Source organism: Andrographis paniculata, unplaced genomic scaffold, assembly GCF_009805555.1.
Source record: "Andrographis paniculata isolate CXL003 unplaced genomic scaffold, ASM980555v1 Contig5END, whole genome shotgun sequence".
Lineage (NCBI taxonomy): Eukaryota > Viridiplantae > Streptophyta > Magnoliopsida > Lamiales > Acanthaceae > Andrographis > Andrographis paniculata.
In genome coordinates this window covers 16553-288993 of record NW_026137595.1, presented here as the reverse complement: position 1 = coordinate 288993, position 272441 = coordinate 16553, and the positions used below count along the sequence as shown (strand labels likewise).

At 38.8% G+C, this 272441-nt stretch overlaps 44 protein-coding genes and 1 long non-coding RNA gene across 77 annotated transcripts; 23 read left to right on the top strand and 22 right to left on the bottom strand.

Annotated features, from left to right (window-relative positions):
* Nucleotides 1-3568: 3568 nt before the first annotated feature.
* On the top strand, nucleotides 3569-5640 carry LOC127258735 (uncharacterized). Its single transcript, XM_051285693.1, has 3 exons — nucleotides 3569-3822; nucleotides 4179-4276; nucleotides 4764-5640. Exons 1-3 carry the CDS (start codon nucleotides 3691-3693, stop codon nucleotides 5323-5325), a joined length of 792 nt encoding a protein of 263 aa, XP_051141650.1. The 5' UTR covers nucleotides 3569-3690; the 3' UTR covers nucleotides 5326-5640.
* A 373-nt stretch (nucleotides 5641-6013) lies between these two features.
* Nucleotides 6014-9266, top strand: LOC127258734 (dnaJ protein ERDJ3B). The gene is made up of 10 exons (XM_051285692.1): nucleotides 6014-6300; nucleotides 6395-6543; nucleotides 6666-6795; nucleotides 7284-7398; nucleotides 7614-7730; nucleotides 7849-7935; nucleotides 8306-8365; nucleotides 8476-8553; nucleotides 8764-8835; nucleotides 8945-9266. The coding sequence occupies exons 1-10, from the start codon at nucleotides 6230-6232 to the stop codon at nucleotides 9101-9103; spliced, it is 1038 nt and encodes a 345-aa protein (XP_051141649.1). The 5' UTR covers nucleotides 6014-6229; the 3' UTR covers nucleotides 9104-9266.
* Nucleotides 9267-9449: 183 nt separating this feature from the next.
* Nucleotides 9450-12718, top strand: LOC127258733 (phospholipase A1 PLIP2, chloroplastic-like). The gene is made up of 3 exons (XM_051285691.1): nucleotides 9450-10993; nucleotides 11077-11916; nucleotides 11985-12718. Exons 1-3 carry the CDS (start codon nucleotides 10454-10456, stop codon nucleotides 12369-12371), a joined length of 1767 nt encoding a protein of 588 aa, XP_051141648.1. The 5' UTR covers nucleotides 9450-10453; the 3' UTR covers nucleotides 12372-12718.
* Nucleotides 12719-13317: 599 nt separating this feature from the next.
* LOC127258736 (uncharacterized) lies at nucleotides 13318-14901 on the bottom strand. Its single transcript, XM_051285695.1, has 3 exons — nucleotides 14576-14901; nucleotides 14029-14248; nucleotides 13318-13753 (listed from the first exon to the last, which is right to left on the bottom strand). Exons 1-3 carry the CDS (start codon nucleotides 14779-14781, stop codon nucleotides 13538-13540), a joined length of 642 nt encoding a protein of 213 aa, XP_051141652.1. The 5' UTR covers nucleotides 14782-14901; the 3' UTR covers nucleotides 13318-13537.
* A 4119-nt stretch (nucleotides 14902-19020) lies between these two features.
* Nucleotides 19021-21836, bottom strand: LOC127258995 (uncharacterized). The gene is made up of 3 exons (XM_051286106.1): nucleotides 21411-21836; nucleotides 20905-21308; nucleotides 19021-20610 (listed from the first exon to the last, which is right to left on the bottom strand). Exons 1-3 carry the CDS (start codon nucleotides 21498-21500, stop codon nucleotides 19371-19373), a joined length of 1734 nt encoding a protein of 577 aa, XP_051142063.1. The 5' UTR covers nucleotides 21501-21836; the 3' UTR covers nucleotides 19021-19370.
* An 8707-nt stretch (nucleotides 21837-30543) lies between these two features.
* LOC127258847 (uncharacterized) lies at nucleotides 30544-33104 on the top strand. Its single transcript, XM_051285880.1, has 7 exons — nucleotides 30544-30791; nucleotides 30931-31002; nucleotides 31750-31820; nucleotides 32128-32254; nucleotides 32592-32672; nucleotides 32788-32883; nucleotides 32963-33104. The coding sequence occupies exons 1-7, from the start codon at nucleotides 30657-30659 to the stop codon at nucleotides 33002-33004; spliced, it is 624 nt and encodes a 207-aa protein (XP_051141837.1). The 5' UTR covers nucleotides 30544-30656; the 3' UTR covers nucleotides 33005-33104.
* Nucleotides 33105-33192: 88 nt separating this feature from the next.
* LOC127258846 (DNA mismatch repair protein MSH6) lies at nucleotides 33193-41219 on the bottom strand. 2 transcript variants are annotated; one of them, XM_051285879.1, is made up of 21 exons: nucleotides 40161-41219; nucleotides 39760-39853; nucleotides 39486-39588; nucleotides 39352-39405; nucleotides 39177-39251; nucleotides 38978-39046; nucleotides 38790-38873; nucleotides 38499-38693; nucleotides 37591-38141; nucleotides 37378-37507; nucleotides 37092-37183; nucleotides 36816-36994; nucleotides 36522-36718; nucleotides 36337-36438; nucleotides 35949-36111; nucleotides 35284-35570; nucleotides 35068-35205; nucleotides 34909-34988; nucleotides 34622-34721; nucleotides 33918-34047; nucleotides 33193-33756 (listed from the first exon to the last, which is right to left on the bottom strand). In XM_051285879.1, the coding sequence occupies exons 1-21, from the start codon at nucleotides 41002-41004 to the stop codon at nucleotides 33524-33526; spliced, it is 3900 nt and encodes a 1299-aa protein (XP_051141836.1). In that variant the 5' UTR covers nucleotides 41005-41219; the 3' UTR covers nucleotides 33193-33523. The 2 variants fall into 2 exon arrangements, with proteins under 2 accessions (XP_051141836.1, XP_051141835.1); XM_051285878.1 differs by having other exon boundaries at nucleotides 36522-36724; nucleotides 40161-41218.
* A 2333-nt stretch (nucleotides 41220-43552) lies between these two features.
* LOC127259063 (histidine kinase CKI1) lies at nucleotides 43553-47259 on the top strand. The gene is made up of 6 exons (XM_051286210.1): nucleotides 43553-43618; nucleotides 43723-43962; nucleotides 44061-44726; nucleotides 44814-45764; nucleotides 45836-46981; nucleotides 47050-47259. The coding sequence occupies exons 1-6, from the start codon at nucleotides 43553-43555 to the stop codon at nucleotides 47257-47259; spliced, it is 3279 nt and encodes a 1092-aa protein (XP_051142167.1).
* Nucleotides 47255-52505, bottom strand: LOC127258703 (DNA replication licensing factor MCM7). Its single transcript, XM_051285648.1, has 15 exons — nucleotides 52357-52505; nucleotides 52205-52272; nucleotides 52049-52108; nucleotides 51723-51946; nucleotides 51167-51344; nucleotides 50950-51072; nucleotides 50774-50863; nucleotides 50221-50363; nucleotides 49575-49752; nucleotides 49138-49329; nucleotides 48878-49050; nucleotides 48415-48618; nucleotides 48015-48180; nucleotides 47692-47913; nucleotides 47255-47609 (listed from the first exon to the last, which is right to left on the bottom strand). Exons 1-15 carry the CDS (start codon nucleotides 52385-52387, stop codon nucleotides 47505-47507), a joined length of 2157 nt encoding a protein of 718 aa, XP_051141605.1. The 5' UTR covers nucleotides 52388-52505; the 3' UTR covers nucleotides 47255-47504.
* Nucleotides 52506-54092: 1587 nt separating this feature from the next.
* On the top strand, nucleotides 54093-55382 carry LOC127258830 (bZIP transcription factor 53-like). The gene is made up of 2 exons (XM_051285851.1): nucleotides 54093-54199; nucleotides 54401-55382. The coding sequence occupies exon 2, from the start codon at nucleotides 54765-54767 to the stop codon at nucleotides 55176-55178; it is 414 nt and encodes a 137-aa protein (XP_051141808.1). The 5' UTR covers nucleotides 54093-54199; nucleotides 54401-54764; the 3' UTR covers nucleotides 55179-55382.
* Nucleotides 55375-56038, bottom strand: LOC127258831 (calvin cycle protein CP12-1, chloroplastic). Its single transcript, XM_051285853.1, has one exon. The coding sequence runs from the start codon at nucleotides 55956-55958 to the stop codon at nucleotides 55554-55556; it is 405 nt and encodes a 134-aa protein (XP_051141810.1). The 5' UTR covers nucleotides 55959-56038; the 3' UTR covers nucleotides 55375-55553.
* A 521-nt stretch (nucleotides 56039-56559) lies between these two features.
* On the top strand, nucleotides 56560-63726 carry LOC127258829 (probable glutamyl endopeptidase, chloroplastic). The gene is made up of 15 exons (XM_051285850.1): nucleotides 56560-56953; nucleotides 57774-57987; nucleotides 58139-58249; nucleotides 58740-58785; nucleotides 59073-59197; nucleotides 59278-59781; nucleotides 60249-60377; nucleotides 60750-61049; nucleotides 61119-61577; nucleotides 61708-61773; nucleotides 62047-62107; nucleotides 62195-62344; nucleotides 62651-62788; nucleotides 63054-63367; nucleotides 63522-63726. Coding segments are annotated over exons 1-15 (2877 nt in total). The 5' UTR covers nucleotides 56560-56694; the 3' UTR covers nucleotides 63523-63726.
* A 633-nt stretch (nucleotides 63727-64359) lies between these two features.
* Nucleotides 64360-67499, top strand: LOC127258827 (protein trichome birefringence-like 6). 3 transcript variants are annotated; one of them, XM_051285848.1, is made up of 7 exons: nucleotides 64360-64558; nucleotides 64820-65687; nucleotides 65790-65982; nucleotides 66064-66254; nucleotides 66395-66553; nucleotides 66640-66993; nucleotides 67308-67499. In XM_051285848.1, exons 2-6 carry the CDS (start codon nucleotides 64897-64899, stop codon nucleotides 66950-66952), a joined length of 1647 nt encoding a protein of 548 aa, XP_051141805.1. In that variant the 5' UTR covers nucleotides 64360-64558; nucleotides 64820-64896; the 3' UTR covers nucleotides 66953-66993; nucleotides 67308-67499. The 3 variants fall into 3 exon arrangements, with proteins under 3 accessions (XP_051141805.1, XP_051141804.1, XP_051141803.1); XM_051285847.1 differs by having other exon boundaries at nucleotides 64360-64702; XM_051285846.1 differs by having other exon boundaries at nucleotides 64360-65687; nucleotides 67303-67499.
* On the bottom strand, nucleotides 67060-75288 carry LOC127258826 (histone-lysine N-methyltransferase EZA1). 4 transcript variants are annotated; one of them, XM_051285844.1, is made up of 18 exons: nucleotides 75148-75288; nucleotides 73684-73785; nucleotides 73172-73446; nucleotides 72732-72893; nucleotides 72109-72193; nucleotides 71798-71953; nucleotides 71510-71557; nucleotides 71359-71430; nucleotides 70752-70845; nucleotides 70212-70659; nucleotides 69742-69895; nucleotides 69116-69336; nucleotides 68759-68890; nucleotides 68180-68267; nucleotides 68022-68069; nucleotides 67825-67953; nucleotides 67598-67675; nucleotides 67060-67518 (listed from the first exon to the last, which is right to left on the bottom strand). In XM_051285844.1, the coding sequence occupies exons 2-18, from the start codon at nucleotides 73753-73755 to the stop codon at nucleotides 67327-67329; spliced, it is 2454 nt and encodes an 817-aa protein (XP_051141801.1). In that variant the 5' UTR covers nucleotides 73756-73785; nucleotides 75148-75288; the 3' UTR covers nucleotides 67060-67326. The 4 variants fall into 4 exon arrangements, 3 of the variants coding, with proteins under 3 accessions (XP_051141801.1, XP_051141799.1, XP_051141802.1); XM_051285842.1 differs by lacking the exon at nucleotides 75148-75288 and adding an exon at nucleotides 74566-74707; XM_051285845.1 differs by lacking the exons at nucleotides 73684-73785; nucleotides 75148-75288 and having other exon boundaries at nucleotides 72732-72898; nucleotides 73172-73318.
* LOC127258828 (uncharacterized) lies at nucleotides 75224-76511 on the bottom strand. Its single transcript, XM_051285849.1, has one exon. It carries the CDS (start codon nucleotides 76094-76096, stop codon nucleotides 75224-75226), a length of 873 nt encoding a protein of 290 aa, XP_051141806.1. The 5' UTR covers nucleotides 76097-76511.
* Nucleotides 76512-77652: 1141 nt separating this feature from the next.
* Nucleotides 77653-79240, top strand: LOC127258791 (probable WRKY transcription factor 35). 2 transcript variants are annotated; one of them, XM_051285785.1, is made up of 3 exons: nucleotides 77653-77978; nucleotides 78068-78235; nucleotides 78437-79240. In XM_051285785.1, exons 1-3 carry the CDS (start codon nucleotides 77920-77922, stop codon nucleotides 79053-79055), a joined length of 846 nt encoding a protein of 281 aa, XP_051141742.1. In that variant the 5' UTR covers nucleotides 77653-77919; the 3' UTR covers nucleotides 79056-79240. The 2 variants fall into 2 exon arrangements, with proteins under 2 accessions (XP_051141742.1, XP_051141741.1); XM_051285784.1 differs by having other exon boundaries at nucleotides 77674-77978; nucleotides 78425-79240.
* Nucleotides 79241-79654: 414 nt separating this feature from the next.
* LOC127258790 (ATP-dependent Clp protease proteolytic subunit 5, chloroplastic) lies at nucleotides 79655-83101 on the bottom strand. Its single transcript, XM_051285783.1, has 8 exons — nucleotides 82777-83101; nucleotides 82271-82388; nucleotides 82091-82183; nucleotides 81515-81560; nucleotides 81367-81439; nucleotides 80876-80910; nucleotides 80687-80775; nucleotides 79655-80049 (listed from the first exon to the last, which is right to left on the bottom strand). Exons 1-8 carry the CDS (start codon nucleotides 82971-82973, stop codon nucleotides 79843-79845), a joined length of 858 nt encoding a protein of 285 aa, XP_051141740.1. The 5' UTR covers nucleotides 82974-83101; the 3' UTR covers nucleotides 79655-79842.
* An 859-nt stretch (nucleotides 83102-83960) lies between these two features.
* Nucleotides 83961-86223, bottom strand: LOC127258853 (beta-carotene isomerase D27, chloroplastic). Of its 4 annotated transcripts, none has more exons than XM_051285892.1 (8): nucleotides 85962-86223; nucleotides 85753-85854; nucleotides 85534-85635; nucleotides 85207-85302; nucleotides 84942-85007; nucleotides 84674-84811; nucleotides 84498-84566; nucleotides 83961-84397 (listed from the first exon to the last, which is right to left on the bottom strand). In XM_051285892.1, exons 1-8 carry the CDS (start codon nucleotides 86097-86099, stop codon nucleotides 84245-84247), a joined length of 864 nt encoding a protein of 287 aa, XP_051141849.1. In that variant the 5' UTR covers nucleotides 86100-86223; the 3' UTR covers nucleotides 83961-84244. The 4 variants fall into 4 exon arrangements, with proteins under 4 accessions (XP_051141849.1, XP_051141848.1, XP_051141850.1 ...); XM_051285891.1 differs by having other exon boundaries at nucleotides 83962-84397; nucleotides 84942-85033; nucleotides 85203-85302; XM_051285893.1 differs by having other exon boundaries at nucleotides 83965-84397; nucleotides 84731-84811; nucleotides 84942-85033; nucleotides 85203-85302.
* LOC127258856 (uncharacterized) lies at nucleotides 86108-86900 on the top strand. The gene is made up of 2 exons (XR_007840369.1): nucleotides 86108-86242; nucleotides 86399-86900. It is a non-coding gene; the product is annotated as an uncharacterized LOC127258856 (long non-coding RNA).
* Nucleotides 86633-89579, bottom strand: LOC127258854 (peptidyl-prolyl cis-trans isomerase CYP21-3, mitochondrial-like). The gene is made up of 8 exons (XM_051285895.1): nucleotides 89262-89579; nucleotides 88989-89166; nucleotides 88548-88587; nucleotides 88073-88123; nucleotides 87568-87653; nucleotides 87252-87389; nucleotides 87014-87164; nucleotides 86633-86897 (listed from the first exon to the last, which is right to left on the bottom strand). The coding sequence occupies exons 2-8, from the start codon at nucleotides 89138-89140 to the stop codon at nucleotides 86811-86813; spliced, it is 705 nt and encodes a 234-aa protein (XP_051141852.1). The 5' UTR covers nucleotides 89141-89166; nucleotides 89262-89579; the 3' UTR covers nucleotides 86633-86810.
* Nucleotides 89580-90060: 481 nt separating this feature from the next.
* Nucleotides 90061-93101, bottom strand: LOC127258848 (receptor-like protein kinase ANXUR1). Its single transcript, XM_051285881.1, has one exon. The coding sequence runs from the start codon at nucleotides 92738-92740 to the stop codon at nucleotides 90074-90076; it is 2667 nt and encodes an 888-aa protein (XP_051141838.1). The 5' UTR covers nucleotides 92741-93101; the 3' UTR covers nucleotides 90061-90073.
* Nucleotides 93102-93313: 212 nt separating this feature from the next.
* Nucleotides 93314-97111, top strand: LOC127258850 (pentatricopeptide repeat-containing protein GUN1, chloroplastic). Its single transcript, XM_051285882.1, has 4 exons — nucleotides 93314-95265; nucleotides 95517-95733; nucleotides 96487-96671; nucleotides 96764-97111. The coding sequence occupies exons 1-4, from the start codon at nucleotides 93362-93364 to the stop codon at nucleotides 97026-97028; spliced, it is 2571 nt and encodes an 856-aa protein (XP_051141839.1). The 5' UTR covers nucleotides 93314-93361; the 3' UTR covers nucleotides 97029-97111.
* A 1395-nt stretch (nucleotides 97112-98506) lies between these two features.
* LOC127258694 (stachyose synthase) lies at nucleotides 98507-101806 on the top strand. Its single transcript, XM_051285639.1, has 4 exons — nucleotides 98507-100167; nucleotides 100263-100440; nucleotides 100567-100934; nucleotides 101023-101806. Exons 1-4 carry the CDS (start codon nucleotides 98683-98685, stop codon nucleotides 101587-101589), a joined length of 2598 nt encoding a protein of 865 aa, XP_051141596.1. The 5' UTR covers nucleotides 98507-98682; the 3' UTR covers nucleotides 101590-101806.
* Nucleotides 101701-106111, bottom strand: LOC127258695 (uncharacterized). The gene is made up of 9 exons (XM_051285640.1): nucleotides 105738-106111; nucleotides 105236-105355; nucleotides 105033-105141; nucleotides 103707-103958; nucleotides 103509-103621; nucleotides 103205-103269; nucleotides 102683-102891; nucleotides 102481-102600; nucleotides 101701-102389 (listed from the first exon to the last, which is right to left on the bottom strand). The coding sequence occupies exons 1-9, from the start codon at nucleotides 105840-105842 to the stop codon at nucleotides 102262-102264; spliced, it is 1221 nt and encodes a 406-aa protein (XP_051141597.1). The 5' UTR covers nucleotides 105843-106111; the 3' UTR covers nucleotides 101701-102261.
* A 1184-nt stretch (nucleotides 106112-107295) lies between these two features.
* On the top strand, nucleotides 107296-109625 carry LOC127258754 (WRKY transcription factor 23-like). Its single transcript, XM_051285722.1, has 3 exons — nucleotides 107296-108569; nucleotides 108679-108834; nucleotides 108974-109625. Exons 1-3 carry the CDS (start codon nucleotides 108007-108009, stop codon nucleotides 109461-109463), a joined length of 1209 nt encoding a protein of 402 aa, XP_051141679.1. The 5' UTR covers nucleotides 107296-108006; the 3' UTR covers nucleotides 109464-109625.
* On the bottom strand, nucleotides 109385-116283 carry LOC127258755 (flowering time control protein FCA-like). Of its 6 annotated transcripts, XR_007840354.1 has the most exons (13): nucleotides 115866-116272; nucleotides 115721-115791; nucleotides 115516-115594; nucleotides 115002-115084; nucleotides 114879-114930; nucleotides 114720-114799; nucleotides 114225-114291; nucleotides 113874-113953; nucleotides 113736-113800; nucleotides 111206-111272; nucleotides 110469-110642; nucleotides 110175-110367; nucleotides 109385-109515 (listed from the first exon to the last, which is right to left on the bottom strand). XR_007840354.1 is itself a non-coding variant. In XM_051285723.1 (12 exons), the coding sequence occupies exons 1-12, from the start codon at nucleotides 116128-116130 to the stop codon at nucleotides 110290-110292; spliced, it is 1161 nt and encodes a 386-aa protein (XP_051141680.1). In that variant the 5' UTR covers nucleotides 116131-116272; the 3' UTR covers nucleotides 110047-110289. The 6 variants fall into 6 exon arrangements, 3 of the variants coding, with proteins under 3 accessions (XP_051141680.1, XP_051141681.1, XP_051141682.1); XM_051285723.1 differs by lacking the exon at nucleotides 109385-109515 and having other exon boundaries at nucleotides 110047-110367; XM_051285724.1 differs by lacking the exon at nucleotides 109385-109515 and having other exon boundaries at nucleotides 110047-110367; nucleotides 115721-115785.
* Nucleotides 116284-116386: 103 nt separating this feature from the next.
* Nucleotides 116387-118691, top strand: LOC127258757 (uncharacterized). Of its 2 annotated transcripts, XM_051285727.1 has the most exons (4): nucleotides 116390-116674; nucleotides 116963-117754; nucleotides 118040-118205; nucleotides 118308-118691. In XM_051285727.1, the coding sequence occupies exons 2-4, from the start codon at nucleotides 117145-117147 to the stop codon at nucleotides 118333-118335; spliced, it is 804 nt and encodes a 267-aa protein (XP_051141684.1). In that variant the 5' UTR covers nucleotides 116390-116674; nucleotides 116963-117144; the 3' UTR covers nucleotides 118336-118691. The 2 variants fall into 2 exon arrangements, with proteins under 2 accessions (XP_051141683.1, XP_051141684.1); XM_051285726.1 differs by having other exon boundaries at nucleotides 116387-116674; nucleotides 118040-118691.
* A 478-nt stretch (nucleotides 118692-119169) lies between these two features.
* On the top strand, nucleotides 119170-123122 carry LOC127258899 (probable pre-mRNA-splicing factor ATP-dependent RNA helicase DEAH2). Of its 3 annotated transcripts, XM_051285961.1 has the most exons (7): nucleotides 119172-119583; nucleotides 120144-120346; nucleotides 120455-121539; nucleotides 121940-122065; nucleotides 122163-122401; nucleotides 122500-122618; nucleotides 122838-123122. In XM_051285961.1, exons 1-7 carry the CDS (start codon nucleotides 119296-119298, stop codon nucleotides 122950-122952), a joined length of 2175 nt encoding a protein of 724 aa, XP_051141918.1. In that variant the 5' UTR covers nucleotides 119172-119295; the 3' UTR covers nucleotides 122953-123122. The 3 variants fall into 3 exon arrangements, 2 of the variants coding, with proteins under 2 accessions (XP_051141919.1, XP_051141918.1); XR_007840399.1 differs by lacking the exons at nucleotides 122500-122618; nucleotides 122838-123122 and having other exon boundaries at nucleotides 119170-119583; nucleotides 121831-122065; nucleotides 122163-122311; XM_051285962.1 differs by lacking the exons at nucleotides 122163-122401; nucleotides 122500-122618; nucleotides 122838-123122 and having other exon boundaries at nucleotides 119170-119583; nucleotides 121841-122059.
* A 683-nt stretch (nucleotides 123123-123805) lies between these two features.
* LOC127258965 (long chain acyl-CoA synthetase 1-like) lies at nucleotides 123806-129595 on the bottom strand. 2 transcript variants are annotated; one of them, XM_051286067.1, is made up of 20 exons: nucleotides 129460-129595; nucleotides 128494-128642; nucleotides 128250-128313; nucleotides 127972-128061; nucleotides 127785-127841; nucleotides 127641-127689; nucleotides 127279-127355; nucleotides 127139-127178; nucleotides 126952-127046; nucleotides 126645-126812; nucleotides 126345-126455; nucleotides 126057-126144; nucleotides 125899-125965; nucleotides 125689-125764; nucleotides 125468-125585; nucleotides 125086-125331; nucleotides 124820-124959; nucleotides 124547-124732; nucleotides 124275-124397; nucleotides 123806-124177 (listed from the first exon to the last, which is right to left on the bottom strand). In XM_051286067.1, exons 2-20 carry the CDS (start codon nucleotides 128637-128639, stop codon nucleotides 124130-124132), a joined length of 1989 nt encoding a protein of 662 aa, XP_051142024.1. In that variant the 5' UTR covers nucleotides 128640-128642; nucleotides 129460-129595; the 3' UTR covers nucleotides 123806-124129. The 2 variants fall into 2 exon arrangements, with proteins under 2 accessions (XP_051142024.1, XP_051142025.1); XM_051286068.1 differs by lacking the exon at nucleotides 129460-129595 and adding an exon at nucleotides 128736-128814.
* A 1640-nt stretch (nucleotides 129596-131235) lies between these two features.
* LOC127258813 (DUF724 domain-containing protein 6-like) lies at nucleotides 131236-137829 on the bottom strand. Of its 4 annotated transcripts, XM_051285823.1 has the most exons (10): nucleotides 137008-137145; nucleotides 136290-136409; nucleotides 135798-136214; nucleotides 134695-135051; nucleotides 134307-134409; nucleotides 134004-134227; nucleotides 133533-133629; nucleotides 133137-133439; nucleotides 132786-132941; nucleotides 131236-132689 (listed from the first exon to the last, which is right to left on the bottom strand). In XM_051285823.1, exons 2-10 carry the CDS (start codon nucleotides 136302-136304, stop codon nucleotides 131950-131952), a joined length of 2412 nt encoding a protein of 803 aa, XP_051141780.1. In that variant the 5' UTR covers nucleotides 136305-136409; nucleotides 137008-137145; the 3' UTR covers nucleotides 131236-131949. The 4 variants fall into 4 exon arrangements, with proteins under 4 accessions (XP_051141780.1, XP_051141778.1, XP_051141777.1 ...); XM_051285821.1 differs by lacking the exon at nucleotides 136290-136409 and having other exon boundaries at nucleotides 134004-134128; nucleotides 137008-137829; XM_051285820.1 differs by lacking the exon at nucleotides 136290-136409 and having other exon boundaries at nucleotides 137008-137828.
* A 2319-nt stretch (nucleotides 137830-140148) lies between these two features.
* On the top strand, nucleotides 140149-142655 carry LOC127258715 (uncharacterized). Of its 4 annotated transcripts, none has more exons than XR_007840350.1 (4): nucleotides 140149-140428; nucleotides 141741-141815; nucleotides 141925-142159; nucleotides 142312-142655. XR_007840350.1 is itself a non-coding variant. In XM_051285668.1 (3 exons), exons 1-3 carry the CDS (start codon nucleotides 140189-140191, stop codon nucleotides 142087-142089), a joined length of 480 nt encoding a protein of 159 aa, XP_051141625.1. In that variant the 5' UTR covers nucleotides 140149-140188; the 3' UTR covers nucleotides 142090-142655. The 4 variants fall into 4 exon arrangements, 1 of the variants encoding a protein (XP_051141625.1); XR_007840349.1 differs by having other exon boundaries at nucleotides 140150-140428; nucleotides 142307-142655; XR_007840348.1 differs by having other exon boundaries at nucleotides 140150-140428; nucleotides 142222-142655.
* A 2395-nt stretch (nucleotides 142656-145050) lies between these two features.
* On the top strand, nucleotides 145051-149640 carry LOC127258709 (boron transporter 1-like). 2 transcript variants are annotated; one of them, XM_051285660.1, is made up of 11 exons: nucleotides 145051-145652; nucleotides 145802-145884; nucleotides 146041-146233; nucleotides 146380-146518; nucleotides 146662-146827; nucleotides 147017-147183; nucleotides 147306-147479; nucleotides 147632-147727; nucleotides 147866-148003; nucleotides 148085-148407; nucleotides 148494-149640. In XM_051285660.1, exons 1-11 carry the CDS (start codon nucleotides 145549-145551, stop codon nucleotides 149152-149154), a joined length of 2244 nt encoding a protein of 747 aa, XP_051141617.1. In that variant the 5' UTR covers nucleotides 145051-145548; the 3' UTR covers nucleotides 149155-149640. The 2 variants fall into 2 exon arrangements, with proteins under 2 accessions (XP_051141617.1, XP_051141618.1); XM_051285661.1 differs by having other exon boundaries at nucleotides 145757-145884.
* A 1348-nt stretch (nucleotides 149641-150988) lies between these two features.
* LOC127258712 (uncharacterized) lies at nucleotides 150989-153642 on the bottom strand. The gene is made up of 7 exons (XM_051285665.1): nucleotides 153215-153642; nucleotides 152975-153074; nucleotides 152636-152731; nucleotides 152492-152544; nucleotides 151903-151951; nucleotides 151503-151550; nucleotides 150989-151311 (listed from the first exon to the last, which is right to left on the bottom strand). Exons 1-7 carry the CDS (start codon nucleotides 153640-153642, stop codon nucleotides 151222-151224), a joined length of 864 nt encoding a protein of 287 aa, XP_051141622.1. The 3' UTR covers nucleotides 150989-151221.
* Nucleotides 153643-154241: 599 nt separating this feature from the next.
* On the top strand, nucleotides 154242-155325 carry LOC127258713 (short-chain dehydrogenase reductase 3b-like). Its single transcript, XM_051285666.1, has 2 exons — nucleotides 154242-154379; nucleotides 154542-155325. Exons 1-2 carry the CDS (start codon nucleotides 154345-154347, stop codon nucleotides 155323-155325), a joined length of 819 nt encoding a protein of 272 aa, XP_051141623.1. The 5' UTR covers nucleotides 154242-154344.
* A 2044-nt stretch (nucleotides 155326-157369) lies between these two features.
* LOC127258714 (ubiquitin-40S ribosomal protein S27a-like) lies at nucleotides 157370-158140 on the bottom strand. The gene has a single exon (XM_051285667.1). The coding sequence runs from the start codon at nucleotides 158063-158065 to the stop codon at nucleotides 157592-157594; it is 474 nt and encodes a 157-aa protein (XP_051141624.1). The 5' UTR covers nucleotides 158066-158140; the 3' UTR covers nucleotides 157370-157591.
* A 42-nt stretch (nucleotides 158141-158182) lies between these two features.
* LOC127258711 (uncharacterized) lies at nucleotides 158183-162075 on the top strand. The gene is made up of 9 exons (XM_051285664.1): nucleotides 158183-158408; nucleotides 158534-158599; nucleotides 158690-159028; nucleotides 159113-159377; nucleotides 159540-159597; nucleotides 160707-160793; nucleotides 160869-161009; nucleotides 161123-161261; nucleotides 161351-162075. The coding sequence occupies exons 1-9, from the start codon at nucleotides 158335-158337 to the stop codon at nucleotides 161574-161576; spliced, it is 1395 nt and encodes a 464-aa protein (XP_051141621.1). The 5' UTR covers nucleotides 158183-158334; the 3' UTR covers nucleotides 161577-162075.
* A 372-nt stretch (nucleotides 162076-162447) lies between these two features.
* LOC127258710 (uncharacterized) lies at nucleotides 162448-164726 on the top strand. Its single transcript, XM_051285662.1, has one exon. The coding sequence runs from the start codon at nucleotides 162562-162564 to the stop codon at nucleotides 164581-164583; it is 2022 nt and encodes a 673-aa protein (XP_051141619.1). The 5' UTR covers nucleotides 162448-162561; the 3' UTR covers nucleotides 164584-164726.
* A 3278-nt stretch (nucleotides 164727-168004) lies between these two features.
* On the top strand, nucleotides 168005-172283 carry LOC127258901 (uncharacterized). Its single transcript, XM_051285963.1, has 7 exons — nucleotides 168005-168474; nucleotides 168791-169093; nucleotides 169585-169793; nucleotides 169889-169937; nucleotides 170013-170102; nucleotides 170187-170249; nucleotides 170496-172283. Exons 1-7 carry the CDS (start codon nucleotides 168307-168309, stop codon nucleotides 172185-172187), a joined length of 2574 nt encoding a protein of 857 aa, XP_051141920.1. The 5' UTR covers nucleotides 168005-168306; the 3' UTR covers nucleotides 172188-172283.
* A 909-nt stretch (nucleotides 172284-173192) lies between these two features.
* LOC127258916 (squamosa promoter-binding-like protein 1) lies at nucleotides 173193-178798 on the bottom strand. The gene is made up of 10 exons (XM_051285983.1): nucleotides 177803-178798; nucleotides 177180-177361; nucleotides 176497-177053; nucleotides 175949-176023; nucleotides 175722-175829; nucleotides 175492-175612; nucleotides 175278-175413; nucleotides 174993-175131; nucleotides 174183-174818; nucleotides 173193-174081 (listed from the first exon to the last, which is right to left on the bottom strand). The coding sequence occupies exons 1-10, from the start codon at nucleotides 178465-178467 to the stop codon at nucleotides 173596-173598; spliced, it is 3105 nt and encodes a 1034-aa protein (XP_051141940.1). The 5' UTR covers nucleotides 178468-178798; the 3' UTR covers nucleotides 173193-173595.
* Nucleotides 178799-184857: 6059 nt separating this feature from the next.
* Nucleotides 184858-191136, top strand: LOC127258915 (ABC transporter B family member 4-like). Its single transcript, XM_051285982.1, has 11 exons — nucleotides 184858-185487; nucleotides 185695-185749; nucleotides 185875-186050; nucleotides 186180-186401; nucleotides 186532-186770; nucleotides 186919-187444; nucleotides 187691-187964; nucleotides 188367-189286; nucleotides 189371-189637; nucleotides 189748-190011; nucleotides 190174-191136. Exons 1-11 carry the CDS (start codon nucleotides 185203-185205, stop codon nucleotides 190855-190857), a joined length of 3912 nt encoding a protein of 1303 aa, XP_051141939.1. The 5' UTR covers nucleotides 184858-185202; the 3' UTR covers nucleotides 190858-191136.
* Nucleotides 191137-191271: 135 nt separating this feature from the next.
* On the bottom strand, nucleotides 191272-194278 carry LOC127258917 (L-cysteine desulfhydrase). Of its 2 annotated transcripts, none has more exons than XR_007840400.1 (2): nucleotides 191770-194278; nucleotides 191272-191651 (listed from the first exon to the last, which is right to left on the bottom strand). XR_007840400.1 is itself a non-coding variant. In XM_051285984.1 (2 exons), the coding sequence occupies exon 1, from the start codon at nucleotides 194122-194124 to the stop codon at nucleotides 192733-192735; it is 1392 nt and encodes a 463-aa protein (XP_051141941.1). In that variant the 5' UTR covers nucleotides 194125-194277; the 3' UTR covers nucleotides 191272-191651; nucleotides 192687-192732. The 2 variants fall into 2 exon arrangements, 1 of the variants encoding a protein (XP_051141941.1); XM_051285984.1 differs by having other exon boundaries at nucleotides 192687-194277.
* A 3004-nt stretch (nucleotides 194279-197282) lies between these two features.
* LOC127258863 (protein S-acyltransferase 18) lies at nucleotides 197283-200405 on the bottom strand. Its single transcript, XM_051285906.1, has 9 exons — nucleotides 199893-200405; nucleotides 199618-199731; nucleotides 199154-199489; nucleotides 199013-199081; nucleotides 198830-198901; nucleotides 198624-198752; nucleotides 198454-198534; nucleotides 198165-198365; nucleotides 197283-198047 (listed from the first exon to the last, which is right to left on the bottom strand). The coding sequence occupies exons 1-9, from the start codon at nucleotides 199953-199955 to the stop codon at nucleotides 197487-197489; spliced, it is 1626 nt and encodes a 541-aa protein (XP_051141863.1). The 5' UTR covers nucleotides 199956-200405; the 3' UTR covers nucleotides 197283-197486.
* A 90-nt stretch (nucleotides 200406-200495) lies between these two features.
* Nucleotides 200496-205302, bottom strand: LOC127258862 (protoporphyrinogen oxidase, chloroplastic). The gene is made up of 9 exons (XM_051285905.1): nucleotides 204735-205302; nucleotides 204467-204652; nucleotides 204299-204383; nucleotides 203132-203279; nucleotides 202929-203009; nucleotides 202412-202583; nucleotides 201700-201859; nucleotides 201379-201482; nucleotides 200496-201038 (listed from the first exon to the last, which is right to left on the bottom strand). The coding sequence occupies exons 1-9, from the start codon at nucleotides 205146-205148 to the stop codon at nucleotides 200739-200741; spliced, it is 1650 nt and encodes a 549-aa protein (XP_051141862.1). The 5' UTR covers nucleotides 205149-205302; the 3' UTR covers nucleotides 200496-200738.
* Nucleotides 205303-211112: 5810 nt separating this feature from the next.
* LOC127259044 (meiosis-specific protein ASY3) lies at nucleotides 211113-217119 on the top strand. Of its 2 annotated transcripts, XM_051286185.1 has the most exons (10): nucleotides 211114-211605; nucleotides 211712-213400; nucleotides 213485-213623; nucleotides 214609-214740; nucleotides 214844-214919; nucleotides 215015-215164; nucleotides 215234-215292; nucleotides 215419-215553; nucleotides 216377-216468; nucleotides 216738-217119. In XM_051286185.1, the coding sequence occupies exons 2-10, from the start codon at nucleotides 211718-211720 to the stop codon at nucleotides 216807-216809; spliced, it is 2538 nt and encodes an 845-aa protein (XP_051142142.1). In that variant the 5' UTR covers nucleotides 211114-211605; nucleotides 211712-211717; the 3' UTR covers nucleotides 216810-217119. The 2 variants fall into 2 exon arrangements, with proteins under 2 accessions (XP_051142143.1, XP_051142142.1); XM_051286186.1 differs by lacking the exons at nucleotides 216377-216468; nucleotides 216738-217119 and having other exon boundaries at nucleotides 211113-211605; nucleotides 215015-215150.
* Nucleotides 217120-223976: 6857 nt separating this feature from the next.
* On the bottom strand, nucleotides 223977-257563 carry LOC127258753 (uncharacterized). Of its 5 annotated transcripts, none has more exons than XM_051285717.1 (20): nucleotides 257437-257563; nucleotides 257010-257352; nucleotides 256592-256723; nucleotides 256233-256304; nucleotides 251109-251179; nucleotides 250896-250995; nucleotides 250727-250822; nucleotides 248724-248850; nucleotides 246945-247078; nucleotides 246807-246866; nucleotides 246463-246698; nucleotides 243906-244338; nucleotides 242736-243059; nucleotides 241994-242590; nucleotides 241732-241905; nucleotides 241015-241245; nucleotides 240643-240926; nucleotides 228000-228284; nucleotides 224637-224759; nucleotides 223977-224258 (listed from the first exon to the last, which is right to left on the bottom strand). In XM_051285717.1, the coding sequence occupies exons 2-20, from the start codon at nucleotides 257157-257159 to the stop codon at nucleotides 224126-224128; spliced, it is 3762 nt and encodes a 1253-aa protein (XP_051141674.1). In that variant the 5' UTR covers nucleotides 257160-257352; nucleotides 257437-257563; the 3' UTR covers nucleotides 223977-224125. The 5 variants fall into 5 exon arrangements, with proteins under 5 accessions (XP_051141674.1, XP_051141675.1, XP_051141676.1 ...); XM_051285718.1 differs by having other exon boundaries at nucleotides 243906-244335; XM_051285719.1 differs by lacking the exon at nucleotides 257437-257563 and having other exon boundaries at nucleotides 256998-257111.
* Nucleotides 257564-272441: the final 14878 nt, after the last annotated feature.

The following is a 272441-nucleotide window of genomic DNA, read 5'->3' as shown; positions in this document are numbered from 1 at the left end:
TTTACCATTATAGCTTCTTCTATTATTGTTGCATTTAGGTACTTTGTGTCGATGTTTATTTCACCCACATGATATGTTCCTACCGTTATTTTGTTTCTCATTTATTTTTATCACAGCAAAAATCGTAAAGTTAGGTGGCCGAATATTAGTAGCACAGACTCGCTAGGTAGATGGTGGAAGTCCCATCACATATGTATTGAGTCGACACGTGTTTCATCTGCAGGAGGGATGAGTTTTTTTTTTTTTTTTTTTTTTTTAGGTTAACAAAAAGTGGCCTCGTAATCCTATGGCTGTTGTCTAATCTAATCAAGAACCTATCTTGATTTCTTAAATTTGGAAAAATAACAATAATCTACTTAACCAACCAGTGCCTCCATAAATAGCTAACAAAATACTTTAAATCATTACCTGAAAGATAAGCCAAAAGTTACATGTTAATGTGTTATGAAGTTATGTGTCAATCAATCAATGGGTGTGATTGTTTGCGGAGTTTGTTTTATACTGTGTTTTACTATTTTTAATTTTTTTACATAAAAAATACTATTGATTAAATTTTTTATTATATTAGGTTAAAATTTAATTTTATAATTAAAATATCATATTAACTTATATTTATATCAACTCAAATAATAATTTTAATTTAAAATTGTACTTTTGAAATTTAAAATTAAAACTACAACCCAAAAACAAACACTTTAAAATTTGGTTTGAGTTACCAGTGATTTCCTTTATGTTTGGGGTTTGTATTTAAATTTTGAGTATGAAATCAAAACTTTATTATTACTGTTTAGCTACTATGATTTATAATAAAATTATAGTATTATTTCTTTTATGAAATATATTTAAAATAAAATTTAAATTCAAATAAAAATCAAACAAAGCCCTTTTTTTTGTTTGAATTATAATTAGAATGTAATGTTCTATTTAAAAATAAATATTAGAAAAGTTTTGGATTTATTTATTTTGAATAGCTTCTTTTATTGTAAATATTTTTTTTGTTTCGGTTAAATTTATTTTTAATTTTTCATCCTTTAAATTTATCTTATTAATTTTGACAAATGAAAGAAATTCAACATTTAATTACCCTCAATTCAACATATATTTATCATAATTATCACTATTTTTATTATATACTTCCTCTGTCCGTTTACAATGTTGACGTTTACTTTTGGCAGCAGTTAAAAGTAATGTAATGAAATTTGTGCCCTTATTTTTTTTTGTAATGATGTGATATAAAGTAAGAGTATTTGCAGAGAAAAGAAATAGAATATTTAATGAAATATTAACTTTGTAATTAGATGTCCAAAAATAAAAATATGTAAATATTATAAGTGGACGATCAAGTATATTTTTAATCACTTTAATTACTAATTAGATTTTTAAAACATATTGTATATCCCAATATTACATTTTTATTTTTTCAATAAATATTTAATTATTTAATTTCCGCACTAGCTGAGGTTATTTTTGCTAATGGAAAATGTAGAACGTAAATAATGTAATTGATGATTGAAAAATATTGATCTAGTATATAATGAAAAAATAAATTAATTTGAATTTGAATTTAAAATTATATTAATACACATAAATCAATATATCTGTTACTTTATATATATAATACAAAATTTTTTTTATTATTCATCTAAATAAATTCTAAAATATAGAACATATGAATATATTTGTCTAAATACATTTTATATAATATTATGATACTATTAAATACTCCATCTCCCATAACTATGTATCCATTTACTTTTTGCAATTTTAGAAATATTAGTATTATATTGGGATATAGTAGGAATAAAGTAGAAATAACTAAAATGACCTTATCAGTATATAAATATAATAATATTTGTATAAATATATTGGAACTTGTAAGGATATTTGTAATATTAGGTAAATAATACATTTAAAAAAAATGAATACATAATTATGAGACAACCAAAATGAAAAAATGAATACTCGGAGGATTATATTTTAAAAGACGAGTCCACTTAGAGCAAGACAGATAGTGGCTCACTTTGTGGAAGTACTTTTTCCACCTTTCGAAATAATTCATCCCCGGTGATTTAAATTTCAATTGTAAATTTTAGATTCAAAATTTACAAGGCCTCGTATAGTCGATGCCCTGTCGCGACCGCTTCTCTATTATTATTTTTTTTTTATTTTATCCTTTTTCTTTTTTGAATTTAATTTGGTCACTGCTGACTTAGCTGTGCAAAGGGAGATTTCATAGAAGTGGGTGACTTCGTGGAAGACCCAGCCAGTATCGACTTTGAGTGGCTGCCAAAATTTTTGACCACTTTGTCGTTGTCGGTCGGAGAAGAAGTCATTGTTGACCGGAGTTCTCCATTGTCTCCGGAGGAGGAATGCCACTTTTGCTCGCCTTGTCGTTCCAAAAAGAATTTCCTCCAACTACCTTAAAAAATCATCGCCAATAGAGAAAATGTTTATGCAATTTCTCAAGGAATTTTTGAGCCATTGCTATGGATTTCTTTTATAGAAAAAAACAATTTTCAAATCCGACCTTGATACATCATAAATTATATCTTACTCCAAGACATTTTTGTTTTGAGCCATTCTAGGTGTTCTTATAAGTATGACAACAACTTATAAATGCACAGTCCCAAAATATATCGAAAATGATGTTTAGACACATTTTTTTTTTATAAAATCTTGTGCAATCTGTACAACACAGTCCCAAAATATATCGAAAATGCTGTTTAAACACAATTTTTTATAATTTTTTGTTCAATACGCAGAGCAAAGTCCCGAAATATATAAAAATGCTGTTTAGATATAGTCTTTTATAAAATCTTATGCAATCTACATAGTATACAATTTTTTTTTATAAAATATTGTTCAATATGCAGAGCACACTCCCAAAATATATCGAAAATGCTGTTAAATACAGTTGTTATAAAATCTTGTGCAATCTGTAGATTATACAGTTTTTTTTAGAAAATCTTGTGCAATCTGCAAATTATACAGTTTTTTTTAGAAAATTTTGTGCAATCTGCAGAGTATACAATTTTATAAAATCTAATGCAATCTGCAAAGTATAAGCTTTTTATAAAATTTTGTACAAATCTGCAAAGTATATGAATTTAAATCAAATTCCAATATGATTTAAAATTTGGACTTATTCAATATTTTTATTCAATATTTTGAAACAAAATAATTCGAATATAATATTTAAATAAACAATAAAAGTATAGTTGATTGTAAAAAATTATTATTATTTTAAAACAATTAAATCAAAGTCATATACATCATTTAAAAGTATTGTATTAAATATATTTTGATTATATCAGCTATACATTTATAATACACAAAAAAAAAAAAAAAAGACATAATGTTATTTTAAAATTTACTATTTTCAATACCTCAACCGAGTTTGAAATGATGTCCTTAACAAACTCTTTCTGTATTTATCCCTGACTAATCGTGTGTTAATGGGCTGAATGGAAGCCCATTAGGTTGTTAATGGGCCTACCGGCTAAGTCAAAATTAGAGAGGATATAAAATGTTTCTAGATCATATATGCAAGAAAACAAATTATAGCACTCCGCCCTTCCGGTTGATCGTTTCTTTGTGGTGTCGTCGCTGTCTTGCTGTTTGTCTTCTTGATTTCGTCTCTGAATTTGTATTGAATAGACGGGAGGTCAGTTGAGTGAATAGTTTTCGATTATGAGGCCGGAAGGTAACGCCAGCGGGTCATCGTCGTCGGCTCCTGGATCGCCGAGTGTTAAACGAGGTAGAGATCCCGAAGACGAGGTTTATGTCGATAATCTTCACTCTCACAAGCGTTATCTCAGTGAGGTGCGACGCATTCTCAAAATTTTTGACTCGCATTTCGGTGTTTTGGATTTTCTGAAATTCAATTTTTGAATCAAGTGTTCTTAACTTGGAATAATTGATTGGCTTTGAGTTTATTTGTTTTTTTTAATTGCTTTCTCAATTGGAATTCCTGCAAAGTAATTAGTCAGTTTGGTCTGCGCCGGTGACTTTTCAATTGGGTGATACGAACACGATATCAACCATATGCTGGAGATAATACATGTAAATGTAGTAATTTTGCTTGAATGGGGGATTATAGATATGTTTGCCATTGTTACTAGAAATATTATTTTGGATCTCTTTGTTTGCTTGATTTTTCACATAATTAAAAATTGCAGATTATGGCTTCAAGTTTGAATGGACTCACAGTTGGAGATCACTTGTCTGAAAATTTTATGAATTCTCCTGTGGACTCTGAAAGCATCCCCTCTCTTAGGTTAGTACCAATTACATTTTTGTAAATATAGAACTAGTTGAATTATTTGCAGGCATTTGATTTGGAAATAGATATAGCAATTCTTACCAAAATGGTTTCATTTGAAAATGGAAACAATTCCTAAAGTTGAATGACCATTTTGATTACCCAAATTTTGTGCATCTGTTGAATTTGGTTTATGGTGACTGAGTCTGAGTGTGGTTGAAGGACATAGCCATGAAGTCTATAACTCAAACAACCTTATATATACAACCTTATGGAAATAAATCTTTTATTGTCGCCTAGTGTAACTTGCCTTGTAATGGGATTGAACTGAAAAGTACTTTTTAAGTGGTTTTCAACTTTTGTAGGATAATTTAAGGTGTCGTTGAGGAAATTAATGCAAAGGGTTGCAATGGTAGAATTGAAAGTAGATGCAACTGATTTAATTTGTTTTGAGATAAGGACCTTGTTGGAAAATTAATTTTCATCGAACCCTTTCTTACAGGGATGAGATATCCATGCCATATTCACCAATGTCAGAAGACTCAGATGAGGCGAAATATTACGACAGTTCTTCTACCTATCCGTGTTCTTCACAGCCCGAGAGTGCTCCCACGAGCCCTGTCTCTCCTTACAGATGCCCAAAGGCCATAAGTGGATCGACATCCGGACTTCCCACCACTGCACATCCTTCACATTGTGGTTTTTTTTCTTCTACATCATCACATTCACCACAGACTCGGCATCGTGGCTCTGATACTGAGGGTCGATTCCCATCTTCTCCAAGTGACATTTGCCATTCAGCTGACTTAAGAAGGGCAACACTGTTGAAATCTGTACAATTGAGGACACAACCAGTAGGTGCTTCACAATTCGAATTGCTACTCAATCCTGGATCCGAGTGTGCAAATAACGTAGAAGGTGAGGCACAGTCTTGTCCTTATATGAAACTTGGTGTCAATGAGAAATCCTATCAGATCGATGAATGCACAGAGCGCGGGAATGATCAGAAGGCTCCCACGACGTTGGAAAGGAACTTGAAAGTGAATGATTCTGACGGCGAATGATGCTTTTGTTCGTGGGGATCCTTTGTTTCCTTGCATTTCAGGTGAATGTGAATAATTCTTGCTAACTATACTTGTCACACACTAGCTAGAAGGTTATGGTAATTCTTGCATTTTTTGGGGATTCCCTATTTCCCCTTGATGTCTAATCATGACATGTATTCGATTAGATAGGGATGGTTACGGCTTATTTTCCACAATATAACGTATTGTCCGACTATATTATGTGATGTTAATGTATTTTCTTACATTAGATTCTTGTAGTATTTGTCTATTATGGCAACATTTTGAATCTTTTATTTCCATTCTTTCATTCTATGGTTCCCCTTATGAATCTACATAGATATCCTATTGAAGGCTTGTTATATCATACAAGCAAGTTCAATAAAATCGACTTTTTCAATATAGTAAACCAAATACTATATTTTTGGATTTCTCTTGAGGTAAAATTATGCCTGTTGCATTTCATTTTTGGGCCTGTTGGCTGGGCTGGGCTTTTTTGTTGAATCATTTTTCATTCTTTTGTTTTGAGCCCGATTAGGAAGCCCATTTAATTTTCCTATATATAAGCCCAATTGTTATAAAATTTTATGAGCTGAGTGAAGTTTGAATACCACGAGGATCTGTATACGTGGCAATCTGTGATTGGTTTGATAGAGTGGAGACGCTTCCTGATTGGTTAGATCTTCCAAAGCGACGTTGCGATTTGCGAAAGTCGGGTTTCTGATGACTTTTCTCTCCAAGAGCATCTGAGAAATTCGGGAAGTCTGCTGCGTTCCCCTGCTCGCACAAATCTGACTCTGCCACTCCTATTGTTCGCGCATTCTCATATGCGCCTGAAGATCTGATTTAAACCCTAGCATCTTGGTTCGCTGTGTTGCAGGTTTGATCTCTCTTCTTCAGTGTGATGGCGAGGCGAAGAACAGCATTTTTACTGTTTTTGTGCTTTGCATCATGCCATCTTGTTTCAATTTCGGCGTAAGTATTTGGATTAGTAATTTTATTTCGATGGTATCTAGTGTTAACATAATTGTTCGGCACTATTGATTCCAAGTTTTTTTGGTTTTTTTAGGAAGAGCTATTATGACATCCTTCAAGTGCCCAAAGGCGCTTCCGATGAACAAATAAAGCGTGCTTATAGAAAGCTTGCATTGAAGTATCATCCTGATAAAAATACAGGAAATGAAGAGGCGAACAAGAAATTCGCAGAAATCAACAATGGTATAAGATTTTTATTTTTCAGTTGTATTCATCCTAACTAATTGGCTGTGATGTACAATAATAGAAGTTACATAAATTTATTTGGACGATTGATGACTGGCTGGAATGGTTTATGCGTGTAGCTTACGAAGTTCTGTCGGATAGTGAAAAGAGAAGTATATATGACAAATATGGTGAGGATGGTCTTAAGCAGCATGCAGCTAGTGGAGGTAGAGGAGGAGGGGGTATGAACATTCAAGACATTTTTAGCTCGTAAGTTCCTCGAGTTTATGTTAATTTTACACTTGGTGATATTTGATTATGTTTATATATTCCCTGGCTCATGTGGACGTTATTGTTGATTATTATTTTCTTACCATATCAATTGAATTTTGGATGTTGGATGCTGTATCTTTTGTGAATCTTGTGGTGCTTATATTGAGATTAATAGACCACGCTGATTTTTAATTGAACTAAAAAATGTTCCATGAAACCAAACATTTTGGATGCTGTATCTCATGTTATGCTGTTTTTGCCTCCTAAATTAATTTTTAGTGTTTTGGATTAATATTTCTTTTCAAATATAATATGGAGCTTAAGAATATGAGGTGTATAGTTTGTTGTATTAACTGATTTTACTGTGTTTGTTGTTTATTAGGAAATATATAATTTAATCCAGCTTTTTAGCATATTTTGTTGATTGTAAATAGTAATGACACAATTTCTTACTCTCCCTTGCTGACAAAGTGATATTATTCCAGTTTCTTTGGAGGAGGTTCCATGGAAGAAGAGGAAGAGAAGGTTGTGAAAGGTGATGATGTGATTGTTGACTTGGATGCTACATTGGAAGATCTGTATATGGGTGGGACGCTCAAGGTACTATATATTGCTGATATAGACTCAAAAAAGGAGTTTTATACAGATTGAAATATTATTGTTACAACTATGACTTTTGCTCTTAATCTACTTATCTTGTGCACCAAACATTGTACCAACTAGAATGAAGCAAGTTCTGTTCCAGTAACATGTTGGAGTTTGATCTTCACCCTCCATAGAATTTACATAGTTTGTGTGTTTGTGGAAATTTCCAGGTTTGGAGGGAAAAGAATGTTATAAAACCAGCTCCGGGAAAGAGGCGCTGCAACTGTAGAAATGAGGTCTATCACAGGCAAATTGGCCCAGGGATGTTTCAGCAGATGACAGAGCAGGTTTTTGTTTCTAATGAGAAACTGCTCTATGTTTTTCTTGTTGGAGATGGCAACAGTTCATCTTGCTTTGTTCCGATCTATGGCAGCTATCTAAACTGCTGTCATATTGTGTTTCCAGGTCTGTGAACAGTGTCCAAATGTGAAGTATGTAAGAGAGGGGGATTTCATCACTGTGGATATTGAGAAAGGAATGCAAGATGGACAAGTAAGCTTTCTTGTTCTTTTTGTGTTTGTTTTGGGGTCCTTGTGCCAGTGGAATAGTTTCAGTTCCTCGGCAATTCTGATCTTATTCTGCCCATTATTCAACCTTTGTATACTTGCTATTTTACACCTCTGTTTTCATTTGATGAGCATTATCTTTATTATCCTGCACTTCATATGCGCTAACTGTGAAGTTTACTGTATGATAAATGCTGTTTATTAATCATTATTGTTCATTCAGAATACTTCTCTACTATCGTGTATGAAAAAAATTCTCTGGGGAATGATTTTTCGAGAACTGTAGGGGTGATAACTTTCTTCTTTGTTTCTCTTATGCACTTCTGACTAATTAAAACACAAATTTCCTTGTACAGGAAGTGGTATTCTATGAAGAAGGAGAGCCAATTATTGATGGTGAACCTGGAGATCTTAAGGTTTGATTTCTTGTGTTTTAATATGCGGCAGTAGGTAGATTACTAGTTAGGTTATTCAGTTCTGACAATTCTTCATTTATCCTCACCGTTTGTTGTTCATGTGTCTGTAGTTCCGTATACGAACTGCCCCTCATGATCTCTTCAGAAGAGAAGGCAATGATCTACACACAACTGTTACAATTACCCTGGTAATGGAGTTTGACAAACTCCTCTATCTTTGACATCAAATTTATTGTCCCTTGTTAACCAAGCAATAATCTTTGGGCACTTTGGAAACCATAACCAAATTCAAACTTAATACTGAATAACTGATTAAACAAGATTTAATTGCTAATAATGGTTTGCATTTTGGCAATCTTGCATCAAACTATACTGATATTGAGCCTTTCTTTATTCAGGTCCAAGCACTTGTTGGTTTTGAGAAGACTATTAAGCACCTCGACGAGCATTTGGTGGACATTAGCCACAATGTAAGCAGCAGATTTCTCCCTTCTCTCCTTCACATTAACTGATGAAAGAAAGGAGATTAGGTACTCAGAGATAATAATGGTATTGGATCATATTGCTTTCTTGTCTCAGGGTATCACCAACCCGAAGGAAGTTAGGAAGTTCAAAGGCGAAGGCATGCCGTTGCATTTCAGTAACAAGAAGGGCGATCTATACGTTAAGTTTGAAGTTCTGTTTCCAGTGTCATTGACAGATGACCAAAAGGCAAAGATCAAAGAAGTTCTAGCATAGGCAGCAGAAGAAATACACGAGCAACGAAAGGTCTGTTCAATTTACTAGTAAACGGAGTAAGAGCTTCTTCTAATATTCTCCATTGATTGATTACAATTTTGTAGAGTATATATATGCAAAAGAGCAGCGACATGAGCTTTTTTATTCAGATATTTTCTAATCATTCTCACTGTAAGATTTGGTAATTTCCTGCTGACTCGTTGGTCTCCATATTTTATGAATTGTGCTTTAATTACTTCAATTCTCATCTGTCCATTGCATCAACTGTGTTCTGATGGCTATAATGAACAATTATGGGTGTGTTTGGATGTGTAACATGTCAAATAAAAACACATACATTGATCGGATTGTTCAAAGTGCTAATTGGAGTTAATCAATACCGTGCTAATTATAACTTCGAGCAGTTGTTCTCTGGATAAATTTTCGGTTGAACTTGATAGTCCGTAGCCGCTAACTGAAAGTGCCCTCTGGGTAAATGTGAACCATATATGACATGTGACCTGAGGCGTCTACACCCCTGCTGGTGGGACATCCTTACCGGAGGGACGTGTATTACATTTGTTTTGATTTATATTAATATGAACTATGTATTGCTTGTTATAGTTGTTATGTATGTCTTGTATATGGACTAAAAAGAAAGGCAGAAATAAATATGAACAAAATGTTCAAAATTATATAATATAAATACAGTAATTGGCCCAACAAATTGGCTGGAACGCTCTTCATTAAACATGTCGTACGAAAAAGGTTGGGTTGAAAGCTGGGCAGGCTCAGGTTCATACATTAATAGGCTTTTTTAATAGTCAAATAAATAATCAGTCCTAATCTATATATTTTGCCTTTATATACTGCGTGCATACACGGTTCTATTTAAATTATTGCATGTCTTACTTCAATGCCAATCTTTTGTTTGTTTGTTTTATTTTAATTTATTTTACTTTTTGCCATTAGAGGCAACAAACGTGCTGCCATTGGCAAATCTTTTTGTTCTGTTGACAGGGATTTTCGGAGTCAGAAGTCAGGCGATGCAAGGAATTGAAAATGATGTGTGGAAGGATTCTGGAAGATCATACACATAAAACTTCTGAATCATCGATTAAATAAGATACTAATAATTTGTCTGCGGCTGTGGCGGTTAGGTTAGATTAGGTTATAGAATTAAGGAAGGAAGAGGAGGACTCAAATTTTCAAACATTTTGGGTCGCCTCAACGTCCTCTGCCCTGCTGCGTATAGCTTTGGATTTCTTGTGTTGTATTATTATCTATACGCACATGGCAGATAATATTGTATGATCGATCCGGTCGTCTTCTCATTCCTGTTGTTATTATCATACTTAATTTATCACGGCAATGGATGCTTTGTGTTTTAAGGCAGCGCTGGCGCCAAACATCGCCAGGGAGTTCAGACTCGCCGGGAAGGCGTCGCCGCAGCTGCACCTGCACCTGCACCGGAGGAATTTGCGATTCCGGCGGCCGGTGAGAGCGTTGTGGCGGAGAGGCGGCGGAAACAGGAAGGAATCATTACCGGTATTGGTGGAGGAAAAGGAAGCCGCCATTGGAGACACAGACGATTACGAGAAAGGTCGGCAACGCGGTAATTGGGTGTACAAAGTTCTGCACGTCAATTCTCTCTGGAAGAGCACCAACAACGACGAAATGAAATCTAACCTCGAAGCAGAAGCAGATTCAGATAATCCAAACAGAAACGAAGAAGAAGAAGATGAAGAAGACGACGATTGCGAGGTGTGCGTAACTGACGTCGATGAATTCAACAGCAGCAGCAGCGAATCATTCTGTAAACTTCTTCGAAAGGTGCCATTGGCAGAAGCACGATTGTATGCTCGAATGTCGTATTTGGGAAAATTGGCTTATTCCATCCCCCAAATCAAGGTACGTACAATACTAATAATAATAATAATAATAATTTTTATGTTAACTTTGATTTGAATTTGAAAATGGTTGTTAAACGACAGCCTGGTAATCTGCTGAGATTTCACGGCCTACGTTTGGTGACCTCATCAATGGAGAAACAAAATGCATCCAACGTTGGATCAATCGAAGAAGAACAAACACATCACCCCAACGCCAATTCAGCTGCATCCGATGCATACAAAATCGCTGCTTCCTACCTGCAATCCCACGCTCCGACAATTCTCCGCTTCCGGACGCCGTCGCCGCAACAAAACGATCTCGATTCCATGACTGCAGTAGTCGCAGCGAACGAGCAAGTCAAGCAGGCTGTGGCGGACGATCTCAACTCGACTCACTCTTCGCCCTGCGAATGGTTTGTCTGCGATGACGATCAGACTGCAACGAGATTCTTTGTAATACAAGGATCTGATTCACTGGCTTCCTGGCAGGCCAATCTTCTCTTCGAGCCTGTCCAATTCGAGGGGATGGACGATGTTCTTGTCCACAGGGGCGTATACGAGGCTGCGAAAGGGATCTACGACCAAATGCTGCCTGAAATCAAAGCACACCTTGAATGCCACAGGAATCACGCTAGATTCTACTTCACGGGGCATTCGCTTGGCGGGAGCTTGTCGTTGCTTGTAAACCTCATGCTGTTGTTGAGGGAACAAGTGCCTCGTTCTTCGCTGCTTCCTGTAATAATCTTCGGCGCGCCATCGATCATGTGTGGAGGTGAGCGCCTGATGCGCAAGCTTGGCCTGCCTAGAAACCATGTCCGGTCGATCACATTGCATCGAGACATTGTTCCCCGAGCATTCTCCTGCAACTATCCTGACCACGTTGCTAAATTTCTCAAGGCTATAAACAGCAACTTCCGCAGCCTTCCATGTTTGAAGAAACAGGTACGTCTGTAATGTCCATCGATTTCACCTCCTCCAGCAACTGTAGTTTGGTTGAAAATCTTTTGCAGAAGCTGTTGTACACTCCAATGGGGGAGTTCTTGATTCTTCAGCCAGACCACAGATTTTCTCCGAGCCACCATCTTCTCCCACCGGGGAGCGGTTTGTATCTTCTAACCTGCGATGATGAATCGGATATAGCCAAAGCAGAGAAGCAGATCAAGGCTGCACAGAATGCATTTCTAAACTCTCCGCACCCTCTCGAGATACTGAGCGACAGATCAGCATACGGTTCAGGCGGGACAATCGTAAGGGACCATGACATGAACTCTTACTTGAAATCGATAAGGTACATAATACAACAAGAGCTCAATAGCACCAAAGCAAAGTCTGGTGGGAAGCTGTGGCACCACTTGAGATCAATGACAATGGCAGCATTGTTGGATCAGAAACCGTGAAGGGATGGCCGGTCGAGGGGCATTGAACTTCTTCGGCGTCGCTAAGATAGGTACAGAATCTTTGAAAGGGCTACATATGATGATTCTTGCATCACAATGCATCCATTTTATCCTGCAAGAGTGGTGATATTAGAAACATGTAGTTATCATCATTGGCCAAAATAGTAGACAATAGATAGGAAATGACACTAGTAGATGATTCTTTATTCGTGGGAATATAAATTACAATAGAAGCGGGGACGCTGTTTGCAATACCTGATTTGTTCCTGGGAAATTTGTACAGATAATGACACTCAAAAACTCAATGTAACTTAAATTTCCCTTGAAAATGAAGTATCATATTTATCTTCAAGTAGTCAGAACAAATAGTCATTTTCATATACTGTATTATTCATTAGAGCAAATTTGAGCAGTGTACGCAAAAACCACAATAATCTACGACGAAAAGGGTCTTTATTCCACGATGAAAGCTTCCAAAAAACACAAATGGATGCACAATGAAAATTTGTCCTCATGTTTTCCTTCTCTAATTCAGAAATAATGTCTTATTACATCATTTTCCCTCTAAATTGGAGATCTTTCTTGCATCATGCTCATTCGCGAGGAAACTTCATAGACTACAACACAATTTAGTTCTTGAAATGTCATACTATGAATCTTGAAAGCATCTTCGTAAAAACATATGCGCATCTGTGGACAATGCAAGGGTGAAAGTCTAAGATTGTGCATACCTTAATAAATGCTGGCGCTTCAAATTGATTTGAATTACTCCAATAAGAAAATTGTTTAACATGAGCCAAATGAAGTTGAACAGCATAGTATGTTACTTTCCCGGTAAACAAGTCGACTTCAAACATAAAAATGACAACTCAATTTGGCTATTTTATAGGTCTATCTAAAAAGTACTATTGAACAGCAAGAGATTAACCAAACCAACAGACTGCAGTGCAGATAAAAACTATAGATAAATAAGCAATCACTTGATCTTATTCTTTAATACACTATTACAACCCATAAGTATTCTGCTGTGGAAATTAGTGATATCTTAAGAATCTGTCCAGAAACACAGCATCTTGCTTGTTTGATACCAAAAACAGAAAAATAATAGCAATAAGAATAATAATAATAATCAGATACAGCAGAAGAGATCGACCTTTGAGTTTTATCTATAGATTGATTTTACCGGCTAAGTACCAGGAGTGACAAGCAAGGCTGCCAAATGCCAGGATATTAGCAAGAGAAGACAATCCATGAATCATTCCAAATTTCTTGTTCATGGCAGCAAGCTTGGGATTCTTCTTTGCTACTTCTAGGTTTTTTGTCCACCCAATTTCTCCACCAATATCAGCCTCTCTCTCTATCTTGTGTCTTTGTTTCATCATCTGCACTTGGCCATTAAAATTATAGTATTAATGTGGCTTGTCCTAAACAAGTTGAAGTCAAGAACTTTTAAAGAATAAACAAAGGAAACAATTTGGACTCAGCGCCGTTTTGTCAAAGCTCGTTACAATAAGTTAGTAGTAACCCTAATTTCATAATTTGTAGGGTCAATGCTTATAAAAATACAGGTAAATGTAGTGCAAAACTACCAATCAAATTCTACATACATAATTCACATGATCTAAAGAAATTAACCAAGTAGCTAGTATGTTTTTACCTCAATGGTCATGGGAGTAAAGATAACAAGATTGCTGAGATTGAAAGCAAAGGCAGCAAGAAGTAATCCGAGCTGGTACTTTTCATTGGCTTCCGAAGTCTTCCATGGGTGCAAGTAACCAAAAGCTCCTACTGCCACAGCGCAGCAAACCCCCACCATGGAAAAGTAGGCTGGAAACATCTTGCTCTGCAAGTTCCCAAACTGATGCCTTGGCAGGTTTCTACATTAGAAAATAAGCAGAATAAATTTACCGAGAAAATTTCACAAGGCATTATAAACAGTCAGGGCATTTGTTCACCAGAATTCAGCATTTCACTAAAGTGATTCATACAAACTCAAGTTCCAGCAAAATTAAGCAGCATATATGTAGAATTATGCTCTCTGTCCACTTCGAATATAAAACATTCCAGCCAAATTCACAACAGTTGCAACGAAGAGAGCTTTGCATAGTAAATTACGACGTCGTGAATATGTGCAATCAAAATTGCCGACAGCTGTAATATCAGTAGGAGAATCGAGAGTATGACTGAAAAGGGGAGATCCTTACTTGAACATTATTATCCCGCCGATGAAGGTAACCCACAAAGCTGCTCCCCAGGCTGTGGAGAAGCAAAGTAGGTGAGCCAATTTCAACACAGTGATGATCACGGGGGATTTCTGGCCCGTCGACAGCGATCCAAAAACCTCCGGCGAGAAAACCACTCCAATTGCAAGAAATGCAACCGCAGTTAGAAATCTGGTCATCCAAGCCATGCCTAACCCGTCGATTCCTTCAGAATCGCCAACGTAAATCGCTACGCCAGGGTTCGTCGATAACAGTTGCAAGTTGCAACCACTCCCATCCTCACAGGCGGTAGATTCTAGAAACAGAAACCAGCGTAGAAAATGACTAAATTACTCTTCCAAAATATCAAATAAAGTTCAATGGGCCATACTAATAGAGGCCCAAATTATTATATTCGGCCAAGGGTATCGAAGTATTAACTTGAAGGCCCAATATTTAAAGCCCAATTAAGTCACAAATGTATTATTTTAAGCCCAATTATTGAAAGAAATTATGGATTTTTATATATGTCGTGTGTGTGGCAAAACTTTTTCGCAAAGATCTCAGAATTAAATATGTATAATTGACTTTCCCCAATCCGATCAAGAACACAATTACACAAATATTTTACCTTAAAAAAATTGTATATTTATTAATTTATTTACAAGTTAAAATGGGAATTGCTCACATGCAGTATGTAATATATATATATATATATTAATGCAATTGAGAATGATGGGGGACTCAGATCTGTAAAATTAAAAATACTGCAAGTTCAAATTTTGATTTGTTTACAATAAAAAAGTTCACCAACTTTCATGGCTTATCCTGCTTGTACAGTAGAAATCAAACAGGCCAGATAATTTAATAATTAACAAGTTAATTAATCAATTAATTAGTAAAGTGGGGTTTGAGAGATCCAGTTGCATGCATGCTAGCTAGCTAGCTATCTTTAATTTGCCAATTAACTAATTAATTAACTACATGATCTGCATGCATGCACAAATCAGAATTGAAACTAAATTATATTATATTAAATTGGTGAAATTCTTGATTTCCCACATGTTAAGTGACATCATCGTATCTTCTTTACAGCTTAAATACGATTGCTACAGGATAATGCATGGTTATCTGTTTAATTATTAAAATAATTACAATCATATATTCTTAATTATCTATCATTGCTAATTAGCTGTTGATTTGTACTTATGTCAACTGTCAACTCATTTTTGAATAAATATTATCCAGCAAACTATAAGAACATATATATATATATATATTGATTGAATTATTGTAACTTGACTCAATCGGCCATCAATTAATTAATTAATAGATTGGTATTATTATGATTATTATATGATACATTGATTTAATTTACTTATCCTCTCTTGGACACTGTTATTAATTTAATTTTATATATCAAGTAAATAAATGTATAGAAATTGGCAAAATATATACATTTATATATATATATATATATGTAATGAAAGTGATGGAGTCGTCATGTGGAAGTGTGCAAAAGCCCTTTTCTTTAGCCACAAGTTCAGAATTTACATAAAAGAAAATGACTTTGTAAGTTTACTACTGCTACTATATGTTATCTTTTTTTATTTATTGTAAAGATTAACATTACTGCATGGCTCTTAATTATATATAGATAATCTGATTGTCAGAATAACCATCGAACCTGTTTCTTTCTTTTCATTTGTTACCTAAACATTTGAAAAATAACTAGTGAGGGATAATTACGATGCACGTCGTAACATATTTTCTCCACTATCACGACCAAAGTTAAATAAATATATAATTAATTAATATATGTATGTATGTATGTATGTATGACATGGTGATGGGTAGCTTAGCTATAGCCTATAGGCCTCGCCTCGTAGAGCAATAGGGTTATGGGTAGCTGTATATTATACTCTACTCCAAATATAATCTATTATATTAGAGTACAGTATATTGTTAGATTGTGAATTTGGGATGGACATCCATTGAATTAAATTTATTGAATGTTATCTGAAAGTTTTCATCTTCCCCAGGAAAGCTAGCTGGCTAGCTAAGGAAGAATCCTATGCTCTGTTTGACTTGCCATCCCATCCCTCACTTCACCTCACAATAAATGACATTTCCAACCAATTCATCAACAAAACTGCCTGCTCATTCACTCCTTTCATTTATTTATTTATTGTTATACTTCAAATAATATATAATCATTCCCATTCCAAAACTATAATCTTATTGAATTGAATACGATATTTAAAAAATATTGGTATTATCTGTAGTCGATAAAAAATATAGATAAATAATTTTTTTGTCATTGTGAGTATATATATTAATGTAAAAAGCAGTGACAATTGTAATAATAATAAAAAAAATAAGGATAATAACGGAGAGAGTATCTGTTTATATATATATATATGATTTGTGTAGTTGTTGTAGTTGAGATTGTAGGAGGGAGGCAGGAGGGTGAGTTCAATAATTGAAATTTGTATTTTAACATGACATTGCAATAAATAAATTTTATTATTTTATTACTATATTGGCCTTTTTTTTTTCTTTTTTTTTTTTGTTTCTTTTTGTGTAAGTGGTGATTCCTTTGGGGTGTGTTCTGATCTGAGGTGGTCAGGCTCAGGCTCAGGCTCAGGCTCAGGCTCAGGCTCAGATTGCTTTGCTTTGCTTTGTTTTGTTTTGGTGTGCACGTGACTCTTTTTCCCATCTTTCCCCTTTCCCTTTGCCTTTTGCAAATCTAACCATCACACTTTACATATACATACATACATACATATATCAATGTGTGTTTGTATGTATTAATTGCAAAAGATAAGATTAATAGTTAGTTGTGAATGAAAGTGGAGGAAGCATGACGAGATGGCCATTTTTGCATTTGAATTTGCATCTGCATTTGCATTTGCATTTGCATTTGTTGGGAGAATCATTGCTGTGTTGATTAGTGTGGAAGTGAAGAACCCAACCCAACTCAACCACTGTTTTTGTTGAAAATATAAAAAAATAAAATAAAAAAAAAGACCTGCACAAATTTGTTTATTATTATTAGTATTCACTTCCAAGGGAAGCCAGAGACCATAGTGTATCTGTCTATGCAATTTTGAATTTAATACTCTACTTTTACTACTACTACTACTACTACTACTACATTAGGGAAATTAATTGGTATATTTTAAATATATAAATGCAGCATACCAAAGTTTTTGCACTTTCTACGAAATCCAGATAAAAGGACAGAAGTGATGAGAATATTTGTACGTCATTGATTTTAGGTTTGCTCGTTACCCTGTCTCCTATGTTACGTGATTTTAATTTCAATTTATTTCTAAATGGTCCACTATTGATTGCAATTTCTAGAGTTAAGAATATATCATTCATGCGAATTGGCTTTTAACTAAAAATAACATGGGACTTTATATATATATTTTGTGTGAACTCGATCAGAGAGTGAACATTTGAAAGAAGCTAAAGCTTATGGATGTGTTTTGACATGCATTTTGTGTTTGAATATTTTATAAACAAAATTAATAGTAATATATTTTAAAAAAATTAGTAAGATAGAAGAAGTATATGAAAATAAAGCTTAAAACAGGGAAGGAGTACGGTGGAGTCGTACAAGTGGGGAGTCATATAAACATAATAATAATAATAATAACAATAACAATAATAGTGATGGAAATGAGTCCAAGTCCAATAAGCTTTTAATGATTATTCTTGGCGTACTCATGTAAAAATATAAAGGACACAAGAAAAAGTTTGCAGGTACTCACTCGATTGGAGGAGTATTTCCCTTCCCTTTCCTTTCTTTGTTTTTTTAACCTTGGGGAAGGAATCCCCCTCTTATTATTATTTACTACTGTGATCTGTGTACCTGCTGCTGTAACCAAAAGTTAAAGGTGGCAGCAGTAGCAGTAGCAGCAGCACATTTGTAAAAGGTAGAAAAAGACGAAAAGACCGTACGGTGGTAGCAGTAGGTGCTAGTATTAGTATTTATTTATTTAACCTTGGCCTTGGCCTTGGCCTTGGGAGATGGGAATGATCGAGGGAGGGAGAATTAGTAATGATGGCCAGTAAAAGATCATCGGTAAAAGTTGTAAGTGAAACAACAACTGATGATGACGGATGATGGATCATGGCTCATTGGAGTTTTTGTTTTCTATTCTATTCTATTCTATTCTATCCTATTCGTCAGTCCTACTTGATAATACTAGTAATATTTACAAAATTACAAACACAATCTCGTATCTCTCCCGCTGAAGCTGGGTTTAATTTACACTCTCTCTTTCTAAGAGAATATGAATGGCAAATTAGTGCGTATGTGTCGGATATTGGGAGTTGTGTGTCGATGGATAAGACTGCAAACAGAAAAGCTGGAACAGTGAATGAATGAATGCATGGATTCGTAAGTAGTAGCAGTAGCACAAGTAAAAGACAAGAGATAGAAGCCAAAAGGCAAAGTTCCCTCCCACCCACAAGCAGAGAAATGTCTGAAATTGAAATATAAATTATATACAGGTAGGTACCAAAATAGTAAGGAAAAGGAAATGAAATTTAGACCAAGTAGAAGAAGAAGAGCATCATGGTTGTTCTTCTAGAAGCAAAATTTTTTTCTCTAAGCGGAAGGAAGCAAGCAGATAGAAATTTATCAAATTTTGTACAGCCATCCTGGAACAGATTTTGATTGATTGATTCTCCCGCCCGAGGATATTAGCATTTCAAAAGCACATGGCATTGATAGCATCGACCGTCCACAGTCATGAACCAATACCATACCATTTTATTAGCTTAACTAACAGCTCAATGCTTCGTATTTCACCGGAATTGGACGATTAAATCCTGCCTGAGAAAGCAAATTCCCAACCATTGCAAGATCCCGGCAGAACACACCTTGGAACACCGACGGCGGCGGCGATGTTATCGGTTTCTTAGATATCTTATTCTCCTCATTTCCATTGCTACCAGCAACACGAATTTGCTCGTTTCTTGCCTCACGGACTTTCTGATTAACTTGAATTGAAGCTGCAGCTTGCACATCAGTAGCCGCAGCGGCGGCGGCAATCTGCCGTTGCTTCTCTGCCGCCAATTGATCCTCCAAAATTGTAGACAGGATGGACGAATACCCTTTCTGAATCAATCTATAAAGCAACAGGGAAGACATTCTTGCCCGATCCCTCACCGATTCAACGTCCTCGTCGGCAAACTCGCATTTCTCAATGAAACTAGAAGATCCATCAGGTTTGTGTTTCAATGTCAATAGCAGCTGTGCTCTTTCCAACTCTGATTTTGAACAGCCTCTTCTCAATCCCATCAACGCCAAGTAGTCGACGTTTCCGGTTTCGCCGGCAGCAACCCTTTGCTTTAATTGCTGGATTTTTGTGGCCAAGGAACATAGCCTGCCCGGGATTTCCCTGTACTGGACGCTTTGGCGTTTCCAGACAGGTCCTCCAAGTTTCCGATCACGCAGAATTGAATTGTAGAGCAGTTTCAAATGCTCCAAATCGTGGAGGCTGTCTGGCAGACATCTGATGGCTTCGAACAGAGTGGCTCTGATGGTAAGAGCTTCAATGCAACAAGTGTCCAGCGCTAAAGCTTTGTTGCAATCGGCGATGGCCTCTGCTATGCGGCCGGCGTTCTGATAGGCGGATGCACGGTGGACGTAGCACTCGGAGAGAAAACCTTGAGGAGCGCCGCGGCGACCGTCTAGGATTTTGGAAAAATGTCTGATTGCTTCGGAGAAAAGTCCGGCGTCAAGGGCGGCGAGCGCGGCGGTCTTGCGGCGGATGAGGAGCTTGATGTGGCAGAGGAGGTGTGAGATGCTGTCGAATTCGGATTTGGGTGGGGATTGGGGCGGATGGTTGAGGGAAATTTCGCCGGAGAGGGGGAATTTATTGAGGCAGAATATATCGTCGGAGCGGGAAATGCTCTCGCGGCGGAATGCGGTGGCGGCGAGGCGTTTTCCGGTCTGGAGAAGCACCATCGCATCCTCCATTAATCCTAGGTGAAAACAAGCTTGACCCAAAGCCAAGTACCTGTTCGAAGGAAGAAATACGTCAGATCAAAAGATCGGTAATCATCTAAAATCATACAGTAATTAATAAAAACTTTGGATGACGACGAAACGATGAAAACGAAAGGGAAACTTGACTTAGGCAAGGAATTTTACGCGTCAATTAAGGCAGGATTAGGTGAGAGATTTCATCAATGGCTACCAGTGATTTCGCGTGATATACAAGCAATACGCTTAACCATGAGCATCAATGAAATAAAATATCGAGATCACAGAAGGAGTCGGAAATGGAGGAGGGTAGAGATTCCGAGATTACCTCCACTGCGCATCGCTTTCGACATTTTTACCGAGACCGGCCATAACCTTCCGTTTCAAATCCGTCACAGAAAAGCACTTGAACGCCGGCTCATCCGTACCACGCGCCGAAAGAAGCTTGACTTGTTCCCTAGATAACTGGTTCGACGAGTTATCCGATGATCCTGACGACGCCATATCGTCGGCAATCGCCATTTTCAAGCTAGGAATATAGTCCTGCAACATATCCGCAACCTCCTTGAACCGTCTCAGATTCAGCAAGCACCGAGCCTTCAGCTCCAGCACTACCTCCACGCGAGGCGCCACCGCAATAGCCGTCTCTAGGAGCCCCAGCGCCGCCGCAATATCTCTCTGCTCTTGCGTCGCAATCAGCATTTTAGCTTCCCTCACGCATCTATCCACCATCTACAATACATTTTCCAGCAATCAATAATCTTAATTCCCTACCGCGCATCACGCATCAAAAGCGCAAATAGTAAGTGCAAAAATCGATAAGCATCATCATACCTTCTTATTGGTGAACCACCAGTGTTTCTTCTCTCCGCCGGCGCGAGGCGGAGACACAACAGCCATTGGTGGATTGCAGGAAGCAACCATTTAACAGAAACTCCTTCAACCTCTCACTTTCTCTCTCCGTCCCCTTGATCAGAATGCTGTTCGGCTACACAACAACATGAATCAATCTATCTATTGATAAATCTAATCCAAACACCCTTCCCTGACTCGGGCAGAGGGAATTTGGATCTGAGAGAATGAAAAAGCAAGCGGAGAGAGGAAGAAGAATAAGATGGGGGGAATGAATGGGCGGAAGGGCAATAGGAGTATGGCTTTAAACAACAATTGCCAGCTTTGACCTGAGAGAAAGGATTGATCCTTCCACTTCATCGCTGGCATCAGATTCTCTCTCTCCCCTTTCTCTCTCTACACTCCACATTGCCTATCGCCTACGCCTCAAATATAAATTTAAAATAATGGATTTATACTGTCAAATTAGTTTTTCAATAAACATTTATTAACATTTTCAAAAAATATATTTATGTATGGACGCATTTATTGAGTGATTGAAATGTTATTTCCTGTTATATACTTGCAATAGAGCGATTTTACTTGTACGCGTCTATAAATACCTACCATAAATTCGTATCTATATTTATTGTATTGGTTCATCATCGGAAGTGAGACATTAATATATCCCACTCAAACAATCTTATCGTTCAATTAATTTATCATATTTAATAAATTATTTGAATTAATAAAGAATAGAAAGAAATTTTAGAATTATGAAAAGAATTGTTGTTTTATTTAAATATCCGAATCACTAATTAACAAACAACTATATCTCATTTTTACATGTGTTGGACTTGATTTTTTATCTAGCATACTTAAGAGCTAGTGTATACATTCCCTTTCCCTTAGCTTGTCGTATCATCACTATTCATTATAATATATATAGCCACAAAAAATTATAAACACGTAAATGAAAATCATATAAGTTTGTTTTATAATTATATTTTGGCGAACACACATGATTATAAGATACATTTTATTTTATTTTTGCTAATATATGTGTACATGTCCATTTGATAATTTAGACGATCGAGCCTACGTGCAAAAGGACTAACTGGATTAACCATATGCACCCAACAAATTTATCATGTTTCCGGATAAATGCCACAAAATCTAAATTTGTGATGGTCAACTCAATATATGCTGCAAGTTATGATTATTTTGTGTCTTAAATGATAGATTTTTTAGGATCGTGTGGAATATATGCATAGGGTAACTCAAATAATTGGTGTCTTTATTTATAAGATTTTATCTCTAAATTTTATTTTTTTAAAAAAAACATCAAATCAACTATCCAATTTTATTTATTATATTATACTAAAATTTAATTTTATATTTAAAATATTAAATTAATCCATATTTATATCCCATCAAATAACTATTTCAATTCAAAATTTTACTATTAAAAATCAAAACCCCACGAATAAACACAACTAGATTTTGGAGAGAATATTTGAGTTTAGGGTCGAATATACTTGATTGTTTTGACATTTATGTGTGTTATTTTGTTAGCTGATTTTCAACCATATAAAATTCATGAGTTGGTTTTGTAACAACATTTAAGTTGTTTTTTCTATGTCTTTACGTGCTAACTAATTAGGTCAATACATTAATATTCTAAACCTCCGAAGTTAAGGCACACATAAAACAATTATATTTTAGTTCCAACTAAATGAACGCCAATGCTTCACATATTTTATTATAATTAATATTTTTAAAATCCTTGCAGAAACACAGCCCAGTCCGTACACTTATTTAAAATATTTTAAATAAATTTACAAACCTCATACAATATATAACCGTTAAAATTTAAAATAAATTAACAACAGTGCAATCGCAATACGCGCAAGAATGTGTATTACTAATTTTATTTTTTTAAAAAAAAATAAAATAAAATTTAGTTGATTTTTGGCGGTTCGCAAAATAGGCACCGGTTTTGCCAGGTGATCATTCACGAGTGACGTGTCATCCACCTCAATAACCTTGCATTGCATACAAAGAAAGTGACTCAGCGGCGCCAGCTAATTATTATTAGGTACTTCAAATAATAATGTTAGGGGCATAAAAAAAAACCACATATTTTAAAAATTGAGAGTGGTCCAAATTAAATAGGAATCGAGTTTCTGTGTTCTTTTGGATATTGTCTAAAACCAATAATTTGTTATACATTTTATGGATATAATTATTTATTAAATATATTGAATTATTCATTGTTGGAATGAATAGGTTAATTCATGGCCTCTGGCAATATTTGGGCATTTTAGATCTGTTTTATTTTGGCGTAACAGGTAAGGGTCTTCAGATGTTTTTAAGTATAAGCAGAGGAATTTCATATAACTGATACCTGCCTCAATATAATACTAATAAATTAATTAATTAACCAATGATTTTGTAGCAAATGAATTAAAATGAGACATATGTGTATGTACAGTGTAGAGGAAAGGAAATAAAACGGATGGGGAAATGAATGAACGGTTGTATTAATGCATTATTCTTATCTGTTTGATTCCATTCCGTCCTTAGCTTTCCCGTGCAGCAGCAGTAGCAGCACTTTGTTCTTTGCTTTAAATTTCAACCAAACGGGGGATTGAATTAAAGATTGATGGATGAATTGAGTTCACTCACATGAATTATTATTATTATAATAATTAATTAATAGAATTAAAAAAAGAAAAGAAAAAAGAAAATGGACAGATCCCATCAGATGGGTTTGTCTTAAAGCTTCCGGAAAGGTTCACAAGACAGACACCCGACGCAACACTGCTCACTAAAGCTAGCAAGCTAAGGCTAAAGCGTCCAAATTATTATTCCTTCCAATCCAACTTCTTATTACACTCCTTGCCTAAAATGCTTCCACGTGTCATCGGGGCGACAACGACTACCTTCAATGATTGCTTTCCCCTACGCCCCCGCCCCCCCACCCCTATCGTTGCTTTGCAATTGGACTGGAGCTTTGTTATTACTACTGTTTCTAAATGGACGGATAGATATCTACGCCACATCACCAACGGTCACGATTTCTCCGATGATGATTATTATTATTATTATTATTATTATTATCAGTATATGTCTTTCACAGTGGAGTGCAAACAATTCAGATTTGAGTGACGTGGCGCTAGCTAGCTACACGACCTACACGCGGGACCATTGCTACTACAACTACAACTGCAACAGCTGGAATTCTCATTCCAGGCTGTAATAAACTAAATAATAGAAATTCCAACTCTTAAATTAATTTAATTTAATTATATTCTATTACTATTGCAAATTAAAATAAAGACAATGATCGTGCACTGCATTGCATTGCATTGTATTGTATTGCATGGAATGGGCTTTAGGCTCCACCACGTACACCAATTTATGAACTATGGATAATAAACACACCATTTAATTCCGCTATAGTATAATCGATCTATAATGGGATGTGATATTGCCATGTATTATTATTATTATTACTATTATTATTAGGACAATTCCTTCATGTTTTATGGGAAGAAATTGTACAGACACATGCAATGCAACAAGAAGCAATTACTAGTGATTCGAGAAAATAAACAAAAAAAATAAAATAAAATTTGGGATATGATGATGTGGAATAAAACACACATGAACTTGTCTCGCTATTTATCCTTAATTATTCCACAAGACATGACCAGTTTGGGGTATGATTGATTTTGTTTTTGGAATTTTTCTATGTTTTTGGCTATTTTGAAACAAAATGATTAGAAAATATTTTCTAATATATGTTGTTTTAATGAAAATATAAATAAGTTTATATGTAATATAATGGCTTTGTTTTTATTTATATATTTCTAGGAGAAATCTTATCTTAATAACATTTACAGGAAATAAAATCGTACGTAGCTGGGGTGGACCGTGGATGGTCTGACCAGGTATATTTCTAAGATATATATATATATGTAGAATAATATTAATTATAGTCAGTAGCTAGCTAGTACTCCTACTATAATATAATTATAATTATAATTAGATGGTATGATAGAAACAAAAGTAGACAACTCTTTCATGTACAGTGTACCGATGATGATTAGGATGGATGGATTATGGTATAAAGCAGCAGCAGCCACATGCTGTGTTTCTCACTCTCTTTCTACACCAATACCAATCAATATGACAATAACGCAAAGTAGCTTTCATGGACATTACACACCATTAATTTCCTCTAAACTATATATTTTTTAACATATAAATAAAATTTGCTGCTACATCATCGTAAATTCATTATTATTGCAAAACAAGGCACAGCTTGCATTCCATTATCGAATTAAAACCACTATTTCAACACTGCTTGCTACTTGTAGTAATAATAATAATAATAATAATAATAATAATAATAATAATAATAGAGTATTATTTTCCCGAAACAAGGAGACATATATAGAGAAGCAATTTAGGAACAATTAATTATGAATTAAACTGATAGGATATGAGCTTAATGAAGGAATTAAGAAATACGAATGCAGCGAATTAAATTAAATTAAATTAAGACACCCACCCGTTCTCGAGACATGTTTGTGCACAAGGAGGCAACTGTGAGTGTGACGTGACTACCTAAATATTCCATTAATTATGCATGAACGTCATCATATATATATATATATATATATATCTAATTTAATTATACTAGTTAAAAATGAATTATACTGTAAAGTTTTTTTAATTAATTGATCAATGAATGAATTAATTAATGATTAAAGTGTGGATTAAGCAAAGAGCAATCAAGTGCGAAAAGCCTAGTGTAGGGCATTTGGCAGAGCAGAGCGCACGTGGCCCATGTGCGGAAATCGTGCGAGCCATCAACAGCGCCAGCCAGCCAGCCAGCCACCCCTCATTTTTCTAAAATTTCAGTTCCCTCCCTAAATTTAAACTACCCAAACGAGGCCTTACATGTGCTTATTATTATTATTATTATTAGTCATAAGTGCAGTGCAGTGCAGGATTAAGAATATGTATGTATGTATGTATGTATGTATGTATGTTAATTAAATTAAATTAAAATAAAATAATTAAATCAAATGCGTAGGGTGGAGAACATGACGATGCAGTGCAGGATAAGATAGGATGATGAAGCTAATTAGCAGGGAATTTGGACGTTGGAGATCTGAAATAATCTGATGATGCAAGGACCTCAAAGTCAACAATAATTTTGGTTTATTTGGCTGGATTCAAATTCAGTTCCAACAATAGTCAAACATAAACCAACAATGCATGCATGTACATACTATTGATACTAACACACACCCACCCACCCACCTATACATACATACATATATATGTACATATACGTACGTACGTCAAATGTATCTTCACACATTCACACTACATCCCATCCTGTCTCGACCTTACACTACGTATTCAGACAACAACAATAAGTAATTTAATAATTAATTATTTAGTAGAGAGAGTCTTGCCAAGGTTAATTGTATATGAATTTAAATTACTCTATCAAAGTAGTGATTAGATGAGATGTGATGTTATGTAATGTTATCGAGCCCAACCCGTAGCCAGTCTTTTAAGCAGTCTTTTCCAGTGTCTTTTAGTACATAATTTAATGCACTGCCAATGCCGGTGATTATTTAAAATACAAAACCCAAAAGTTTCGTTTAATTATTATCTACTACTTTTACTGTATTATTTTACACATAGAAATATGTCTGTTGGATAGTTATTGGCTCAACAAGAGAAGAAAAAACAAATCTCTTTCTAATTTAGAAGATTAAACTAAAAATCGGAAGAATAATAATAATAATAATAATAATTTCTTTTAAATTTCAGATGTAAATGAAAATGTTTATTGGTGGCCCAAAAATACCATAAGGCAGCCCAGTAGGCTATTTGACCTGACGGCCCAAGATTAATTGTTTCTTTAATAAAACCACATTAATTTAGATATATGGCTATTATTGTGTCTTGATTACACACAGCTATTATCGTCTGTATAGAATTTGAATAGATGCATGAAACTATACACGAACTACCTGTATGCAATGCATGCATTATTATATTCATGATGGAATTTGAATATTCAGAAAACCGCAATTGAATTCCTGATTTCCTCCGATCCAAATAAACTAAAAGCAATTAACGGTTGTACAGCTGTCAAGTAAATCGATAACAATTAACACGCTTTTAATTACCACATTCACCTCACCTGTACTCACTTTGCTAATTATAAAGCGATTTACCGATTTACCTCGCACCTATACTTCTTCTTCTTCATTCTCCAGATCCGAATTTCAATTAGAAATGGGGAACAAAACCTCGTGTTTCTTCTCACAATCTCACAGTAAGGCAAAGCTCCTGGATCTCCATCGGAACACCCTGCGTTTCGTCGACGTTCCGGTGACCGCCGCCGAGCTCATGCTCCGTGAGCCAGGGTACGTAATTTGGCCGCTGAGCGATACGCGGCGTGATCTCCGACTGTACGCCATGACTGCCGACGAGCGATTGTCAGGAGGTAGGGCTTACATACTGGTTCCGATCAGTAGAATTGAAGGAACGGTTACAGAGTCGGAGATGGCGGTTATCGAGTCGGTTTTAAGAAGGAGAATATGGAAACGACGCAGTTCCGTTGATCCTCCGCCGGCGGTCGGCGATAATCGGATTAAGTTATCGGCTGGAGAAGGTATTGTTCCGGCCGGCGGCGTATTCCTTAGTTGTCGGATTAGGCGACGGCGCTGGAAACCTGCTTTAGAGCCAATTTGTGAGGGAATTTAATTTGAACCACTGCTGTTATATATATATTTCTGTTTTATTTTATTTTTATACATGAAGCTTGATCTAATTAATAAAGTAACCATGGTTATGAGGGTGGTTAAGCCGAACCGAAGTAGTTAAACGATGCCAACCAAACTAATTAGGGTTAGACTACCTCTGCTTCTTAATTTCTAGTAGTTGGAAGTTAACTATAGCAGTTGAACCGTTCCTATTTTTGTTGACTTTTCATGTGTATCGAATGGGTAGGTTTAAAAATTAAACAATCATAACCTAGCCAATTGCATGCCATTACATATATATATAGTAATTCAATTTTATTGCAAATAGCGAATGAATCAGTTTCTTTTATACTCATATTGACATAATTTGACATTCTCATTAGTGTTTACTAAGTCTACTGTTGATAATAATATAATTTTATTAAATAATTAATCAGTTGATGTGGTCGTCACTCCATCAATATATATATATATATATGTGTGTGTGTGTGATACTATAACCTTCAAATAATTAGAATTATATGAATTTATCCGGCCTCCGATGGGGAATTCCACCGGAAAAGTGATTCTAGCAAACGGCGCCGTGATGACGTTGGAGAAGGCGGTCACGGCGGCGGAGCTGATGTTGGAGCACCCGCAGCAGGTGGTGGTGGAATTCCGGGACGTGATGAAGAAACCGATTCCTCTGGCGGCGGATCAAAGGCTGGACAGTAAGAAAGTGTACGTGATGCTTCCTGTGAGAAGAGGCAGAGGCAGAGGCAGAGCGGCGCCATTATCGTCGGAAGAAGCTCGGGAGCTCTTGAGGTATAATTATTTCCTGAAACCTGTAGGGTTATTCGCCAGACTGCTGTGTCCTGCCGGCCATGGGAGCGTGAGGAAGTGCTTGGAGAAGAAGAAGAAGAAGATGATGATGATGAAAGGTGATCATTCCTTTGCAGATGATGATGAAGATGAAAATGAAAGGTTAGTAGTGCCGGAATATTTGAACAATAATAAAATATTATTGTTGTCGGGGAGAGGGTGGAAACCTAGTTTGGAACCTATCTCGGAGAAAAGTGTTCCGGCGAAGGTTCGCCACTGGTTGTTATGATTTTATTTTATTTGATTTGGTTAAAGCGACGTCGTTTCTGGTCGTGGTTAGTGTTGAAGGGAACTCAAAATTAAGATACGGAGCTTCTGTAGATGAACGAATTATACACTGTGGTTCTTTGTAGTCACTTTGATAATGAATTAATGTGCATGGTGATTTTATTAATTTGATCTGAATTAAAATTAAGATGAGAAGATTAATCAGAAGAAGAACAAAAACATTTAGCCCTAAAAGTATTTCCCTAGACGCGCGCGCGTGTGTGTGTCCAGGTCCATTATATTATGATTCGTTGGAATTATCTTAGTGGGTTTGTTAGGTATTAGTATATGTTGAGGCCCAAACTCATCAAAGATGGGCATGCAGATTTGGAGATTTTATTAGTTTGTAGTTAGGTCAGGTCAGGTCAGGTCCACCAGAGGAGTCAAGCTTGTCACGGATGTATATATTATCTTTTTGTTTTTAGACAAATTAAGGAGGATAAGAACAAGGAGACAGAAGAAAAGGATAAGCACAAACGAGAGAATGAGAATGAGAATTGCGCCGCCAGCCGCAGCCTTGCCATATGGTTTGATATGATACCATATGATAATGAGAGATGATTAGAAAACAATCTTTATTATTATTTTAATTTTTTTATAATATATTTATAAAATATTACTTTTGAACCTTTTAAAACAAAATTCATAAATTCAATTTAAAAGAATCCAAACATGTCACATTTGTAGTCCTGTGATGATATATTAAAGATCACAAATGCAAAATAATAATAGTAGTAAAATCACTGTAATGAACCGAACATGTTTTCTCTCCCTGTTCAAACCCAAAAATCTAAACTCCAATTCTAATGAGTAAAAAACAAATACAAACCATAATCCGAAACTAACCTCAGTTTTACTTCCCAAAACTGCCAATTTAAGCAGTAAAAAATTACAAGCTTAGTGTCAAAGTGGTATACAGACAAGTGGCATTAATTCCATCTTAGAAGAGGGATAATTATTTTCAGTGCAATTTAATTAAGAATTGAACACACAAGTAAGTATTGTTGACTTGTGATGATTTATTTTTATTTTTTTAAAAATTTTATGTGGTGAAGTGAAACTGCAATTGATGTGTGATTAATTTAAAGTCAAAAGGCAGCATTATTGTGATGGTAACAAATAACAAAGAGGCTGGCATACAAATTTTATGATGAGGGTATTTTCGGGATTTCATCTCCCTAGTCTTCGTTCATAAAAACACGTGCCGAGGCTCGATGGAAATTTGGTTGAGAAGAGTGAGACGGGGAGAAAACGAAGACGAAGAATAAGGAAGAAACGTCCAGGGAGAGTCTCTGCGGGTTGATTCAAAGGGGAGATCATCATGACCGATGTTGTGCTGTGGGTGGATGATTGGAGGTCCGTTGATTCGGTATGCGTTTGCAGAATTTGCCATGAAGAAGAGCTCGAAAGCTGTAAAAAATTGGAGGCTCCTTGTGCTTGTTCCGGAACTGCCAAGGCATGTTTCTGTGCTCTTCCTGTTTATTATGATCGTATTGTGCTTCAACTTTTCCTTTTTAATCTTTTACTTCCCAGTGATTGCAGGATTTGATTTGATCGTCGTTTTCTGATATTTTTCATTACTGATCGCGTTTCAGTTCGCGCATAGAGATTGCGTGCAGAGATGGTGTAATGAGAAAGGGAACACGACTTGTGAAATATGTTTACAGGTATATTCTTTGTGCTCATCGTCAAAACTACCTCTCCTGGATGATTAATATGTATAACTACGTCAGTTTTCTTTTGCTTTCTAGAAATTTCTAATTCTCATAATTCCAATTTTGTTGTTTTCGGAAACTTCAGAATTGTATTTTCTCAGTAGCACTCTGTTTGGTTGTTTCTGCTCGTATGTTCTGTTTCCTTGAAACTGGTTTTGCCTGCGAGTTTGTTTTGGATTATTCAAATTCGTCTTCTCTGTTCAATCATCGAAGTAATATCTTCAGTTTTCCTGTTCAATACCTGCATACGAATATTATTCAGAATCCCAGCATAGCTAATGTTTCTCCATTTTAGTTTGTCGTCTCGATAAATTATAATAATATATTAAATAATATGTGTGTTGACATTAATTCCGGAAGGCTGAGGATGTCATTTCTGTCGCTGTCTCAACAGTCTTTCTTGGAGTGTAAATGGTCCATTATCCATGTTAGGCAATATCTGCTTTTTTCTATCACAAGTAATGGGACAACCACTCGCGTTCTTATCTGTATACCTTACTTTATATTAAGTGTGTAGATTTCCCCAGTTTTTAAATAAGTTCTGAGAATATTTCTTGTGAGATTTTGCCATTCTTGTGCGTTTCTCATCAATCTCTCATATGACCTTTTAAAGAATATTTAATTCTGAGAATTTTACTATATTGAAAGTATGCTGCTATAGTAACTTTACTGAAAAGTACCCTTCTCCGGCCTTTGCAGAGATTCGAACCTGGCTATGTATCTGCACTGCCTAAGAAGACAGGGAGAATTGATGCAACAGTAACCATAAGGCAATCTATTTTGTCTTTTCTCTCCCATTCTAGCTTTATCTGTTTTTTGTTGTTATTCATCACACCCCAACACGGCATCTCTGAAATCTTTTTTGTTTGTGCTATTATACATGCTTCATCCAAGCATACCTTCTCTCGACATTCCTCTTCACTGGGTGGCATTATTTTATTCAAACCCTGTTTATCCGGAAATAATGTGCTGCTCAAAATAGATTCTTTGTTGTATTGCTGGCCGGCCATATATTCATTAAATAGTAGAAGAAAGGATTATGTTTTGAAAGTTGTTTTATGGGATTTATCAATATAGGGGAAGTTTGGAAGTGTTGAGGAATGATCAAGAAGGAAATCCAAGAGAGGTTGTTGAAACAGAGCATTCTGAGTGTGCATCTGCAACTGATAGAAGTGGTGCTTGCTGCAGATCAGTGGCTCTCATGGTAAGTTTATGCTTTTTAACTCAATCTCAGTTTCTTGAACAGCTGGCAGCTGGCAGCTTCAGTTTCATTTTTATTATTTAGCTGCCAGTTTTCATTATTAACGCATTAATTGTGAGAATAGAGAAGCGGAAAAAAGGCGAGTTAATTTGATTTAAAATCACCCAGTCAAAGCCATGCCAGATAGGGCCAAGTTGTTATAAGACAAATGGCCCTACCATATAGAATAGAATAGAGTTGCTGTATCTCTAAAGTTGTAGCCGCCATAATAAAACATTAAATCCACACCACAGGCACAGGTTTGTTCCCTTTGAATCTAAAATGTACCTAAATTTTGCAGCTTACAGCTCTGCTTCTTATCAAACAGTTGTTTGATGTTGTTGTTGGAGGTGCAGGGGATTACCATTTCTCACTCATGACTGTAAGTGACTAGAGTCTTGCAAACATTTGTACTATGCTCCATAACAGGCAAGCATATGCAATGCAATATCAATTATATTATACTGTTTTTTGTTTTGTTGAATAAATGGTGGCAGGTGGTTATAGCCAAGACCAGCGGTATACTTCTGCCCATGTACATAGTTGTCCGCATTGTAACAGCAATTCAAGACAGCATCAGGCATGATTATGAGGTAATCACTTCAGAAAATGCATACAAGCTTTGTTTTTAAACATTGGTCATTCATATCGACATTTGGTTTGTTATTTCAGAGTTCTGAGGGTTCAGACTATGAAGATGGACGGCACTTGTAACATACATTGAACTATGGACTACTATACTATAATCTACATGTGTCCCATGCCTTGTATACTCTCTTAATGTCAAATTGCTTCATGCCCCCTAATGGGAAAAGATGAAAAATATAGAGCAGGGAAATATACAAACATATTTTTGGTAATTACCACACAAAGTTGAGGACAAGGCAATAACCAAGAGATGCTAAAAAAGGAAACAGCAAATTGCATAATAACCTCCCCGCAGCTTCGAGCTGCAAATATCAACAAAACAAGTTTACAAGATATACAACATAATTTTGACCAAAATTTCAGCTCATCTAAGTCATCCCTCTACCCACAAAAACACAGTAAGAATGAGCTCCATACCTCAATTAGCTTGAGCTGCTGATCCAGTGATCAGCTGTCAAAAATTTTGCAACCTGTGAAGGAATTATGTTCTCACAGAACCATAATGGAAGTGGTTTCTCCGGGGGTGTTGAGAAATAGATCAGGCAAGGCAAGACAACGAATATATGATAGTATATGGTTTGGTTTCTAATTTTGTTGGGGTTGGAGTAGTAGTCTTGCATTACTTTGCAGGTTGGCCAAACAAGTAACCGAGTGTTCATTACTAGGTTCTGCGGCAGCAACAATCTTTATGGCGTTCTTGATGATCAAAGATGCCTCGTCTTCCAACTCGTTTGAGGACAAGTTGAGTCTCTTGCAATGACTGCCCTCAAATTCCTGTGACTTTGCAACAGCTCTTTGTAATACGGTGTCTGGAAGTCCTGTAAATGATTTCCCAGAGATGAATTATTAACACGAACACCAACCTGGCTTTCGTTTCTTTCTTATAGTAACAGGAAATCTGACAATTTGATTCAGTTGAAGGAAACAAAGAACTGTCTCCTGTGTAGGCTTTCTCTAATACTTTTCAAGGTGAACTTACCGGCCAATCGAGCAACATTCACGCCATAACTTTTAGGGCATGCACCGGGTGTCAATTTGTAAAGGAATATGACCTCCTCCAGACCTCTCACTCCTTTTGCAACGTGACATGCCATATGACAGAGAGAGACCTGCAAGTATGTGATGTATACATTTGATATTCAAATTCCAATACGCTCTGTTAAAGTTTACACATGTAAGAGTCTCATTATAGTTTGTGTTCCAGATACTTGAAGAAATATCCAACGAAGTAGAACCATCTCTATCAAGGTGATAGACCTAGTCTCTGTACTATCAACAGAATCAATTATATCAAGTCACATAACTCATATTCCGGAAATATAGAAAGAAAGAAATTCCATGATCGAACTACCAAAATAGAATAGGCCCAAGGTTGTTACGGCGAGGATTTAGGCACGGCGCCATCGGACTGCCATATCGCCTAGGCAACATGGCACCCGAAATGGCGACAATATGGCGATACGGCGACCTGCTTAGTGCTTATTATAAGTTTCTAATATTTAATTATATTATAGGCCATAAATCCAAGTTCTGACTGATTGGTTTTTGGTCCCAAAATGGATATAATTTCTTTCCTCGCTGCTAAGCAAATTTCAAGTCATTAAGATCTAATTTTGTTCATGCACTCTTGCAAAGTAGTGTTTGTATCTTCTATCTTCATGTCAATACAAATAAATTACATACCTTCGTATTGTTCTCATAGTCGACAGCCAACCTATGATAATGTGTAGAAAACATTCCCCGACATTGAACTGTGCAGATAAAATGCTCAAGAACTGACGCACTGATAAAAGAAATCAACAAGGTTAGTGAACTTATAATAATGTACTCATATAATCCTATAATGCTCCGAGAAATATTACCCATTACAAAATAAATAATTTCCAATATGCCAGAAACAGGTTGCCATGTGAAATGTTATGGGATCAGATACTATCTCATAATTATGACAAGGAGAAGAAAGAACATACGCAATGGCTTGCCCATCTGATGTTGATGTCCCTCTTCCTAGCTCATCCAATGCCACGAGTGAATTCGGAGTAGCCGAATTCTACAGCCATTGAAAACAGTTTAGCCCACAACATATTCACAAGAATAGAACCTGCCGCAAATCCAAGCAATTATCTTACCATCATAGATGCAGTTTCCAGAAGCTCTGTAAGAAAAGTGCTATGTCCAGACATAATTTGATCTTTGGCACCCATTCGAACAAATATCCGGTCAACAGGAACCAGCTCAAAGCTTTCGGCAGGCACATCTGCTCCTATCTGTGGTAAACCAAAGTAAATCTAATTATAAAGAAGTGTCCACTTGAGCTATCTAGTACCTGAGTATGGAAACCTAACCTGTGCCAAAATAGTAGCCAAGCAAATTTGTCGGAGAAGAGTAGACTTCCCACCCATGTTAGGCCCAGTGAGCAATATGAAGCTGGCATTACCAGAACCACCCAATGTGACATCATTCGTAACAAAGGAGCCCTTCCCTAAAGTATCACTCCTCAGCATAGGATGCCCCAAACCTTTAGCGCTCAGGCATGGCAGGTTATCAGAATGTGGTGGAGATATAATTGGACGGCATGTTTTTCCTTCGTAATAGTCACTTGCAATTGACAGGCTGATTAAAACATCCAGTTCTGCAAAATAGCAAAAAAAAAAAAAAAAAAAAAGGGTTCGACATAAGATACTTCCCAACAGTCAATTTCTTAAAATCTTATACAACCATTCAAATTAGTTAGATTTTATTGCAGTTGCATCTAAAGCAGGCAATAATTTATAGGCAAAATTCCAAAAAGTAAACTAATATTCCCACAAAGCCTGCATTTGCACTTCATTTTCAATGGGAAAGAAAAAAAGAGTAAATTACTAAATCAATTGTATTTCCTTGGAAAGACACAAACATCTACACTAAAAAAACAAAAAAAAAAAAAAGAAAAAGAAAAAGAAACTGACGTTCACATGATATACTAATAGATACTGAAAACAATGCCTATATTTCAGAAGGAGCTGGATACCTGCTATGGTAGAAACCATCTGTCTCCATTCACAGTGATTCTCACAAAATCGTCCAATTAGCCTCTGAAGAATGCTCTTCAATTTCTGTTCTTTCTCAGATTCAGCGAGGGAAAGCTCACCCATTAATTTTTTAATCACAGGTGTCCAGTACCGAAAGAAACCCTACAAATGAATGACTCCGAAGGAAAAACTAAGATAAAGTCCTTATAAGAAATGTAGTGTATACAACAACAAAATATATGGTAACTTTTATTCAAGAATTTACTAACTGAGAGTATAACCATTTATAAAAGAACAAAGCCTCAGATCTTGTCTCATACTCCTCAAAGCAATCGAAGTATCGAACTTACTTCAAATCAAAACAAACTAAAAAGTTGGTTATCGTACCTTCTTGGATGATTTTAATTCGTATTCCTTTGGAATGCTATGTGATAAACTCTCAGGCACTTCCAAAAGGTATGCATCTTTTCCAATTGTTACATAACGGATCTACAAAATATCCAGATACAATATAATTATCAGCAATGTTAAAAAAACTAAATATTCATTCAGGGAAGTTCAGAAGTCCTCACTGATGCATTTCCGAGTAATTTGCGCTGTTCCTTCAGATGCTTTTGAAGGTTGGATTCAATGTCTTTAACTCTTTGACATGCAGCATCATACTCAACATCAGCTCCTTCTCGAGGTATTACACGCCCTGATTCATATGCTTCCTCCCAATCAAAGGCATCCTTGAAATACCTCAAAGTTGAACTGATATTAGGAATCCCTGCACCTGGAAACAACTCATCATAAGCATCTGCACATTATCAAAAATATGATTCAGAAATCCTCTTTTTTTTTTTCTTCCTTTTTCTCGCTCATACCAGGCGTTAATAAATGGTGCAATAGACTAGACTCCACATTCCCTAAAGCAGAACAAAAGGAAGAACTGGCATTGGCCAACGTTTCACAGCCACGCAGAGCTGAAATGAACTCTAGTAGTTGTTTCTTTGCTGCATCCTCGTATAGAACAACCTTACTAGCATTCCTTCCACTGGCTTCACTGTATTCACCCAAAACCAGGAATAAGAACATCAACAAGTACATGCTAACAAATTTCTGTGGGGAACTAGGACAATAATAATGCCTTGCAACTTCACCTGCTAGTGAAAATGCGTGCAAGCAAGCGTTCCATGTCCGGAATCTTGGAAATTTCTTTTCTAAATCCAAGCACATATGGTTGATTAACCCCCTAAAATAGTTAAAATAGGTGAAACTGCTGACATTTTTTATGCTATGTAGTAAAAGTAATAAACAACTCCTAGGAATTATGAGAAATGAAAAAAAAAAAAAAGATCTGAAAAGTGCAATTCACTTGTGCAGCCAAATGATCACAATTTAGCCAATTCAGTATAACTATAAGACACTGAAACCATGTTAAAACACCTTTAATTCGGCTACAGCATCCTGCCTTTCTTTAATTGACTTGAAATGATACAGAGGCCTTGCAAGCCATGTTCTAAGCAATCTTCTACCAAATGCTGTGATACAATGATTCAGTTGATCGTATAATGTCCTGCAGAGATCACAGTTCATGGGTAAGCAAACATGTGATAAGGAGATCCTTTAAAATATAATGTTGAACACAATCCAAAATACCCTGTTGAATCTCCATTTCTGCTGTTTTCAAATATTTCAAGATTTTCCAGTGCAGCTGCATCGAGAACCATATATGGTTTATGTGTGAGTTTCCTTAAGTCACAACATGGAAGCAACTCAAACTTTGCAAATCTAAGGAGGGTTTCATCCAGAAAAGACTGCCTCAGATAGAAAAGAGCGCCTCCAAGAGCAGAGAGAGCTTGGCTTCCATTTTCACCATCACTAGCAAGATTAGATAGTACATCAGGTAGGCAGTTTCTATTGCCATTTTCCGAGGAAGAACCACTAGGATGCAAAGTTGTTTCATTTATAGTTGAATAACATGAATGGTCACCAATACGCTGATAGATGTTCTTGACTTCTTGTACAGTTTTCTCGGCATTCCAGAATTCAGAGAAAGGGATTAACTCATTAATCAGAGGATTTCTGGTGTGTCTAAACAATGCCTTTTCAGCCTCAGGAGACAACAGCTTAGCAGGTTTTACAATTTCCACTGGCCTCAACTCAGATAACAAACAGCATAATGAACTGCAATCTGCATCATCCCTAAACTGATACAAAGAAGCATATTCAATTCTAAAGATAAGAATTTCAATACATAAAAAAGTTGAAACCACTACATTCAAAGAGACTTAATAATCCACTACATTCAAAGAGACTTAAAGAAAGAAGGATAAACATTTGTAATCGGTTGAAATGATCATTTATGCTACACATTGGCTTTGTAGCTAGCAACCCACACATGCTGAACAAGTTATTCTTGGTGAAAAATGATTACTTACTGGCAATTGAAACAAGGTTAATATCTGTGTAAACATGCTGATAGGAATTATAGACAATACACACTTTAACCAAATATGAACACTAGTATAACCAATGAAAACCAAGCTCCCTGTATTCCTGCTAACCTGCGCAAGGACAATTTTGCTTGTTGCAACATCAACCAAACAAATACCAAAAATGTGAGATTCTGGTTGGTTTGTTAAATTTTCACAGCTCTCGGCCAATGCCATTAGATAAGATGCATCAGGGTTGGTTGATAGTATCTCCCCCTCCGTTAAAGTTCCTTTCGTGATCACAGCACAGATCTCACGTTTCACAACCTGAAGAGGACTGTCAAAACTAATACCTACCAAGGTAAAATTATATTATAATATCAAAAAATTGTTGTGAGTTTTCATACACATTGTCGGAATTACCTTATCTTTTGAACCCTCTTCTTTTCGACGAAGCTCAAGTTGTTCAGGTGTCTCTGTTTGCTCTACAACAAGAACCCGATAACCCTGCCATGAAAATTATTCTTTTGAAAATTTACACTTCTATCATCAGATAAATGACAACCATAGCTAAAGTTGGGTAAATAATAGCCTATATAATGCAATATAACCTTTATTGCCAGCTTCTCTACATTTATTGAGAAGTTCTTTTCTGGAAATCCACAGTGAGGTTGCTCCCCCTGTAAAAAACCATGCAGCTTTAGTAGAAGTTCCATGTAAAAAAGTAATCAAGAAAGAATTCTATCTTGACATTGATCTAAAGGAACTCCATTCACTGGGGAATCATGGACGGTGGACTGCGGACTGCACCTTCATATATTGTAAACCAAGTTCTTTAGCACCAACATGTGCATCCATCTCAAAAAGCTCATAAAACTTGCCCATCTAGCAAAATTATAGTGACATGAATCAGATTTCTAAAAGAGAAGCCTAATTCATAACATGGATTTGAAACTTTAGTTACCATGGACATTCAAGATATTACCTTGAAAAAGAGAACCTTGTCCATATGCTGTGATTTAAACTCCCACCATTGCTTCTAAAATCATCAAACATTGGATAAAACAATTAAAAAAAGTCCTCAAAGAGATATAACTAGCAACCAAAGAAGTCAACTACCTGCCCACCAGTTAAGCCTTTTACGAAGTTGGGAGGCAAGAAAAGTGTTCTAGGGTCATAGTCTGCATCCCCAGGGCGCCTTCTGCGGGCATCCATACGATCTCTGTTTTATTTAAGGAAAAAGGTCAATATGGTACCCCAAAAAGGAATGTAGTAGAAAATTTTCATACTTCACAGAATTATAATTGGTTCAAATATAATAGTTACAAGCTTTTTAGCAGCTTTAATTTGAATATTATTTGTATAATAAGGTTGAGCATATTTAACAACTTACATCTCAACAAAGCGCAACTTTTGTGCATCTCGTGTGACAAATCTTTCTGCAGCATCTACTGAGATGTTGCTATCTAAAGCAGATACCTTCCCACCTACAAAATGTAATCTGAGATTTAAGATCATCACACAACTATCCCATCGTATCATACTTCAACTAACTTTCTAACTAAGAGCATAAAGTGAGCACAGCTACAACGTAGCAGTATAGAATGAAGAAGACATCAACAATATGAAGCTTATAAGCACTTTCCTACCACATGTTCAAAACAAAGCTTGTGTGTTGCTCTATGCTGGCACTATTAATCAAACTAAAGACAAGCATAGCACAACGATTAAATGAAAAATTAGCAGAATGGTTTTCCATATTTGGATAACTAGACAATTTCACACATCACTTACTCTCAGGGTTAATTCTTTTAGAAGGTTCGACCTGCTTTTCCTTAGAAGGAATAGAATCTGTTGACGTATCACTCTTATACTTTAACTCTCCAGATTTCTTGTGTTTCTTTGTACAAGAAGATCCTATTTGTTCTCCTTTACCCACCTTCCGTTTTCTGGATATAACGTGTTTCCGAGCACCAGTTCTTTCAGTTTCCTCTTCTAACTCCAAATCTGAATCCTCCAATCCATCCTCATCTTCTACCATTTCCTTCTCCACCTTCGATCCCCAATCTTCATCATCAGAGTCATCCTCTAGTTCTTTGTGGTCCTCCTCTTCATCTTCTTCATCTTCCACCACCGATATTTTCCTTAACCTCCGAAGCTTCTTTTTTGCCGGCTCTTCAATCCACTCAATCTTTTCCTCTAAAAGGTTAATCGTTTCCTCCTCAGCATCATCATACTGCACGGTATGCTTTCCCGATGTCTTATGAAACGACTTCACACAACCTTCATACCAAGTCTTATCCAACGGCCAATACACTCTGATCCTCCTATCAACAACCTCCGCGCCGTACTGTTTCTTACCAGAGATAAGGCTTCCAGGAGAAGTAGAAGCAGAAGCAGAAGCCAATTTTGGGGAGATGAGCAGCACAGGTTTGCTCTTTGATTGGAGAGGCGAAGGGGTAATCGGACTCGTCATTCCATCAGGGTTAGGGTTAGGGTTTTTTTTGGAAAGCACGGGCGATGGCGAGGGGGAAGCAGACGATGCGGACTCCGGCTTCTTGCTGAAGAACGCAGTGATCTGACGCTGCGGATTCACCAGTGGGGACCGTCCATTGCTCGTTTTCTTCGATGAGGCCATGCGTCTACACAAATCTATACGATTTTGCAAAAAAACAACAGCCGTGGGAAACCCGACAGATGAGCGGAGAATGTCCGATTGAGAGTGTAGCAAACAGCACAAAGATTAAAATGTGTGAAGAACTGAGGAAGAACCACTGTCCACTGAACTGAACCGAGAAGAGGCGCGAGATGGCGAGGCGCGTCAGTCAGTCGGCGACTTTTGGCGGGAACATGACTCAGTGCGCGTGCCCACAACTGCTCAGTATTTGTCTTTAGTGGAGCATCGATCCATCAAAAGCCCAAATATCTTATCGGACTGTATACAATATTTGGGCTACATTTTGTATGGGCCGTTTTTATTTTCTTAGAAAAGCATAAGGCCCATTATGATGATAGGTTAAAATTCGACTATATTTTTACATGGGCCATTTGGGCTTTCGATATGATTTTTACTATTAATATGACTACTAGTATTATTTATTTATGGTAAAAATAATTAGAGTATCTCTTTAACTTTGGTAACATAGAGAAAATCAATACATGAGTTTAATTAGGATGCATTAAATATAATATATAAGTAAATATATGGTATGGTTATTAGATATTTAGGAACTTTGTGTTCAGATGTCCTCCTCGTTGCATTACTTGTCCGTTTCTACTTCTGTTAGAAATTCCTAATAGCATTTGCTTGGCTTACATCTATTGATTGTGATATATGTTTATTCGATAATAAAACTTTTTACTACAAAATTCAAAGGAAATTGATTCGGCAATAAAGTCATTCTACCATTATCATTTTATTTTTCTTTTTTATTGACGATATGTATATATTGTTTCTGTATTTTGATGGAGGTAGCAAACTACTTTTATAATATATATAGAAAGAAAATTGAATTCTTTTTTATTTGTGACCGGAATGTATATATATATTTTGTTTATGTAAGTTTTTCAATTTTATTATTATTTTTTTTTTAATTTTTTTTTGTGTTCTCAGGTGAATTTTCCCTATGAGCAAGGTATGGAAAAATAATTTTAAGTGTTTTGTCTATTATCTTTTTGAAAGAATTGATTGTAAATTATTGTGTACATAGTTGTTTTCCACAATTAGTTGAGAGCATGGAAGCATAAATGGCTATGTATATAAATAAATAAGGAAGGCAATTGCCTGCACTTGTATTTATGTATATAAGGGGTGGTGATGCTCGACTAGTTAATTAATTTAATTTAATTTAATTTAATTAGTTGTTGTTTTCTATGGAGACAATCCTAAACCGAAGAACAATAAAGTGGTAATTACCCAACCTTCTATGTATATATGTGTATATAATGTATGATTGATTTAATGGTTTATTTGTATGTTAGTGTTGTAGCAAAAAATCTTCTTTTTAAATATATGTTTAATACTTTTGAATTATGTTAAAAAGAATAAATTTAAATGAAATTATATTAGATCTGAATTTTTTAATGTAGATCAAATGTAGCATAAATATGAAATTATTATTTTGAATGTAAAAATAAATATAAAATTATAATTAAATTATGTTTATATATTATGAGCCGTTTTTGTGAGTTTTTCTTCTCAATTTTTATTATTGTGATTTTATTTTAAAAATATATATATATATATTATTATAAACATCACAGCATATATTATTTTATTATTAAATTTGATCAAATTCAAATTCAAAGAAACAAACTGTATGTTATTTTAGTTTCATTCCATCACTTTGTATACGCGAGTTATGAATTGAATCGATCTTTCCATTCATCTATAATTTTAATTATGATTATATTAATGAGGTTTACTAGCATATACATATACATAGGGAGGAAAGTAAATTTATTATTATTATTATTATTATATCAAGCATATATTTGAGCAAAAACAATTATGATTATATTATTATTATTTTTTATGTATAATTATTTATATTTTAAAAAATAAGATATATATATATATATATAATAATAATAAACTAATATACTATGATGAATATAAATATTGTATGATTGAGCTATTCAATCATATCTTCGTAATAAGGAAAGTTTTCCTTTCTAATGCAAATAGTAATTATTACATTATTCCATTAATAAATACAAGATCTTATTTATATATTTTATTTACTAGATTTATTTATTTATTTTTTTCCTTTTTCCAACTTTTTCAATTTGAAAACTAATCTTTTGGAGCAAGTTTAAATTGAAAGAAATCAGATACTATAAATTTATATGAAAAATCTAAGAATATTTTATGAGTATATACTTTCACAATAAATTTCTTCAATTGTGTTATGCTATACTATTTGATCAATTTTCTTATGTTTTCAAGAATTTCTCAAGAAAAAAGTCTATAGGAATTTATAAAAGATCTTCTATAAAATTGGTGTGATTTTTTTTTTTTTTTTACGCATGAAATGAATGCCAATTATTGAAGAATCTCCTAAGGTGATACATGAGATTTTAAGATTATCGTTAGAAACTTGTGTTATATTATCCTTTTTTATTTTTTAATGTTGATTTTTATTTTTTGTTTTTTCTTAGTTCAGGTATATCTTAAGTAGTAGAGAATGACAATCAGATCTCAGATAAAACGAATCATAGCTCTGCATCCCTTTTACTCTCTCCTGATCATAGTAAGTTACAATTGTTATTATTATTATTATTATTAATTTTTTAATAACATATATCAGAAAGTCTTTAAATTTTATATCTTGGTTATATTGAAAATTCCATGCAGATTGTTGTGGTATTGGCTATAGCTGGTTGTTTGGTTCCACTGTGGTATACCAAAGTTAGAAGAATCGAAGATCAAGTGAAGTTAATTGAAGGCAAAGTTGATCAAGAATTGGATTTTAGGCTGATTCATAGAACATCGATGTTATTTTCTTCTATCAATTCAACAGCTACAAACTTAGTAAGAATGTTGAATTCATCGTTGGGTGATAATAGTCTCCAATTCTACATTATCAAATCCAAGGTATTAAAAACCTTCAAATATGGATCCCTTCAATCACATAATTATGGTATTTTTTCCTTTCTTTGTTTGTTTGAATATAATCTTTTCCAACATTGCAGATTGCGTCGGCATTATTTCAAGGATTGTCGACAATTCCATACCTGAAGCAGATTTCTTACATTGGATTGGACGGATTGTTCTTTGCATATTATACCCAAGGTGATCAGCCTTATGCACTCTACTCAAACTCTACATTTCAAAACAGCAGCAATAGCTACACTTGGTACGTTCAAACAGCTGATCGAAACGCGGGAAAGTTGTATGGTGATGCCACTAAGTTTCCTCCATCTGCTGTGGTGAATTCAAGTTGGGTTCAGAATGCACTGAACAGCACCAATGTATTTGTCTCGGTTGCCAGTGGTTGGGGCAATGATTCGGACATTTTATTGCTTAGTACAGCCGGAATGCTCAGAAAAAGTGCTGTTTCTTTAGGATTTTCGCTGGAACCTATTGTCGAATTTTTGGTTTCTGAATTAGCCATTTACAATGGAAGCTTCTATTTGGCTACAAAGGATGGGAAGGTTCTGACTCAGGGAATTCCCGGCATGCGCATAGTTTTGACCGATGATCATGTTTCGTTGCAATTAGTCAGTAGTGATGGAGATAAAGTTTATGCAGCAGGAGACATCACTTGTGGTTCCAACAATGGTGGCTCTGTTCTGTCCATTTGGGATAGAAAGTTCGAAATGCATTGTTCGCAAGTCGAAATTGCAGGACTACAATTGGTAAGAGTATAAACACTTATTACAAATATTTATGTAAATGGAAAAACTTTGCAAGCTAAGAGATACATTTCTTTGGTTTGATTTCAGGTATATGTGTTGGCAGTGCCGAGCAACGAATTTTCTAGCAACATCGACAAGAACATCAGGTGGGCATTTGCTTTGCTCTTAATAATGATCGGCGTCGTGGTGGCGATGATATGTGCTTTTGTTTATTTGGTTGTTGAATGCTTAAGACGAGAGATGCATCTGTGCCGCGATCTGATCAACCAAAAGGAAGCGACACAGCAAGCCGAAAGGAAAAGTATGAACAAAAGTCTAGCCTTTGCTAGTGCAAGCCACGACATTCGAGCATCATTGGCAGGGATCAGAGGTCTAATAGATTTGTGTTATAATGAAGTTTCAAGAAGGCGGCTTTCGCTCCAAGAACTGCTGACAAACCTGTCACAGATGGATAGTTGCACGTTAGATCTTGTAGGCATATTGAATTCGATTCTCGACACGAGTAAGATAGAAGCTGGAAAGATGCAGCTAGACGAGGAAGAATTCGACATGGAAGAATTGCTGGAGAATGTGGTGGATTTGTATCATCCACTTGGTATAAAGAAAGGTGTGGACATAATCTTGGATCCATGCAATGGCTCGGTGTCGAAATGCAGTCGAGTGAGAGGGGACAGAGGGAAGCTGAAGCAGATTTTGAGCAACTTGGTGAGTAATGCAGTGAAGTTTACGTCGGAGGGAGATGTGACAGTTGGCGCGTGGACAAGAAAGCAGAGCCTTGAAAATGAGATAATTGCTTCTAATGTGAACAGCTCAATGAAGTGTCTACTGTGCTTCAAGGCTGAATCTGAATCTGAAAGTGGGAACAATAATGTTAAGAGGGATTCGAATTGTGTCGAGTTTGTGTTTGAGGTGAGCGACACAGGCGAAGGGATTCCCAAAGAGAAGCAAAAAGCAGTGTTTGAAAATTATGTGCAAGTTAAAGAAAGTGTAGCAGGGCAGGAAGGCACTGGTTTGGGGCTCGGCATTGTGCAGTCACTGGTATTAAACTCTGAACTTTAAATATCTCTGTTTTTTTTGTTTTCTGATTGATGATTTTTGTGTTGGATTAGGTTCGTTTGATGGGAGGGGAGATAAGGCTTGTGAATAAAGATGTAGGGGAGAGAGGAACTTGCTTCAGATTTAATGTCTTCCTTAGTGCAGCTGCAGCAGTAGCAGAGACAAGAGCTCATGATATTGAGTCTAATGGCGATGGTGTATTGAGTGATTCGTATAAGTCTCGTGTTTCAGAAAGATCACAAGTCATACTCTTCATCCACAATCCAAAAAGGAGGAAAGTCGTGCAGGGATTCATGCAGAGATTGGGGATAAAAGTGAGAGTAATTGGGGAGGACGAGCGCCTACCTTCAGCTCTCAAACAAATTAACCAAAAGCTAAACCTGTCATACTATTACAACAACAGCTCTTCGACGAATTCAAGGAGTGATGGAGCTGCATCGCGGACGTCCAGCATGCGATCAAGGGATGTTACTTTGAGCGCGAGGGACGAAATAATGGACAATGTTCTTGCATCGAAGAAGAAGGGAAGTGCTCATGTTCGTTCATTCACCTTCATTTTGCTAGTGATCGACATTCGTGCAGGTCCATTTAAGGAGACCTGGAAAGCTGTAGCTGAATTTAGAAGAGGGTTGAATGAGAGGTGCAGTAGTAGAGCTATTTGGCTGTATGATCCAACCATGAGCAGCAGTAGCTCCCATGCAATGGATATGGATCGGTTGCCTCGGTCAGATTTGATCATCTCCAAGCCATTCCATGGATCACGGCTGCGTCAGGCAGTGAGGCTTTTACCTGAACTTGGAGGGGCCATAGCAAGAGAAGAAGAAAGATTACCATTAAGTAAAAGAGTGAGTTTTGGGGGAACAAGAACCAGCTCCAGCAGTGCATCGAGTAAAAGTGGGGTGAGAGGGAAAATTCCCAAGCACAGTTTTGGGGTAGCTAAGAAGTCTGAAATTGAAGAGGTTGGAGGTTCAAGCAGCAAGAATCCAATGGAGGGGAAGAGGGTTCTTGTTGTTGATGATGATCTTGTGGGGCGAAGGATTGCGAGTGCTGTGTGTAAACAGCTTGGTGCTGATGCAGTTACCTGTGAAAATGGGGCAGAAGCCTGTCAGGAGTTCTACCGAAGACTGCAGCAGGATGATATTGAAAATGCTGGTCGTCCACTATCACCTCCTTTTGATTGTATCTTCATGGATTGCCAGGTAATTATTTATTTATTTATCTAGTGAATATAGACATAATAATAAAATGTATTGTTTAATTGTGGCAGATGCCTGTGATGAATGGCGTTGAGGCAACTGCAGAGATTAGAAAAGCCGAGTTAAATAAGTTTCATACTCCAATAATTGCTTTGACGGCTCACCAGCAAGGAGAGGAGTTAGAAGCGATGATGGAGGCTGGGGCGGATGCTTATTTGACCAAGCCACTTAAAAAAACTCATCTTTCCAGAGTCATGTTTGATCTATACACTACAAACTAGTGTATGTTTATATATTTCTTTAGCAGCACATCTTTCTTCTTCCTTTTTTTCATGATACAAAGTTTGAGAATTTATCACAGAATGGGGATTGGAATGAATTGATTTCAGGTCATCTAATGACTTACACACAATCAGAAGGTAGCTTCTTGTTTGTAACACGCATATCTTGACCCGGGCTTGCATTCTAAAGGAAAATAAATTATACAGAACCTTCAACTAGCAGTAGAATGTAATAAAACCTAATGTTAAGCATCTATGAAACGGATGTCAAATGTGTTTGGATGGATCTGCCAAACATTTAAGGCAGCATATTCTTCCAAGCATTCTTTCAATTGAGCTTCACTGTACCCCTGTAAAACAGCAAGTATCGTTCATTAAGATCTCTCGAGTTAACAGCAACCGGTAAGGTTTACCAGGTTTTTAGGAACAAACCTTTCTTGAAATCCAGTTGAGAGCATGAGCATAGCTCACATCCATCTTGTTACTTCTTGCAGCCTCATCCCTTAAGATTGAATATATATCAGAAATTGCATCCAGGCCAGATCTTTGGCGGTCATCTGAATACAAGGAAAACTTGGACATTTGCATCAGCCTAAGTGCCTCGTCTACATCACTCTGAGCAACATAGTCGGAGAACCTGAGTCTTGCAAGAGCCTGAAAAGGTTAAATTTAAATTACTTGCAGAATAGATAACGTGAATGACTTGAAAAAGAATTTATGTATATGTACTGTTGGCTAATAAAGTGAAAGCTTACTGCTGATATCCTCAGAATGCTGAGTAGAGTTCTAACTGTTGTATAAGAGTGAGGTGTGCTTGATTTTGCCTCCTCCTGCCTTATACTGGAATATGCACTTGCAATATATTCTTCCAATTCCCTTGGCACAGTAGGAGAAAGTTTTCTTGCAGCAGAGATATATGCCCTAATAACCATCAGAAGAGTTCAGGTTCCCACGACTATGTTTAGTTTAATGGATCAGATGCCATATTCATGATGTGACAACAAGGATATGAACCACTCCAGTATTGAATTAGAGGAATAGCTACGGATTAAAGTAAGTTTGCAATAGGTTGCCGAAAAAAAAAAAAAAATGAAGATACGATTGCTAATGTTCCTACCAATGAAGTTCAAAAAGTAAATCATGTGGGAAAGTTACCTGAGGACTGAAGGTTCGAGTGGAGTAAATCCAATGTCTGGAGACTCCTTAGCTTGGTGGACATAGAGAACATGCCTAGCCATTTCAAGATCGATATCCATATCTGCTCGGTCTAGAATCAGCCACAGAAGATCAAACCTTGATAGAAGTGCAGGAGGCAGATTAATATTCTCAGCAGGTGTTCTCCTTAAATCATATCTCCCCCTTCAGCACAAAGGAAAGTTGGCAGAACTATTAGAGAAAGCATTTGGAAGACTTAATTAATACAAAATGAGCCTTACAAATAAGGTTATCTATGCCCTGAGGACTTTGCTCACTTTAAAGAATGGATACTTGTTCTATTTAATTTAATACTCCTAGTCTTTTTTTCATTAATTCCTAGTTTCATGTAACTTCTCCTTGATAGCATTAGTATATGTATATATAAATAATTAATCAGTAGCTGAGTTTAGGGACCAATTACCAGGCTGGATTGGCAGCAGCTAGGACAGCAGTCCGTGCATTCAGAGATGTAGTAATACCAGCTTTAGCAATGCTAACAGTTTGCTGCTCCATTACTTCATGTATTGATGTACGATCTGATTCATCCATTTTGTCAAACTCATCAATGGCACAGATACCCATATCCGCCAGTACCTAATTCAAGCTCCAGTGCTTATGTTATCCTTTAATGAAAGGGAGACCTGATAAACGGAAGATCCAAAAGTATACACTAAATCTTACCAAAGCTCCACCTTCCAAAACCATTTCATTGGTGATTGGATCCTTCTGAACAGCTGCAGTCAGACCAACTCCACTGCTTCCTTTTCCAGTTGTATACACACCTCTAGGTGCAACATTTATTATATGCTTGAGAAGTTGGCTTTTTGCCACACCAGGATCACCCATCAGGCATATGTGTATATCTCCTCTTATCTGTCATGGCATGAGGACACTTACTATCTTAAACATGGAAGCATTGATATCGCTTAGGTTTGAAGAAAATAGGTACTTCCTATACATATTTGATTCTTGAAGCTGTTCAAGATGACAAATTATGTGAAAACAGAGATTGTGTAGGATGTGATAAAGAAATAAAGAGCTTTGCTCGAATTGTAGGCACTCAGCTTGGTCGAAGTGAACACATAACTAACAGAGAAAATCTCTCAATATCACTGTACCTTCATCCCATCCTTCAGTTTTCGATGAGGAGCACCAACAAGGAGAAGAAGAAGAGCTTTTTTAATATCTTCATGCCCAAAAATTTCTGGGGCTAATGACCTAGCCAATTTATTATAGATATCGCCATCCTCAGCCAAGCGAGCAATTTGCTCTTCTTCATCCCCCCTAAGTTCATATCTGCACATCAAAAAGTCAATTAATTTATTGGAGAAGTAATCCATATTTACCCATGTGTGTTATTAATACAAGAAGCTAGAAACATGCCTTAAGAATGAGAAACAGAGAAAGGCAGCTACATTCAGGGAAGCACAAGAAGAACAATAATACTTCACAAGTATATAGAAAAATAATAGTTTACACAGATAAATTAAACTCCAATCAAGTAGAAATTACCTTAAATAACATTATTTCTAGTTATTTTCCCATTCAAGATAGAAATTAATAATTGAACTCTGATTCCTTCTAAAATATCTTTCCAGAAACAAGTGCTTATATATGAAAATATAAGCCCTTAAGCGCAGCATTTCAACAAGATTCTAGTTGCCTCCTATTCTTTGATGTAGTTTTAATCAAACCATTCTTTGATGTCTCAAAATAGTGGTTAATTACCAACAATTAGACAGAAAATTAGAGTAAAATGCTTACTCCTCATATTTTTTCTTGAAATGCGTGACAGTCATGGCTTCCAAGTACGTGTCCGCAATTAAGCCAGCTCGCATTGCCCTAAATCCTGTGTAGGGGATAGGAAGAAATATACCTGACAGCTCAACAATGTCACCAGGAGAAACCTACAATATGGAAAAGAACATGGTTATGGAAATGGAAGAAAATGAAAAACAGAACATGTAATTAAGGATTGTACTAAGGCAACAGTTTCAGTGGGAAATTTTTTAATCCTTTCAAAACTACTGAATTTATTTACTACAATAATATTACTGGAGCAACAAAACAATGTCTGCTACATGTCTTTAGTCACCATAAACTAAAGTATGTGAGATACCTTACACATTGCCAAAATGAGGTACACCATGCATGACCATGTGCTAGTAAAAGTGGGCATGACCGTTTGTCATTGACCACTGACTCTTGTAGCACATTCAAGTGTAGCATATAAGCCAACAAATCAAACCAGATACTGTTTTATGATGAATCAAGACGCCATCTCTAGAAACTCCAAAGTATGGCAAATATGACTAACCTTCCTCGTGAGTTCACCTTTGAAATGAATAGTCAGCGTCCGAGGAATGTGACCCTTCGGGACATGCTCAGCTAGTTCCTGGAGTTTAGCCTGAAAGACAATATTAAATGTCAAAAGCTAGGAACTCTTTAGAGTGCTTGAAATCAACACTAAAAAATTATAACTGGGCAGCAAACCTCTTGAAACTTCAGAAACTTAGAAGCTCGGAGTTGGTGGATAAGATTCCCTTTAGCTCGATTTGTGTTGCATTGATCAGAGGGGCAATCAAACAGAGGCATATAAACTCGAGCAGTTACCTCCTGTGTCACATATAATTAAGCAGGGTAAGTATTGCGAGTGTGAGAACTGGTAAATAGCAAGGCTTTTAATGTATATGAAGATCAGAATTGGAACCTGATAAATTTCGAATCCACATTCTTCACATGTATAAACAGCCACTTGCATTAGAGGCTTGACATCAGAGCAGCGTGTCACAATACCAGATATCCTTACAAGCTGCCCAATATATGAAGCTTTAACCTCCCTAATTGTGAAAGGACGCCCTTTCGAAGATGCTTTAATATAAACTTCACTGATTCCACAAAGAGACAGTGTTAGAAGTCCTTACCTTTCCCAGGAGATCGGGAGAAAAGGATGATTATTTTTCAAAATTCAATTGTTTTGGTTTTTTAGTAATACAACTAATAGAAGACACCAATAATTACTTCAGCAATAGACTTTGAAAATAGTAATATAAAAACAATCCCCAGAGTCACTGGATGCAATTCTATATAATCTTCAAGCACAAAACATTATACCTCAGTATAGGGAAAGGGCCAGACAAACAATTATTCCAAGTTACATATACTAAGCTAACTACGAGTGAACAAGTATTTTTTTATTTTTTATTTTTATCGTGGAATCAATCCAAAATTCAAAATTACGATTTAGGATCTTTCTTGAAGCTTACTAGAATCTCTTGATCTCAGGAGGCAGCCTCTTTTGTGGATCAGAGCCACCACCAGTCTCAGTTCCTTCGTCTACCCTTTGAGTCAGTAAAATGTCATGATCGTCGTCCAGTAACACCTCTGTTGGCTCGGGCAGTAGTTCGTCAATTGCATTCGCAAATATTCCAATGTATCGCCGTGTATTTTCTGTGACTCGTCTCACAAATTCTTCGTCTAAATCTTTATACTGTGTTTTTGCCAGATAAAAACCAAAAGATTAATAGAAATGTTCTTCCTCCAACATAAGATAATATGCAGCAGAAAAAAGGTACAACTAGCGAGACCGAACATTAATTAAGTCTTCCAGCTCGATTTGTATGGCCTTAGTCTTCCTGTTGGCTACTTCTTGCTGGAATATATATAAAGAAAGGGATTAAGATAAATCCAAAAATGTTTCGTCTTTCAAAAGATGAGACGCAATACAAAACATAGTTGTGGGAATTACAAGAATGCTCATGTATTTAGCCCCGCCATTCGGATCTGCAAAGTTCAACAGGAAATCTTTCGCGGTTTCTGCAAAAACTCTAAAACAGTTAATAAACTAAGCCACGCACAAAATACATTCACGGAATACGACGAGCTAGGGTTGCCGCTTGCCTTTGTCGCTGTTGAAGTCGAGGTCGTTCATTTCGCCGGTGTAAGCTTCTCCTGTTGCGTTTGTGTGCGAGTGTAGAAATGAGAGACGCCGGATCGAGGATTGCAGAGTTAATAAGCGTTGGGAGTCGGAGCTGCAGACTGGCGGCAAAATAGAGAGGTGTGGGGATACTGAAGGTGGGTTTTGGCGGGAAAGTGAAGGAAGCTGCAAATTGCAATTAAGTACCTTGGGTTTTATATATTGTTATTTAAACCCCCAAGCTGATAATTTCGCGTTTTATCTGGACCCGGTGGGCCTCTTATGTATTTGTGGACCGATAGTAAACGCTCATTGTTTACAGCATAGACTATAAATAAGTGCATAATTATTTAGGATGTGTTCGTCGCTAAGATTTTGTCAAAATTCTGTCGTTCATCTAAAGAATTTTCCTCAAGTTCAAAACATCACATCAACACTTAACAAACACAACGTTTCTTTTAAGGATTTGATTATAATACCTAAATTATTTTTATGAATTAAATGATCATAAGATTAATTAATATCATGTTTACTTTAATTATTAAATATAAGATAATTTTGTGTAGCAAGCTTTACTATATTATAATAAATATGTTATTAAGGTGTATAAAATAATATTACTCGTTCTAATATATTAATATAAATTTAACTTTAATAATTATTCTTTTATAATTTAATATTAGATCTTCATCTAATTAGATTGTGTTTATTTGAGAAATGTTAATTTTAAATTAAAATAATTGTTTGATGTTATATAAATATGTATTAATATGATTTTTATTTTATTTTTTTATGTAAACTGAAAATTTGATGTAATATAATAAATAAAAATAAGTTTTTAATTTGATCTTTAAAAATAAAATAAGTTAAAATACTAAAATGAGACATAAAATTTCACGACTCAACAAACCCTAATTTATTTATCCTAACTTTATTTCTATACACCAAAATACAATCACAGTTTGGCCTCTGCTAAACTAAATGGCACTTTACGGTATGTTCCTCAATGGAACATTAATATATTTGTTCTGTAGCTTTGATATGTCTCAAATAAATTTAAATTTATTCGTGTTTTAGTAATTACGGTCCTGGTATAAACAAAAATATTAGTATTATATTGTATTATTATATCACAACAAACACACCATATTAGGGATAAAATTGTCTTTCCATTCATCATCTATTTTATGATGGAATGAATTAAGATGCTGCCCCAAACAAATAAAAAATATGATTCAATAACACAACATATATTATTAGTTTATTTACTGCATTTGGATATTGTGTCCTTAAATTATACTTTAATTTACGTGCTGTCTTGTAGCTGCTATGCTATCAATAATATCAAAATCAGGCATTATAAATTATCATATTGTAAATAAAATATTTATTTTTTAAGATAAATTAATCAGTATTTATTCATGCATTCACACAAATTCGGATTATTTTACTTACATAAATACTTCTTCCAAATTTAATTTGCCAAGTTTAATAAAGATTAGAAAGATATCACTGTAGTCAAATCATATTCAATTTCTTAGCTGTGTCTCTAAAATCAGCCACCCAAGTACAGCGCGTGAGGTATAACTCGGGGCGCCGGGACTCGTCGTCCATAAGCATTACAAAGCCAAAATATGCGGTTTTTATTATTTAAGGATCTCGGATCCTGGAGTCTCCAAATCATTACACTGTGGCACTATCTCGGTAATTTTAAATATTATATAAATCAGTTTAATGCCCGAAATTCCCATTCGCCACTCCTATAAATATCGCCGCTTTTATACCTCGCAATCTTCTCCCAACAGGCTCCGGAAGAGCTCCTCTCAGGTATGACTCTCATTGTCTCTTTTACGTTTTGTTTTTAGCTTTTCGTTTTTTGTTCCTTTTAGAATTTTCTGCTGCGTTTTTCTTTATTTTTAAGGTGTTTTTGTAGTGTTTTGGTTTGGTTCTGATGTTAATTGTTAATCTGTGGCTGGTATTGTTCTGATTCGATGCCTGATCTTACAATTCGATGTTTTCCGTATGTAGATTTATATCGGCAATTGATTCTTCTGAATACGGATCTGTGGATTCTGTGCGATCGATTTAGTAGTTACGAATTGAAATTTGGAATTATAGATTAGGGCAGAGGGTTTCTGCATTCTGGATCAGTAGCTGTTTTATGACACTGGCTACCTGATACCTGATGGGTCGTATTAGACTTCTCCATTCTCTATCAGTGGTGTTCCTCTACTGGTTTTACGTGTTTTCCCGAATTGGCCTGTGAGCATTTGAAACCCTAGTTTGACGGGATTGAAGATATATCTGTCCATCTGTCAAACGCCTGAGGTTTCCGCGAAGCTGTTTAGGGTTAACGCGAAGGTAGTGTAGCTCTGCACATTTTTTTGGGGGAATGGCATCAAATCAACCGATGAAAGTAGCACAGTCTGTTGAGAGCGATGAGAGGAAGAGGAAGCGGAAACAGTCTAACCGCGAATCTGCGCGGAGGTCCCGATTGAGGAAGCAACAACGCTTGGATGAGCTAATTTCTCAGGAGAGCCAGATACAGGAGGAAAACAAGAAGCTGAGGCATATGATCGACGATGCCTCTGAAAACTACATTAAATTTGCTTCTGATAACAATGTGCTGAGGGCTCAGGTGCTGGAGTTGACCGAACGTCTTCGATCCCTCAATTCTGTACTGTCAATTGCATCCGAGGTTAGCGGCCTGGCCGTTGATATTCCCGATATCCCCGAGACATTACTTGAACCTTGGCAGCTTCCTTGCCCGGCTCAACCAATCACCGCCCCTGCGTTCCAGTGTTGAGAAATGGATCCTTGAACTTGAAGAGAGGTGTTGCAGAGTTTCCGGTAGCGGCGGCCTTAGGCACTATGATCCTCTTGGTCTACCTTTAAGGATGTTAAATTAATTGGATTTCTTGTATTGTCCTATGAACTGCTCCATGTACTTAGCAAATGATTGTGGTCTGTAGATGTACTATTTGTGTGAAATAAAGCAGTGCTTCATTCATGGTTTCTTCTTGCAACTTATAATTAAGATATATGTGCATTGACAGGACATTCATTCAAATGCAAGTATGAAATATGTTCGTATTTTATCACATGATTCATTCTCTTCCTGGTAGAAACATCTGCTCCAGCTACAGCACTCCAACAATAATAATGATAATTTGGCATTGAATCAATTATCATAGGTGCGGCACTCATCGGTCTCGGGATTATCCTTGCAGAAGTTCTCCAATGGATCCGACGATTCCTTCTGTCTGTCCCTGGCGTGGCTCGCCGCCGCGCTCAGCTCCTCCACTTCATCCCAAGCTGCCGCGCACTCGCCGCTCACTGGATCGTCGCTGCATGTCTCCTCCGCCTTCTTGATGCTTTCCTCCACTTTACCGGATAGCTTATCCGGCGCCGCCGCCGCCGGCGGGACATAAATCCTTCCACGAGCGATGGGCCTCTTCCATGGCGTGTTCACGTTCAGCTGTGAGAAATTAATAGAGTGAGGTTTTGAAGCTTCCGCCGCCCGGGCGTAGATGCTCGGCACCGCCGCGGCACTCACTCCTGCTGCTGCTGCTGCCATCGTCAACATCTCCTCTCCACTCAGAATTTGCTCCTTGGATTGGTCGAAGATGGAGATGGTAAAATCCTGCAATCGATATGATATGATACTTATCTTGGTTTGCGTTCCTAAAATGAATAACGGGTGATTCGTGTACACAGATTTCTTATCGCGTCAGCTCCAATCCAAGCTTTCCACGTCTGTTGCGTGGACGGGATATTATTTTAACAAAATATCTTCCTTTTCTCCAATTACCGTCTGGCAGTCAAGTCAATCAGCAGTCAAATGTTTTTTGGCTTCTGGTCTCCAATGGCAAATTATCCAGCGGTTTTGGCTTAGATATCATAAGAATTTGTTGGACTTGGACCCGTCGAAGCTTTTCAAGAATGCTCCCTTTATTCCCATTTTTAAAAAAGGTATCTTTATTCCCTCAAACAGTTCACCAAATATGATCACATCTATGATATCGATATGGTATGGTATATTGTATGTGTCCTGGCCTGTTGTCTGTTTCACCTGATAGCTTGGGGTGGGGTGAATGTTTTTGGGTATCAATGAGTGGATACAGTAAAAATCATTATACTATAATGCAGTAAATATGAGCACGAGCATGATGAGCAGTGGAGGGTGGGTGGGATTGGGTAGCTCATAGCAGGGCTGGTTCCTTCCTGGTCCTGGATGCAGGCAGGCGCACACTCACCCACTCCTAAAAGGAAATTCCAATAGGTTGGAGAAATTATATTCATCCGTTCACCAGCTAGCTAACATGCGCCTTCACAAAGTTTGCCCCCGCTTTTCCTTCCTTCATTCACACAAGCATCCTCTCCTTCTCTCCTCTTCACCGCGCTTTCTCTCTGTAAAACTAAAATCGACTCTCCCTCCATCCCCTCTATTCTTCAAGCCGAAGTCATCAGTTGCCGTTGGGGCGCGGACGATGACGTTCCGCAGCGCTGTTGCCATGAACGCCGCCGCCGAGAGCTTGGGTGGCGCCACCAATTCTTCTCCATCCACCGTTGACTATGAAGGTAACTATTGGATAAACTAGATTCCTGACTTCGTGTGTGTATGAATGCATTTTCGGAATACTGACCACTGCTTGGGGTTTTCCGATATTGTTACTCTGCACTGTAATCTGGATTTTGTATGAATGTGATTGCGGTCGGGGAAGTTCGAGGGAGGCTTGTTTCTCTACCTCTCTTTCCTTTATCCTGTCGCGCCGAAGCGTTTGCGTGACTTTGTGCTTGGCTTTGATCGGAAGATATAAATCTTTTGTGTTGCTGTTGTTAAATGATCTTTTGCTATTCTCTCTTCTTCTGTTGTTGTTGTCTGTTTATTTTCTTAATGACGAGTAGCGGCTCTTTCTCATCTTTCTAGATCCTACACACATCCGTCAGCTATGGGAAACCTCTTTGATTAAGATTCAGACTTCGTATTGAAATTTGTGATCAATTTATATGAGGTTATTATAATTCATGTGGAAGAGGTACTTTTATGACGTTCATCTGATGAAACTATCTTTCCGGCCTGTTGCACCCCTGGTTTTTCAACAAGCTGTATCGCCCAAACCGATTGGTTTTGGTGACTTTACGCTCACTCTTTGTTTCATCTAGTTGGGAGGAAGCTAGTTGGTGACTGTTGTCTCATAACTTTGCCATTACTCAACAAATCACTAGGTCCTTTCATGTTTGTACTGCACAGTAGTACTTAATAGGATTCTCATCTTTGTTTGTCTGATTCAAGAAGAAGAGGATCTGCATCTGGTGTTCAGTTTGAATCTTAAATTTTCACATCAATCTTAAAGGTTAAATGTCTGATTCTCATCTGCTGTATCACACATCCTTGTAGAATTATCAGAGGGAAATGGATATAGACTTCCTCCACCAGAGATCAGAAATATTGTTGATGCTCCGCCCCTTCCAACACTATCATTTTCACCTGGTAGGGATAAAATACTCTTCCTCAAAAGGAGATCATTGCCTCCTCTGGAAGAATTGGCAAGGCCTGAGGAGAAGCTTGCTGGAATTCGCATTGATCCCAAATGTAATTCCCGGAGTCGAATGTGAGTAACATAATAACTGTTGGACCTTTTCATGTTCCATGGACTTCTCTTTTCTTTTCGGCAATAAAACTGTGATGGGCTTTAGGTATTTTTATCTATTTTTCCTACTTCTATTCTTTAGATGGAAATAATTTGTAATATTTATTTCCAGGTCATATTATACAGGGATTGGAATCTACCAGATAATGGAGGACTGTACATTGGGACCTGAAAAAGAAGTACATGGTCTTCCAAGTGGTGCAAAAATCAATTTTGTTTCGTGGTATGACGGAATTCTGGTTTGTTTATGCTTTGTGTGTGTGTGAGCAAAGATAAGCTTGCTTTGTAGTCAAATGGAAAATTTCTCATCTGCTGTTCAGTTCTTTGATAGAAGTCGATTGAATCTATAGTGTTAGGCTTATGTTTTATGTGACAAGACCACGAATTTGGGGTACTACTGATCTTATTTAACTTAATTTGATGGTTACCAGTTCTGGATTTGAAGTAGGAACCATCATTTAGATATGTTGTTTAGGTGGATGAGGAAACAGTATATGATTTTGAAAAAATGTATTGCATCTAGCTTCCTCCTGCTGCTTCTGTTTAGACACGACACTTAGAATGAGTTGGTGTTATGTACATGTTCTTCTCTTTCTTGCCTGGAGTATGAATTCAGAATTTTTATTCAGTCTTCACAATTTTTTGTACAGCATTCTTACTATAAAGGGCAACTCTTGATCATCCTTTTAACTCATTTTTTCTGCTACTATAAGGTCAAATGATGGTAGCTATCTGGCCTTTGGTGTTCGAGCTGATGAGGTATTTTCTTTTAATTTGTTGTTTTGTTATAATCATTGAATACTTACCCGCATCTTTCATTTTGCTGCCAAATCCCTTTATTACCAAGGATATTGCAGATGTAAGAATTTATTTATTTATTCAAATGACCTACAAAATTATCTGAAATTGGTTGGACAAATATCTCCAAATTAAGTAGGAATATGGCTGATTTATTTTATTTTACTTTTTAATTTTTCCCTACATAAGTACTATGTTTCATTTAGAAAAATTCCCATATTTACTTTATTTTCCATGCCCACTTGTAGGGAACCCTTGAACTGGAGGATGCCAGCCGTAGCCTGATAAGATTGTGGATAGCAGATGTTGAGACTGGAAAAGCAAGACCCCTTTTTCAGGCTCCAGACATTTTTATAAATGCAGTTTTTGAAAAGTATGCTCCTGTACCTCTACATAGCATTGCTAGAGATTCTTTTCTGGATTTTAAATCTGTCTCTCCTATTTCCTTCTCAGCTTTGTGTGGTTGAACAACTCAACACTGTTGGTTTGTACTATTCCTCTATCTCGAGGAGATCCTCCAAAGAAACCTTTGATTCCTTCTGGTCCTAAAATTCAATCTAATGAACAGAAGGAGGTCATTCAAACAAGAACATTTCAAGATCTTCTCAAAGATGAATTTGATGAAGATCTATTTGATTACTATGTAACCTCTCAACTTGTTCTGGTATCTTTAGATGGATCAACGAAGCCAATTGGAACTCCAGCTATATATACTTCTCTTGATCCATCTCCAGATGAAAAGTACATTATGATTGCCTCAATGCACCGACCATACTCATTTAATGTACCTTGTGGGAGATTCCCTAAGAGGGTTGATCTTTGGACTGCTGATGGGAATTTTCTGAGGAAACTTCTTGATTTACCTCTTGCTGAGAATATTCCAATTGCACATAACAGTGTTCGAAAAGGAAAGCGTTCACTTCAATGGAGAGCAGATAAGCCCTCAACACTTTTCTGGTATGCAGTCTAATTTTTTGTGCATTCCTGTTCGTGTAATTTGGAAGAATAGAAGAATAATTGTATAATATTGTAACTTGATTGAAATTTAATGCCAAAGTACACTTTCAAATTTAATGATATATGGCTATTCGTAGTGCCCTTGATTATGATCTAAAGAAATGCTACGTGCAGGTATCTTTATTACACTGTTCATATTAGTAAAGGAATATTGAGGAGACAATTGTTATCATATGTTTGTGTTAATTTTCATGGCTATTAATCAGCAGTTAATTAATTTTATTTCCGAACATGCTTTGCTGTCTATTTTTCATAAGGTTGTCCAAGTTTAAAAGGTTTTGTAGGGGACTGTTGTTGTACCTCAATAGTTTGTTGGGTTATTGCCCATGATGATTCTAAACCCAGTGCTTTTGTGCAGTTGGTTTATCTAATGTATTTCTTTTTATCTCTTTAAACCCATATACAAGGGTTGAGACACAGGATGGTGGTGATGCCAAGATAGAAGTCTCTCCACGTGATATCATTTACACACAACCTGCAGAGCCACTTGAAAATGAGCAGCCGGTGGTTTTGCATAAACTTGATTTTCGCTTTGGGTACAGTCAAGCCTTCTTCTAATATACTTGTATCAATGTATAGTTAGATCATATGCGAATCAGTTGTGTGTGGCTTGCAGGTTGGAGATCATATAGCGTCAATTTCTTGATCCTAAGCTTGCTATTATTATTCGTATTTAGATGAACACTAAGCATCATCATCATTATTATTTTCTTAATGCTGTTTTTTTATTTTTTGATTTATTTTGGCAACTTCAAATTACCTTAGACTTGCCTTCGTATTCCATGAATCAGTGCAATCTTTTTAATTTTTAGAATCTTTTTAATGTTTTACCCTCATTATGTTATGAAGTAACCAATGTTGTGCAAGTACTGACTTTATTTTGGTTAATTTTGCATTCTGTGTTTCAGAGGAATCTCTTGGTGTGACGATTCTCTTGCATTAGTTTATGAGTCTTGGTATAAGACACGGAAAATACGAACATGGGTTATTTCACCTGGATGTGGGAGCACGAGTCCGCGCTTACTGTTTGATCGGTCTTTTGAAGATGTTTACTCAGATCCTGGTTCTCCGATGTTCCGAAGAACTCCCTTTGGGAGTTATGTGATTGCAAAGATCAGGAAGGATAACGATGAAGGAACATACATCTTATTAAATGGAAGCGGTGCTACCCCACAAGGAAATGTTCCATTTTTGGATGTATTTGATATGTGAGTTAGTTGTTCTTCTATTATCCTTTAATATCATAATGGTGTTGGCTCTGACACAGGGAATTTCAGAAATACAGGTAATAAAGAACGAATATGGGAGAGTGACAAGGAACAGTTTTATGAAACTGTTGTTGCTTTGATGTCTGATCAAAATGATGGGGATATACATCTTAATCAGTTAAAAATACTAACTTCTAAAGAATCCAAAACTGAAAACACCCAGTATTACATGCTACGTTGGCCAGAAAAGAAGCTGTGTCAGATTACCAATTTTCCTCATCCTTACCCCCAGTTGTCTTCATTAAAGAAAGAGATGATCCGATACAATAGGAAGGACGGGGTTCAACTTACTGCAACTCTATATCTTCCACCTGAATATGATCCTGCAAGGGATGGACCTCTTCCCTGTTTAATGTGGTCTTACCCTGGAGAGTTCAAAAGTAAAGATGCAGCTGGACAAGTTCGCGGCTCCCCAAATGAGTTTTCCAGCATTGGTTCGACTTCTCCCTTACTTTGGCTAGCAAGAAGGCAAGTTTCTTATCTTCATGCCTGCTTTAAGTTCAATCTCTATTTTGAATCTAGACAATCTGACTTGCTATAACCCTTTCCATCACATCCTAAATCCTACAGTATGACATTTGTGAGAGCAAATCTGCAGGTTTGCCATCCTGTCAGGGCCAACCATTCCCATCATTGGAGAGGGTGATGAAGAGGCAAATGATAGGTATAGTGTTTTTCAAATCTGCATGGTCAAGATTTTCATTTTTGATCAACCATATTAGACTTTTTCTTGCTGTTACGTTTTTTTTTGTTTTGAGAAAAACCTGTCACTTTTGAATTGATAAAATGCCTGACTAAGCTGCTAATGCATTTCTTGGGATTCCACATTCCTCTAAATAGTTAGCTTTGACTAGTCGGTATGTACAGAGCTAAAAGTTCTCTTCAACTTATATATGCTCAACTACCTGTACTGTCCATCTAATGTTATCTTCATCAGATATGTGGAGCAACTTGTTGCAAGTGCAGAGGCTGCTGTTGAAGAAGTTATTCGGAGGGGAGTATGTCTTTCCACTTTTCTCCACCTTTTTATTCATACTAACAAAGTGAGTAGACACATGATTTTCTGCCAATATTGTGATCCGTAGGTTGCTCATCCAAACAAAATCGCTGTTGGTGGCCATTCATATGGGGCTTTCATGACTGCAAATCTCCTTGCTCGTGCACCACATCTCTTCTGCTGTGGTATTGCTCGCTCTGGAGCATACAACAGAACACTTACACCATTTGGCTTTCAGGTTTTTCTTTTGCTTAAGCTGATAATTTGTTATGCTGCTTACTTGTTGCAGAGTGGCTTTGTTCTTCATTTTTTTTTTTCCCAAAGTTTTTTGTTTGTTTAATGTAACTTACTATCACGGGAACATGATTCTCAAGTTGTTTGAGGACTGGAAAAAGGAAGATCTGTTTTTCCCTAATCACATTAGTTATCTTTTAGTTTTGCTGTTTGTGTTTTTTTCCCCAGAAGTTAAAACTCAACATTGCGTTCAAGTCATAGTTAGTGTTGATCTTGCTTAGCCTGGAATATATTTTTTTGCTTGTTGCAGAATGAGGATAGGACACTTTGGGATGCCTTAACTACCTATGTTGAAATGAGCCCGTATATGTCAGCTAATAAAATAAAAAAGCCTATCTTGCTCATCCATGGAGAAGAAGACAACAATTCTGGAACCTTGACTATGCAGGTGGGATCAAAAATTGATACCTCCATTTTGTTCACCCTCTACCCCATGTTTCTATATTGGTTTTGCCGTTGGTATGACTATTATGCTGTTTCCATTGTGTTGCATTTGATGAAATTTTGAGTTGTCTTGGATATTTCATGTCTCAGTGACACATTGATAATCTTTAATTACCGTGTGATGTTTTGTATGGTGCTAACCTCCTATTATTACATCAGTGTTTGGCCTCAAGTTCTAGTTTATACCTTAATAACATTTGATGATGCAGTCAGAACGTTTTTACAATGCACTGAAAGGTCATGGTGCACTTTGTCGGCTGGTTATTCTTCCATTTGAGAGTCATGGTTATGCTGCATGGGAAAGTGTGATGCATGTCCTCTGGGAAACAGACAGGTGGCTGCAAAAGTATTGTGTGGCCAATTCATCATCATCAGCCGAAGATCCTAATTCAGGCAATGAAAACATTGACAAAGGCATTTCAGATACAGAGGATAAGGCTGTAGGTGCTGCTGCTGGAGGAGTTGCAGAGCATCAAGATCATGAAATCGATGAAGTACACACCATGCGCAGGTCTTCGTTATGGTAGTATTCCATTTCCCTTAGCTTTTGCAAAATAACCAAACAATTTCTTGATTTGGACCTTGTTCCATAGATAATTTGGGAATTAGATGTTAAAAGTTCATTAGTTATTGTGATCCAGTTTGAAGTTTTGATGTGCTACTTTTTTTTGATGTAGATACATACACATACATACGATTGGGACAGGGACACCCAAGTTGCAAATGGATCAACAACTGGAGTGGCATTAAACCCTGTGTTAGTAGGTGATGCGATTGATGTATGAACATATTATTCTCAACAACTATTTGTACCAAATAATTGATGCATTCTTCTTAAAATGATTTGGCCTGAGTCTATTGTTTGCAGGATTTTCTTCTAAATTCATTCAATTGTTGTCTGGTCTGGTCTGGTCTGGTCTGCAGATTCTAATACCATAAGTCTCTATCCTGAAAGATTTGTTGTGGCCAGTGATGAATTGGATTTGGATTGTGGCCTGGTCGTGCCGTACCCTAAAAGCGACTACAGACTACTCGTTACTAAACTGGGTTATATATATATTGATCCAAGCTTATTAATGGAAGGCCCATTTATTGAGAGAAGCCCAATAATGATTAATTAGAATATAATAGTAATAATAATAAGCTATAGAGGACGACAACATTCATTCACGCATTGCTGTACTGTACTGTACTGTACTGCCTCTTCTCACCGATCCTTTTCTTTATTCCTTCTTTCTCTCAAATCCTACTAGAAAGAAGAGAAGATATCATAAATTAATATTAATAACAATAACAATAACAAACCGATAATTAATGTGTGGAATAACTTTCCACTTCCCCGACTACGCCATCACTTCCAACAATATAATAATAATAATCTTTGATCATGCAGTTGCATTGCGGATTACGCTGATTTCAGAAGACCATCTCAATAATAAATTACATATATATAATAATCTTACCCGAATATTGCTTGAATAATAATAATAATAATAATAATAATAATAATGTAGAGCAGAGCAGAGCAGAAGAAATGAATTCCATATCTATCACTGAATTGCTTTGCTGGTTTCTTCTATGATGGAGGGCAAAGTTAAGTAGTGTGATTTACATTACAGCTTGCGCAATCTACATTAGACCTAAATGCAGAAAGGCATTCACACCTCAAATCCATGGCAAAATGGCAATGGCGGTCGATCCAGAACAACATGAGGTCCATTTCATTTCATTCTTCCTCGTTAAATACTGCTACTACTACTACTAAAATATATATGGGAATGAAATGGAAAAGCTTGCTACCAGTTCTCGGTGGGCGTGGGCGTTCATTCGGACACCTCACTCACTCACTCTCTCTCATGTTTGATTCTCTTCCCCCAACTCTACCAAATGCGTAACTGCTCCACTGCTACTCATCAATTAATTATTTAATCAATTGACATTTTTTTTTTTGCATCAACCGCCCCTACCGTGGTAGCCTGTCTAGTCGGTACTCGCTGTCTGTCTGCAACTCGCTCACTCAAACGGAGAAGAAGAGAAGACAAGAGAAGAGAGATGGAGAAGCAGAGAAGCTTTTCAGCCAAGCCGCCGCCTATCGTCAGATTTGTCGTGTTTTCATTCACTATCTTCTTCTCTTTGCTCTTTCTGATTTTCTTCTCCACTTCGATTATCCCTGCTGCACCACCACCTCTGGATTTGGATTTGGATTCGGATTTAGGCTTCAACACCACTGCCACTACTACTGATGTTACTGCGCCGAGTTTGAACAGAGAAGACTCCACTCCTTCACAATATCTGCTCAACAATTCAAACTTGTTCGGATCCAGTTCTCAAAGAGATGTCATTTCATCCCGGATTCCTGCAAATTCGGGCCTTCCACAAAGAGAAAGAGAAAGGGAAAGGGAGATTACAATTACAATGCCGACTGTCGAAGGAAGTACTATGCTGACGGGTAATCCTAACTTGACCTCTTTTGGTAAGAATCTTTCTATCTTCAAACTCAGTAGTTCCCAACTGGATGTGGATGATACCAACTCTACTCATAATGGATTCCAAGAAAATAGTAGTAATAAATACGTCACTAACAACAGTAAAGCCGTGCTCGACGACGGAATTTCATTTGAGAAACCTCGTCATGTTACTTCAATCCAGAAAAAGGTCGAATCAAAGCATGGCCCTGGTTGTGACATCACGAGAGGGAGGTGGGTTAGGGATGAAAGCAACCCATTTTATACGAATGCTCAGTGCCCATTCATAGACGAAGGGTTCAATTGTGAGGCTAATGGCAGGAGGGACAAACAATACATGAAATGGAGGTGGCAGCCTCAAGATTGTGAAATTCCTAGGTAATAATAATATTATGGATGGATGGCCTTCATTTTGTGTTTCATGAATATGTAATTTTGAAGATTGGATCAGGCAATTTCTGAGATGGAAATCGTCTGCAGGTTCAATGCAACAAAAATGCTGGAACACCTCCGAGGGAAGAGGCTAGTGTTTGTTGGCGATTCCATTAACCGAAACCAATGGGAATCCATGCTTTGTTTGCTGATGGGAGGGATCGAAGATCCGAAGAAGGTCTATGAGATCCATGGGAGGAGAATAACTAAAGGGAGGGGCAACTATTGTTTCAAGTTTGAGGTGATTGATTATGATCTACATTGTGATGTAGAAATGGCAGACATTTGATGGTATCATCTTTCTTTATATTTGGTCTTGTAGGAATACAAATGCAAGGTCGAGTACTACGTCTCCCATTTCTTGGTACACGAGAGTAAGGCACATGTAGGCAGCAAACGAGTGCAGACTTTGCGCATCGACACTATAGACAAAGGGTCTTCGAGATGGCGAGGGGCCGACATTTTGGTGTTCAACACTGCACATTGGTGGAGCCATCACAAAACTAAAGCCGGGTCAGCTTCAATCTCAATCTGATCTAAGTAACTTCAAAATTTCTACTATATGATTGTAGTAATGTCTGAATATGATCATTGCTGATTCTTTTTTGATCTCGTGTTCTATGGCATTGCCTTTAATTTGTGGTTCTCAACAGGGTTAATTACTACCAGGAGGGCGACAAAGTCCATCCCCAACTTGATGTAACAGAGGCCTTCAGGCGATCTTTATTGACGTGGGCATCATGGGTGGATAAGCACATTAATCCTCGCAAAACTCAGATATTCTTCAGAAGTTCTGCGCCGTCTCATTTCAGGTGTGGCATTCAATCACTGTCGAAAAATGTATCCTTTTTGTTTTTCGTTGCTGATTAAGCAGGTGAACTTTCCAACTTGTGATCAGCGGAGGTCTATGGAACACGGGTGGCCATTGTAAGGAAGCATTTTGGCCTGTTAACGAGACTTTTGGCCCAACTTACCCCTTGACAAAGAATTTGATGGTGGAGGAAGTAATAAGGCAGATGAAGACCCCTGTTACTTTTCTAGACATAACACAGTTGTCGAATTACAGACCAGACGCTCACCCTTCCATCTATGGAAGAAGATCTGTTAATCCCGGCGTTCAAGATTGCAGCCACTGGTGCCTTCCAGGTGTTCCGGATACCTGGAATGAGTTGTTGTACCATAACTTGCTATTCAGAACTGGGAACACATAGAAACAAGATGGATGCACTTCTGTAAAGCTGCCGAAATTCAGGTATTTCGGATATTTCACTTGTCTTTCTTACATCTATCAAAGCACAGCCCAAGAATTTCATAGTAGTTATGGAGAAGTGATGCTAAATAGTAGGATTACAAGTAAATATACATCATATAGGTGTTCCAATTTTATTCTATGCATGCTATATTTAGTGCCAAGTTGCCTGCACAGCTTTCTAACTCATATATATATATATATATATATATCAGGTTAAATTACCTGTTCTTTTATCATTAACCCATACACCATGTTTTTGAAGTAATTCCTCCCTTTATCTATAATTTTCATTAATATGAAATAGTATAGTGCAGTGCGGTGCAGAGTGTGTCCTCAGCCAGACTGGTGCTTCTTTGCTCGGCCGTGGGGCACTGGTGAATCGTCTCTCCTTGAAGTCTCAGGCCTCCGAGCCCACGCAGGTGCTAGATCTGGGCCGTAGCGATAATCATAGAAGAGTTCTTCACCTGCTTCTATTTGCTCATTTGCATAGATGCCAACACGATGATCGCCAGCCACCAGCATTACCTGTAAAGAAGATCGTGAATCGAGGGATCAGAAGTGCCATAGCCTTCGAAGAAGATGAATGAAAGACAAGTAGGAACACCTTTGCATAACAATTCGGGGTCGAGGAGTGGTTTGCAAATTTCAACTTGTCTCCCTTGCGGTAGGCATCAACGACATACTGAGACAAAAGTGCCAAGTGAGATTTCATTCCTTATACATATGTCAACTTAGTTCTCCTGTACATGTGTTTTACAAATGCATATACATTTTCAAAAGGTAGTGTTGTTATTTAAAGATGTCTGAATACTATGAACAAGAGATGCTTGCCTTATCATTCAAGTCAAAAAGGAAGGATGAATTTGCCCGATCATAGATTTTTCCTCGCTTATCAGCTTCTTGATGGGAGATCAGTTCACCAGTGTATTCTCCAAGGTAATCATTTTTATTGACACCTTTCTGCAATTATATATGTATATGTACTCCCATCTCATCACATCTAAACAAAAAATGACACTAATTTATACCTTGAGAAATGCTCCCCAACCAGCAATCTCGGATTTTGCAAGGATGATCTATAAAATCAAATAAACAATATTTTGCAAGGATGATCTATAAAATCAAATAACATTAAGTGTTCCAAAATTTGCAGTGATGAAGTTAGAAGATTTAAAACTATTTTTACCCTTTGCTGTTGCCTCAGAAGGAGTTTCATATTACCACACTGACTGTCCCCTCGTCTCGGAGGCTCGCCAAAAGAACCGTCGCCACAGCTGCACAGAGAAAATATTTACTAGACTGGCAAGTAGATCTTAATCAAGTAAATTAGGTTCTCCAGGCAGTTGAACTGGGAGAGCTTTTCTTTGAGTAAATACCCTCATTTTCCCTAGAGATCAACTATGTCAAAGTGACAGAAAATATATATATAGGGAGAATCGAAGGATTATGGTGAAAATGTGAAATATCAACACATGAGCTCCCAGCCAGTGGATATCCAATAACGAAGACGATGAACCTCATGACAGCTCTCAAGTAGTTAAGACATCGACCATGGAACTCCACAAATGCTTTCTATTCTCTCTCCAAATTTTGCATCGAACAAAACCAATGAAGCATATCTAACACAAATAATTCTTCAGCCAAGGAGGTTTCAAAATGTCAATTGGAACGAGACAGAAAAAAAAAAAAAAAAAAAAAAAAAAAAAAAAAAACACAAGATGCTTTGTATGGCAGTGAGAAAGGCATATACATGAAAATTCAGTACCTGACCCAACAATTTCGACAAACATCTGGATCACATTCACGCCCAGCTGCAAAACAAGGGCATTGTCGACTTTTGCATTGACTTTTAGCACAATGGCATCCTCTAAAACGATTTTTGCATGCTTTTGAACACCTAGAAGAAAGGTTGCCAATAAGCTAATGTCCTTTAACCTTCTAAAAAAGAATTTGTGAGGCTTTGAATGCAGTAACTATATAAGATTCTCAAAGTAACATAGAGCAATGCAAGTTTGGAATAGCACAATGCTGAAAGAAGGTTAAGACATTAGATGCGGTGTTCATTTTAGAGAGAAAAGAAGATTGTGCACATAGACTGGAAGAAAAGTAAAAACAGGAGTACCCGCAGTATTTTTCGCAGCATGTTCCATTTTGTAGACAAGGGCATTGCTTCCCACACAAAGACTGGCATCCACATGGAGTATACTGCTTATATGGCAGGTCCTTTCCTTCTGCTATTCTCCTCCACAAGGATGGATGGCCAGCAGACTTCCAAGAAGACTTAACCTTGCGAACTCTGCCCCTTTTACGGCATATTCTGGATTTAACAGGCATGTCTGCATCCTGATACATTAATAATCAATCATAAAAACATGGAGTGATATTGTACTTTCAATGAAAGAATCAGCTTCACATAGACACCCAAATCACAAAAGCTATTCCAGCACTAAATAATAGGTAGCATTCACATCCCCCAATTGATACACAATGGAAACTTAAACAAATGTTACCAAAGCAGAAAATACTTTTTCATATAAGGCTGCTCAGATTGGCATAAAAAACTTCCTGTGAGATTGTTTTAGTATACTTAGAATCATCAAATTTGGAGAAAACTTATCTAAAGAAAGAATTAAATGCACTTAAACTATTACCAACCTTTACTGTCATATGTGTTCCATAGATTTGTAATATATGAATCTATAGCTCATAAAATTATTCATTAGGCAAATATAATCAAAGCCTACAAACCATATGATCCATGTCAGCTTTTCCAGCGTCTTCAAAAAATGAGCTTAGCTTAGCTGAAGATCCACGAGATATCCCTGCTTCATCACCATACATGTAGCTGGATACTTCTTTGCAAGTTTTCAGACCAGGTAGCAGATTTTTAGCTATGAAGCAACTGTTTAAACATTAGACTCAGTTAGCTCTAAATGATTTAGGACAGTCAATGACATTGAATCAAAATAATATGTGAATTTTCAGATGTAAGTGAAAAAACTAGAGGGATAGGATGCTGTACATGCCGAATTATTCTAGAGTTCTGAAAGAGAGTAAAAAATTCTTTTTGTTTTTTGAAAAAAATTGTGCACTCATACTGAATTTGTGGAAGTTTTTCAAGTAAAAACATGTCATACCTTTTTTTTTTATATAACAAAACATGTCATACTTTAATTATATGAGAGAAAGGGCTAAAGAAAATCCAAAGTTTTCCTTACCTATTTCTGCCAAATATCTCCAATCCCTTCAAGTACAGATCTTTCTCAAAAGGTTTCCAATTTTCCCATCCACGTGAAGCTTTAGCTGAACTACCAAAAGAGTAGTAAGCCCGCTTCAAAGGGAGTTCAGAGACATCTTTTCCCTTAATATCATGGAGAGAATCCCTGGTCTTATTATCAATTGCACCATGAGGAGAATCAGAAGCATCCAAGTTGTTCTTTTGAGAAGTAGGAACTGATCCAAGAGCAGATCCCTCAAGTTCATATTCATGGCATCCATCCAATTCAGGGGTGCAGGTAACTGAAGCTGTACTATGATCCGAAGGTTTTGAATCAGTTAATTTTAATTTCTTACTGGAAGGATCATCATCAGGAGCCACTTCTGATGCTTCAGCTGATGAATTTGCAGGTTCAGGTATTATATTACTTCCTTCGCTTTGATGTGTTCCTGAAAACAAATTCATTATTGTGATTCGTTCATCAAGATATTATATAAGAGATAACAAAAGTGCCAAAAACTTCAAACTGTTTATTTCTTACCTTCCTCGATGGTAAGTAAACTTTTGCTTTCCTCATCAGATCCCTTGCAAGTGTCTATGGGGTCTGCTGTTGAAATTTTGGCCAAGCTATTTGACTAAACAGACATAAGATAAATTACACCAATATTGTAAGTCCAAATAATTTGCAATCATGAACCTTTGTGAAACTTGATCATAAGCAAACAAGTAAAAATTTTATCATATAAGACAACGTCTAAATAGCAAATATACCACATAGGACAAAGTGTATTAGTTATACTGTAATCATGAAGGCGAATGATGCATGGTCATGGAAGCAGGTGCATAATCAATTTTTTTAGGTTCCGGACATCTTCAGAAACATAATGCACAAAGTAAAAATACAAACAAGTTATTCTGCTATAATGTTTTAAACAAGGTTTGATTAGTGGGGCCACAACTTTTTAATTCCTAAAACTCAATATGCTCTATAGGCATCACCAATTGCTTCAACATCCTTATATTCTGTATGGGCTCGAGATGGTGTGCAAGCGTGCATGTAAAAGTAAATACTCGAAGGCCTAAAACATCACAATGTCAAACTAAGAAGCATTTCACATTGTTCAGTAGATTCTTGAGGAATTTTTTACCTGAAGATAACATTGATCGCCACAGGGTTTTCGGTCTTCTTCTGAATCAAACAGGATGGCTTGCTTTTCATTCTGAAAAGCATACTTTTCCAATCAAGGCAGTAGAAAAATCTCTAGTATCCAAAATCATTTAAGCAAATGTTCCACTTACAGGATAGATTAAAGTTTTTGAACAGCCGTGCAAACGACAGTCAAATATCTGTCAGAGAGAAGAACAGTAACACACAATTAATAACTGAAAGTCCAAAGTTGACGGATAGTATACTAACATTTAATACTAATGCAATCAATATGCCATTAATAGTGGACGGAATCTGGTATTTCATAGCAACAGGATATGAAATTACTAGAACTGTTGATAAATTGTAAGTATATAAAGGAGGTTTTAAGTATGCTTTCAATTGAAAGTAATAACTATCGACAAGCCAATAACACATACCAGACAACGACGACAAAAAAGGTTATCAAATGAGTCTAAAGCAGCACTGAGGCTTTTGTCCAGGATTACATTATTGCCATTTCTCTCCTCTCCTGAGTTTTTTAAGTGTTGTTTCTCCATTTGTTGATCTCTTGCCGTCAACAGGTTGCAGCGGTCCTGGTAAAGGGTAGTAAAAATATAGAAAGGATGTTCAAGAAAGCAAACGGCAGCTCCCACAACAAAAGAAAATGAATATATAAGATACTTTGTGATGGAAAAAGGTATTGTTCTCTCTTATACAAATTTGTGAAGTGTGAGAACAGAGAGATTGCCTGGATTTCCAGAGTGGTTCCCCCAACAAATTGGGTCAATGCGCTGAGAACTTCATTACCAAGTCCATACTCCTGAAAAGCAAGCCTGCAAATCAAGATAATGAACACAGTTATTCCTCACAGGTACAGACACAAACACCACATCAACTAAATAAATGATATCCATAGAATTTTAAACACGAAAGAAATGCATGCTTTATTTATAGATGAGGACCAAGGAAATCACATGCGTGGATTTTACTTTATTACTTATTTTCTTGTTCATTTACTTGTGGACTCTGCCGAGCTTTTACCTATTTTCTAAAGTGTCTGTTGCTTTGCCTTTTGAGGATTTGGTGTTTTTACTTAGGAGGTCCCAGTTGGCTAAGTGATTAAATAGTTTTTAGGTGGTTTGGGAAAGATGATTCTAAGTAGCATTTCTGCTTGGGACAAGTCAGCTTGGTAGTTATTTTCTGTGTGTGATGAAGATAGAAGAAAAATGTGATCGTATATGCTAGCTCTTCTTATATGAAAAAGTGAACATCACATGGATAGCAAATGCAAAACCATCACATACACAGGCTGGGGTTCCCTAATATCCAGGTTCTTGAAAGGACTATACAGCAGGCATATAATGATCTGACCTTAAAACACGATCTTCTCCAGCAGAAAATTCATGCTTCTCCCCCTCTGCTTGGGCAAGTTCTTCTTCACTATCACTGCAGACCAGTGCTTCACTGCCATGCTGATCATAGTAAATGCGTCTGCGCCCTACGACTGATTGGTCATCAGCCATTCTCTGGTTTCTGTGCTGTGTGAAGTAAACATGAGTAAACAATAGTAAAGTTGATTTTGAGTTCAACACGAACAAAATGAGTGGAGTACATTTTCAATTCAAATTTGAACAAAACAAAGGTAGATATAGCACCGAATTTCCTGGCTACCGAAAATTAATAGTTGCTTTCAAATAAGATAAATTCTTATTCAAGCCAAGAATCAAAAAGGAAAGTTAAATTATAACGACAGAAAGCTTATCGTAATTAATAAACCATAAAACAAAAAAAGAAATTAAGACAATTCATACCTGTCTAAGAAAATCCAGGTAGTATAGGGAGGTATCCTCTCAACATGAGGAAGTTTGGCAGTAGTAGAAAAGACTACTTCTTCATTATCAAGATTTTCTCTGTCTGATGATCCTTGGATAAGACCACTAACTTTGCAGAGAGGATAGTTCATTCGCAAAGAAAGGAAATTGCCCGAACCACTTGCCACAGTAGAGCACTCATACCGCGATGCAGCTAGCGATTGAAGGTCGGAAGCATAAGCTTGAATCTTTATATTATTAAGCTCAATTTTCTCCTAAGAAAGATTAACAATACAAGGATCATGAATTCTAGAACCATAACCATCACGAGAAATCGAAAAAAATATATATATAGAAAAGAAAATTACAAATCGAACAATCAACACTCTTGCGATAAAATGATTGTGAGGCATACAATAAACAAGGCACGTCTATGATCCATTGTGACTGAGAATATAAAACCCATTACACCAATGTTGACCAAACAAAAGATTGAAGGTGAGAAAATTTACTCCAACGAAAACCATTCTTTCGGATTGAATCCGTTTTTTTAGTTGTGTGAGCTTCGTCATCACATTTGCCATGACATCACTCCCCTGATCCCCATGAGACTTCTGCCAACCAAAGAGCCAAATGGCATAATCAACTTCAAATTTTCAAAAATTACATGAAACTCTACAAAATTCATATCGAATGCTAGCACAGCCGAAAGGCTGTAGGAAGACAAAGTTGATAAACTCAGGCAGTATATCAATCAAGCAGTATGTAAATTGAGCAGAATGAAGCCACAGGCTAGAGCACACAAAGCCTTTCATGGCCGATGATATGGGTAAAAGCACTTCCAAGTAGATTCAATTTCCAAAATGGCACACATTCATTCTGTATGATAACTTAAACTAAAATACATAAATAAATAAAACCAAGAAACCAATAAAGATTTGTCGAACTTTACTCCTTACCATTCATCACACATAATTAATTCATAAAACATTGTTCCAGCACTCAAACAAAGGAAATATTAAAGGAAAAACAAAGGTGTTCATAAAGTTGCTCGGTTTCCCTTATGGAAACGAGTACAAAAACAATGGATATCACATAAGAAATCCAGCTATTCTTTCTGATCAAATAGAATTAACATAAATAATATTCCATTTTTTCCACAGTTTCTTGGCAAGCTTTCTTTCTAATTATTCCGTAATAACGAGCTAAGAAAGTTAAATCATTCTGAACAATAAAGAACCCAGCAAAACGATGCGCGGAACCAATTCAGACAGTAATTAAGAAAGAGAACCAGTGATACAAGATCATCATACAAAAACCTCGGGGCGATCAAGAGTTGATAGAAGAAAAGTAGAGAAGTACAAAATCGAGAGGAAAGTGGATAGAAAACGCACTCTGAATTTAGACTTTGAGACCATGATTATGATCTGCGAACCCTTCGCTGTTTGTTCTCCTTAAGTGAAAAACAGGGGGAGTGAGGGAGACATGAAGAGAGGAAGAGAATCGGGAGAAGGAGACGCAGGCAGGGGCAGGGGCAGGGCAGATGCTGACGGGGCTACCAACGGGACTCCTGTCTGAACGAGGCTTCCAAGCTGACGTGGCGTCATCCCAACGGCTTATTCCAGATATTTTTATTTATCATACGATACGATACGAAACGAAACAAAACCCGCTACGTTACTTGTAATTGCAATTGCAATACGACGTTGCCTTTTTCTTCAGGAAATCTCTTTGCCTTCTTCCCCTCTCTACATGGATTTGACTTTCAGGATTTTTTTATTTTTTATTTTTTATTTTTTATTTTTTATTTTTTATTTTTTGACTTGACTGACTGACTAACTATCTTCAAACTATCTGTAGCCTATTCTTGAAAATGGATTTATTTTAATTAGTACTTGGGAATTTATACAAATGTATGAGAGAATTACTTTGTGCAAACAGACATTATTTTACTTGAAATATGAATGAATGAATACCTGTTTGATTACTGAAATCAAATTGTTATCATAGTCAGTGACGAAAAAGCACTGCGGCGACGCAATGAATTGAATATTACGTGACGTGACGTGGACCGCCGGCGGAGGGTCTTATTCCGACGACGGAGGAGGAGAGCGTCCAGAGCAGTAGCGCCGCCCGGAGTAGCCCGAGAGACGCCGTTAGATAGTAGGAGAGGCAGGCCAGAAGATCCGGGAGCGTGAGATCCATCCCCAGGTGCCACTTCACCCAGGGCACCACCACCAGGGCCTCCGCCTCCTCGCTCAACTTGCTCCACCACAGATTGGCTAACCCCGCTGCCATGGCTGTTTTCTCCAATCTGCTGCAGGCCCAGCTCCGAGTCCGAGTACGACCCTCCCCGAAGATGACCTTGTCGACGACAGGTTTGACCGCGATCCAGGACCAGAAGAGCATCGCTTCGTGCAGTCCAAAGGCGAAGGCCAGTCTCCGCGGCAGAAACAATCTTCCGACTGTATGACTGTTGATTTCGGCGTCGGAGTGGGAGTCGATGCCATAAATCCCCAGAGTGAGAGAGAGTTGCATCAAGAAAAGCAGGATGCATGAAAATGCCGTGGTACAGGTACTGGTACTGGTTAAACTTGAGCAATGCAAATGCAGCAGCAAGGCTGCAAAGGTAAGAAGAGAAGCAAGTAGGCTAAGGGTTAGTGTTGGCAGCTGGATCAGGATGATGTCATTGCAATTGCCATTGTGATATTGGTTATGGTGACGGTGGCTGTCGGAAACAGTTAAGAAGTAGCGGGTGGTGCAGAGGCGGGCGAGGAGGAGGAAGGTTAGGGGGAGGAGGAAGCTCAGAAACGTGGTGCCCACGATTCTGCAAGCCTCCTCTTTCACCATATTCGCTGCTTCTTCTGCGTCTGCATCTGCAGGCCGTATGATCAATATTTCTTGATGATCATCGGCAGAGCCCATTCAAGATTCCGATTCAGATTGCCGGAAATTAAATTAAATCAATTAAGAGAGAGGAGCTGGATGAGGAAGTCAATTAACTTCATCCATCAATCATCGATCATCAAGAAGCAACCAAGAAGTGAAGTCCAACTCCAATTTATATATATATATAATTCCGGTTGCCCAGTCCCACCATTTCATCCTTTTTCCTTTTTCTCTGTTTCAAGTTCATCGATGGATGGGATCAGCAAGGCATAGGGAGGCACCGCCTGTCCCTGAATTAAATGACTACTACATGTTAGTATGTATATAATACTCCATAAAATATGATGATGAGGAGGAGGAGGAGGATTCATGAGTCAGTCACGACTAGTACTCTCATCGTAATCTGGGCCCAACTAGCAGATGAGATTGATGGATTAATGTAAAATTATTATTAATTAAGTGCAAGTGGCGTAGTCGTAGTCGTGGTAGAAGAATAAACTAAGTACAAGTTGCTTAACTCGATTAACTAAAAACAGGCTTCTTTAATATAATTCAATAGTGCCACTGCCGGCAGCTGCTTGGGTTTTTGTTGTTGCAACTGCCAACTTCTGGTGGTGTATTTTAAGAAAGTAACTACTGAGGATGAGGATGGATGGGTGATGATGGACCTTACTTAATTTGAGAGCACTCATCTCATCTGCATCATTCAGTCGTGCCATACGTATTATAATTTGTATGGATATGGAAAATGAATGAATTGATTGAACTCAAAACCTTAGGAATCTGAACAACAATTAATTAATTCTATACATGATACATTCCAATTATTGCGGGAGTGAGCGAGCGAGAAAAAACCACAAACTAAACAAAACGCACGAGTTAAAGGACGAACAGGCTACACGACAGAGGACAAGGGCAGCAGAAATTAAAAAGACAACGGCCGGTCCGATCAAAAAAAAAAAACAAAGACAGCAGCCTGCCTGGCTTATGTTTTTTGGGAAAAGATAAAAACAAATCTGAGACAATGTTTTAAATACCCAACCATTAAAAAGAAAAAAAAAAAAATTAATCGACAAAAATATGCTCCAACTAAATAAGGAAAAGACTAAAGGGTCCTCCTCAACAGAAACATACGACGACACTAGTGTTATATTCAACAGTCACTGTCTCCATTAAGAATTGATTTCATTACACAAAGAAACATGAGTGGTCGTGGATGGATGGATCATGGATGGATATTGCACTTCTCTAAAATCCAAAGCATCACATTTAATTACAGGACCTCTCTCTCTCTCTCTCTCTCTCTCTCTCCCCCCCCCCCCCCCCCCCCAACCACCAAATCCACTTGCACCTGTGCTTGGAATAGCTATCTACATTATATATATATATATATATTCACACACACGCTTATTGAAGGAAAAGGTTGAAGATTTTGGCATTTTGCTACAAATTCTACTTCTTATTCAATTTATCTTAATAATAATAATTTGGATGCTGTGATGAATCTGCATGTGAAAAACAGTAGCATTGGGAATAGAGTGGTGGCCTGGGGGTGGGGGTGGGTGTGTGAGAAATGTGGGAATCATCTTCTTCCTTAAGTAATTATATATATTTATTTATTGATGAGTGAAAGAATGAGAGAGGAGCTAGGCAAGGCAGCCAGTTCCTGTGGGCTTTTGTCACTACTCTTCTTTCTCTCTCCTTCTCTCATAATCAATTGAACCACTTATTCTTGTATCCATCCATCCATCCATCTTTATTGCTTCAGCTACCTCCTCCATGCTCTTCTCCATAAAATATCTGTTTCTGTGATTAGCCTTTGCTTAGCTTCCCACGGCCTTTCAGAGAAATCATCAATCATGCAGGAAATAGATCGCCCTAATCCTGCAGAAAGACACCATGGTTCTATCAAGAAAAGGTCTCTCTTTCTCCCCCTGTTAGTTAGCTCCTTTTTACAAGATTAGTTGTTGTTGTACATGCTTAAAGATTGATTGATTGATTGTGCAGGAAGGTGGGTGAGAAGGTTGTGGTGACAGTGAAGATACAGGAGAAGGAGGTGCAGGAGAAGGATCAGAAGCAGAAGCAAAAGCAGCAGAGGTTTGAAGGGCCTCCAACAGATTGTTGGTCATGGAGAAAATATGGTCAAAAACCCATCAAAGGGTCTCCTTATCCAAGGTTCGTTTTTTGGTTGGTTGGTTGGTTGTTCAATGTGTTAGAATGTTGAATGTTGATCTTCTCCGGTTCTCCTCCTCCTCCAATCTCCTTGTTTCAACCTAGTAAGTGTTGTCTAATTTGCACACCGTGTTTGGAAATGGAATTACACAGAATATATAAAAGTGGAGTTGCATATTTATTCACATGCAGAGGTTACTACAGATGCAGCACATGCAAGGGCTGCTCAGCCAAGAAACAAGTAGAAAGGTGCAAGACAGATGCATCCACCATCATCGTCACTTACACTTCCACCCACAATCATGCTGGACCTCCTCATTTCTCTCCAAACGAGGATGAGGAAGAGGATGAAGTTGAGGATGAGGAAGAGGAAGAGCAAGAGGCTAACCCAGTCCCAGCTCCTCTGCAACTGCAACTTTCTGCTGACGATGCCCAGAAGCCAAGAAGCCCAAAACAAGAAGAGGAAGAAGAGGAAGAAGAAGAAGAAGAGGAGGAGGAAGAAGATCATCAGTTCCAGTATTGCCAGTCACCATTCAACTCCACCGCAGTCTCAGACCACCACATCCTTGTCAATCACAATCAAGACGACGACAGCATCTTCCAAGAAAGCGTGCAAGTGCAGAGCAATCATGTGCTCTACCCTCATCAACCTGAAGATCCCAAACTGCCATCTCCATTTTCTCAAGGCCCTGTCCCTATGGACCTGAAGCAGGAGGAGAATGACTTCTATGACGAGCTTGAGGAACTTCCCACATCTTCCTATTTCACAGCCTTCATGAGAAGTAGTCTCGGACAGGGAGGAGTGATTGCAAGTCCTTCATGAGGAACTCGTTAAACTCCTCTCTCCTCTTTCATTGTTAATTACATCATTATGCATGTATGTATGTATGTATGTTTGTATGTATGCATGTCCTAGATCTTTAGTTTGTTCTTGTTCCTGTTCTTGCGTTCATGTCAAGAACATCATCAAGTGGTAGATGGGCTTAAAATCTTCTTTTCCGTTTTTAACCTTGCCCCCTCGGTTCACGTGTAGAAAACACATCAACAGATAAGGATAAAAGTAGCAAATGTACCATTACCATGTCGGGGATGGGTTAGGAATATGTGCTGGTGCTGCCTGTTGGGCTCATCTCGGCCCAGCCAGGAATGCTCATACATCCATCCATCAGTGGTGAGACATTTCTCTGGGGAGGAAGTTTTCATAGGTTCAAATTTACAATGCCTGATTCACATACTCACACTTGTAGTTGAACTCCCGCTAGCCAATTTTTCTATTCGAGCAAGTGCCTCATTGCAAGTAGCTCAATCCTATATATAGTTCAATGGCTATGTTTACTCACCTTCTGACTGACTCGTTGCAAATCATTCATGAAGGCAGCATACAATATATCACTCAGCAGCGACAAGATGGTTGCAAGTATGTTGAATACTCAAAAGTCTTCCCTATCATATAATGGAAATAAAATTCAATTGGTGATAAAAGTGGGGAAGGAATCAAGCAAAAGGAGGCAAACTCATAATGATGACAGCAAATGCGGTATATCCAAGTCCCTTGACTGAGTTCAGGTGAGGATCTTGAAGACTGAACACCAAAAACCATAGTTAACTAACTATTGTGGCTCTTCTGCAGCTGCAAGTGGTTGCAAGGCTTTAAGAGGGTTCAAGATAACACCGTCTATCAGTCCATACTCCTTGGCTTCTTTAGCACTCATGAAAAAATCACGATCTGTGTCCTGGTTGATCTTCTCCAGGCTTTGTCCGGTGTGGTAGGCCAAATAACCATTCAAATTTGCTTTGTGGTGAAGCATTTCATTCGCCTGAACAACAAATGTGAAGCATACTCAATTACTGAAAGAGCTTTCTCTTTTCCAAACAAAAAAATAATTAAATTCCTGGCAACAAACTCTTATCAGATAGATAGACAGATAGATACCCCCAAAGTGTACATTCTTGATATTCATCACATCTAGTCCTTAAAATTGGTCCTTAGGTTTTAACTCTGTAGAGTGCACCAGCTCAACAGAAACATTAAGTACATAGGGAATTTACTTTTAAAAAAAAGGCCCTTAAATCATATTTTCCATCTTCAAATGTCTAAAGATGGGCAGAAATCATCAACCTATTGGTGGTTCATTACGAAAAAAAGAAAAAGAAGTACTATATAAGTGTGTGTAACATACAACTGCAACAATGCATAAAGAAAATCAAAAGCTACTAGGATCAAGGTTCAGGTGTGGATCTGTAAAATATATAGTTCGATAAACCACATTCTTATTTATGAACAATTTATTGCCTGTATTGTACCAACTGATGGTTTGTAAAATCAGGTTTCATGTAATTTCAAGGCATCGAATAGAAGCTACCCAGGACAGTGTATAATGATTTTTGGGACTTAAATTTCAACTAGTTAAAATGGATGACTGTCACACATCAACTATTAAAAGTACAAATTACCTGAATATCAATGTCAGTCTGCCCTCCTTGTGCCCCACCAAGAGGTTGATGGATCATTATCCTTGAATTTGGAAGGCTGTATCTTTTACCTTCAGTGATCAACAAGAAGCACTACTATTATTCTTTTTACAGAGCTAAGTGCTATCACGGGAACATAATATTTATTATATGGAGTTATATAAAACATACCTTTAGTGCCAGCACTCAATATAAAAGCACCCATACTGTGCATGAACATTGAGGATATAATCACTTCAGTTCACCAGACTATCATTATATATAAATCATGCAAATGCTAGAATAGAAGATGCCAGGTAACAAATGTAATGACTACTTTTATTCTATACAACTTGAACTTATGATTTTAATCAAAAAATTATACAATATACTAATTTTCTCCAAATACATCACATCCAACACCAAATTTTCATTTAAAACATCACGCCCAACAATTATTTCACTTCAAAAACATCAAATCCATAATACACAAAAAAAACACAAACAGTGTGATGATGGAGGCAATTATGAAGTTATCAAATCATGAGGGAAAGGGGGTTGACCAGATTCATTTGATAATTTTTCAATAACAAGAGGTAATCCATTGGAAAATAAGAATAGTTGAAATTTTGGTTATGGATAATGCAAATGACGGTTACATAAAAAAGCCAATGTATCCTCACCTAGCTGCTAGTCCAACACACACGGTTGAAACATCAGGCCTAATATGCCTCATTGTGTCAAATATAGCCATACCTAAAAGCAAAAATGAGCAAATAAGTATTTGAACAGTCACAAGTTGGAATATTAATATAGAAAGTGATGTATTACCAGCTGTAACTGATCCGCCTGGGGAGTTCACATACATCACTATATCCTGTTAAATTACACATATTAGTATGGTATTTACAAACACATGGCAACTGTGTTCTATACTTAAGCGAAGTACAATAACGTAAAATGTTTTTGTGTGCTGATGGGAGGGGAATGTCAAATTTATTTAGTAGCATAAAAAACCAGTCTTAAGATTCACTAAGTCACTATACTTCCACTCAATACTTGATCATAAATCATCAAAACTATAACTCCCAACAATCTGATTGTCAAATTTACGATACAACAGCGACAATTCAGAGCAACAGCAGTGTTCTAAGATGATTTGTTGAAGCAGAAAGTACAAACATGCATGCTTATAACACTGATATATCAACAGAAACATATATCTTTATCTTATTGCATGCTCAAGTCAATAAGATGCACTGACTCACACAGATGAAACACTTTCTTCTCTTTGACTGGAATGTCCAAATTCTAAATGGAAACAGACACAAGTACATAAGAACTTCCTAATGAAATCAGATTGTTACTTATTTTCCCTGATTTTGAGTGTGTGGGGGAAGAGGAGACCTTATTAGGATCCACAGCATCAAGATAGAGCAGCTGAGCAACAATAATATTTGCCATATCATCATCTACAGCTCCACCACATCGGATGATCCTCTACAAAAGTATCAGTTGCAGCAAAAAAATCAGAAACGACAAACCAATATCCCATAATGCCAGTTAAACAAATATATATTGCCTCACATATTGGAAAAGTTGGCTGATGACACTCATAAAGCGCTCCTGCATCATCGGAGGAGGACCCTGAGGTCCTTGTGCATAAGCTGGAAAGTATGGCGAGGATGGAATTTGCAGGTCATCCCTGGATATTAATTAAAATCACTTACACCATAAAAAATGAATATCCTTCATACAGGGTTTCAAAATCAAACTGAAATCTTTTACAAGTATCCAAGGGCTTGTATATTATTCTACACGAATCTGCCCACTACAATTATGAACAAACAAGTCGAATTACATAAGAATATCTATGCTGGGTTGCTCAAGTCCAACATCGTTTCTTTTTAAAACCGGCAGGGACTCCTGATATGATGCTCTAGATATAGTATCGAGACGAATGAAATTCTAGTAGATTAAACAATCCAGAAACTACCAGAAATACTAAATATCAAACCCAGATTACTTACGCCAGAAAACTAAACGAATTGTTTGGTTGAAAACTAAATAGCAGGGGTAAAGAAAAGGTGTACCTAATGGACCAAACACCGGGTCGTGAACTGTGGTCCGGAGCGTATACAGCTTTGAGGGAAGAGGGACGGGGAGTGGATTTGCTGAATTTGGTGGTGAGAGAAAAGGATTTGGTGGAAGTGGTAGGGTTGGGGGGACAGAGCGAGAGTGAAGTAGAGTTAAATATAAGAGAAGAGGAGGAGACGCATGAATGCGCCATTTGAGGGGAAGAGATGCGCAACTCCAGCAAGGCCAACGGCGGCGAGTCCAACAGAGCGGAAGGAAGGGATGGAGGAAGATAGCGCCGTGTTGGTGTAGCCCGACCTCGTATCGTCGTAACAGTATCAGATAGGATTAATACTACGATAGGAGTAACCCGACCCGACCCGACACGGCCCAGCCCAGTCCCGCACCTGGTAGATAATTCTTATAAAATTACATTTAGGTGTGTTTACTTGATATAATTACTATGTTAATGCATTATATAATTACCGAATAATTTTTTCTTTTTTATATATATAACTAGTACGAGTATTATATTTATTTTAATCATTAATGAATAACACAATATTTTTTAAACTTTCTCATAATTTTCCCTCCTCACCAAGTATGCTTCTGTCAGCCAGTAAAATGTACCTTGTTCCTTGTCATCTTTATTTGATGCTATATCCAATTGTTGTGTTTTCTTTCACATTGACCATATGTTTTGTCGTACTCATTTCATTTTAGGCATGGCCTTTACTAATAGTAATAGGTGATAGCATCTTCTCTGTTAATAATTCTTTTGTAGTTAGTGCTTAAATAATTGTATAATTTTCTTATATTTTTTAAGTTTCACCCTTTAATCCTAGTAAACTTGTTTCAAAAATATAGTTTGGCCTGATGATTGGTAGATGTTTGAAATAAATACTGTAAATGGATGTGATGCATCCTCGGATCTAGCTGTGGATGATGTCACCAACCTTTGAATATTTTTTTTTTTCTTTCGATGAATATTGTAAACGAGTATGAAGAATGATCGTCAATCTATTAAAACTTTTCTAATGCTTTAGCTGATCATCAATCTATTAAAACTTTTCTAATGCTTTAGCTGCTGCTCTTGAAAGTTCAATATAATTCTTGCTCAAGTGTGGTGGCTATTTTGAGTTTCGAAGTTCTGATAATCTTACTACAGAATGGAAATCTATCTATCGCTTGTTGCCGGAATTTGCTTTACATCAAGGTTATAAATATAAATGCGAATGATCAGATTCGTGGTTAGTACAAATTGCGATTAACAAACAAAAAAGGAAAAAAGAACGAAAATGGTGCAAAGAACAAATGAAGATAGGGGAGAAGCAGATGATGTTATTCATAATCAATGTTCCATCTTGGTGGCTAAAATTTTAGTAGCTATTGCACTCGCCAGGAAAAAACAAGAATTAGGAGACAGATGCCCTGAAACTATGCAGGTTGTGTATGATAAATGAAGATGAAGATGAAGATGATGGATCAAGCCTTTGGGCATTTGGAGTTGGAGGGTTGTTCCATGCTTGCTTTTACAGGTATTTGTTGACGGCGAATGGCAGTGGGGCATATTTGCAGGCATGGCTCCTTCAGCACACTGTCTTCTTCCGGCCGAGGAGGGAGCACCCCAAACTTGAACTGCCATGTCCATATTCATATCATCATTTCATCGATGTTAATATAGAAGATATTCCATACCTATTAGAGAGAGGCATACAAAAACAAATAATCGTAATACCTGACAGCTATAATCACTCAAGTTTGGCTCCATCACCAAAGGAACTCCCATGTATTCCTTGAAAAAGGTCTGACAGAAAGAAACATGCCAACATTACATCATTAATCTTTCCAAAACAGGCAACAACCGGAAAAGTGGCATTTCTTTTCAGCAGTAAAACAAGTTCAAGAAGATACCATGAAGCAACAACTCAATGATCTTGCACTTACTGATGAACATGCATACATACCAACCTGTGTAGGAAGCTTACAAGTATTGACACATACTCCCACACACTTGCTCTCCTCCAAGTACTTGCATTTCTCAACAAATACCTACATCAATCAATCGAGCAACATGGATCCCATCCCATGAATTTGACAATCGGGAATACACATATATAAAGCAAGCATTTTTAGACAAGACACAACACAACACAACGCGAGAATACCAAAAGAACATTACCCCACTAGACCATGAAGATCCATCAGGCAGATCCACAGAGTTAACTGTACAGGTTCCCATTAGCCACTGACATGTAACCACAGTCACCCTTGCTTTCAGAGACACAACACAATAATAAATAAATACATTACAACAAAATTCCATTAACCAGCTCAGTTCTTCTTCACTAGAGTGAGTGAGTGCATTACAATTCACAAGATCAGCGAGTGATATATGTGTTGTTGTGGTTAAGTTGATTGATACAAGGATTAGAACACTTACCTACCATCTCTGCTGCTACTCTGCCTCCTGCAATAGGTGAGACGAGCATTTTATACAGGTCCAACAACAAAGGAGGAAACAGTGATCTTAATATCCTCACCTGACAGACAGAGACACATACAGTTGACAAAAACAGAAAGGAATGATGACATTTTATTCAATATTAAAATCAAAAGAATCTTAATTATGAAAGAAGTAGCACAAGTGAGTGATGTAGTAGAAAAGGAAAGGAAGATTATTTTCACTCTAGTCTCGTCTTTCAATTTATTCTTAGAATCCGTAAGACAGACAACAAATGGTTGAGAGAGAAACTTATAAGATATGGGATTACCGCGGCGTTTGTTGCTTCAGCGTTGGATCGGCCAGCCATCATCCGGTGAGCCGTATCAATCAATCCATCATAGCCAGGCTTTTCGGAGTCCCACCCAATTTCCTTTAATCAATAAATCTAGTTAAAGAAAGTACCAATCGTATCTTCTGTCATGTTATCCATAGATGAAAACAACTAACTATTCATAATTGAATCAATAATCACATCGCCCTCAATTACCCCCGCCATTTTGCTGCGAAACAAGTTCAAGAAGATATCATCAAGCCCACCAGGTACATATTCTTTTCTTAGAGGCTTCAATTCAATTGGTTCCACTTCCACCTGCAGGAAATGTTTTTCTTTACTGAAATGAAGACAAAAGAGAAGAACACTGGAGCAAGTGAAAAGGCGTAATTGTTGGAAGAAGAGAATGGTTGGAGGGAGCATACAGAAGAATCAGACGGGGTGGAGAAGCATGTAATTCGAGCAGAGCGGCTGTTGATTCTTGGAGAATGGAGGGGGGATGAAAGTGAAAGAAGCGTGCGGGAGCGGGAGCAAGGATTGGGAAGCAACACGGCCATATCCATTCCAGACAGCAGATTCTCCCTGTTCTTGGAATGAATGTCAAAATCTCCTGTCCTTTGGTTTAGGGATTTTAACTCTTTTTGGCTGCTAGTATCATTTACACTTTACAGCTTCCACCTATTTTTAAAGGGCTGCCCACTTTCAGGTGCATGATGAAATTCTCCCCTAGTTTCAATCTTCTCTTATCTTGGTTTTTATCTATGGATTTTTATGGTTCATAAAAAATTTGCATCAAAAGATACAAGATCAAATTTACTATTCAAATCTAAACCGAAAAATCACCCCCCAAACACGATTTCAGGGGGGGACAACACAACAAAGACAAGGATATGCCAGTACTGCTAAGGAGCCACTGAAAAGAGGCTTTCCATGGCGTCCAAGGATGATTGCCTGCTGGTACATCTGAGATGCATGAAACCAATGGGGAAAATCCTTTCACTCCAACATGTATGCATAGGTTCAGTTTCTCTCAACTTTGCCATGTAGCCAAAACATATACAACAAGGAAGGATCATCTACCAAATGCCAGTATGGGTAAAATTAAACAGAATCATATAATTTCAGTTAATTGGACACTTGTGAATGAGACATGAATACAGAATAACTGCAAAATATTTTAGAGGAATAATAAGAAATTCTGCAAGTGATGATGCTACAAAACAGAAACTCAACCACATGGTGCTTTGGTCCTAGATGCTAGATGGTCTTCTCCATTACAGCTTTTGTTTTAAGGTCACTTCCATGATGCCTATGGGCGACTTTGGCCGGTAATGGTCATCTGTGTCTACTTCTTCAATTTCCTGGAACATGCCATGGAATAATCAATAAACGTAAAAGCTACAAAACATCTTTACCACGACCATGTTCTGTACTTCATCAGCTAACAGTTACAAAAAGAGGTAAGAAAACATTTTACCTGAACAACATCTTCACCCTTGACAACACGACCAAATACATTAATTTTCTCGTTGAGATCAGGAATTGGTGCTGTTGTGATGAAAATATCAAAACCCCCACCATCCAGCTTTGTCTTGGAAGTGCCCAACATAAAGGCTTCATGCTTCAGGCTGAGCAAGTGTAAAAATTCAGACACAGACTATGGTCATTTAACTATGAGAAAAATATGGAGAGTTGGAGGGGGTAATGAATCAAACCTTGTATCTAAATGATTGTACTGCTTTCCCCTAGAAGTCCAATCTTCTGCAATACCAGGCTTATTTACATCGCCTCCTTGAATGACAAAATTTTTTATCACACGGTTAAATAGCATTCCTTTGAAGAGTCCCTTCTGACTGAAAAAGAAAGTACAGAACTAACCTTATATTAGGAGGCATGGTGATAAGAGCTAAGCAACAAGTCAATCAGTATAAATAGGGCAGAAACAAAAAATTCAGATGCAGGTGTAGCGCCGAGAAATAGTGGTCATGCACTATACAAGTTAAATATGTTGAAGCAGGAGATAGCAAATACCATGACTTAACAAATTCATCGACAACATCAGCCAAACCTTCCTTGTAAAGCTCCACAGTTATTGAGCCTTTTGAGGTACTTATCACCTGATATTGGGTTAAAATATTACTGGAGAACAATAACAAAAAACCAAAAGAGTAAACAAAATGCATGAACAGAAAAATTAGACAAAACAGACTCAGTTAACAAGAAAAGATAAACTAACACTGACTTGATATGTTTCTGGCAGATTCACTATAAATCAATATAGAACGTTCATTCACTTTTGGTACACTGCAGTTATGTCACTAAAACAAATAAACATAAAAATAGACGCGGAACAGAAGCTAGGAATCTGCAACATATAAGTAAAACTAACAGTCAAAGTGCCACACCAAGATTCACAATTGGGAATTTAAATTCCCAACATTGCAGAAGAATATCCATATCAATAAATTTATTAAGTAAAAAATCTAAACCAACAGAGACTTGATTGATCAATAAATAAGCATACACAGAAACTTACAGCATATTTAGGGAAACCAAGTTTCTTTGAATCAACAAATGATCCATCATGCTGCACAAAAAAACACACAAGCATGACCAGATGAACATGGAAGCATTGAAGAAAAAATGGCAGGTCCAATCAACATTGCATCACAAATTTGAACACCCAAGTGAATATAAAGGCGAAACCTAACAATCCAGAGGCCGCAGCAAGAATATGAAAAACCGCTACTGAATAGGGAAGTGTTAAAAATGAAACAGTAAGCAATGAAATATGCCTATGAATGACATATCTCAGGTTTCATTCTAGTGTCAATTATCAAATTAATAATGTCTCATTTCTTTGCTGCTCCTGAGGTCCTGTCTTCTTCTGCCATGTTCATTATCTCCATCAAGTATTAGAACTTCCTTCTTTGCTGTGAAGGAATGAATCATGGGGTAACCTAACTCAGCAAGAAAGAGATGGAGGAAGAGAAGGAGAAGGAGCTGCATACCTCTACACCTCCTAATGTATCTTCAGTCAGAAATCTTGACCTGAATGAATGCCCAAATCAAGGTGATAATCAATGTATGGTTCATATAGTAGCTTTTGCTGCCACAAGAATACAATTAAATAGATCTTCAAACTAGATTATGAATGACCCATCAATCAAATACCAATATCACATACACACATATGAAATGGTGTTAATTATGTATAAGCAAACTTCAAGTGCAAGCATGTCACAAACAAGGAGCTCAAACATGTTTTAACATCGGAATGAAAATATGACATGCCTTGTATAAAAATTTAATCTTTGCCTATGGATATAAATCTAGTTGGGAAGATATCCTTGGGTCTCGGTCATCAAAGAGACTGATAACAAAAAGATCACCAATAGCAACTCATCATCAAATTAGAGTGAAAGATGTAAGAGGGAAACCGGAGAAGAGACCTTCGGGCCCAGTGCCTGTAGGACGCAACCAGGAAAAACGCCATGACTCCGATAATCAGGGCATAGACAGCAATTGTAGCAATACTGAATCGGCTTGGCCCCTTCTTCTTCTTGCTCTGTTGTAGGAGTGCTTGAGGTTTGATTTTCGCCATTATGATTCCCCAACGAGACTTCAAATCTTGAAAAGGGATATCACGCATCAATTACGAAAAGTCAGATGGATAACATCCGAAAGTCATTAGCGGGATAAAATCAACAAAAGGATATGATTACCGGATCCCTGATCTACGCAAGGACACAAATCAACGAATTAAGAAGAAGGGTTCCTTCAGAAACTCGGAGTAGAATTACGGCACAAAATTTTTTAAAAAAAATTCTAAAATCCGCTTCACGAATCACAACTTTTCCCAGTTCAATGAAAGGGAAGCCTCAACGCGGGTAATCGTCGTTTATTTGTATATGTAATATGCGGAAGGAAATTCGAATAGAGCAAAGCAGAAGAACAGTCTTGTTCTGTCTGTCTCACACTGCAACTCTAAATGACGACGGAGGAGCCTGAGCCTTATTGGCCCGATACAATAAAAAAGTTTCTTGAGATATATTCGGAGGAACATATTAAATAGATCACTCATGGTTGTTTGAAATTTATTAGGAGGTGCCGTAATTTTTATACAAAAATATGATAGTGAATAAATTTTCAGTCAATCTTTTATTAATGTACTGTGCTATTATAGACTGATCTAAATCAAATTATTTGTATTAAAAAATTACCATTTGTTATGGAACTTTTAGAGTTACTCCATCCGTCTTGACAATTATACACATATTTTTTTTTATTAGTTACATTTATATATAATCAGAACACCTTATTCTCTTTTATTGTGTTTTTGAATGCCTCTGTTAATTGGGCCAGGTCGATTTATTTAGATTTTCATTCTTGAGTCATTTCATGATCACACAACATCACATACTTAACTCCGATAAAAAAAAAAAAAAAAAAAAAAAAAACATTACATAGTTACCGATCAAACTCATGAATGAATAATAATACCAAATATATATATTTCTGGTATTTTATTTTTAGCTTAACGGCCTTTTTTATCACAAGGCGCCAATACATCATCCACAACAACGGCGGTTTCTACCTTACTACTAATGTTGCCCATCTCATTCTCATCATCGTCGTCGTCTCCAAGGCTCAAGGTTTTTCGGTGCATCGTCACCAATCTCTGGCTATCATCTGTAACTGCGCCTTCTTCCACATCCCTGCTGCCGCCGTGGTCTCCCCCATTTTGGTGGCATTCCTCCTCCTGCTGCTGGAGCTGCAGTGCCGACTCCAGGCACCAGAGCACGTCCCCCATGGACGGCCGCTCCACCCCATTCTCTGCCAAGCATTTCTCCGCTGTGCTCGTGAATTTCTTCAAGCTTTCTGCTCTTATTTCCCCCTTCAATTCTGGATCCATTATGTCCTCCACGCAATTGTTCCTCGCACAATGCAGCGCCCAATCCGCCAGGCTCACCTGCTCCCTCGGCAGGCTCGGATTCAGGGCCGGCCTCGCGCACAGCAGCTCGAACAGCACCACTCCGAACGAGTACACGTCCGATTTTTCTGTCAATTGCTGCCTTCTGAAGTACTCAGGGTCCAGATATCCAAAGCTGCCCTTCACCACCGTGCTCACATGCCCTCCATGGCCTTCCGCTCCCACTTTGGAGAGCCCGAAATCGGAGACCTTAGCCACCCAATTATCGTCCAGCAGGATGTTGGTAGTCTTGACATCTCTGTGAATTATGGTGTTCTTTGCACCCGTGTGGAGATAGTGCAGCCCGCGAGCAGCTCCGATGCTGATCTCCAGCCTCTGCTTCCATGAGAGGATGGTTTGGTTGCCCTTGTAGAGATGCTCCCTCAATGTCCCTTTCCCCATGTAGTCATACACCAGGATCATCTCGCCATTGTCTTCACTGTATCCGATCAAAGACACCAAATGCCGGTGCCTCAGCTGAGAGAGCATCTCTATTTCTGTCTGGAATTCGTTGATTCCCTGCTCCGAAGAAGGATTCGATCTCTTGATCGCCACTTTCGTGTCGCCATCGAGGACGCCTTTGTACACCTTCCCAAAGCCGCCCACGCCGATCATGTTTGATTCGTCGAAGTCATTGGTAGCACTGCTTACCTCTGCTAAGCTGAAATAGCGGCAATTGCTGGCTGCATCTGGTGAAATGGAGATAATGGATGACTTGGTTCGGTTTGCATTTGAGGACAAAGAGATCGGAAGCCAACCGGGCCCTGATTGATCCGCTGGTGGCATAGATTTCTTCTTTCTGTTGTATGCTGCCATGATCAAAACGGCTGCTAGCCCAACTGCAGCAGCTCCTCCGGCAGCTCCGGTGAATGTGACCTGGCTGAAAGCTTCTCGTCCTTGGAATGACCCTGGATTCATTTGGCCTTGCTGGTATCTCTTCATCAGATCAGACATGGTCGGATTAGGTCCTGCCAGATTCGCCTGAGGGTCACTGAGCTTGAATATCTCCAGCCCGTTGAGAAGGACATCCATGAATTCGGCTTTAGTCTGGTCTGTAGGATGGAGTGCAACCCAAATCTTAGGGTCGTCACCTGTCCTGTTGCTGACATGAATCACATAATCCTTCTTCATTGGAGTTGCAATGGAACCTGTCCACGCATAAATGTCCACCTCGCTTACCGCAGTCTTGTTGTTGACGAACACATCGAAAACTCTCTGATTCGGCTTTGTCATCTCAGAGTCGCACCAGTGCAATCTAACCAGGTACATGAAATTAGGATCCACATCGAAAGTCCATGTCAGGTTCGCAATCACGTTGACATCCTTGAAAGCTCCCATCGATCTGTAACTGCTGTACACGTCCAGTGGAGCCATGTAGGAAGGCATGCCTCTGTAGTTGACGGTGATGTTGGCCCCTAAGGCGACCCCATGCCCGCCACCGAATATGTACAGGCTGTCGTCGTACCAGCTTCTCATCAGGCTGTCGTTTGTTGGGGAAATATATCCTCCTCCCACATTCAACCTGTACAATGCTTCCATGCTGCTGGATGCAATGGGGATGGTGGATGCAGACTGGGAGTCGACACCGGATGCATCTGTTCCCACCAAGATAGGATCCTCAACAAAAGTTGGGGGAGATGAGATGATCTCAATGCCATTGATGAAAGCGAAGGAGGACGGGTATTGGTCCGATGGCTTGAATGTGACGCCGAGGGATGTGAATTGGTTCGGAGCCAGATGATATTCCTTGATGAAGTAGGCCTGGGAAAGTGCCTCGGCGGCTAAAGAAGCACTGAAATTGTTCAACAGAGTGATGCCCCCAGCAACGACGGAGAAATAGGAATTGTATATGTTGGAATTAGGGTAGGAAGAGGGGTAGAAATGGAGTCGGAGCAATGTCCGGGAGGATGGATCTTGGAGGGGAAATTGGTAGGTTGCTTCGGATTGGAATATTCTGGCGGTCATGTAAGGGATTGTTGAAGACAATGAGGGATCTTGTGTGTCAGCCTTGGCCTCCACGTTCTTGCTGCCGGGGAGGAGGTATCTGGCGTCGGGCAGCCATGTCCGGCCATCTGCGTCATTTCCTCCAACAGAATCGCCGCAGCTTAAAAGCAGGGGGTTGGAGCCAATGCCAATGCCATCGCCAATGCTTGTCACGTGGATTGCACAGAGGATAAGGGACAAGGCAAAAAGTGTTGGAGAAATCCGATGGCTTCTTGTCTCCATTGCCATGCGGGATCAGGCATACAGGAAAAAAACAATTTTAGACTTCCTCGGAAAGACAGAAGCCTGTGTCTTTTCCCCGTACGCCTGCAAAACAATTTGTCTAGTTAGGTTTTACCGTGTTGTTATTGTACCCTATGGTTTGGGGTTAGGTCATTTGCTTGGTTGCCATGACAGACAAGACAAGATCACACAACCAACCTCGATCTTAATTTGACTGATGGGGGAATGTAGCCAAGAAGTTGGAATTAAGATGAGAATGGTATGGAAGCAGCTGCAGCAGCTGTGTTGTGTTCCCTCCCATGATCCCATCCCATGCATGATTCTTGTTTCTCTGGGCCAATCATGGATTTAGGTAAGCAATGGAGGCGAGTGAAAATCTCATATGAAAAACATTGACTATTTTGGACATAAATGAAATGAAGGTAGGTAAGGAGAGGGGCCCTGAAAAAGCACTCCACTCTTTTCTCTTTACTATCTTTATTTGACTTTTCTTTCTCAGTGGAGACTGGGCAATCCTACCTGTCGCGATGATGTCCGATCTCCCTCGGTCAAAATATTTAAATCAAGATAAAAGAAAAAAAGGCTGCCCAACAGCCATTTTTATCTTCTTCTCATTCTCTTTGTGCGATGGCGTCGTCAACTCCGCCACCGCACTGTACACTCACCACTCCCAAACCTTACCAGAATAACCATTTCCACCACCTCCAAAACCATCATCACAGCCACCGCAATTCCTCCCGTCAACACAACTGGGCACCTCAAAAGGTTTACTTAAACAACCACGTTTCTCATGCCGCCGCCCCCAGGCCGCCCCCTCCCTCTGCTACCGCTGTCGCAGCAGCTGGAAGCCCTAACCTTTCTTGTTTTTCTGCAGCTGATTTTTCCGGCCGGCGCTCCACCAGATTTGTCTCAAAAATGCATTTTGGCCGCCCTAGGTCTACTCCCTCCTCCCGCCACTCCGCCGCCGCAGAAGAAGCGCTCCACCAAGCTCTTATCTGCGGTGGCGAGGTAAAATGCTTGGATGATATCTTGCTTAGTTTCGAGTCGAAGCTTTATGCGTCTGCTGATTATACCTTTTTGCTGCGGGAGCTGGGGAATAGAGGGGATTGGGTCAAGGCAATGAGGTGTTTTGAGTTTGCAATTAGTCGTGAAAGGAGGAGAAACGAGCTGGGGAAACTGGCTAGCTCGATGATTAGTACGCTTGGTAGACTGGGAAAGATTGAATTAGCCAAGAAAGTGTTTGAGAATGCTGTGAATGAGGGGTATGGCAACACTGTATATGCCTATTCTTCCTTGATTAGTGCCTATGCTAAGAGTGGCTATTGTGATGAGGCGATTGCTGTTTTTGAGAGTATGAAAGTCTTGGGCTTGAAGCCAAATTTAGTGACTTACAATGCTCTCATAGATGCATGCGGTAAAGGCGGTGCTGATTATAAGAGGGCTTTGTGGATCTTTGATGACATGATGCGGAATGGGGTGCAGCCTGATAGGATTACCTACAATTCACTTCTTGCAGTGTGTAGTGGAGCAGGGTTGTGGGACAGTGCAAGGAGTTTGTTTGATGAGATGGCTTACCGGGGGATTGATCAAGATATCTATACATATAATACCCTTTTAGACGCCGCGTGTAGTGGTGGGCACATGGATGCTGCTTTTGAGATAAGGGCTGAGATGCATGCAAAGAATATATTTCCTAATGAAATCACTTATAGTACTATGATTCGTGGGTGTGCCAAGGCCGGGAGGCTGGATAGAGCACTGAACTTGTTCAATGAGATGAAGCTTGCGGGTATTAAATTGGACAGGGTGTCTTATAATACGTTGCTTGCTATTTATGCTAGTCTTGGCAGGTTTGATGAGGCTTTTGCTGTTGGTAAGGAGATGGAGAGCATTGGGATTAAGAAGGATGTTGTCACTTACAATGCTTTGTTGGATGGATTTGGTAAACAGGGAATGTATGATAAGGTTAAAGAATTGTTTGCAGAGATGAAAAGGGAACATCTCTCACCTAACCTATTAACTTATTCAACATTAATCAGTGTTTATTGCAAGGGAGGATTATATGAAGAGGCAATGGAAGCATACAAAGGGTTCAAACTACAAGGTCTGAAGGCAGATGTGGTTTTCTACAGCAAATTGATTGATGCCTTGTGCAAGAAGGGGCTGGTGGAATCATCTGCGCTGCTACTTGATGAGATGATGAGGGAAGGTATCCAGCCTAATGTTGTTACCTACAACTCAATCATTAATGCCTTTGGTCAATATGAAACTGTCGATGAGATTGAACCTCAGATAGAATCCTCAAAACAAATGGTTCTTCTGAATGTTCCTGAGACCGAGATGGAAGACAAGGAGGATGACAGAATTACTAAAGTTTTCAAGCAATTGGCTTGTGGAAAATTGGGCAATGGAAAGCATGACCACAGGGAAATGAAGGACTTTCGATGTGTTTTAGGTGTTTTCGGGAGAATGCATGAAATGAAAATAAAGCCTAATGTTGTTACCTTCTCCGCAATTCTTAATGCTTGCAGGTTATTCATGTTTTTAAATATCGTAATTATCTCTGCTAATTTGCACATATCCAGATGCTTTTGTTTTGGATTCTCATTGTGCAACCATAAATTATCAACAGGGTACACATTTATCCTTGCAAAAGGAAGTATAGATACAATATATATCTCAATGTTCAGAGATTCAACTGGTCGCCTTAATGTTTATGAAAACTTTAGATTTTGATAATATCATCATCATGAGGTTCTAGCTGAACTCTTTGTGCTTGTAGCCGCTGCCGTTCATTTGAAGAAGCTTCACTGCTACTGGAGGAGTTGCGTTTGTTTGATAATCAAGTATATGGAGTAGCATATGGACTTCTAATGGGTCACAATGAGTTCACTTGGTCACAAGCTCTAACACTTTTTGATGAAGTGAAGAGAATGGACTCTTCAACCGCTTCTGCTTTTTACAATGCTTTGACTGATATGCTATGGCACTTTGGCCAGGTACCTTGCCAATTAAATGAAAGCTCCATGTTATCTAAGTCCATTGCAATGTATGAGATAATAGATAATTACTGTTTATTGTTCTATACTATAATCAATGCTCTTTTCTATCAATTTAAATTATATTTGAAGAGCGTCTTCTCACTGGTTGAACAAACCTGTTACTATGTGCCAAGAAAATAATCACACTTCATCACTTCAGCCAATCTCATCACGAGCTAGTACCTAAGTCTGGGAGGCAAAATCCTCTATAGTGTAGCTTAAAAGAAACTGAGAGAGTGTCTAAAGAGTGTTCCAATTGAAATTGCAACATAAATGCTTCACCATTGCCTGCACCTTACCCTTGCCTAAAATAGAAAAGAAGAAATAGACATGTTTTACACTCTCAGAGACAAAGCATATTGGTAGCTTTGAGGACATTGATTATTTGCTTGTATGTTTTTGCTGTCTTTTGATGATAACAATCAATATAGTAATGAATACCTGTAAATCCTTACTTTTTTTTTTTCTTTTTTGTTGAACTCTGGCCATGCCCATGATTTCTTGATGGATGTTTGAGATTGCCCACTGTGTGACTAATGACAAATCAATCTAGATTTCATGCATTTCTGAGGAAATACCAACAGTTATGATCTGGGATGCACTCTAAGCGTGTGGTGGTATATGGTCATTTGATAATGCTAGACAAGTTTTGAGTCATGCAGATAAAGATTGAAGAGGTTTAATTGACCCATTTCACTTTCTTTCTCCAAGAAACGAGGAGCCCAACTTGTTGTGCTTGAAGGAAAGCGTCGAGAAGTATGGGAAAATACTTGGTCAGAGTCATGCCTGGATTTGCATCTCATGTCCTTGGGCGCTGCACGAGCCATGGTGCATTCATGGTTGCTCAATATACGCTCTATTGTTTTCGAAGGTCATGAATTGCCAAAGTTGCTAAGGTATATAGGTTTCTCTATTTGTCAATACCTTGAATTATTTGAGTTGGTTTCAGGTTTGGATTTTACATTTGATTAATGAAACACATATGCAGCATACTAACCGGGTGGGGCAAGCACAGCAAAGTGGTAGGTGATGGTGCACTTAAGCGCGCAGTTGAAGCTCAGCTGATGAGCATGGGCGCACCATTTCGGGTTGCCAAGTGTAATATTGGGAGATTCACATCAACAGGGGCAGTTGTGGCTGCCTGGCTGAAGGAATCAGGGACACTAAAGGTGCTGGTACTCGAGGATGAAAGAAGTCACTTGATTGCAGACTGCAGCAAAAGGTTCAAAAACCTTCAGCCACTTCCATTGTAGCTAGCTAGTTGGCTATTCATGGATGATCAATGTAATCAATGTGTGATGAAATTATAATTGTGAATCTAAGCCCCTTGTTTGTCTGTGTCTTATTTTTAACTTGTGGAAATTTTGTTGGGGAAAGCCGAGAGATTTGGATTGGTTGGATTCGCTCGGTTCAAGTGGGTAAAAGTGGGATCCCTTTTTTAAACCAGGCATCGTATTCCCATCACACCGATAGTACTCCTCCTAATAGGGACCTGACTGCATTGCAAGTGATTTTTATTTGGGATTGGAGGAGGAAGGCAGGCATTGCAAACCTATCTGTATTATTTACCGGCGAGATTCAGATTCTTGCAATGCTTTATGTATTCCAACAAGTATATGATGTAAAAGTAAAGCAAAAGAAGAGTAAAAGAGGAAGGAATATGGTATATATCTGTGGGTTATGTAGGTATGTATGTATTAGATGGTGCACAAGTTGAGAAATATCCCTCTGGTTTATATGGCTGTGGATGGATGGGCAGCCACCCCACCCCACCCCACCCATATGCATGTATGCAATGGATCAATTGGTAGGGATTCTATTCTATTCTGCAGATGGAAGCCTACTTGACTGGTTTTTTAGTTTCCTTTCCTTCAAAACATGGTTATCACTACCACACTTGAAAACTCTCACTAATGGAATGAATGTAACAAGAAGAGTGATGGAGTTATAATAAAGGCCCTCCCTAGTATAGTCTAGTATTGTTGTTCTTCTTCTTTCTCATGTTCTTCTTCCATGATATAAATAAACCAATGAGAGTGGCACAGGTGGAGAGATAGACATGCATTTAATTCCAGCTCTGCTCATATCATATCATATCCATCCCCACCGGCACCTTATTACTTCTGCTTCTGCTAATTCAATTATCAATACCATGCATTGAATGCACTATATAATACCCAACAAAACTAAACTACTACAATACACCAAAATAAGATCCACCTGCCAAAGTAAGACACGTATCTATGTATTAATTTGTGATTAGTCATGTATAGCATAGATCTTCAATGTACGATGGAACTTTATAAAGTATTCTTGAACCAATAATACATATATTATACAGAGTGAGAGTGAGAGTGGATGGGAAATGCTCTAGTGAGAGTAGTAAAACTAAAATCTACAAATGAATGAATGAACTCAATTAAGAGAGTAGAATTTGTTAATCACAGAAAAAGGAAGAAAAAGCAAATTGCATGCATGCATGCAGCAAGCTTAACCCAAGTCCTTCTTTTCTTGCTTCCTTCTCAGGCTTAGTTCGCCGTTGATCGTCCACCACCACCACTGCTGCCGCCGCCCAACTCTACCCTTCCCTACCATACCATACCATACATACCCTATCCTGATTCTTTCTTCTTTTGCCAAATGTATATGCCAATCAATTCTTGATTAGATTCCCCACCACTTTTCTCCCTATTTCCATTATTACTTCGCTTTCCCAGTCTATATATGTGTCGTCTCCCTCCCCGCATTTCTCCTCCATCTCCATCTTCCTTCTGTTCCACACTTCCTCCTTGTTTCCTTTCCTAGCTAGCTCTCTTCTGCTTGCTTGCTCTTCACATTTCTTGTTTCTCCTACCCAACTTCCACAGACCTCAATTTCCTTTATTCTTCGTTCACTCACTTTTCTGACATGGCGCCCCCAAATGATCCAATCAATTCAATCTTCAGCGTCCTCAAACCCGCCAAAACCGACAACCTTTTTCAACTCCATGGCGGGAAGCTCTCCCTCAAAAACGTTCCCCTGCTATCCGAAGTTCCCCCCAATGTCACTTTCAAACCCTACTGCTCCGTCTGCCCCTCCTCCGACGCCCCACCCCCCCTCTTCCACCGCGCCCAGTCCCTGTCTTCCAAGGGCGGATTCCTCGGATTCGCCCAGGATGGGCCCTCCGACAGGCTCACCAATTCCCTCGGCAAATTCACCGGCAGGGATTTCGTCAGCATCTTCAGGTTCAAAACCTGGTGGTCCACCCAGTGGGTTGGGAACTCCGGCTCCGACGTTCAAATGGAGACGCAGTGGGTAATGCTCGATGTCCCCGAGATCAAGTCCTACGCCGTCGTCATCCCCATCGTCGAAGGAAAATTCAGGTCAGCCCTTCATCCTGGACTCGACGGCCACATGCTCATCTGCGCCGAAAGTGGTTCCACTCGCGCCAAAACATCCTCTTTCGATGCAATTGCGTATATTCACATGTCCGACAATCCTTACACTCTGATGAAAGAGGCTTACACTGCCATCAGAGTGCACCTCAACACCTTCAAGCTCATTGAAGAAAAAACTGCGCCGCCACTGGTGAACAAGTTCGGATGGTGCACCTGGGATGCATTCTACCTGACCGTGGAGCCTGCCGGAATCTGGCATGGAGTGCAGGAATTTGCAGATGGTGGCTTCTCCCCGAGGTTTCTCATCATTGACGATGGGTGGCAGAGCATCAATATGGACGAACAGGACCCCCATGAGGATGCCAAGAATCTTGTGCTCGGGGGGACTCAGATGACTGCCAGACTTCACAGACTTGATGAATGCGAGAAGTTCAGAAAGTACAAGGCCGGATCAATGCTGGGGCCGAATCGCCCCAAATTCGACCCCAAGAAGCCAAAGCTGTTAATATCCAAGGCGATTGAGATCGAAGTTGCGGAGAAAGCCCGTGACAAGGCGGCTGAATCTGGGGTCGCAGATCTGTCTCAGTACGAGGTTCAGATAGCAAAGCTGCAGAACGAATTGGACGAAATGTTCGGCGGTGGAGGGGAAGAAGAGAAGGGTGGATCGAACAAAGGCTGCTCAAACTGCTCTTGCAAGTCTGACAGCTCTGGAATGAAAGCATTCACCAGTGATCTGAGGGAGAGATTCAAGGGGCTGGATGATATATACGTTTGGCACGCCTTGGCTGGAGCCTGGGGTGGGGTTAGGCCAGGGGCAACCCACCTCAAGTCGGAGATTATTCCATGTAAATTGTCTCCGGGGCTTGATGGAACCATGACTGATCTTGCAGTCGTCAAAATTATCGAGGGGTCGGTGGGGCTGGTTCATCCAGACCAAGCTGCTGATCTGTATGATTCCATGCACTCTTACCTTGCCAAATCCGGAATTACAGGAGTCAAAGTGGATGTTATCCATGTAAGTGTGCTTGATGATATATATTAACTTCACTTTCTTTGCTCCACTGGTTGGTTGGTTGGTTGACATATTGTATTGAACTGATCCAAAAACAGATGCTTGAATATGTCTGCGAAGAGTACGAGGGCAGGGTCGAGCTTGCCAAGGCTTATTACAAGGGGCTGTCGAAATCCCTGTCCAAGAACTTCAAGGGGACAGGGCTCATCTCCAGTATGCAGCAATGCAATGACTTCTTCCTGCTTGGAACTGAGCAGATATCCATGGGAAGAGTCGGTAAGAAATTTGCAAGATACTTGCTGATATCATGATCCAATCCAGCAAATTAAATGTATGTTCTTGTTGGCTTCTAAGTAGGTAAGTAGGTTAATATAAGTGTGGTGTTGCATGCAATATACACAGGGGACGACTTCTGGTTCCAAGACCCTAATGGTGACCCGATGGGAGTGTACTGGCTGCAAGGGGTACACATGATCCACTGCGCCTACAACAGCATGTGGATGGGGCAAATCATCCAGCCCGATTGGGACATGTTCCAGTCCGACCATCTGTGCGCAAAATTCCATGCCGGCTCCAGGGCCATCTGCGGCGGTCCCGTTTATGTGAGTGATTCTTTGACTGGCCATGACTTTGATCTTCTGAGGAAGCTGGTGTTCCCTGATGGCACCATCCCCAAATGCATCCATTTTGCTCTCCCGACAAGAGACTGCCTCTTCAAAAACCCCCTCTTTGACAGCAAGACCATTCTCAAGATATGGAACTTCAACAAGGTCAGACAGTACAAACAACAATTTACTCACTCCTCTATCTATCATCCCAAACAAACAAATTCAATTGGTTTGCTTGTTAATTCGACAGTATGGCGGCGTTGTTGGGGCCTTCAACTGCCAGGGCGCCGGATGGGACCCCAAGGAACAGAGGATCAAAGGTTACTCCCAGTGCTACAAGCCACTCTCCGGTTCAGTTCATGTAAACGACATCGAATGGGATCAGAAGAATGAGGCAGCCGGAATGGGAAGTGCTGAGGAATACGCTGTGTACCTCACGGAGGCGGAGAAACTGTTGTTGGCGAAGCACGATTCAGGGCCCATCTCATTCACCCTAAAGTCGTCGACATTCGAGATCTTCAGCTTCGTGCCAATCCAGAGGCTGGGGCAGGGGAGTGTGAAGTTTGCACCGATTGGGCTGACCAACCTGTTCAACTGTGGAGGGACCATTCAGGGGGCGGTGTACGATGAGGGCGTGGCGAAGATTGAAGTGAAGGGCGAGGGGAGGTTCCTGGCATATTCGAGTGGTTCGCCGAAGACGGCGTACGTGAATGGAGGTGGGGTGGGGTTCGAGTGGGCAACCAGCGGGAAGCTGAGCGTCGACATTCCATGGTATGAAAACTGTGGTGGAATATCCAACGTGACTTTCGTTTTCTGAGTGAGTGAGTGAATTTTCAGCCTTCATTTTGCACGTGTTGGTTTTTAAGCATAACTACACTACTAAATAAAGTCCTCCATGCCTGCCTGCCTGTCTGTCTGTCTGTGTCTGTATGAAATGGCCCAAGGTTAAGCCATGGAACTATCTATCTATCTATGTATGAATGTTTCCCTTCACTTCAAATGAAAAATACAGCTGCTTGGCTTGGCTTTTTCCATCTCTGTATATTGCTTCTTGATTTCAATTGACAACCCACCCACTAATAAAATAAATAAATTACTACTATACACGGATTGACAGACTGTCGAAATATGAACTGAATAAACATACCTATCTAATAATATTGTAATTCTGCAAAATGAATGGCCTATTGCCCAACTGCACAGTACAGGACTGTCTGATCTTATCTATTGCGTAGCAGATTTAGTAGTCTTGGAAACAGCAAATTTGTCAAAACTTTTCACATATTTACATTCACCAAGAAGATCAATGATATTATTCTTTTATCTACTATGCAGTAATAATATATTGAAGTGAGTGGGATGAAGTATACGATAGATATCAGCAGTTGATGGAATGCAATGGCAATAGCATTGGCTGCCAGCAGTGTGCCTGTCTGTTTACAGCACCACTTCACTTGCAAATTAGGAGAGTATAATAAGTCCTATATATTTATGGAGGAGTTGACTGCACACACATCTCTGTATCATCTTCATCGTCATCCTCCTCGTTGTCATTCTCATCCTCCACGCTCACCCAATTGCTGGGATGCCTTTGCGACGGGCCCTGGCAGGTGGCATCTGGATCCACAAATGCAATTGATCAAAACCAGAGGGAAGATATCAAATCACGATGAATATAAAGGTGACTATATTATTTATAGCAAGCAACCTTGAATAGGATACTCATGGCGGCAGCCTGCGTTGTTGTTATCTGCAGAAATGTCCGTTGCATCGAACCTCTCTGCTGTTGCCCTCTGCTCGGTACTGCTGCCATCTCTTGCTGCGCTTTCTGCAAGCAACCACATAGACTTGTCAATCGCTGAAGCATACATGCAGCTGCATAACAGTTTGTGATGTGCAGCACGCATTACCTGGGAGATCAGACCAAATTCTAGTGTGATCGGAGGGATGCTCCGATGTGTTTCCTTTAGCCCTCCGCTGTGGCAGAGCCCCTTCAGCAGCTACACCAGAAGGTTGGCCACTGAGTTGCGATGCAAGCATGGTGGCGAGCACAAGGGTAGCATCAAAGTTTGAGAAGGAGACATCATCTGACCCAAACTTCGGCGCCATTAGGATAGGCCTGTGTTCTCCAATTGTGAAAACATGCTTAACAAGAACATTATCGATGATATAACCATAGCACTCAATGCTGTTCTGTCCAAATTGAAGTGCTGTATAAAATACACATGCAACAGTACATTGCATAGCCAACTCCGTTTTTTGTTAAAAAAAAAAAAGAAAAAATTCAACAACTCTATTATACTTTTTGTATTTCCAAAAACAAAAATGGCAAATTGGATCATAAAGGAATCGATGCAAGATATAGCTACAATAATGTTAACCCACAAAAGATAAAGTGTGTCAATTAAAATCCGTAAGACGATGAAACTTACTCTCCGGCTTTATCAAAGTATAAACCTATATCGACCTCACATCCCTCGCAGAATGAAAGAAATGCCTGCAACATGAGAAGGAAAAAGAGAAAGATGAAGTCGGATAAAAAGTGCAAAGACAATGCATTTCTATTGAAACATCAGAATAAAAGAAGGCATGCAGCATTGTAATGAATGAGGAGATATATAAAAGAAACTACCGGACCTCATGTGACCTATGTATAGGAGTTCATAAGATGAAGTAGTTAGCTCACTAAGGTAATCTCAAATAAGAACAACAGATGTCAGCAGATAGTAGCATCACCTTCAGCTCCTTTACTCCAAAGGTTACGTCTATGGGATCACCAGTGTGAGTATATTGCACAAACTCTTCAGCAGGATCTATCCATAGCTGAGTTTGTAGTGATGCATCATTCTCTGAAAAGAAAAAAATAATAATTACCATAGCTATGAACCAAGCAAATTGAAAACAATGATCACACATCTTCATAGTGCAATGAACCTTTGGTCGGATCTATATAGCTTCTGAATTCAACCGCTTTTCCCCCGATCTGATCAGCAGCATCTGGTGGCAGGGCAGATGGTTGGGTTGCAATGACCGTAATCTCTTGAAGGGTTGACTGAAAATTCCCAAGTAATTTGTTGAGAGTTTGAGGTCTAACAACAAAATTGCTGGGAAGTTTCTGCCGATCGAGTGATAGATGATGTATATTATGTTCAGCGATGCAAGTAATCCAATATGTTTTTCTCAGACCTGGAAAAAATAGAGTTAAATTGGCATTACGAGGCATGTACAGGCTTCATTTTGAACACTTTCCAGTATTTACATTCATGTTACATACGTACATAACTAAATCCCAAAACAGGTGGACAAGGATGTCGTCTCTAGATGAATGAAAAGAGCTTCAGATGTTTAGACTGGCTTATCCGATGCAAATTAAAATTTGGTTACAATTGGAGAGAACTATTAATATCACAAGATTCAACATCTCTAGAAATTTGTTCAAAAATGTATGACTAATCTCTTCAAACATATATCTATTTATTATTTCTAGAAAACTAAAGATATGTTGGACATGTCTTAACTCCCATAATCTGTGAGCACGTCTAAATTGATGGAATAAGTCTTGTCCACGTTTTAAAAATTTGCTTAGAAATTCTTAATTATAGTTGCAAAAACATTATGGGCTTAAAGTTTTATGCACAATCAGAGGCGAGCATAATGTCTCTCATGCATAATTCCACAATCTACAATATATATTCAACAAGCAACACATTTTCAAGAAAGACAAACTTATTTTTGCAGCCACAACATACACTAAAAGTAAAATCAATGCTATAAAAATGTGATATCACTATCTATTAACTGTTATACAAGAACGGTGAGAATGAACACCTATCAAGAAGTTACACTCTCCGATTGAAAAGGACAAAAGGAGAAACTCAGGCAAGCATATTGGCATTATTCACACCAACAGAATAGCCACATTACTAGATATCACAGTTTTTATGATAGCTTCGAAATTTAAAAAGTATTGTATTTGTGGTGCCATAGAACAACTTATCATGCCTACACAGGGAGGAACTTAAAAATTTTCTAGGTAGATATTTGCATTACCATTCGATATATTATTTAACACACATTAGTTCTGGTCGTCTCTATCTCAAAGTGCTATTGTGGCGGTATGCCAAGGAATCATTCAGAGTCTTTTGAAATTCTATAAGCTATCTATCAATGCACACTTCCATCAATAAGCATAAATATAAAGATCTCATAAGGGACGTTCCCTGTGGCCTCACAGACAATTAAGCACCAAAGGTTTCATACCATTAAGACAATCCAATGTCCATTGCACCTTCGATGCATCGGAATTAGCAAACAGGAAACTTAAATTATCTATGCGAGTGACTGAGGTTCTCAGCACAGCACACATGTCCTGCATAAATAACGCGAACATCGGGTTTAAATTCACTAACTACCAAATTAAGCATGCCAAAGATAACTACTGATCACTGCTGAAAATAGCACACCTTCAAAAGTACACTGCACTGAACCCGGGAACCGGATACCGAATATACATCAAAGAATTCCGGCTTGAAGGTTGTGGATTGGTAGGCTGACTTTGATGAATTAAGAGTATGGAGGCAAAGCTGCACCCAAGAAAAAGAAACAAGCATGATCAAAATATTTGAAATAAATAAATAAACTCCTAACTTCAAATTCCCTTTTGTGTGTGTGTGTGTGTAAAAAATGTGTAGAACAATCCGAACAGGAATTGCACGTCTCATAAATCAGAATCTCTTCAGAAATCATGCAATAGGCCGTTCTATACAGTTCAGGTCGTTATTATTAATTAGCATCAGTAAAACCCTAACTTTAGTAACTATGCAATTAAAAGAGTTAAATTCAAATTTGAACAATCCAACTAAGATAATCACAAAAAGAAAAAAGAAAAGAAATTTACATAGAGGATCTATCACAAGAAGGTTGGATATAAAATGGAATTAGTTTAACAACAGAAACTATCGCTACCTGAGCAGGAGACGCCTGAAAAACCAGCTCGTTACCAATGCGGGCGAGGCAGGTGATGGAGCGTGCAAAAGTCTTGAGGGAATTCCCATTCAGCGTAAACTCCATTCCTCCTCTTCTCCCTCTTCCTCGTCCGTGTCGATGACTCTCAGTCCCGTCAATGGTTTTTCAGGACAGCAATGTATTTCACGAACGAGCACCTTGGTTACGTTTCTTTTAGTTTAGATTCGAAATTGGACTTACACCTGTACTGTACACCAAACCTTTGGCGGGAACTCACACCTACAGACGAACCGGAGCATCCATCGTATCTCGTTACCGCCGGTATACATTCAGGTTGGGTTTGTTTTGGGCATTGGATTTTCAAAAATCCAATAATATTCATATAATTTAAAAATTAATTTTACCTTTCAAATATTACATCACATTTATTTATATCATATCATTCAATTATTCAAATTTAAAAATTTTACTATTCGTCCAAATTCAAATTCCAAAACCCCAAACTAACACACCCTATAAAAAAAAAAAAAAAAAAAAAAATTGTAGGTCCATCTTTCTTAATAAAATAAATAGTTTTAGTGTGAGTATGATTATTACTTTTTGTTTTGTTTTTCTAGTTGATAATTTAGGAATTTTTTAGTTATGTATTTAATTTAATGAATATTACGCTAAATGTTACAAGTATAAAATGATTTTCGTACATGTTTAAAATCATTGCAATGGAATATTAATTTATTTTAATTAAGATGATATATATTATTAAAATATTAAATAAAAGCAAAAAAGATGTTAATAAGTATATTTTTTAATTTTGTGATGAACACTAAAGTGATCCATGTATATCACTCTATAGATTTCATTTTATCTGTCTAATTGAAATTGTATAGTTGAATTAAGATATAGTACTATTTTCTCATCATCTAATTTGTTGTTTAATGGAGTTGATTTGAAATTATTACCTTGTCTGTACCCATTTTATACAATACAAGTTATTTTTGAATTTTAATCTCCTCCCTATTACAAAATAGAAATGGTAAGCATAGATGTATAGTTTTGTAAATTATAGTATTATATGTCAATCTATTTATGCGTATATCAATACATATTTAGTTTGACTTGGTCAACTTTCATTACTAACGTCTATCCATCTCATCTCATCTAATTATTTTACTAGTAAAATGTAACCAGTATAGACGAGAAGCTGGAGGCCAAAAACTAGAGCCGATGGCGATGGATGATACGTAATTGATTGATAGATGAATTATGGTGGGGCCTGCCCTGCCCTGCCCTGGGGGAGCGTATACAAGAAGCAAGCGTGTTTGTCAAATCAATAATATAATAATATTTGATTTGATTGGGAAAACAAAACACGTGGTACCACCTCCACTCCATCGCCCTCCTCCTCTCCTTCATTTTTATTTATTGAATTCACTGCCGACACCACCATTCACATGCATAGAAACAACCAACCAACGGCCGACTGGATCTCTCCCAGTATGTATGCATCTCTTTCTCTATGTGAGCGCAACCTGGTAGTAAATATAGATATATTATGCGCTTGTGTGTGTGTGTGTGTATGAATGGAAATAGTTGACTACACTACACTAGACTGTATCTGTCTATCTATCTATTACTATTACTATTACTATTACTATTACTATGATGGTGCTGGTGATGATGACGATATTATTGATGCATGCGGACAAAATTTAAATTAAAAGGCGAATGTAGCAGGCAAGAAAAGCGGCGTAATCACCTCCCCCGCTCTCTCTCTCTCTCTCTTCTGACTGTCAGAAGAGAGAGAGAGAGAGAGAGTAAAAAGAGGGTGGATCGCGTTCACACGCTAACCGGTTTACCGGTCAAAACGAACCACCTTTGATGTGAATCTACACTACACTACACCACCCTACCCCCTCATAAATGCAATGCTATGCTATGCTTCCCACCTCTTCTAGGGGAGTAATAGGACTCTATTAGCTTAGCTGCTACCCCGCCTGCTTTGTGTCCCCTCTATACAGCTAGCCTACACTATACTACACTAGTATTTAATTTTATTTTTTTTACTACTCACTTACTCGTATGAATCAATCATCTTCTTCCTTCTCCTCCATCATCTAATCCTTGCCTCCCTCCCTCACACTAATAAACCCCTTCCCTTCCCTCCCCTTCCCTTCCTTCTTTCCTACGCTACGCTGACTCCTGTCTCTCTCTCTCTCTCTGTCTGTCTGCCTGCCTGCCTGTGCATGAGAGGAGATTGAATTGATTAACTATGATGATATTCAAAGATTATTCCGCCACCATGGACAATCCACTTCCTCCTCCACTCTTCTCCTCCTCCTCTTCTTCGAATTCCTCTACTGCTTATTGCCCCTCCAACTCCTCCTCCTCCTTTAATTTGGATCTTTACAATAATTGCTCCTCCATCACCAACGATGCGAATAGCAGCAGCAGCATGTTGATGAGAGAGTATTATTCCGATTTGGTAGTTGGCAGCACCTCTTCCTCCTCACTAGGGTTTATGGAGCTGCTCAACATGCAGCTCGACTTTGGGTATTCGACACCAGCTCCCTCTTTCCCTTTCGCTGTGGAAGATCAGGAACAGCCTCCATCCTCTAATCACCTGCCTAACACTAGTACCATTACTAAGCAGCAGCAGCAGGAGGAGGAGGACTACCTGTTGAAAACGCCCTCGACACCCAATTCGTCCACCATTTCCTCCGAATCCAATGATGAACTACAACCACCCGCGGCACTGGATATTGGAGAAGAACCGGCCGGGGTTGAAGATGACCAAGATCAGGAAACAACCAAGAAGACGACGACAGCGAAACCGTATGTAATTTCTAATTTCTCTCTCATTCTTAATTAATTAGTTAATTGTATGTATTGTACTATATAGTTAGTGAGTCTGTCAGTAAATTAATTAATTATGAATCAATAGGTTGAAGAAGAAGAGTGAGAGTGAGAAGACGACGCGGAAGAGGAAGAGAGAGCCAAGATTTGCTTTCATGACAAAGAGCGAGGTGGATCACTTGGAAGATGGATACAGGTGGAGAAAGTACGGCCAAAAAGCCGTCAAGAACAGTGCTTTCCCTAGGTATATGTATACATCATCATCATCTTCTATATGTACGTATTACTCTTGAATATTGATTGATATTACTACTTATTATAAGAGGGGTACTGTAACTGTAACTGTACTGATCACACTCTACTCTGTTCTGGTGATAATGCAGGAGCTATTACAGGTGCACAAGCGCCTCATGTAATGTGAAGAAAAGAGTGGAGAGATGCTGGAATGATCCGAGCATTGTGGTCACGACATACGAAGGCCACCACACTCATCCAGCTCCCTCCCCCTCACCCTCAATCATGCATCACCATCACCATCAACGCTCCTCCGGTCTGAGTCTTATAGGTTTCTCAGCAGCAGCCATAAATAATAATACTATAACTAATCAACAAATGGCACCACCTCCTCACCTTCCACAACCACAAGGTTTCTTTTACGGGAGCACAAGCACTAGCACTAGCACTAGCACTAGCACAGCTGCTGAAGGAGGAGGAGGAGGAGGACCAGGACCAAAGCAACAAGACCACCACCACCTCACGCATCAACTGCTAACACTAACAGACAACAACGCCTATGGGCTTCTTCAGGATGTTGTGCCATCATCTACTCTTAATCTTGTTAAGAATGAGGAACTAGCTGGCAATCACCACTAATCAGCTACTTCACTTCATCCTTGTGTCCTCGTTATAGCCACTCAATTGTCCACTGTATATCATATCATAGCAATATATATAGAGAGAGATCATATCAACGTTTTGTAGCTCAGCTCATTTCATTATCAGTGGTACAATACATAAAACAAATACATTGATGCATGATGTGTTCCAATATAGTAGTAATTCAGTAATCTCTTAATTGATGGATGTGCGTGCAGATAAGCTGGCAGGTGAGTGGGTACGTTTATATGTAGAACATCTGCCTTACAGCCCGATGGGAAAACCTGCTTGTGGGGTTTAGTTGTTGTTTCCTTTCATGTCAAATGGAGAATAGTCTCTCAGGACTAGATGGACAGAAAGTATTAAGGGTTTCATTTCAGTTTTTGTAAAGTGAAATATAGTATATTTTTTTACTGAAAGCCGTGTTGGTTGAATACTGGTCATTTTGAATTAGAAATCCAAATCAAACACTCCCTAAGTTTCTTGCATTATCTCCTCCATTGGATGAGGTTTTGCATGTACATCCCCTACCCAACTAAAACCACAGGGATACTAGTATACTACCAACTAGTAGGGAGTATAAAGGAAAACCATCTGCCTCGACAAGTTATGAAATATATGAGATCCAATCTGTCAAAAAACGAACGGCTATCTTGTTCCAAACTGAAACAAACAAATGTAACACATAAAATATCCTACTGCACATACCAGGAGAAGCGAAACATATAGCAGTCCCACTGAAACAATTGTCCATCACAATCTAATGAGGCGGGGACATGCCTCTTGTTTGAATGCGGTGGCAACTTCAGCTTTTCAAACCTTTTCATCTCAAGTCCTGCTGCTGTTCTTCCAGATTATCGAGTTGTTGTTCATAAAGTTCATAGTCTTCGGGCTTCTCCCACTATTATAATCAAGGGGTACACAAGTACCGATCAAATTAAGATTCAAGGTCAGAGAAAAGTATATCCAGAGATTGCATCACGAAAAAAACCAACTTCTTACCCTGCTTTCACATGTCACACAGTTATAATAATACAAGTCTCCATCAGGAGAGACGTGCTCGCTCCATTCACATTCTATGGAGGGTTCCATATCATCAATCGAATCTAATGTATGAGATGCAGGTGCTGAGCCATTACTTGTCATGACTGCTGTCTTGCATTCTGCATCTGAAGACTGAAAATGGATTGCACAAGTCAAGATGCAACAATAATTCAGAAAGGTGTCTATTGCTTTAATAAGTGCACTTCAAGCATTTGTTGTATCATAATTTATACCAAATAATACAGCATTAGCAAGACCAAATACCATAGCATGAAGACATACAGTGCCACCGATGGACTTTGTTGAGTAATATCCGCTACTTAAAATAATAATTAAATTATGTAATTCTGTGTTGCTATCCTGATTGTCGTAATTGCATCCTCATTTCAGGATACACCACAAATTATCAAATATACAGCTTGAATACTGATGATCAATATGCCAGGCATCAATCAAGCAAGATGACTTCGGAGGGAAGCAGAAGCTAGCAGGTGCAAATTACTAAGGCGGCACATTATGGTTTCAAGAGAGAATTATTTAACCACCCAAACTGAATGTTGCAAATAGAATACCTATAATCTGTAAGCTATTCAACTATAGATATAAAGATCCGCGTTTAGATAAAAAGATTGCAGGAATAAGTTTACAAGTGTCTACAATGCACCTTTGTATGAGCAGATCAAAAATATTGTTACCTTCATCTGTTGCACTTCATTGGACATCATATGCCCATTGGTTGTGTCATTGACATGTTGACTGGGCCTGAAGAGAATAAAAACCAAAGCAACAAGACAATGAATTCAACATATAATAGAGGCAAAAATGTTTCTATAGGTCAAGAAATTGGTATGTGCATCACAAACAGTTATCATTGGTGAGAGAATTACATACAGTTAGGCATGAACGCTGCTGCAGTTGTAGTCCTAAATATAAAGACTATGAAAGACATTACAAAGGCAATGACAAAGCAGGATGACCAGAAACTTCTAGAAATGTATACCTGCACTGTCTAGATTTTATCAACTTCTTTCAAAGATTTGTCTAGTTATGTTAAGTATTTTGGAGTTTTAGGTTGATTTGGGAATAGTAGAAAGTTAAAATTAAAATAGGTGTTTGATGTGACATAAATAAGTATTAGATATGATGTTTAGAGCAGAATACATTTTTAACATAATAGTTTAAATAAAAACAGGTTTGGATGTAATGCTTTTTAGAGTGGAAAATTTTAATAAATCACCAGAAAACAGTTTCGAGAACATAATTAAACAGAACCAAGCTTCTTGAGAAACTCTATTAAGTTCTAAAATGTAGAAGAGCTATTTGTGTAATTGCATAATTGTTGTGAGATTCACAACTTCATTGAGATGCTATCAATTCCCTGAAATCTGCTCCAAGTAATTAGTAAAAATAGGGTCTAGTATAACTTTAAGAAAGGATGAATACTCATAAGTCTGTACATAATCTATATGAAAAACATCTGGGACAAGCATTATCCTCCAAAATTTCACTCTTAACAAGGTCTCAGTGCTATACAAAGCACTCTACTTAGAATTTCTTCCTAACCTTCGTCACCAGTCCTCGCAATTTTAGCCTGCATAGCTGCACCCTTTCCAACCTTCGCTCCTGAAATTCTTTCTGTGGAATATCCTCAACATGTCGTTGAGGAAACCACCCACCTACGTGAAAGGGTCACTCCCCCACCAATCTCTCCAATCACATCTTTTGGAGAACTACCATCCGTGAAATGTGCACAGTTTTTCAAACCATCATCAAAGGGGGAATTGCTCATCCAACTAGTACAAGATCCCCTACAATGGACCATCAGTTTAGAACCTATGATGTGGCCGCCTCAAGGATTCTTCTTAACTGGGGAACTTCATGGCTCGTAATATGATGCAATTGATAAGGACAAGAAAATGGAAGCATTGAAGACAAATAAGATTTAGGAGTGAACTGATATACTAATCAGAAGGGCAGTATGCTGATTGATGCAAATGGAGTATGTTATGAAATACAAAGCACATGGATGTATTAAACGAAACAAGACACGGCTTTTAGCTACAGATGTGCTCAACCCTGTGGAGTAGGCTCTAAAGACACATTTGGACCAGTGGCACAGCTGAGCATTGCAAATTTTGCTATTACTGGCAGCAAACCATGGTTGAGGTCCAACAATTTAATGTCAAAAATACTTGTATGCATGGAAGGTTTAGATGGAGGTTCTAGTGAGATATAGCAAGAAGATATTGAATGGCCTTAAATAGTCCCCACATATATGATTTGGAAAGTTTTCTAATGAGGTGCTTTGGATGGGACCCAAATGAAGCCAAGAGATGATGACAAATTATTTCCTCAGATTCAAGAGGACTCATGGCTTCTTGTTGTATAAAAATGATATGATATGTGAGATTGTCAAATGCTAAAGAGAGATGGGGTGTGTTCTTTTGGAATTTGGTTTCAGTTTTTTCACTACGCAACAATCCCAATTCCCGGGAAAAATGTATTATTTCTTCCCACAATATATCACATGCAAACCACTATTAAATCAACAACCAAAAAAAAAAAAAAAAAAAAAAAATCCAAAAGAACATACCCATAGATTCTAAGCAAACAATTGGCTAAGGAATTTGAGATTGAATCCTTGGGAAGATAGATATACTACCTAGGGATTGAGATACCCCATTCAAAACAGGGTATTCACAGAGACCATGAGTAAGTTGACCTTGAACGCTAACAAGTGCAAATTGGGAATGAAGAATGCTTATCAGTAACTTGAATAATAATATGTAACTAGAAGAACTGTTGGCCTTCTCAAAGTCTTTCAGATCCTACCAATACTCATGGATCATGATCTAACCTCAAATTCTCTTGCATTAACTAATAAAAAAGTACAGATTATGGAAAGGATTAACTTAGACCCTGTACATGTTTCTTGTTTAATAAAGGAAAAGTACTTGTGTGCAACCTTTTATGTAATCTTACAGAACATCCTCGAATCCTTGAAAACTTTCAACTGGTACCTAAACATGGAAAGAACTTAGGTATTAACTAGGAATTATTTATTAGACTAAACCACATGGTCTGCCAAGGAATTTTAGTGTCCACAAAATTACATAAAAACATATCGTACAAAGTTTACAAAATCAGCTATTACCATGAGGAAAAGATAAATAACAAGGACAAAAAAAAAAAAAAAAAAAAAAAAAAAACAAATCAAAACATTACCTTGAATCGCCTACCCTTGGTTTCTTGGGATCTGCAAACCGAACTATTAAAGGTTGATCACATCCCTAAATCACACCTTCTAGGCATAAGTATTATAACATGAGTAGATACAAATAGCATCCAAGTATAAGTGCTTACTCTCATCACATATGTTCCATGCAAAGCTTGAATAGCTGCCAGTGCCATATCTCTAGAAGTATATTGAACAAATGCACATCCTTGAAAGACAAGAAAGTTAGCATGAAGAATACAGTTATTGATCTAGGAGGCAACAATCAAGTTTTTTGCTATGTGCTCTAGAATGTAAAGATCAAACTATAAATGAAAGGACACAACTGGTTTATGCCTTTATGGTCAATCTAAGTAGCGTTTCCTAAAGAATAGACCAGAGAAACAAACTTGTTAATATGTTTGATGCATTGACAATTCAATAGCAAAGCACTGAGAAATCATGAACTTGGCTTAAAAAGGTGAGAGAATTACACAGACCACGGTTTTGCTTGAATTCATCTCTGACAATAAAAATCTCCTCGATAACACCAAAGGGTGAAAATATCTGGTAATCCAAAAACTCAATCAGAACTTCAAAGACGCAGATACATATATGAAGTGCAAAAGGAACATGGAATATTTATTGCAAAGAAAAGACAGTCACCAACTGTTATATGCAAGCTATGCATGCAACACATCACCCACATAATCAACACTCCGCAGACATCATAAGACTTATTTGTAGTGGAAAAGGGGACGTATATATAGAAAACATTATCACATTTTGGTTATGTAACATGCCTATTTGCTTAAATAAGCACTGTAAATATAATTCTACAATGCAAGGACCAAAAAAACAAATCAAAATATTTAGGCATATCCCATATCAAACCTCGTTAATAATGGCCAGGGTAATAGAAATCAGAGAAGAAAATGACCGTAACAGTATGGATTAGCAAAAATATCAAAGAAGAAACAGTTAAGAGTTATTACTTCTTCAATGTCCCACTTCAAAGCTTGCCTATTTAAGCAGCCTACATACAACTTGGTGATCTGTGCACCACCAGTCATCCCTGTAGAAAATTAGATCATCACATCAGCAAGATGCAAAGATATTAATTCCATTCAGAATCATATGTCATCAGATATCACCAAGTCGTTCACTTTCCCGATCTGCATATCTAACTTTCAAAGGATTTGCTGCCTGAACAAAATCAACATATTACAAATATGTTAGAAAAAAAATTATATATGTCAATATTAAATATTACTAACCCCAGGAAAAATATAGTTACTGTGAAATGCCCCAATAGCTCGTTCGGCTTGCTCTAAAGTTGCATATTTCACAAAGCAGCACTCTGAAAAACCATAGAACCAAAAAAATTACACAAACATATTTTTTTATTGAAAAAGAAAGAAAAAGAAAAAAAAAATGTTAATTATCCTTACAGGCACAGTATTACAGACATGAGAAATCAATATTGAATAAACTTAAGGCAGTAACATGTGCATAACTAAGCACATCAAGACACAAAACACCGTGTTTGCTTGCATCATGATAGAAGTGAATTAACCTTCGTAATAGATAGGACACATGGAAAAGCATGCAAACCACAATTATTTTGTCGCTGCATGAAAAATAGCATAAGAAAGTACCCTAAACTAGTTTTCTTCAAATATTCTTTTCATAACTGGATTTTTTCATGTTTGTAAATATACTGCAAATGAAATTCCACTATAAATACAAAATAAAGCAAAAAAAAAAAATTCATGGGTCAGTGTTCCATACCCTGCTGTAAACCGGTTCGTTTATCCTTAAGAAGAACAACCTCAAGAACGTCACCATGTTCTTCGAACGTAGCCCTTATCTGGAGGCAAAGGGTTGATACTATTTAAGTGAATGCATTCAGAAACGTATATTGTGGAAAAACAAAACTGCTTTGAGCAGTGAACGAGATCTTCACGTCAATCTGAGAGAATATAAAGGTACTCACATCTTGTTCAGTAGATGTTTTAGGTATCCCAGCCACGTAAAGCTTCACAAAATTTGCGCTACCAACTGCATCTGCAAATTAATATGAGAAAAAATAGTCGAATTTGACTTGTAGACCCAAAAAAGTAAAAGGGCAAGCAAATTACTGGGATGAGAAAATGGCCGCTTTTGCCCCGATAGAGGAGGAGTCGAATTATTGAACGTGCCATTCATCTGGTAAGCATTCGAATCATTCTGCTGCTCTGAGTGGAAATTGTGGTGGTGCCGACCTCCGTGGAAGTGAGGTTCCTGACTATTGTCGTTGTGGTGATGGCTCGGCCTCTCCCTCTCCCTCTCCCTCTCCATAGACGATCGAGCACACACAGTGATATCGGTCCTACGCCAGTCCTGCCACCGCCCGCCGATGGGCATATCAAATTAAATAAGCAGGATCAGAGTCGTCACCACCCTATTTTCCTATTCCTCTCCTTCTAATGATTTTGGGCCTGTTTGGTTTTGATAAGAATGGTAGAAGCCCAACATCCATTGTTGGACGGGGTGGATAGCATGGGAACATGCCATGCCATCCATCCAGACTGCCCATGTAGATATAGATGATTTGTTAGAATTTATATATATTCGATTTTTGGCAAGTCAATGAATGGCATGTTTGTTGTTTGCTTGTAATGGAAGTGGTGATCGACGTGACATCAACCTGCCTCTGCCTTTGCCTGCCACCAATCCAATTCCACTCCATCGTCAAGAAGAAATTTCAATGGTCAGACTGCACGCAGCAGAGATAAACAACTAATTTCTGGGCCGAGCCGAGGGGGAATATTCGGAATTGGCGACAACCTTTGTCTGGTTGTTGCCTTGAGAGCCCTTCTCCTTCGCCACGTCATTTCCCCGTTTTGATTTGTTTCCGTTCGAGGGAAAACAACTCCTCCTTCCGGCATCTTTTCTCTTCTGCGAATTGGTACGGCAATTGCAATTATTTTTTATGTCCTCGTTCGTTTTGTGTCGGACTTGTCTGGAAAACGAACACCTTTTTTGTCTTAAAAGCTTCTCTTGAAGGAAGCAAGTAGTCGAATTTGGAATGTTGTTTCTTCTTTTAAATCGCATGGATCACAATTGTTTCAGCAATTTTCATGTTATAAATTTACTTACCGGATACTTTTGTTTCTAATGATTTGTTAATCTCGAAAATTGGGATCCCTGGTTGCATTTCGTTGTGAAAATATGCTAAAAAGTAGTGTCTTGACAGGATTGTTGTGGGGATTGAAGTCAGTTCCTCCGATTTATTATTCAGACTTGTGGTTGAGGATTTAGTAAGATTCTCTAAATTGTGCGGCATTCTTAAGGGGGGCTGAAATTGATGTTGGCATTTATTTTGATTGAGGAGGGAACTGAAGGATCCGATCGAGAAGAACTTGCACAGTTTATGTGATGGAAAATGGAATGAGTAGCTCGAAAGAAAAGCAGGTCATAGTTGACATTGAGAGCGATGATCAGGGCTACGAAGCTCAAGGAAATAGAGAAACAACATCGAGGGGTAACAAACGGGGGAAGAGATCATTGGAGAAGCATGCAAGTGGAGTTTTGAATTACAATGGGTCGTCCGGCTGCGACGGTGAGGCAAGTACCACCGCTGCTGCAAATTCAGAGGACCTTCCTGGGGAATCATTTGAAAATGCATCTGAACCTAGCTTGGAGTTGCTACACGATAGAGATTTTGAAGAACAGCAGAGGTTGATCGAAAAGGGACAAGAGAAAGAGCGGCGGAAGGCTGGAAAAGTTAAGAAAGCTGCTGCTGCCAAACCACCCCGGCCCCCTAATGGTCCTACCTTGTATGCTGCTGATCTCTGGTTGATTGATGAGTTGTCCAGAATGGCCATGATCAAGAAGCGAGAGAGGAGTGAACGGGCCAAAGCATTGAAGACGATGCAGAGCGGCAGGGGGTCATCTACTTCATCAACATCGCTGTCATCCGCACAAGGGGCCACCATCTTTGCCATGGTCATCACAGTTGTTTTTCTGCTTGTGATCATCTTCCAAGGTGCAGTATTTCTTCCTGGGTCCAATTATGTAAAGTTGTTTTGTATATGTGCACACATATGCATGCACGATGCATAATTGTAATGAATCGGCTATTATTCCCCTTGAGAGTATTATATATCACTTTGTGGTTGAGATGGTATCTATCTAGATTACACCCCTAGACATTGCCGCTTTTTTGTTTAAAGCACTGAAAGTTGTGTTGTGTGTTAGTAGTGTAGCAGGCATTCTTGTTTCTCAACAGTGAATTGTTGGTATGGTTTGGTTTGGTTTGGGGTGCATGCAGGTATTACGACCCGCCCCGGTTCAGGTTTATCACCAGGCGCAGCACCTCAGCCAGCTCCGCAGACTCTGGCAGGGATGCCGTCACCTCTTCAGTTTTACAATTCTGTTTCATCTGATGACGATGGTGCTGCCGCTCCTGCTCCTGCTCCTGCTCCTGCTCCATCCAAGTTTGTGCCTCGGCTGGTTCTAACACTTGCATTTGGTTTTGTTTACTGTTATTGTGGTCGTGTCATGCCATATTTGGGCAATGTGAATTCATTTGGATGCAGGTCGACAGGAATAGCCAGAAAATTTTGATGCAGAGACAGACCAGTGCGATGGCCATCGTGTAAGTTGGTTGCTTTTGTGGTCGAAGCCGGACTGGACTGGATGCATTAATTAATTACTGTGTAATTGGTGAGGGATATCTGCTGTGCTCTGTCCTGCCCGACTTATCTACGCCTACTACTACTACTTGACACGACTCTTTCTTTATTTAGTGATAAATAATAAACAAACAAATGTCACAAGGAGAATTGAATTGTGTGTATATAATACTACCAGTAGTAGGTTTCCTCTTTGTATACAAATGGATTTGACTTTTCGTTTCTTATCATTGCCAAAAGGCACACATACACATAACTAACAATAAAATGGCAATGCTTGTGTGTGTTTGTTTGGATTTTGGCAGATGTTTGCTATTCATTAAAATACATACCTATGCTTACATTTAAAATATTATATCAACTTCAAACAATAATTAAAATTTGTACGTACTATTTAAATCAAAATTCCAAAGTCCCAACTAAAAAATTTTAAGATATTAATGTTTAAAGTGGTTGCAATTAGTCACGTGCAACAGTATTAATGAGACTTGAATAGTATTATAACCTCCTGATTGTCGGTAACAATCGGGTCATATTCATAGCAACCTACAGTATTCCATTGAGTTGAACTTGAAACGTAGTTGGGTCCAATTATGGTTGACTTTTGATATTTGGGCTGAAGCTGAGGCCCAAAGGATCGGCTCGGCTCGGCTACATCTTAAAAATAAATAAATAAATGGCCGTAATTGTAATTAAATTAGATAATTTATTAGTTTAGTCCTGTAACTCAAATAGATAGATAGGAGTCCCCTATATAAACAGAACATCACCTCGCATCTCAGTCCCATAGTTCCTGTCTAGGGTTTTCGATTTGGAATACCCTTTACCGGTTTTCCTATTTAACGGAGAGGCTTGTCGCCGCGGAATTCGTGCAACAGCCAGCCTTTGCTAGATGGGAACGGAGAGAAAGAGGAAGGTTAGTCTGTTCGATGTAGTGGACGACTCGGCCGTCTCGGGGAAGATGGCTCGGGCCAACGGGGGCGCCTCAACCCCCACCGCCGCGGTGGCATCCACGATTAACAAGTGGAATGGAAGGCCTTACTCCCAGAGGTATTACGAAATCTTGGAGAAGAGAAAGTCTCTCCCCGTGTGGCAACAGAAAGAGGAATTTTTGCAGGTGCTCCGAGCCAATCAGACCCTAATTCTTGTTGGTGAAACTGGTAGTGGAAAAACAACGCAGGTCAGTTTCAACACACCTTATAATAGGTGGCTACATACAGTCGTGCCTATGCGATTTGATGCTTGTTAGATGATTCGATTGAACTTGCGCAGCTCACTGAAGGAACAAACCTGAGCGCATTGTTGCTCAAGACTCTTTTTTTGCTTTGTTTTTGGGGATTTTATCAATTTAATTGTCTAGTGAAAAACCTGGTAGTTATACTTAGTAAGCATCTGTAAGGAAATTTTATTGAAACGGGTTCCGACTCTTGTTCGATATTCTAATGATGAGATATTGTTGGGCCTACTTTTCATCGTCTTTCTTCTATTTCTAGTATTTGTTAAGAGTATTAGTTTTCTTAACAGGACTTTTAAGTATGTTTAGTTCCGTTATCACATATCATAATTTGCTTCCTTTCTTAAGACATTATGAATAGCTTTAACTGCTTTCTTAACACTGTCATGTTATTGTTTGATTGAATATGTGGAAATTGCTTGAGTCAAATCACAAGTTTTTAATTGTTAAAAGAATTTCATTTTCTTTTTCAGCTATTTATTAAATTCAATTTGGTTTTGCAACAGATTCCCCAGTTTGTGCTAGATGCTGTAGAGATAGAGAGTTCAGATAAACGCAAAAAGTTTATGGTTGGATGCACTCAACCCCGAAGAGTGGCTGCAATGTCTGTTTCAAGGAGAGTGGCCGAAGAGATGGATGTGACAATTGGAGAAGAAGTTGGTTACAGCATTCGATTTGAGGATTGCAGCAGTACAAAAACAGTTTTAAAGTAATTCTTTAAAACTCTTTTGCTGTTTATTTTCTTTTCTTTTTTTCACACTTTCAATTTCAGAAAGACTTCTCCATGAAAATAGCTTACTGATCATTTTTATTTCAGGTATTTGACAGATGGTATGCTTTTGAGGGAAGCCATGACAGATCCGCTTTTGGACAGATACAAAGTGATAATTCTCGATGAGGCTCATGAAAGAACTTTGGCTACAGATGTACTCTTTGGACTTTTGAAGGAAGTGCTGAGGAATAGACATGACTTGAAACTAGTTGTCATGAGTGCCACTCTGGAGGCTGAAAAATTTCAAAGCTATTTCAATGGTGCACCGCTAATGAAAGTTCCTGGGCGGCTTCATCCTGTCGAGATTTTCTATACACAGGAGCCTGAAAGGGACTATCTTGAAGCTGCTATAAAGACGGTGTATCAGATACATGCTTGTGAACCTCATGGTGATATCCTAGTTTTCCTTACAGGTGAGGAGGAAATTGAAGATGCCTGTAAGAAGTTAGCAAAGGAAATAGCTAATGCTGGGGATCAAGTTGGACCAGCAAAAATAGTACCCTTATACTCAACACTTCCTCCAGCGATGCAGCAGAAGATTTTTGAACCTGCTCCACCCCCTGCAGTGGAAGGTGGTCCTCCAGGAAGGAAGATTGTTGTTTCAACAAATATTGCTGAAACATCATTGACTATTGATGGCATTGTTTATGTTATAGATCCTGGATTTGCAAAACAAAAGGTTTATAATCCTCGAATTCGGGTTGAATCTTTGTTGGTTTCTCCCATATCGAAGGCTAGTGCCCACCAACGAGCAGGACGTGCTGGAAGAACACAACCTGGAAAATGTTTTAGACTATACACAGAGAAGAGTTTTCACAATGACCTATCACCACAAACCTATCCGGAGATATTGCGGTCAAATCTTGCAAACACTGTTCTGACTCTGAAAAAGCTGGGTATAGATGATCTGGTGCACTTCGATTTTATGGATCCGCCTGCTCCAGAGACACTGATGAGAGCACTGGAGGTTTTAAATTACTTGGGAGCATTGGATGATGAAGGGAACTTAACCAAGTTGGGTGAAATCATGAGTGAGTTTCCATTGGATCCTCAGATGGGGAAAATGCTGGTTGTTAGCCCAGAGTTTAATTGCTCAAATGAGATTCTTTCTATATCAGCAATGCTTTCAGGTACATATTCTCACTCGGCTTGCCATATTTTATGGGTGTTAGCCCCTTCCTACAGTGAATATAGAGTCTTTACTTCACCATTTGTGTGAAGTGTATGCTCAAGTTATCTTGCATGCACAGATGTGTGCCTGTGAGTGGTAATTGCTGATATCTGATTGCATACATGACTGCAAAGCACTCGTGTATGCGATTGATATTTGAGTGTCTTTTAGGTTGTCATCAGCATCCTTTGTCTCGGTTTCATGCCTTCACTGGCATGTACCAAGGATTTCTAAGTAAGTGCTGATGCAGATAGTTGCAGTTTCTCAGTATTCTCTCACGAAGCAAATGGTGTCGTCTCCTCTCTATACATCGCTGACCTTCCGTGGGCCTCCTCTGTGGTAACCACTTTTTTCTCTAGTACCCAATTGCTTTGTCCGGCCTAGGGAGGCTCAAAAAGCTGCAGATGAAGCCAAAGCTCGGTTTGGGCACATTGATGGAGATCACCTCACACTGTTAAATGTCTACCATGCGTACAAACAAAATAGTAAGATTGGATTCAAAACTTAACGGTGTTCCTCTTTTTTTTTTTTTCCAATGTGTATCCTGATACCAATATATCCTCATATGCATTGGATTTGCAGATGAAGACCCGCAGTGGTGCTATGAGAATTTTGTCAATCATAGGGCGCTGAAATCAGCTGATAATGTTAGACAGCAGCTAACCCGCATTATGGCCCGATTCAACTTGAAGCTGTGCAGCACAGACTTCAATAGCCGTGATTACTATGTGAACATCCGGAAGGCTATGCTGGCTGGATACTTTATGCAGGTTGCCCATTTGGAGCGAACTGGACACTATTTAACCGTCAAAGATAACCAAGTAGGTGGTTGCCGTATTAAATGACATTGACTTCATAGTGGATTTATATCATTGTTCCATTCCATATGCTGATGATTGTTTACCTGTCTTGTGCACAGGCGGTTCACTTACACCCTTCAAACTGCCTGGACCATAAACCGGAGTGGGTTATCTATAATGAATATGTCCTGACAAGCAGAAATTTTATTCGCACAGTAACAGATGTTCGCGGGGAATGGTCAGCAGCACACAATCCTTTTTATCTTTCTAATTTGGTTGCGTGCTGTTATTCTTTTTTATACATACTATATCACATAATAATAATAGTTTCTACTAATAAATCATTTTCGAAGTGATGCTCTTTGAGATGGATTGAGCGCCTATTTGCTTTGTGTACGTAAAAGTTATGGGGTTTGTTGGATAATGAAGGATATGAATGTATGTAAAAATTGTGCAGGTTGGTGGACATTGCACCTCATTACTACGATCTGTCGAACTTCCCCAACTGTGAGGCAAAACGGCAGCTGGAGAGACTGTACAAGAAGCGGGAGGAGAGCAAGAATAGGAAGTGAAAAGGGATGGTAATGGTGGATGATGATGGTGGTGACCCTGCTGGCATATGTTTTTTATTAATTTCTTTTTAAAATATGAGATGAGATTGGTCAAGTGTATTGACGATGTAGTAGTGTTTCTTCTCTATAATATGCTAAATCTTGTGCGAGCATGCATATAATATATTATACACACGCGTATTCTGAGACACAGACAGAGTTGGTTAACGATGAAGCTGCAGATGCAGTTTAGTTAGTTAGTTAGTTATGGCCTATGGGAGAGTTGCCTGGGGATGGGAATTGTGTATTATGGATGGATGGATGGATATGCATCTAAGCTTAAACTTGAGAGAGTCAACAACTAGTCAACCACTATTACTATTGCTGCTACTGTTTATTGTTTATTACGCTCTGATTTGATAGTATCAGTATGAGACTTGGTTAAATGAGAGTTGTAGTAGCACAGCCAATTATTTTTAATTGGCTACAGCAGACATATATTATTACTATTATTATTATTTATATATATATCCTGCCTGCACAGACAATTAACGCATCAGATATGAAAGTAACATACATAGATAGATTATGGATGGATCTCTTGTTGCACCGTCCGTCCACTAGATGATGATTTTGGTAGATTTTTCTACAATAAATATTGCATGCATATACTTAATTGAGCAGCAGCCTACTACTACTTTCCCTCTCATCAACTCTTGAGTGAGAATTAGTTGTACTACTTGTGTAGTAGCAGCAAACAACTTTTTTCTCAGTTGCTTTGCTGGAACAAATAAATAGATGATTAAATATCCACTCTAGCCTCCTTCCTAGTCCTACTGCATTGATTGGGGTGGGGTAGGTGGGTAGGTGGTACTGAGGTGAGAAGAGCTGCTTTTATTAAGGTTAGTTAAAAAGTTGCCTGCCCGTCTCATTATGATGATAATAATGAATGATCATTCAACACAATTTGAATACACACACACACACGTCCCTCACCAACCCATGTAATTATTACTATGTAAAGAAGAAGAAGAAGAAAAGGAAGAAGAAGAGAAGACTCACTCACTCACTCACTCACTCACTCACTCTTATAACATCTATTTATTTATTCATTCATTATTGAGATGGATGGATGCCTATACTATACCCTCCCCTCCCCTTCCTCTCTCTCTCTCTCTCTGCCTCCTCCGCTCTACCTTTACTTGGATTTGTTCATCAGTTTGTGATAGAGGCCATCAATTTCCACCTGCATTCGCCACACCATTGTTTGTTTGTTTCATTTATAAATAAATAAATTCATCCAAGATGATGAAAACTGAACTGAAATGACACACCCAACCCACCTTGTAATGCTTGAGCAATCTGTCTCGTCTCTTCTTCAGGGTTGCAGTTACCAATTCCTTTTCCGACAATTCGAAGAGCTGTGCCTCCAAAATTACACCTTTGATGTACTCAAATCCTCTCAGCTGCACACACACATGAAGCCCATCATCATTAATGCATGGCAGGTGCTATACATCTCACACCACAACCACACCACCACAATTATGAGGAATAACAATCATAATGATCGCAAAGGTAGGTATGTATGAGTGCACACAAGAGTCACACTTGCCTTGTTTCTCTCAGCCACACTCTGGAGCTCGTGGAGGATATGATCTTTTAGGCAGTCGAGGGTACACAGATCCTCAAACGACTCTTTGCGCCGCCCATTCTGCTGTGCCCATTTTTTGGTGTACTCTTCGTTCGGCACAACCACCGCAACCAGCATCGACTTGAAGCTGTCCCCATACACCCATATCTAACACAAGTACACAATCCATGTGAATGAGTGAGTGAACTCAATTGGACCCAAAACTCTCAACTTCAAATGCCAATCCTTACTCACATCTTCGATGATGGGGCAGATGCCATAAACCTTTTCCAGATGCTCAACCGCAACATACTCCCCTTGAGACAGCTTTATAAGATTCTTCTTCCTGTCAATGATCTTCAGCACCCCATTAGGCATCATCTCCCCAATGTCACCTACAAGAGATGAATGGACGAGATGCACCCGTGAATACTCTCATTTTTCTTTTCAAGTAAAACTGTATCAAGTAAAATCATTAATCCTCTGATCAACAGCAACAGCAATAGCAATGCTGGGCAGACCTGTGTGAAACCACCCATCTACAACAGTTTCTTGTGTCAATTCCGGGTCCTTGTAGTATCCTGCAAATGGCGCTTTCCCTCTAAAACATACTTCACCGCGGGAAGGGTCTCCAAGCGGATCATATCCCATTTCCGGTACTTCCTCCAGATAGACTTCATTATACACAAATGGAGCCCCAACTGTTCCCAGCATGCACATCTCATCTGGAAACCCAATGGTTGACAATCCACAGCTCTCTGTAAGTCCTGCAAAACCCAAGTAGAACTCATAGATCAGATCAGACCAGACCAGGCGTTTGATATATACTTGTGCATCTCTATTCAAACTCATGCCTAGACATAGTAGCTTCTTTTTCTTTTGGTTCATAAAATAGGGATCTACCATAGCCTTGTAATACAAAGGCACACGAAGTAACCCTTAGGAATTCCTCCACCTCACTGCTTAATGGGGCGCCGCCTGAGACTATCAGCCGTATTCTGCCTCCCAATCTGTTCTTCACCTATACCAAAGACAGAGAGAATAAGATAAGAAAATATGCTATCAACATTTATGGGGAAATCTAAGAAGAGAAGACTTAAACTAAATCAAAGTAAAAAACCGACCTTCCCAAAGGCAATTAGATCAGCCAAAGGTGATGCTTCTTTCTGCTTGTACCCTCGATTCATCCAGTAAAGTTTGCTGTATCATGCATCATATGTGAAGATTACAATGAATTAACTGCCTGCTTTGTCCAGGGAATTGGAAAAGGCAGACACTTATTGAAGACATATATATATAGCTTAACACTAGACATTATGAGAGTAAGTCATTACTATTTGTAAAGCATGTGGAAAATTTTTCTACGTCTCCAGTTGAGTTCTTCAAGTGCTTGTAGAACTCCTGAAGAAAGACATTAAACATCATATATCAACACCCATATAATACTTATTATGTGAATATAAGGAAAAGAGATCGGAAAACATTTCCATGCCTTCATGCACACGTTCAAAAACTCTAGGTACTCCTGCCAAGAATGTTGGTTTCAACTCCATTAGATCGTCCTTTATTTCTTTGATTTCCTTCCATAGACAGAATAGCAAATGACTGTCAATTCTATTTATTTTAGTCTTACAGTACACCTATGTTTCTTACTAATAAATAACCTTCAGAAACCAGTTTCCAATAGCAGAATTATATTCATCATGCCGTTAAAACAAGTGGAATAAGATTTCTCGTGTCAATGCCTGATGTGTAGAAAGAAAGAATTCTAACAACTTACACCATGATAATAGCCAACTGAAGCACCCTTGTGAAAGAAATATTCCTCAATCATACGATCAAGAATGTGAGCAAGAGGCAGGAAAGATATGTAGACATCATCCACCGTCATCTATCAAAAGGATGGCATCATAATCAAAATCTTGCTAAACAATAGTATTTGGGACCTTAATTAATTAATGTGTGTCGCATGAAAAGCACATGCCTTCCTGGGGAAGTACAGCTAAAGCTGTAGTCATTCATATTTGGAAAAGTGAATCGTGTGTTTTTAAGTTGTACTGCATGAAGAAGTTACACCTACCTTGTCTTCAAATTGCTCCATGAAAAGATCCACACCACTTATGTTTGTTAAACAGTTTTCATGGGTCAACATAACACCTTTAGGTTTACCACTCGTCCCGCTAGTGTACATAATTGTGCATATGTCGGATGCCTCCGGTGGTGAAATTTCTGCTGGATTTCCTTCTCCCTGAAAGGATGAAAACAGAGAATGAAAATTTATGTAAGCAACTAACAAAAAGTTCATACAAATCAAGCCTCACTGCTATCATAGATGCTATGTGATTAGCAGTAAAGATAGATAAGAGACCGGTGTAAAGATAATTTACCATTTTCAGAAAAGCATTCCAGGAATACGCTTTAATGCCCATAGAAGTGGCCTTATCCACCTCCTCTTTTGTTAATGAGGAGAAGCAAACAATCACTGCAACCAAAACAAAAAGGAAAAGAACTGATCTGGGTAGTAGAAATGCTTCTCCAGCTGGCACAAAGTAATTTCATCAGATTGATACTCACGTTTTAGCTTTTCAGCATGAGGGCAGTCAGCACTAAAAATCTGTAACAAAGATACATGATTAGAGTCAGGAATCCATTCTCCAAGGATGGACATAATTGATGCTGATATATAGGCAATAAGAATTGTGTTTATTGCTCACTTCTTTCGCTTTCTTATCTTGAACAAACACAACTTCAATCCCAGCATGATCGAGTATGTAGTTAATAGCTCCCGGGCCTGTCAATTATTCAAGTTACGGTAAAAACACATATTATAACCTGACTACTTGGAAACATGTTTTACTCTAAAAAACCCAGGACATACTGATGCACAGTGTATTTTGGTTGTGTTATCTTTATTGCAAAATATTGAGCTGAATACTGTGCTCCTCATGAATGTGATTTAAGACTATGAATACAAGCAGCATTAACTAGCACATATTCATACTGCGTGTAGAGGCGCAAATAAGTGAGTGAATTAAAGTTAATATCATAAAGCAAGGAAGCATTCTCAGTTTCTCACCAAGCGTATCATATAGGGGAACACAAATTAAGCTGTGGGCATTGCAGGCCTGGAAAGAAAAGAAATAGATGATCATAATCATGACCAACCCAAACCCAAGCACAAGACGGGGAAATTAAGGAGTCCATATATTCATAGCCTGACCTCCATGGCGACGATCCATTGGGGACAATTTGAACCATAAATTCCAACGCGATCACCCTTCAACAAAATGACAGATGTAAGTAACGGTAAATGATAGTAAGAAATTGAGTAGTACAGTAGTAATATTTATTGAAGACAGTCAGTTATTGAGTGAGTCAATAATAGGTTGATGATATTAATTTCTTACAGGTTCAAAACCATGGGCCCTCAGGGCTGAACCAATAAGCAGAGTTTCGTCATACGCTTCCTTGTAAGTTTTCCAAACATAGGGTCCCCACTGAAGAAAGGCGAGTTAATAGTAGTATTAGTAAAACAACCCGGGTAAAAGTAACGATGAGAGGAATCTCTCTTTTTCAGACACCATTTTCAGTTTTACTAAACAAACAAACAAACAAACAAGAGAAGAGAAGTGGAGCTATACGTCATACAAGAAAGAAAGGGATCAAAGAGTCGTTTGCCTCATACCTTCCCGTTTACCAACTCACGCCATCCCAGCATCCTATTCTCAGCATTTTTTTCGACGGATGATCTGTTCGGTAAAAATTTCGTGATTCTAACCAACCAACCAACAGCTATTTTCTTTTTTCTTTTTTTTTTTTTTAAAAAAAAAAAGAATTAAAAAGTAGGAGGGGAGGGAGACGAAAAGAAAAGAGAGAGAGAGAGGCTAAATGTGCAAGACGGAGGAGTTGGATGGTATGATGTTAGTTACCTGAAAACATCCCAAGTAGTGTTCAAAGTAGCGTTAATGGGGGGATATTGATGTTGGGACAAAGAATTCCTGTAAACGGGACCGCGAGATGGCTTCCCGACTTGGCGCTCCCTTCCTTGTTCTACCTTCACCGCAAACCTCTTCATTCTCTGGAAACAAGCACAAGCTAAGAAATAAAAAAAGCTGAGAGAGTGAAGAGCAGCAGCGTGGAGAACCCGACGTGCTTATAACATAACATTTACATAACAAACAAAGCAGAAGAAGGAACTTTCTCTTCGAAGGCTGGGCCTGGGCGACCCACCGCCATAAATGCGCACTTGTATCGTCCGGTTCTAGTTTTGTTTACCTTACGCTGCGGTGGTGCGATTATTATTATTATTATTATTATTATTATTATTATGTTACTATGCAATGGCATTGACGTACGTACGTATGTATGTAGTTAAAGTTAATTGGGAAAAGTAAGTAAACCCGACCACAAAATTCATGCAGTTAAATTTCAATTAAGGCCTCGAGATCTTCAAGTCATACTCAATTCAATAGTGTTATTATTGCCCTCTCACTTAAGTCTAATCTATTCCATATCATCGAATCATATCATATCGGTTAGTTATACTACAAGGAAAATAGCAGCAGCAGCAGCAGGAGGAGGAGGAGGCGGTCGGTCCGCAACAGCTGCGGGATAAGACCGCAACAAAAAACGCTGGAGAGAAGTCAAGTACACATTTGATGAAAGACGAACGACCAACGAAAAGCAGCTCTCAATAATAATAATAATAATAATAATAATAATAAAATGAATAGATAAATAGTAGTAGTAGTAGTAGTGCATTGATTCATTAGTCCAAAATGTCAATGACGGACTAAAACCAAGGAGGCAGGCAGAAAGCGAAAAAGAAACGCCAGCATTGCATTGCATTGGATAGAAAGTAAGAAAAACGAGAAAGAGGCAACGACTTCACTTACTGGGACAGGGACTGGGACTGGGACTACAGCAACAAGAGATGGAGATGACGAAATAAATAAGAAAATGGAAGAAGAAGAAGAAGAAGAGGAGGAGGAGAGGAGGGTGTTGGGGTTGGGGTTGGGGTTGGGAACAATTACATGAAGAGGAGAAGGAGAAGGAGAAGGACTGGGACTCTTAACCGCCCTGCCCCAATGAGTTTGATCATAGACATATACTACATGCAAATATACCCCTATCTAATCTAATCTCTAATCTCTCTCTCTCTCTCTCTCTCGTAAATGAAGGAGTACCAACTCAACTCAACTCAACTCGACCGCACTGTTTCTGCTTCTGCTACACCGTGGCAACTTGCACCTTGCACCTTGCAACTTGCAACTTGTGTGTGTACTAGTAGCCTGGCAGCAGTTACTTCTGCTTCTGACCCCACCCCACACAAGTAGGAGGAGTAGTAGTAGTTGTCTTTCTTTATCATCTTCATCTACTACTACTACTAGTATCATGCTGTCTTTCATGTTTGTGTTGTGCCCCCCTCCCCCTCCCGCCTTACTAAATTAATGTATCATTGATTATAATCAGCAAGCATTCAAATAGCATTCTCATTCTACTTATTAGCGGTGGAGGTAGTAGCGCTAGGCACTGAGCTTGAGCTTGAGCTTGATACAATAATGATACAGATACACTTGGCCCATCTCATCTCATGTTTTGAACCAAAATTGCTTTTGATTGATTAATTATTCTTCCCTAATCCTCTTCCTTCTCCTCCTCAGACCTCAGTATATCAATATTGAACTTAACTATGTATTATATATAACAAATGAAGTTATAAACCATTGATTAACGAACAATAATATAGAAGAAGAAACATATATAATAGACTGGGAGGAGTAGGAGTAGGAGTAGGAGTAAGGTAACTAACCACTTGAGTGAGTCAAGCTGGTGCGGGTGGGTGGGTGGTTACTGGTTGAAAGTCATTATAGGCGCATTAATGACCTGACCTCTGTGTGTGTGTGTGTGTGTGTGTTAGTTAAACTTGGCTCACTCCCATCTCCATCTCTCATCCCATGCGCCTAAACTCGTGATTTTACTCTACTTACCTGTTTTAGCTAGCCATCTCTCTACCTAATCAATGCTGCTGCTGCTGCTGCTATTGCTATACCTGTAGCTAGCTATATTATGAATGAATATGAATATGAATTAATGCACCCACCATCGCCTATGAGTCTATGACGATATGAATATGATCACAGAGGAGGAGAGCGAGTTCTCTCTCTCATCATCAGTAGCAGAAAAGGACGAAGAAGATAAGGAGGGAGGAGGATGGTGATATGTGATCACTCCCCCATCTCTTAAAGTTCAACCCACCCACCTTAATGCTTTTATTTATTTGTTTTTATTATTATCATCGTCATTAATTAATGGTGCTCACCAAAGCAAACGCAGATGATGATACCCGTCCATCCCAAGAACAAGTAGAAAGAAAAGTAGAGAGCAGAGGAGACCCATGCCATGCCTAAGTAAGACCACGCACATCATCGTCATCGTCCATTACATAACCAACATTGGGTTGGTGATGATTGATGCATATGCATGCATGGATGGATGGGTGGGTGGGTGGTGGGTTGGTTGTTACCTGTTGTTAGCTTGCTTTAGGTGCTGCAGCAGTAGGAGCATTCAATTCAATTCAATGACCAGCCCACCAACACACTCTCTCCCTCTCCCTACTTGCCTGCTTAATTTTAATTGCAGACAGGAGGGACAGCAAAGGACAAACCATCTTTCATTTTATCATCTATAGTATAGTATTGGATGCTGCGATGCCGTAGTATATAGACAGGAAAGAAAGAAAGGGCTGCTGTGTTGTCCAATGCAACAAAATGTCTAATAGTCAGTCTAAGTCTACTAGTTTCTCCAACATTACAGTAGAGACAGACAGAGGGAGAGAGGGCGAGCAGAGCAGCTATAAAATTGACAAATGCAACCGTATCACTGCTGCTGCTGCTTTGCACCCTCACATTGCACCACATGATGAGGAACCACCATACCACCATGTCCACCACATTCATGCTCAACACCTCCAGGATTCAATATTACCTCAAAACTCAAAACTCCACCAAGAATCTTCACCTAATTCATAACTCACTCGCGCTGGGGGCATCCCATCCCATCCCATCCCATATCAAACCCCAAACACACTTCAATTTTAATCCATAGTCCTTCATTTTCAAAGCTCCACAAAACATACATGGTTTTGCTACAATACTGTAGTCATAATTACCATTAAAAAAAGGTTAAAAAATCCCACTTACTACGAAGAAGAAGATGATGCTATCGCTGCTGGATGGATTACTACCCCTATCATACAATCAATCCCCAGCATTAGATACCGTGATCACCAATTAAAATATATGCACGCAGGCCGCTTCCACCACTAGAATGGCGTGATTTTTTTGCTCGCAAAAGGTCCAACAAAATGTCCGGGAGGTCATCCTTCAGACCTGTCCAATTGCAGACGAAGCTATGGCAACAAATTTACTCCCCATGTTCTCCATGATCTCTTTGGCCCCCTCAAGTTTCATATGCAAAGAAGCGATTTCACCATCTGTTTTTTGCTTGGCAAGCTCAGCACATGAAAGTTTCTCTTGCAACCTCCTCATTTCCTCATTGATCCCCTTTATCTCTTCATCAATCTTAAGTTTCTCATGGTCGCGTTCTAACATGTGCTCTTTGAGTGCCTTCACCTCATTTATAAGCTTCTCTTGTTTATCTTTTACAGCAAGTAACTCATTCGCACGGTCTCGTACAATCTTCACTTCAAATCCATGTCTTTCCAACTCTGCAAGGGTTCCCAGAATGTCATCTATGACGCACTTGGGATCATCAAGCTGTAATCTGCAAGTTTTTTCAACCACACTGGAAAAGGTCACCATGTAACCTACAGCCATCCCTTCACGTGAACTCTCGTTACAATTTTCCAGCGGCTTGAAGTGTGGCTTCTGCGGTATCCTTTGAAAAACATCCATGGATTCAATGGTCTTCCAGATAAATGCAGTTTTGATAAAAGGCAAGTTTTGTGCCTCACTCTGACCAATTGAATCTTCTGTATCTGCTAAATCGGAAGCACCTGTATCACTCTTTGGCTGCTTCTCAATGTTCTCCACTACAACATCATCATTCCCTTTCTTCTTGCCATTCTCCATGAATTTGTCCACAGTACTCACAGGAGGTGGTCCTACAGAAGAAAAAAAATAATAATAGTAATAATAAACAAAAAGTCATCAAGCAGGATGCAAACGGGGAAACACCTGCGTTACACTCAGAAGCTTACTTGAGCCATCAATTAGGAAAGAAGAGTGCATTCCCTCTATCCACTTTGAAAGAGGTTCATCATCAAGCTCATTGCCAGGTGCTTCACAACCAAGGTGTTCCAATTCCATTGCCTGGTTAGTTTCCGCTGCTTTCTCTCCAGATTCATTGGGTAAATCTAAACAAACCAGAAACTACATTATCATCATAAAGACATTAACAAACTATGAAAACAAGAAGGAATCAATATGCTATTGCTTCCCCTGTCACAATCTCCATTCTCCATTACCATTATTAACAAGCAAAAAAACATTCAACTCTTTTGGAAACTTCAGCCAGTAAATAAACCCCCCACGAAGATGCCAACACTCACCTAGAGCTTGGGGTGCAACTTTTCCACCTCGAACCTGTCTTCTTCCTCTCCGAAATGCCTGCAGCCTGGTTGACTCTTTCAGAACTTTTTCATCACGCATGTTGGACAAGAGTCTCTTCTTCTTACCTCCATTCCCATTTTTATGATCAGAATGTCCATCAGGTAATTTGTTCTTATTCGATACAATCTCCTGAACTGGCAATGAAGCGTCCATTTCCATCACCTCTCCTTCAGGAATTCTATGTGGATCATCAGATCTTTTGTTCGCATCATCTGAACCAACAGCTTCATTTTGAGCATTTCCTATAACAAAACAATTCAAACAAATTTGACACTTAGAGTTAAGTGAAGTAATTTTTCTGAGGAAAATCAAAATAAGGAAAAAGGTAGTTGCACCTTTTGCAGCAGACTGGACGCTTTCCAGCAAGATTTTTTTGGGCCTTCCTCTCTTTTTTCTCTCACTCGATACTCCAATTCCCAATGGTTTGTTATCCTATACAAAACATGGAAGCAACATAAGATGAACAATTATACTTTGAAACTAGTGTTGTAGTCATAATATATATATATATATATTTTCTCTTCTTCAGACTAAGCCATGCCTGACAAGTATAGTAGCACATTGAAATGGTACAGAATTGAAAAAAGCCAACACAAGCACATATTTAGTAGATGAGGCAATGAGAGGAAGCAATGAAGCAACATGAATACAAAAAGCTTTCAGAATCATGATTTTGTCAACAACTAAAGATTCAACAAACAGTAAGATATATACTTCTTATCTGCAATTTTGAAAATAATGGTACACATATTGTAAGTTGATTACAATCTGTGTAACAAATTAATGAGCATCATCTTCATAATCACCTTCATCTTTGAAACCATGGAATCATTCAGTCTTTGCTTCTTGTCACTCCCAAGATTCATCATTTCCTTGCTGTTGGAAGTATGTCCCCTTTTCCCCTTTGCCCCAGATTCAGAGCCAACCATTTCTGCACATGGCAAGCCTATGATGACAGGAAGTTCAGTTTCATATTTTTCATTCACATTTTGAACATTTGTTGTGTTTCCCACTGAATCTAGCTCCTTTCCTACATATTAATTCCTAGTTAAACAAGTTTGCATATAAACAAAATAATATTTGAGAGCATTAATCATAAAATTTTATACCTTCAACATCATGATTGGGACTGCTCAAGTTCAAAGAAGTGAGAGTCGAGTTGACCTTTTTACTAACACTTACTGTTGCATCAGAGTTCCTTTGTTTCCTTCGCTGGATATTACAATTAACAAATCTTTAGCATAAGAAACAGTTGTTGCAGCACATCACCAAGGAATGTAGGATTCTAAAATATTGATTGCCTTTCTAGAGCTAGGCATATTTGATCATTGGCAATTAAAAAATACATTTTTTAGAAAATATGCTTCCATATAACTAATATGATCAAATGCATAAATAAGCTTTCATCCACACACTTTCAATTATAATTTGGTCAATTTTCACTACTAAAATAACAAGTTATATGATAGGTATCATTATACAAAGAGCAAGACTTACAATTCTCTTCACCCCTGAAGAAGTATCTGACAAGTGATCTCTATTAACGATTTTCATTGCAGGAATTGACATGTTGGCTACAGAAACTGGGGACGGAGAACCACAGATTGTATCTTTAGATGAACTATTATGAGTAACCTTATTTTCTGCTCCAGCTATAACTACTTCCTTCTGATCAACTGGAGATACTTCACTACAATGAACCTGCCCTGTTGTCTCTGAAGAAAGTAATAATGGATCACAAATATCTCTTTTATCACCCTCGTGATTTAATGGAACAGCAACAGAGGAGGCACTGAAGTTTTCAGACATGAAATGGTCATGCATAGAAATATCTGGTGACTGGATAGTAACATCCTGAGATAACAGTCAAGAATTCAGGTTCCATCAAACAGTTGTTAATTCCTAAAACAAGAAACTCATAAATAGACAGAAAAAGAAAAACAATGACAGGGAAATATACCAACTTTACTCAGGATTACAGCTAATATTCATACTAAATAATTTTATATTTATACATATTCGCTTTACCTATGTGACAACGAAAAAAGAGAGAGAGAGAGAGACCAACAACAACAACTACAAATTTAGATATTGTTCCTTTAGGGTAAATGTAATATGTGCAGTGCACTGAAGTGAAAGTCCAACATATTCTCCTACATTGTCCCTCCCCCTACACAGCTCTCTGCATATTCTGTTGTTTAAAAATAAAATAAAATTCTTCCCCTGTAGTTTGATGGGTGAGTTGCTTATCAGTTGACAAACAAAATTCTAACGCATATGCCATAAGACTCATTAGTGGAAATAAATATTTGTAACTATGCCCCTCAATAACCCATTCAGGCCGTCTTTAATGAGAAGTACTACTTGCCTCCTCCCACATGCACTACAGAGATAACAAGGGCAAAGTTTTCCTGCTTTCCTCTTCTAGCAAGAAAATTACAAAACAGGATATCTGACTTCAAGCAACACACAACATATGATACAGGATATTTCAAGGACTTCGAAGGAAGAAAAATGATAAGGAAGGTAATAAAAGAACAAATCAAAGCCTCATTTGAAGTACTGAAAAGAAGGAAAAAATCTTGAGAGACTGGAAAAACCTGGGAAGAGGTGAACCATTTGCCATCCTTCCATTCCATATGGGGTCTTAATTTCGACTGATGGAATTCTTTATCTCTTTTCAGTTGCTTAAAGAAGACAATGTAATAACCATTCTCAAGCTCTTTAGTAATAACACCAGTCCACCAGGCAAAATCAAAGAATGCATCAACTTTTTCCAATAAAACAAAATTTCTGTCTTTGAGAAAAGGAGGGCAAGGTCTAATACAGGGATAATTGATTGTTACTTTAAGTGCCTGAACCTCGTTATCACTATTTGCGCTACAGTACTCCACCCAAAAAGCTCCATTTTTCAAGTGTTTGTGAATTGTGGCAGGGAACCATGCATCCTGATAAATTTCTCTGTCTAATGAAACTTCTACCTTTCTCCCAACATCAAACATCAATCCTGCTACACTCTTAAAAATCCAAGACAAAGAAAGGATCAAAGAAATGGAAATGATAACGCTGCATATTGGAAATTCAATAACTACCTTGATTATAGGCATTTACTTGCACAGAAATTAATACAACAATGGGATCCATTCATCCAACAAGAGCATTATTACTTTACTGAGCCCCTCTATGATAACAATAGAAACACTGCACGGCGTCTGCACACATATCTGACTTTTCAAATAATGAAATACATATAAGGGTAAACTAGGTCAGCTGTAAGAAAGACAGAAGGTACTTGAGGATCTTAGACAAACCATCTCATCCTATCCAAGACTATATCTACTCACACCTCAAGAGCCATTGAATGAAATAAATAAGATTGTTGCTCAGACAAGTAAAGAAAGCAGCAAATAGCAGGTAGCAATATCCAATGGAACCCCAGATGCCAAAGTCCTCTAAAAGTACAACACAGGAAACAAATGCCCAATGTGGATGAATAACTGAACATACAGCAGCATTCGAGTTCTAAGACCAGAGGTAGAAATTCAGAACATGAAAACGTTGTAGATCTTGCCTATTCCTCACCGAATATCAAATTAAGCAACTCAAGCTACAAGAAATTGAGAGGAACAGAACAATTTCCTCCACAGAAACAAAGCTCCGACGATACGGAGAGATGAATCGAGAGCGAGGGAAAGCGGAGTGTGCAATATAATATGCACGCACACAAGTCATGAGGAGCCATCAAATCAAATCAAATCAAGAGAGTCGGAAATCAGAATGCAAGAAAGAGAAGAGAATATTTAGGCATACCTGCCTCGGCGGCCGGACCCAGCCCCCATTAACCCAGTCCAAGTGAACCCTTAGATCGGAGGGCCTAAAGTGGAGCTCGTCGGGCGGGTGCTGAAACGTGACGACGTACTTGTCGGCACCCGCACCTTGGGTAGCGCGCTTGACGACACCGGTCCACCAACCGTCCTTGTAAAAGGCGTCGACAACGTCTCCGGGCTGGAAGGTGGCGGGAGAGGCTGGGGGAGGGGGAGGGGGAGGGGGCCTGACACAGGAGAGGGCGACGTACTCTCTGAGGCGCTCGGAGCCGTCCTCGTGGGCTAGCAGATCATGGTACTCTACATAGAGGGTTTTGGGTTTCCTTTTGCCACCGTATTTGGAGGTGTAGGGGGCGGGGGGCTGAACGACGGTGGCGGAAAAGAAGACCCCTCTGAAGTCATCCTCGTTGGTTTGGACTTCAACAGCGGTGCCCTGGGGGAAGTGGGAGGAGGGGCGGCGTGGAGAGGAGGTGGGAGCGGGAGAGGAAGAGGGAGTGGGAACGGGAGAGGAAGATGGGGGGGAAGAGGGGCGAGGGAGGAGGGTCTGTTGAGGATGCGTAGCAGCACCGCCCATGCCTCTCTCTCTTCTGTCTCTCTCTCTACGCTTCAATGCCAATTGCAATTGCTGTCGTTGTTGGTGTTATTCTTGTCTCTATTGTCCATCTTTTCTATTCTTCTTCTTCTTCTTCTTCTTCTTCTTCTTCTTCTTCTCTCTTTGTTATTAGAATCAATTGGACTGTCTGACTTGTGAGTTGTGAGTTCGGGTGTGCCACAGCCGAGGTCTTGGCCTCTTCTCTTCTCTTCTCTTTCTCTTTTCTTTTGAATTGTTTGACCTTCCATCTCCACACTCCATTTCAACTTCGGGTACGTTTTGTTTGGTATTTTTTTTTTTCAAATATACTATTCATTCAATATTTATTTTTTAAAAATATTATCAAATTAAATATATATATTTTTTATATTATAATTTTAAAAAATTAATTTTACATTATACAACTATTTCGTTTCAACTCAAAATCTATCGCCATTCAAATCAAGTCAACTCAACTCCATGGAGAGGAGGGGAGGGAGTTTGGTAAGCGTGATCATCCCTCCTCCTAGCTAGACGAATGCCCGCAACAACCCTATCACTCGACATTTTCATAACAAGTTCCTTCTTTTGTATTGTTTGAATAATAATAGTGTTGACAAGGGGGGGTTCTCATTCAACAAAACAAACTAAATTTCATACTATTAAGTTGAATTTGATGAATGAGTTTGAAACAAAACATCTCTAAGTAAATACTAAAAGATATCAACCAAAACTAAAATTGTGAAGAAATAAAACGATGGAACCTTCTATGGCCTCCCTTGGGAATATTTACTCCAAATTCAGTGACATTGTTATTCGATTACAAAGGTCATGGGATAATCATCAACGGTTTATTCTCGAAAAACTTTATTTTCTTGGTCGGAAATGCGCCAAATTATTAAAAGAAACCGTTCATGTCCAATGGCCCAAATTATTTTCCTACCCGACTCAATTTCTCCCCAATTCATCCTTTACTTTTTGGGTTGCCGATTCACATGGTACCCACCAACTTTGTTTCAGGCGGCTCATAAGCTCAAACCCTAATTCTCATTTTATGACTAACAAATATTATGTATTATCATGTTTTATTTTGTTGATAAAGAAGATCGATTCTCTCTTTCATTGCATATGTTATGTTTTTTTGTAGTTTATAATAATAATAATAATAAATATTGAGGGAAGTTTTTTAAAAAAACGAACTAAAAAGAAATATATCTTATATATTTTATATTTAAGGATTACATTTATCATGTATTAACATTAAAAATATTCTTATATTTGTATAATTTTTTTCATAAATCTCATCGTAATAGTAGTATTATAAGACACTAATATAAATATTTTTGTCATTTTTCTTTAATTTATACTATATTTTCATATAATAATTAATATTAAAAAAATCAACATGTAAAAAATACATGTAACTTTAGAGTGGGCCGAAGCAGTAATTAATAAGATCATAATTGTAGAGAAAACTTTACTTTGATCAAACTTGAAGAATAAAAAACACTATATATATATATATGCTCGATGTAAGGATAAACTATTAGTTGACTGATTATGATAAACAACCATAGCTGAGTCCACATTTATTTTTGAATATTATCTGAAAGATCTCGTAGAAGTGGAATTCACTCGTACTAATGGAGTTCACCTGAGACTTATAAAGTGTGAAATTTTTCTTCACAACTTCCGATGTGGGAGTTGGATTTGCACCCTAACACCTATGTTTTATTCCTCCCATTCCCCCCCCCAAACTATCAATCAAACACCTATTTTTTTATTTTTATTTTATAATAAAAATTAATTTTACATTTAAAATATAGCATCAACACCTATTTATATCACATCATACAATTATTCAAATTCAAAATTTTCACTGTTCAAATTCCAACTCAAAATCCAAAACCAGACAAACAAAACCTAACAAGAAGGGGGACGAAGAGATGAGTACGAGTGCGAGTACGACCATTTTAATGCGTATTAAATATTATTTACTAAATTAGAGTATTTACTAATGTAGATGATTTGGATATACAGTTGAGTCAAATGAACCCGTGACATCACATACCAATATAATTGCTTCTCTCATGCACGAGACTCGAGACTAGGCCACAGGTGTTACTTTCCCCTCTAACTTCTTAAATTTTATTATTTAAATTTTATATTTTTTAAATGAAAATATATTTAATTTTTTAGAAAGTATATGATCAAATATTATTTTTATATTAAAGTTAAAACACACACACATGTACTCAATAAAAATTATTATGCTATATTGTGTTCTTTTAAAATTTACCATTGGATAGATGATATATTTTATATTGATTGTTAATTTATTATTAAAAATAAAATATATATTATATATATATATATATATAAACCTTATCAGTAAATCATACCTTAATTTTTACTACTATTATTTTATTAATTAATATATGTTTTAAATTTTAAATGAATAAAATTTTTATGGGCCGAGCACAGCATTGGCATGCCGGGTTAGGGTTTAGGTTCGAGAATTTTTAAGCCTATTGAGGTCAAGCATGATTCGGGTCGGATAATATACCCCAGACCTAATAAGCAGCTCTTGCTGCGGATGCCCCACCCCGAAATAACTCTTCCTCCTGTCCTGGCATGCTCCAACTGGAATTGGATCCTACTGCCTCAATCCAATTGCAATTTCATGGCTGTCCATCAGGACGATTGCGATATCGCAGACTTTGTTTACCGGATCAGCACTGCTCAGGAATGGGATGAGCTGCAGAGCACCGGCGCCACTTTCGGTGGACACCTTGATAAATCCACTGCTTGTATTCACCTCAGCAGCCTCCATCAGGTAGCTTCCCCTTCCCCTTCCTCTATATCATATATTATCTCATTGCTTGATTGATTGCCTTCCTTAATAATAGATCAATCATTATCCTAAACTAACGTTACCCTTATGTGACTTCGACCCAATTGAAGAGCCTTTTGATATTCTTTTTAGAGAGAGATATATATTATCAAGATCTTGACCTTCCCTAGCTTGCGTTATGTTATGTTGAAATTGCTGATTGATTCCACAATCTTCACATCCTTCACGCGTTCTGTTTTAGTAATTAGTATTGTGTAGCGCGGTGTCTTGTCTTGAATCGTGATTTAAAACAAAGTAAATAAAAATTCCCGTTTATGCACCAGATCCACCAAACATGGAGGGAGGGAGTAGTGTATTGAGAATAGAGATTGGATATCTAGCATTAAGTATAGGAATTAGTATTTGAACAAAAAGTTTGATTTTTGTTATTTTAAGAGATCCAAAGTCGCTCCCTTTTTGGTCCATCGAATTGAACTCCTCAAGCATGTATGTTGCTATTATCTTCTCCAAGACCTAGTTAACATTCAGTATATTTGGCTAACGGGTCTCACTGCCAAGGTTATTTCACTATTTGGTGGCTCAGTTTAATGTAACTTCTTGGAGGTAATTAATGTTTTATCACTGGAAGAGTGAGGAGGTCAACCCAGCATTGATGCTGGATATCATGCAATGCAATGGCTGGCCTTGGCCATCCCCAACTATTAGCTCATTTTGATCAAACATTTGCTTACTGAACTCAAATTACGTGTGTACATTGTTTTATATATGATGACCAGTCTGTGATTTACATTAACTCTGTACTCCAGTGTTTCACAAATTAAGGAACTGAGCATGCACAATGAAATCGATTGGTTGTTTTTTTACTTGCGAGGAGTTGTTATCCGGTTGCATTGTGGCCGCCCCAATCATGTTAGCAGACCTCCAGCGGTTAGAGTGAGCAAAATCCGCTTGCATGTATATCAAATATATTTAAGAAAAAGACAAGCTAGGAACATTATATTCAATTTGTATGCCCTCGCTTGCTTGAGAGGAAGTGTGAAGAATTCTATAATCATGTACACGCATATGTCAATACATATATAAGTTGATTTAGATTTTACTGCCCATCTTTAGGCCCCTAATTTTAATTTGTCTAGGCAAAGTGCTCTCTGTTGTAATTCTTTTTATACTCTGTCAGTACTAGTTAGCCAGTCTTGGTTGTTTCCTTGATCTGATGTTAACGATCAAACAGAAAACCATTGATTTCCACGACTATATTCGAGCTGATCATATTTGGAATTGAATTGAAGTGCAGGTCCCATCAACTTTGCAAAACTTCTTCTTGAATGTGAAGGCAGATCTGTACCTACTCCAGATTGATGCTAAGAAGGTATGCATCTATCTATATTCGCAATGCAGATACTTGAGGAGATGGGTATGGGTTTAATTTGTTTAGAAGGAGTATTAATTATAGCAGGCTAGTACTGTTAATGTTGCAGCTACGAGATGGGCTGATATATGAAGGTGTGGACGACTTGAATGCATTTCCTCATTTCTATGGTCCATCTCGGAGTTTCAGTCCTCTTCCACGGGACGCTGTCAGGAAAGCAGAGAAACTGAGGTTTTCTGATGGGAAATTCACGTGTGACATGTTATTGAAGTAGAAGAAGAAGAAGGAGGAGGAGGAGGAGGTTTTTCAAAATTCGCTTTGCTTTGCTTTGCTTTTCGGGTCAGGTGAGTCTGTAATGTTATGTGCGGACTTGCTGATTTAGTAATTAATGAATTAAAATTTGTAGGGATGGGAGAAGTAGAGTGTTATAGGAGGGATTGAATTTGAATGCGTGCATCATCAATTCATGGTTTGGTTCCTCCCTCCTGCAGCTCAGGCTCAGGTGGACATTCAATTCATGGCACGCACAACAGGGTGAGGGTGCATATATGTATATGCATATGTAGAGTAGTATATCTCAGCTACTCAAGCGTGCGTGCCATTGCCATAACACCACACCAACACCAAGACAACATTTTGAGGTCATAGAGATGCATGCATGGTTCTTGGAGACCATCCTAACTGACAAGCAGTGACTAGTGAGCAGTGTGTGTGCCACCGCATTGGTATTGGTATTATAATAATGAAGGTGCGTTGACTTTTGAATTATGATTGTTATTATTGTGAGGATATATATGATTCCTTTTCTTCGTATAAAATGATGATTAGTTATATATTATTGGTATTATTAATAATTGTGGGTGACTACTGACTATGGTAGGGTAGATGAGCACTCCTTGCGGCCATCCAATCAGACAATTAAGTAGTATCATGTAAGTATATGCATGCAAACTGCAGTAACGTGGCTTGACCACGACCACGATCACGATCACATCGTAGTAAAGTAGAGGCAGGATTTTCATTATATTTGGGCACTAGACAGACTGACAGAGAGAAGACAACTTCATTCATTGTTCATGAGAGAGAGAGAGAGAGAATTCGAACGAACCACAAGCTCACTAGTATTACATCATGTGTTTGGGCACTATACTAATAGTAGTGAGTATTTGATTAGATGAATCGTGTCATAATTCCAAATGTTAGTGCGTAGAGAGGAGGTGGTGGTTGATTTGATTGTTTGTATTAAGTGCTACAAAAAGTAGCTTTTAATGATTATTGCGGGGCCAGCGACATGCATACATTATTACTGTATAGGTTGAACTAATAAACAATGCATGCACGGTGTTGATTAAGCTCCATCAATATAATAATAGTAATAGTAATAATAATAATAATAATAATAATAATAATAATAATAATAATAATAATCATAATCATAATCATAATCATAATCATAATCATAATTTGAGTGGGCACCAGAGAACCTCTGCATGCATGAAGTTGATTATTTCTCTAATAAGAGCAATTAATGAATATTGTTGGTGGATGAATCGATTATTTATTTCATTTACCGTCCACCGTTTTACCAGCCTGGGATTGGGCATATATAGAGAACCCTAGCGAGGTCCTCCTCCTCCTCCCACCACCTCACCTCAGTCTGCTCATTATATTTATGTTTATATTTATATTATACTTTATATGTATTTGTATCTGATGATCAGTCTCATCGTGCATGTAAATGTAAAGTAAAGTTGTATCTCTGTTTCCCACACACATACATACATACTTTATATTTATTTTATTACCAATACCACCCACCCTGGTTAGCCATTATTGATTTGTTGTCTGTCTCATCTTATTATTATTATTATTATTATTGTTTATTATTTTTAGGAATATAAATCATCATCTCCAACACGGTACGTTTGTTTTAATCATTGCCAAACTGGGGGTGTAGAATTAAAGTAGTTTCGGCCTCCAGTCGTTTACAAAGGGAAAAAATAAAATAAAACAAAAAATAAAAAAGACGACGACCACGACCACACACAATAAATCTAACTATACAATGATGACGACGATACTAGCTAGCTTCTCAAGTATCCCTTACCTTAATTAATTCATTAACTCCTAACTAGCAAGTGGTTTTTTATTTTTTGATTGGATGGATGAATCCCACATTATATATATATATATATATATATATTACCAATTCAAATAATACACAACCAAATATTAATTAAGGCAACGGCTGAATTATAAAAATAAGCATCCTACTTATTTGAAAAATTAAGCAGTCAAAGTCTTATTATACACATCACATATTTTGTATAATAAGATGATTGTGTGATGCGGATAATAATACTGTATATTATCGGACAACACACCATATGTTAATATATATATATATATATAGTGTATTAGAAGGACGTGAAGAGGATTGAATATAAATATGAGGTAGCAGTAGTCCACTCCATAATCAGACACAATATATATATATGATATGATGATACGACGATCATTGTTATAATGTATTTATGTATGTTTTGTTTTTTCCTTTTCTTTCTCCTTATTCTTATTGTTATTATGTATTAATGCGTGTGAATGCACTGGCATCCACATGATGCAATTAAACGCAATCTGCAATCCCACTTACAGCAAAGCAAAGCTAAGCTCCCCATGGCTGCTGCCTTGCCTTCCTCCCTCAGTCCAAAACAACAACAATATATTATACTACTTCATTTTGTATTATTATATATTGCGTATATACGTACATCTATATATCCATCCATCCCTCCTCACTCGTTCCTCGTTCCAAGACAAATTAAAGACAATATATATATATATATATTAGTATAATTTTACCTACCATTAGGAATTATAAGAATGAGTAGGTGATGAGGGCAGAGAATATAAACAGGATGAGTTGGCTTAGTATTAATTAATCAATTTATTAGTTAATTGTCTAATTATATATATATATATTTAGAAAAAAAGGGGAGTGTTTCTGAGTGACTTGAACCGATGAATCTATCTTAATTAGCTGCCTGCTTTTGCTTTTTCTTTTGCATTTGCATATTCTTCTTTTTCTCGTCAGCTTCTGCTCTGATTACTTTGCCTTGTTGGATGCCCACATTATCATTATCATTATTATTATTATACTTTAAAAGAGTGAGTGATGATGATGTTGGAGACGATCGTAATATACTTATAACCATTCTTCTTCTATCTTCTAGTCGGGAATGGATGGAGGGAGCTCACTCATTATTCAACACTACTACTCTCACTTAATTACTTGCTAGCTGCTGTTTGTTTCACATAATTAATTAACCAGCACTACTGCTGCTGCTGTTCATATACATTGACTCTACATCACATGCAATATTACATTCACATCTCTCCCACCCCACTACTTCCTCCCTACCTACTACTGTTCCTTCCTTTTTCAAAGCAAACACATCCAAGTCCAACCAAGAAGAAAACCAATTAAAAGAGACTAGCGCGCACACACACACACACGCTCTCCCTCTCCCTCTCCCTGTAACTATATATGTAGTACTATATCAGTAGCAGTCATCAGGCATCTCTTCTATGATCTCAAGCGGGAATGGATGCAGATGGACGAGTCTTCATTGAAGTGAAATAATTATACAAGCCTCTCATTTCCTCCACTGATCCGCCAACCAACCTTGCATCTCTCATCTCATCTCATCTCTTTAATTCAATTCTTTCTGTGATGGAAGAAACATTCATCCCCTTCCGTGGGATCAAGAACGACATTCAAGGGAGGCTCCTCTGTTACAAGCAAGACTGGACTGGTGGGCTCCGCGCTGGTTTCAGGTATATATTTTTGTATATTCATCTTCGTCCACCTTAATTATATATAAGCTAAGCTTCATTATTCACTAATTAAATTACGGTGGTCAACTCAACTATGGAATTAGCTAGGATGAGATGTGCTCTTCTCTTCTCTTCTCTTCGCATTTCAGGATATTGGCACCTACCACCTATATATTCTTCGCATCCGCCATCCCAGTCATTTCCTTTGGCGAGCAACTGGAGCGAAGTACAGGTAACTACAACAAGACCGATCCAACACATTGATCTGATAATAATAATAATAATTATAATGATAATGTTATGGCTTTACATCTTGTATATAAGCAATCGATCCTTTATTATCCTCAGCATAATTAATTTATAGATATGTTGATTGAACCTGCTGCAGATGGAGTCTTAACCGCGGTGCAGACACTAGCATCCACCGCGATTTGCGGAATCATACACTCCATAATTGGAGGACAACCTTTGCTAATTCTTGGAGTTGCTGAGCCTACCGTCATAATGTACACCTTCATGTTCAACTTTGCTAAACAGAGGCCAGATTTGGGTCGTGATATGTTTCTTGCATGGACTGGATGGTGAGTGAGGGTTCACATGATCGGATCCATCGAACTTCTGTTCACCTACCTACCCTTTTGTTTAATCTTAAAAATGTATGAAAGTATGCATGCATGCATGTTAATTTGTTGGTGTGATGAATGAATTACCTCCCTCCTCTCCTCAGGGTTTGCGTTTGGACTGCAGCCCTGTTGTTCTTGCTGGCAATATTGGGAGCTTGCTCTATTATCAATAGGTTTACCCGCGTGGCTGGAGAGTTGTTCGGAATGCTTATTGCTATGCTCTTCATGCAGCAAGCCATAAGAGTAAGAAACTAGCCAGCCAGCCAGCCAGCCAACCAACCAACCATCGATCTAATGAATTCATTCCATCTATGTTTAACTTGCAGAGCATCTTGGTTGGCTGGCCTAATTATTAATTAACTCGTTGTTCTGACTCGGATGATCAGGGGCTGGTGGAAGAGTTTCGCATCCCAGAAAGGGAGGATAGCAGGCGAACTGAGTTCATGCCTTCATGGCGGTTTGCCAATGGCATGTTTGCCTTGGTGCTATCGTTTGGGCTATTGTTAACTGCCTTGAGAAGCCGGAAAGCGCGTTCGTGGCGCTATGGAAGTGGTACGGGCTAGTATTCTTGTTCTTATTATTATTATCTATACTCGATCTGTGATTGTGTTATTGTTACTGTATGAGATGATCAGAATAGAGGAGGAGGATATGAGTATATGATATGATATGATTAATGCTCAATTCAATCCAATTCCATATTTCCATGCTTTACCGGGCGGGATGGATGGATGGATGCAGGTTGGGTTCGCAGCCTGATAGCAGACTATGGGGTACCGCTAATGGTATTGGTGTGGACAGCCGTGTCCTACATACCCTCAAAAAGTGTTCCGCAGGGGATTCCAAGACGTCTGCTCAGCCCCAACCCCTGGGCTCCTGCTGCCTATCAGAACTGGACTGTAATCAAGGCAAGCAAGCATCCATCTTTCTCACATTTCATCATCACCCACGATCAAGATCAATCTGTGTCCTCCTTTTAGTTAAGAACAACCAATTCACTTATAATTACTATTGTATCTATCTTCTTCAGGAAATGTTGGACGTGCCGATCCTCTACATATTTGGAGCCTTCATACCTGCAACTATGATTGCAGTGCTCTACTACTTCGACCACAGCGTCGCATCTCAGTTGGCTCAGCAGAAGGAATTCAATTTGAGAAAGCCCCCTTCGTTCCATTATGATTTACTGCTGCTTGGCTTCCTGGTACGCAGAGCAGAAGAGAGCCAGAGTGACAGAGAGAATCCATCTTGTTAACAGCTAGCTAGCCTTGAAATGTCTTGCTTGCTTGCTTAAGTTTGGCAGTCCACCCATATCTGTAGTATAGATTTATTTAGTGCTTGTGTTTCCGTTGGCAGACATTGATGTGCGGTCTTATTGGTATTCCTCCATCGAATGGTGTGATACCGCAGTCTCCGATGCATACGAAAAGTCTAGCAACTCTGAAACACCAGGTGAGTTTGATCGCCCCCCACTCCCACTCCCACTCCCAGGGATGTGTTGTGTTTTATAGTAGCAGTAGCAGTAGCAGTAAGCAATGAATGATGGATGATGCATCATTAATCTTAATTCAATTCGTGGATGGAACACAGTTGCTGAGGAATCGGCTGGTAGCCACAGCGCGCAGGAGCATCCAAAAAAACTCAAGCTTGGGACAACTGTACGGTAGCATGCAGGAAGCATATCAACAGATGCAGACTCCTCTCATCTACCAGCACCCACCACATGCGGTACGTATGAATCAATAAAAATTATATTCATTCATCCTTTCATACATATCATATGTCTGTCTCTGTCTCTGAATCAATCAGGGGGCTCTGAAGGAGTTGAAAGAAACGACGGTCCAGTTGGCGTCGAGCATGGGAAGCTTTGATGCACCGGTGGATGAAGCCGTGTTTGACGTGGAGAAGGAAATCGACGAGCTGCTGCCCGTGGAGGTGAAGGAGCAGCGGGTGAGCAACCTGCTGCAAGCCCTGATGGTGGGAGGGTGTGTGGGTGCGATGCCCGCGCTCAGGATGATCCCAACATCCGTGCTTTGGGGGTACTTCGCCTTCATGGCCATTGAGAGCCTGCCCGGGAACCAGTTCTGGGAGAGGATCTTGCTGCTCTTCACCGCGCCCAGCAGGAGATACAAGTAAGTAGTAGTTGCAGTAGTCTTATTATATTACAAGTGAATAATTGACGTTGACAGTGATCATCCATCCATGATCCATCCATCAGGGTGCTGGAGGAGTACCACGCGACATTCGTAGAGACCGTGCCGCTGAAGACAATTGCAGCATTCACGATATTCCAAACGGGGTATCTGGTGGTGTGCTTCGGGATTACGTGGGTTCCCATTGCCGGGGTGCTGTTCCCGCTGCTGATTATGCTGCTGGTCCCCGTGAGGCAGTACATACTGCCCAAGTTGTTCAAGGGGGCCCACCTTCAGGATCTGGACGCCGCCGACTACGAGGAGGCGCCTGCAGCGGTGATGATGCTGCAGGAGGGAGGGGGAGGAGGAGGAGATCCATGGGGATGGGGTGGTGCCGGCAGCAGCAGGCGGGCTTCTTTTGCGGCGGAGGATGGGGAGATTCTAGACGGGATGATCACGAGAAGTCGCGGGGAGATCAAGCACATATGCATCAGTCCAAAAGTGACGAGCAGTAGTTCACCAGCAGCAGCAGCAGCACCCAAAGATGTGAGGCAGCAGAGCCCCAGGGTGTCGTTGTCTGAGAAGGCGTACAGCCCCAGAATCAGTGAACTCAGAGGAGGAGTCGGAGGAGGGGAGAGGGCTAGTCCTCGTAGGAGCACCGAAGTGCATGGGGGGAGGCCATCTAATTTAGGGATGAGTCGGTGCAACTCCTCCTCCTCCCCGCCATCAAACCAACCTCTGCCTTAATGAAATCCAAATCCAAAATCAAAGCTTGTGGAGGGATGGGTGGATGATGTGTTTTCTTTCTTTGCTTCTTTCTTTCAGCACCAGACTACTACTACTAGGTGTGAGTGATAGTGATCCCTCTGCGGTGTGGTGTGTGTAGTAGCGTCAATTCCTTCCGTAATCCTTGTGCGTGCTGCCGCAAATTAACTAACTAATTAATTAAAATGATGCTGTCAACAACAACAACACTGGGTAGTCAGCCAGCCATATGTTTCCTTCCTTCCTTCCTTCCTTATGAGGGAGCGAGTGGCACCAGCACCAGCACCAGCACCAGCACCAGCACCGGCAGTGGCAATAGAGTTCGAAGTGATAATAAGTGATTTGATGATGCGTTGATTGTATGTCTCTGTCTGTATTGTATTGTATTGTATGTATCTTTTCCGAAACTCTGTGAATATCATTGCGACGACGACATTATCATTATTATTATTATTATTATTATTGTCATGACGTGAGTTTTGGTTATATATATGCCGTGCTGCCAATGGCTTCAGACGGACCACTGCTAAAAATGGCTGAAAAGAAGGAATGAATGAAACAAGAGTTCGATCCAAATTATTGATTGATTGGTTGGTTGATTGATTAAAGAAGGGTTATTGATTGATTGATTAAAGAAGGGTTATTGATTGATTGATTAAAGAAAGATGATGATGATAATGATGATGTTGGAGACGAGCGTCGTCGATCTCACAATCAAAATTATTAATATCTCCACTCATTTCTTCCTACGATGTGAATGCAGTGCACGAAACTGCTCATCTACAGTAGTAGTCCACTCTGAGTGATGAGAGAATTGACCGCAGAACGCAAACAAACGACAGATAGATAGCATAATAATAATAATAATAACAATAATAATAATAATAACAATAAAGTACAATAATAAAGTTAGAAGAAGAGAGCTATGTTCCCAGCCAGCCAGCCAGCCAGCCAGCTTTACCCACCCGAAAATGAAAGTAGAGGCGAAGATTTGCGTAACATAAGATTATGATGGACTTCCTGACTTTGCTGCTGCAGCCGAGTGGGAGGGGTGGTCATTTTGCCGCCACCTACACCTCTCTCAATGCGCTGCCTTGCCCTGTTTGTATGTGTTCTCTTAGAGCACCAGCAACGCTTGTTTCAACTTTATACAACCTCTCTCTCTCTTTTGCTATCAAATCAGAGTTTCTTGCAAATGCCTCCAATAATGCATTATTCTTCAGTTAAAACGACTAGTATAGCACGCTCACCTGCACTCAAGCTAAGATATACTCCACCCTTGAGGCACCAAATGATGATCATCAATCTCTTGGACCAAGGGTCTGAACTCAAGGACTCACTTTGGACAAAGACGGTAGCCAGCCAGCCAGCTAAGCCCAACTTGTTATTCTCACAACTCATTGGGACCGGGAGATGAGCAATGGCCTTTCGTGCTCATCATAATAGCCTAGCCTGAAGATAGTTAGTTCTTCCTGGTTTCAAGTTCCAGAGCAGGGTGAATAGTCTGGCTGTGCCAGGCAGCATATATCCCTGGATCAACAACAACAAAACATGTATTTCTCTTTCTTTATTCTTCAATGATGGACAACAATTCAACAAAGATACGCATGCACACTATACACGTGCAACTGTTGCCGGCAAACAGCCAAGAACACTAATCCTACTCACTACTCTGCACAGCCTAGAAAAAGATGGGCTCACTCAATTCTAAGACATAAACATAACACTATAGTCCGATCAATAATGTTGTGTGGTCATGGACTACAACATATGTACCATTTTTCAAAGTTCAATACACTTTATGCGCACACACCTATGAATTAACTAGCATTGTTCCCGATGGATTTCCAAAAGAACAGTGTACATTGTTTACACGGGCGCTCATTTCAATTCTTTTCATTATTCATAATTTTGGAGAATTACATATCGCTGATGCTTGTGTTTCTCCAATCCGCTTAAGCTTACACATCCATGCAAGGCATCATCCATCACAGGTTAAATAATGGGTGAAAAAATTCAAATCACTCGGACAACCATACACACACATCATCATCTTGATTCAGATGAGTAGCTTTTAGCAAACCTAGCAAACCTCTCCAGTCCACGTGCTAGCAAGCTTTCCAGAAAAGGTTGAAGTGCCTAATAAGCAAAAGGAAGTGAGATAAACACGATGCCGCTGGCTGCAAACTAGACTTGAAATTTAATTGATGCCAAAACCCTCTAATGCTCAAATTCTACAGCAATGGTGCCAAATTCAGCCATGCCTCAATTATTGAACTGCAAAAACCTCTCGAGTATCATCTTGTAGACAACATATATAGTACACTTACAGAGGCCACTGGAGTCAGCAGTTGAGGTACTTCATATGATACAGTAAGCTGAAATACAAAAGAATCCAATGAGTAATTACAACAGAATAATAAAGCAGCCAACAATGGCTGTGGGTGTGGCTTCCCCCACTCAATTCAACTCCTTCCACCTAGCACTTGTTTAACATGCGCTAATCAACAAATCTTAGTTTACACACGTGCATAAATCACAGCTAGGATTGTGCTATACATTAATATAAATACCATACAGAAAAACCCAACTTTGGGACAAACACCCCAGACAAGGATGAACCATCTAAAGTGATAGAACCTCACAAGAAAGATAATACCAATATTATACATACATATTCAAATTCTAAAAACCTATAGGTAAACCGGAAAAGTTCAGAAGAAGCCATACTTCTACCACGCATGAAGAAGCACCTTTCGGGAAGAATCTCACAGCTCCCCTGCAACATTGTGTGGGCAAAGAGAACAAACAGTGTCAAGCATAGCCTTTTGAAACAAACATGCATTGAAAAAATTTAATCTACTGCCCATAGGAATGTCTTAGCATTACGCCTTTTGCCATACATCCACATTGAATGCCACACATATTTTATTGGTGGGAGCTCAAGTTTCTAAACAATGAATTCTTAGCCAAATTGCATCATTCATTAAAGACCCAAGCTGAGAAACAATATAATAAGCCATAGCAAGTCCTGCATAGCATCTCCAATCATTATCTCAGTTTTCTCCAAAATTTGGACTCAGCAACAAAAGTTTGAACAATAATCGCTTTGAATTTTTGAGCAACAGTATTTATTTCAGCAAAATTTGGGGCATAAAAATGGAGATTGTTGTAGTTGTTTAGAGGAAAAAGGTGGTATTTGGGGCTAATAATAGAGATGGCCGGAGATAGTCTTAATGTAGAGTAAAGAGTCTAGCAAGTATTGTTATACCCACAGTCCACCACCCCCAGGAGTGTGCATCATGAAGTCTCACTCTACCTGTTGGGAAGACCATCCATTGATCTCCAGTGGATTTTCTGGTTTGGTATTGGCTGCAATGAAATAGCCGGCTGAAGTTGATAGAAAGTAATACTGCACTAGACTGTCAAAGAGTGGCGTGATGAACTTGAATTGTCCACATACCTGCATATTCCGTGCAAGCCAAGAGAATTCTATATCTCGTCCGAATGCTTTGTATTTGAGTAACCACCGAGATAAGTCGGGTTGGCCCTCCACAATCTAAAAACAGAATGAGCACACGCTTGCTTAACTCTACAAATCTAAAGAAGCAGTGATGTGGGTGGGGTGTGCTTTGATTTGAGAAACTTAATACGGTCGTGGTTTCTGTGGCTTGAGCACGGTCGTGGTTTCTGTGGCTTGAGCTATGTAGCTTGTAATTTGAATCCATCCATGGACAATACAAGGCTAGCTGAATGGTGCCAAAAAAAATAGGCGATATGAAAAAGTTTCACAGCTAATCACCTCTACAGATGAAATGAAGGGCATCCATTGAGGAATGGCTTCACGATCAGAATAACATTTATAAGCAACCGAAGTGGGCACATCCACTTGCATTTTCACCCTGCAATAGAAAGAAGGAACGTAGCGTTGAGTGATGATAAGCTATTCTACGGTTGGGGGTAAATGAGTGACTAGAAAACTCGGTAAAATCAGAGCCAGATGGCACAAAATAGAAGCATCGGAGAAGGTGATGGAGATTACGTGCAGTCTTGCCACTGCATGACAGGAGAAAAGGATGGGCGGAATTTGAGAGAGCGCGAAGGGCTCCTCCTTACAGGACGGGCATAATAATAGTAGTAGTAGTAAGAGTTGGCCGGGGCGGGGGCGGGGCATCGGAAGGGGCGAATACTGGCGAGGAGGTGCGAGGTCAAGGGTAAGGGCGGAGGAGGGATAGAGGTTTCGGAGCAGAAGAGATTGCGATTGGAGTGGTGGAGCGGGGCAACCACTGCGGTTGCTGCTGCTGCTGCGGCGGCGGCGGCAACATACATTTGGGGGGCAGAAGAAGAAGAAGAAGAAGAGGAGGAGGAGGAGATGAAGATGACGGTGATGATGTGTGGAGGATCTACGACGGAGATGAAATGAAGTTCCTCCGGAACTGACCTATCCAGCACCCATCCACACGACACCATCCGTTCCTCTCTTCTCTACCTACCTAACCAGGGCTGGTCTGGTCTGACTACTGCTTACAATTGCGAACACGGATTGGGTTGGGTTAATAATCGAGTAATATTTTAGCAATGATTTAATAATCTATCTAAACAAGAAGGAGCTCAAGCCCAAAACCCAGGCCCAACATCGCTCAACATGAAATTCAATCAATGAACGGGTGGAGACTTTGACTTCAATAATGCCACACTATTAATAAATAAACAAACAGATACTACTACTGCCACTACTTGTTGTTTCTGTAAACCGACAAGTGCGCCGCACGTCCTTCTTCTTGCCCTCCCTCTTCCCCTCTCCCTCTCCAATTAATATAGGCTAGTAACTGCACCGCACTGCACTGCTGCTCAGTCCCCCCTCCTCGTCCTAACTAATTCCTTGCCCATTGGTTGAATTACGTAACAACTACAGTAGTATTTCTATTACTATTACTGCTACTAGCCAGCCAGTAGTGTTGTAATTTTTACTCGGATAAATAAATAAAAGAGGGCGGCCCCTCGGCCTAATTGCAGACCTAGCTAGCTAAGCTAAGAGTAAGAGGTACCCTCCATCAATTCATGGTCACCACCACCTCTTCTTACTCCACCTTCCTTCCTTTTCCTTTTGTATAATATTTATTCTTCTTCGCATCACCGATCTGATCTGGTCTGATCGCCGTGCTCCCTCAAATGTCGTCGGCGTCAAACCCTCCCCCTACAGCAAGGTGAGTACGTACGTGAGAACGTCGGTCTAATACATACATATATATACATACCTAGACATAGCTGAGATAAGCGTAATCGAGCTACCTCTCCTACTTATTAGTATTAGTCAAGTAGTAATTGATTCATTTGTTAATTAAATAAACAAACAAACAAACTGCTAGGTTGGAGGGTAAAGTGGCAATCATCACCGGCGGCGCGAGCGGCATTGGGGAGGCGGCCACAAGACTGTTCGTCCGGCATGGGGCGGCGGTGGTGGTGGCCGACGTACAGGACGAGTTGGGCAGGCAGGTGGTGGCCTCCATGGGGTCGTGGCGGGAGAGGGTGAGGTACCGGCGGTGCGACGTGCGGGAGGAGGAGCAGGTGGCGGAGACGGTGAGGTACGCGGTGCGGGAGTTCGGGAGGCTGGACGTGATGGTGAGCAACGCCGGGACCATCGAGCCCTACGCCAGCATCCTGGATCTGGACATGGCGGCGCTGGAGCGGGCGATGGCCACCAACGTGCGCGGGGTGGCGGCCACCATCAAGCACGCGGCCCGGGCCATGGTGGCGCAGGGGGTGAGGGGGTCCATCATATGCACGGGGAGCGTGGCGGGGTGCCTGGGGGGATCGGGCCCGCACGAGTACACGGCGTCCAAGCACGCGGTGGTGGGGCTGGTGCGGTCGGCCTGCAGCGAGCTGGGCCGGCGGGGGATCCGAGTCAACTGCATCTCGCCGTTCGGAGTGGCGACGCCGCTGGCGTGCGCCGTCTACGGGCAGGAGCCCCGCGAGGTGGAGCAGGCCTGCGGGGAGGCCGCCAACCTCAAGGGCCTGGTGCTCAGGGCCGACCACGTCGCCGAGGCCGCGCTCTTTCTGGCCTCCGATGAGTCGGCCTACGTCAGCGGCCTCAACCTCACCGTCGACGGCGGGGTTTCCGTCGTCGCGCACCTCTGCCGCTCCCCGACTTGACCCGACCTTCTCGTGAACTGAATTCGGATCAAGGATGCATGCCTGCCTGCCTGCTCTCTCTCTCTCTCTCTCTCTCTCTCTCTCACACACACACACACACACATCAATGGAGATCATTCAATACCATCATCATCATCCTGCTCTGCTCTGCTCCGCTCCTCCATTGACTAATCAATTACTTAATTACAGGCAGCTGCAGCTGCGGCTGCGTCGTTGACTGCGCACCTGCACGTGCCCTTTTCCTGCTAATGCGGCATGTCCATGTGTGTGCTTATTTCTTTTTTGTTGCTGTTGTTGGTCAACCTCTCTCTCTCTCTCTCTCTCTCTCTCTCTCTTTCTCGAGCCCACCCAAAGCAAAGCAAAGTAGCAAAGCCAATCCAAAGCACTTACTATTAATTTCCTCCTTTGAAAAGTCGTCAAGTTCAATTTCAATGAACACGTACGCGCACTTGTACTGGTTTCATTCATCCATATAATTAATTAAGGCAACTGGTTGCGCTTAATAATCAACCAGTGAAGTTGGGTGCAGTGCGTGCACACAGGAATGAACAGAACACCATATATCTTCTATATCTATATATATATATATATATGTAAGGCTCTTCCCTTCTCTTCTAGCTTGGCAATTACGAATCTCAGCCTTAAACAAACCCACCGCCATATTTTGAATGTACTTTTTAATTGAATAGCGTTGACTTCATCAAGTTTATTAATTAAAACTGGGTTAATTTATCAATGCATATGCATTCGCTATATCTTCTATAGAACCAAAATACAAGTAGCTCTTAAAACTGGGTTGGAACTCATAGCACCTAGTCAAACCTAATAGTATGCCAACTGTAACATCAAGTATGCAAAATGTAACCTCAAGAATTAGATTTATAAAATTCATCCTAGGAATAATAATAACATACAGTAATATGGGTAGGCACTACAACAGTACACACTCATCTTAAACAGGGTGGGGTGTAAATGGTATGGGGTAATCTTAAATGAGAAAATTTGTTGAAACACAAAAAGTTGGGCGTAGCAGCAGCCATAACGCCCGATTGTTGTCATACACAATCAAACAAACAAACAAACAAACAAACATTCATTTATGAAAGAAACAGATTGTAAGGCAGGCGTACAAACAAGGTAGCATTCGCAGATAGAGATAGATATACAATGATCCCAGCATAAAACAATGTTGTGTGATGGATGCTTGTTGTGCGGTGGGAGAGGAGGAGGAGCACATCACATCAGATTATCCCCCTCCCTCAATCTCATTCGATATATACATACATGTATAAAATAAAACCAATAAACCCTACACAGCCAGCTAGCAGTCATGACTCAGTGAATCATTTGCCCTACTACTACTACTACTTTTATTTAGAATTCGGGTGAGATTTAATACAAACACCATGCCTTCCTGCTCTACAACCAGAGTCCAGACACAGAGTAGATTTGATTAGGTTAGGTTACGTTAGAAACAGACTGAGGATGCAACCACAGAACAATGAGTACAAGGGACGAGCAAAATACCAAGAGAACTCGGCCCTACTCACCCCTACCCTCGAGACTAAATGCTACTACCACTTAAAATGGCTCGAGGATTGCATTGCAACAGCTAATTCATGTTATGATGCTGGAATTGACATAAAAACAACTGCAGGCAGGCAGGCAGTTACACTCTCCACTCTCCACTCACACAAGCCAACTAATCACACAGCAGGGTAAGGTCATTACGAACTCACAACCATCAGAAATTAGCCCGCACCACATACTCACTGATGTGCTATCATCCGAAATATTAGCAACAAATGCAATTCTACTCACCGCTCCTCCAATTACACACTAGGGTCGTCGGCCACAGCAAACTTACAATCAGAGAATAGGCCATACCACAGAGCACGCAGACACAGATTTTGGTGCTATCATCCGAATCATTAAAAACAAATGCAAATCCTAACAGGAAGACCTCCCTGACTGTGATTGATACATACTACAGACATTATCTAATTTGGCAAGATTCAGAGTTTGATATGCACGCTCTGATCCATGAAGAAAAACATTTGTCAATACTCTCAAGTCATTATGATAATTCCGGATTAAAATGAGAACAAAATCTAGCTAGTCTCAATTGGAAGCATAGTACTCGAGTATAAAATCTTAAACCCAAACAACACCTGAAATGCATGACATCAAAATCCAAGACAAATCACAAAGCGTTCCTCCTTCCTTCTTTTATATGTAGTCTCGAAGGTGAGTGAAACTACAAATCTCAATCGCCCCCACCGGCCTTATTGTAGACATAAGTGAGCCCACACTTACCACAGTAGTGCCTGTCAAAATGATTGGCCATGAATGTCCCCGCACCACACTCGTTGTTTGGGCACTCTTTCCTCAACCTCTGCACCTTTCCAGAGTCGTCAACCTTGTAGAACTGGAGGACGGCGAGCTTGACCTTCTTCTTCTTGTGCTTGATCTTCTTCGGCTTGGTGTAGGTCTTCTTCTTTCGCTTCTTAGCGCCACCGCGGAGGCGGAGGACCAGGTGTAGAGTCGACTCCTTCTGAATGTTGTAATCAGCGAGTGTGCGGCCATCCTCGAGCTGCTTTCCGGCAAAAATCAGACGTTGCTGATCCGGAGGGATGCCTTCCTTATCCTGAATCTTGGCCTTGACGTTGTCGATGGTGTCGGAGGATTCGACCTCCAGGGTAATTGTCTTACCCGTAAGGGTCTTGACGAAAATCTGCATCTTCGCAGCCGCTGAGTAGAGGGGGTCCGATGAGAGAAGCAGGCCTCTATCGATCGAAAAAGATGAAGCGGAGGGACGGGGCGGTGCTTTAAATAGGTAGCACATATTATTAGGGTTTTGTATTCCAGGGCCCAATTGGGCCGGACCAGACAAACAGTTACTGTACTATTGGGTCTTTTAATCTTCTCTAGATGTGGCCCAATAAAAATAAATAAACCAGTGTCGCATCCCTTCCTTTCTTCTGATCATCCGTCTCCGTCTGCTCTCCGATGTCAAGCCACTGCAAATTCTGGCTTCCCAAGAAGAAGAGATTTTGTGCCAACTCCCCCCTCTCTGATTCTCCGTACAGCGTTCTTTCGTTTTTCCTGTTTTTTTTTTTTCTTTTCTCAATCTCTCTTTCATCTTCCCATCATATTCGTACTACTACTGCTGTCCATCGCTAATCATGTCTTAATTTCGGCTCTTAAGATTTTGCGGAAATCACTCTCAGAGGCCAGATGCGCATTGGATTCCATGCCCTATCGACCCTTCCCAGTATGCCTACGCTTCTCATTTTTTCTAATGCACTATTATATTATTTACTACATTTGGTTTCTTATGATATAGTTGTGTGCTAATTGTTAGTTCCGTGCTCGAGGGAAACCTTCCAAGTCACTTAAATAGATGCCCATTGAAGAAGCAGGCGCAGTCTCTCTCTCGCCAGCCATATTATCAAAGGGGCATTAATGCCGGGAAAGAAGATATGGGGGAGGGGGAAGCAGGGGAAGAAACAACCGCCACCCCCAAAGATTCAAATTTTACTTCTGAAATGAAAAGGGCTTTAGTTCATGCCATGCCTGTGTCAAAGTTTATTGGATTGATTGCTAAGATCAAGTCTGCTCATGCATCCATATGCACTATCATTCGAGATTCTTACATGGTTCCCCAATCTTGCAGTATTTGGACTGACAGAGAAGTTGACAAGTATTCAACTTGTCAAAGCGTTATGTAGTTTCTGTGTGTTTATTGAGCTTTTCACATTATTTGAGTGCTTCTTTTATATTTCAGGAAATTACCATATAAAGAGAAGCACGTTTTGCAGCAGGCATCAATCCTTGGGAATCTAGAGGAGTTTGGAGTGTTAAAAGAATATTGTTTCACTTCTGATGAAACAAATGAAAAGTGTCACTCTAATACAGAGTCTGAGAGGGATACTGATGTTTCTGCAGTTGTAGAGTTTGGAGCTGGAAGAGGATACCTGACACAGATGCTTGTGGATTGTTATGGGATTAGCAAGGTGTTACTGGTGGAGCGGAGGTCCTACAAGTTCAAAGTCAGTTTATGCCTCACTCTATATATAAATTTCAAACCCCTTTCTGTAATAATTCCTTTTTCTATTTTAAAGTATCACGTGGGAACTCCTATTGAGCTTCCATATATTTTCTTGCTGGACAGATGCTTCTAACTTGCCTACTTTACTATGTGCTGCTCTTAGGCTGATCGGAGTCTGCGACAGAAAGAAAGATTAATAGTAGAGAGACTGAGAATTGACAGTGAGTTGTTGAATTATTGTTTTTATGAACTTGCAACTATCTCCTGTTTATACTTCAATTCAGATTCTGTAGCCAATATTTTATGCTTTGGGACATGAACGAATTGTGAACAATTTTAATTGTATATTTAGAAGATATCCGTATGTACATTGTGTGTTTTTTTGTGGCCAAGTGCTAATTTTCTCTATTGCCCGGTTCAAGTTATTGAAAACGCGTGGTTGTGTTTTGCATGGCTTGTTTCTAAAAATCAAGCTCTTTGGGGCAAGGGAGATGCCTTTCTCAGGGTTTCATTACAATGGTCATGGCTTGTTAAAATTGCTATTTGGTTAATATTGATGAAACGATGTGATGATTAGCCAATGAATAGTGATGACAAGTGAAAATAGGAAGGCATTTGAAATAAATATTGAAGGTTTTTTTCTTGTGTAGTTGCCGTTGAGTGTTGAAAATGGTCTAATGGAGTTTCCAGGTACCCTTCTAATGCAAAAAGCTCCCTACATGTGCTGTTTTTTTCTTTTTTTGGTCAAAAAATTAGGATTTATAAATATTCATGAAAAATTTATCTCAAATGTGAATTAAAACAAGCCCATATTGCAAGTGCACAGTCAGTTCTTTTTTGAGCTTTCGGTGTTGAGCATTGACGATTGCCTGATGAAGTCTTCAGGATACCTTTTCATTTATGATTCAACTTGATTAGAAACACATGATTTCCATTGAAATGATCCAAAGCAAAGTATGCTTGCTTTAAAAAATCTCATATTAATCTTGAAAGTAGATGAAATTAGTTGTAATTCAACCAAGTTATCCATTATGCATTACTGATTAACAGGTTAAATTTTTGTACATTTTGACCAAAAATATTTGATTAAATGTGAGAAATCTATATTAATTGACAACAAAATAGACATAGCACAGCATGGGGGACACCACTCCGTGATAAATTTAGCTCTTAATCCTGCAAGATATGCTTTCATGATTGGCAAATAGGGGAAGCCTGATATGTGATGTTTGGTTTGATCCTTTCTATTTTCGTCTTTCTTTTAATCTGAGATAAGTCATGATATGTGCTGCAACTTGAGTCTTGATTATACAAAACCTTTCAATTGCAGTTGAGGATCTAAATCTGAATGATGTTGAATCATTACAAGGATTAGGATATGTTGCCATCGGTAAACATCTCTGTGGACCTGCAACAGGTAATGAATTTTGAAGTGGCGACCTGTGGATATTGGCAATAGACAACTGTTACATATCATGAAACTTTGATCCAGATGTGACGTTAAGATGCTGCATTCACAAACAATCATATGAATGGACTGCTTCTCATCCTCCTCGCGGAGCCATTTGTTATCTCAGGGGCCTAGCTATTGCAACATGCTGCCATCATCTCTGCCAATGGAAGAATTACATAAGTAAACTACAGGAGCCATCTTTATTTGAATAAAAATGCCTATGCACAGTTTTAGTTATTGATATTGGCGCTTTCATTCGTGGTGTTGCCATACAAATTATTGTCACCCTGCAGATAAGGCGTACATATCTGATTTGGGCTTCACCGAGGAAGAATTTCATGCAATATCATGGTTTACCAGCTGGGCAGTTGATGCTGATCATGGCTCAGAGTTTGTTGTCACAGAGAGCTCCACTGGACATGAGATTATTATGTGAGGCCTTAATATTCAGTTGATGAGTTGTAATGTATGTATGGATGTATGTATCATCAGCATGGCTAACTGAATTTTCATTTGGGTAGGAGTGAGACGATGAATGAGTGGCAGCTGGATTCAGCGTCATGTGAGGTCAGTGATATAGTGAGGAGTATGCAGCCTATCCATCGGGCAGCCTTGGGGTTCATGTGCAAGGATATCATTGATGCCGGGAGGCTGATGTGGCTGAAGGCACAAGGACTACAATCAGAGCTTGTGAAGTATGTCCCCATAGACATTTCTCCGGAAAATCGCCTTCTGATTGCAAGGTAAGTTGTTACCAACAATGGGTGGACTGTCTGTCTTGTTTTGTCCAAACAGGAGAGATAGGCTGAAGTTCGGAGATTCAAGTATAGACCAGACCACACCAATTAGGCAAAACACACTCACTGGTACCACCGTGGCTGTGGCTTTGGCTGTGGCATAAACGATCCCCAAGGGCACATTCCCACCTATCGCTCATCAAAGGATTGCAGCAGCAGTAGCAGCAGCTACTGCATAAGTATTAATTATATAGTATCTTTTTCGCCGCCACTGTCTCTGCTGCCTCTGCTTGTTTGAGCAGAGCAGCAACGGGTGCGGCCTTGCGCAAAACAAGCGGTCTGTCGTTGTTGTTGTTGTATCAACCAATACTGATCTATTGAAGACCTGACCATCACTATATACTTTAAATATTACTATTATTATGACCATTATCTAATTGAAGGTACCAAATTTTACTGTAAATAAGAAATATATGCAAATAAAAAACAACATTGTCTAGAGGAGAAAAGAAAAGAAATGCCGACACTGAAACTACTAAAACTCTTTATTTCACCGCTGGTAACAACAAAGATGAGTGTGGTCTATTCCTCTAGTGAGCCTACCTCATCTCATACATTTCATATGGGTTTATTCCGACTGTTTCGTGTTTGTGCTGTGCCGGTGAAGGAGGAGTTGATGATCATGATATGATGATGAAGTGACAGGGGAGGACAAGAGGGCCGTTGTCTCGTAGGATAGGGATAGGGATAGGAACAGGAATAGGAATAGGAATAGGAATAGGATAAGGTTAGTAAAATAAGTTAGTCTGACTTGCATCGGCATCCCCACCCACCCTTCCTGCCTGACTGCCTTATCGCCATTCATATACACACATATATATATATTCATCTCCACGTATAAGAGCAGAGCAGGGCTGGGCTGGGCTGAGAGCATCTGCTGCTGAATTCATCGTCCTCTCTTCTTCTACAATCTCATTTGATCGTCTCGCCGTATTATGGAACCCGTGGGGACCATAGTCTTCACCTCCGTCGGCAGGCCCAACTACGGCTTCGATATTTTCTCCGTACAGCTTCCCTCCGACTCCGATATTGCCTGGGATCCGGCCGCTGAGCACCGCCTCACCGACGGCGTATCCGTCAACTTTAACGGCCAGTTTGTCGGCGATGACGGGTCCACCCCCACCCTAGTTTATATCTCCGAGAGGACAGGATCGGCCCGCGTTTTCCTCAAACGCCCGGGGGAGGAGGACCCCGAACAGCTCCACACACCCCCGGAGAGCCTATTCCATGACCGCCCTGTCGTCAGGGGCCACCGCCTCTACTTCATTTCTGCCCACGAGGAGCCCGAGAAGCCATTCAGGAGCTGGACAGCCCTCTACTCCACGCGGCTCGATGACGACAAGGGCCGTGCTGTTGCGCGGCTGACGCCTTATGGCTCGGCTGATTACAGCCCCGCCGTCTCGCAATCCGGGAAGCTCATCGCCGTCGCTTCCTATGGCGCCAGGCCTTGGGCTGGTGAATTCCACCATCTCCAAACCGACATTGTCGTTTTCCAGGAATCCAATCCAGCCCAGCGCCTTCTGGTTTGCCGCCAAGGTGGTTGGCCAACCTGGTCGGGCGACTCCACCATCTACTTCCATCGCCAGGCTGCAGAGGATGGATGGTGGAGCATCTTCAGGGCTGATTTACCGGACACGTTTCTGTCTTCACCGGAAGCAGTTGCACCCACTCGGGTCACACCCCCCGGTGTTCACTGCTTCACCCCTGCAGCCATGCGCGGCAATCGAATCGCCGTGGCCACCAGGCGCAAGGGCAACGATTATCGCCACATTGAGGTTTTCGATGTTGAATCGCACCGGTTCTATCCCGTCACCCAGCTGCTGAACCCGGATCTTCACCATTACAATCCTTTTGTTTCTTCTTCTTCTTCTTCTTCTTCTTCTTCTTTGACTGTGTGTCATCTTGGTTATCATCGGTTTGGAGGAGGAGGAGGAGATAAGGGACCGAGGAGGATTCCCCATCTGGAGGCGGTAACTAGTCCTGCAGGATTAGGAGGGGTTCGCATGTTCCGGCTGAATGGTTCCTTCCCATCCTTTTCACCTTCCGGGGACCTTATTGCTTTCAACCCTGACTTCGATGTTACGAAATCTGCGGGGCTGAGGATTGTGAAGTTCAACGGCTCCCGGGGGTGGACGCTGTTTGAGAATCGCACCGCCTTTCATAACTCCTGGAGCCCGGATGAGAATGTCATCTTCACGTCCATTGGCCCAATCTTCACATCAGAGGGAGCGGCTGTCCAGATTGCCAGGGTCACGTTCGATCGAGGAGGAGCGGAGGGTAGCCGCAGCATCCCTGCGGACATCAAGATTCTCACCAAGGAAGGGACGGGGAACAATGCATTCCCCTCCTGCTCGCCCGACGGGAGATCCGTTGTGTTTCGGTCAGGGCGTTCAGGGCACAAAAATCTCTACATAGTAGATGCAGTGGAGGGGGAGGGGGGCCGGATCTTCCAGCTGACGGAGGGGCCATGGACTGACACGATGCCGAGCTGGTCGCCGGATGGGCAGTGGATCGCATTCTCGTCGAATCGGCACAGCCTGGGCCCAGGGAAGGCAGCAGATGGGTTCGGGATATATTTGATCAGGCCGGATGGGAGTGGGCTGAGAAGGGTGACGGTGGTGTCCGGGGAGGGGGAGAGGGAGAGACTGAACCACGTGTGCTTCAGCGGGGATGGAGGGTGGCTGCTCTTCACGGCAAACCTGGGCGGGGTGACAGCGGATCCCGTCTCCATTCCAAACCAGTTCCAGCCCTACGGGGAGCTGTACATGGTGAGGCTGGACGGGAGTGGCCTGCGGAGGCTGACATGGAATGGCTACGAGGATGGCACACCCGCCTGGCATCCAACTACGCTGCTGCCGCGTCTTCTCCCGGAAGTTGAAGATCAAGATGAAGACGGAGACGAAGGAGATAGGTTGGATGGTCGCTTTGACGAGCCGCTGTGGATCAAATGCGAGTGACTCAATGAGTAATAGTAATAGTAACGATTCATCCATGCTTAGATTAGATCAGAAGAATATGTTAAAGCATGCATAGTTTGCACCTAAAGAGTAACGAACGACATATTTTACATTATTTTAAAAAATAATAATAATAAAAATAAGATGCAATTGTTAATCATCAAAATTAAAATAGAAACTAAAAAAAAATGGATTTAATAGTTCAAAAGTATTCAAGATCTATCCAAAATAGTAGTGAAATATGGAAATAGTAGTGAAATATGGAAAACTACATTGAGTTGTGAACAAATATTGTGAGAAGTCAAAAAATAATGAAGAAATGGAGAGTTAAAAAGTTGAAGCCGAGTGGAATTCGAAAACAACGAATAATTTAAGCTTCAATTATTCTCGTTGTCCCTTACCGGACTAGCATTCTTATGGTACATTGCTCTTTCGCCAAACTTCTTCCATACATTGACAGATCTTGAGAAGGCAAAGCTTCTATAGTCCATTGCCTAAGATGATTCATTTTTGGAGTTATCTTATCTTTGGAAATTCTTTCGATTAGATCTCGAAATGGAGGTAGTAGTATTGGATCTGATTAGCCTGCGGCAAAAATACGATGAATCAATTGAACATTTTCTGAAAAGCTTTTTCAGCGCGGAGGGATGATATCAGGTCTGGATCCCTTCAAATCAAGTGGTCAACATAGTCATCAACAATATGGCACACCAGCTCCGAGAAACATTGACTCTTCAAGAATATAACGACCTCTGGTAGCTCATTGGAAAAGCAGTGAATGCGAAATAGCTCATCCCGCACACCCATGCTACCAAAAATCAAAAGTTAAAAAACAGAGCACACCTTGTCCAGGTCCAGGAAGAGGAGTCGAACCGCCCGGACTAGCCGGAGGAGACGTTTTCAGTCGAAATCTCACAAGGGAAGGTGTACACTTACCCGGCGTTGATCAAGTAGTGATAACTTCTCACACCATGCAACGGCCTGAGTAGCCTCAGGAGGACGAGAGCTAGTCCGACTATCGGAAAGTGAGGAGTCAGCCCTTTACTAGAACTCAACGACAAAGGCAGCGACAACCTGGGGAAGCATACCTTATCTCGGAGGAACATGGGTAGCAACACAGCCAGACCCAAGAAGATCAAGGGCAAGTCGTTGCTAGTGAAAAGTACCGAAGGTGGAGGAGAGAAGATGACAATAATAGAGGCCAAAACAGACTGTTTTGAAAAACAGAGGTGATTTGGGAAAGTAGGCTCCTCCGGAAGTACCAGTAGCACCTATTCTGGAAGGCGACCAGATCATCGAAGCATTGGAGGATGATAGGAAATCAATTGCGAGTTTGGATATCATCGTAAATAACCGGGACTTGGAGCATGTCCTATGGTAAAAAATGACTTCAAAGTCAATGCGGTTAAATTCTTGCCAAGAAAGTCGATATCATTAAAACCCAAACCACCGTGCCTCGTAGGGAGCAAATATGATCCGACCCGGATCATTCCCGTTGACTTTGGAAAAAAAGAATTAATGGACGGAGCCGCTGTAAAAGATAATAAAAAAGCTACCAAAATAGATTTTTCATATAAAATCTGAGTCAACATGCCTCCAAAATCTTATATAAAATTATTTGAATTTCAAAGTTTGACATTTTATGTAAATTTTTCGATCAATTATTTTTGTGAAGATATTTGTTATCTATCAAAATCAAAATGAAAGCTCAGTGACTAGACCTGACAACCTAGAAATATTCAATGGCCAAGACCTATCTAAAATAGCAATGAAACATAAAAAACAACGTAATTTGTGGACAAATTGAGAAAGAGAGGTCCTATCAACGCCCAAATAAAGCATTTGCCTTTTTTTTTTTTTTTTTTTTTTTTCAAAGTATTCAACAATTTATAAATTTTTAAAATTTATAAATTTTATTGAATTTTAATAAATAATTATGAAAATTTTATGGAGAAAAAAATCCTTTCGGATGAGAAATTTTTTTATAGATCCTTAAAATAATAATTATTATTATGTTGTTAATATATATAAGTGATAATATTTATTAATGTTACTTTAAATATTTAATAAAAGCAATAAGTTAAAACTGAAACATATTACAGAATTATTATCAATTTGTTTTTTTTTAAATATATGTATTTTTATATCATAAATATAATATTTGAAAATTACTATTATAGTAATAAATATGTATTATTATTATTTTTTTATTATTGGATACACTATATTGTTGGTAAAGTTAACTAAATATATATATTTCAACAGTTCGTTATATTTATTTACTTTTTAATATTTTATTTAATTTTTGGCTAAATTGTACAAAATCTAATCGTGGTTTCATGAAATTGCACCAAATCTACTGTACTTCTAAAACTGCGTCAAACTCCCTCGTGATTTCATAAACTTTGGGTCTAACCCCTCAGCGGTTCTTATTTAACGGTATTTGACCTAAATGCGCTCAAATTGCGAATAAATTTTAGGTCAAATACAGTTGAATAAGGACCGCTGAGGGGTTATACGTACAGTTTATGAAACCACGAGGGAGTTTGATGGCAGTTTTAAAAGTACAGTCAGATTTGGTGCAATTTCGTGAAATCGGATAGATTTTGTTCAATTTAGCCTTAATTTTTTATGCAAATATTAAAAGTACAGTTTTTTATTTTTAGTGTGTTTATTTTGTAAAATATTTTGAAGAGATATTTTTTAAAATATAAGAAGTTGTGGAGATAATATAATGTGTGTGATATATTATTTTTTTAATCTATATATTTATTTATTTTTATGAACAAAATTTATATATATAAGAATAATAGTAATTATTAAAAAATATAGAAATAAATTGATATATTAAATAATAATATAATAAAAATTATAAAATTAAAAATATTAATATAAAAAATAATAGTATTACGTATGTTATCATATTTTTATATATTAATAATTATATATAATTTATTAATATTACCTATATTTTAAAAAATGTAATGATATATAATAAATTGAATAATAAATATATTACATTTGTTTAACCCTGTGTTTACATAAATTTATATAATTAATAGAAAAAATTATTTTACTATTCTATAAAATTCATATAAATATATATATAAAAATTCAATTAAATTAAATTTATAAAAATTTATCTAAATCAAATTCATTGAATTATCTCTAAATTTTTTAAAATAATAATAAAAAAAATAAAATAAAATTCCAATTTTTATCTATTCTAAGGCAATTCCATTCGATCTTTATCGCATAGCTTAGGGTTCCAATTTTGTTCATCGTGATAGATCTATCTCTATATCTATTGTGTTTCAATTTTTGCTGTGAGACAATCCGAATTTTTTCTTGAAAGGGTCGAATTAACTAGATTTGATATCAATAAATCCAAATCAATTAATATTTATTGTTATAAATTAATTTTAATTAGTAAGATGCACCACTGTCTATCATAAACATGTATTAGTATTAGTATTAGTATTAGTATTAGTATTAATATTAATATTAATATTATAATCCGCAATCGCAATCGCCATCCTTCCGTCTTCCACCGCCCGCGGCAAATCCTTCTTCATTCGTCGCACCACAAACCCTAGACAACTTGCAACCGATTACACCACCCGCACCCATCCATCTCTGCATCTTTCTTTGATCTACCATAGACACGCCCTCCCAACCCTAGGTTTACTACTACTTTGCCCGTCTACATTAGAATCCGACGTGATGGACGATTCCTGCGCCGTGTGTGCGGACACCTTGGAGTGGGTGGCTTTTGGTGCTTGCGCTCACAAGGACGTTTGTTCCACCTGCGTTGCTCGCCTCCGTTTCATCTGTAATGACCATCGCTGCTGTATTTGCAAGACAGATTCTCCTGTTGTTTTTGTCACCAAGGTGCTTATCTTCTCTTCTCAATTCACTATTCATTCCATCTTTTATTTCAAACACACCCAGTCACTCCCACATATCGTTTGCCCTTTCATAGGTCTACTCTATCGAATTAACTACGATTCGAATTCCTGTTATTGGATCTGGATGATCCCATTCTAAGGAATGTAAAAATCGTCAATCAATTTCGAACTAAATTATGCTTTCCTGGAAAAACGATGGGACTTCGTCTGTTGTTCGTTCATCAATTTCTTTTGTAATTTTTCTATGCATCAAAGTCATTGGCGAGAAATTGTTGTCTAACACCCTTGGCTACCTTCAGGCTTTGGGAGAGTATACCAAGACGATCCAGGACTTTTCGATACTGCCACCTGATGCCAAGGAGGGAAGAGCGGGGCAATACTGGTTTCATGAAGATACGCGGGCCTTTTTTGATGACCTCGATCACTACAAGATGATCAAGGCCATGTGCAAACTTTCTTGCAGCGTATGTGATAAAATGGAAGGACTACCTGATGATGCTTACCAGAGAAGGCCAAAATTTAGGAGCATTGAGCAGCTAAAGGGTCATATATTCCACAAGCATAGGCTGTTAATGTGCAGCTTATGTTTGGAAGGAAGGAAGGTGCGACGCTCCTTCTTTGCTGTTAAAGATGTGTATTTATAAGTAAATATTCCTGAGTTCTACTTTCTTACCAAGAGGCATAATGAAGTACAACTAGTTAGTTGGGAGTCTTTTCAGAATGTTTGTGTGCGTCCACAGTGCTGTGCAGAATCAATGTTGATTGGTAGTTGAACTTTAGACTGTTGAAATACTTTGAAATGAGTAGAGTACATCCAATCCGTAAATGATTTGTTTTACATGTAAATTTCCAGATTGGAGAGTAAAACGTAAATTAATGTTTGGTGTAGTTCAGTCAAACTTCAGTGTTTTACTCACTTTCTAGGTTCTAGTTTTGGGGTGCAAATGTTTGTAATTTTGATTGCCGCTCCATAAAAAGGAAAATATCACTAACGATCTTCTGAAATTGATTGTGACGATGCATGAAATTTTCTTGACGGTAATGAATTTTTGGTTGATGCATTGGGATGACGCCTATTCTGTTGGATTCTTAGGTTTTCATATGTGAGCAGAAGTTGTATACAAGATCACAGCTGACTCAGCATATAGACACAGGTGATTCAGAGGTGGATGGAACGGAAAGTGAAAGAGGTGGCTTTATGGGGCATCCAATGTGTGAATTCTGCCGAACACCATTTTATGGGGATAATGAGCTCTATATGCACATGTCAACTGAACATTACACTTGCCACCTTTGTCAAAGGTTCATATCTCTCTTTCTCTCTTTTCTTTTCTATTAGTTAAATAAAAGAGTGGGCTGGCAGATCTGTATGGTGAATGGTATACCCTTTTTTGCAGGCAACATCCGGGACAATATGAGTATTACAAGAACTATGATGATTTAGAAGTATGACACTGTCTGCTGATTCTGTGATCTCTTATTTCATTTTTCATTTTACTCAAGTGGAATTTTCCGTTTCAGATGCACTTTCGGCGAGATCATTTTCTTTGTGAGGACGAGGGCTGCCTTGTCAAAAAGTTCATTGTTTTCCAATTTGAAGCTGAATTGAAGGTTGCATTTGATTTTACTCAATTCGGGCATTTTACCTTCTTTCCACTTTCTGATGTGTTTTTCTTTCTATATATTGTATTTCAGAGGCATAATGCATTGGAGCATGGAGGGCGTATGTCACGTTCAAAGCGCAATGCTGCCCTTCAGGCATGTTCCTTCTAAACTAACCAAATATCAGCTGCTCCTAATAAAATATCTGTCATTTGATTGATTGATTATTTGTTTATTTATTTATTTATTTCGTTTAATTCTGGTCAGAAGACTGTAGTATCTGAATTAATAATTAAGAATACTCATCAGGAGGTGATCTTGTCATTGAATTTGCAACCTGGACTTCTTTCTATTTCCCAACATGACATGATTAAGCATTCATAAGTGCTTTTGTCCATGTAGATACCAACTAGTTTTCGCTATAGACGAAGCAGTGAGCAAGTGAGGAGTCGTGGAAGAGGGCACACGTTTCGTCAGGATCCTGTAGATGCTGAGCTTTCCCTGGCCATTCAGGCAAGCCTTGACATAGCGGGTGGTCCAATGTCCATTTCTCAACCTAGCACTGATCACAGAGAAGCCACTGATGTTGAGTCACTTGTTCCATCCCTTGAATCTGTAGCTACCATAGATTCTGAACCATCATCAAGGTACCTGCAAGCATTGTCCCTTAGTGCTAGAACTGGAACCCTGGGAGAATCTTCTTTTCCTCCTCTGGCTGCCGCTTCTGGAAGTAATCAACCAAATTCTCAATTTGACGCCTTACCTAAGGAAACTATGGCTGCTCATCTTCGCCGTAAGAGCAGCAAAAAGGCACATCCTTCGAGTTCAGGTCCTGCTTGGTCAGCAGCTAATCATATACCTGCACATCCATTGATTAACCCTCATTCTTGGCCTTCAGTTAATGCTTTCTCAGGGTCAACATCTAGTTCTGGACAGAGCAGGTCAGTTGCAGATACTGGACCTGCATCATCTAGCGACCAAGCTTCTGCTCAGACTCGACCGCCATTAGTTACTGGCTCATCATTTACTGGTTCTTTGAATTCTTCAATGGCTTCTGGAAGTGTGAGTCGCATCAGTCATTCTTCATCAGCGCCGAATCTATCTATTCGTGAATCTCTTGAGTCCTCAAGTGTTGATTTCCCTCCAGTATCAGCCGCGCAGGCACGCAAGTCACTACATGATGATTTTCCTCCAGTTTCAGCAGCACATGCACAAAAGTCACTGAACTCTAATCCAGTTCCGGGGAAGATAGAAGATGTTCATATGGCCAATAAATCTCTGGTGGAGAAAATGCAAGCTGCTCTCGGGTTTGATACAGACAAATACAATTCTTTTAAAGAGATATCAGGTGAATACCGCCAAGGTTCAATGGATGCTGAGACATATCTGGCATATGTAGAGCAGTTTGGGTTGTCACATCTTGTTCCTGAGATGGCTAGACTCCTGCCTAATGCTCAGAAGCAGAAAGAGCTAATTGAAGCCTATAATATTCATTTGGCACACATGACAGGAGAGAATGGTTTAAGCCAGAAAATAGAACATGGTAATGGTTCCAAAAAAGGCAAAGGCAAAGGCAAAGGCAAAGGCAAAGGCAAGTTGGCTGATGCTGGCAGTGGCACTGTTAAAAGCAACTTAGCTGATAACATTATGAGCACTGTGAAAGAACTACAGTCAGGCCTCAGATCCTCTGAGGATGTTGTTGAAGTGTTGTCTAAGGATGGATATCGAGCAGCCACGGGCAAATCAAAACCTATGATTGATGATTCCCAGCCAAAATCGAGTGAGTCTGGTGAATCTACACAGCTGAAGAGCCGGGCTGAGTCATCATCTACCTGGAGAGAAGATAAGCAAAATTGCAGTAATAGTGATGGGAAAAGCAAACAACGGAAAAAAACCTCAAAGTTTCACAGAGTTCGCCTTGGTGATGGTTCTGTTGAGGCACTCTTGGATATTAAAAATGCCAACACTGATCCAGATGGTGGTCCAGATGTGAATGTAACTTCATCTAATGGAAGCTTGCCTGCTCGGGGTGTGTGGAGAAATGGTGGAGGTCAGAAGCTATTGATGATGACTTCAAGAGGTCCTCAAAAATGAGTGTGTGTGGCAGTGAGTCCACTGGAGGAGAGGGAGGCCCTGATCAATTTTTTGGGCTTAGTGCCATTAGGGGATATGCATTTATTCCCAAGCCAAGCCGAGCCGAGACTATGGGAATGGCTGTGACTGTGAGTGAAACTTTAGTCCCGTCATAATTAATATATACATATATGCAGTTGACTACACTGTCCCGTTTGCTATTTTGGTATATTTGGACCTTTGTCGCTTTTTGGTGCAGAAAGTCTCACAAATTCTGGATCGTCCAATGTTTTCGCCTCATCGCCTCTGAAGGGTTGATGTAGTTTAATCAGGTGGGCTTGTGGAAACAAGCATGCATGTCCATGTTATTTTCTGTGGTGATTGGTGTTTGTATTGGGACCGGTTGGATTTGTTTAAAAAATAAATATTATTATAAAAGCATTTTTTTTATAATATAATAGTATTTTCTATAAAAATTTTATAATTTATTTTAAATTTTATTAATTATATTTAAAGATTTTAAATTAAAATGTAAAAAATATATTCTTAAAATTTAGTCATTTATATTATAAAATTTTAATTGAAGTATATATCAATTAAAAATAAAATTATAATGTAATATTAAATTATTTGTATTTTATAATTAAAATTAAAATTTTATAGATTATATTTAATAATTTTAATATAATTCAAAATTTATATATTTCTATTTAAATTTGATACCTCAATTTTAAAGTTTAATTCAAAATAATAATATAATTATATTTTAAATTTTTATTAAGATATAACTTAAATATTTTTATATTATTATTATTATTAATAAGAAGGATAAAACAATCATTTATTTCAAAACCACGGCATGCTTTGAAAAGTGCACTTTGCAACGCTCTTCAATGCAGTGCCGCACGAGCAGAGCAGAGAAGGTCTAAGGTCTTCTTCTTCTTCCATGGGTTTCTTCTTTCTTCCTTCCTCCACTGGAAGGGAAGGAGAACCAACTAATCAACTGATCTTAACACAACTCGCTCAGTCAGTCAGTCAGTCAAATAAATTAAGAGCAGCAAGAAACAGTGCCATAACTAATTACACTACGCACGTCTGTCCGCCTGCCTGCCTCTGCCGCTGTCTTGTCTTTTTTATCTTATTTGGGCGGCGGCGGCGGCTGTGGTGCTATCCCTTAGGTCTCAGCCTATGGTTGGCTGGTCGGTACTCCACTCCTTCCTCAAGTCTTTGCATATGCATACATACATACATACATAAATATATCTGACAGACGGTGCCGGTGGGGTTGGTTCTACACTGTCTACAAACACACACACAAAACACAAACACGAGAGCAGATTATTAGCGGCTATTGATTGATTGATTACACTTTGGTGGTCTTCTTCTTCTACTATTAATTCTACCACACTCACACTCTTTATCATCATCATCAGCTGGAGCCGTACTCCAACATCTCCCATCTGAATGGACGAAACACAAACAGAACTTGAGGCGAGCTCTTGAAGAGAAGAGCCACGCAGACGCACACAGCAGCTACTGCCAGCATTGACAGCATCGCTGGCCGGTACAGAAGCCTTCCACCTCCTGCCCTGCTGCTGCTGCTGCTGTTAGTGAGCTTCCCAGCACACACACTGCAGGGCACCTGCATATGCTGCTGCTTCATCCCCATCCCCATCCCAATCCCAATCCCAACAGACTTTTCAATCTCAAAATTACTCTTGAAGCCGCTGCTGCCTGTGTTGCCACCACCCATATTGTCAGATATGTCGACCACCATATGCCCCGAAGAAGATGCCGCCCTATGGATTTTCCTCTGAACAAGATGGATATACGAGTAGTGCCCTCTCAGCCGGGCATAATCTTCAGGCGTGAGTCCTGCACTGTCCCGGGCGCTCTTCCACGCACCAATTCCCACCTGAAACAAAACAAGCACGCACACATGCATGCAAGTTACACTGCTACTCCCACCTCAACCACAATACTACTAGGTTTTGTAATTGTAAGAAGAATGACTACCTTTCCAGGATCATCAATCAAAGCATCCAAGGTGTCCTCACATCCATCCCGACCTGCAGCTACATGAAGTGGCGTCAGACCACCAGGCCACGAGACATCAGGTCTAAACAAGCAACTTCTTTCTTCAACAATGGATTTGTATTCCCAACATAATTCATCTGCTACTTTGTCGGGGACATATCTCAACAGCATCTCCACCAGTATTCTTGAATTCCTTCGCACTGCTCGGTGCAGCAGCCCCAGTTCAGCCAAAGCAAATTTTAACAAAGGCTGAGGCTGCTCTCCACCGCTAACTATCCCACAAAAAAAAACATTCAGGAGCTTATTCACAACAGAGCACCATTCACGATCCATTGAGAACTCTACAAGATACTTGAACCGTTCAAAGGGGAAGAAACTCAGATTAGGATCTGCGCCTTCTGTTCGAGACTTCAATTGAAGTCTATGAAGAAGCCATCCCAATTCATGAATAAATTCCACTGCTTTATTCCGCCTATCGTATCTCGCCGTTTCTCTTGGTGAATCACGCACACCAATAACTTCAGCCTCTTCCTCCAGCATACGAATCTCAGCACAAACATCATCCTCAGCAATTATGAATGGAAAGAAAAAGCTGCCGACACCATGATTTTCAACCTGAATGTGGAGAATATGTTCAGGGTAGCACAAAAAGATAAAGAGGGGATAAAAAAATTCAATCGCCCCATGGTTGTGCACAAAACTTCATTCTAATTCATGAAATACTAGCAGCTGAGTCAACATGCATCAAGTTGAGAAGGGTGGGTCTCTATATACAGAATACATTATCACCTCAATAAAACCTCTTCCATTGACTGCAGGAATAGAGCAGGAAAATGTTAGACATTGAACATGGCCATCTAGGTCATCGCCATATTCCATGGGCTCGGTATCACCTTCCAGATAATTTCCTTCCAGGGAACATAATACCCTTGCAAATAGAAGAATGACATTTATACGGTAAAAATAATAATACCAACAACAATATCCTAACGTTCAGAAATGTGCTGTATTGCAACAGCCCACGTTAAGATATAATCAGCAGTGTCGCAGTACAGAACAATTGAATTTGCACACCTTGTGGAGGTTCGAGATAAATTAGAACCTTTGATGTAGAATTGAGCTCGCCCAGATGATGTCACGGCAATAGGTTTCATGCTCAGGATTACATCATCGATTCCAAGAGACAAAGATGTATCAGCCACAACTTGTCCTGCATTGCCAAAATAGGTTCAAATCCAAAACCAACCATGATTGAAAAGGTGATCGAGGGATTATTTTATGAACAAACCATTATAAATAAATGCTATCTGATCCTGCACCACAGTATAGATCCATCCAGTATTCCAGAAAGGGGTATCATCAGATAAATTCAGAAGCCGGCCCAGACTGGATCTCAAGTTGCAGGAAAGCTAGCAAAAGAAGGGGAAACTTTAACATTTTGGCAAATATATTAATTTGATAATCAACCCAGAGTTCCAACATCCAAGTTTCCATGTTGTTTGTTGATCGAAGCCATACCTCCTCCCACTCAGACTCTGACAGACGAAGATAGACGGTTAAAATCACACAACCTGGCTTGATGTAGCTTTCTATGTCAGTAGGGCTGTTGGATAACCAATCAAAAATCTGGAAGGCCATCAAAGACTTAAAACAGTGAGAGAGGGGGATTATGGAAGACGGCACACACAGAAGGAAAGGGTGAACTCTTCCAATACTAGCAATGCAGGAGTTAAGGGAAAAGGTACCTGTGCTCTCAAAACAATGGGAAAGTCACTAGGCTCTTTGCCAAATAGTTTGAAAACTATGCGATCTGTGTAATTCTGTAATGCCAAATCCATAAAACAAAATGTTAAATGGTCAGAAGGTAGGCTAATTCACACAACATAAAATTCTGAAACGAAGAGCTTATCCAAATATAAGCCATGCCTAAGATGAACAATGAAAGAAAGAACTCCAACACAAGTAACACCCAGTGTGTCCAACCACTTACAAAAGAATGTAACAAACAATGACTCTTAAACCTTCAAATAAATCACAATCCAGACAATCTTTTGGACAGAAATAAAATTATTTAGCAGATGAGAAACTGATGTTGTGATTCTAAACTTCTTGATGAAAGCAAAACAATGGAACACACAACATTTCCATGTCCTTTTAAATTTCCAAAAGCAATTATGATAGCTCAATTAGAACTTTCAAAGGTATAACAATATGGAAATTTCTAGAAGAGCATGCTTTGTATCCAATAGATTCAGGGGCTTCACTTAAGTATTTGAAGGAACACGTAACATACCTGAGCTTCTCCGCTGGAACTCGATGGAGACTGTGCAGATGGAGAATCGGAGTTTCCACTAGTTTGACGAGGACTTGACTGGCGGGATACTTGCTGCACCCATGAAGGACATCCAACAGAAACAGCTCCACTACCCTGTGGAATGGCTGATCTTTCCATTTCATCTGTGCCATCATCAGAATCAACATAGACATCATTCAAATCAAAGTCATTCATTTTGTTCCTCCCACCAGAAATCTCCTTCCTGTGAGCATAAAGTTCAGAACTAGTCTGAGTGAGTGACATAATCCCAGGCCCCTGAGAGGTGGCACGTGAATCTTTATCCTTCCTTGCTTCATCGCCAGGGATTGTAACTTCTTCCTGTCTAGATTTTCCGTTTGAGAGTAGCATAGATGCTAATCCCGAGCTTCCCATTGAAGGCATACCATCAAGCAAATTTTGAGATTCTTGTAATGGTTCGCTTATGTTTCTCTCACAGCGTGAGGATCCCTGCCTGGCAAGGCTTTGAAGCAGATGAGAGAGCAGATTATAATCATCAGTGTGGTTCGACCTATTGGCTGCAAATCATGGAAACAATAAGGCTGTCGACCATGGAGCTCCAGCAAAGTGCAAAGGACGGAATACAAGTATGCATGGAAATCATATGACGTGAGCAAGAATCCACAGGAAATTATTTTGCTTACAATACATGGTGGAGAGTATCTTCAGTATGCTCATCAGCGGATAACCACTTGCCTGGCTGTCGTTGACAGGAATGTTACTACTGACATTGTCCGTTTGGGTTTTCCTCCTCCTTTTGTTGTGGCCTGCCAAGCGCCTGCGACAGCTTCTCTTTCCTTCATCAAACTCTTGAAGTGCATGAAACCTGATAGCAAAGATAAATAGTACTAGTAGGCATGAACACCCATAAAAGAAAGTGTTGACAATAGCCAGAGTATTAACCCAATTTCATGGATTCGGAGAGTACACCGGCCAAAGAGAAAGTCTTGAGAAACGTATACAATAAAAACCGCTAGACTGCAGGTGACACAGATTGGTGCTGGCAATTTAATGAATGTTTCACGGACTTGCATTTAGTCAGTTTAGCATATTATTTCTTTGAGAATTGTTCTTGAAAAACGGAATAAGAAAAGGAAATAATCCAGCCTTATGTATGTAGGACTCAATGCCATCAATATTTAAACAGACAGAAGGAAAATGGAATCAACAGATTGTGCATTCCTAGTAGATCTGGTGAATGAAGACAGTCACTTTTCTAGTCGATTGAATTCCCGAGCCATAAGATAAGATGAATGAACTGACCGACCTGCTACACTGCTGGCAAAAACGCTGCATTTGATTCCCAACCAACGCCTTGCTAGCCTTGGAATGCATCTCACAGACCTTATGTCGTCTATGATAGTCTTTAGACTTGCTCAGATCAGCCCTGCAATCCTCAACCTGGCAGATAGCACGACTAGAATTAGGCCCAGCTCCAGCCAGCTTGGTCTTCTTCCCAGGTGCGGCTGTGGCGGTGGCTTCCCCGCCGCCATTCACGGGTATGGCGTAGCCCCGCCCACCACCCCCAAGGTTGAGGGTGAGATTATCGGGCAAATTATTGTCTGCGACTGAACTGATCCTCCTTTTCCTCTCGGAATCCCTAACAACGTACTGAGCAAGTCCTTGACTCGAATCATCGGAATAGGAGGAAGAGCTGTTGGAGGAATCCCGAGCAGAGGTGACGGTGAGTCCGGTCTCGAGCGGGAAAAGTTGGATGCTTTGGCAATCGGGAGAGCGGCGATTGAGAGGGGTAGCAATAAAGAGGTCGCCGTCCCATCTCCAGTCGCTGGGATCCCATTCCAGCGGGGTTCGGTTGGCCACCGCTCTCAAATCCGATGCTGCAGCAGCAGCAGCAGCAGCTCCCCTAGAAGGCATACTAGCATAATACAGCGGATGAGCTGCTGCTGCTTCAGCCCCAATAGCAGCCTCCATAGAGGAAGGAGGTCTAGGTAGGGTAGAGCAAAGAAGGGTAGATGATGATGAGTGGAGAGCAAGTGTTTGTCGAGCTGGGGCGGTTAATCGGCGACAGCGCAGCACAGCAGCAGCTCCATGACCATGATTGTGGAACCAAGGAAAAGCAAAAGGCGGTCAATCAATCAATCGTAATTGAAGTGGGGGTGGGGGTGGAGGAGGATAAGCAGCAGCACATTGGAGAGAGGAGGAGGAGGGGGGAGGAGGGAGAAAAGAAGAAAGTGGAAGGAAGGAAGGAAGGAAGAGAATAAAAATAAAGACAAGGACGAATGGGTGGGGTGGGGAGGGGATCTGAAATCTGAATGGAGAATTGGGGAGAGAGAGAGTAATTAAGAGTGGTGAGTGATGTGGGGTGGGAGAGGAAGGGTGGGTGGTTTCTGTGTCCCATCTCACTCGCTCGCTCGCTCGGTCCTTTAGGTTTTTTACTATATACCATAATACCATATGATATGATGGCGTTCGTGCTGTGGTAGTGGTAGTGGTAGTGGTAGTGGTAGTGGTAGTGGATAAAAAAGAGGCATGCGATGGGTGATTGTGGAGGAGGAGGAGGAGGAGGAGGAGGTGCGACACAACCCGGCCGTTTCGTTGTCTTTTTCACTCCTACGTTGTGTCCATTGGTGGCAAGGGAGGGAGGGATTTCTAATGCTATGCTATGTTCTGCTCTGCTTGCTGCAACTGGACCTGATATGATCATAAGAGCAACAAATCACTTACATGTAAAGGCAAAAAGACAGAGAGTGAGGGAGATGGTTCGGTGACTGGTGTAGCAGCAGAGACACTTCCCAAACTACACTTGTGTCAGGTCTTTATGTTATACTATATAATTAAAATTTCAGTTGTATTTTCATTTTGAGGTCATTGATTATGTGTAAATTTTCTTAATCAGAATGGATTTAACAGACATAATAAAGTAGAGAAACTCTTTAAAGGACAATCAAGTTAATCTCCTCCTCCTCCTCCTCCATCACTCTACTTGAGTGCTATGCATATGAGTGGGAGTGGGAGTGGGAGTGAGAGAGGGCTTTGAGTAGCTAAGCTAGCTACACCCCCACCATATGTAATATGTTGTTGTCTGGCCTCTCCCCTCACACCACTTTCACTTTGACTTGGATCCACCCATACCATCTCCCTTACAAATATACAGAGCATGCATGTCATATTGCATTGCATTGCATGTGCAGAATAAGAAGAAGATGATCATCCTCATGATGATAGACGACATGACATTGTCTACATTTTAGCTTGCTTGCTAGAGAAGCGTGCCGAGTTTGTTCTTTATCCCCACCCTCTCTCTCTCTCTCTCTCTCTTTCACACGTACGACAAAAAAGTGTTTCCAAGTTATCCGATATTCTGTATTGCCAAATCATACACTAAAATAAATCGACCTGGTGGTATAGGATGAGATTTACGACCGTAAAGTTATGAATTAAAAGTCCGATTCCTTCGAATCTTTCTTGTTTCATATAATTTGTCTATCAGATTAATTTGCAACAGTAAAAAAGAAAAGAAAAGAAAATAAAAAAAAAATATATATATATATATATATATATATATAAAAGAAAGAATTAAGTAACGTGGGGGGTGGGGTGGGGACATTACAGGCAGGCACAGCCACATGCGCATCCACATGCACTTGCTCCCTCACATTACATTACATTACATTACCCCTCCCCAAATGTGACCCTCCCTCCCTCTGCTCAAATATTGTCTGAATTTAAATCAAACGGAATCATCATCTGTATTATTATTATTGGAGGCCCAAAACCTTATAGATGAGAAAAACCAAGATAAAAGTAATGGTTCGTTAATCATGGGAGCCCTTTTCAGATTGGATTAGATCCAACCAAATCACGGAGGCCCATTCAGTTTGAATGCTCAATATGTGGTTCTCTCTGTCTCTCGTCTTCTCTGCTTCAATTCTCTAATATCACTTTCTTCTTCTTCTTCTTCTATGGTCATACCGCTTCTGCTTGGCCCATCATTCTTTGATGCAAATAATATATCAAATTTATTAATACATTCGTTTTATTTATGCTCAAAATGTATGTACCTATGGTGCTTGAAAAGATTGAGCAGAAGAGAAGAGAACCGTATGTTGTTGGAGTTGTAATACAAAGAGATAAATATGTGTGTGTATGTATGAACAAAAATTAATATTTGATAGATAGATAGATAGATAGATAGATAGATGGATGGAATGGAGTGATAGATATGAATAGATAGATATGAACGAACGCGCGCGCGCGGATAATTGTCAACGCATGCTTTGATAGAGTATCAAGTATTCCGCATACTACTGTACTTGCTTTATTTTTTTATTATTATAAAGATGTTTGTTTGACTGATTGACTTTGACCCCGTGTTGATGTTGACGCGGTTCAACAGTGTCCGCTGAGGCTGCTGAGATATATTCATTCTTTCTGCTGCTTTTACAATATGAAAAGCATTGGGTTTTGTGCAATATACAGAGGGTGGTGGTGGTGCAATTTGCCGACTCCACCACCCTGCCTGCCATATTTGTCTCCCGTATTTTGTTTGTTTGTTTGTAACTCTACTCGTGAGTTAGGTGGAATAGCTAGGAAGATGAAAAATGCTATTAAGTTAAATGATATGATGATGATGATGATGATTGATGACCACGAAACTACCTACCCAATTACTTTTGACTTTGACCTCGCGCGGCCTCGATCGATCCCAATTCCCAACCCAAGGTGCTATTTTTATATATATATATTGCATGGATTTAAAGCTAATAAATCATTAAGTAATTATTATTTAATTATAAGTGGTAGCTCCCTGGCAAGGGCAGGGCAAGCGTGGTTGGTAACTAATTAATACTACTACAAGAAGTCCTCCTTTACACTATAATGTTAGTTACTAATGCATTGTACGAATCCGAACTAGTCTCGGTCTACTTCTTCGGCTGATTGATTTTTTGCTTTTTGTTTTATTTTTTTATTATTCGTTATTTCGTTTTATTCTCCTATCTTTATTTCCGTCGCCTTCATTTTCTAAGTAACATTAAGAATACTATTCCTCATGCATTATAATACTACTATTTTTATATATTAATATTTTTTTATTTATAATTTTTCTTCTATTATTATTCAATATATCAATTTATTTTAACTATGTTATTGTTGTATATATATTATAATAGAATTGAAAAAAATAGGCATGATCCAAAAATTCAGAATCTAGCACGAAAAAATAGTGCTTGAATCTAAAAAATAGATTAAAAAAATTTCAAAATTTGCTTGGTCCAACCCAATTTTTAAATTAAATATAGTTCTAAAAACTAATTTTATAAATATATTAACAAATGAACTTATGTTAAAAATTAAAATACACTCCAATGATTTAATTTATGTGTTATTCGGCCTTGGGTTTTCAGACAGATGACATCAAAAGAGATTTTATAACATACACTTTCTTTAAAAATAATAATAATAATAATAATAATAATAATAATTTTGGTCTCAATATAATAAAATTAATCAATTTTGATCTCAATATAAATAAACTGATTAATTTTGGTTTCAATACAAAAAAAACTTATCAATTTAATCTTGTCATTAATAAAAAATAGATACAAAGTCTACAATTCTTATACATCTCAACTTTTTATTTCCAATGTATTGTTTTTCGATGAGGCATTTCCTTTCAAGGAGCCACACCACGGACATCAACACTGCTCATAGTCTAAAGGCATCATTTGGGCAAAGTAAGACTAATTTTGTTCATATTTATAATTCACAATAATTGCATTTTGATTATCGATATACTCCTTATGTTATTTTATTTAAACTCAATGACCACCATGAACTAGACTTGGATAATGGTTCTCTGTCCTTAGACTCTTCGCACTCGTCTCATCAACCTCATTTAGACACTCATATGCTATCTTTGACCACTCTAATGTAGTGATAATGAGTGAGTTAAGGGTTTTATAATGAAATAAAATTTGTTTGGATCTTGGTATATTGCAAACAATCCGATATTTAATTGATAAAAATATGTTATTGTAGATTATAAAATACTTTATCATAATTATTTTTATACTCTTTATATTGGTGAGTTTCTAGATCAAATTTAAAGATTTTAAATCGTGAAATTAAATCAAAAAAAATATTTACAGGTGAGTCGGGTTGATCGAAAAATCAATTAAGGATTCGCTTGCAAAAGAGTCAAATATAAAGTTAAACAAAAAGTAAAGGAAACAGTAAATGTAAGCGGAGGGTGAAAGTGAGTGCACTACAACGGAATTCCGTTCCTAAAGTTCACGTAGCTAACCTAATTTCATCTTTAATTCCATCTCTAATATCGTTAGTAACAGAAAAAGTGAATTTAAGAACGAAAAAATCTCGTTACAAAATTGATAATTTTTTATAGTGGTGCATGATGGCCAATAAGCGGTGAGTGCAGTGAAAGTGAAGGCGAGCGGAGCGGTAGGGGTGACCTTGAGCAGTAATATGTATAATGGAAAAATGGGCGAGGGGCAACCGTTAGTGATGATAAATGGCAATAGTATAATGGCTGAGAGAGTCTTCAGGGGTGTGTATGAGTGATCTGTGCATTACTAAATAAGTAAAATTAGATGAATGAATTGAGCGGGTAGCGAATCATATATTTATAACACGAAATGATATAAGTAAAATATGTGATAATACTTAAACATTTAAATCGGATTCTTGAGTTTACTTCTACTTAATTTCAAGGGATTTATAAACCACTCGCCATGCCCGGAAGCTGTGCATGCTCTGCATGCCTAGACGCCTTATCACCCGACTACCTTGAAGCTTGGCACGCCTGGGTGGTCCTATTTGTTTAACATATCGGGACAACTCCATGCCACCCGTACTCGCACTACAAGAAAAAATAATTTTTGTAACAAAACTTTTTTGTCTCTAAATCTACTTTTTCCGTTACTAATGACATTAGAGACGGAATTAGGAATGGAATTATGTTAACTACGTGAACATTAGGGACGGAATTCCGTTACAAATATATTATTTTTTTTGTAGTGTCGGGTGTTGCCAAACTTAATTACACTTATCGATGTCACACCATAGGCCATGACTCCATGTTGATCGTGCCCGAATTGAAGGGCTTATGCACTGTGTTGGTTACACCTATCGATTTTGCACCTAATTAATATTAGACGGTAACACCAACTTAAACCAGCATATATCTTGGAGGGAGTATTGCATTAGAAATAATTTGAAAGATGAAAAACATGTTAAAAAATATTCTTACATAACATTAGTTTTGTAGTCGTTGAAATTATTCATTCCCACATCCTTCAATTTGGCATCAGAAGGTTATGGTAATGAGCTTTTTTGGGCTACATTCCAAGTAGATCTTAAAAACTCTTCGTGAAATTTGGGCCATGACTTTAAAACTTAATTCACCAATGTTTTGTTTTTGTTTTTTTTTTTTTAAATTAATAATATTGGAACCCGCAATCGCTATTTTTCGAATCCAACTTAATAGCTTGCAAACTAGGTCCGATGACATAAGTCACACTAAGCAAATCATATATAGCAGACAAGACCTAAACTCTAAATCCGACTTGAAATGGGGGAGTATTGTCACGAGTTGACATTTACACCCCAAGTTCTCGATCATAGTTCGTCACATATATGCGAGCCCATGTCGGTTGATTCATTACATATGTCTTAATGTGCATGTACGTGTTCTGCATAACTCTCTATATCCCGGACATATTAATTATGCACAGGGAACAGCTGATCTGGACTTCAACGGAGGTATGGCCTAGGCGTCGAGCGTGTCAACTTCCGAGCATGTTATATATGATGTTTGAACCAATGACCTCACGGTCACGAGTCCATCTATACACTACAAAGTCGTCCAATTAATTCACCATTCTTTTTTTTACTTTGGATCAATGGTCCTTATTTATTCATAGTTATAAAGTTTCAGCTTTATTTAATTCTACATTTATTTATTTATTTATTGTTTTAATGTATTGTGGAATCATCAATGTATGTATGTATGTCAATACTGATTATTATTATTATTATTATTATAATAGTAGTTAAAAATATACCAAACAAAACAAAAGTGCAATTGAAGTGGGAAAAGTCGGATAAACACAGTGAATGAGGTGCAGAAAGTTCAAAGTTCAAAGGGGGTTGAAAATAAAGCCCTGACCCGATGATGATGGACGGGCGGACGGACGATAAGCTTCCTTGCACACACAATTTACCTACCTACCTACCTACCAACCTGCTCTATCTCTCCAACGAACGTAACAACGTGTGCTAATATATATTATCATATCATAATTAATCAAAACTACTAATATATATGATTTCATACATTGAGAATTCGCTTGCCTCCTCAATCTATCACCCGTATATTCCTTGCTTGCCTGCCTTCACATTGCTCATCTACCAAACTTACCTTTCTCTCTCTCTCTCTCTCGCTCTCCACTACTACTCATAACATATATATATATATATATAGCTAATTCACACTCTCTAGCTCTATATGTATGCTGGTTGTCATTCTTTGCCGTCGCTGATACAGCTAGCATGTTGTACGTATGTATTGTGACGCCGCCGCCGACGAGGAGTCAGTAGGGCAGGCCGAGCACACGACTCACTGATTGTTTCAATTCATAAATAACCGGCGGCAGAGACCGAGCTAGCTGAGAGGGGTACCCGCCGGCCATGCCTGCAGAAGAAGAGGCTTTTGCCGCCGCCGGCACTACTATTACTGCTGCTACTTCCCAGCAGCAGGAGGAGGAGAAGAAGGAAGGAGCAGCAAATGCTGTCGTCCCATTCTATAAGCTTTTCGTCTTCTCTGACTGGTGGGACAAAATCTTGATGCTCCTAGGCACCCTTGGGGCCGTCGGCAATGGTCTGAACCCACCCCTTATGGCATTCCTCTTTGGTGATATGGCCGATGCTTTTGGTTCTACACCAAAAGATGAAGTCGTCCCCCTTGTCAGCAAGGTATATATATATATATATATGTGTGTGTGTGTGTGCAATTTTGATTGATATTCCAATCAAGTGCATATGCATGCATGTCATATAAAATTAAAATTATTATATCTTCATTCGTCCATTCCCCTTGAACTTGAACTTCCTTCTCTCTTTATGCGCTAATTAATCTGATGTGCTACTGTTTTTGCATGCGTGTCTGTATGTGTATTCCAGGTAGCTCTAAAGTTTGTGTATCTGGCTTTGGGATGTGGTGCAGCGGCTTTCCTCCGTAAGTAAAATCAATCAATCAATCAATCCATCCCACCTGAATTGCTGTAATACTTTCATATAAACCGCCCTAGCTCGATCGGCCTGGGGGGATTCATGGAATATATATTATCACCGTATTTGCAGAGGTGGCCTGTTGGATGATCACAGGAGAGAGACAGGCTGCACGAATCAGGAGCCTCTATCTCAGAACCATTTTACAGCAAGATATTTCATTTTTCGATAAGGAAGTTCATACAGGGGAGGTGATTGGAAGGATGTCAGGGGACACAGTTCTTATTCAAGATGCCATGGGGGAGAAGGTAATTAATTGATTGATTTATTTCATAGAAGAATGAAGCAGTATATCAATTATTCATATCTGGGACGGTGGTGTCTGAGTGCAACTGCATATGCAAATGCAAATGGCAAATGGCAAATGGCAAATGCAGGTAGGCAAGTTCGTGCAGTTGATGTCCACATTTCTGGGGGGGTTTGTGATTGCCTTCAGCAAGGGGTGGCTCCTCACACTTGTCATGCTCTCGTCCCTTCCCCCGCTCATGATATCTGGCGGAATCATGTCCCACGTCGTCTCCAGGATGGCATCCCGCGGCCAAAATGCCTACGCCACCGCTGCTGTCGTCGTTGAGCAGACCATTGGAGCAATCAGAACTGTGAGGAGACTGATTAATTCGTCCTTCATTAATCTACCATCTAGATGTTTATCCATACCATACCCTACCATAATAGTAGTCCCATTATATCCCAGTCCACCCTGACTGCCTGAGTGCCTCTGGCTGCCAGGTGGCGTCATTCACGGGAGAGAAGAGGGCGGTGTCCAAGTATGCCAAGTCACTGGAGAAGGCTTACAAGTCGGCAGTGCAGGAGGGGCTGGCCACCGGCCTGGGCCTTGGGTCGGTCATGTTTATGATGTTCTGCAGCTACGCCCTGGCGGTGTGGTATGGCGGCAAGCTCATTCTGGAGAAGGGCCACTCCGGGGGGGATACGTTTACCGTCATTGTCTCCGTCCTCACCGGTTCGCTGTGAGTGATTGCTTACTGTACTTACTTGGAACAGTCATCGTTAGTTTTGTTACTACCACCACCACCACCCCACCAAATGGGTCATCAATCAATCAATCAATCCATTCGATCGTCTCTATCTCAATTCTCAATTCTCAATTCTCAACAGGTCTCTGGGACAAGCCTCCCCATGCCTGAGCGCCTTTGCAGCAGGCCGCGCCGCCGCCTTCAAGATGTTCGAGACCATAAATCGGAAGCCCGACATCGACCCTTGGGACAGCAAGGGGAAGGTGTTGGGCGACATATGCGGGGACGTGGAGCTGAGGGATGTCCACTTCAGCTATCCCGCCAGGCCCACCGAGCCCATCTTCACCGGATTCTCTCTGTGCATTCCTCGGGGCACCACCGCTGCACTGGTTGGGCAGAGCGGGAGTGGCAAGTCCACCGTCATTAGTTTGGTGGAGAGATTCTACGACCCCCAGGCAGGAGAGGTCCTGGTGGACGGGATCAACCTCAAGGAATTCCAACTCAGGTGGATCAGGACAAAGATCGGTCTGGTCAGCCAAGAGCCTGTGCTGTTCATGGGCACCATCAAGGAAAACATTGCCTACGGAAAGGACGCCGCCACGGAGCAAGACATCAGAGCGGCCGCTGAGATGGCCAATGCTGCTAAGTTCATTGATAAACTTCCCCAGGTTCCTCCCATCCTCATCCTATTCCTGTCTATAATATATATATATATATATATATAGACATATATATGTCTCCATCCATCTCTACTCTCTACTCTCTAGTCTAGTCGAGTCTCTCCGATTCCAATTCTAATTCCAATTCCAATTCCAATTCCCATCATATGAATATCTACCTACAAATTCAATTAAATTAATTTTTCTTCTCACTGAATTGCATATGCATATATTTTTGCTGCTTAATTATATTAGGGCTTAGACACTACGGTGGGCGAGCATGGGACTCAGCTTTCTGGGGGACAGAAACAGAGAATTGCCATAGCCCGAGCAATTCTGAAAGATCCACGGATTCTGCTGTTGGATGAGGCTACCAGTGCACTGGATGCAGAATCTGAGAGGATCGTTCAAGAGGCCCTCGACAGGATAATGGTTAATAGAACCACCGTCATAGTGGCACATCGTTTGACCACAGTTAGAAATGCCAACATGATTGCTGTCATTCACAAAGGAAAGATGGTAGAAAAAGGTAGACGCATACATACCCTCTCAGTCTCTGTTTTAATTACCTGCATGCATATCACCAGTATTGTATTGTATTGTATTGTATAGTGTAGCATTGTTCCATTTGCAATTTTATTGTTTGTTGTAGCACCCAATTGCCTGCCAAATTCACTTGTAGCAGCATCACCTAGCATGCACCTCAATTCTCAGAACACAGTTACTTAGTTTCTGCCAAAGCTTGGCTTCTACAACAAAATTAAAACCGGGTTGCCGCCTCCTCTTCTTTTGAAGATGTTTCAGTTGTTGAGTACTGATGAAATGAAGCGAAAACATATCACTGTAATCTGCAACTAGCTAGTATCTATCTATCTATCTATCTATCTATCTATCTATCTTACACTCTGTTCTGTTCTGCTCTGCTCTGCAGGTACTCATTCTGAACTGCTGGAGGATCCTGAAGGTGCATATTCGCAGCTGATCAAACTGCAAGAATCTCGTAAAGATGAAGATGCAGATGAAGAAGCAGCGGATGATTTGGAGGGATCCACTTACGGCAGCATTGATTACAATAGGCAGGCAAGCCAAAGACCATCACTGTCGCTTCTCCGCATAATGAGCCACAGATCCTCCTCTAGGTCTAGAGTAAGAAGTGGAAGCCGGCGTTCTCTATCTATCAATTTTGACCTTTCCAGGGGTCTTAGCATCGCGAGAACAGAAGAATATGAAGAGTTGGAACATGATGGGGATGGGGATGGGCTCAGTAAGCACCCGAAAGTTCCACTTAGCCGGCTCGCCGCTCTCAACAAGCCCGAGGCGCCATTCTTAGTAGTAGGAGCTCTGTCCGCAATCCTAAACGGGGCAATAGTTCCATTTTTTGGCATACTCCTGTCTTTTGTCATCAAAACATTCTATGAGCCCCCTCAGAAGTTGAAGGAGGACTCCAGGTTTTGGGCGTTGATGTTCGTGGTGCTTGGAGTAGTGTCGCTGGTGGCATATCCGCTCAGGACGTACTTCTTTGGGGTGGCTGGTTGTAGATTGATACGGAGGATACGGATGAAGTGTTTCGAGAGGGTGGTGAACATGGAGGTCGGGTGGTTTGATGAGCCCCAAAATTCGAGTGGAGTGATAGGAGCAAGGCTCTCAGCGGATGCAGCAACCATACGGGCTCTGGTGGGTGACGCACTGGCGCAGCTGGTTCAGGATCTCGCGTCGGCTGTGGTGGGATTGGTTATAGCTTTTGTGGCAAGCTGGCAGTTGGCGCTCATCGTCCTGGCTATCGTGCCTCTCATAGCGCTCAACGGATACGTGCAGATCAAATTCATGACGGGATTCAGCAATGATGCCAAGGTGGTGTATGCAATAACACGTTACGTTATACTACTACTACTACTACTACCACTAGTACTCGCAGCTAAGAACTGATGTTGGCAGGCCATGTATGAAGAAGCAAGTCAAGTGGCCAATGATGCTGTGGGAACGATAAGAACAGTGGCCTCCTATTGCGCGGAAGAGAAAGTACTAGAGGTTTACAGAAGAAAGTGCGAGGGCCCAGTGAAGATGGGGATCAGGCAGGGATTGATTAGTGGCTTTGGCTTTGGCCTGTCGCTAGCCTTTGTGTTCTTCGCCTACGCCAGCTCTTTTTATGCAGGAGGCCGGCTTGTTGAGGCTGGAACGATAACATTTTCAGATGTCTTTCGCGTAAGCAAGCACCAAGACATCATCACCATTCCCGTTACTGTTGTTTGTTGAATGGGTGAATGATTTGATTGATTGACTGATTGCTCCAATGGTCCTGGTGCATGCTGCAGGTTTTCTTCGCTCTCACCATGGCTGCGGTGGCAATATCTCAATCCAGCACATTTGCTCCAGATTCAAGCAAGGCCAAGAGTGCGGCTGCCTCCGTATTTGCCATCCTAGACCGAAAATCAAATATTGATCCCGGCGATGAATCTGGCACGACCTTGGACAGTCTCAGGGGAGAGATTGAGCTGAAGCACATCAGCTTCAAGTATCCCACCAGGCCCAATGTTCCTATTTTCCGGGACCTGTCATTGAGAATCCACAGTGGCAAGGTACGGATGTATGTATGTATTGCATTTGCACAGCCTTGATGTGGTCAATCTCTGCTTCTTGATGCTTCCTCCCTCCCTCTCTCTCTCTCTCTCTCTCTCTCTCTATCCAATTCATGCATGCATGTGTGCTGAATTAATAATGTAGGTGTAATTTGCTTGCAGACGGTGGCCTTAGTCGGCGAGAGCGGAAGCGGCAAGTCCACAGTGATCTCTCTATTGCAAAGGTTCTACGATCCTGATAAAGGCACCATTACAATTGATGGGGTCGACATCCAGAAGTTCCAACTCAAGTGGCTGAGGCAGCAGATGGGACTCGTGGGGCAAGAGCCAATCTTGTTCAATGAGACCATCCGAGATAACATAGCCTACGGGAAGGAGGAAGGCCGAGAAGAAGCAACAGAGGCAGAAATCATAGCTGCAGCAGAGCTGGCGAATGCGCACAAATTCATCAGCGGCTTGCAGCGGGGATACGACACTATGGTTGGGGAGCGAGGGGTTCAGCTCTCGGGAGGGCAGAAGCAGCGGATCGCAATAGCCCGGGCCATTGTGAAAGCACCAAAGATACTGCTGTTGGATGAAGCAACGAGTGCATTGGATGCAGAGTCGGAGAGAGTGGTGCAGGATGCGCTGGAGAGAGTGATGGTGAACAGGACCACCGTAGTGGTGGCTCACCGCCTGTCAACCATCAGGGGGGCAGACCTCATTGCCGTGGTCAAGAATGGAGTCGTGGTGGAGAAGGGGAGCCATGACACTCTGATCAATGTCAAGGACGGTTTCTACGCTTCCCTCGTTGCACTGCACTCCACGGCTGCCGCCGCTGCTGTCCCCGCCACCTCTTCTTCTTGATTTGATTTGATTAATCAATCCGACGACCAACCATCCACCACACTGCCTCCTGCTGCTGCTGCTACAGCCTGTCTCTTATTGAAATCAAACTACCATCCCCTGGGACTCCATTCTTGACCACGGCAATGAGGGTGAGGGAGAGAGCTAACATGCTATGCTATTATATTATTTACATTATGGTTAGTATCATCATAGTCATTATAGAATAGTTGTGTTTTATACAGTAGACGGCAGCTGGAACTCTGTTCCTCCTCTTGCAGTAAATTCCTTGATTTGTTGTTTCCATGGCTCCAACCCCAACACAACTCTCTCTTTTGTAATTGAGAAGATAACGCAGATTGCCTGTGTTCAGTGGCAAATACCAAAACCAACCTAAACTTTATACACATCCTTTCCAGCCACACGCAGCACCAATAAGACAATAACCCTTTGCTTTTGCTTATCTCAAACAGCGTCAGGTCGTACAAGGGCCAGAGGCTCAACAAGTGTTAAAATTAGATGCCATAATTGGGACAAAGACGAATATAAAACAAGGTCCCACTCCCACATGACAAATAGAGTATGTCAGCCTCTAGTCCTAAAAACTCTGAAAGTACAAGGAAACAATTTTACTTCAACTGTGTACATAAGAGTTATTGTTTTCCGACCCATCATCCAATATTCAGCACTCCTGGGGGAAAAGTAGGGCATGCAAGGGGCCATCCAATGCAGTTTATTCATCACAGCAATGTTCCCTTCTCCTCTCAACGAGCTATGGCGGTAAAGATGCTCACCCATCAGCTTGACAAAATTTCCTAGTAGAAGTGGAGGGGAAGCAAACACAGGAAAAAAATAAAATAAATAATATTATCTTGGGGCCGCATGATTGTTCTAATGCTTGGCACGTTATCAAACAGAGCGAAGAAACCATACCTTGCCAGTATCTGAAGCTCGCAAGCTCCAAGAATTGGAAATTGAAAAGCCAATGATTTATTATTTAATATCTTACAAGTTCCCTTTATAATGGATAAACATGGTATTTCCAATTAATATCCAAAATTGCACAAGGGTGACAGAGCTCCCATTGGCGGCTCAGTTTCATCCTGCTTCTAGATAGTTTTCAAATTGGTGTTAATACTATTCATCAAAATTTCTCTCTAGAAAATCATCATATGCAAACCCTAATTTTCATTTGAAATATTACTCAAAAAATCAAATCCACATATTTACATCACATCAACCATCTATTTCTATTAACTTTTTACTATTGCTAAACTAACCCAAAACTCAAATACTTCCAAAACCTACTAAACATTTTGCATCCGAGGCTCTAATTTTGTTGCTTCATCTTTTCATATGTGCAAATATTCACTTCATTAAGCATACAGTCCTTGTCGGGATTAGAATAATATTTTATGCATGCCAGCAGCTGCTAAATTGAGACTACGCATCCAATTACTTCACTTATGTATGCTAATTTGTCCATACAAAGCCATCTAAACAAGCATCCAAAATAGAGAATGCTAGAGACTGGGACTGAATATAAGGAACTTTATTTGCAAAAGGTGTCTTCCCTTGTTTGCAACTATTGAGAATATTTATAAAACCTTCTCATAATTAAGCAAGGAATTCTCTCTCTATGGAAGAAAATAGTGGAAAATGTCTCAAATACCAGCTGACATCAAACATCAAGGACCATCAACATGCTTCGACTTAAAAGGCAATCGACCCTTTATCCTTTCCTAGTCATCCTAGATGTACAAGCCAACAAGATACTCTTTTCATGTTTCTAATACTTTTGCACAAAACCCACTGCACATTCATAAAATAGCAATGCTAAAAATTCTTACCCATAGTTCCATGCAACCGTGGATGTCCATGACATGATCACATTGCTCATGAATCTTGCGGTAGCATCTTGCAAGTCACTCCATCGTGGAGAAGTTGAGTAATTGCATCTCTTAACCTAATGTAATCATTAAGCGTATTGTAGACTTGATGAGAAATTCGGACATACCCGGTTACACAGCCATCCTTATCCGTGGCTCCTATTTCCCCATCTCTAGGCACTTGGCAGTGTACTGGTACTTCCACACCAAAATGGTCTCTCATATGAGACCTCAAGCACGAAGCATCTTCATCAGATAAAACTCCCAATTTTGAAGGCAGGCCAACCATTGCCATGCTTGGACACATCTCTGGGGGTGAACCAAGACTTGTGCCCCATGCGTCAGCCAACATTTTACCCATTTCCACAACTTTGTCATGGTTCCTATTCCTAATCCCCTCAAGGCCTCCTTCAAATCTATTTATGAACTCCAAAGCTTTAGGGATTACCAGCTGAGCACTGTAGTCCCGTGTTCCAATCCATGCGCTCTCTATGGCAAGCCCATTGCCATATTCATGTGAAACCACAGGGTGGTGCAAATCCGGTGATAGAGGCGATTTTCGACAATACAAAAATGCAACAGAAGGAGGGCAGAAAAACCACTTGTGCAGATTGCTAACATAAAAGTCAGCTCCGATTTCCTTGACATCAACACGAACGCTACCAATAGCATGGGCAGCGTCCACAAATACACGCTCCACGCCTTCCTCCCGACAAATCCTTACCAGTTCCGGGGCAGGAATAACAACACAGGGCATCGATGTAATGTGATCAATTATGGCCAACCTTACTTTCTTACCATTGGCCTTACCTCGGGCCAGGCCTTTCCGGAACTCAGCTATTATATCTTCATTCGAATTCACGGGAAAGGGCAAGTGAACAACGATAACAGAGCCCCCAGCGCGAGTAACATAGGCTTCGATGGATTTCTTAACAGCCTGAAAAGCACAGTGGAGCATGACGACAGCATCCCCCTTCTGGAAGCGGCCTTCGGCGAAGGCCCAGCCAACGTGCTGAAGAACTATGGCGGCGGCGGTGGTAGCGTTGTCCACGATGGAAACCTCGTCCACATGGTCGGCATTAATGAGATCCTTGATGATGGAGCGAGAATGGGCAATTTGAGGCTGGAGGTGATTGAAGAAGAAATCGTCGGGCTGGCTGAGGAAGCGGAGTTGCCAGCTCTTCTGGGCAGCAATGATGGAAGCGGGGCAGCTGCCAAAGCTGCCGTTGTTGATTCTGGCGACGCCGGGTTGGTGGTGGGCAAACTCCTCCCGGATTTGGGATTCGGTGATGGAGGAGAGTTTGGGCTTCTTGGAGAGGCGGGTGGTCAAATTGTCGCCGTTGGTGGCAGCGCGGGGGTCTTCTTGGTCTTGGGGGACGGCGGGAGGGTCCATCGGCATCGGCGGGGAGAGATGACGATGATTAGGGTTCGGGGGGTGGGGTTTGGAATTCTCGCTCGAAGCCTCGGTTAAGAACTGAATTGATAGATGATTGTTTGCTTGCTTGATTGATTATCTACACAACGCTCTCCGCCCCAGCCTCAGCACCAGCACGGGACCCGGCACACTACACTGCTGCCTAAATTGATTTAGGTTGGGTTTTTTTTTTTTTGGTTAAGTTTTTTTATATTAAAATAATATTTGAAGAGTTATTTTGTGAAAAAAATGTATTTTTATTATCTTTTGTTTAAAACGCAAAGTTCAGTAAAAAAATTTTAAAAAATTGAATAAAGAATATACCTTAATTTAATTTCAATCTATGAGATAAATTATCAAATAAACAATTATTATTATTATTATTATCGCAATCAAGCAGTTTATTTTTATTTTTATTTTTCATAATTGTAGATTTGTTAATATATATATATATAAAGTGTTAGATATACAATAATTTTAATTTAATTATAAATTTAAATTTTTATTCTAAAAATATATGAGTATTTATTTAAATTTTTCACATATATAAATTATATTAAAATTTAACTTTTATTACTTTAAACATCTCTTTCTAAAAAATTAAATTATACTATCATTTTTTTAAAAAATAGAATTACATCTTGCATTTTAAAAAAATAAAATTTCAAAAAATAAAATTATATAGTTTTTTTCAAAAAATAAAAAATTACACAATACAATGAAAAAATAACAAAATTACAAAAACACTTTACTATACATTTAATGTTTGATTTGATTTTATAAATCCCTAGAGTCTACCCCTATATCCCTTGTATTTTGAAAAACCACCTTGTGTTTGTCGGGACATGTTAGGAAGATTAAAAATTTTGTCAGAGGAAAACACGCTACCTCGTGGTTTGGGTATTGTTCTTCTTCTCGATTACGATGCGGATCGGTGACTGGCGGCAAACGGGGAGGAGTCGGAAACTACGCAAAGGTATATTTTTCCAGGAGTGATTGTTGGGTGAGGGGTTAAATAATTTCCGGTGGAAGCATGTCGAGACCTGTTGCGGTCGGTGCAGCTCAGACGGGTTGTTTGAACAGACTAGTTGTTGGAATGACCTGCACAGGTTTCGGATATCATCGTCCGATCAGCAACTCAATCAACAACAATTAAGTTCTCCATCGTTTAGTTTAACCCTTTTGTCCTCGCTCTAGACTAAAACCTCCATTAATGCTCGGCTTTTAAAAAAATTATGACCCCAAATTTTAAAAAATAACAATAAAAGTTATAACCTAATTCATATTTGTTGATGTAATTTTTCAACAAAAATAAAGTAAAATTCAAAGATATAGAAAATATCCTTAAACTAATTAGTGCCTGAGATTAGGAATCTCTAAACACTGTATGGTACAGAAAATAAACTGGAACTGGAAAATAAAAGACTGAAATTTAAAGTGGTGATCCCCAAATCTGACTTTGCTTTGTTGAAGTTGATTGAAGATGCCTTGCCAAATGATGATCCAAATCCTTAAATATTCTTTGAAGAAAACGTTCAGAACCGTCGTCTGGTCAGTTACATAACCGTTGTTAACCGCTCCAAAAGTTCTCTTCTATTGACACGTGTGTCAACCGTTCTACTACGTCGGACCTTCAAAAAACCGTTCGCCAGTTGCAACTTCCTCTAACCGCCCCAGAACTGCTCTCTCACCCGACCTGCACATGCTACTTCACTTGGTCCGAACTTCGTATCACGTCCTGACCTCAATGCCCGACCTGCTTCTTCGCCCGACATCATTTGGGCCGACCTCCGCATCAGCCGCCCCCCGTCTTTGACCGACTTTAATTGGTCCGACCATGGACCAACCAAATGTGGTCCCGACCACGGACCAACCGACCGGCTCTATTTGCCTTATCTCTTTAGAAGGACAGACTGTCCTCTGGACAGACTTCCGCATCTGTCCGTACCTCTTCCTTGCCCGACCTTTCTCTTGACAAATCTTCGCGTCTGCCCGACTTCGTCTTTCACCCGATCTACGGTTTACCCGACTTGGGTACACCTTTTTTCAGACTCCGCCCGACCTTTTTTCCTTCCCGATCCTTGCATCTGTCCGATTGCACCCTACTTCTGGGTCATTTAACTTATATCCAGACCCGTCCAGAATCCCACTGCCATTATTTATTATTATTATTTTTTGTGCTTAACAATATTAATATATATGTTTTTTTTTTCAAAAATTTAATATTTATTTATATTCATAAATCAAATCAAATTTTACTTTTTAACTTTTATACATAATTTTTTTTATAATATTTAAAAATCAATTAATTCAACTTATCACATCACTATATCAATTCTTTCAATAAAATAATAATTTCTTCAAATATAATTATTACAAAATTCAAATCCTCAAACAATCACAATTTAAAAATTCTTACTCCAAAATCTTTAAAAATCCAAATCTAAAATTCAAACCCTCGAACAAACACATCCTAAAATAATATTGTCCATTATTCCATGTTTAAAGTAGAAAATAAGATTGAATGGGAGATTTTAAATCCAACCCCTCAAAATTGAAAGATGGATAGGATTCAAAATAATAACAAATAAAAAAGAAAATATAAAAATAAATTGCACCATCTGGTCCAATAAGTAGTGACGTGAGGTCATGAATTTAAATTTTATACTTGTAACGTAAATGAATCTTTAGGTCTTATGTGTCATAGAAATTTAACTCATGTCAATCGAACATAAAAATATATATATACATATATTACTCTTTTTATGAGAAAAAATAGTAATATATTATAAAATAAAAGAGAGGACCATTTCAGTTTTCCTTTCATTACTCCAGCTTCTGCTATTGTCAAAGAGCTGAGCTAAGCTAAGCAAACCCAAAGCTAAGGTTTATTTATGTTTACATAACTAATTCTTACTTTATCCCTCTATTCATTTTTTAGAAAAATATAAAATCAAATGTATATTTGTTCTCACAAAATATTAAATCAAATACTAACTTTTTATAATTTTTCAAAAACTTTCAAAATTTTAAAAAATTTCAAAAACCTCTTTCTAATCCGAACATGACTTGAGAGTGATCATGCATGGCAAATTGACAAAAACGGATGAACAAATGCAGGTGATGAAACTTTACTGCCTGGGTTGGTTCAACACAAAGGCACCATTAATCATCATCATCTTAAATCTGTGTGTATGTGTCTTACAAGATAAAGAGTAAGTACATGAAATCAATCAATCTTCCTTTCACCAACACCCCTCGTCACAACAACACTATTAATAAATAGTTACTTGAAAACAAAAAAGTAGTTGAAACTCTCGGATGCCAGGCCAGACGGAGAAAGTGTGTTACCTTGGAGAAGCCGCGGCCTCACTACCACTGCAACCACCATTAGTAGTAGTGTGATTTTTATCATTATAATTACTGGCCACTTCTTGTCCGGAGGAGGAGGATGATAAGAAAGTTGTCTCTAGCTCTCCAGCTAACTTCAAGTCTAAATCACTTCTATACTCATGCTTTGATAATGGCACACCACTGGCATGCCGCCGCTGCTGCTGCAGTGCCCGTAACAATGTTGGGGAAGACGAAAGTCGTCTCCTTGGACTTGAAAACAGTAATGGTGGGTTTAAAAGTCTCCCCCCCGTGGAAATGAAAGGGGGTGTTAAACTTAGGGCATTGGCAGCACCTTCATTACTATCTGGTTTCATCGCAAGAGGACCGCTTCTTATTTCCCGCTGTAGGGGCTTCAATGGATCATCACTTTCTGCCCGCTTTTCTCTAGCAACAAGAGCTTTCTCACGAGTCAACTTAATTAGTTTCCAGGGGTCAATGCTTGCACGGAAGCCTTCCTTTTTGTTATTTGATGAGTTGGGTTCTCGATCAATCATTATCGACAATTTTTGTGGATTCTGAAACTCGAAATCAGGTAGGTTATCTACTTTTCCTTTGCAAGGATTATATTTTGCATCTCTTCAACCGAGCAAATGAAAAAATAAATACACCCTTCCTCTTATCATTTTGTGTACCTGTTGAATCTTGCCTTGCTTGCATATAATCCGAGATATGAATGCAGGCTGTTCAGGTGAAAAAACTGAGTTGGGCGCCACCTCATTTTCATCGTCATCGTCATCATCATCAGAAGTAAAGTCCGAATCTTCAAATGATTCCATTTCCATAGACTGGTTTGCTTCTTTCATTGCTAAAATATAATCGTAGGTTGTGATTCCCTGTAGAGATGTAGAATATATTCTCAGCGACCTTGGAACTAGCTCTCTCTCTCCTAAAGGAAAACGAAAAAACAAATTCAAGTCTTACCTTTCTGATTAGAAGTACATGAAAGAAAAGAAGCTGCCCCAATGCAGCTGCACTATAGATTGTCACCATAACCAATATAACCTGTTTATAAGAAACAACATGACTGTTAATGCTTCTTGGCTTAAAAAATAATTTGAAAATATTTAATCAGAATGAATGCTATTGCGCACAGAAAAAGCAGCAAGGGCTCCTCTGGGAAAACTTCCATAATGTCTTTGGTTTAACTCTTTTTCTATGCCTTCACGATCAGCAAAGCACCTCGCAAATACTGCTATCCCAGTTCCTCCTTCCACAATAAGCTGCAACCATTAGCACTTGACATAAACCAACTGAACGTGGGGGGAAATTTATAGTAATTGTTGCAGAATCCACCAACCATTATCAAGACTATAACCATCAAAAGAATGAAGGTAGTGTAATTCTTTTTCCCAACACAATTGTTCAACCACTGAATCAAATAAAAGTCAAGAGTGCAGAAAGTTAGAACGGTAATAGCAGAGGGCACACAAAGCGAATGCCAATCTCCGGCATTGCAGAAACTAGCAGGTTTGTCTCATACTCTACAGTGGTGGTCGAAGCCCTCAACACATCGATTGCAAGTCCTGCAGTGTTTGCTGTACCTGTTAACCTGTGGTGGAATTATAATGAAATAGCTTCTATGGTAATTTAATAATAATAATAATACAAAATGTCTTTAGACCTCAAAATCACAGAGCGCACAAAATGAGACATCATTGTCTTTTGGGCTCGGGGTAAACGAATCATCCTCCACGACTAGTGGAAATGGAATAAGAGGCTCCATTTGAACTATAGAATTCCAAGGATCGAGGTATTTCCTTCTTATGCAGGTCCTTAAGATCTTGCGCTCCATCCTTTTGAAGAATCTCAACAAAATCCGGGAGAAGACATATCCATAGTTCAGTTTTGAATGCCCAACAGCATTACCCTTTTTTTTCTTCTTCCTAAATCTAAATCTACTCTTGTCGCCAGGATCAGTGGCCGCGCACCTAATAAACAGAAGAGCAACAGAAAGTGCCTGCAAAATACCAAATGAGGAGACGACAAACAGATAGGTTACAGAGTTTTTTTTGTCATTTTCGACAAAAGAAAAGAAAATTATGATGCAAGTAAGTAAAAGTAACTGCAATAATGGGATTGATTTACCGAAAAGGAGAAAATACTGTTCACACTGATCTCCGCGATTCTGTTGCCAAGGAAAAGCCCAAGAAAACAATAGAAAGCAGCAACAAGAAAGCAGTAGACCGAAATTCCAACGATCTGCGAAGCGTTTTAGAACGAACCCCATAAAAATACCTAGATATGCATCTCAACGAAATACCATCTTCTCTATAACGATTTAAAAATAAGTAAATAAATGAAGGAAAAAAAAAGAAGCAACAGCTATCAAAGATCAAAGGGGCAGTAGAACGGAAGAAAACCTGTAGAGAATGGAGAGGGCGTTGCCAGCCATGTCGACGGGGAGTCGACGACGGGATTGACATGGACTGGAAAGGAGAGGATTGTCTCAACACTCGCCCACTTTCAATTGTTTCCGAGAATGGCTGCAGCACTCAGCAGCGGCAGAGAGAGGGAGGGAGAGAGTGGTGGTGGTGGTGCCAGTGCTTCTGCCAATTTGCCTGCCAAAACTCAAAGTTGAAATCACCGCAACGCAAAACAACACAGCTCAACGGTCGGCACTCGACATCCCCTTCACATTCACATGCTCCCTCCCCGTGCTCTCTTTTTGAATTTGAAATTAAAGCAAGTGAAGTTTTGGTGAGTTGGGCCGCACCCTAGTCGCGTTTTTATTCATTTTATTTTATTTTATTTTTCTTGAGCCCATTCGCCCGGTAGAGCCTTTTTATTAGTTGAAATGAATATTCGCCGCCCTCTCACAATTAATTATACCTGCCCTCCCCTCTTCACTCTCTCTTCTTAGGCAAATTTTTACGGCGACTCATCCATCATCAGCTCATGAAGTCCTCTCCTAAACTTAAAGTTCTTATTATTATAATCATTGGAGGAGGGATGGGATAGATAAATAAAGAAAGAAAGAAGGGAACGGAGAGGCAGCATCCGCTCCCATGGATGAATTGAATTTGATGAAATAAGAAGGTTAGACGATGCTTCAAACATTCATGCCAGCCCTCACAAAGGGTAGGGGGGTAGGGTGCGTTCAGAGACTGGGAGGCACAGCCACAGCTGCCTGCCTTCTCTACACTACTACAAAAATTCCACACACCCTGCTGCTACTGCTTCCTGAATCCTGACCGACTAAGCAACTTCTAGATCCGTGCACATTGTGACAAATAATTCGTTACCTCCGCTGCAACTTCATATGCACCCTCCACACATCTGCCCAAGGCAACACCTGATGCATAGTTACCTCCAAGGAACAGACCTTCAAACCCTCCATTGCTCAGGGCAGCTCGGGCACTGTCCAGCACATCCAGGTGCCCAATCATAAACTGTGGAATAGCTTGTGGCCACACCCGCACTCCCAGGACTAGTGGATCCGGCGCACTAGAATTTATGAGCATTTTCCTCAGGTCACAGTCAACAGATTCCACAAGCTGGCTCTCACCCTGACCGAACACAAAGCATCATCAGATCGGGGAGGAATGAACGATTATGAACATGGATTGGACATACCAACAGACCAAAACCACAATCCCAAACTTAGTGTTGGAAATGGAGCTATAGGAATGACATTTGTCATGTCAACAACAAAATCTAGAGTGAAATAGACATACATATGTTATCAGGAGAAGCAGGTTTTTTGAAACATAAAAGGTATTATGACACGAGCAAGTGGCATATCAAAATGGGCACAGCGGATTTGTTACTACTCAAATGCAGTGTTCAACAAACTCGCCAATTGCAACCGAACCATAAAGATTTGTTGTAGTTAGAAAATCAGTTTACCTTTGAGATAATTCCAGTATTAGTTGCTCCCCCAATATAGTTCAAAAGGAGAATCCTTCCAGGTGGGGCTCGGTTGGGAAAAAGTGATGAGCTGTATATAGTTCCTGCGGGGTAAAAATAAATAAATATAGGCATTACTTTCGCAGTATTGAGAGTTTTCTTTGTTTTTTTTGTTCCAGTCAACCACATACTTCTGATATCTGTAATTTTGTCAACTTTTTATCTATACATAGTAACATACAGTTCATAGACCTCATCCGCTAATCCTTATGAGTAACCGTCATTCATAATCCTAGATAACAAGATTATCATTACAAGTACCCAAAGTTTCCACCCCTTGGGACCGCGGATGCAATTGCCCAAATCCCTTCAGTTCATCATCAATTAGGCATTCTTTCCGAAGTGCTTCTTTAGGATAGGATAAGGTGACTGCAGCAACAGGTGGATAATAAAATTTTAACAATGCATCTGCTGCAACTGCCTGAGAAAGTGCACAGGATACATAACCCAATCAGAAAACCAAATGATTGTATACACAACTTGATTCTAGGAGGATATATACGAATTATCTCATAGGTGTTGCATGTACTCAAAAGAGAGAGAGAGAGAGAGCATAGAAGGGAAACAAAAACAAAAAACATAAAATGCAGAGCATAACATTCACAGAAACCAATGTCTTACAGATTGAATTTAATACTATAACACCTGGAAAGCAAACAAATTGTCCAAGCTTACTTAACAAAGGCAATGTGCAGGTTTCTCCTCTTCTTCTTCTTCTTTTCCCTTTTTTTTCCATTTGCTCAACAACGACTCGTTAATAGAATGTAAACATTTTTTTGGTGCAAGTAAACTGGCCACATAAATACTGAAGAACACACTACATGATATTTCTTGTATATTTAGTGTTCTAGATTATTCAATTGATTCATAGCAGCAAACTTGTAAATGATACACTCTCACACTCTGTGCACGTTTGTGGTCCAATGATATCATTTCCAAAAAGAAGTCAAGAGTAAATATGAAGAAAACATACCGAAATTGGGCGTAATATTGTACTTGCTACATATGATGGAACAGTCATAACAACACTTCTACTCTGCAGAATAATCACTCCATTCGGGGTTTCATAAGTTAAAGAATATCCTCTGTTGTCCAATCTACTAATAGCCGTCAGTCTCCATGACAACTTGACTCTGTTTCCCAATCTAGAATATGAGACACCCATAAGCACAAGAGTCACAAAAATATTAAGGTATTAACCCAATCACACAGGATTTGCTGGCGTATTGGTAGATGTTAATTAGACAGAAATATGAATTATTCTGAAGTGCCTAAACTTATTCTTGCATGGAATATTCAAGTCAATGTACGTAAGATCTCTTTAATACAAGATTTTTGTACTTTTATGTTTCTTGTTCTCTTTCTCTTCTATTCACCTTTTTCTTTTAAATTTTGAGCTAAATGAAAAACAAGGAAAACCAATACTGTTGCAGAACTTGCAAGAGTTCCTCGTGCATTTTTCTGTAATGAACAAATGAAGTGAGAGACACCTTAAGGCAATAGCATTAGGCAACATTGCAAGGCCCTTTCTGAATGATCCAACTGTTTGGCCTTTTGGCTTGGGCAAGCGCCTGCACAAGTACTCAACCAATATCAGAATATTGATGCACAAATAACAGGATAAGGCACATGAGCAGCGAAGGTATAACCATATAATAATAATAATAATAATAATAATAATAATAATAATTACGGATCTCGAGGGGCCTTAGCCCTGGTAGATCCCTCTTGGATTGCTTTAAAAGTTCCACCCATAATGCTACCACCATTTTGCTCTAGTCTCCATACTTTCCCAAATGCTGCTTTCATGCTCAGTTTTGATGGATCCCCAGCATAAACTCCTGTATGAGAAAACAAATGAAACGTAATGCTTTACTTGATGCAAAAACTGCAGGATGTTCATATTGATACTACAGGAGTTCTCAACTGAAGCTAGGGCATTGGTTCTTGGCAACAATTTCAATAATATGCGCAAAAGGATATTCAATTGGACTTGTTTTATCATCCCTGTAGCTATACTTTACTATTTAGGCTTCAGCCACTTGGTTTTTTAAGGTGGAGTGCAAAGGGTGTGCCTATTGAGCAAAGTTATCATCCGGCCATTCAATATCATCTCAATTTAAGTCTACATTTGGAGATGAAAAGAAGTGTGGGTGGGAAAGGAAGAGCAAAAATAATAAACAAATTCAGATTCCCACTAAGTTATAACAAGATTAGGAACACCCTGAAGAAAAGTTGAAACCACAGCTTGAGCAACATAATATATGCCATTTACTTTTTGAAGGTAGTAACAAATATTTGGGTGCTCTCAGCATAAATTGGAGAAGAATATGCGATCACCCGAATAAATTGAATTGCTTGTAAGTGATGGAAAGATTGGATAAGCATATTTACAACACAAAGATGCACACAAATGAAAGATAGGCATTGAATGCACAAGACCTGCCCTTAATAGAGATCAACAAAGATTATAGTGTGATGATGCAGAAATGTGTTGACCAAATAGATGTATATGCGAATGCATCAGGATGAGACGGGGATTGACTGTAGAGATGAGAAGTAACAATCTGTGAAAAGAGAACAAAAATGACAACATTGAAGGTTGCTTTCTTATATGCCGTACTATCCTTTGTACTCTGAAAATTGTTTTCTATTGATGGAGTAAGGCTTGTTGTCTCCCAAACATAGGGCATTTGACCCGAACTGGTTAACAACTGTTGTATGTCTTTAGTACTGATATTTTGAGTGCATTATCGAATTGTACCAACGCAATAATGTATCCCATCATCTAATCTCAGAGAACATTCAAGCATCCATCCAGAAGCTACTATGGTAAAAATATACAAGCGGATGAGTGTACCAGAGCAAAATGGCTCAATCAAGCGCTCAAAAACTTCAGCGCCAAGGTTACGCCTGACAAACTCTTCAACTGACTCCTCGTGACCCTGTTACCTTTGACAAAAAATTCGGGGAATTAGAAGAAACCAATTAGATCTTGTGAAGGAAAAGTATAGAAGGGGACACAAACTGGAGGGGTTGGGCGAAGACCAATTGCACCAAAGCCAGCTCTGAGTTTCCCAGGAAAGCTCATGAGATCAAAGAAGGGCAAATCGGTAGGCTTGGAAGGTACTGGCCTCAGCTTGCCGTTCCACAACACAAAACGCGGCGCATTGGGGTCTCCCAGCACTAATTCATCCTTCAAGCCACAGTCCACCTGCCCACTCAATTTCACAATTTCTGTTCTTAACTAACAGCTAAACCAAACGAGAAAATTTGAAAAAGCAATCGAAACGCACAATCGTGGTGAGAATGGGGTCGGAGGGCTGGAAGCTGTTGGGGCCTTCTTCCCATAGATAGCCATCCCTTTCCTCGGTGGTGATGTTTCCGCCCACGCGCTCTCTGGCCTCTGTCACCATCACATTGGAGCAACAGTGCTTTGTGCCAAGTGCCTGGGCGACGCAGAGACCGCTGATGCCTGCTCCGACGATGACGCAGTCCAGCATCGATTGCTCATTGTCGGTTCCTGAAGTAGCGGAGACTGAGGCCGGACCCTCGGCAATGGAACACCGAATCATCTTCTGGATCCCGCCATAGTTGGGGGGGATCGTGTAGGGGGTGAGAGATGATAGGAGAGGGGATGGTGGCTTGAACTTGAGTGCACTGAAAGCGGGAAAAGGGGTTGCGGCGGAACCAGAGTAACAGGCCATCATCGGCGGAAAGAGAACGTTCCGTGGTTGGGGCTGGTAATTGGAGGCGACCTTGTGCTCATCAGCATCAAGACGACACTCACACTAATGCCTAAGCTTATCCCCAACCCCACGTGGAGGGACGATAATACTTGGTTGGATTCGTTCCATCCCGTCAGTACACCGTTCAACCCCACAAGGGTGGATGGTTGTTTCGGTTATTTATAAGGGAAAAAAATTAAAACTTTATTGATAGTTGTTTTGGTAAGTTACAAGGGTAAAAGAAAAAAAAAAAAAAATTGACATAGTTTATTCAATCACGATGTTATAGAATTTTTTATTTAAATTTTTTGCTGAATTTTTAAAATTTAGATGTATTTAATTCACATTTTAATTTTTTTTTTTTAAATCTAGAACAATTCATAATCATTAAAAGTTTATGAATTTTATTTGATATTTATACAAATATTATATGTTATGAAATTTTGTATTTTTTTTTAACATAAGTTCATATGTTAATATATTTTAAAAATTATATTTAATTTAAAATTGGGTCGGACACGAACTGATTATTTTGGCTTATTCTTTTAGATTCAAACGTAGTTTTTTTGCTTGCTCGGATTGAATTTTTGGATTGTATCTATTTTTATCAGCCCTCTTAATAATATATACATTTAATATAATTAAAAATAAATTAATACTTCCTTTGTACCAATACAATAGTCTTCTTTACCGTTTGTTTTCGTCCCAAAACAATAGTCTTATTTTCATAAATAACCATATCAGTATAAAACCATCCCTATTTTTTTTTATTATTATTAGGCAAAAAAAGTTATTTATCCTTATTTTTTACTAACTACTAATATAATATTAATATTTTTTAAATCTGTGGGAGGGAGATAATATATTAAATGATAATATAATAAAAAATAAAAATATTACTCTCTTCGTCTCAATACAATAGTTTTGTTTACTATTTTTTTAGTCTTATTTCCATAAATAATCATATCACTGTATAACTACCTTATTCTTTCATTATTATTACATAATTGTCACAATCTTTTACACTAATACACTCACAAATATCTTTTGTCTATATTTTTTACCCACTATCAATATAATATCAATATTCCTTAAATCTCATGTTCAACACAACCAAAACTATAATTTAGAGATGAAAGAAATAATATATTAATAAATAAAATGAGTAGTATTATAATACATAAAGAATAGTATTCCAAATGTTACTTGAAAATGAACCCAAGTTAAGGTACAATAGTCATAAAAATGAAGATGAGAAAGAATAAAATGAAAATAATGAATAATAATATTATTTTTAAAATTAATGTAATTTTGTTTTTATTTAAAAATGTATTTTATAAAATTTACTTAAATCAATAAAAATATTTAAAAATCTTATAAATTCATATAAATTTATAAACAATCTAATCAAATATATAAAAATCCATTTGAATCAATAACTAATAAAATTTTAAATAAATACAACCCTTAATTTCAGAATTAATTAATTTTTAATTTCATTATAAAAGAACTCATGAATTGTAGTCTCAATGCAAATAACGACAAAATTAATAATTGTAACTGATATGACATGATGCGACATCTGGCTTTAATAGAATATAATCATATTATCATATATAATCAAAGAGCGTAGAATTGTTTGCCTAAAAAATAGTGCATGTGGATATCGTGTATGTACCATAGCACATATAAAAAATTCGACGCCTTGGAACATATAAAATTGTACCGTGGCTCTGTGCTAATCGCGGGGCAATATAGTATAGTAGTGGTAGGCATCGCAATAGGCAACTCTTGAAAATCATTCAAATATACGAATTCTCGGTCGTATAAACTCATTATTATTGAAAAATCAACCAGTAATATTAAAAACATCATTTATTGGAGGTGAAACATCAAAGATTTTAATTTTTCGTAATCACAGTGCACCAAATCATGTGAGAGAGTTAACAGAAACTCCAACGTTAGATTTTTATAAATTTTGGCTCTACAATTTGTAAAAAAAATAAAAATGAAGTCATGCCCCCACAAAAGCATTATTCCACCTTCTCTTTCATCGTAAATATCCTCAAAATATTCTAATCGAATGAATATATATGAACGTTTGACTAAACAAAACAAAAGAAACAAACCAAACTCTAACATGAAGGAAATAAACACCGAGGAGAATTGGGAAGGAAGAAATGAAGGGACAAAAATATTAGCTGATTTTTATTTTTGACTTTAATATTGTATTTCTTGTTGTAAGTAAAGTTTAATTATGATTTTTTAAAAAAAATTAGATATTAGTGCATTAAATTAAAAATTCTTTGAAGATTCATAATTAGTTATGTAGTTATTTAATTGATGTAATTGTTCAGCTAATACTCTGTTTGTAGCCCTAACACTATATTCTAAGAGTTAATATCGATTCAATTGGAATAAATAATGGAAGTGTACGACACATCCCTATTTCTCTATATTCTTAAAAACTTTTATATAATAATAAAGTGATATAAAGAACATGGGGTATAAGACTTTTATAATTAGGGTATCGTATTGTACTAAATGAAAAATTTTGGAACCTTCGAGCTAGTTAGAAGAATTAACTTTTAATTAAACAGGTAGCTCGTATGAATAAGCATGTTGTTCATCTTATTTAAGTAAATAATAAGATAAGTGTACGTTGAGGACGAGTCAGTATGAGAAAGCAAAATCCAAAGAGTTTCGATAAAGAGGTAAGATAAAATCAAATTTCAAAAAATTAGATATACATGTTCATGCGATTGCGAATTTAATGTTATTGTCATATTACGTTGATAGTTTTGTCACTGCATTTATATATTAACATATATATGTATACAATGCATGTGTGAGACTTCACACTTTCCGATATTTGATGTATATATATATATATTTGTTAACTAGGGCGGATATACGTGGGGGCAAGACCCCTTTTCCTACCCTACCCCACTCTTTTTTATTTTTGATTTTTTATTTTTGATTTTGATTTTATAATATATAAAATATGAAAAACAATAAAAAAAATTAAAAAATTGCTAAAAAAATTATGAGTATTTAATTTTAAATAATAAAAAAAATTGTTTCATAATAATTGTTCGATGCTATAGAAATAAATATGAAAAATAATAATAATAAATACCTTAAAAAAAAGCCAAATGCATAGGAGATGATATTTTTAAGAGCCATTTTTTTTTATTAAATTCTTTTACTATTTATCAATTTCATATAATACAAAATTAATCTTGTAATATATAGTTGTTACTGTAGATTGATATTTTGTAAGATTTTTAAAATATGATAACTCCATTGAATTATTGGATAACGATTATGTTCATTTCAAAATTTGAAAAATTAGCCCCTCCTCTCATCCCGATCTAGTTCCGCTTCTGTTTGTTAGTTTTGGTAAATTTATGAAAAAAGAGAATAGGTGTGTTATCTCACCGGTCTTTTTCGATATTCACTCATTTACATACTACACACAAATTACATGGTTTATCAGATATATTTTATGGATCTATAGTTTAGTCCTTATGTGCGGTAGTGCTATGTGAGGACATCATGTGGGGTTAGAATATTTAATACCGATGTACCGTAATACTTTTGCGATATTGGACGATAGTAGTCGGACAACTAGATGACTTAGTTGTATGACCATTTAGGGATTAGACCAATTGTAGTTGAGACGTACTCGGTCATTTGTATTAGGTGTTGTTTCATCCATTTAAGTAGCTACTAGTGAGGTCTACCAGTAGTTTAGGATTATATGTCAAAATTCAAATGTGATCCTATTACGGGTGTGAGGAGAAGTAGAGTTTCCAGATATTCCTAGGTTATTTTAGGTTGCATGTATTCTAATACATTACACGGGGTAAGACTAGATATGAGGATCCTATCTTTGCTATCATATACAATAGAGCGTCTTGTGGTTAATGATGACAACGTCGGCTATTGATGTATTGATTATGAGGGTCGTATGATGGGTATATAGAAGTAATTGGATGACTCTTATATTTTTATAGGTTTATCAAGTCCTTTTGAACCGAAGATTTTTGACTATTTATTGATGATGGTCTAGTGAATCATTATTGTGGGGCTGAAGTTATTTGAATGCTCACTTGGACAAATATATATTTATATATATATATGTATATGTATATGGTTAATGGAGTTCGACAATATTGCTATATTATTTCACTAATAACATAACATGACATTTATTTTGTGGATGATGAAGATTATACTTTATTTTAAATTATAGTGACATGACATATTTTATCTTAGTCTTTAAGTGGATTTAATTCTAAATTAAATATTTGGTTCAACTATGTGTGGCACATTCGAAAATGGAAATATCATGTTTAGAAGTATACTTTTGTATATTCACAAACATGGACAAAAGTTATTGTTTAACTTTACTCTAGTTATGGTGGATCCCTTTGATTTTTGTGTTGCACTTTATATTCTACTGTAACTCAATGTTTGTGTTGGCCCCAAATAGTTTGTATATTGCTTTTTTACAGTACTTGTGCTCAAGGTAAAATATTTTTTCTCACTTATTTCATGAAAAAAATATATTATTAACAAAAAAATTGGCATATAAAGCGGCCAATATTACACAGAATTATGTACTATTAATTTCTTTGTTAGAACTTTTACTTTTGGCATTTTTTGTGTTCACCATATTTAAGCTCTTAAGATAACTAGTAACTTCCATGGTTGTGATTATAGAATTTGATTCATATAAACGAGCATTTCTCTTTGACACCCCTTAAACCTATAACCAAGAAACCACAAAACTTGCAAATTATCATTCTTCTCTAGTTCAACGTACTATTTTCATACACTTTTTGTCTACATGTATAACTTTTCTTCATAACGTCATCTGGGTTACATCTTTTTTTTTTAAAATTGGGTAGCAGATCGTTTTACAATCGGTGAAAATGGTGGATACAATTCCGCCTTTGGCTACCATTATTGTTCATGCATTGGTATTTAATACTTCATCCGTTCTATAACAAAATATCTATTTTTTTATTTTAGTCTGTCCCGTAACAAAGTATCAATTTCCTTTTTTTTAGTAACTGTAATATATACTTAACATTACAAATATTCTTACAATTTACAATATATTACATAAATCCATTACTTTTATATCACACATACTAATAAAGTTATTTTAATAATTTTTACTTTATTCCTACTACATCCCAATATAATACTAATATTTCTAAAATTACGTGCAAAAATAAATGAATATCTAGGTATAGAACGGAGAGTGTAGAATATAAATAAACCTTCAAGAAATTTGTGAACACACATTCATTCGACAAAGGATTTCACATCAACCATTTTCTATAGGCATGTATTTTTTTTAAATGTCAATTATAAGTTTCTTTAACCTAACCAAGTCACCTTATACATCCAATCATCAGCTTTGATAGGTAGACGCGACGACAGAGAATTTCATTCCATAACGGACAACAGAATTCACATCACTCAGTTTCTATGGATATGTATTTTTTTAAAATGTCAATTATAAATTTCTTTAACCTAACCAAGTCACCTTATACATCAAATCATCACCTTTGATGAAACTTTTAGAATTATTATTACTATGATTATTATTATTATTTATTTTGTTCAGAATTTTCATTATTTTTGAACAAAAACTCATATTATTATTATCATTCCTTTCTCTTTACAAACTATAATAACAAATACTTCATGATTCACTTCAATATCCGAAATATGGGCATTTCTATAAATAAAAAAGCTCAAACTCACCGTTAAATAAGAATAAGAATAGCTAAAAGGTTAGAGGTATAGTTTATAAAAATTAGAAAAGAAGTTTGAAAAAAATATGAGAATTTAGTACAATTTTATAAAACCAAGATCGACTGAATTTTGTGCGGTTTTGCCTTTTTGGAAGGAGTATATGGTATGTGAATTATTTTATGTTTACGTGCCAGTTCTTCTCTTGTCGTTGGCGTTTCCTTTTTGTTGTTTTTACGTCTTCATCCTTCTTCTCTTCTCCTCTTCCCTTCTGGTTCCCTTTGTCATCGTCATGTCTTCTTCTTCTCCTGTTTCTGGTGGTTCTGACTTCTTCTTCTTTTGATTTTTCTTCTGCGCTTGTTCTTATTATGATTTTCTTATTTCATCGAGCTGGTGCTGCTTCTTTTTCTTTTCTGACCATTCTTCTTCTTTCCTGATTTCTTCTTATTCTCATATTCGTCGATTTTAGTGTGCAATCATTGCATCTATCTGACGACCGTCATTGCACCGATACAGTGGTGGGAGAGGAGAGCAAATCGTTTTTCTCTACACTCAATTAGGTTGGGCGGGAAATAACTGGACACTGTAGCGAAAACAAGCACGAAAATACAAACCAACGCTGCCAGAAACCAGCTATAACTATCAACACAAATTCTACTTTGCCAAGGTACGTTACATATAATTTTTGCTTGTTTATCTCCAGTTCTTTCACAACTTCATTTACCACTTCATATAGCGCTTTTGTGAAAATCGGTATCGTTATATTATATTAGGAACAAATGAGTGACTGTCGGATCTTTAGCAGTCATCAGCGATGTTGCAGCGAGTCTAGGAAGATCTCAATAGGGGTGTTGGTTGATGCTATTTCCGAGGAACAAAACAAAGATATCAAGGATGCAGAGTTGCTAACCGCAGAAAATAGAAGTCCTAGCGAAGAAAATGCTGTAAAAAATCATGATGAACCTACTTGCCTTTTGAAAAAGAATTTCGCAGCTACACGGGAATGTGCCTCTCCATGGCTTTCCGCTACATGTTTCAACCCAACAGCACCTTCTTCAGTTCCAGTTCGAGTTCACGTTGCAGAACAATCTCCAAGTTCTTTCGCCACCTGCAGAGTGCCCAGCGTAAAGCTCCTAGAGAAACCATCTGCAGCCAACTCTGGTGGAAAAACTGGTTTAGAATCTGATGAATGTGGACAGAAATTATTTCGCAAAACCACTCAATTTGTGGATGCAAGGAAGCTTAGTCATGAGGAGCATGTGAAGACTACTGTGTTTACAAATAAAACTGAGGTTGTACTAGAGAATGAACAGGTGCAGGATAAAGATAGGAAAGCAGAAACTGTGGGCACAGAAACTTTGAGAATGGAACTCTGGAAGATCTTGGAAAATGTTTCACCAAACAATCAAAGTGTAAATCCTCAGACAGCCAAGTTGCACTCAGATGAAGACTGGTGTTGGAAGACTAGCAACATGGAGCATGCAAAGACTACTGTGTTTGCAAATGGACCTGGGGTTGTGCTAAAAAGTGAACAGGTGCAGGATAAAGATAGGAAACCAGAAACTGTGGGCACCAAAAATTTGAGAACGGGACTCTGGAAGATCTTGGGAAACTTTTCACCAAACAAGCAAAGTGTCAATCCTCAGACTGCGAAGTTGCATTCCGATGAAGACTGGTGTTGGGAACACAGTCCTGTTGGAGAAAGAAACTCTAACTCTGAAAAAATTGAAGATGATTACAAAAACCATACTTCTGGAAGACCAATGATATATTCCCCGAACAAGAAGAAGAAAACTTTCACCAGAAACCATGGAAACAAAATTAAAGCTAAAAAGCCTACATGCCACAGAAAAGTGTTTCCGCAAAAGAGATTATTGTCATTTAAAGATGATTGGTCTGGAAGATTATATGACAATTTCATTGAAGGCTCTTTGACTTCTAAGAGAAACAGGATTGGAAGACAGAGTTCTGGATTGGAGATTCATCACAGTGTTAATAGCAAAATTGTGGAAGAGAAACAACTGTCGGAAAGCAAGACGGCTGTTGAGAAATCCATGGTGCAGAGAAATGAATTTGTCAATGCTGATGCTGCTTATGATCGAAGGTGTGATCTATTTGAAGTGCCCAACTTTGGTTCTGAAAAAGACTATTCTATTGAGTCTCCACAGATAGGGGTAATTGAGCAACAGAAAGATGTTGAGCAGCGGGTGGATGCTGAAATTTCAAACTCGAAGGATCAGCAGTCAACTTCTTTGTTGAAGAACAGGGGAAGTTGTGTGCAAGATTCATTGACCTCTAAATTTCAAATTATATCCCCCAAATGTTTACCAGAAAGTAAGCAAGAACAGCTCCATGGACTTAGTTTTGCCAAAAGTATATATATTACGCAAGGAATCCAAAGCTTCAAAAGTTTGAGTTCAAAAGCAGCCAAAGGAAAAGCAAACATTCAACTGGAATTATCTGTATCCTTTAATCCTTCAGTACAATATTTGATTGTGTCATAATATTTTGGATTACACAGTTGCTGTTCCTTATTAAATTTAAAGGATGGTAGGTGTGAATTAAATGAAAGTCTCCATACTAAGCCAAGATGTATCATGGAAGGCAACAGTGAAAATCTGATGTGCAGATCATCTACCAATCTGATGGATAATGAGAACATAGAAGATGATTCTAATATGCAAGGTTAGAATAAACACTGAATAATGTTGTAAATCACGGCATATATACACTTTTTCATGGTACATCAACATTTGATTGTACTTTATTAAATTGATTTGTCTCTCAAGATATGAAAATTGATTCTGCTCTTTTTCCTCCTCAGCTATGTGATTGTGCAGTGTAACTCTTTCTTTACTTGTGCTACCATTGTTCCTGATTTGTTTGATGTGTTTCTGTTTCTTGCAGTAAATGTTGATTAAGATTGAGATTATAAAAATGAGTTTTCATTAATATCTGTACAGTTTGCCAAATTAAAATTTTAATGTCTCAGAAGGAAGGCATAATTGCATTCGCTGCCCCATTGATATATAGTCTCCGGTTCAGCATTATTCTTGTCTATGTTCTGGACTTGCATATAATATATGCAAATTTGATGTGATATTATGGTTTCTGATTTCTATGAGGAGTAATGTGCATAGTTATATGCTTGCTGTATTCATTATTCTGCATAAGATGCCAAAACTTAACACGTATGGCATAAATTTAATTTTACATTGTTGGAGAACTATATAATATGTAGTGAATGATATATTTTACTATCAGCTTAAACTCTTAGGTAAGATGGTTATTTAACATACATTATTTGTTTCCTTAGTAATTTATAGAAAAGCTCCATTCCAGCCCATCAAACAGGTATTTCTGTACTATTGGTAAATGAGCTCCATGCACTAGAAAAAGTACAGATTTAATTTTAACGAATTTATTGCTTGATTACGTTTTCATTCAAGACATGTTAACTTAGATTGATGAGATAACATATTAACATTATCGACTGGGAATAGTTTGATGGATTATTCCCACCCATGTCAAAGAATGTCGGTTGAGAAAAGCAGTTGCTAACCTGTTGATTATGTGAGATTCATTAGGTTTATTTGCTTCATCAGTAATCTCCAATTTCATGGAGTCAGGCAACATGTTGTTTGAAACATGGTAATGTCATGATACACAGATGCCACAGAATCAGAGCAGTTATCTCCTGAAGTATGTATGCAGAATTTTCTACATGGTACCACCAAAAAAATTGGCGAGCAAAAAGATGCTGAAATGACTGGATGTATTCCAGAGTCAGAGTCATTCAAAGGTTATTTGAGTTGTGATCAATGAACATCCATTTCTTATTTTTTCTCTGAGCTTCTTGAAAATTCCATTCTTCTCCTGTGTGTCTTATTTCGCTTTCTCTTTAGACAAATGGGCAGCAGCTAGTGATGGTAATGATCTTCAGTTTCACATGCAACAAATTCATGAGGATGGCCTTGCTAGGTACTCTGGTCTTTGTTTAGTTGAAAGTAATCACAAAGTTGCCAACAATTTTCTGCTTCTTTTGTGATGATTTTTTTTTTCCCTAAAAATTTCAGTGCTGTAGCTCTATTTAATGTGGCTTTATGTCATATTAAAACGAAACTGAAGTCAATGAGAAACAAAAGTTCTGCTGAGATTTTGTGTGCTGCTGCTGAGGAAATACTTTTGATACTTCAGAATGCTGAATCCCAGGTCAAAATAGATGTGTAAGTATTAAATTAATGAAATGTTTGTTTGAATGGTCTTGCATTTAAGCATTATGCTTTATATTTCAGGGCAAAGCTGACCAATTTTAGTCAGTCCAAGAGGAAGCAGCTTGACAATAGATTCGAAGGTGTGCGTTCTAGTGCCTTTGGGGTATTTTATTTTGAGTAGATGGTTGGCATGCAGTGACCTTAAGTTTTTTATTGTTGCTTGACACATCATTTCTGCTCAATGCTTTGGCTTGTTTATCTTTCAGAGCAACAAGAATGGTTGCTTGGAATATACAAAAGTTTCAAGGATGAGGTTGACCGGCATATTAAGCATTACAATGACATAATTGAGGATACAGAAGAACATGTAATTGAGCTTAAACAAACTGTGGAAAAACAAAGTAAGAGAACTCTTACCTCTATGAATAATTTTAATTGTATATAAATTAGCTCAGCATGTTCACCACTCATTTCTGATTTTGAAAATATGCAGGTATGTTAGAATATAATCTGGTTTGCATCTTTTCCCTGTGCGAAAAATGTGAATTGTTTGTTATATTTGAGGGTTCTAAGTCACACTTAAAATAAAATACACTGGCAAATTTAAAGTTTACAGAGCATGTAATTTTCCAAAACCGCATGCCCTTTCTTAAGGATGTATTTTTCTGAATCCTTGGAAAGCTTTCTGCAACTTCTAACATGTATTTTTCCTTATACATAATAAAGTGAATGCATCACAACAAGGAAAGAAATGCACACAAAGGGCACATTTTTTATCAAGCATATTTCTCTTTTAAGTTGCTAGACATAACTTTGTGGATCCTTAGTACAGCATATCTAGATATCTTTAGTGTTATGTATTTAGGATATCTAACTTTGATCATGGAACTATTGCCTTTTCCTTGTCTTATCTGAATCCGTGTAATATATCAAAGAGGCAGCTTTAGCATTATTGTTTTCTTTGCCCCATTTTATTTTGAAGATTACCCCCTTGAGACTTACAGGAGTTGCTACGGGCAAAAGTTGCATCCGTTAATGTTCATTTATTGCTCCAGTGTATATGTACAAACCATGGATATGTACAAACCAGTGTATCTGTGAATGTTCATTTATTGCTCCAGTGTATATGTACAAACCATGGATAGAGGCCGCATATCATACAATAGTTGTTTCATTGAATTAGCACAATGTTGACCTATATCGACCCTTAATTGGCATTTTTAGGAGCTGCACACAGAATTCTGATGTCACAAGTGGAGCAAGAAATTAAGGTTGAACTCGAAGATGCTGAAAGCAGAGTCATGGCTGTTCGGGAAGTGAGTTTGGTTAACTTAATATCAAAACATCTCTTATTATGGTTGTAGGATTTTCCATTGAGTGAGGCAGTTTAATCTCAGGTGATAGAAACAATTTTGTGGGATTGTGATATTTTCATTAGATTATTAAAATGGCTTTGTGCTGGGATGTGTGATGTGTATAAAGAATTGACTACAGAAGGGCTCCAGAGATTGTAGATCTAAATTTCTTTATTGAAACTGACATGCAAGATAAGATAATGCGTGGGGTTGTTCTCTCTATTTTGCAGTTGGCTGAGGAGAAGATGCTTCAATTGAGACTTGCGGTAGCAGAGTCAGTAAGCGGTGATGCTTTTGGCTGAAAAGAGTTTTAACATTTGCTGGGTGTGATCTCTTCTTTGTAATGTTTTCACTACTAAGAATTTTCTGAAGAGAGGTGTTTGAAACAAGGGGTGATACAGTTTTGATTTGAGAACATAGAATTAGCTGGATGGTGAATTGTGTGCGTTGTGTGAACCTTAGCCAGTTTGCTTTTTGTGCGGTCAAGTACACAACATGGGCAGGCATAGCAAAGCAAATCTACTTTAACAACCATGGCGTCGCATTAATATGTTAGTGCATAGCCAAAATAGGGAATATCTTAATGAATGCATGCACACGCACATACATCTTTTGCGAGAACGGAGAAACTTTAAAGATTTTCATCGCCTGAATTGTGACCTTATTATTGAGAATGAATAGTAACTAAGAACTTCAAATAACAAAAGATGAAATTTGGCTCAAGGAAATTTTCATGAGAAATTTATTTCAACCATTCAACTGTTATGGTTGTGGTAATTTTGTAGTTTTATATAAAATTAGTGGGAAAATATATTGAATACGGAGTAAAATTAATTTAAAATGGTGAAAAAAATGTGATTTCAAATATAAATTTGAGTAAAGCATACGGCTAATTTGAACAAACTTTCGAAGTGCTTATTTAAATAGAGATTCAGTTCCTACAATAAAATTGTTTTGTTTGAACTTTCTCATTTACAAATGCTAGCTCTTACATGTAACTTCTCATCCCTTTTTTAATTTTTTTTCAACCCCTATCATCCCCACACTCAACCCCACCCTCCACTTGATCACTTTTTTTGGCGCAATGTTCCCGTGTCTGTTGCGGCTGGCTTCACGTCCCTCTCTCCAAAGCGCTTTTTCTTCCACTCCCCTACGATTTCCGAACAAAAATCCTTTTTCGTTTGGAGTTATGATTTCTTCATGCAGAAATCAATACCGCTGCCCCGTCAATTCTCACCTTTTCGCTTTTCACCGGTCAACACCACCCCCACCCTCAGATTTCCCATACAAAAACCGGCTGGCCACCAAAGTTTCACAACAAACGGCGCAATCCATGTGGCCTACACGCGCCGTTGAGGGGTTCCACCGCCAATTTGTATTGGCGGCACATGATGCGGCTCTGGTCACTGGAATTTTGTGGCTTCATCCTATAAAATTTCTCTACAAGCCTATGTGATCGGTTCATTGGTTCATGTTCATCTGATTTTATTCTATTATGTTGGACTTGTTCTGCTGCTATTATATCTAAGATTTCTTAAGAGAAAAATGTTTGCGATATGTCTGATTTTGATTGTCTGCTTCCGACTATGTATGCGATATGTTTGCAACTGTCTGTGTATATGTCCGTGTCTAACTTTAACTTCCGGTTAGAGTTATGTTTGCATATCTCTATTTGATTTATCTGATTCCAAATTTTGTATGTTTCTGAGTTAGATTCTATTAAAACAAACTCACGTTAGTTTTTGGGACATTATTTTGAGTTTGAAGAGAAGTCTATATTTAGAAAATACTTCCTTCCGTTCCACCACAATTGATACTATTTCTATTTTTGTATGTCCTGTTACATCTTTCTATTTTTGGTAAAAATTATTAAATCAAAAACATATTTAACAAATATAAATCAACATAATTAACTAAATAACATACAACATGAGACTTAGACCACTCAAAACTATTCATATCTCTCTCCTAAAAAGAATAAATATTTTTATCTATATTTAAAATTACACATCTTTTATAAATAAACAAAAATATTTTTTTATTTATTTGTATTATAGAAAATTTTATTCTTTACAAAATAATATTCATATTGCATATATTTTTTAATTGTTATATAATTTTTTAAATATTTAAACATATACTTTAATTTCTTTAATTATATATTAAATTTATTTTAAAACTATAAATATTATTAATTATACAAAAAAATAATATCATAATATCATAACTAATTATTATTAACTAATTAAATATTCTTACCTTAGATACCGTGTCCCTAATCAAAGGGTTCAATTCAGATGACGAAGGAAGTATATATTATATTTATAGCAGCCGTCGAGATTTGTAGAAATTTTAATTTATTTAGACTATTTATAGTACATATTCTTATAAGCGGATGATTGATGGATGAGTCGATGTTTAAATATGTTTGGGTGTGATTGCTTGGGATTGAATTTTAAATATATTCATTTTTCTTTCAAAAGATATTAAATCAAACACCTATTTTTTATTTTTTATATTATACTAAAAATCAATTTTATATTCAAAACAGCACATCAACGCCTATTTATATCACATCATATAACTATTCAAATTCAAAATTTTTATTATTCAAATCACGATTCAAAATCCAAACTTCAAACAAACACACTCTTAGTTGGCTGACTAATAGTCCAAATGCACTAAAAAAGTTTCCGAAGAAATTTTAATGCTTTTGTTTAGATAAAGTGTTGAAATTTTAGAACTTTTTTTAAATAATAAAAATTTAATATTTGATTTGATATTATGCGAGACAAAAAAAATATTTGATATAATATTTCGTTTTAAAAAATATTTATGTAAACAAGGTCTAAATGTTAGAGATAATGGTTTTGTTTGATTTCCGTTTGAGTTTGAATTTGATTGTTATTGTTATTTAAATAATATTTTAATATAAAAATTTTCTGAAAAAATAAAATAGATTCTTGTTAAAATTGTATAAACTGAATAATAGAAAGAAGACATTTAATTAGTAATTGATATGCATATAAATCATAAATAATATATGCATATAAATCCAAAATTTCCAATACATATGTGTATATGTATTTTGAATTTAACACTTATAATATGAAATGAGAATGATACATAATAGATATGAGAAAAAATTAAATGTCTCGTTAAATTTGACATGTCTAATTATTTTTTTTTAATTTAATATTAGTAAAAATTATAAATACTATTATTCTTTTATGTAAACGTATATAATTCTTGTCTACAGAATTCACAGATTCATTTTCACCAATATGAATTCATTTACTCCCTCCGTCCACACATAACACATAAAGTATACAATTATTTTTAGCGCTGTGTTTAAGAAATACTTGTAGTTAAAAGTAGTGTAATGACATTTTTTCTCTTACTTTTTGGTGTAAAAATATGATATGATTTAAAGTAGGAATATTTTTGAAAAAAAATGAGGTATTTACTTTGTAATTGGACGTCCCAAAATAGAAATATGTATACTTTCTTTCTAACTGGATGGAAGGAGTATTATATTACAGAAATCACAGTGTAAAAATTATATCCACAATCCAAAAATCTTTAGCTTGATTCCTATTTATTTCTTAAGTTCTATTATCTTAATTTTTATTGTCTGATATTGTCTTTGTTGGGTTTGGGTTCCTTTTATACGTAGGAGACCCAACAATTCAACTTAGCTCAAAAAAATTAAGAGCCACTCTTGCCAATTGTTGCCCTAGTCGTCATAGTTGGGGGAGATGGATCATTTGGGTGTAGGGTTTGAGAGAGACAATTGTTATCCATGCACGCGAGAGAATCGACAAGCATGAGAGAATTTCTTCAACTCGGTTCCGATCAACGGTCTCGTCATCTTCGGATGTTCCTTTTGGTATCGTTGATTTATCCTTATTTGTTTGGATTCGATTTTAAATCTTATTGGTTGAGGATTGGAATGGATTGTTTGTTTGTAGAGGATTGGAATAGGTTGTTTGTAGTTGGAAAATCTCTTGTGATTGAGGTTCGATTCTTGTAATTGGGTGTGGAGTTTGATAGTCTTTTTGGTTGTGGTTATCTTTGATTGTACGAACCTTTTTTTTTATATAATGGATTTTGCTTTGGGTCGGGTGATACCTCGTGGTTTTTATCCTTCACTTTAAAAGAGTTTTCCAAGTTAAAAGTTTTGGTGTCTCATATTGTTATTTCCGTTGTTTATTGGTGGTTATCATTCATCTTCTTTTGGTACAAAAATAATTGATTGAAGGCAAACGTTTTGGTGGAACAGTTTGAACACACTGCTTAGGCGTGACTACGCTTAAGGAGTATATCAAATCTAATTTTGGTTTGCATTTTGTTCTTCTTCCGGTATTCTCCCAACAGTCTTTTCATATTATCTCAATACAAATTTCGTGTAACCCAAACCTGAGGCTCACGGTCACACGTTCAACCCCATACTATCAGGCCATCCCTTGCGGGACTCTAAAAGTGAATCTTTCCTTATGCAAAAAGTTGTCCAACCCTTTTCGTAATTACTTTATACACAATGCCGTGTTCCCTTCCTCAATTCCTCTTTATACCCTTTGGAGGCAACTGTCATAGTTCTACTGGGATCTATTGAGAAGTCAAACTCATGATTCCGTTCCTCTAGTAAACAATCAACAACTCACCTTCACTACCGACTTTTGAAGGGTGTTGATGACCTTTCTTGGAGCACATAAATTGGCAAAATGTAATCAATCCATTGTGCTTGGAATGGAATAACTAACCTATCCTAATTCGGAATCCCATATGAGCTGCATATGTGTGGTTATATTTGTACGCTTAATTGGTAGAGAGCTAAAATCAAGTCGTTTGTAAGGTTCGCCAACAGACTCAACTATTCCATTCATTTCTGAGGCGCTTAAGGCGAGCCTTACAAACGAATTTTGAAATGAATTTTGAATTTATTTAGTAAAGGATAAATTATATAATATTCTTTAGTGTTGCAATAAAAATGTACAAAACACTGTGTTTTATTTATTGCGCGAAACAATGTAAAGTTTACACGAAACACTCTCCTAGTCCAAAACTGATGTTTATTTCTAAATAAAAACCTAAATTACGTAAGTTTTATACCAATAATAAACGTAAAATATGTTAAATAATTTTTTTTGAAAAAAATAAATAAATAATTGATGAATCATTTATTTTTATAGAATTTGTAAAAATAGATAACAATTTATCTTTAAAAAAATATAAAATGAATGATTACTCAATTATTTCAATTTATATATTTATTTAGAACTAGAGCTTTTAAAACCGAGCCACGGTTAAAGCTCGTTTGCGAATGTTAACGAGCCGAATCAAACAACATAAACAAGCTCGTTTAGTTAACGAACAAGCTCGAGCTTTGTTCGCGAACGTTCGTTTAAATAATATATTTATTATAAATATTATATATACATATAAATTTATAATTTATATATAAATAAAATATTAATTTAAAATATATAATTAAAATAATTTTAAATTTTTTTATAATTTATATATAAATTTTAAAAAATAAGACAAACGAGCTTGAACGAACTCGAACGAGCTTAATTGAGCCTAAACGAGCCGAACACGAACACGAGCTCAAACAACAAAAATTCTTAACGAACCGAGCTCGAACACTACGAACGAGCTCGAAAGCTTAACAAACGAACACGAGCCTTGTTCGCGAACGTTAATGAACACTTAAAATTTGGCTCGACTTGGATCGTTAACAGCTCTATTTAGAACCAAATATTAATTTTAGACAAAAATAGTGTTTCGTGCAAACTTTATATTAACACAACGGAGTTTCACATAGTGTTATATAATTTACTAAAAATAAAAAATAAAAAATATATATTTGATGTGATATTTTGTAATGTAAAAATATATTCAAATATAATACTTTGAATAAATTATTGTGTATAAATAATATCAAAATTTTCAAAAATATTTCCGTAAACAAAGCCTAGAATTTGTTGTTTACTTCTCTGTCTTTGTATATCGTAAATTGTATTGAAAGACTAAAAGTTATTTCATAAGGAAACTATTTTTTATCCTAACAAATCATAACAAACGCCAACGAATGTTTAGACCACCCACAGCAAGGGCAAGCACTCCAACGTTGCATTTTTTTTCTAAAAGAAAAATAAAAAATAGAGCCTGACATAAGGAATGATAATATCCTTTAGTAACACATAAGATAAACACAGTATAAGAAAAAACATTACAAGATATGATGATATACAACATTATATAAAAATAGAACACATCGTATAAAGAGAGATGAGATAGATTATATAAAAAGACTACACCTCAACTATGTCAACACAAATGGAAAATACATTATATAATTTCACACCCCATAATTTCACACGACATATGACATAAAGACACACGATATAGAGACAAACAATATATGAATTATATTAAAATAATACAAAGACAACACATAAATTAACAACATATTACATAGTCTTATACAATTAATAAAAATAAATATATTAATAAACACACCAATAAACATAATTGATGATGTGAAAATAAAATATTGATTTAATATACTCCCTCCGTCCCATAAATAAATATCCATAAAACATAAAAATATTAATAAAAAATATAATCAATATATTTTCTCCGTCCACCGCCTATATATCCGTTTACATTTTGCACGTAGATTTTAGTATATTAGTATTATATTGATATGCGGTACAATTAATATACATAAAAACTATTACATCCTTTAACATTTATGGTAATAAGTGGTGTTATTTGATGACATTTGTGTAACATTATATTAATATTGAAGTCATTTTATATTTTAGTGTAAGATATATTTAATAAAAAATGAAATTGATACATTTGCGATAGACAAATTAAAATGGTAAAATGAATAGATTGACGGTGGACGGAGAAAGTATATTATTTTATAAAAAAATAAAATTTTATAAAATATAAAAATATAAAATTTGGGCAAGATTAAAGGAACCTTTCACGTCTAATTTGGAAAGGAGATCTAAGAGTAAAGGATATTATCCTAAATTTTGTTTGGCTAGGGCCAAAAATATAAAATAAAATAAAAATCAATTAAAAAATAAAAAATTCAAGGTTCATTTGGATATCATATAAAATTCCATCTTGAAAATACATTATCCCACTTTTTCGGCTGGCCAAGGATTGGAGTGATTTCTACTGGTGCAGGCGCTGTTACGCAATCTAGAATTGCAAATTATTCTAGATAATTAGTTGGAAGAAAGGAAAGAGTTAGGGAAAGAAGAGCCCCCTATAAGGAATGAACACGAAGTTTGAAAGGGTTGGGAGGATATAGGATATTTTTGGGTTGACTAAACAGTTTCTTCGAGTGAATTAAGATAGCAAGCAGGAATCTGGTAGAGGTTGCAAATAAGTAGTGATCAACTAGCTAGCGAACTCAAGCATGTGAGGAGGTGCAATCAAATGTCTGGGCAAACTAAACATCTTGTAGTCTACGAAACATGTGAGGTGATGTTTGTAATTTACATATTATCTTCCATTCTATGGGAGTTATCATCGTTATTAACAAAAGGGGAAGATTGACACAATCTGCATATTGGTTTCATATCCTATGAACTTACCTATCAATTCTAAGATTATTACACAAGTGGCCAAGCTCAGGCCTTGCATCCATCCAAGTAGTGAATCTCAACTCTGGCCCAGAAGTGATGTAAAGATAGGCTCTGAATGTGATTAGGTAAAAGTACCTCCTGCTCATACCAAAGATCAGGAAAAAGTAGAGACATTAGCTTCTAGAATGGGTTTACGATATACCACGACCTATAGCAATTAAATTGAAAGTACTAACATAGTACCATACATCTGAAATAGACCATTGTAACAAAAAACAACAAAGCACAGTAGCCCGGATTGCAAATGAAATTGTTCAAGATCATAAAGCAAAATGAACATAGCTATATGCAGGCAAATAAAATAAAAGAAAAGAGAGAGAGAGAGAGAGAGAGAGAGAGAGAGAGAGAGAGAGAGAGAGAACTTATCCAGCCAAAATGTACAAACCTTAAGTGACAAAAAATATAAATATAAATAAATAAATAACAACACCGCCTATCAAGAAGAGAAAAATCAACCTTAATGCCTTAATACCCATATCCAAAAGATAAGCTCGATGATCATCATTCACATTTGAAAACTTTTCGAGTTCCTTCCCATAGTACAGAATATCATCCCTCAAATGTCCAGCCCCAGAACACCTTGAAAACAAACAAACAAACAAAAACTTGAATATTAAGAGGAAAGAAGAACCTTGAAAAAATCAGTAAGCTCTAGTAAGAGACTTAAAAAAGACTGAGGATTCACTGAAGTGTTTTCTCTTTATCATATTCTAAGTGACCGCAGGTATATTTCATTACGGCAGGTTTTTTTTAGCTAAAATAGAACTAGAGATTGGCTGAAAATAGTATAAATCTTCATATTATCATGAGGAATATTTATGGAGAATACATGACTTATTCTAAGAATAGGAAAGTTGAATATATGATAAGTAAATCAAATCATATCATACCAAATCTAAATAAAGTAAGGAAAGAAAATATATTGTAGATGGTAATTCTCCCCTTCAAGCTGGTGCATAGTGTAGGTCCCAAAATTCCTCAATTGAATAACAGCAATCAACCAGCACAACACAGACAACACAAGCAAATTTACACAGACAGATAGTTCATGAAAAACCAAACAACATGCACACTCTGTAAGTAGTAGAATAGACACACCGAAATGTTAATCCAGTTCGGTCTCGAATGACCTACATCTGTGGGGTTTCAATCCAGACACAATCACATTTAAGCAAGAGCAAATCGAGCTTACAAAAGGGCTGTATCAAATCTACCTCAAGAATTCTCCATCTTCCCACCCAAGATTTCAGATCAGGTTCTTTAACACACTCCTCCTATCTGCCCTATGCATCTCATTTAGCTTATTATCACCATCAAGCTTCACTGTATATTCACCTCAATTCATCCCTGTATCTATCCCCTCCTCTACCTACCAGACTATTGCCTGCAAGTTCACTACTCAACCTCCACTACAGCATACACACACATTCTGTTGCAACAGAATTCCCTCACTAGGGACCAGCTGAAAGATCCTCCACTTTGCACAGCTGGGACTTCCATCAATCAGATTTGATTAGATCAGCATTCGGGTCGCCTTTTTGGTATTGGGCTCACGACCACAAACCGACCGTAGACATCAACCAGAACAACAAAGGCCCACTACTAACACATAGATATCACACTGCCCGACTTTGACAATGGCATGCCATATGGAACAAATCACTAGAAACTCCATATGCCATTACATCATTTAGTTGAAATGCACACTTAATGTATGAAATCTTAATATTACCTAAGTCAAGATTTATCTTTGATGTAGTTTCTACCGAGTTAAACATCCTTAGTCCAATCATGTTGTCCAGGATTGTTTGCAATCTCAACAGCTGCTTTGCTATCACTGAAAAGTGCATATGTTTCTCGGAACAAAAACCTAGTTCATCCAGAAGGAATTTTAACCAAATAAGCTCCCTAATCACATAAGGAACAGTATGGTACTCAGCACGAGATAAGGACACTATATTGTGTTTCTTGCTTCTCCAAGTCACCATATTCCTCAAAAAACGACATGCATCCTTTAGTAGACTTACTATCCAACTTGGATCCAGAAAAATCTAGATTTAATAACCAACTACGTCTAGATGACCATGTTCACCGTCCATTACTCCTTTGTCCGGAGATGAATTAAACAAGCCAAGATTTAATTCATTGCACTCATGTGTCAGTCACTAGGATTGTGCATGAACTGCTTACCACACTAACTGAATATGATAGGCTGGTCTAGTGTGAGTTAGAAAGATAAAATTTCCCACCAGCCATTGATATCTTTCTTTGTTGGTTGGAATTTAGTCCCAGTAGATACTTAAGCCATGATTCACCTTAATACTATCTACCAAATTCCCATTTCCAGACAAGATATCTAATACATACTTTTATTAAGAGAAGAAGAGTAAATACTTCAATCAAGATACTTCAATGTCTAGGAAGTATCTTAGAGCACCTATGTTCTTCATTTCAAAGTCCTCAGGTAAATAGCTTTGAAGCTTCTCCATCTCATTGTTATAATTACTAGGGACAATCATATCATTAACATAAACAATAAGAAGAGTAATATATTCACCAACCTACTTATAAACCAAGGTGTGGTCTGCCATAACTTGCTTGAAACTGTAATCTTTCACAGAGTAGCTAAATCTCCCAAACACGGGTCTTAGTGATAGTTTTAGTTCATACAAAGCCTTCTTTGGTTACATATCTTACCTCCTTTGGCGTAACCCAGGAGGAGGATTCACATACTCCACTTCCAAAAGGTTACCATGCAAGAATGGATTATTCACATCAAATTGTCTCGGAGCCTAGTTTTGATAACTACAACGGATAATATAACCCTAACAGCATACATTTTCGCCACAGAAATACCAACCACTACTTTCTCAGGCATAATAAAAAAACAAGGACTAAAGGAGCTCAAGTAGAAGAAAGCGGCAACCAGCATTTTCAGCCAAAGGAATATAGCAGTGGAAAATCTTTCCTTAGCTCTGATACAAAGTGAGAAATTGGCTGAAAAAAGTATATATTTTCATGTGTTATGACGAATATTTATGGAGATTACTGTGATATAATCGGAATAGGAAAGTAGATAACATGATAAATATATCAAATCTAAATAAAATAAAGAAACAAAATATGTTCTAGATGCTACAATAGCATTAGCATCCATATATGTGCTCTAGAGCAAAGCCAAGCTGTCTATCTTCAATCTTCAGGGAACTTTAATATGTTATATTATTATTTTCAATAAATTTGACTTAGAACTTTCAAAACAACTATTAACCAATCTCTTTGATACTAGTAAGGTCCATGTGCATTGCACAAGAACAAAAAATTCATACCTACAGTTACAGAACAGTTGAGCTTCAGGAAAAGATTTATTGAAGACAACTGGATCTAGAATAAATAACTACAGAAGAATTAAGATGTCACAATAGTAATATTTTCTGTCAAGTGATATTTTTATTTAGTTACTAATTAATAACTCCTGTTGAGTTCTTTAGTGTACTTTAGCAAGTATAATCATGTGAACATTCTGATATATGCATATTAACAATTGTGACTAATTTAACTACCTACATGCATATTAGGCCTATTTACTCGTACATGTAAAAGGATCAATTAAAAAACATGACGTAGTATGATTTATCCTGTTATGGACATATGGTGTGCCAGTATCATTGTTACTTTGTTCCTGGGAAACATCAGCTTTACCCAATCAGCAAGATTTTGCTTGTCATTGAAATTTTAGATGTTTGTCACTAAAATTTAGAATATCTACTACTAAGAGTAGCATAGAAGCTCACATCTTGTCCAGGAAGAAGCCCATACCTATCTATAACAGAGTCAACATCTCCTTTGCTCTCAGGCCCATGGACGAGCACCCTAATTAGGCTCAGGATGTCCCTGTAATCACCATTTCTGCGAGCCTCATCATCAGAATTAAAAGATACAGAGATTTCTTCCCTTGAATTAGACGAGCATTGATTATGAATTGATCGTGAGATATGTGGTGTCTGAGTTGCATCTGCTTCAAGTCTAAGACAAATGATAGCCATAGCATAAGCAACTCCCCCAAATCCTGTGTGTGACACATAAAGATAAGATCCTGCAGAGCTGTTAAGCGAAACAAGAAAAAAAGAATATCAGTTATAACTTTCATGATGTCATTGGCAGGTAATGTCAGATTATGAAGGAAATTTCACTGGGACACTACGTCAACTGGTATGTTTAAAGAATTTGAGCCATTAGTTTATAAGCTTGTGTAGATGAAAACATTCACAGACACAAACGCTAACCAGTAGCTAAGATATATCTTCGGATCGAAGGGACAGATTATAAAGAGTCTTTTATCTTGTGATTCAGGCTGTCACTTTATTTACTCTCCTGTGTAATGTGTATCATAGCTCTACCACGATGTAATATAGAGCTTCTAACTGTTAGATGATCGGAATGATCGTTTATTTAAAAACCTATACTTTTACAAATACGTATCATCTATATATAAGAGTCAACTGACACGCCTTCTCATGTGCAAGAAAATATATACGAGACTTGCATGTGGATATATGCCGGATGGGAATGGTGGGATTTGAACCCGAAATCTATAGCTCTGATACCATGTTAAATAATTGGAATAACCGTCTCACCTAAAAGTTTAAATAGTTCGGGATACATATCATTAATTTATTTACATATAGGAATCAACCAATACTAACCAAACTAATTGCTTATGGATTATGGAATCCTCCAAACGATCATTGTTTATTCACTCTTTCCACCAGCACCTTCCTTGCTTAGGCAGTGTATGAAGGTAATGTGCTCATCTCATACATTCAAGTTTTGGGGATTTTTCGGACTAAAGAAAGCAGATTTATAATCCTCATACATCATTCTCTTTGAGGCATCTTTGAGGATGTGCTTAGTATGCATGAGAAGAGTAATGTAATTTTATTGATAAGGAAGTAAGCTAGATACAATACGAAAGAACCAAAAAGATAAGCAGAAGCTAAAAGGAAACAAATAAAACATTGTTTCTCCTAACGCCATTGGTTTGCTACCACATTAATGATTCTAGAAAGAAGCTGGAATGAAATGTCAGGGTTCTTATCGATGATGTGACACCCCAGCCCGCAAGCTCGACAAAGCCGGGCGTGTTGGGATTGTAGACTGGCCCCACAGGTCAACACGAGTCCTTTCAGCGCGCTTCTGTCCTTACTCACGCGCACCATGAAAGACTTCTCAGGGGGTCACCCATCCTCATATTACTCTAAAACAAGCATGCTTAACTCTAGAGTTCTTTCAGTAGGACTTCCGAAAAGAAAAAGTGGAAGTAAAATTGAGTTTGGACTAATTTGGATTCTCTTAAAATAAGTGGGATTAATCTTAGATAAATGATATGTTCTAATCCCTAGGCACCTTCTGTTGATATTTTTCAAAATTAGTTTCAAATTAGTTTCGAATGAGTTTGCCCTAAAAGTATTAGGTTTTGCTAATTCCTTCTAGAAGGTTGATTATAATGTACCTTGTGTCTTATGTGAAGATTATTATAGTATTTTAAGTTTAAAATCGTAGAATTTGTGGAATGAGTTTGAAACCCTAGTTTTGCCTTAACCTAGTTATGGTTTTTTTATTTTGGAAAAGATTTATAGTTATGTTTAAATATTATAATTTTTAAAGTTAGATTATGCCTATTGGGATAGACATATTATTCAAATATTTATTTGGAGAAATAAAGTAAAATTATAATGAACTTTTTGGATTTTAATATCCTATTTTTTGCTTGATTAAATGTTGGCAATTGAAACGGTTTGAGTTTAAAGCTCTCTTTTAGATTTACTTAATAGCATGTTGAGTATTGAGTCAAATTGGTAATTGAAATTACCCGTTGAGCCCGATCAACTCGTCGATTGTTTGGATGATAAGACATAGCTTTCCACCTTTGTATCTTGCAAACACGTAAGGGTATACCGGTATTTTAAGATAACTAGCTAACCTCGAACTAGAACCCGAATGGGCTAGGCCGAGGGATCGAGACGGCGGATTCCGTTTTTGGATGTTTCCAAAGTTCCCGTTATTCACGATGAAAAAGTCTTTAGACCATCATCTGTGATGGAGTGATAAGTTGCGTACAATCCTCTTTTGGTATGTTATATTGGAGATTAAAAGGTTGTGGCCCATTTGGCACCCTCGCAAACTAATAAACAAATTGACTTACGTGTACATTTGGACTTCAAACCCTTATGTACATATTGTGGAGCTTTTCTTGAGGATTGTGACCCTATGTTTGTTATGTGTAATTATGTGACGTGTCATGCGAAATAATAAGATTGAAAAACCGGGTCGAGCCGGCCCTAATTAAGGCCTACTGGAATTTTATTCGTGATGTATTCATCACCATTATTTGAGAATAAAAAAGGGATATAAAAGAGGCGGTAAAAGACTTGTGTGTGTGAGTTATCTTTATGTGATATGTGACATTTTATTCAAACTATCTTCTTCAAATGATTTTGTGGCATTTACACGTGAATCATGACTTATACCGTATTAATATATATTTGGTTAATTGCGCTTACTCAACCGTCCTGCTGACCCTCTTTATACAAACTTTTGTAGGTGATGGTGCTTCTATTATACCTAAATGATGCATCCACGTCATATATGATCCATCGGGGAACTAGAACTACTTTATCTACTAGAATGTTTTTGAAATCCATTATTAATGTTTAAGAATTAATGCCTTTTGAACTAATTTTCGACTTATGCTTATGACTCGAATTTTATTTATCTAAATGATAAGCGGTGCACTTTAATTTTAAATCTCTAATTAGTTGCTTGTAATGGTTATTTTAGCCTTAGCGCTACAACGTAGGGTTCGTTGGTTGATGAATGAGCCTTTCGATGTAGCGTGACGGTGACACTCCGGTTTGATCTGACAGGTATGTTACGGATGAAAAGATGGAGCTTGTTGAATTCTGAGTTTAATTCCAAGGTGGGGAAGTGCATGAATCCATCGAAGAGCATTTCTTAAGTCGCATTCAAGTTCAACTACCATTCTTGGGAGAGGAGCTCATTGGTGTTTCATAATAACTTCAAGTGTGTGAATAACGGCCAAGATATCTAGTGCATTTGAATCCTCAATGCCAACAAGCTTGGAAAAAATAAAATGATCTCGATGGTTAATGACTGTTCCGAAACCGGCTGCACCAAGTTGTCCTAAAGCTAAGCCATCTTTATGAATTTTCCACCAAGAATGATCCGGACAATGCCGTTGGGTGGGTAGCTTTTGCTTGGTTCTTGGTCATTTTGCAAGGACATGAGAGATGTCTTGAAGGTAGTTCGGCAAGGACACTAAGAGAATATTCGTGCTCGGGAACATGAGCTTTGTATCATTCACCAACTACCATACAGGTTCGCAAGATGACCATTCAGCAGAAAAAGCTTCATTCTTTATAACAATACTATTTTGGGCTGTCCAAAACTCCCCAAAACTAGCTTAGCACACACCTCTTCCACGAGATATAATCCAAATACAGGACACCAGTGGGCAAAGATGGCAAAAGGGGCAAACATCCAAAATCAAGCAACCTCTGTTAAGAAGAACATCTCTAATAGGGAGTTAACTTTGTAAGGCACATTAGAAGACCAAATAGCTTGTTAAGGAGACTAAGTTTGATGATAACTTGAGTCAAGAATCCAGTGGTAAGAATGGAAGTAAAAGACTCCATTAGAAAAAGGCTTCCAAATACATCTATTTGAATCACCATGAGATAGAGTGGGGGATTGAATATTCTCAATGGAAGAATTCCAAACCTGAATCTCAGCATCATTCCAGATAAGTTATTTGAATCACTATGAGATGAACTGAGGGATTGAATGGTCTCAATGGAAGAGCTCCAAACCTAAATCTCCCAATCAAAACGACATGTGCAAAGTTTGATATCAAACCCCAGTGTCCTGGAGCCCAAATCCTGTGATGAACTGACTTTAAGCATATGATAACATAAATCTATCCAAATAAGATTTTAGAGGAAATTCTGTAGTCCGAGGGTTTTCCGAGAATTGGATATTACCATTGTTGGGATTCTCGATCTTTCTGAACGTTGAGAATCTGTGCAGATCACCCAACGTTCAGAAAGATCGAGAATCCCAACATTGGTATCAGAGCGAGGTTAAAAGCTGAACGCGGGCTGAATTTGCTATCCTAGTTGCAAAGAGAAATTGGTAAAAATGAAAGGATGGCTAACCTTTGAACCTCTATGTGTTAGATAATAATTGGGCATTCGTGATTGTTTATATATGAATTGTGTGACACAACTATCACGTAACTGGCTGCTCCAAGAGCGAGTAAGTAGCTGACCATTGATAGTTAGTAAATTATTGTCTGACATACTTGATTGTGTGTGTTGGCTATTACGTACCAAGCTGCTCCTAAAGGAGTAGGTAGTTGACCTCTAATAGCCCCTTGTGTGACCGTGTGAATTATTCGTTAACATGTCGTCTGTGTCATCTTTCAATATTGCACCATTCGATGGAAAAATTGATTTTTCGATTTGGCAACAAAAAATGAAAGGACTTTTAGTAACTCAAAAAGTTTCCAAAGCAATTGATGGTGATTATAATGCGTTATTGACAAATGAGAGAAAGGCTGAAATAGATGAATGTGCTTATTCTCTAATTATCTTGAACTTGTCTGATTCTGTGATTAGAAAGGTAGGAAAACTTGATTCTACGATAGAATTATGGGAAAGATTAGAAGAGCTTTACATGGAAAAATCTTTGCCAAACAAACTGTTCTTACTTGAAAAGTTTTTCCGTTTTAAACTTGACTTGAATCGAAACATTGATGAAAATTTAGATGTTTTTACAAAGTTAGTTCAAGATATAAAACAAACAGACGATAAAAATATTGATGAATATACCCCTATTGTTCTTTTGAATGCAATTCCTGACTCTTATTCAGATGTTAAGTCTGCTATCAAATATGGTAGAGATAGTATAAATCTTGAAACTGTCATGAATGGATTAAAAAGCAAAGAACTTGACTTGCATGCACATAAAAGTCATAAACATGCTAGTGATGAAGTGATGTTTGCTAGGGGTAGGTCACAGGTTAGAAAAAATACAGAAAACCAAAAGAATAGGGGAAAGAGCAATGAGAGATCTATGTCTAAGTCTAGGCCTAAAAACAGAAAATGTTACAACTGTGGGGAACCCAACCATTATGCTAAGCAATGTCCACATCCTAAGAACTTTAGAAACCAACAAAATGAGCATGCTAATATGACTATAGGAAATGAATATGTAGGAGATGTTTTCATGGTTAAAAGAAGTTGTGCTGCTGTTAATACTATATGTGCTAACGAGTGGTTGCTTGATTCTGCGTGTACCTTTCACATGTCTCCTTTGAAAAACTTGTTTTCAAACTATAGGTCTATTTCGCATGCTAGTGTTTCAATGGCAAATGAAGAACTTTGTAAAGTTATTGGTATAGGTGATGTATGTCTAAAGTTTGACTCTGGCTATGTGTTAACCTTAAGGAATGTTAGGCATGTTCCTGATTTGTGCAATAACTTGATTTCATGTGCTGCACTAGATGAAAGTGGATTAATAGGAAAATGGGGAAATGACGTTATGAAAGTCTTAAAAGGTTCATTTGTTGCATTTAAGGCTGTTAGAAAAAATAATTTGTACGTTGCTTATGCTGAACCAAATTGCATGTCAAATGTGAATTCTGTTGTTAATGATAAAACTGAATTGTGGCATAGACGATTAGGTCACCTTAGTGATAAAGGTCTTAAAATATTAAAGAAAAATGGTTTTCTTGAAAATGATAAGATTACTACTGTGCTTTTTTGTGACTCGTGCGTTGTAAGCAACATAGGGTAAAATTTGATTTGTCCCATGCTCCTAAAGTGCCTAAATGTAAGGATGTGCTTGAATATTTGCATGCTGATGTGTGGGGTTCTGCTCATGTTCCTACTCAAGGTGGGAGTCGTTATTTTCTGTCGGTAATTGATGAATTTTCACGAAAAGTTTGGATTTTTCTATTAGAACAAAAATCAGATGTTTTTGAAAATTTTCAAGCATGGAAAAAGTTAATAGAAGATCGAACAGGTAAGCGCATTAAATTTTTTAGAACAGATAATGGTCTTGAGTTTTGCAACAATTTGCTTGATTCATTATGTGCTAAAGCAGGTATAACTAGACATAAGACAGTTCCCTATACACCTCAGCAAAATGGGTTGGCGGAACGAATGAATCGAACTCTTATTGAAAGGGTGAGGAGCATGTTAAACTCCTCGGGCCTTCCAAAGAGTTTTTGGGGGGAAGCTGTTACTACGGCTGCATATTTGATTAATAGGTTTCCCTCTGTGCCTCTTGGGGGTAAGTGTCCTGAATCTGTATGGTCGGGTAAGAAACTTGATTTTTCCAATTTGAAAGTATTTGGGTGTACAGCATATGCTTTCTATAAAGGTGATAAACTTGAACCTAGAGCTGTGAAATGCGTTTCTTAGGTTATCCTTTAGGAGTAAAAGGATATAGGATATGGTTAAAAGATGAACAAGTTTCAAAGTACTAATCAGTACAGACGTCACCTTTAATGAAAATGAGATGCCCTGTCTGAATGTGCCAAATACTGAAATAGATTTGACTTCCAATGAGGTAGAGCCAAATAAGGTAGAGCCAAATAAATTGGAAATTTCTGAAAAGTTGCATGACAAATCTGATTCTCATGATAAGTTGCTTGAAAATGACCTACCAAATGCTGAAAATTCTGAATCAGAATATGAGAACATAGAAAACTACCAACTTACGAAAGATATGACTAAGAGAACCACTAAGCAACCATCTAGATTTGATGAATACGACTTGACTTCTTAGGCTTTTAGTGTGTTCGAGACATTAGATGGAAATGAACCTAAGTCCTATGAAGAAGCTTTTAAATCTAAACATGCTGAAGAATGGTTAAATGCCATGATGAAATGAATTCCTTGCATGTTACAATACGTGGATTCTTGTTCCTAGGCCAACTAATTGTTCTATTGTTGACTGTAAATGGATTTTCAAAGTCAAAAATGAAAATGATAATGTTAGATTTAATGGGTTAGTAGCAAAAGGATTCACTCAAAAAGAAGGGATTGATTATACTGAAATTTTCTCAACTGTGGTTAAATATACTACTGTTAGGATAATGCTTGCCTTAGTTGCTCACTTTAATTGGGAACTAAAACAAATGGATGTTAAAACTGCTTTCCTACATGGTGATCTAAGTGAGAAAATTTACATGAAACAACCTGATGGCTTTGTAGATAAAGGTAAGCCTGATCATGTGTGTCTACTGAAGAAATCTTTGTATGGTTTGAAACAATCACATAGACAGTGGAACATTAAATTCGATGAGTGCATGAGATCTTTAAAATTCACAAAGAAGTAATTTTGACCATTGCTTGTATTTTATTAGATCAAATGATGTTCTTATTTTCTTACTTATTTATGTGGATGACATGTTATTGATTAGTCCTTGTGTGAATACTATAAGCATGTTAATGACTGTTTGAGCAATAAGTTTGACATGAAATATTTGGGTGATGCAAAGAATATTCTTGATATGAACATTATTAGAGATAGGGCTGCTTTTACACTTTTGTTAAATCAATCTGCATATATTGAGAAAGTCTTGAAACGATTCTGTATGTCCAATGCAAAGTCAACTAATGTGCCTCTAGCTTCTCATTTTGTGCTAAACAAAGATCAATGTCCTAAGTCTGAATCTGATATGAATTACATGAAAGACGTGCCATATTCGAATGCTATAGGCTCTGTGATGTACTTGATGAATTGCACTAGACCTGCTATTGCATATTCTGTGAGTTGTTTGAGTCGTTTCATATCTAATCCTGGAACTGAACATTGGAATGCAGTCAAGTGGTTATTTAGATATTTGTGTGGTTCTAGTAACCTAGGGCTAAAATTTGGAAAATGTGTTGAAGGAGTAAAATTGAAAGGTTATGTGGACTCTAATTATGCGGACGATAGAGACAATAGAAAATCTACAACATCCTATGTGTTTACTTTGTATGGCTCATGCATAAGTTGGAATCACAACTCCAACATATTGTTGCTCTATCTACTACTGAATCAGAATATGTTGCGATAACTGATGCTCTAAAGGAAGCACTATGGCTAAAAGGTTTGCTTTCTGAAATTGAAATATTGCGTGACAATGTGACAGTCTATTCTGATAGTCAGTCTGGAATCCAATTATGCAAGAATCCTGTTTTTCATGATAGAACCAAACACATAGATGTTAGGTTTCATTTTAACCCTGCGGATATGGGAACCAAATGTCTGCCTGTTTCCAAGCTTCAATCATGCTTAAATATGTTAAATTTTGATACATTGGATTAGAACCGTGTCTGCTCTTCATTGATAGCATGTATTATTTCTCTGTGATTACTATATGCTCTACAAAATTGACTCCGTGTTAAGATTGCAGGAATAATGGCGATGATGATAGCATGTTCCCACTCTCGATTGCCATCCAATGTAACCACGAGGGTCGACTAGAAACAAGGTAGAGATTGTTGGTGTGTTTCTGCGTCAACCCACACCCAAACCCAGATCCGACCTGACCCTGTCCGACCCGATCCAGAAACGACCCGGTTTGTTTTTTATCCCCTTAAATCAAACCGATCTCTCCCCATTTTGTTCGATCATTTAAATCGGTCTCTCATTCGTTCCGTCATTTACGGTGCTATCCCTATTTCTTCGAGATTGATCGAGTCAGCCATGGGTGTTGATAAGGTAAAGTTGTTCCCTACTATTTTGGGTTCTATTTATCCGCCTCTTCTCTATATATATGGGTTTGGGATTTTGGGAGAGTGGTGTGTCGAGTTCGCTATTCAGTTCTCTGTTATGTGAGCGACGAACCTACTGCCTTAGCCTATCGACTTCTCTTGTTATTTTTCGTCCTGATACTGAGTGTGCGAGAAACACTATAGGGTTCTTAGGTTACTTCGTGTTAGGAACCACCGCAATCGACACCTTTATGGGTTACCTCGTAGGACGACTTGGAGTTGGCGAAGGAGTGGCTGCGATCTGAGCCTACACTACCGATTGATCTATCTCTCTTTTAAATTTTTAACATATATTTCTGTTTTACATTCTTAATCTTCGTTTTTATCCGCACTAATTATTTGGTCACTGTTGGGATTGGGTCAACTCAGCACGGATTTGTTTTTGGATATCCTCCAAAAGGCCTCATACTAGTGGAGTTCACTTGGGACTTATAAGGTGTGAAATTTTTTTCACAGCTTCTGATGTAGGACTTGAGTTTGCGCCCCAACAATCCTCCCCTCAAACCAAGGACCAACCAATGGACCTTCCATGCCCACCTTATGCCGCCTATTACAAAGGGACCCGCTGCCTGACCACCTCAATCGGGACCGATCCAACACCGTCAGGAGACTTTCGACACAAGGCACATCCGCAGGTTACGAGGGCGAGCCCACCACCACAACCAATGCCCAATGCCACCCAGTCCAGTTCACCATATAACCGGGCTCTGATACCACTATTGGGACTGGATCAACTCAACACTAGTATGATATTGTCCGCTTTAGGCTGAGCCCGCACGGATTTGTTTTTGGATATCCTCCAAAAGGCCTCATACTAGTGGAGTTCACTTGGGACTTATAAGGTGTGAAATTTTTTCATAGCTTCCGATGTGAGACTTGAGTTTGCGCCCCAACAACCACCATTCCTTATCTATAGATTATTCCCAAATTACTAAGATAGGTTCTATCCCATGACTTGTTGATAACAGACCAAGGACCAAACTATCGAGAAATTGAATAGGCCAAATAGAATTGGGAAAGATTTCGTATTTCTCGCAAATTAATTTCTTCCAGAGGGCTAAGTTATTTTGGAAATGCCAAGCCCACATGGTAACTAGAGCTTTCTTCAAGGAGTCGAGGGAAATTAACCAAAGGCCGCCAAACTTCCTTATTAGGCAGATAGAGTTCTAGTTAGAGAACACTATCCTTCTACCATCATCGGATGTGCCCCCAATGAAATTGTGGAACTTAGATTCAAATTGAATATGGAAGAGAAATAAAGAGGCAGACTAAAGATCCAACTGACCAGGTGGCTCTGCCACTGAAAGACAAAGTTTTACCTTTCCATACAGAGTCTAGCACCCACTTTGCCCAATAAAGACCTTCCAAGAGAATACGCTACGTGAAAGAATTCAACAATGGTTGATTCCCAATAAGCGCGGATATCAGACACCGAATCAGAAATGAAGTCCAAACAAGATGCTGCAAGCTTGACTCAAGGATAGAATCAAACTCAACCGAGTTAGAATAAGCATTGGACACCCAGGTTCACAAAAAATACTAGACAAATACTTAAACAAGCCCATTTTTATATCTTTGATTGAATTCAGCTCTACCCTATTTACATTTTAAGAGTAAATCTTGTTGGAGAGCTGCCTGGTCACAATTGATCTTTGGAAGAATTTGGACACCAACAAAATCCATGAAATTCTTGATTTTTGTCTTCAAATACCATTGTATTTCTTTATAAGATTCCATAGATAAGATTTGCATGAAAGAGTCTCATCCCTAAGGGAATAATCATCCAGGTTGTCCAATAGCCTATTCCAAAATCAAGAGCTGGTTTGAAAGGGCATCAATTTCAGGTCTGTAGACTACAGATTATAGCCACTCCAGCCATTGCTTTCCTTTAACTTATTCAATTTACAAGGGATTTTCTATGATTACTAGATTTAGTTTGTTAGGATAGTTTTCCTACACCTATATATATATATACTTCCCTTTCTTTTCCCCTTAAATAAGAATATCTTGCCCTCTATTTCTCTATATGATTTCAGAGCCATTTAGGGTTTAGGCAAACTCATACTTTCCAGCTGCCAACACTTCCTCCTTAAACCCTAATCTAACTAAAACTCTAATTATTCTCTTATACCAATTTGAGTCATCTTTGTACTCAAACAACACCAGAATCTAACTCCTTACACACAAGCACTTCCAATCACAGTGAGAGGACTGCTTTCCTCCACCGCAAGCGCCACCACCAAATTCCGGAGATTTCTTGATTCCGGCCATTTTTCGGCCTTTTTCCGACAGAAACTTCAGACATGCACCACACCGGCCATTCTATCTCTTTTGATACATATGGCTGACTTTTTTAAATCAATTGGTACTAGACACCTCTGTTGCAGTGTACCTATTGTAGGTCATACTTAAGGATGTTGCTATAGCCTTCGTGCACGCGCTCTTTGTACAACCAATGCAGTTGCTTCCAACTTGAGTAAATGTTCGTCACCTAACTCCATTACCATAAGTCGTGCCAATTATGATTCACTTCTAGTATTTTAGCCATCTAAGCTTTTCCACTCCTTTAGTAAAGAAGTATCTACGCAACCATTTGCAGACCAAGGGAGCATCTACACAACTATTTTCAGACTAAAGACTTGGGACAACAACAGTGGTTCTTAGGAATTGAAATTGCCCAATCAAATAATAGTGTTATCGTATCTTAGAGAACATATATTCTTGATACGTTAGGAATAAACAAGCATGAGTGAATGTAGGTTGTGGATTCTCCTATGAATCCAAATACAAAGTTGCTTTCTGGATATGAGAGTTATTGATTGATACTGATGTCCAACGATATAGAATGATAGTTGAAAAACTCAATTATTTCACTATTGCCCGACCAAATATATCATTTGCGGTAAGTGTAGTAGGTCAGTTCCTGCAGTCTCCATGTGACTCTCATTTAAAGACACTTATGCGTATTTTGCAATATATTAAAGGGTCTCCCAGAAAATGTTTACTTTATGCAAATCATGGTCACTCTAAACTTTTTGGATATTCAGATGCTGATTGAGCAGAGTCTCAAGTCAAAAGACATTTATTATGTGTTTGTTGGAGGAAATTTGATATAGATATAATTTAGTTAAGATGTTTTTATAACAAATACTAGATTTAGTTTGTTATGATATTCTCCCCTATTTCTCTACAATGTTTATGTTGAGTATCCCACATTGGAAGAATGTTGAGAGCTCCCCTTCTTTATAAAGGTGAAAGGAAACTCCTCTTATCATCGATGGAGTTTCGGATCCCTTCTTAACATGGTATTAGAGCCATAATTGTCCGTATTTGGTAGACTATTGATTCTGTTTTCGAGATGAATATCACCTTGAGGGGAGAGTATTGGAAGAATGTTGGGAGCTCCCATTTTTATAAGGGTGAAAAACAACTACTCTTACTGCTAATTAGTTTTAAGATGGAGCCTCGGATTCTTCTTAATAGTTTACAATATGATTATCAAACAACGATGCAAAATAAGGTGTTATGGGCTCATATAACAATGTCAAAAACATGTAACGTTGACTACACGTTATGGAGAAAAAAGAGGTCAAATATGAGCCAGAAATACTTACTCATCCTTACAATATTGGATTGAATCAACATCAGAAGCTAGAGCTTCTCTCTCTCTTGTTAATGGGATTCTTTGATATGCTATATTGTACTCCTCATGCCTCAAAGCTGCATACACCTCCGCAGGAGTTCTAACATCATCTACATAAATAGTCTCCCAGTACCCTATAACAGTAGCTTGGTTTAGTGCTGGGTTATATTCTTCACGGTGCAAAAGCATCCTACCGCCAGATTCTTTTATCTCAGCAATTATATCTTCCTTTAAACGTGCCTCCATGTGTTCTACCTGTAAAATGAAATAAGTTACAAATTCGAAAATTATTCTAGTCCAGCAGATTTCAATCCTGCAACAATATTTTGGAATGATAGTATACCACTGAACCAGTGATTCCTATATGTTTGAGGGTGTCAATAGGCTTATTTAATTCCCGTAGAACAAAAGGCGTGTTGTTGATATACACAACTGCTTCTTCCCTGAGATCAGTTAAAACAACTTTCTCTGGAGCACTTCTCTCTTCTGTGGGATTGGCACCTAAATAGTTTAACATCTCTCTGGCACCTGTAATTGTGGGGGTTGCCATGCTATATACAGGAAATCCATCCACCTTAAGAGAAAAAAAGACTTCAAATGAGTTTTACTTACATTGAATCTTCTTATCACAGCAGAATCACAACATAAATTACCAAAACATATATTGAACATTACACTTGCACTACCATAAACCAATCAATTGTGCTAACAAACAGATCTATCTCACAGTTGACACAACCTTGTTTACATGATTACCATTGCATCCGTCCAGATAAAACTAGAAAAGTGCTCAAAATAGAAATTCAGCAATCTACATATTTTTACTCTGATGACATCACATTTCCCACATAAAAAACCTAATGTGATTAGTATTAGTACTATAATCCACACCCCACCCCACACCACCGCCTCGAATTTCTAAAATCAAATCCAGTCATGGCAAATGTGTGTTTAAGTTAGTAATTCTGTAAATGGTTTATGGGATGGTGTCCCATACTAGACGCAACTATCAAGGCATTAATCTTGGGTTAAGCTGTCAAAATTTGACCTTCCAAGATACCTTGTAGACATGTGGTGCCCCCTGGATTTGAATGTTGCTGGAAGTTCTTTGTCCAGGAAAGAAATACATTTTAAGAATAGAACCTTTCCCCAAAACCGAACCATTACGATCCTTCACAATTGCCTCCATTACAGCATCTCCATGTTGAGATTCATGTGGAGCTCTCAAATCCTCCTGTATTGAAAAACCTAAGGTCCCATCAATCAGATGGAAATAGAAACACGAAACATTGACAGGATCTATTAAAGGAAAGATGAATTACAGGGACAGTAAAGAATCTCCCAGGTCTCAATCTGATGGACCATTTCATTGCTTGAACCTCTGCCCTTTGATGTAACCAACTCTTAAACGTCATTCTTGATTCACCTTGCCCACAAAAGCCATCAAATGCTTCACTTCCAAGATATGCAGCAAATGCAATTAAACGAAAATAGCGCTCCAAATACTCAGCACCACGGTTCAAAGCTACACTTCTTTCTCTTGGTTCCACATGCTGCTGATTAAATAGCTGTCTGTATTGCAAAACAGCTTGGCGTATATTCTGCAGTGCCGAACACCGATCTATTATATTATCTAATGCTTCCCGACATTCCACCCCATTATCAAATAATCTTGTGATTTTCCACAGAAATAGAATGTCATTAATTCCAAATGAATGACCCAAGTAATCTTTCTCTGTCCTATTCTTTTCAAAAACAGGTATTGATGCAGAAACCTGATCATTTTCATCAACACTACGGCTGACCAAATATTTGTGTGGTGAGTCATCAACTAACAATCTAATAGGCCTTCCATAATCAATTCGGAGTTTCAGAAGGCAAGCAATAACAGTACCTGTTGTTGTCCTTCCGATTCCCATCTGCAAACTTCACATCATAAGGAAGCCAGCACAAGTAACCACTAATATAGAACTCAAATAAGCAGAAAGAAGAAAGAAGAAAAAAGAAAAAGAAAGAAAGACCGATGTATTATAATTTAATTATAAAACCTTAAATAAGAAATACCTGGCAGTTAAAAACAAAGGCAGTATTTCTAGAAGCGGATACAATATTCACAGCCAACATATCAAAATCCGAACTTTTTGGAGCTTTTCCATCAGTTATTGGAACACGAGCATATTTTATTGGGAAACCATCATCTTCAAAACACCTAAATACGTCCCTTGGAGTCTGAACAGCAAGTAAGCTCACATGTTCCCAAGCATCAGATATTTTCCCATCATCAGTTTCATGGATGACCATTATAGCACCATGATAACGTTCAGCTTCTCTCAAAATATCATCTTTCAGCCGAGCTTCCATTCGTTCAACTCTTTCACAATCAATCCCCTTAATATAGATAGCACATTAGAGGGAAGGGAAATAATAAATTTGTTCTTCTGTATGATGATAGGGTTAACAATCCAAAACTAATCTTGAAATCAACATATGAATATTATATACCTAACCAACTTATTTGTCTTGATAATAATATTATATAATTTTACAGCAGAATCAACCTTTTTTCCTAGAGAGGACTATCCAGAATATATAGTTGCAAGCCAAAATGAATAGAGATATTAGAATTAGTAATATTTGTGATCTATTCACAAAGTTCATCATAAGATAGCATATGATCAATTAGGCATCACATGAAAATGCATAAGCATAAAGAGCTAGCAACAGAAGAAAAGGGTATCAACTCTGATAATAAGTAGCTCAAAATTCTGTATTTCTGAACACAAAAGCCAAAATTCATCCCTTCCTAGTATGAAAGTGCTTCAGTTATAACACATAAGGCTCATTCTAAGGATCAAATCTATGAAAAGGAATGATATTTTCTATGAAAGTTTGAAACAGCTTAAACTTAGAAGCCATTTTAACCCAGCTAAAGATTTTTACGAATAAACACAGGGAAAATGAGAAAATCAAATAGGAAATGCAACTGTGCTAAGAAAAACCACAAGTTAAACCAAGTTATACATATTTAAAATAAAAAAATAAAATAAAATAAAAACTCTACAGTGCCACAGATCCAACTTCATGCTCAAACACGTGTCATAACAGATTGGAAGCTCAACCATGCAGCCAAAACTCAATTTAGAAGGTTATAGGAGACGCAAATGACAAGCAACTCAAGTTTTTGTCATGTTTTGCATATTTGATAGTTCAGAAATCATGGAATAGATGCTGTACCGTGTACTCCAGCATATTTTTGTATGGTCTTTCTACTTCACGAAGAACAAATGGTTTTCCATTGATGTAAACTACAGGTTCTTCTCTCATATTGTGCCAATATACCGGACGCCCACCCTTTGAACTACCAATCCTTTGTATGACAGATCGAATCCCATCCACAGTTGGATTAGCAACACCATAAACTGGAAATCGGGGAATTTCTCGAAAATTGGGAGCTCCCTCCAGTCTTTCTGGTAAACAGGGATGCTGACAACCCGGACAATGGTCACTTTTAAGAATTGTTTGACTTCCAAGAACCTCTCCATTCCTTAAAGCAGCAACTTGACTCATCTCCAAAGGGCGACCATCAACAGATATACCACTTTCAATCTGAGATGGTTTTACAGTGGAATAACCTAGAGCCCCCATTGGGTCTCTTCTCAGTAACCTGCTGATGACATCAAATGTAGTTAGAGCATGATATTGACACACTGGAGATCAAGGACTATCCTCACATTGCAAAAATCTGACAAACTTGTCAGCAAGGTTCACACTTGCAATGAAAATAAATTCAGAATTGTTAAAGAAGTTGACACACAAAAGTAACCCAGGTCCCCTACAAAGACCAATTAAATGATTCTCGTGGCCCCTTTCTCCCATGTAAAACATAAACTCAACTAGTGCAAATTTTTATTAGCTCTCCGTCACTTGTTTGTTTGCCACTAATACCGTTCCACCTGCTAGCTGTGTCTAATACTCACCTTAGTGGTCTCATTCTAGCAATATCACTGAAGGGATGTTGGTCTCGTAATGAATGTTCAATCACACAAGCAACTTCATATTGTTAGTACTTTAGCACCAAGGACTTCCTTATAAGTTATAACCATGTATGCTGCCAAGTTCCAAGAAGATATGGTTTTATAATATACATAATTACACACAAAATCTCTATTGTAACTGAAAAAACTCATATTTCACTAAAGGATCACTAATCATGTAGGGTTATCTTCATACCTTAGGAAGTTGAACTTAAGATTCATTGCGAAAGAGCAGTAATTCTTAAGGAAATAATGTGCTTAACATGTGGATTACATATCATATAAGAGTTAAAATCTTAGACCAGTATAAACGTGTATTAAAGGAAATCAAACTAGATTTCACTATTATGTAAGTTCAGACAACAAATAGATTGGTATTGTAACGCAACTTTCAGATAGAATATATTATACTACCTCCGTGATTCAAATTTGTGCTCAAATGTTTGGACATAGTTTTAATAAAAGTGGATAATAATTGTTATTCTTTTTACTTTCATAGTAAAAAGGTACAAAAAATAGTAGTGTGCCTTTTTTCCAAAAGAAGAAATGAAAAAATTGTTATGACAACTCAAAAAAAGAAAGTGAACATAGATTTGAATAACAGATGAAGTAACATTTTTAGTATTTGTCAGCGTAAGGAGGAAACAGTCTAGTATCTTTTTGGGTAAGGAAAAATATAACTAGATTACAAGATAGAGTTATAGAGCTTAGGTCCCTGAAAATGGAGAAACGAATTACAGCTAAACCATTAATTCTTTCCTAACCCTGGCACTGTGATTAGCGAAATATGCTAAAAATGATAAAGGGAGAATGTTCAATAGCAAGGCAGAGCCTATTAATGCTGAAGTTCAGTCTCTAAAGAGGAGTGAGACCATAAATCCAATCAAGAGCATTAGTTGTCTCACACTCAACCACATGCTAATCTCACTGACAGTAAAGTGAATGCGTGAAAAATACTAGTTGGAACTCAAATATTAAAGTTCAACATACTAATCAAACATCCATAATTCCATACTCGAGTTGAGGTGAGTGTCAAGAAGCAAACTGGATTTGTTTCATAAATTCTATAGTAAAGAAATCAATTGGGCATATCTAAAGCCATAATAATATGTTGATTTGGTTTCATAATTAGTTTCATGAACTAAATTTGAAAACAGAATTCTATTTCCAGCAACAGAAATACTGAATAAAGCTACACAATAAACACTATTCTACAAGTGAAATATGAATACAGAAACCCTGAGTTAGATAAATCCTACTCCTATAGGAATAATAAATTATGAAGCGGCAGAAGGCTTGTAACACTTTTCAGGATGAATGTGGGGATTCTTTGTTGAACAAGCAATGACAAAAAGATTCAAATAGTTCATGGTGCAATATGGTCCTCATTATTCAGGACACATATGAACATGTAGACAACAGGTCATGCATTATTTGCATGACAGAAGTCGACTAGATAACATATAGAAACCCCAAGGGCCCAAAAGTCAAACAGCACTTAGACAAAATCAGAAGTCAAGATTGCTCACAACATGCAATCACAAAGTATATACATGCCACTTAGACAAGTATAAATGAACCAAGTGATGTTTGTGTGTGTGTGAGCTTCTTTAGCACAACTTAAATGGCCACCTGATTTACAAGAACTCAAAGAAGAGAGATCCACCGATTAATATATTGGACAAAATCTTTACTTCAAGTGATTGGATGTCTCAAATTTATAGTGACACTAATAATCACAAGATGCTGCATCCTACCTGCGCAGAATACTATAAAGCTCTGGTCTAGCTCTCATCCACTCAGTGAAACTGCATTGGGTAGAACATATAGGAAGTAGATTTTCTCTTTCTGTATGTAGATATACGGCAAAGCATATCAAGAAATAGTATCTCTCCAAATACTCCACAAAAAAGGAAAGGGATGCTTCCCTTTTCATTTCATCAGCTTGACAAAGTATACTACTTCGATAACAAGCAATAGCTTCACGCAGATTCTGCAAATAAGGCACTCGCATGACAGTTCAGAATGTTAGCCCAGGAAGCATCACTTTTAATCTCAATACATGTTCCAACAATATGCACATGATGTAACTAAGAAAAACCTGCATAGAGGCACATTTGTCGATAACTTCATCCACCTGCCTTTTGCCTTCAATGCCACCCTTGAGGCATATTTTAAGTCAATATAAATTCAAACAAACCACCTAATCCTTGAAGAAGGAATATGCTTACGTTTGTACCTCTAGAACTCGGATAAGGCTTCTAATGACTGCATACTCTCCTCTACGAATAGCCTCCTCTGAATTCGGTAGATCAGATGGAATGCTTGAACTCAAATCAGAAATTTTTCCCATAGAATCAATTCTTGGAATATCTGCGAGCAAATTCGTACATGCATAATACATTTACTTCTACAATAAACTGGAACAAAAAGAGATATTCACATCAAACATAAACTCTACCTAGTCACAAAGTTGTACAGGCATTCATTAATCTATCATGTTAAACTCGTCAAAGAGATACCAAGCAACCGCTTGCCAGAGAATAATACAAGAGAAGCAGCCATAACTAAGAAAATCTTATCAACACCACAAGGCAATTTTTATATCACATTGTAATATCCTTCCGCAGAAATGACGGAAATAATTTTCTTGGTGCATTTGGAAATTGATCAGGTATTTTAATTTGGATCAAGAATTTCATAAGGCTGAGCTGAGAAAATTTAGGTTAGTTAGGCCAGTCAAGTAGTGTTCAGGCTGTTGTGAACAACTGAGGGTATTATATTCGTCTATGTAACTCAATCACGCTTACACAACTTATTCCTTGCAACGGGCTTCTATGTTTCTCCCATTTAGCTTAGTTAGGCCAGTCAAGTAGTGTTCAGGCTGTTGTGAACAACTGAGGGTATTATATTCGTCTATGTAACTCAATCACGCTTTCAAACTTATTCCTTGCAACGGGCTTCTATGTTTCTCCCATTTAGGAAACTAAGGTGAGTAGGGCTCATCTTAAAGTACAAGGCATCAGGTGGATGAGTGAGCGTGTCACACTAGTCTATTGTACGTCTAAATTAAATTTCTAAATTGAATTTTGGCATCAAATTATCTCATTTATCCATGATTATCTCTATGTTAAATTTATTTTATAAGTTCATGTTAGTTAGCCCTATCATTGTGCTGAGAAGGTATGATAAGTTCATGTTAGTTAGCCCTATCGTTGTGCTGAGAAGGTATGACGGTGATATTCAAGCTCGAGTAAACTAGAGTGCCACACACATCATCATAAATGATCCTTCTAACATTTTTTTACCAGTTACTTTTTAAATTTCTAATTCATTGAAACGCCGCACTAACATTTTAAGAAATCTTATTTCTATTGTCCATATTACTTGCTAATGTAATTTTCACAGTCAAGCATATACATTACCCAAATATCAAGGAAATTAGATGGGAATAGATAGGGAGCAGAGACAAGAGCTTGGGTATGAGGAGGGGACAAGGCCCTGTTGATGTACCAGAGACGGGGACGGACTTAGGCTTGCTTTGCATATTTGGCCTTTTATTTATCATTCTTCTATTGTTTCTTTGTTTGGACTTCTATCTATAGGCTTTGATTGGGCTTCTATTATTTCTTTAGGGTATTTAAAGATGTTAATTAAGGTTTGAGGGGACACTTTTTACATTATTACTTGACTTTGACATTGAGACACCCAAAAGCCTACGAAATATCAAGTGCTCTAGACAGGTAACAGTGAAAGAAAATATGGTTTCTATAAGCATGTGCTATATCAGAAATCAGAAATGCCATTACAAACAAAATCTGGTGTAAAAGCTCCTCTTTACCATATAACATTCCTCTTTTAATAATGTGTGTAACATGTATAAGGGCATCCATACTGGTTTACCTATTACAAATTTTGGGGAAAAAATAAAATAACTCTTAGGAGAATAAATGAGGGAAATGGTTATATAGGCATACAGTCATGTTGGTCCACGAAGCTTAAAAAGCAACAAAATCACCTGAAGCTCCAATTCTATTAATGTATATCAGTGTTGCAATCACCATTCCTGTTGTTGTTCTGCCACGCCCCATTTGGCAATTGAAAACAATCTCTGTCCTTAAATTTGCTTGCGAAATTCTGTGAACCTAAAAGGGATATGGGCATACAATGTATCATTATTTAATTAACAGCTTCACATGAAAGCATGAAACTGAATATAGTAGCATATTTAGAGAAAAAGTAGATACTAAACTGCATACATTTGCCACAATCATGATTTATATGCATAATTTTATGTCAGTGGTAAATAGAAAGGCAAATCACATATTAATGGGTGAATTCAATAGTCTATTTAAATCTATATGACACATATAAGGTCATTTGAGTAATATTTTGTCCAGGTTATGAACAACTGTTTGCTCTAGAGGTAACTTGTTTGAGGTTATCTTTTTGCACTAGTTCCAAAACAAGATGAATTTAAGTGGAAAATGTCATGCTGTTTTTTCCTCTCATTAGATATAACCCCCACGACGTATTTAGCAAGAAGTCAACGTAAGTCATCACTTATCGGAGAGCTCACGCATATAACTCTCCATTCTCCAAAGGCCTGTCAAGGCTCTTTATGGAGGAAACATACTCATCTATTACCTTTCATTTATTGTTGACTAAGCCTATACATCCAACTAAGCATTTCCTATATCAGTTGAAAAATGTTTGAACCAGGACCAGAAGTTGTGCAACTCAAGATAAGAAGAATACCCATCGAAAATCTATTTAATTAATAACCTTTTGGAAGTTGAGATCTCAAGCAACCTTCAAACCAATGAGATATACTAGAGTTCAGGTGCCCACCAATGTTGTTGCAAAAGCCTACGATCCACAAACCCACCTCATCCCTACTAAGTCCCCGGGAACCAAACGCCATCCACATTAACTTTAATCAATCTAGTTGGAAGTATAGACTAAGCAATCAGCTTGTGTCAAGCTATTTTCCCTTCCTTTGTTGGTACGATTCAACAAAAAAACAGCATCATTAAGAGCCTCATTTATAAGAAATTTAGGTTCTTAACCTTTTGGTAAGAACTGAAATTTTGTTTCACCCAAAACATGTTTTGCAAGCAATTTTTTAGATCCAGCCATTGACGGCACCATTAATGTGCTGACGATGGCTAAAGGGCTCAGATTTCAGCGCATCATCATCACATCCTCGATTTCAACAATCATTGCTAGCCCTAATTGCCTGGTTGATAGAGTCAAAGGATGAAGATTTCTGGAGTGATGCAGAATGATGCAAGCAAAAAGAGCTTTGGTATTCATTTTCTAAAATCCGGGCTGAAAAGGCTGTTCGAAAATTCACCCAGGAAAAAGGTCTGTTAGCTTGATTTTGCAAGTTGTGCTGATTCAGCAGGGGTCATCTCTCATTCGTCGTCAACCTTTATTCTTGGTTGAGCAACAGATTCTTATCCCAAACAATGCAATTTTCTAGCACCTTAATAGAGAAAATTGCATAGTTACAATTGAAGCAATTTGATTGCATAAAGCCCAAGAAAGGCATTTTGCATTGCACATAAAAGGATAAGATAAAGAGTCAGTCACCTTGAAAGGGTTTGCCTACCTGAAAAATATAAGAAAAATCACTTTTATCCTACTAGATTGACATTGGCTTCTTCAATTAAGTCAACATACATATTTCTAGTAACAGTGTCTGAGACCACACACACTTGGTTCGCTATGTTTAATTGAGAGGTTAAGTTTGGCAATTGAAAATGCAAGCGCAGTCATTTGCAAGGAATCATATCCTTCTTGTAGTATATGTTTGATATGCATCACAAGTAAAGGAAAGGGACTTTGAGAGCACTGAAAGTGACATGATTCCTAGGAAAATGGTATGAGAAATTTCATAATAGTAATACAGCAATGTCCCAGAAACATAAAATATACGCACATGTTAAATGATCAAAGCTCTTTTAATGATCAAAATTAATGTGTTTGCGTAAAACCGATTCCAAATTAGAGACTGACCAGAATATCAAAATCTTGCTCTTTGGGAGACTTTTCATCGGTTATAGGAACACGTTCATAGTCAACAAGGAAATGATTCGCCAGCTCCTCATACACCTGTCTTTCAGAATAAAGAACTCTTTAAGTAAATGTTTTTTTTTTTCTTCAATTATTTTTCAAATATGCACACCTGTAACGGTGTCTTGACAGAATCACATGAAACTGGTTCCCACTGATCAACCATTTGACCATCAGGTAGTTCATCAGTTACAAGGATTTTATTTCCATATCTGTTGATTCAAATGTTGTAAAAAAGAATTAACATCTCATTTTGAAAAAACAGCCAGTACTGACCATGAGCATTACCTTATAAAACTAAAATATTAATAAATAAAAGAGTTACCTTGCGGCTTCCATAAAGACATCTTCTTTTAGTCGATCTTCCATTTGCTCCACCCTGACCCTGTTAATACCCTACTTCCATTTGGAAAATGAATACTGGTGAAAGTGACTATAGAAACTCTGAATAAGCATGAATCAAATACCCAAAAATAACAGGATAAATAATAAAATATAGCGAGTTAAGATCGTATAAAAATTTCATCACGGAAGTTAACTGCGGCAATTTAGGAGCTTCCTTTTTCCTTAAAAAAAAAAAAAAAAATTCAACCAAGCCATGCTAGAATATCACCAAGCTATAGTGTGAAGCAAGTAATGAGTTAGTTTAAGATGCATCAGACCGATTCATAATGCTAATGAATTGACATGAAGCAAATTGAAGCAGATATGATGCTATATATAATAATAAATTGGCGGCAGCAGAATGAACGATTCCTAGAATCATTGTACAGATTTATAGGGCCTTCAAGCTGAACCTCAAATCATCTAGAATTACTTTGGCCAAAGACGTTCATATATCCCTTGGGCAATAGCTCTGAACTCAAATTTGTTGATGAACTTGCTACAATATTTTGTTTATTGTTTTTCCATATTACTAAGTTTCCTCCAAGAAAAGTGTAGTACCCAGTAGTTGATCTTCTCTCCGCTAGAGATCTAGCATAATTTGCACCCATACAGGCTTCTAGAGTAAAGGTATTGTGTCTTTGGGGGGAAAAGGAATTCCATTTCCTGGACTGCTCTTGAATTTACATCTTTATTTTCCAATTTCTATCAATGAAACAGTAACATATTTCATTGTGATATGAAGATTCCAAGGATGAGTAACTTTAATGCCAAGAAAATATTTCAACTTTCCCAACTCTTCTATTTCAAACTCGTTTCAACTCCATCTTCTATTTTTCATCATTTCTAGTGACTATGGTATCATCTAGATATACTGAGTTGCTACCCACCGGTATCCGAATGCTTATGAAGAGAATGTGATCTCCTTGGCTTTGGTGGTAATCAGAGGATTTCATAACTTTTAGCAAAACAACCAAACCAAGCTTTGGGTGATTGTTTCAAGCCATAGTCTTCTTAAACTTACATACTTTACCCACCTCACCCTCAAGTCCCCATGGCATATTCATGTAGATGTCCCCTGTCAAGTCCCCGTAGGAGAAAGTATTTTTTTTACAACATATTGTAGTAGTTCCCAATTCAAATACGTAGCTAGGGGCAGTATGATTCTAATGTTCATCTTAGCTACTATAGCAAAAATTTCCAAGTAGTCAATGCCATAGAGTGAGTGTATCATTTTGCCATGATCCGTGCTTTATATCTCTTAAGGGAGCCATTAGCTTTATACTTCAGTAAGAAAATCTATTTACAGTCAATTACATTCACCCATTTCAATTTGTTAACAATATTTTATGTTTGATATTTCTCTAGGGCTTTCATCTCCCCTATGCATCTTTTTATTCTTCTTTCAAAGCTACCTTAAATATTGGGTTAGAAATAACAATAGTATGTAGGCTCACAAGAAAGTTCTTATGGATTGGAGATAAGTGGTTGAGAGAAACATATTAGATAATGGGCATAGAGGTTTCTTGGTGCACTCTTGTTAAAATTGGCTAAATATCATCAAGGGGCCGGGGTGTCTAGCAATCGATTCTTCAATTGGCGCAACAATTGGTATCAGAGTCATGGGTTCTATGGTGAGATTTGATGTGGAGAAATTTGATAGAACAAGAAACTTTGCATTATGGTAGCATAGAGTGAAGGATCTGCTAGCACAACAGGGAATGTCGAGTGCGATGATGTCGAAGAAACCAGAAGGGACAAGAGAGGCTAAGTGGACCGAGATGTAGGTGAAGGTTGCTGCGACGATCAAGCTATGTTTGGGCAATGACATTATGTACCATGAGATGGATCTTCAATCACCGATTGAATCAGGGATAAATTGGAAAAGCAGTACATGTCGAAGTTGTTGACCCACAAACTACATATGAAACAACGGTTGTATGGGATGAAGATGTAGGAGGAATCTGATTTGGCGCAACACATCAACTCGTTTTATGTAGTATCTAACTTGCAACGGATTGAAATGACAATTAAAGATGAGGATCGGGCAATGATTCTCTTATGCTCTTTGTCGCCCTCCTATGAACAACGAAGATTGGCATTTACAATCGAAAAGTATACGATCACTCAGGATACAACGACAACGGCTTTACTTGTCCATAATGAGCGTCGACAGGCAAGTTCTGAGAGCATCCAGAATGAAAGACTACATGTGTGGGACAACAATGATCAAGGAAGGAAGCAGGGTCGAGATAGTTCGAGCGGTCGGACAACAGTGGTGGTAGAAGAATAATCGATCAGAATCAAGGAACACAAAGAATGTTTAGTGCTCTAAGTGCCATCAGTTCGGTTATGTTCGGAAAGAATGCCGAAATAAGAGCAAACAAGTAAATGGGCATGATGGAGAGTCTTCCTCATCTGCCAATTCGGTTCAAAATAACTCTTCGAATTTCAGTGATGGTGATATATTATTTGTTTCCACATAGAAGTCTGCAGATTGTTGGATATTGGATTAGGGCAGTGACAGTAGTAGAAGTCGGATGGAAAAGTAGTTGAGGAGGTGTGGGCAGGTTTAGAAGTCGATCTCAATAATTTAAAAATTTTTGGTCGTCTTGCTTTCATACATGTACAAGGTGAAGAGAGATCGAAGTTGGATGCGAAATCAAAGAAGTGTATTTTTTCTCGGTTATATAAAAAAGGTGAAAAGTACAAGTTTTGGGATCCGTCTACTCGAAAGACTGTGCTTCAGCAAGAATGTCATATTCAACGAGCAATCTATGGTTCATAGTGGAAATGTGGAGATATCCACGGAAGCTCATAATGCTCTCGAGCAAACCGATTCTATGCCTTCGCCTTCTACAGAGAAAGATATGGATTTATAGGCTCCTTCAAAAAGGCCTAAGCGTATAATTAGACCACCACAGCGTTATGGTTTTGAAGATGTTGTAACTTATGCCTTGGAGGGTGTTTCAGATGATCCACAATCATACAAGGAGGTTGTAGATGCACCCAAACTAGAAAATTGGCCATTGTTGTGGTTGAGGAGATTGACTTATTGCACAAGAATGACTCTTGGGAACTCGTGGAACTCCCAAAAGGAAAACAGACCATCGGTTGTAAATGGGTATACAAGAAGAAACCTCCAGTGTCAAAAAAATGAAAAAAAAAAAAATAACACAGAGTAATGGCAAAAGATACTCACAAAAGAAAGGTGTGAATTACTTGTTTGCCATTTAAAAAGGTCATTTTATGGACTGAAGCAGTCACCATGGCAATGGAACAAGAGGTTTGATTCTTACATGATTGCCATTGGTTTCAAATGATATAATGACTGTTATGTGTATGTTAAATACACTTTTGATGGTTCAATGTTTATTGTACCTTTATATGTGGACAACATGGTGGTCGCTGCTAGTAAATGGTCTGATATAGATAAGTTGAAAACCTTCGTTGAATAAGGAGTTTCATACGAAGAATTTGGGGTGGCTAAGAAAGATAATTGGAATGGAGATTCAAGGGATAGAAGTATAAACAAGTTGTGGTTGTCTCGGTCTGGTTATATGGAGAAATTGCTACACTGGTTTGGAATAAGTACACTTTAAGTTGATGAAAGGTCGGTCGCCCACTACGGCACTACCTAAGTTGATTGTGACAGGATGGATTTGGTCCCTTATGCTAATACAGTAGGGTGTATGATTCATTGTATGGTATGTACATGACCTAACTTGGCCTATGCAGTTGGTCAGGTAAGCAAATATATGTCGAATCCCAGAATAGAGCATTGGAAAGCAGTGAAATGGATATTTGGGCATATGTGGGAATATCAAATTATTTTCTTGCGTTTGGAAAAGAAAATAATTCATAGTGTTGGTTGGGTCTGCCGACTTTGACTATGCCGGAGACTTGGACAATAGGAGGTCAACCACTGCTTATGTCTTTATTTTTGGTGGAGGATGTTATAACGTAGGGTTAACCAAAAAGAGATCTTTATTCGAATCAAATGGAAGTAAAGAACCACAGAGAAAAACCAATTCGCTCTATTGAGTCCTATGGCCACGACGTTCAGTCATCATCATATCATGCTTTAAATGCAGCATTATTTTTTGGTGGACCAACTTCTAGAATGTGGTTGAGGTTTCTTTTCCATTTTAGGTAGGTGCGAACAAACTGAATCCACTTGAGGTAATTCCTCCCATTAAATCTATAGCACGTGCAAATATTATATAAATCTTCAATTTTTGGATTGCATATGCTTCTTCAAGTTGGTAAGGTTCTGGGGGCCATTGACATGGTGGAAGAAAAACAACAATCACGGTTGCAGAAAGCTTATGCGATTAAGGCTAAAAAAACGACAGATGGTAGGGCTGGCAATGAAGGCACAACCAAGATGCTATATTTGAGGCAATCAAAAGGTTCTTTCTGAACCAAGCTCTGATACCATGTCCAGAAATGAATGGGAAAATGTTTCGTATTGTATGGGTTGTTTCACATACTATATATCGGGATACACAAAAAGAATAAAAAAAAAAATCTAAACTGTTCCCACAATTCTAGGCAATAAATTAGCCTATCCTAATCCCTTGAAGTAAGGGATTTTAATTCATCATATTTCTATTTAATAATTTGTAAATCTACATTAATTATATCTACATCAATCTAGTCATATATTTCGACAAATGTATAGACACCATGGAACTTTTTATCAAATGTAACAAACAATACAGGAAAAAAAATAATAATAATTGGCAAGAAAAGAGGTGAAAATCAAAGATAGCACGACCGAATTAACATAAAGGAAAGACAAAAGGACAAATCAAGCCCAATTGAGGCAATCAATAAGAGTCCTAACCTCCGCAATTTGCAAGTGTTTTCAATTATATAGGAAACAAAAACAATTAGTTGAGTTAGAACCATCTTAGTCCAAATATTATGTATTTGTTAAATATGCAGTTGTCCGTTCTTATGTGTTTGGAAAGGAAAGACAAGAAAGCAATTGATGATTCATCATTCATAATTAGAAAACAAGTATACCGAATAGAAGTAATGTTTCATGCGCTTTACACACCGTGTATTCTAGATTCGAAAAAGGTTGCTCCACATCTCGCAGAACAAAAGGTCGACTGTTAATATAAACCACCTGTTTCATACACACATAATGAAGATATGAACATTACATTGAATTCCAAAATCCATGAACCATTGTTATCAAGGGTGTTTAAAAATGTGTTCCACGTTTGGCAATGCAAACTTTGATGTTAGGAAAAATAATAAGTAAGGAAGATACACCTGCACTGCTTATTTCATCGCTTCCTATTTTTAAATTCTTCCATGTATAAAAGTATTCCATATATCTCACAGAACCTGTAAAATGCAATGACCTAGAGTTTTTCGAATGCGTGCAACTAAGTGTGTATGTGCATTTACCGGCTCCTCACGAAGGTTTATCCAAAGTACACGTATCTGATCCCCTTTCATGTGAGCCCCAATGTGCGTGAGAACATTCCGGATGCCATCAATGGTTGGAATGGCAACACCATGAACAGGTAATGAATTTGCCTATATTAATGAGAATTGAGGTAAGCAACACACAATGTTATAAATCTTCAACACGTTGTCAGTATTTAAAGACATTTAAAAGCTTAGCATTGAGAAGACAAGGATGAATATTTAGCAACACCATCCAAAAATAAATAAGCTAAGTTGTCAAATTAATTAGCAAATAAATAATAGAAGTCAAGAACATACAAGCAACATTGTTGCACTTAGATAAGAACGGAAAGGAACTAATAAACGTTGCAAGCTTCAGTTAGAAAACGAAAACAATCGCAACCTAAAAGAGAACCTTGCGGTAATTGGGTGCACCATCAATATGGGGAACCAAGCGCTTGTTGTGGCAACCAGGAAAATGGTCGGTCTTGAGAATAGTTTTCTTACCCAGTACCGATCCATCTCTCTGTTTTATTACTTGTTCTGGTTCCTTTGGTATCGACATGTTCGCACTTACAATTCACTCCTCCAGTAATCAGTTCTTGATTTACGACACGTACAATTGATTGGTAAGATCAAGATGCTCGGACTTTCCACGATCTTGGAACTGGTGGAGGATACCTAGGTCAAAAAAGAAAGAGGAACTGCGCCCGGCTGCGGTTTCCTCGGCTGGTCGCCTTGCATATCAGTTCTCGTCACTGTCGTTAGGATTAGGAAGCACCTCTCAGCTTAAAAAAGATATATACATAATAATAATAATGAAAACCTGGTTGCAATTTTACCCTGGGCTTAGCAATGCGCTCAACAATGAAATACAAGAAATGAGCCTGATCAAAGAGAATACAAGAAATGGGCTCTTGTGATGGTTTAGTTTCGGATTGGTCTTTCAAATTTGGGATAGAAAGGCTAAAAGCCCTCCCTTTTATCATCTAGAGCACAAGAAACTCTGGTCAGCAATATATATCTTTTATATTTTCCTCTGTATTGTTGTAAACGAATATGGAGGGTGTGTTTCTTTCGAATTTGAAAATTTTAGTTTGAGTTGTATTTGAATTTCATAATACGTTTGGAGATTTATGTTTTTTTAGATTTGTGTGTTTGGTTTAAATTTTGAGATTTTGATATGTATTAATTTGATAGTTAATAATATAATAATGTAAATATATATTAAATTAAATTATGATTTGAGTATCTATTTATATTAATTATAAACAAATTTTAATATGTTTTTATTTATTTATATTATATAAAATTTTATTATTTTTAAATTATTGATATACATGAATATAATTTATAAAAATTTAATTATTAAAATAATTTAATAATTTATTTTTTGCAAGCTACATGTTCGTCTCAAGCCGCATGCATTTTGCTGTGTGGATAGTTGGGCACGTTATAACTATTGATGTTAGGTATCATATGGAAGGTTCAGCGTTGTTTTTTTTTATATATAAAAAAGTTTTATAAATTTATGTGTCAAAATAAAATATTATATTTTTTATGAATAAAAAAGTTATTACTTCCTTCAGTCTCAAAAAAAGTGCAATATTTGCATTTGATATTAGTTTTTAGATTGATAGTATTAAATAGATTAATTTAAAAATTAGATGATGTGACGGAGAGAAAAATGTATATTTTATTTTATTTTTTATTTGAATTGTGTGATGTGATAAATTGTAGGGTAGAGATTAAATATAATTAATTATTTTTTATTTTAAAAATATTACAGGGTATTTGAAACGAAGGAAATATTATTATTTATTTTTATTAAAATTTGTGTCCAAATATTTGAGTATAAATTTACTCGAGGGAGGGAGAAATTACTTTTAATGTTATTTTGTATTCTACGTTGTATATGTTTGAATAAATATTTATTACAAATAGTTGATACAGTTATTTAGATTGATAAATATATATGAAAAATAAATTTTAATTTTAGAGTTGATAGGCTTAGTATTGATTGGTTGGTGTTATGCCTTGGGCATTTTGCCTTTGGCCTTTGATACTTAGACTACATAGATTTGTCTGGTCTATTTTGTTTGACTTGGACTATATATCTTGTATTTGTAGAACTACGTATGGCTTGATCTTGTTTGGGTACGTAGGCAACCCACTTTGGGTGCAGCCATTGCAATATAATTTTTTTTAAAAAAACCTAAACCCTAAGCCATCCACTGACTTCCTAGCCATCATAAACCCTAACCGCGACTTCGCCACTGTTGTTCCACCACTTCGTCATTTTTCAATCAAAACTGTCATTAAGCTATCCGTTGATCCAACCATTTTTCGGCCACCGCACTACCGCCATTGTCTTCATCAACACCAAAAATCTTGAACCTAGTTACTCGCACAGCTGTATCACCGTTAGAGGCACCGGAAATACCCCCGATCAAAATCCATCCAAAACTGCATCATTGGAAAACTGCCCTCCCAGCCGGGTTTAGGATTTATGGTTTAGAGATGCAACTTGGCGGATATCTCATATATACAGAGAAATGAACCGCGTCTCGGTTGCCTTAGCGACTCTGGCGGTTTTTTTTATTGAGCAAACACTTCTCCCGACAGAAATGCCTTTGTCGATCAAAAGGTATTCTTCGAGCAGATGCAGATGGTCTCCCGATTTTCTATTTCAGGTAGCAAGCTTCACCCTCTTACTTGTTATTTGGGATACTTAGTGTTGATATTACTTAGACTTGATAAGGTCAGTATTGTTTTTTTGGTGTTAATGACTTAGGTATGTTGCCTTTGGCCTTTGATACTTAGACTACCCAGGCTTGTCTGATCCATTTTGTTTGACTAGGACTGTCTAGTTTATATCAACAGAACTACGTATGGCTTGATCCCATTTGGGTACGTAGGCAGCCCACTTTGGGTGCAGCCATTGCTATATAGTTTTTAAGAAAAAAATCTCTAAACCCTAAACCATCCATCGACTTCCCAGCCAAGAGAAACCCTAATCCCGACTTCGCCACTACTGTTCCACAACTTTGCCATTTTCCGATCAAAACTGCCATTAAGCTACCGTTGATCCAATGATTTTCTGGCCACCGCACTACCGCCATCGTCTTTATCAGCCCCAAAAATCCTAAACGTGGTTACTCGCACAGCTGTATCGCCGTCGGAGGCGCCGGAAATACCCCCGATCAAAATCTATCCAAAATTGCATCGCTGGAAAACTTCCCTTCCACCCGGGTTCAGGGTTTATGGTTTAAAGATGGTACTTGGCAGATATCTTACACATACAAAGAGAGGAACCGTGTCTTTGATGCCTTAGCGACTTTGGCGGTTTCTTTTTTCGAATGAGCGGACACTTCTCCCGACAGATATGCCTTCGTCGATCAAAAGTCTTATTCGAGCGGATGCAGATGGTCTCTCGACATTCTATTTCAGGTACAAAGATTCACCCTCTTACTTTTTATTTTGGGATACTTAGTGTTGATATTACTTAGACTTGATAGGGTCAGTATTGCTTGGTTGGTGTATGCCTTAGGTATATTGCCTTTGGCCTTTGATACTTAGACTACCCAGGCTTGTCTGATCCATTTTTTTTGACTGGGACTGTATAGCTTATATCATAAGAACTACGTATGGCTTGATCCCGTTTGGGTACGTAGGCAGCCCACTTTGGGTGCAGCCATTGGTATATAGTTTTTATGAAAAAAAACCCTAACCCCTAAACCATCCACCGACTTTTCAGCCATCAGAAACCCTAAGCCCGACTTCGCCACTGCTATTCCACAACTTCGCCATTTTCAGATCAAAACTGCCATTAAGCTATCCGTTGATCCAGCCACTTCCGGCCACTGCACTACCGCCATCGTCTTTATCAGCCTAAAAAACCCTAAACCTGGTTAGTCGCATAGCAGTATCACCGTTGGAGGCCCCGAAAATTCCCCCGATCAAAATCTATCCGAAATTGCATTGCCGGAAAACTTTCCTTCCACCCGGGTAGGGTTTATGGTTTAGAGATGGTACTTGGCAGATATCTTACACATACAAAGAGAGGAACCGTGTCTTTGATGCCTTAGCGACTTTGGCGGTTTCTTTTTTCGAATGAGCGGACACTTCTCCCGACAGATATGCCTTCGTCGATCAAAAGTCTTATTCGAGCGGATGCAGATGGTCTCTCAACATTCTATTTCAGGTACAAAGATTCACCATCTTACTTTTTATTTTGGGATACTTAGTGTTGATATTACCTAGACTTGATAGGGTCAGTATTGCTTGGTTGGTGTTGATGCCTTAGGTATATTGCCTTTGGCCTTTGATACTTAGACTACCCAGACTTGTCTGATCCATTTTTTTTGACTGGGACTGTATAGCTTATATCATAAGAACTACGTATGGCTTGATCCCGTTTGGGTACGTAGGCAGCCCACTTTGGGTGCAGCCATTGGTATATAGTTTTTATGAAAAAAAACCCTAACCCCTAAACCATCCACCGACTTTTCAGCCATCAGAAACCCTAAGCCCGACTTCGCCACTGCTATTCCACAACTTCGCCATTTTCAGATCAAAACTGCCATTAAGCTATCCGTTGATCCAGCCACTTCCGGCCACTGCACTACCGCCATCGTCTTTATCAGCCTAAAAAACCCTAAACCTGGTTAGTCGCATAGCAGTATCACTGTTGGAGGCCCCGAAAATACCCCCGATCAAAATCTATCCGAAATTGCATCGCCGGAAAACTTCCCTTCCACCCGGGTTCAGTGTTTATGGTTTAGAGATGGTACTTGGCAGATATCTTACACATACAAAGAGAGGAACCGTGTCTTTGATGCCTTAGCGACTTTGGCGGTTTCTTTTTTCGAATAAGCGGACACTTGTCCCGACAGATATGCCTTCGTCGATCAAAAGTCTTATTCGAGCGGATGCAGATGGTCTCTTGACATTCTATTTCCGGTAGAAAGATTCACCCTCTTACTTTTTATTTTGGGATACTTAGTGTTGATATTACTTAGACTTGATAGGGTCAGTATTGCTTGGTTGGTGTTGATGCCTTAGGTATGTTGCCTTTGGCCTTTGATACTTAGACTACCCAGGCTTGTCTGATCTATTTTGTTTGACTGAGACTGTATAGCTGATACTTAGACTAAACTTGGTTAGTCGCACAGTAGTATCACCGTTGGAGGCCCCGAAAATACCCCCGATCAAAATCTATCCGAAATTGCATCGCCGGAAAACTTCCTTTCCACCCGGGTTCAGGGTTTATGGTTTAGAGATGGTACTTGGCAGATATCTTACACATACAAAGAGAGTAACCGTGTCTTTGATGCCTTAGCGACTTTGGCAGTTTCTTTCTTCAAATGAACGGACACTTCTCCCGACAGATATGCCTTCGTCGATCAAAAGTCTCATTCGAGCGGATGCAGATGGTCTCTCGACATTCTATTTCAGGTAGAAAGATTCACCCTCTTACTTGTTATTTTGGGATACTTAGTGTTGATATTACTTAGACTTGATAGGGTCAGTATTGCTTGGTTGGTGTTGATGCCTTAGGTATGTTGCCTTTGGCCTTTGATACTTAGACTACCCAGGCTTGTTTGATCTATTTTGTTTGACTGAGACTGTATAGCCTGCATCAGCAGAACTACATATGGCTTGATCCCGTTTTGGTACGTATGCAGCCCCACTTTGGGTGCAGCCATTGTTATATAGTTTTTAAGAAAAAAACCCTAACCCCTAACCATCCACCGACTTCCCAGCCACTGCTGTTCCACAACTTCGCCATTTTCCGATCAAAACCGCCATTAAGCTATCCATTGATCCAGCCACTTCCGATCACTGCACTACCGTCATCGTCTTTATTAACCCCAAAAACCCTAAATATAGTTACTCGCACAGCAGTATCGCCATTGGAGGCCCCAAAACTACCCCGATAAAAATTCATGCAAAACTGCATCGCCAGAAAACTGCACCTTAGGCCGGGTTTAGGGTTTATGGTTTAGAGATGCAACTTAGCGGATATCTTATATATACAGAGAAAAGAACCGTGTCTCGGATGCCTTAGCGATTCTGGCAGTTTTTTTTTAGCGGACACTTCTCCCGACAGATATGCCTTCGTCGATCAAAAGTCTCCTTCGAGCGGATGCAGATGGTCTCCCGACATTCTATTTTAGGTAGCAAGCTCCACCCTCTTATTTTTATTTTAGGATAATTAGTGTTGATATTACTTAGACTTGATAGGGTCAGTATTGCTTGGTTGGTGTTGATGCCTTAGGTATGTTACCTTTGGCCTTTGATACTTAGATTACCCAGGCTTGTCTGATCCATTTTGTTTGAGCGGGAATGTACAGCTTATATTAGAAGAACTACGTATGGCTTGATCCCGTTTGGGTACGTAGGCAGCGCACTTTGGGTGCAGCCATTGCTATATAGTTTTTAAGAAAATCCCCTAAACTGTAAACCATCCACCGACTTCCCTGCCAAGAGAAACCCTAATCCCGACTTCGCCATTACTTTTCCACAACTTTGCCATTTTCCGATCAAAACCGCCATTAAGCTAGCGTTGATCAAACCATTTTCTGGCCACCGCACTACCGCCATCGTCTTCATCTGCCCTAAAAACCCCAAACGTAGTTACTCGCACAGCTATATCACCGTCGGAGGCACCGGAAATACCCCCGATCAAAATCCACATAAAACTGGATCGTTGGAAAACTTCCCCTCCGCCCGGGTATAGGGTTTATGGTTTAGAGATGCATCATGGCGGATATCTCATATATATAGAGAAAGGAACCGTGCCTCGAATGCCTTAGCGACTTTGGCGGTTTCTTTTTCAATTAAGCAAACACTTCTCCCGAAAGATATGCCTTCGTTGATCAAAAGTCTCATTCGAGCGGTTCAGGGTTCAGGGTTCAGGGTTCAGGGTTCAGGGTTCAGGGTTCAGGGTTCAGGGTTCAGGGTTGAGGGTTCGGGGTTTGGGGTTCGGGGTTTGGGGTTCGGGGTTCGGGGTTCGGGGTTCGGGGTTCGGGGTTCGGGGTTGGGGGTTCGGGGTTCGGGGTTCGGGGTTCGGGGTTCGGGGTTCGGGGTTTGGGGTTTGGGGTTTGGGGTTTGGGGTTTAGGGCTTAGGGTTTAGGGCTTAGGGTTTAGGGTTTAGGGTTTAGGGTTTAGGGTTTAGGGTTTAGGGTTTAGGGTTTAGGGTTTAGGGTTTAGGGTTTAGGGTTCGGGTTTAGGGTTCGGGTTTAGGGTTTAGGGTTTAGGGTTTAGGGTTTAGGGTTTAAGGTTTAGGGTTTAGGGTTTAGGGTTTAGGGTTTAGGGTTTAGGGTTTAGGGTTTTTTTTTTTTTTTTTTTTTTTTTTTTTTTAAAACTATATAGCAGTGGCTGAACCCAAAGTGGGCTGCCTACGTACCCGAACGGGATCAAGCCATACGTAGTTCTTAGTAGAGCTACATAGTCCAAGAAAACAAACATGCATGACAGGCCTAGGTAATCAAAGTATCAACACCAATCAACACTAAGCCAATCAAGCTAAGAGTAAGTAACGTCATACCAATACGAGGCCTACACCCGGAAACGGAAGCCCGGAAGTCCGTCAGCATCCGCTCGAAGGAGGCCTCTAGTCGCCCGAGGGAGATCCATCGGAAGAAGTATCCGCTCCGTCGGAAGGGAGACCGCCGTCGTCGCTAAAATATCCGCAACACGGTTCCCCTCCCGATAAATGTGCGAGATCCTCCAAGTCGTATCCCGTAAGCGCATGCGAAGAGTAAGAAGACACCTCTGAAGCGACCAATGACTCATCGAGGAGGAGATCAGAGAAATACATGCCGTCGAGTCTGTCTCAATCCACAACGGCACCAATCCTCGATCAATCGCAATCCCAACTCCCCTCTGAATCGCTGTCAGCTCTGCCAGAGTGTTCGTCGCGTGTGAAATCGGAACCTGATATGCGACGATCACTGCTCCAGTCGAATCCCGGATAAGACCGGCCGCTCCTGCCGCCCCGGGATTGCCAAGCGAAGCACCATCGGTGTTAAGCTTGAACCATCCCGGGGACGGTGCCTCCCAACGCACCATAATCGGAGGTCGAGGGACCGGAGGGGGATATCGAAATCCAAGCCCATCAGCAATATGGAGATCGCCCTCCCAATGTCGACGCAGAAGGACCCTAGCCCGCCATAGGGTCTGTAAATGCGCATGAATCCGCCAAATGATCCTCTCGGAAGACACTCGAAGCCCCCTGTGCTTCGCGTCATTCCGAGCTGTCCAAATGAACCAGAATACCAATAATGGAACATACGCCCTAATACTCTGAGAACGCGTCGAAGAGAGTCTCCATGATGACACCAACAAATGCGGGGTGTGTGTCTCCGGCAACGATATCCCAAATAATGCTGCAAAGTGCCCCCAGACTCTCATGGCAACTCCCGAATCAATAAAGACATGTGGGATAGTCTCTATCTCCGCATGACAACAGTGGCAGCGCGATACAATCGGAATCCCATAGTGCTGAAGGATCTCATCCATCGGTATACGCCGCCGAAACAGTCTCCACAAAAAGACCGACATCATCGGGGTCAGGATCCGTGACCATAGTAAGCCCGAAAGCCAACTCTGTACCCCTGTGTCTCGACAAAGCTCCCAAGCTGAGGAGGTAGTAAATGTACCGGATGCCGAAGCCATCCAACTCATCCGATCCTCTGTCAACCTGTCGAAGGGGATCTCAATAACACGCTGTACTAAAGCCTCCGGAAGATAAGCACGTAGTCGCCCACTATCCCACGACCCCTCTGTCCACATATCTCGGACCAGTATCGACGGAGGCGGCCGGCTGTCTCCCCGGAAGGTCGAAAGGGGCTGCTCCCCGAACCATCTGTCCTCCCAAAAGAAACACTCCCCTCGACCTAGCGTCCAGAATATCTGTAACTGGACCTCCTCCCTAACACGGCACAAGCGCTTCCACACCGGGCTGTCGTATATCCGACAAGGGGCTCTCCCCGGGAAGGAATTGCGAAAGTACTTGTGCCGCATCGCCTGCGCCCACAATGAAGAACCCTCCCGAAGCTTCCACCAAAGCTTCATAGAGAAGGCATGAACCAAATCTGATAATCTCCTAACTCCCAATCCACCCTCATCCTGCGGCCGTGCCGCATCTGCCCACGAAATCCAATGACGCTGGCGATGACCATGATACGAGCCCCAAAAGAAACGTGCGCAGATCTGCTCAACCTCATGAAGGATCGACTGCGGAGGATGCAGGACCTGAAGTAAGTATAGTGGTAGGGATAAGAGTGTGCTCCGGATAAGCTGTAATCGACCTCCATGTGATAGTACAGCCCGGTCCCAGCTGCTCAAATACCTCCGAAGCTTCCCCAGAAGCTCCTCATACAATATGCTCCTCTGATTCCCCACATAGAGGGGCGCACCAAGGTAAGTAAGGGGTAGGTCAGCCACTCTGAAGCCCGTGACTGACTGAAGCTGCTCCCGGACCTCCCCCGGGCATCGTCGACTAAAAACAATCGAGCTCTTCTGACAGTTGACCTTTTGGCCGGTGATCCTCGCATAATCGGCCAAAAAAGTCGTCAAAGAGCTCATCTGCTCCCCACAGGCACTCGCAAATATCAGCACATCATCGGCATATGCTAAGTGAGACAACCGAAACCCTCCTCTACACCGAAAGTAAAGCTCCGGATGTCCCTGGTAAAGACGCTCCAAACCCCTCGACAGCAGGTCCGCCGCAAGCACAAATAAAGTAGGCGACAACGGGTCTCCCTGCCGGACCCCCCTGGAGGATTTAAAAAATCCCCCAAGGTCTCCGTTAATCAAAACGGAGTAGTAAGCATGCTCTACACAATGCATCACCAATGTAATAAACGCCTCCGCAAAACCGAACCTCAACAAGGCATGTCTCAAAAAACGCCAAGACACCCGATCATATGCCTTATTAAGGTCCAGTTTCAGAAGCACGTTGTGCGACGTGCCTCTAAGGTTCAAGTCATGAACCATCTCAGATGCCATCAGAATGTTATCCGCAATCGCACGCCCCTTCACAAATCCGCTCTGATGCGGTGAAAGGAGGCGCGGTAGTAAAGTCCCAAGGCGCACCGTGAGCAACTTCGTGATGATCTTGTTGCTCACGTTGCACAGACTAATCGGCCGATAATCAGCCCAAGACTCTGGGGCATCCCTCTTCGGGATGAGGACAATGGTGGTGGCCGTATAAAACTTCGGGAGCGGGGTCCCCGAAAAGAAATCCAATACAGCTGCTAACACATCCGGACCAACAATCTCCCAACAAGCTCTGTAAAAAGCTGCCGAGTATCCATCCGGACCTGCCACACTATCCGGATCTATCGAGAATACGGTCTCCCGAACCTCTGCCAACGTCGGTGGCGCTAAAAGCCGCCGGTTCTCCTCCGGGGGAACCTGCGGCGGCATATCCGCCAAATCATCCATACCCGAGGTATCTGCGTCATCCATTTCCCCGAACATCGAGGCAAAGTAAGATACGGCCGATGCCTTGATGTCCGAATGCTCCGTAAGCTCCCTGTCACCATCTCGCATGTAAAATATAGAAGCCCGTCGACGGCGCTCCCGGACCATCGAGTGAAACATCCGGGAGTTCCTCTCCCCATCGACGGCCCATCTACACGCGGCCTTCTGCCGCCAAAAAGCCTCCTCCAGCGCAATGGCATGTGTCAAAGCTGCCGCACTACGCTGTCGGCGCATCAAAGTAGCCTCCGAGGGATCTCTGTCATACTCAGCCTCACACTCTGCAGCCTCCCTCTCGGCCTCCGCCAACAAATGAAACACATCGCCAAACACATGACGATTCCACCACCTCAATAACCGCTTGAGCCTCCCTAGCTTCAAGCGTAGGTTGAGAAACCCCGACACCCCAGTAGGGACCTCCCAACTCTCCCGAACTCTGTCCAGAAATGAGTGATGGCGAATCCACATGCTCTGGAATCGAAATGCTGACGAAACTCGATGTCGCTCATGTGAGACCTGAACCAGAAGGGGCGCGTGATCCGAACACATCCGTGGAAGGTGCCGAACCTGTGTGGTCTCCGCAAACTCCTCCCACGAACTGCTATAAAGTATCCGATCCAGGCGCTTCCACACCCGCCGGTTCGTCCAGGTAAACTGAGGACCCTCAAAACCGGCATCTATCAATCCAGCATCAAGGAGAGCGCCCGAAAAATCCTGAATCGATCGCAGCCGCGGCCGTCCTGGGCCCTCCCTCTCCGATATATCTGCGATGGCATTAAAGTCGCCACCGACTATCCAAGGAACCCCAACAGCTGAGACTGCTGTCTCCTCCAAGAATCCCCATATCTCCCGACGCCTGACAACACTACATCTCCCATAAACCCCTGTCAGCAGAAGGGGTCGACGAATCTGTGGTGACGATAACTGCACATGAATCCACTGATCGTCACTCGCAACCATCTGACACTGGAATGAACTATCGACAAACAACCAAATCGTGTTCGCCTCATTCCCTATCATATGAGCAAATCCGAGGCGACGACAGAAGTACTCTGGTGCTGCCTCGACCATAGGCTCCAGTAGGAGCAGTATGCGCACCCGATGCGCGCGACACAAGTAGTGAATCTCCCGCTGGGCTCGGGGGTTCCCAGCACCCCGAACATTCCAAACTAAAAATGAGAAATCAGTCATAGGAACGTGGTGACGGACGAACGCGCCTGAAGGCGGGCAATACTACGAGTGATGCGGCGGCTCACCTCAGGGAGTGGCGGTCTACTCTGTACACTGACTCCCGAAGGAACCTCAGACTCCTCCCTCTCTGGGGAACCAATCATCCCCTCAGGCTCCACCATCAAAGGAGTCAAGACAGGGGGTGGCTCCGATGTAACCCGATAAGACTGTCGAAGATCATCTATCTCCGATGAAGGCCCAGAACTCTCCTGAGACAGGACCCCTGAAACAAAGCTCCCATCCCCACGAGGAGAAAGAGCTAACACATCGAACAAGGAAGGTGGGGAACTGTCCTCAATAAGCGGCGAGCCAGCCAAATCCAAAGATGGAGAATGCGGAGAATGCACCTCTCTGCTATCCAGTCGGCCGGGAGGCTCTAGAACATCCTCAGGGCGAGGGGACAACTCCCCCTGTAACAAATCAGTACCTCCATCGGGAGCACACAGGGTATCCCTCTCCAATAAGGATCCAGAACTCTCCCTCAATACAGTACTCCAATCTCTGCAGGGGGAACCACACAAGGATGGCGGGGTACCATCCTTGAGAAGTGGTGAATCCTCCGACACAATGTCAAACGACGAGGAACTCTCATCCCGACTAGGGCCAAATCTGCACGATGTCTCTGGGATATCCTCAGCTATCACTACCTTCCCTCTGTCCCGACGGGAAGGCAGTATCTCCTGAACCACAGGGCTCTCTATCATCATGGAGCCCGAATCCCGATCCACCTCCACTGACACAGGCGGAGTCACATCAATCAACTGATCCTGGAGAACGATAGGGGTAGCAGGGGGATCAACAATGCAAGCACCCAGAGCAGTAGTCCGACCGCCAGGCAGTAAGGTCCTCCTAACGGTATCCGAATCCAATCTGTCCTCCGGAACAGTAACCCTCTCAATAGGGCCCTCTGAATCTAATCTAACACTCGGAGCAGTAACTCGAATGCCCGACGAAAGGACCCTCTCAACAACTGATGCGCTAGCCCCCGGAACAGTGACCCGAATGCCAGACGTAAGAACTCTCTCAACCCCTGTCTGGCCCTGTCGACGTCTCCGCTGCCTACGCCTCCGTCTCCTACGGCCTGTCGGCGCAGCCGCAGCCGCAGAAACATCCCTCCCCTCGATAGGAGGCACAATCTGCTCCTCAATAGGAGGCACAACCCGCTCCTCAATAGGAGGCACAACCCGCTCCTCAATAGGAGGCACCATCTCCGCCGGTTGGGGACCTCTCCTAGCCTCCATCGCTCCCCGAGAAGGTCCCAACCGACGGCAATCAACAACTGTATGCCCCAAAGTATGACAAGAAACACAGTAACGAGGGAGCCTCTCGTACATCACCCTCTGCTCTATCCTGGCACCCCCCAAATCTATCAAAAATCTGTCAACCAACGGCTGTGACACATCAATCTCAATGCAGACTCGTGCATGAGAACATCTGTCCCTCCGAGCTGTCGGGGCATCAACTGTCAAAGGCGTCCCTAGCCTCGAGGCAATCGCAAACAACATATCCCGGTGATACATATGCAATGGCAACTGTGGGAACGACACCCACACCGGGACAATCGAGGGATCCTCTGTGGCCCTAAAATCAGGCGTCCACTTTAGGACGCGCATCGGTGCCCCCCGCACCCTCCAAAGGCCACGGATCAACAACATAGTGTAATCTCGACTATCAGACAGTCTAATAATAATATGTCTATGGCATAAACGATATAGCTCATACTGCCCCATCAATCTAAAGCTAGAAAATGCAGCAACTAAATCATGCCAAGACGAGTAACCTATCGGGAACCTCCTGACTAAAATATGCTTCCAAGAGGGGTTAGCCATCACGTACCTCGATGTCTCCGCCGTAGTAAACCGGAGACATGCAACCCCATCATCGGAGCTAGACCACTCCCCAACAGTCGCTGGTCGAGGCCCTTCCATGAAGGAATAAGGACCATTGGCATTCGATCGTAATCCCGACGGAACGCCCGAGACAACATCGGCAAATGACCTCCCACCCCAAACGCCGGCATGAGGGGGTGGGGCCCCGGTCTGAAGTCCCATCGGGGCCACAGCAGCAGCTGCTGCCGGAGGGGGAACGGCGGACGGCGCCGGAGGAACGGCCGGCGGTGGAGAGGGTTCCATTGGATCGGACCTATCATCGGAGGTATTCGAGCAGCCATATGGCGAGTCGGACAGCTCTAGCCTAGGGTTTTCAGGCCCTGCGAATTCACCAGCACCTTCAGATTGCCGGGATACTGACCGGAGCACCGAGAACGGAGGCGACGTCGGCGCTGAGTCACCACGGTGGTCGGCCGGAAGACGGGGAGCAGCTCGGGACCTAGGGACCACACCTGGGGGGTTTTTGGGGTCCACAAGAACACCTGAAGCAACAGAAAAACCGTTAAGGTCCTCCAACCGTGCGTTTCCGGCAGACCGGCGTGATGACGAGCCACCATTTCCGGCGACCGGAGAACTGCAGGTATCTGGCGGTGATGAGCGCATGTTAGGGGTGTCTTCGTGTTGTGAGTTCATTGGAGAAGAAATCACAGCCATCGGACGTGTCAATCGACCGGAATCATCGCGTCGGCCATCACCACTTTCCGGCGACCCTACTGCTCCGGCCAGAAGCCGGTCTCCAGCGATGAGGAGGTTCGCATGGAGGTTCTTAGGGTTAACAAATACCATGGTGGAAGCAGGAACTTGATCAGACGTCAGGATTCGCCGGAGTCGATCACCGGCGACGGTTATTATGTAGCTACCGACGGTTACCAGAGCTCCGATGAGTTCTGACGCATGTTCGGCGAGGATTAGGTTCACCTGGGGGTTTTCAGGGGTGGGGAATCCGATTCCGTTGAGAGCAAGTGAATCGGACGTCGGGATCCGGCAGCAGCCTCCGGGGAGACGAGGGCGATTTACGTTAAACTCCGGCGAGATGGTTGTGGGGTATGATGATGGTGGTGGGATGGTTTCGGGGGTTTTAGAGGGTGAGGAACGCAATTCCGATGAGAGGACGACGATCGGACGTCGGGAAATTGCACAACACCGATGTTGACTTTTCCACCGAGGATGACGTCACTTTCAGGTGAACGATTCCGGTGACAGAAAGTTGGGTATGAGGGTTCTCCGATGTGCGGAAGGCAACGGTGATGAAGGCTCCGGTGGAGACTGATCGGAGCAATGAGTTTTCTGATCGGCGGTTATGGCGGTTTTTGATCGGGGGCTGACGCCGGCGACAGGGACGGGGGATGGGTGGTATGAGTATCAAGGTTGGGGGTTTTCGGGGCCAAGGAACACGCTGGCGGTGGAGTTTTGGCCGGAAAAGGGTCGGAGATACGTCTGTGGCAGACGATAGCTGTGCATCAAAGGCCGAGGATGACGTCACTTTTCGGTGAACGATTCCGACCACGGCAAGCAGCAGTCTAGGTCGTTGGAGGATGACGAAGACAACCACGGCGAGGATGTGGCTGGAGATCGACCGGAACAGTGGGTTCCAGGCCGACGGCGAAACAGCGTCGCTGTATCGGGCTTGAACGCCGGCGCCGGTGGTGGGAGGACGGTGGTGCGAGTAATGATACCGGGGGGTTTCAGGGGTGAGGAAGGCGATGGTGGTGGAGAGGCGGCCGGAAAGTGACGGAGGCGATCGGAAAATGTTGACGGTTGACGGTCGATTCTTGGGGTGGTGGTTCGACGGCGAACTGGCGGCGGGCTGGGCGGAGGTGGAGGTTTTTGGGGTCTGGGAATCTCGTCGTCGGCTCAGAGTCACCGTCCGACGGCCGGAGTGGCCGGAGATGACGAACCGACGAAGAAGGAATCATAACCGCCGTGGAGCATTTCGTTGGTTTAGGGTTTAGGGTTTAGGGTTTAGGGTTTAGGGTTTAGGGTTTAGGGTTTAGGGTTTAGGGTTTTTTTTTTTTTTTTTTTTTTTTTTTTTTTTTTTTGGCTGGGCTCAAAGAGCTGCCTACGTACCCCAACGGGATCAAGCCATACGTAGTTCTGCAAAGTTCGGTACAAGTGCTGCAAATGTAAATAAAGAGTGTAAGCAAATAAAAGCTAACGGAAGCGAAAGCACGGAAGGCCCGCCGCGTCAGCATGGATGAGGCCACGGGTCCTCGCTGGGATGTCCGCCGGCTCAAGGA

Bases quoted from the DNA above. Each gene is read 5' to 3' on its own strand.
- LOC127258735 (XM_051285693.1), top strand. From the start codon at position 3,691: ATGAGGCCGGAAGGTAACGCCAGCGGGTCATCGTCGTCGGCTCCTGGA. The intron at 3,823-4,178 runs GTGCGACGCATT...TAAAAATTGCAG, and splicing joins ACAAGCGTTATCTCAGTGAG to ATTATGGCTTCAAGTTTGAA. The intron at 4,277-4,763 runs GTTAGTACCAAT...CCTTTCTTACAG, and splicing joins GAAAGCATCCCCTCTCTTAG to GGATGAGATATCCATGCCAT.
- LOC127258734 (XM_051285692.1), top strand. From the start codon at position 6,230: ATGGCGAGGCGAAGAACAGCATTTTTACTGTTTTTGTGCTTTGCATCA. The intron at 7,399-7,613 runs GTACTATATATT...GGAAATTTCCAG, and splicing joins ATATGGGTGGGACGCTCAAG to GTTTGGAGGGAAAAGAATGT. The intron at 7,731-7,848 runs GTTTTTGTTTCT...TTGTGTTTCCAG, and splicing joins TTCAGCAGATGACAGAGCAG to GTCTGTGAACAGTGTCCAAA.
- LOC127258733 (XM_051285691.1), top strand. From the start codon at position 10,454: ATGGATGCTTTGTGTTTTAAGGCAGCGCTGGCGCCAAACATCGCCAGG. The intron at 10,994-11,076 runs GTACGTACAATA...GTTAAACGACAG, and splicing joins ATTCCATCCCCCAAATCAAG to CCTGGTAATCTGCTGAGATT. The intron at 11,917-11,984 runs GTACGTCTGTAA...AATCTTTTGCAG, and splicing joins TTCCATGTTTGAAGAAACAG to AAGCTGTTGTACACTCCAAT.
- LOC127258736 (XM_051285695.1), bottom strand. From the start codon at position 14,781: ATGGCTTGGATGACCAGATTTCTAACTGCGGTTGCATTTCTTGCAATT. The intron at 14,249-14,575 runs GTAAGGATCTCC...TTTCTAATGTAG, and splicing joins GGCGGGATAATAATGTTCAA to AAACCTGCCAAGGCATCAGT. The intron at 13,754-14,028 runs GTAAAAACATAC...GGCCAAGTGCAG, and splicing joins TTACTCCCATGACCATTGAG to ATGATGAAACAAAGACACAA.
- LOC127258995 (XM_051286106.1), bottom strand. From the start codon at position 21,500: ATGGTTGCTTCCTGCAATCCACCAATGGCTGTTGTGTCTCCGCCTCGC. The intron at 21,309-21,410 runs GTATGATGATGC...AATGTATTGTAG, and splicing joins GGTGGTTCACCAATAAGAAG to ATGGTGGATAGATGCGTGAG. The intron at 20,611-20,904 runs GTAATCTCGGAA...TCCTTCGAACAG, and splicing joins GAAAGCGATGCGCAGTGGAG to GTACTTGGCTTTGGGTCAAG.
- LOC127258847 (XM_051285880.1), top strand. From the start codon at position 30,657: ATGACCGATGTTGTGCTGTGGGTGGATGATTGGAGGTCCGTTGATTCG. The intron at 31,003-31,749 runs GTATATTCTTTG...CGGCCTTTGCAG, and splicing joins CTTGTGAAATATGTTTACAG to AGATTCGAACCTGGCTATGT. The intron at 32,884-32,962 runs GTAATCACTTCA...TTGTTATTTCAG, and splicing joins GCATCAGGCATGATTATGAG to AGTTCTGAGGGTTCAGACTA.
- LOC127258846 (XM_051285878.1), bottom strand. From the start codon at position 41,004: ATGGCCTCATCGAAGAAAACGAGCAATGGACGGTCCCCACTGGTGAAT. The intron at 39,252-39,351 runs GTAATATCTTGA...TAATTTTGCTAG, and splicing joins ACAAGGTTCTCTTTTTCAAG to ATGGGCAAGTTTTATGAGCT. The intron at 34,989-35,067 runs GTAAGATAATTG...CAATGGCTGTAG, and splicing joins TGGAAACTGCATCTATGATG to AATTCGGCTACTCCGAATTC.
- LOC127259063 (XM_051286210.1), top strand. From the start codon at position 43,553: ATGACAATCAGATCTCAGATAAAACGAATCATAGCTCTGCATCCCTTT. The intron at 43,619-43,722 runs GTAAGTTACAAT...AATTCCATGCAG, and splicing joins TTTACTCTCTCCTGATCATA to ATTGTTGTGGTATTGGCTAT. The intron at 43,963-44,060 runs GTATTAAAAACC...CCAACATTGCAG, and splicing joins TCTACATTATCAAATCCAAG to ATTGCGTCGGCATTATTTCA.
- LOC127258703 (XM_051285648.1), bottom strand. From the start codon at position 52,387: ATGAACGACCTCGACTTCAACAGCGACAAAG. The intron at 50,364-50,773 runs GTTAGTCATATT...TCCATATTGTAG, and splicing joins AAGGTGAACTCACGAGGAAG to GTTTCTCCTGGTGACATTGT. The intron at 49,753-50,220 runs GTAAGCATTTTA...TTTGATGTGCAG, and splicing joins TTCAAGAAAAAATATGAGGA to ATATGAACTTAGGGGGGATG.
- LOC127258830 (XM_051285851.1), top strand. From the start codon at position 54,765: ATGGCATCAAATCAACCGATGAAAGTAGCACAGTCTGTTGAGAGCGAT.
- LOC127258831 (XM_051285853.1), bottom strand. From the start codon at position 55,958: ATGTTGACGATGGCAGCAGCAGCAGCAGGAGTGAGTGCCGCGGCGGTG.
- LOC127258829 (XM_051285850.1), top strand. From the start codon at position 56,695: ATGCGCCTTCACAAAGTTTGCCCCCGCTTTTCCTTCCTTCATTCACAC. The intron at 58,250-58,739 runs GTATGACGGAAT...TGCTACTATAAG, and splicing joins AAAATCAATTTTGTTTCGTG to GTCAAATGATGGTAGCTATC. The intron at 59,198-59,277 runs GTATGCTCCTGT...TTTCCTTCTCAG, and splicing joins ATAAATGCAGTTTTTGAAAA to CTTTGTGTGGTTGAACAACT.
- LOC127258827 (XM_051285848.1), top strand. From the start codon at position 64,897: ATGGAGAAGCAGAGAAGCTTTTCAGCCAAGCCGCCGCCTATCGTCAGA. The intron at 65,983-66,063 runs GTGATTGATTAT...TTGGTCTTGTAG, and splicing joins ACTATTGTTTCAAGTTTGAG to GAATACAAATGCAAGGTCGA. The intron at 66,255-66,394 runs GTCAGCTTCAAT...GGTTCTCAACAG, and splicing joins CATCACAAAACTAAAGCCGG to GGTTAATTACTACCAGGAGG.
- LOC127258826 (XM_051285842.1), bottom strand. From the start codon at position 74,589: ATGGTCTCAAAGTCTAAATTCAGA. The intron at 71,558-71,797 runs GTATGTGTTATT...TCTCTCTGACAG, and splicing joins TTTTTTGTCGTCGTTGTCTG to ATATTTGACTGTCGTTTGCA. The intron at 67,519-67,597 runs GTGTTCCTACTT...TCTTCTTTACAG, and splicing joins CCCCGAATTGTTATGCAAAG to GTAATGCTGGTGGCTGGCGA.
- LOC127258828 (XM_051285849.1), bottom strand. From the start codon at position 76,096: ATGGGCTCTGCCGATGATCATCAAGAAATATTGATCATACGGCCTGCA.
- LOC127258791 (XM_051285784.1), top strand. From the start codon at position 77,920: ATGCAGGAAATAGATCGCCCTAATCCTGCAGAAAGACACCATGGTTCT. The intron at 77,979-78,067 runs GTCTCTCTTTCT...TTGATTGTGCAG, and splicing joins CATGGTTCTATCAAGAAAAG to GAAGGTGGGTGAGAAGGTTG. The intron at 78,236-78,424 runs GTTCGTTTTTTG...ATTCACATGCAG, and splicing joins AAAGGGTCTCCTTATCCAAG to AGGTTACTACAGATGCAGCA.
- LOC127258790 (XM_051285783.1), bottom strand. From the start codon at position 82,973: ATGGCGCATTCATGCGTCTCCTCCTCTTCTCTTATATTTAACTCTACT. The intron at 82,184-82,270 runs GTGAGGCAATAT...ATACTTTTGTAG, and splicing joins TCAGCCAACTTTTCCAATAT to AGGATCATCCGATGTGGTGG. The intron at 81,561-82,090 runs GTCTCCTCTTCC...GTAATTTAACAG, and splicing joins ATGCTGTGGATCCTAATAAG to GATATAGTGATGTATGTGAA.
- LOC127258853 (XM_051285891.1), bottom strand. From the start codon at position 86,099: ATGGATATGGCCGTGTTGCTTCCCAATCCTTGCTCCCGCTCCCGCACG. The intron at 85,636-85,752 runs GTAATTGAGGGC...TATTGATTAAAG, and splicing joins TTCGCAGCAAAATGGCGGGG to GAAATTGGGTGGGACTCCGA. The intron at 85,034-85,202 runs GTAAGTGTTCTA...TGTCTCTGAAAG, and splicing joins AGTAGCAGCAGAGATGGTAG to CAAGGGTGACTGTGGTTACA.
- LOC127258854 (XM_051285895.1), bottom strand. From the start codon at position 89,140: ATGGCGAAAATCAAACCTCAAGCACTCCTACAACAGAGCAAGAAGAAG. The intron at 87,390-87,567 runs GTATTTGCTATC...TTTCTTTTTCAG, and splicing joins GATGAATTTGTTAAGTCATG to TCAGAAGGGACTCTTCAAAG. The intron at 86,898-87,013 runs GTAAAATGTTTT...GGCATGTTCCAG, and splicing joins AGGGTGAAGATGTTGTTCAG to GAAATTGAAGAAGTAGACAC.
- LOC127258848 (XM_051285881.1), bottom strand. From the start codon at position 92,740: ATGGCAATGGAGACAAGAAGCCATCGGATTTCTCCAACACTTTTTGCC.
- LOC127258850 (XM_051285882.1), top strand. From the start codon at position 93,362: ATGGCGTCGTCAACTCCGCCACCGCACTGTACACTCACCACTCCCAAA. The intron at 95,734-96,486 runs GTACCTTGCCAA...TCTTTCTCCAAG, and splicing joins TGCTATGGCACTTTGGCCAG to AAACGAGGAGCCCAACTTGT. The intron at 96,672-96,763 runs GTATATAGGTTT...ACACATATGCAG, and splicing joins GAATTGCCAAAGTTGCTAAG to CATACTAACCGGGTGGGGCA.
- LOC127258694 (XM_051285639.1), top strand. From the start codon at position 98,683: ATGGCGCCCCCAAATGATCCAATCAATTCAATCTTCAGCGTCCTCAAA. The intron at 100,441-100,566 runs GTAAGAAATTTG...CAATATACACAG, and splicing joins GATATCCATGGGAAGAGTCG to GGGACGACTTCTGGTTCCAA. The intron at 100,935-101,022 runs GTCAGACAGTAC...TTAATTCGACAG, and splicing joins AGATATGGAACTTCAACAAG to TATGGCGGCGTTGTTGGGGC.
- LOC127258695 (XM_051285640.1), bottom strand. From the start codon at position 105,842: ATGGAGTTTACGCTGAATGGGAATTCCCTCAAGACTTTTGCACGCTCC. The intron at 103,959-105,032 runs GTATGAAACCTT...TATTTTTTCCAG, and splicing joins GACATTGGATTGTCTTAATG to GTCTGAGAAAAACATATTGG. The intron at 102,892-103,204 runs GTAAGTTTCATC...TGGAGAACACAG, and splicing joins TACTTTGATAAAGCCGGAGA to GCCTATCCTAATGGCGCCGA.
- LOC127258754 (XM_051285722.1), top strand. From the start codon at position 108,007: ATGATGATATTCAAAGATTATTCCGCCACCATGGACAATCCACTTCCT. The intron at 108,570-108,678 runs GTATGTAATTTC...ATGAATCAATAG, and splicing joins AAGACGACGACAGCGAAACC to GTTGAAGAAGAAGAGTGAGA. The intron at 108,835-108,973 runs GTATATGTATAC...GTGATAATGCAG, and splicing joins AAGAACAGTGCTTTCCCTAG to GAGCTATTACAGGTGCACAA.
- LOC127258755 (XM_051285723.1), bottom strand. From the start codon at position 116,130: ATGCCCATCGGCGGGCGGTGGCAGGACTGGCGTAGGACCGATATCACT. The intron at 114,292-114,719 runs GTAATAACTCTT...TTGGATTACCAG, and splicing joins TGAAGTGGGACATTGAAGAA to ATATTTTCACCCTTTGGTGT. The intron at 110,368-110,468 runs GTAAGAAGTTGG...TGATTATAATAG, and splicing joins GTGTGACATGTGAAAGCAGG to TGGGAGAAGCCCGAAGACTA.
- LOC127258757 (XM_051285726.1), top strand. From the start codon at position 117,145: ATGGAAAATGGAATGAGTAGCTCGAAAGAAAAGCAGGTCATAGTTGAC. The intron at 117,755-118,039 runs GTGCAGTATTTC...GGGTGCATGCAG, and splicing joins GCTTGTGATCATCTTCCAAG to GTATTACGACCCGCCCCGGT.
- LOC127258899 (XM_051285961.1), top strand. From the start codon at position 119,296: ATGGGAACGGAGAGAAAGAGGAAGGTTAGTCTGTTCGATGTAGTGGAC. The intron at 120,347-120,454 runs GTAATTCTTTAA...TTTTTATTTCAG, and splicing joins AGTACAAAAACAGTTTTAAA to GTATTTGACAGATGGTATGC. The intron at 122,619-122,837 runs GTCAGCAGCACA...AAAATTGTGCAG, and splicing joins ACAGATGTTCGCGGGGAATG to GTTGGTGGACATTGCACCTC.
- LOC127258965 (XM_051286067.1), bottom strand. From the start codon at position 128,639: ATGAAGAGGTTTGCGGTGAAGGTAGAACAAGGAAGGGAGCGCCAAGTC. The intron at 128,314-128,493 runs GTAACTAACATC...TTTACCGAACAG, and splicing joins ACTACTTGGGATGTTTTCAG to ATCATCCGTCGAAAAAAATG. The intron at 127,356-127,640 runs GTGAGAAACTGA...AATAATTGACAG, and splicing joins TCCCCTATATGATACGCTTG to GCCCGGGAGCTATTAACTAC.
- LOC127258813 (XM_051285820.1), bottom strand. From the start codon at position 137,595: ATGGGCGGTGCTGCTACGCATCCTCAACAGACCCTCCTCCCTCGCCCC. The intron at 135,052-135,797 runs GTTTTTCCAGTC...CTGTTATCTCAG, and splicing joins AATGGTTCACCTCTTCCCAG to GATGTTACTATCCAGTCACC. The intron at 134,228-134,306 runs GTATAAAATTTT...ATTAATATGTAG, and splicing joins TCCCAATCATGATGTTGAAG to GAAAGGAGCTAGATTCAGTG.
- LOC127258715 (XM_051285668.1), top strand. From the start codon at position 140,189: ATGCCCCACCCCGAAATAACTCTTCCTCCTGTCCTGGCATGCTCCAAC. The intron at 140,429-141,740 runs GTAGCTTCCCCT...ATTGAAGTGCAG, and splicing joins ACCTCAGCAGCCTCCATCAG to GTCCCATCAACTTTGCAAAA. The intron at 141,816-141,924 runs GTATGCATCTAT...TTAATGTTGCAG, and splicing joins TCCAGATTGATGCTAAGAAG to CTACGAGATGGGCTGATATA.
- LOC127258709 (XM_051285660.1), top strand. From the start codon at position 145,549: ATGGAAGAAACATTCATCCCCTTCCGTGGGATCAAGAACGACATTCAA. The intron at 145,653-145,801 runs GTATATATTTTT...TTCGCATTTCAG, and splicing joins GGGCTCCGCGCTGGTTTCAG to GATATTGGCACCTACCACCT. The intron at 148,408-148,493 runs GTAAGTAGTAGT...TCCATCCATCAG, and splicing joins GCGCCCAGCAGGAGATACAA to GGTGCTGGAGGAGTACCACG.
- LOC127258712 (XM_051285665.1), bottom strand. From the start codon at position 153,642: ATGGTGTCGTGTGGATGGGTGCTGGATAGGTCAGTTCCGGAGGAACTT. The intron at 152,545-152,635 runs GTATGTGGACAA...ATTTCATTGCAG, and splicing joins GGCTTGCACGGAATATGCAG to CCAATACCAAACCAGAAAAT. The intron at 151,551-151,902 runs GTATGGCTTCTT...TTTGTATTTCAG, and splicing joins CTTCTTCATGCGTGGTAGAA to CTTACTGTATCATATGAAGT.
- LOC127258713 (XM_051285666.1), top strand. From the start codon at position 154,345: ATGTCGTCGGCGTCAAACCCTCCCCCTACAGCAAG. The intron at 154,380-154,541 runs GTGAGTACGTAC...ACAAACTGCTAG, and splicing joins AACCCTCCCCCTACAGCAAG to GTTGGAGGGTAAAGTGGCAA.
- LOC127258714 (XM_051285667.1), bottom strand. From the start codon at position 158,065: ATGCAGATTTTCGTCAAGACCCTTACGGGTAAGACAATTACCCTGGAG.
- LOC127258711 (XM_051285664.1), top strand. From the start codon at position 158,335: ATGTCAAGCCACTGCAAATTCTGGCTTCCCAAGAAGAAGAGATTTTGT. The intron at 159,378-159,539 runs GTCAGTTTATGC...TGCTGCTCTTAG, and splicing joins GGAGGTCCTACAAGTTCAAA to GCTGATCGGAGTCTGCGACA. The intron at 160,794-160,868 runs GTAATGAATTTT...ACTTTGATCCAG, and splicing joins TCTCTGTGGACCTGCAACAG to ATGTGACGTTAAGATGCTGC.
- LOC127258710 (XM_051285662.1), top strand. From the start codon at position 162,562: ATGGAACCCGTGGGGACCATAGTCTTCACCTCCGTCGGCAGGCCCAAC.
- LOC127258901 (XM_051285963.1), top strand. From the start codon at position 168,307: ATGGACGATTCCTGCGCCGTGTGTGCGGACACCTTGGAGTGGGTGGCT. The intron at 168,475-168,790 runs GTGCTTATCTTC...GGCTACCTTCAG, and splicing joins CTGTTGTTTTTGTCACCAAG to GCTTTGGGAGAGTATACCAA. The intron at 170,250-170,495 runs GCATGTTCCTTC...TTGTCCATGTAG, and splicing joins AGCGCAATGCTGCCCTTCAG to ATACCAACTAGTTTTCGCTA.
- LOC127258916 (XM_051285983.1), bottom strand. From the start codon at position 178,467: ATGGAGGCTGCTATTGGGGCTGAAGCAGCAGCAGCTCATCCGCTGTAT. The intron at 176,024-176,496 runs GTATGTTACGTG...TTGGCATTACAG, and splicing joins GTTCCAGCGGAGAAGCTCAG to AATTACACAGATCGCATAGT. The intron at 175,613-175,721 runs GTATGGCTTCGA...TTCTTTTGCTAG, and splicing joins CAGAGTCTGAGTGGGAGGAG to CTTTCCTGCAACTTGAGATC.
- LOC127258915 (XM_051285982.1), top strand. From the start codon at position 185,203: ATGCCTGCAGAAGAAGAGGCTTTTGCCGCCGCCGGCACTACTATTACT. The intron at 185,750-185,874 runs GTAAGTAAAATC...CCGTATTTGCAG, and splicing joins TGGTGCAGCGGCTTTCCTCC to AGGTGGCCTGTTGGATGATC. The intron at 186,771-186,918 runs GTGAGTGATTGC...AATTCTCAACAG, and splicing joins TCCGTCCTCACCGGTTCGCT to GTCTCTGGGACAAGCCTCCC.
- LOC127258917 (XM_051285984.1), bottom strand. From the start codon at position 194,124: ATGCCGATGGACCCTCCCGCCGTCCCCCAAGACCAAGAAGACCCCCGC.
- LOC127258863 (XM_051285906.1), bottom strand. From the start codon at position 199,955: ATGTCAATCCCGTCGTCGACTCCCCGTCGACATGGCTGGCAACGCCCT. The intron at 199,732-199,892 runs GTTTTCTTCCGT...AACGCTTCGCAG, and splicing joins GCCCTCTCCATTCTCTACAG to ATCGTTGGAATTTCGGTCTA. The intron at 198,048-198,164 runs GTACACAAAATG...TTCGAGTTTCAG, and splicing joins AGCAAGGCAAGATTCAACAG to AATCCACAAAAATTGTCGAT.
- LOC127258862 (XM_051285905.1), bottom strand. From the start codon at position 205,148: ATGATGGCCTGTTACTCTGGTTCCGCCGCAACCCCTTTTCCCGCTTTC. The intron at 204,653-204,734 runs GTGCGTTTCGAT...TTGAGTGGGCAG, and splicing joins ACCCCATTCTCACCACGATT to GTGGACTGTGGCTTGAAGGA. The intron at 201,860-202,411 runs GTATGTTTTCTT...GCACTTTCTCAG, and splicing joins CAATATTACGCCCAATTTCG to GCAGTTGCAGCAGATGCATT.
- LOC127259044 (XM_051286185.1), top strand. From the start codon at position 211,718: ATGAGTGACTGTCGGATCTTTAGCAGTCATCAGCGATGTTGCAGCGAG. The intron at 213,624-214,608 runs GTTAGAATAAAC...CATGATACACAG, and splicing joins AGATGATTCTAATATGCAAG to ATGCCACAGAATCAGAGCAG. The intron at 214,920-215,014 runs GTACTCTGGTCT...TAAAAATTTCAG, and splicing joins CATGAGGATGGCCTTGCTAG to TGCTGTAGCTCTATTTAATG.
- LOC127258753 (XM_051285717.1), bottom strand. From the start codon at position 257,159: ATGTCGATACCAAAGGAACCAGAACAAGTAATAAAACAGAGAGATGGA. The intron at 244,339-246,462 runs GTAGGATGCAGC...TGATGTCATCAG, and splicing joins CTTTATAGTATTCTGCGCAG to CAGGTTACTGAGAAGAGACC. The intron at 243,060-243,905 runs GTACAGCATCTA...ATCTATATTAAG, and splicing joins AAAATATGCTGGAGTACACG to GGGATTGATTGTGAAAGAGT.